We start from the raw sequence: 288,358 nt of genomic DNA, 5'->3' as shown, positions 1-288,358 counted from the left end.
TGATGATGCACATCTCTGATCCCAGCAGAGGGAAGTGTATCTCTGAGTTCAAGGCTAGTCTGGGCTACCGAGCTAGTTTCAGGACAGCTAGGGCTGTGACACACAGAAACCCTGACTTGAAAAACAAAAAGAAAATAAACTGTGTTCTTTCCAGAAGCCTCCCCAGGACTCTGGACCCCGAGGATCTACAGGAATGAGTGACCCTGCCCAGCCCACACTCCTGCAGGAGGCAGTGCAGAGGCTGCTGAAGAATGAGGCCTTGGCCATCTGTGCTCTAGATGACCTGCCTGTGGAGTTCTTCCCACCACTGTTCAAGGAGGCCGTCACTGGCAGACAGACTAACATGGTGAGGGCGATGGTGGCAGCCTGGCCATTTCACTGCCTCTCCATGGGGACTCTGATGGATACCTCACACATGGAGACTTTGAAGGCTGTGCTCCAGGCCCTGGATTTTCTGGTTACACACAAGGTTCGCCCCAGGTATGTAAGACCCCTCTAATAGTCCTGCAGGTTCAGGCAGGGGACAACAAGAGTGAGGGAAGAGTGGGCTCTAATGTGGATCTGAGGTTTCTCAGTGTGGCGGTTTGGAGGACTGCACAGGCCTCATCTTGCAGAAGGTACAAGAGTGTCAGGTGTGGAGGGCAGCTTAGTTCTGACACAGCCACAGAAAAGTGAGGCTGTCCTGTGTCTCTAGGCACAGTGCCAACAGGCAGGACTCCAGGTAAACACAGGGCAGTAAACAGAACTTCAGATGTCAGCGGGGCGAGGAGACCTTCCAGTAGCGGGAGGGCATGTGTTCGATGGACAGCTCTGAGAACTTAGAGCTGTCCATAGAGGACCGTGGAGAACAGAAAGAGAGAGGAGAGATGTGGAAGCAGACTGTTTGGTGTCTGACCTAGCTCTCAACATTTCTGCCTGCTTTTCCCAGCAGGTGGAAACTCCAAGTGCTTGATTTGCAGAGAGTGCACCAGGACTCCTGGGATGGACAGGCTAGAGCCATAGATGTCAGCTTCACCCCACAGGCCCCGAGTCAAGAGGAAACTAGGGAACAGGATCCAAAGTGTGTGGTGAAGTGGCCCTTGAGGGTGTTAGTGGACTTTGACCTCTGTGGGGAGTGCCTCAAGGAAGCTGACAAATGCCTGTTAAAGTGGGCCAGGCTGAGAAAAGGCTCAGTGCAGCTGTGTTGTAGGGAGCTGAAGATCACAGCATCACATGTCTACACTGTCAGAGAGGTCCTCAAAATTTTAGGCAGAGACTGTGTCCAGGAATTGGAACTGAATTCCTGGTGGCAACAGGGAAGCCCTGACTGGTTTGCACATTACCTGGAGCAGCTGGGAAATCTTTGCACTCTCCCTCTGCTGGGAATCTTCAAGAAGGTCTTCAGTGGGGACTTTGCTCCACCAGACATGAAGAAGTGTGTCACCAAGACCATTCCTCAGTTCCCCCATCTCCATCTCAATTGTGTCCAGAATCTCTATATGAATGACATCTACTCTCTAAAAGGCAACTTGAAAACATTGCTAAGGTAAGATGGGGAGCAGCTGTCCAGACCATAGCAAAACCTTTCTCTGTGTTCTGCAGATAGGGGGCCCTCCATACCAGGCACAAGGGACCCAACAGGGCTGGAGACTCCCTGTGAAGGGGTGGCAGCCTGATTCTGTCTCTGTGTGGGAAAGGCTGTGTGTGGTGTGTATGTGGGGGTGGGGGGTCAAGCTTGGTAGGGGCTGAGTAGCTGGGGAGTACCTTGCACTGGCTTGTATGTCAGAGGCTAGTGTGAAGCAGTGTGAACAGGCATCAAATGTACTGCTGATGTAGCTGTGCAGACTTCTGCAGAGACATGCCAAGGATGTAACCAGGTCTTGATTAGTTTGCATGTGATCTGTAGCCCTGAGCTGACCTGTACTGGGAGGGGCAGTGCGCATGTCCTGAAGCAGTCCCACTGTGATGATAGTGCCCTTGGTGTAAAACACTGTGACTTGGGTGAGATAACATTGGCAGCATCCTAATGTGCATGTCTATCATGGGGTGAGACTGAGCTTGAACAAGGCTAACCTGTCCATCACAGTGTCAACCCCTTCACCAACGCTTTCCAACCCCATTTCCCAGAACTCACCTCTAGTCTCTCTCCCTAGGTACCTAGAGACTCCCTTGGAGACCCTGTCCATCACTCATTCCCAGCTCTCCAACACAGACTTGGACCATCTACCCTTGAGTGTAAACCTACATCAGCTCATACACCTGAATCTCAGTGGTGTGGTGTTGTCCCATTTAAGTACTGGGCCCCTCCATGTTCTCCTGGAGCAAGTTGCATCCACTCTGAAGACCCTGGAATTGGAGGGCTGTAGGATGAAGATCTCCCAGCTCAGTGCCCTCCTGCCTGCCTTAAGCCAGTGTACACAGCTCACTAAGATCAACTTCTATGACAATGTCATCTCCATGGCTGTCCTTCAAGACCTGTTTCACCACACAGCAAATCTGAGTCAGCTGACCCTGGAGCTGTACCCTGCCCCTTGGGAGTGCTATGATGGCATGGGTCATGTCCTTGAAGACAGATTTGCCCGACTTTGTCCTGAGCTCATGGATATTCTCAGAACTATAAGGCTGCCCAAATCGGTGTGCTTTGCTGCAGGTGCCTGTTTTGTTTGTTATGACTAGAGACCAGACCTATCTTGCTGGGTAGGTGGAGCAGCATTACTTCTGGGTACTGGCATGTGATGCCCAAAGGAGGGGTGTCTCATCAAACAGCCACAGAAAGCTGTGGGAGAGAGGGGATTAGGGATATGAAATCGAAGTTCAATTGAAAGTTTACATGGAGAACAAGGAGAACATGAGGACAAGTGACTTAAGAGTCAATTAAAATTTGATATTTCTGAAAGAAGCTTCTAGCAGTCCATTTTAATGAATTGGTTGCCCCTGAGTGGTGCTTTTGATGTAATTGTCAGACCCTGGGGAACTGGATGCTCACCATCTGAGGTACTTCTTGGCCACTATTCTTGTCACGGTTTTTAAGGCCTGAAGATCCCTTATCTAGGAAAGGAATGGCACTGAACTTGCTGAGAGTGAGCTCCAAAATCTCATGGCTTCAAAATAAATTACATTGAAGCCAACAATGGTAAGTGATTGAGCCCTTTTACACAGTCTGAACACATTGCAACAAAGCTAAAAACTGACATGAAAACTCCAGTGATGTCTAACTGATGAATATTAGAAGAACTTGTTACTGAAGAAATGGGTCAAAGAAAAAAATGAAAGAGGAAGGAAGGAAAGAATGAAGACTGGAAGGAAAGAAGAAAAGGGAGGGAAGGAAGGTAGGGAGGGATGGAGGGAAGGAGGAATGGAAGGAGGGAAAAAATAATGAAAAAAATTAGAACTACATCACAAATTCGGGGACACATTGAAATCAATCCTTGAGGGAAATTTAAAACTCTAAGTGACGAGAATAAAACCTTGAAAAGCACAAATAGTTTTATGATTTCACTAAAATATTTGGAAACAAACACAAACCAAATCCAAACCCAATCGGTAGCAAGAGATAAGAAAAATGAAACATTCCTGGTGATGCGTACCTTCAATCCCAGCAGGGAGGAAGCAGGAGCTTGACTTTTGAGATATAGGTCACTCTGATCTACAGAATGAGTTCCAGGATAGTCTGAATATAGAGACAACCTCCTTTGAAAAACAAAAACAATACCTACCACAAACTTTCATTAAATACAAACAATAGAAAGAACCAACAAACTTAAGAGGTGATTTTGGGGAAGTTAAACAAGACTGACAGATCTTTGGCCCAACAAACCTAAAGAATGCAAAAGGGGACTCAACTGCATCGGAGTTGAAGAGGGACACATTACAACAGTTACCAAAGGGATCCAGAATATTTTAATATTATATCATAAGTATATATCATTACCTTAAAAACTTGTGCTCCATGAAGTATAGTACAATAAGTAAAAGAACCAGAGACAGATTTTGGGTTTTGACCTTCTAGCTGATACCAGAGAAGCTAAGCAGCTATCCCCTTACTCATTACCTCTAGAGAGCTGACATGGCAATCCTGTCTCCACAAACCCTTAAAAGTGAACAGCTCTGAATTCTTATCTGCTCCTCACATTCTTTCTCTGCCCAGCCATGTCCTCCTGTCTCTACTTCCCTTGTGCTGGGATTAAAGGCCTGTGATTCCAAGTGCTGAGATCACTTTTATGTGAAAGTTGCTTTTGGTAGTAGTCAGTGTATCCTTGAACTAACAGAGATCTACTTCTTAATCCCAAATCCTGTGATAAAAGGCCCGTGATCCCAAGTGCTGAGAACATCTTTGTATGTTTGTATGAGCTGTTTCTTTTAGGACTGCATCAATTTCATGTAGTCGATGTATCCTTGAATTAACAGAGATCATTCTACCTCTTAATCCTGAGTTGACATGGGATAGGAGGTATGTATCACCACAGACCTACCTCTATAGCTGGAGGCTTGCTTTGCTTTCTGAATCCTCAGATAATACTTAATGAATTATAAATCCTATATCACCACAATTCCCCTTTTTTTGTCTAATACAAAAAAGCTACAACTAACATAAGACAAATGATATACATTTAGTACAATAAGTATATATAACATATACAGGCAGAAATTTCATCAACAATGTCTAGTTCATTTGCATTTGACAAATTCAAAGAGGATAGTTCATTATCTATTTTAAGTAAAAATTATTGTACCTAACTTACTTTCTATTCTAATTTACATTATCAAAATATCTTTTAATGTCTCTCAAACTTTTAGACTTTATATAACTTTAGTGAGTTGCTTTTCTGAGTCTTGTAAACAATGGAAACTATAACTGTTTATCTTGTCTTTAGTTCCCTAAGAGACCCAAGAAGGAAGTACTGTTATCTGAGTAAGCAGGAAGTATGAGAAAGCAATTAACAAAACAGCTGGATAACAGGATAGTCACCTAAGGTTCTCCTGCAATGTTGGGGCATCCATCTTTGGCATATAGGCCTAGCATCTCTGACAGACTTTTCTGTGAAGCAGGATATTAAAGGACTGTCCTGCCTTGTGTTGACAAGGTTTGCAGTCATTCATTTTGTTATTGTGCTTCATGTTCTTAATTTACAGCCTGCTGTTTTGTGTAGATAGTGTGGAGGGAGAGGGTGACAGCATTGTATGTGATTCTGAAAAGAAAATTCTGGGTTAACTGTCAAGATGTAACACTTTTGTTCAGTCTCTGAAATATGGAAAAGTGTATGGCTTGTCTCAATTCTCAGCTAGAGTAGTTTGTGAGGCTGGATCTTCTCAGTGAGCCACCTCAAAATTGTTCTGAGAAGTGTCTGTGTGGCTGAACATCAGTCATGACCTCCTAAAAATTGTTCTGAGTAATATCTGTGAGATTGGATCACCTCTGGTCACCTGGAAATTGTTCTGAGCAGTTTGTACTCTAAAGTTTATCTTTATTTGGGCTGTGTGTATCTTCCTGATTGTATTCAATCTTCTTTTGAAGACTACAGGGATTGCATTAAGTTAGATTACTTTTTGGATTGTTCTCACTTCTTTGGATGTTTATTTGTTCAAAGATCTTAAATTCCTCAAAATGGTTGTTTTTATTTTCCTGAGAAGACAAAAACAAAGCCACTTCCCAATCCTAACTTTGGGGAGGTTCCAAATCTAATCCTTATCAGTTTTGATTTATGGTTTCTTCTGAAATTTTTGTTTTACCTTATAATGTTCTTTTATCATCCAGACCAGTATGTTTTCATACAATAGACATTATATTATTAATTGCTTTAGGAAGGTGTTTCCTCCAAGATGGCAGAAAGAACTAAATGAAATTTGGCATAGGGGCTTTCCAGAGATCCTTCAAAGTCAAGATATTACCTTCATAATATCTTGTTAACCTACATTCCTTACTACAATGCCTACCTTAACCACTACTTCTGCATAAAACAAAAGGGAGGGGTATTTTTTTAATTATATTTGTAAAAAGAATAATTTCTAGAAATGCCCTATTTACAATCCCATTTCCAGTGATCTTGTCTACCAGAATTAAAAATTTGACATTTCTATTTTTCTTTAAACCTCTGGAAATCACCTCTCTTGTCCAGTACCATCATGGTTGTAAGCTTCAATATTAAATTGTATCCAGGGTCCAGTCCTCCAAAGGTGCTGATCTTGCTCTTAAAGGCCTAATTATCCTTTTGCTTTGGGCATTAGCATTTTCAAAAGCCATTGTTTCAATTATTATTTTTCTAGCTTCTGAATCTGATACCATTCTAATTACTGCTGATGACAGTCTTTGTATAAAACCTGTGAATTCATCCAGGTGGTGGTGGCATATGCCTTTAATACCAGCACTCTGGAGGCAGAGGCAGGAGGATGTCTGGTCTATAAGAGCTAGTTCCAGGACAGGCTCCAAAGCCTCAGAGAAACCCTGTCTCAAAAAACAAACAAACAAACAAAAACAAACACACACACACATACAAACCCTGTGAATTATTCCTTTGGACCCTGTTTAACTTCTGTAAATGACTCAATTTTGCTTCCTGATTCTCCAATTCTGTCCTAAGCATTTCAAAACTGCAGATTGGCATAAAACTAAGAGGTGTTCATCATATAGACATTACCTTTCTAAAGTAGCATAATCTCCATCTCCAAGAATTGGATCTTGGAAGATATCCATAAACCTTGCTTTAGCCTTACGTTTAATATGCTTTCTTTAAAAATTAGTATTTAGTGAATACCCTTATCATTTATATGCATGTTAACAGATGTTAACTTTCTGATTTTGAATTATCAAGGAAAAATGTTGTTGTATAATTATTTTAAAATTTTATTTATTTATTATATATACAGTGTTCTGCCTGCATGTATACCTACATACAGATGGTTGTGAGCAACCATGTGGTTGCTAGAAATTGAACCAGGGACTTCAGAAAGAACAGCCAGTTCTTAGTGACTGAGCCATCTCTTCAGCCCCTGTTCAATATTCATAGCCTCTTTTCTGAAGCAGGAAACAATTGTAATTGTGGTCCAGGCTATAGACAGCTTTAATCAAATCTATGCCATCTATAGTGATAATCCTATTACAAACTGACCAACTATTAATCATCTGCTTCACAAATGCTGAGTGGGTGCCATTTGAGATTACAGATTCCTGAAATTTCCAGGAATCTAACATTGGCACAGGCTTCTAAATAGTTCTTATAGGAACTCTTACATTTTGAATTTTCTATAAAGTTACTGGATATATTAAAAGTGGTTGTCTTAGGACCTTAGAGCATCCCCTTTTAAATATAAAATATAAAGCTGAATTTGCTTCTCCATGTAATTCTACAGTCTGGGTTTGATTGTCTCTATACTCTGTTTCAACAAGTTTTTCTAAGTCCTGCATCTTTGTACTTATATTAACCGCCTCCCTCCTCTTTTTGAGAAAAAACAGGAACTATCAATCACATTTTCAAAAAGATGATAGCAGTACATCAATCCTGGTTAAGTTGCTTATTTCTTACTTTGATAGTTCTATTTTTAAATCATCCTTTATATAATCATACCAAGACCTAATTCTCTCCATTTTAATAGTGTTTTCCATTTTTCCATGTGGGGGAAAAAAACCCTCTTTTGGAACTAATCCCTTCCTTTAGAATTTCCAATTAACTTATCAAATCTGCTAACAATGTCAGTGACTGTGAGGCACAGCACATCTGAATCTGAGATCTGTCTTGTGGGATGAGCTGAAAGGGTTAGCCAGAGGACGGGGCTCTGGGAAAAACCGAAAACCTCCTGAGTTTTGGTGGCAGCAGAAGACTATCTAGAAAAGCTATAACTCAAAAATTCAACAATCTCTTAAGGACTTGGGAGAGACAAAAACAAAAGCAAACTTAGCTGGGTGGGTAGGGACTCAGGTGCGAGTCCCACCTGCAGCTCAGCTTTGGGCCTGGCCCCAGTGGCTTCAAAGCCACAGGCAATCGGCTTTTTTTTTAATGGATTCATATGTTCACGTTGGGTGGCAAATTGTAGGTTGAAAAATAAAAGACCCAGAGACAGACAACCTTCAAGCTGAAGACCAGAGAGCAAAGCACCTAATCCAGAACGTATTACCTCTACCCAGCTGACATGGCAATCAGAGGTGAAAAGCTCTCAGTTCCTGCCTGCCCCTCCTCATATTCCTGTCTCTGCCAAGCCATGTCTCTTGTCTCTGCCTCCCTAGTGCTGGGATTAAAGGCCTGTGATCCCAAATGCTGAGATCACCTTTGTGAGACCTGTTTCTTTTAGTGGTAGTCAGTGTGTCCTTGAACTAACAGAGATCTGTCTACCTCTTAATCCTGAATCCTTGGATCAAAGGTGTGTTTCACCTCTGCCTAGCTCTATCCCTGCTGGGATTAAAGGTGTGTATCACCACTGTCGGAACTCTATAGCTTTAAACTGGCTTTACATTCTGAATCCTCAGTCAAACTTTAATAAATCTTAAAGAATTTATCACCACCATGAAGCATAGCAAACTAACAGAAATAGTAGAATTTTGAGATCAGCAAAACCACCAAAATTAAACCATGCATCTGGGAAGCAGAAGCAGGGATGGTCTGGAGAGTGAGTTCCAGGAAAGCCAGAGCTACATGGAGAAATCCTGTCTCAAAAATCCAAAGAGGAAAAGAAAAGTCCACAACTAAACAGACCCATAACAAATCAAGAAATTCGTATGGTGATTAAAAAAATACCCCTAGGTAAAGAACATCCATGGCCTGATGAAGTCACAATAGAATTCTAGGACACATTCAAATGAAAACTGTAATCTCTCTTCCTTGAACTATCAAAGCACCATGGCTCTACAGAGCGAGCATGACTGTAATAGCATATCAGCTCAAGAGACAACAACAAATAATTGAGTATCCCTGATGGACATAGATCCTAGTCCATCATTACAATATATCAAACACAATACAGGCCTCCATAAAAAGGATATGTACCATGAACATTTATGGATTTAAGGAAGAAATGGTTCCATATACCTATGTCCCTAGATGTAAAATAAATAGGCTGTCACTGAATTATACTTTTCTATTTGGTTGGTATTTATGTATGTTTGTTTGTTTTGTTTTGTTTTGTTTTGAGACAGGGTTGCTCTGTAGCTCTGGATCTGGTCCTGCAACTAGCTCTGTTTCAGTTTGCCCTGAATTCATAGAGATTCACCTGCCTCTACAACAGGATTGCTGTGATAAAGGCACGTGCAACCACCTTCTTGCTAAACTGTTTTCGTTTTAGTATTTTTGTTGATGTTGATTTTGTTGTTGCTTTTGTTTTTTTTTTCTTGAACATTTTGTTGTTGTTGTTTTGAGACAGAATTTCTCGATATAGCTTTGAAGGTTGCCCTGGAACCTGCTTTGTAGACAAGGCTGGCCTGGAAGGCACAAGGATCCACTTGCCTCTGCCTTCCCAAGGGTTGGGTTTAAAGGCATGAGCCACCAACACACAGCTAAGACAAATATATATATCCCAAGCTGCCCTCAGCTTACTGTCCTGCCTCAACCTATAGAGTTCTGTGGATAATTACAGGCAGGTATTAGGGTTTTTTTGTTTGTTTGTTTCTTGGTTTGCTTTGGTTTGTTTGTTTTGTTTCTTTGTCTTTAAAAAAATTATATATGTATTTTAATTTTATGTGCATTGGTATTTTCAGGTACATCGATGTGAGGGTGTCACAAGCCCTTGAATTTGAATTACAATGAGGTGTAAGCTGCCATGTAGGTTCTGGGAATTGAACCCAAGTCCTCTGGAAGAGCAGCCAGTACTCTTGCCCACTGAGCCATCATTCTAGCCCCTTTGGTTATATCAACAGAAACAGAAATAGTTTTTTAAAAACGACTTTTTCAGAAGTCATTTTGTGGAAATTACCTTAAAACATAGTGAATATAAAACAGAGTGACTACTATAAAAATAGGATGACTTTTTCAGAAGAGATTATTTTCCAGTCACAGTACTAAATCTCCATGGGAGGGGGGGGGCTAAGCATTTACTGGTATGTCTCACTTACTTGTAGCCATGACACAGTCAAGTATCTAATTCATTTATACTCATGAAAGGAGGTTTGTGTATTTATGTTCCTAGCATTTGAAAAATGCAAGCCTGAGACTTTCTTGTAGACTTTGAAAAGCTGAGACTGCCTCTCCCTTCTGATTTTTCATATTTCAAGTTTTCAGCCCCAAACGGTGTCATTTGTGGTTCGTGGATGTCCCTTGATTTTATTCTTGCACATTGGCCTTTCTGCAAATGTGATAGAATGAAGTTGTAACATACTGAGCATTTAAATGTGTCTTTTCTTTTAGCCTGAAACATTTGAGCATCTTTTTACCAAGCATGCAGAATCAGTGATATTTGGTCCTCTTCTTCTGGAACCTGAACCCATTTCAGAAGAAATCAGTGTTGATACAGCTTGGAAAAATAAAGATGAGATGGTACCAGCAGCTATGGTCTCACTTCTTTTGACCACTCCAGATCCTGAAAGGGGTTCTATTTGTATTAGTGACCAGTGTAACAGTGCTACCTTCTCTGGGGCTCCGAGCACCCAGGTAACCTGTGAGGATGAGTGTCAGAGACAACCCTCAGTTAAATATGCAACGCTGGTCAGCCACTCAAAAACAGTGGATGCTGATGAAGAGCAGGGGCTTATACATGGTTCTGTCAGCAAGTGCATTTCCAGTGAGCACTACCCGCTGGAAGAGTCTTTCCCTAGCAGCTCCTGGGAGATAGAGACCCAGGCGTTTTTCCTATTATCAGATCAGCAACCCAGCACGATTTCACCACAACTTTCATTCTCGGGGTTGGATGAGCTTTTGGAGCTGGAAGGAAGTTTCCCCGAAGAAAATCATAGTGAAAAGTCTGTCTATTATTTAGGGGTCACCTCCGTCAAAAAAAGAGAGAATGATATGTTTTTGACTGATGAGTCAGGAGTATTGTGCCCATTCCCAGCCCACTGTCTGTTTAGTGACATCAGAATCCTCCAGGACAGTTGCTCACACTTTGTAGAAAATAATTTGAATTTAGGAACCTCTGCTAAGAAGACCTTTGTACCTTACATGCCACAGTTTCAAAGCTGTTCCACTCACAGTCATAAGATAACGGAGAATAAGATGTGTGACCTCACTGTGTAATCTCATCCCAGCCCAGCGTACATGTGTAATATATTCTTTTACTGTTGTGGGTGTGGGAGACAAGTGTCAGAATCTAGTTCAAAAATGCATGTTTCCAAATTAATTGTGTCTGTCCTCTCTCAGTAATACAGACAAAACATACAAGGAAGCCTTCATGAGTCTAGTGATATAGATGGACTCTTATTGAATATAATGCCAAGCCAGCCTGGGGAGGTCTCCTATTTGTAGCTACAAATAAGCCCTGAAAGTAGAATCTCTCTAGACATCTGGCCTCTGTGGAAAGAATAAATCCCAACATTATATTACACCTGAAGAAAGGCCAAACAACTGTGAATGGCATCAGCACCACCTTCATAAACTGGAGGACAGTTCCAGTTGGTCCATAGATCACATGCCATCAGAAAGGGTATTACCAGACTTAGCTACTGCTGCTTCTATTTTTAATTTGTGTTTCTCAAATGTGTAGCAGTTCCTCTCCTGCTAGTTTTATTTTTATATTATATTTCCTCCCTCCCTCTCTCCTTCCTTCCTTTCTTTTATCCTTGTTTTTGAGACAGGATTTAACTATATAGTCCTAGCTAGCCCGGAACTCACTATGTAGACTAGGCTGGACTCTAATTCACAGATATTCACCTGCCTCTGTCCCCCAAGTGCTAGGTTCGCTGCCACCACAACTGGAAATTTCTGTGTACTTTATAAACATCAAACTCATAGTTTTATTTTATCTTTAGTCTTTCTAGCTGGACTTCTGAAATGCTATCTCTTCTTATATCTTTCTTTTCTCTGGGGTAGTATCCATTCAGTGAAGTTTTTTGTATTTTTAATAGTGTTGATCAACAATGATGAGTACCTTCAGATTTTATCTGAGAATATCCTTATTTTACCTTTGATTTAAAATATTTTTAGGGGTCTGGAGAGATGGCTCAGTGGTTAAGAGCTGTGACTGCTCTTCCTGAGGACCGGAGTTCAATTCCTAGCACCCGCATGTCAGCTCACAACTGTTTGGAATTCCAGTTCCAGTTAGGCTAACATCCATGGTAAAACACCAGTGCATATAAAATTATATAAATTTTTAAAAATCGTTAAAAAGTAATAGACACTTAGTAACTTTGTGTATGTATAGGATGCAGTGTGACAGCTCAATAGATATTTCTAAGAAACATTGGTCAGATCTTGATTACTGGCAGAGCCATCACTTCAGACAGACAGGCTGTCCCGACCAATGACTGCTCAGTAAGGTCATCTGTAATTTCATAGGAATCTTGTTTTAGTGCCAAGGCATGCTATCATTGCCAATCCTGATAAACAGAGAAAGAGGTATGGGCAGGAGCCTCAAAAGTAACTGCTTGGAGACGAGGAGGGTCATTGTCACAGGGAGTTAGTTCCAGGTCTGTTGAACAGGGTGTCCACTGATCCTTTAGCAGGAGGGGAATTGGAGCAGGATCATCTGCAGTGGACCATGAGCTTGCTGCCATGCATTGCTGGAGAGACTTTTGAAAAATAATCATTAGAGAGCAATACACAGATGATTCGGCTACAGAGTAAAATTGAAATACTTCCTAGAAAGGTGTAGGAAGGGAGAGTAGTAGGGACATGAGAGCCAGTAAGCCAGTGAGAGGAAGCATGTATAGAGTTGATTCAGGGTCACAGTGCCTAGTCCCACCGCCAGGAGAAATGCAGAGTATCAAAGGAAGGGGACAGGGGAAAACACAGGACAAATGTAAAGAACTGTTTCTGACACAGGGTGAAAAAGATTTCTCTTGTAGCCGGGGCTTCTGAAAGGGTCTTTTTTGTAGCTGTATCAGGAAAAAAAAAATGGAGCTATAGTAGGATGGCAGCCATTGGGATTTGCCTGTGGCTTTGAAGCCACTGGGCCAGGCCCAAAGCTGAGCTGCAGGTGGGACTCGCACCTGAGTCCCTGCCCGCCCAGCTAGGTTTGCTTTTGGTTTTCCAAAGTATTTAAATGATTGTTGAATTTTTGAGTTGTAGTTTTTCTAAACAATCTTCAGCTGTCTTCAAAACTCAGGAGGTTCTTGGTTTTTCCCAGAGCCCTGTGCTCTGGCTGACACTTCCACCTGAAGCCCATAAGACAGATCTCCAATTCAGATGTGCTGTGCCTCACAGTTCACTGACATTGTTAGCAGATTTGATAAGTTAATTGGAAATTCTTAAAGGAAGGGATTGGTTCAAAAAGAGGGTTTTCCCCCCACACACACTATTAAAATACAGAGAATTAGGTTTTGGTATGATTATATAATGGATGGCTTAAAAACGGATTAATTAAATGAAGGGATAAGCAACTTAACCAGGATTGGCATATCATTATTATCATTTTAATATTCTTTATTGTCGTTTGGTAATTTTTGGATTTTTTTCCTCTAAAAATGTTGGTTGATAGAAGCACTAAGATGCAGGCCTTAGAAAAACTTATTAAAACAGAGGGTAGAGATATTCAAATCCAGTGTGAGTAATGGAGAACCAATTTCGGTATTACATTGTAAGTTTAAAAATGAACACTCCAAGGTCTTAAGAGAACCACTTTTAATATAACCGGTAACCTTACAGGAAGTGCTAAATGAAAGAGGTCGTATAAGAACTATTTAGAAGCCTGTGCCAAAGTTAGATTTCTGGAAATTCCAGGGATCTGTAGTCTCATATGGCACCCAATCACCAATTGTGAAGCAGATGATAAACACTTGGTCAGTTTGTAATAGGGTTATCTCTACTGATTGCACAGATTTGATTAAAGCTATCCTAAAGCCTGTATCACAATTACAATTGTTTCCTGGCTCAAAGAAGAGGTTAAGAATATTGAAGAAGGGATGGAGAGATGGCTCGGTAGTTAAGAGCACTGACTACTCTTCCAGAAGAGTAGCCAGCAAATTCCCAGCAAACACATGGTGGCTCACAACCATTTGTAACTCCAGTTCCAAGAAGATCTGATGCCCTCACACAGACATACATGCAGGCAGTACACCAATACACATTAAAAATAAATAAATAAACATTATAAAAAAAAAGAAAGAAAACACACTTTTCCTTGACAATTCAAAACAGAAAGTTACAGTCTGTTAAAATGCATATAAGTGGTAAGGGGATACTTAACACTAACTTTAAAAATTAATAATGAGCAAAAGGCTATAGCAAGAGTTATGGATAGCTCCCAAACCAAATTCTTGGGGAGATCATGCTACTTTAGAAAGGCAATGTCTCTAAGATGATCCCTCTTGGGTTTATGCCATGCACCAGCCTTGACTGCTTGGGACAGAGTTGGAGAAGCACGGAGGACAATTGAATCACGTACAAAAGTTACACAGGGACCCAGGTAGTCATTCAGAGTACAAAGACTGTCAGCAGCAGGAAATAGAATGGTATCAGATTCAGAAGGTAGAAGAATAATGATTGAAAATATGGCTTTTGAAAATGCTAATTCCCAATGCAAAGGGATAATTAGGCCTTTAAAAGCAAGATCAACACCTTTGTAGGATTAGATCTGAGATACAATTAATATTGAAGCTCACAATCTTGATGATGATACATAGATAGGAGAGGTGGTTTCCAGAGGTATAAAGAAAAATAAAAAATGTCAAATGTTTTAATTGTGGCAGTTAAGGTCACCTGAAAAGGGATTATATAAACAGGCTATTTATTTCTTTTTCCCAGCCATAGGTGTATTGTAAATAAAATTAACCTTTTCCTCCTAACATCTTTGTATAAATAACAATCTAGTTTCATAGAGCATTTCCCCTTCATTCTTGTTAGGAACTCTGCACCATCTTTCTAATGAAAGCAGCAACATTTTGCAGAAAACATAAACTTTACTTATAGACCTTAATACAGCACATAGAAATTGAGAACACAGCTCGTTAAAACAGTATATTTATTTCAGTTTTATTATTTTCTGAAACAGTGTCTCTTTGAAGAAGGGTCTCCCTATACAGTCCTGGCTGTCCTGGAGCCTGTTATGTAGACTAGGCTGGCCTCAAACTTAGAGAGATCTACTCAGCTCTTCTTCGTGGGTGCTGGGATTGAAGGCCTGTGCCACCATGGAGGTAAACTATGATTTGAAATATAAAATAAAATCTCTCCAGGGAGAGACTCCTACGAAATGGTCCAGGTTGCCCTGAAACTCACACTGATCCACCTGCCTGTGCCTGCCTGTGCCTCCCCAGTGCTGGGATTTAAGGCCCGCCCCACCACACCTGGCTTCTTGTTGCAGGTCTTATTGCAGTTATAGGCAGTTTATAGCTCCAGCTTTGTTTCTCCCAGGGAAATTCTGGCTGGCTCATATGTATTTCTTTTTTAGCTGAAATTTAAGGGAGTAATTTATTTGTTAGGTATACAAGTGTCCTCTCCGAAGGTATCTATCCTGGCAGTCCAGAAGGGGGCACCAGATCTCATTACAGATGGTTGGGAGCCACCATGTGCTTGCTGGAATTGAACTCAGGACCTCTGGAAGACCAGACTGTGTTCTTAACCACTGAGCCATCCCTTCAGCCCCCAGCAACTATGGTTTTAATTTCATTACTGATTTCACTCCCTGGGGGGACAATTATCAGCAGTCATAGAATAAATGGCAGGTCTCTTGTCCATCGTCTGGCCTGTCTTGGATAACAGTACTGCAGCTGCCTTCTATGCATTAGTGCTGTGACTTGCCTCCTGGGAGTCCCTGGCGGAGCTCTTTCCTTTGTTCTAAGTAATAAGTAAAGTAGAAAGCAGTGACCAGTGCACTTCCTGGATTCTCCAGACTTTCCCAGGTAAGCAGAGTATGAGTAGGTTGGGTGTGCAACATCTCTGTTGGATGTGTTTGAGGGCTTTGTGACATGATCAGTGTCCTTTTAGGACCTGCCCAGGGAGCTCTTCCACCACTCTTCAAGGAAACCTTTACTGGTGGACAAACTACCATCCTGAAGTGGATGCTGCCAGCCTGCCCTCTGTCCCCCCACCCCCATCTCTGATGACCACCACTCCTCACCTGGAGACTGAACGACATCACTCCAGCATCTCTCAGTGACCACATACAACAGTTGTTCGGGGATGGAGAACTGATTCTGCTACCAGGAAGGAACTTTCTCTTTAACATTGGCGATTAGTGACCCCCTGAAATCAGCCAGCCAATATGGGATTTACAATGAAGGACTCATTAGAGCATTCAAGCCTGGCCTTGTTCCCTGTTAACTAAATCAATGGCTCAGATGACCACTCAAGAAGCTTAGGAGAGAATGAGAGAGCTGCCTTGCTAGAAGGCCAGATTTGTTTGTCAGATCTAGTAAGGGTATGTTTCAGGATCCTTCTTAGTACCCCTATCAAGTCTAATATGGAATGCAAGCGACTCCCACCCAGTGGGGGGGGGGGCTCCCTTCCAAACACCAGATTAGGTACAACCCACACGCAAACACCTGTTATCACAGAGAGATCCTTTATTAAGCAGAGAAGAAAAATTAAAGTTCCTGCCTTCTGTTTGTTTGTTTGTTTTGAGACAGAGTTTCTCTGTATTGCTTTGGAGGCTGTCCTGGAATTTGCTTGAAGACCAAGCTGGCCTTGAACTCACAGAGATCAGCTTGCCTCTGCCTCTGCCTCCTAAGTGCTGAGATTAAAGGCCTGTACCACCAATGCCTGCTGTTTGTTTTTAAGACAGAATTTTTCTGTGGAAGAGCTCTTATCTGTCCTGAAACTCTTTGTAGACCAGGCAAACTGGAAGTCACTGAGATCCCGCTGCCTCTGCCTTCTGAGTGCTGGGATTAAATGTGTGTACCACCAACACTCAGCAAGTGGCTGCTTTCTGACTCAGGCAGAAAAACAGCAGCAAGTGACCTTGCCAGGTGTCATTCTTAAGAAGAGATAAAGGGGAGGTCTGTGTTAAAATGGGCTATGCTATTATGATGGTAAAGGAGATAAGGGAGAAGGGGAAGGAAAAAGATAGGGGGGAGGAATATTTATCTCAGAGGTACAAACATTGCCTCTAGATAGGGAGGAGACAGATGTGCCACACAGGTAAATAGCAGTTTATAAATGTAAAGGGGAGGAACCCTGTGTTAGGATCAGGTGTTTAATTTTAATTGAGCATGTTAATTAGGTGAACCAAAGGGGCCTTCCGATTGCTGGATTTTGGTAGTCAGCCTCAGAAGGAAGGTGATAAATAAGGGAGTAGCCCATCACCATGTCAAATAACTAGCCCCTCAGTTTTTCCCTAGATTCCTGAAGACCCCTTGGTTGCCTGTCCATCACTCTCTGCTGGTTCTCACAGTCGGACATGGCGTCCCTCTCCCAATGTTGGAGTCTCTTTGAGCTCAATCATCTGACCTTGAAGGATGCCCTTTAAACTGACTTGAGTCCTGTGCCTTTCAGATTTCTTCTAGAGCATGATGTAGATACTCTACAGATCCAGATCCTTGAATTAGAACATCATAGGATGCTATTGCAAAGGAACAGAGTCCCACTCACACTACCTTGGTCAGTCAATTCACAAACACCTGTAACTCCAGCTCCTGGGGATGTTGCCCTCTTGTGGACTCTGAGAATACTGCATTCATACCTGGACATGCCTCACATAACACACTCATGTTTTATTTTTTTAATCTTTAAAAAAAGTAACCAAAATTAATATTTCAGAATGTAATTGATGTCCTGAAAATGTACCCCCGCAGGTTACATTTAGGAAATTATGCATATACACATATGCACATACACATATATACACATTTACATATATACAGTAATAACTACTGAACTACAAGCCCACTAATTTGAAAGAGAGCAAGGAAAGGTATGGGAGAGGGTTTGCAAAGAGGAAAGGGAAGGAAGAAATGTGTAATTACACTCTAAAAGTGAAAGAGAAGAAGATAATTGGCGGAGCTCTTCATAGTTGTGCCTTATACAAGTGAGCATCTATCCACAATAAGGTGCCAGCACAGGCCCATTACAGTATGTATTTATTGTGTGTACATCTACATATGGACACAACATTCCTGCCATGGCCTGCTTAATGGAGTTCAGAGATCAACTTTTGGAAATCAGTGCTCCTCTTTCAGTATGTTTGTCTTGACTCAGACTGTCAAATTTGGCAGTAGGTACCATTTACCTTTTGCTACCCATGGTTTTTGTTTGTTCTTTTGATATTTCAAAACAAAGTTTCTCTGTGTAATTGTCCCGGGTGTCAGGAAACTAGCTTTGTAGACCAGGCTGCCCTCAAACTCACAGAGAGAGCCCGACTCTGCCTCCTAAGTGCTGAGTTTCTCTGTGTGCCAGCTCTAGCTATTCTGGACCTAGCGCATAGACCAGGCTGGCTTCAAACTCACAGAGATCCACGTGCTTCTGCCTCTTGAGTGCAGGCTACCAATGTTGTTAAAGACAACAATGAAAAAAAAAAAAAAAAAACAAAAGATGTGAATCAAAATTCTTAATTCTAATGGATTATGCAGACACAGAAAACAATTGCTAGATCTAGGGACTCATTAACAGCCAGGCATGGTGGTATATATAGCCCTGTCATCTCAGCACTCCAAGGACAAAAGCGGGTAGAGGTCTGTGAGTCCAAGGCCAAACTGGTCTACAAAAGTATTTCTAGGACAGCCAGGGCTGTTCCATACATTAACCCCAACTCAAAGGAACCAAACCAAAACAAACAATTCATTGCTAGACATTTACAATGTATTTCACAGGTGGCTGCTGTCCTGTAGGATAGGACAGGGACTTTTGTTCCTTTCCTGGAGACATTTTATTCAGGTGGACAGGCAGAGATTAGGAACCATGAAGGCTAGAGCCCCATAGTTTTCATTTCAGCACTCAGGACATTAGGGTGTGTTGGTTTGGGGAGGGAGGTCCTTATATTATTTCTGGTAATTTCTTTGTTGTTGGAACAGGGTTTCACTCTGAAGCCTAGAGCTGACTATGTAGATCCCACTCAAGTGAAACTCACCCTCAGGTCCTAGAATTGTACAACAGCCAATCCGATATCTCACTGCTCAGCCTATTTCTTACTCAGATAATTTGCATTTCAAATGTTGCATGGTTGCCAGGCTTGTCAGAAGCAGCCTAAAAACACACACTTTGGAGACAGATGCAAGAAGATTACATGCAGCCTCGCCTAAAATTTAAATTTCACATCAGTCCAGTTTGGGAGGTTTCAAAAACAAAAAGCCAACAGGAATGGAAGAGATTGATAAGTCCCTTTGGTTTTTTGTTTGGTTGTTATTTATTTTTATTTATTTATTTATTTATTTGCGGTGAGGCTATTTGACAGTGAGTGGGCTTTGATCTTTGCTGGAGAGAGACAAGGTCACCTGTCTGTCCCACATTGTCCTGGGCCTGGGAATGTTTCCCTCTCTTGTCTGTGCTACCATTCCAGGAGTGTGTCCCAGCCCAGCTGGCTTCCTTGCAATGTCAATGTGAGACATGGTCTTTCCAAAATGCAGGCTGATCCGACTGCATTCCTATAGCCTCAATTCTCAAATCACTGTTTCATGGCCTGTTATCAAAAACAGTAAAAGGTAGGAGGGTGTGTCAGAAAGGATGGGAACACCAGCTGGCCACCTGAAGGAAGGGCTGTAGAGCATGGAACAGCCAAATCAAACAAAACAGTCAATCATGGTAAAACACTCCATTAATTTCAATGTTCTATAGGCAAAAAACTACCCAACCTGTATGTGTTCAAGTCCAGCAGTTCCTACAGAGTCCCAAGTCATGCTGTGTCATAATGAAACACTGTCACGAATGATTCTGGCGCTGGAGGGAATCCAAAGGAGGTTAAGAGCAGACTGGTCTTACTGAGGACACAAGGATCAGCACCCATGCCACATGGCTTCCAACCACCTCTATGTTCCAACCAGTTAAGACCCCGAGAGGTCCTAAGAAATCCAACAGCTCTGTTTCCACTTCATTTCTTCTTAGGAACCAAGTTAAAAAAATAGCTTGGCACAGTATATCTTCTCAGCTTGAGCCATTGCATGAAGTAACCATTGTAGTCCTTGAGAGTGAAGTACATGAGGGTATATTCAGCTAGCACCTTCAAAGTCTGTTTCTTTCCCCCTGATGTGGAATCGTTCTCCAAGTGTTCCTTCTTCAGTCGACATAAAACATTGTGAGTTCCAACACATCTTTCCCAGAAGCTACTCTCAATCTGGTGCAGATTGAGCACATGTAATCTGCACTGCCTGAGGGTCAAACAGGAAGGAGGTTCAGATGATGGTTGTAATCTTACAGACCCCACATCTCAACCTCCCTGCACCACATTTACTTTGAATTCCACCCTTCCCTTCAACTCCAACTCAGACTCACCTGGGCCAAACAGTCTCATTAGTCAGCCAATCCATCCCATCCAGCACAGCCTGGAAGATATCCACTTTGACATATTTTATCAGGGACCCAAGAGGCAGGCAGGGGAAGGGCCAAGTTTTTACCATGGCCTTCACAACCTTTGTTTTCAGACTAATGAAGGCCTGCTCGAATACTGCGGGGAAGAGCATGATGGGCAGGTCATCCAGGACAGATACGACCAAATCTTCATCTGCCAGCAGCCCTTGAATGGCCAGCTGCTCCAGAGTGGGCACAGCCTGGTAGCTCATCCTGAGGGGTTCAGGTAAGGAGATTCTGTGGAAGCATCCAGAAAGAGAACTCTTCAGACCAAAGCTTAAGAAAGGCCTTTGCTCCTCCAATCATAAAAATCACCTCAGGGTTAGAATCATTGCCCAGATGGTGGGAACCTGGTTTTCCCATTTGACTTTCTGTCTGCTGCTCTCACAGCCACAGCTCCACCCAGCAGCATGGTGGAGTGTGGACCAGCTACATGAAGAGTGGCTTCCATTCTACCCAATCCCAACCCCTGCTACCCTGAATCCTACTCTACCTGGGAGTGGGTAACCTGGAGAGAGTGGATCTTCATCCTGTTATAGTGAACCCCTGCTGCGTAAGACCTTCAACAAGAAATGTTTCCTGTGAAATCTTCCCTCCCTTGTTCTCTCTTCAACTCAAGGGGCCTGGCTGGGAACAATCTGTGAAATGGGTGCAGTTACATATTTCTTTTAAGAACCTGAGTCTTGGGCTAGAGAGATGGCTCAGAGGTAAAGATCACTGGCTACTCTTTCAGAGGTCCTGAATACAGTTTCCAGTAACCACATGATGGTTCAAAACTATCCACAATGAGATCTGGTACTCACCCTCTTCTGGCCTCACACCTTCATATGTATATATGGCAGACAGAACTCTTATGTATATGTAATAAATAAGTAAATCGTTTAAAAAACACACAAAACAAACAAAACAAAACAAAAAATCAGAGTCCGCCAGAGGAGGTTATTTTGGAGGGTGGTGCCATGCTTTTAATTCCAGACCTTGGGAGACAGACGCAGGGGGATCTCAGTGACTTCCAGGTTGCCTGGCCTAGAAAGAATTGCAGGACAGACAATAGCTGATCCACAGAAAAACCCTGTCTCAAAAACAAACAGCAGGGTGTTGGTGGTACATGCCTTTAATCTCAGTACTTGGGAGGCAGAGGCAGGCTGATCTCTGAGTTCAAGGCCAGCCTGGTTCTAGGATAGCTTCTAAAGCAATAGAGAAACCCTGTTATAAAATACCAAAACAAACAAACAAACAAACAATTGAGGGGATGATACAGGAGAATGGCAAATGTGACACTAATTTGGGACAAGGACAATACTGGGATTAAAGGTGTGTACAACTACTGCCTGGCTACTTTGTGTTTTATTGTTGTCTCATTGTGCCACTATGAGATACTGTCTGACCTCAAAGTTGCTGAGGACCAGGCTGGTCTTGTACTAACCAGATCTGCCTACTTCTACCCTGATAGAGCTGGGATTCACAGCAAGTTCCTCCACCCTAGGCTGCTATCTCATTTAGAAACTAAGTCTCCCTATGTACTCCAGGCTAGCCTGCAACTGAAGACCACACACCTCAGCTCAGCCCACCAAATCTGAGCTGCCACCAATTTTTGCCTTTTAATTTGACATCTTCTATGGACTTGTGAAGTTCCCCTTATCAAGGGTCTTAGGTGACATAACTTTTAAGCTACCAGCTTCAGTTACCAAGAGGTGAGTGAGATTGGTAGACTGTTTTCCCACTCTCTTCCCTATATTGCTCTTGAGGTCCATGTAAAAGGAAGTGTTCACTTATACCATAATGCATTCACCTAGTGCCCTGGCTGTTCTTCTAGAGAACCTCGACTCAATTCCTCACAGTACAAGCCAAGACAGTGCCAAGATCCCTCTATCTTGTATTGTGGCTGAGGCCATTTCAAGATTAACGAGAATTTCACCTTCTAGATGGAGAATCCCATCGAAAATGACCCAGTACTATTCTAGGAACCCAAGCTCAGGATATCCTATCTTATTTATCTTAGCCTGTTTGTGCTACAACCCCCTCCATTCACTGCTTATCTTGGCTTCTGTTCCTCTTCATCCTTTGTGAAGATCCACCCTCCTCCCTGCAGCCAGTAGGTAAAAGGCCAGATGCAAAAGCATGGTACTCAGGCCACACCTAAGTCTCTGGAATACTAGAGTGTGTGTTGTGTGCTCCCAGCAGGCTCCTATAAGGCTTTCAGTTAGCTTTAAACTGTGTGTGAGAGGTTATTTTAGGTGGGCAACTTGTAACAATGAGTAACTCCAATTCCAGGGGACCTGACCACATCTTCTGTTTCCACACAAAACACACGTGGTTTTAGCTCCAAACTAGAATCCAGATGCAGATGGACAGGACAAGACCAGGCTGCAGAAACACATAGAGACAGCTGACCTGAACAAGGAGGAGCTAACTGGCCCCCAGATTGATAGCTGGGAAGCCAGCATGGGACTGACTCAGGCCCCCCTGAATATGGGTCTCAGCCAGAAGGACTGAGCAGTCTAAGAGACCTCAGACAGTGGAACCAGGATGTATCCCTGGTGCACAAAAGGACCTTGCGAAAATATCCCCCATGGAGGGATAACTGCCTTAACCTAGAGACAGGAGAGAAGCCCTAGTCCCTACTTCACATGAACTGTCACATCTACATGACCCCAACTGGATGGCAGTGCCCTACATATGAAATTGGGGTGGGGGATGGGAGGGGAGGGTGGCTAGGGTGCATGTGAGAGGGCAGAGAGTGTAAAAACAAGGGAGGGAGGGAGAGGGAGAGGGAGGGATAGGGAACTGGGATCACATGTCAAATAATAAATTAAATTAAAAATATTATAAAAACACAGTGGTGTTCACACAAATGGATATAACCATCAACAAAGGAAATCTCAAACTGGGTCTTGGTGTTGCAAGTCTTTAACCCCAGGTAGACACAGGTGTGTCTTCTGTCAGTTCAAGACCAGCGTCATCCATTTGTCCAAGACAACCAGAGCTACACTATGAGATCCTTTCAAAACTAAAGTATTTTAGGGTGTTGCTCCCTTTGAGCTCCTCTCATTGTGCTGTTTTCATGATTGCCCTTTAGTAAATCCATGTTCACTCTGCATTAAAAGGAGTCTTTAATACCAGCACTCTGGTCTGCAGGCAGAGGCAGGGGAATCAGTGAGTTGAAGCCAGCCTGGTCTACAGGAGCTAGTTTCAGGACAGGGTCCAAAGCTCCACAGAAAATCCCTGTCTCCAACCCTAACCCACAAAATGGAGAGAAACCAGTCTTTTAAAGGCAGCTGGAGATGCAGCTGGGTGCTGTGTGCTTACACAGCTCACAGGAGGTCTGGCTCTTCTGTCCTCAGCACCTGATAAACTGGCCACTTAGGCTCATGCCACAATTGCCAGCACTCAGAAGGTGGAGGCAGGAGGATGGATTCGAGTCAGAGCCATCTCAGTTAAATACAGATTCTAGGTTAGTGTGGCCTCCAGGAAACCCTGTTTCAAAACAGCAAAACCAACAACCAACAAAAAAGCCAAGCCATGGGTGCTGGGGAGAGATCCCTGGCAGAGGACCTGGGTGTGGTTCCCAGCAGCCACGTGGTAGTGCAAACCAAACACATTTCCAGTCCCAGGGGATCCCATGTTTCTTATGACATCCTAAGGCATCAGGTACATATGTGATACAAATACAAATGTGGGCAAAACACCCACTCAAATGAAATAATCTTAAAAATTATCTTTAAAACCTAGAAATGTTAAACTGAACTGTAAAATTAAGAGACTAGACTTTGGTCAACCTAGGCATAAACACCAGGGTTAGACAGCCGAGTCAGTGGAGACACATTCATGTAACTCTAGCATTCCAGGAAGTCAAGCAAGGGACTACAATTCCAGCCAGCCTGAGCCAGACCACCACTGCTTTTCCTCTAGACAGGATCTCTCTGTGTAGACATGGTGGTTCTGGAACTCACTATGTGGGTCAGGTCAGCCTCAAGCTCACAGATCTGCCTGACTCTGTATTCTTAGTGCTGGGATTAAAGGTATGCAGTGCCACACCTGGCATCCAAGTTTTGACTTTGAAGCAATTTTTAAAATTTATGTTCTGTCATGTTGTGATGTGGGGTACACTTTCATGCCATCTTCATCAATTTTTTGTGTGGAAATGAGGGATCAACTTGCCAGAGTTGCCACTTTCCTTCCACCTTGTAATACCAAAGGAGCAAAACCCTAGCTCAAGAAAAAACAAAACAAAACAAAACAAAAAAAAAAAAAAAAAAAACTATGAGAAAAAAAGAAAGAAAAACATGAATTCATAGACAAACAACATTTGAGGTGAAGACAACCTAGCCTTCGAACCAAAAATCAGTCTCTAATCAGCTCATCAGGGGAGAGAGAAATGAGAAGTCTGTTTAATGTCCCCAGTGGGAAGTGGCTGGGCTGGGCTAGCTGGATTGGGTCTCCTCATATTGGTGAGGGACTTACCAGATGCAGACTCTGGTGACTGGTCTCCTAGTTCCTGCAAGCTCAGCAGGTGACTCCAAGAGTTCAAGTGTCTCCTCTGGCTCCTCTGAGGCTTTTATTCACCCAAGTGAGCTTGGTCAGTTTACAGTCTTATTCTCCAACCACAGGCTGCCAAGTCATCAAATTGCTCGAGACTCCACCTATTTAGTACTAATCAGGATTAAGTATATAAGATTGGCTTGATTGATCAGACTCAGGACCATCTGAACAGAGGCTAGACAGGGAGAGAGGCGAGAACCCACTCCTGAACTCCCTGCGGAACAGTTTCCTTCCTTTTTCTTTCTTTGCTTCTTCACTAAATATCTGCTTCGAATCAGGAAATTTTATGTATCCCAGGTTGAGTTAGAATTTTCTAAGTTTCATAAGATAGGCAGGAACTTACAGCATGTCCTCTGTGTCTCCACAACGCTGCTGTTACAGGAGTGAGACTGAAAGCCCACTTTACTTACAGGTATTTTTTGTCACACACTGTCATATATAATGTTGGGACTCAAAACTGGAGAGCAACTGTGGATTGGGATGTCCAGGGTTGTAAGCCTCTGAAGGTGGGAATTGTGGCACAAAGGCGGGAGAGAGCAAGCAACATAGGGAGGCATGCTGTCCATGAGTCCATGGTGATGGCCATCAGTAGCCTTTGACTTTTCACTGTGTATTCTAGAGCCCAGTCTAGGCAGTCTAGAGCCCAGCCAGCATCCCCGGTCCTCTCATCTTTAACAGAATCATCCAAGACACAGGGAAATGTTACAGGCTTACAATCCCAGATACTCAGGAGTCTGAAACTGCAGAGTGATAAATTCAGGGCCTGTGTATAGTGACCTCATAACCAAGCCTATCATTTAGAAAGACCCTGCCTCAAAAGCCAGAAGATGCTGGACAGAATGGCACACATCTTTAATCCCAGAGCAATGGAGCTTAGAAGCTCCCTGTGTGGTCAAAATGAGCCTGGACTATGGCAGGTGGTCATGGTCTATGCCTGTAATGCCAGCACTCAGGATGGAGAGGTTGGTGGATCTCTGTGATTTCCAGCCAGCCTGATGTACAGAGTGAGTTCCAGGACATTCTCCAAAAGCCGAGAAACCTGGTCTCAAAAAACAAACGGAACAAAACAACAAAGTAACCCCAGCCCGGTCTAGATGGTCTTTTCCAGTCAGCCCTTGCTAGAAGGGAGACACTGACAATGACAGTAGCCAAGGCGAGGCAGGGTGGGGTGGACACGCCTTTAATTCCAGCCCTTGGGATGCAGAGCCACAGGCATCTCTGAGTTGTAGGACAGCCTGGTCTACACAGAGAGAGAGAGTTCCAGGATACTTTGGACTACACAGAGAAACCTCTCTCAAAAGATAAAAGCAAAATGAAGCAAGCAAACAAAACCAACGCCACTTTTTTGTTTATTTTTTCAAGGCAGGGTTTCTCTGTGGCTTTGGAGCTTGACCTGGAACTTCCTCTGTAGGTCAGGCTGCACTCCACCTCAGAGACATCTGCCTGTACCTGCCTCCCAGTGCTGGGATTAAAGACGTGTGCCACCACCACCTTAAAAATAGCAGAGCATCAACTTTTTCTATTTGGTTTTTTGAGACCTGGTTTTTCTATAACTTTAGAACCTGTCCTGACACTCACTCTGTAGACCAGGCTGGCCTTGAACTCACAGAGATTCACCTGCCTCTGCCTCTCAAGTGCTAGGATTAAAGGTGTGTGCTACCACCACCCAGCTCAAAAATTTTAATACCTAGAGAGCTAGGCCATATTGAGCACACTCACCTGGTCTATAAGATATCCTAGGTGAAATATGAAACTGCAAAAGGTAAAAGGAATTTAAGTTTGGAGGCAAGTTCTACATAGGGAGTTCCAGGAGGCCAAAGCTGGGTGTTGAAATCCTGCCCCCAGTAAAGCCAAAGGAAACATAAAAGGAAGTAGGGTGACTTGTACTTTCAATCCCAGTGAGGCAGAGGCAGAGGCAGAAGGATCTCTGTGAGTTCAGGCTCTGTAGTCTCACGAGGCAGCCAGCCTGGTCTCCATAGTGAGTGCCTGAAAAGGCGGAGCTACAAGACAGTCTGTGTCAAAAAAGAAGAGAACTATGACTGTATTCTTTTCCTTCCTTCCTTTCTTCCTTCCTTCTTTCATTCCTTCCTTTTCCTTTCTTTTTTCCTTTCTTCTTTCTTTGTTTCTCTTTTTTGTTGTTATTTCTTGTTTTGTTTTTAGAGATTCAGTTTAAATAGTACTGGCTGTCCTAGAACTCTCTCTGTAGACTAGGATGGTCTCAACTCAAACATACTGTATGGCTTTCTCTTCCTGTGGAGTGCTGGGATTAAAAGCATGTGCCACCACCTGACTTTTTGTTTTGACACAGTGTCTTTCTAAGTAGCTCTTGCTATCCTAAAACTCACTATGTTGATTAGGGTGGCCTTAAACTCACTGAGATATTCCTGCCTCTTCTCCCAAGTGCTGGGATTAAAGCTATGCACCACCACACCCAGCAAAGAAGTCTGTCTAATTTAGATTAACTCACTCTAGAGAGGTTGAGACAGGAGGATTGCATAATTGACCCCAAGTCTGGTCTAAATAGTAAAGGCCAATCTAGGCTAGCCAGCAAGATTCTACCTGAAAACAAAACAACCCCCCAAAAGCCCCATATAGTGCTTGTTGTCCTCCTCTATTCCAGGGTTTTGGATGCAGAGATAGGAAGATTTCAGTGAGTATGAGGATAGCAACTTGGTGACACCGTGTCTCAAAGACAAAAATATAGAAAAAAGAAAGAAGGTAGGAAAGAAAGAAAGAAAGAAAGAAAACAGCTTTTTTCATGGGGAGGGCCACCTGGGACTTCAAGTATATGTCCCCACATGTTGTTCTTGTCATGGTGGGGATAACTGAGGTTTTTCTGCATGTTAGTTACACATTCTACCTATTGGGGCTTCAACACAGACCCTGGTTCCAATGTATTTTGAGATCATGATTTCTTGGTACCCATCTTCACTGATTAGCAATCACAATATCTTCCCATTCTCCACTGACACAACATCACTGTATCTTAAAAGTGATGGCTAGGTCAATGACCAAGACAGACCTCAGAGAGTGACCATATAGCTTCTCAAGAAGTCAAAATTGCAATCCCAGAAATGTTTTCCGTGTATGGTTGAGCAAGACATGTCTTATAAGATAAGAATCTTTTGCCTGTATGTACATCCCTTTAGGATGTCAAATCTTGGATGTACAGAAGGTTATTAGCTCCCATGTGGGTGCTGAGAATTGAGCCCAGGTAATCTGGGTGAGCAGTTAGTGTTCTTTAACTGCTGAGCCATCTTTCCAGCACACTAAGTGACGATTACAACTTAAATTAACCCATTCCTATTCATCTATGTGTTGCTCCAAGGCTATGGCATTTGCCTCCCTTTCATGTCCTGTCTCTTTTCTGTCTGTCTGGCAACTCCTTTGACTTTATCCTCATTCTTCCCAGAATTCTCTCTGCCCCCTAAATACAGTCTAGCAGCCAATCAGCATTTTGTTACCAATGAGAGCAATACGTATTTCCAGTGTACCAAGATTGTTCCACTGCTCCCTGGGCACACCACAACATTCCAGCTTGGCCTACATGAGGAGGTCAGAGGAGAAGTTTGGGAGTCAGCCCTCCCCTTCTACTCTGTGGGTCCCCAGGAATAAACTTAGGGTACCAAGATTGCAGCCAGGTCACTTTAGAATTGTGTCAAGCTCTGCCAACAAAATGGTTCATAACACAGCAATAAGAGGTGAAATGTTTCTAAAATTCCCCGTTGTTATCTGCTTATCCAGGGAAGTAAGGTACAAGGACTAGGTTTAGGGACTCATTAGCACACTAAGGACAGTTCATATTAGAAGGTCTTTCATGGGAGGGAGTTTTCTTTTTTTATTTATTTATTTATTTATTTATTTATTTATTTTGTAGCTTGTCCTGTAACAAGCTCTTATATACCAGGCTGAACTCAAACTCACAGGGAACTCCTGCCTCTGCCTCCTGAGTGCTGGGATTAAAGGGATGCACTACCATCTTCTGGCTATATTATTGTTCTTAAGGGATATCAATTTTTTTTAGAACAGGACAAGGACTTTTGTCCCTCTCTTGGAGGCTGTTATGTGCCTGAAGGTTGCCAGTCAGAATTAGGGAGTTCTGAAAACCAGGACACACAGACACAGTGGAATGGAGTCTCATCACCCAGGAAATGGAGGAAAGAAGGTCTGGAGTTCAAGGCTGTTTTGTCATTATTTTGCTTCTGCCATCTCTGATGGGCCCACAGTGCTCCTGCTGTGAGATTCTGAATTGCAGTCATCTGGCACTCTGGAAACCTTCCTAAGGTAGCAAGTCTGCATTACTCAGCTGAGGTTGACAACTTCAGGCAACCAGCAGCCACATGAACAAATGTAAGAGAAGGCTAGCAGTAAGGAAGAAGGAAGGCATTGTCAGAATGGCTTCTCTTTACTTTGATTTCACAGCCAGATATTGGGGTAGGATGATTACTGAGGATTCCAAGTCTGCTCAGGCTACACAACAAGTTCCAGGTAGGCACAGTCTCTGAAAATTTTAGGCAAAGACTGTGTCCAGGAATTGGAACTGAATTCCTGGTGGCAACAGGGAAGCCCAGACTGGTTTGCACATTACCTGGAATAGCTGGGAAATCCTTGTACTCTCCCTATGCTGGGAATCTTCAAGAAGGTCTTCAGTGGTGACTTTGCTCCACCAGACATGAAAAAGTGTGTCACCAAGACCATTCCTCAGTTCCCCCATCTCCATCTCAATTGTGTCCAGAATCTCTATATGAATGACATCTACTCTATAAAAGGCAACTTGAAAACATTGCTAAGGTAAGATGGGGAGCAGCTGTCCAGACCATGACAAAACCTTTCTCTGTGCTCTACAGATAGGGGGCCCTCCATACCAGGTACAAGGGACCCAACAGGGCTGGAGACTCCCTGTGAAGGGGTGGCAGCCTGAGTCTGTCTCTGTGTGGGAAAGGCTGTGTGTGGTGTGTATGTGGGAGGGGGGCAGGTTTGGTAGGGGCTGAGTAGCTGGGGAGTACCTTGTACTGGCTTGTGTGGCAGAGGCTGGTGTGAAGCAGTGTGAAGAGGCATCAAGTGTGCTGCTGATACAGCTGTCCAGAGCTCTATAGAGACACGCCAAGGATGTAACCAGGTCTTGATTGGTTTGTGTGTGCGCTGTAGCCCTGAGGTGACCACCTGTACTGGGAGTGGCAGTGTGCATGTTCTGAAGCAGTCCCACTGTCAAAGCAAAATAAGAAATCAGATGAAGCACCATTAAATTCCTTCTACAGAGCCAGCATGACTGTAATCGCATACCAGGTCAAGAGAGAAGAACAAATAATTGAATATCCCTGATGGACATGGATCCACGTCCATCAGTACAGTATTTGCAAACACAATACAGGCATCCATAAAGAAATTATGCACCATAAACATTTATCTCTGAAATGAAGAAAAGGTTCAAAGTACACGTGCCACTATATGTTAAATAAATAAATAAATAAATAAATAAATAAATAAATAAATAACCGAGCAAACAAACAAACTGTTTCTGAATTATATTTTTGTGTTTGGTTGGGTTTTTGTTTTGTTTTGTTTTGTTTTTATCAGACAGGATTGCTCCGTAGCTCTGGATCTTCTCCTGCAACTAGCTCTGTTTCCTTTTGCCCTAAATTCATAGAGATCTCCACCTGCCTATACAACAGGATTGCTGTGATTAAAGGCACGTGGCACCACATTCTAGCTAAACTGTTTTCATTTTACTATTTTTGTTGATATTGATTTGTTGTTTCTTTTGTTTTGCATTGTTTTGTTAACCGAATTTTCTTTTCTTTTTTGTTTTGTTTTCTTGAGACTGGGTTTCTCTGTATTGCCTTGGAGGTTACCCTGGAACTTGGTTTGTACTGCAGGCTGGCCTCATAAGCACAGGGATCAGCCTGCCTCTGTCTCCCAAGGGCTGATGTTAAAGGCATGAGTGGTCAACACACAGCTAAGACAACAGCATACATATATACATCCCAAACTGTCTCAGCTTCCTATCTTGCCTCTGCCTCTAGATTTCTGAGTATAACTATAGGCAGGTATAGATACTTGTTTTTGTTTAGTTCCTTTGTTTTTAAAAATTTTTTTATCTTGTATGTGCATTGGTGTTTGCATGTACATCTGTGTGAACGTGTCATAAGTACTTGAATGTGAATTACAATCAGATGTAAGCTGCCATGTAGGTTCTGGGAATTGAACCCAGGACCTCTGGAAGAGCAGCCAGTACTCTTGCCCACTGAGCCATCACTCTAGCCCCTTTGGTTTATATACACAGAAATAGTCTTTTAAAATGGCCACATGCCTTGATAAAAGTCTAGAAAGTTAGGGAGACAGGGAACAGTCTTCAACACAATAAAAGGTCCCGATAAGAAATCCCCAGCCCGTGTCATGTTAAATGGAGAGAAACTTGAAGCAATCCCAGTGAAGTCAGGGAGTAGATGACGATGGCCAGTATCACCACTCCTTTTCAATGCTGTGCTTGAAGCTCTAGCTGGAGCATTAAGGCAAGAGAAGGAAAATAAAGGGAATAGAAAAAGAAGTTAAACTATCCCTATCCAGGTGTTTTCCAAAGATTCATTTCATTTTATTTTGCGAGTGTGAGTGTTTGCCTGTATTCATAAAATGCATGTAATGTCAGAGCAGTTCAGACCACAGGAGCCATTGCCAATGACCACATTTGCATCCCAGAAATTGGAAGTAAGACTTACTGCTGTAAGCAACCACGTGCTTTGGACCAAGGACTGGTAGGAATGAAGCTGGGACTTAACTGCAAGTCCTATGTACAAAGGTGCTATGCAAGCTGCTAGGGAGAAATGCAATTGAAAGGATGTGAAGCCTATGGGCCACTATGATAAGGCAAGATATGTCAAGATATACCCATGGTGTAACAATGACACTCGTATTTCAGGAGTGACAAACAGACACCTAATGGGACTTGTAGCCTTCTCCATAGGATGGAATTTATGTGTGGTAGTAGAAAGCTAGGCAAATCCCTGAGGCTGGTGAGGTTATGGACCCAATACTAGAGGAGAACCCAATACTGCCCCATTTCCTTTCCAGGATAAGTCCACAGGTTCTCTAAGAACCTAAGCGTGTATCCATAGATAAGTGGAGCTCTAAACCTGTCCATACCAAAAAAACATTTTTGTTTGTTTGTTTGAAGTAGAGGGTGTCCATAACAGAAATCCATAATGATGAAAAAGGAAAGAAGAAATAGCAATGGGTGCCCATGCCCAATTAATACATCTAGATAACTGACCTACACCTAAGGCTCAGGGAACATGCAGGAAGAGAGAGCAGAGAGACTCCTAGAGCCAGAGGACCATAATGACAATGTGAGGTAGTGTCTTCTATAAATGACAGAGAGCAGAACCCAACACTAACGCCTTGGTCACTGAAATAAGACCTGCACAGTGACAAGAGCAGCAGAACACCTAACTTGGATGGGAAAAATCTCACAAGGCCTCAGCCAAGAATAAAGAAATACAGGGATTAAAGAGTTACCAAAAGGGAGAATCAGGCACCTGGAATGAGCTGACTGATTGCTTACCCACCCAGTGATCTTCCCTAAACTTGGGTACATGAGCAACACTAAAGGAAGGTGGCAGGATGTATTTATAGGTGTGTGTGTGTGTTTGTGTGTTGTGTGTAATTACTGCAGAAGAAGTCTGAAAACGGAGATTAATGAGCGCCAAGAGAGTCATTGGAGGAGGGAGAATATGGGATGTAAATGGCATCAGTAACTTTTCTGAACAGTGGTTCTTAAAACAAATGGATAGGCCATCCTTTGGTGGCATAAGCTTTAAGCCCAGCACTCAGGGAGCAGAATCAGGTGGATGTCTGTGAGTTTGAGGCCAGCCTAGTCTAGAGAGCTACTTCCAGGACAGCCTCCAAAGCAATACAAGAAAAAAAAAAAAAAAAACCCTCTCTCGAAAAATATAATAAAAAAATAGGACTGGCCAACAAGATGACTCAGCATGTAATGATTCATGCTAATATGGTGATGTGAGACTGCTTTCCAGGGTAAACTTAATGGAAGAGGGAAATCCAAGACCAAGAATTTAAGAATTTTTTTTGGGTTATTTTCCTTTTTTGCCTTCATTCCTTCCTTTTCTTTTTTTCCTTCATACCTCTTTCCTTCCTTCTTCCTGTCTCTCTGTTTCCTCTTATTTACTGGGTTTTTTTTTTTTTTCTTTTTTGTTTGACAGGTTCTTAATATGTAGCTTTTTGAGACCGCTGGAACACACAGAGTACTACAGGCTGGCCTTGAACTCAGACATTTGGCTGACTCTGCCTCTCAATTACTGAGATTAAAGGCTTGGATTAAAGGTGTGCACCAACTTTCTCAGGACCATTTAATTTGTAATTGAATCATTTTTCCTGATTTTCCTCAAGGAGCCTTGATGTAACACTTGCTCCTTCTTAGCATTTATTCCTTCCTTCCTTCCTTCGTTCCTTCCTTCCTTCCTTCCTTCCATCCTTCCTTCCTTCCTTCCTTCCTTCCTTTCTTAGCTTGAGGGCCCTGGTGCTTTTTACACTGGGGTGAAACCTATTTATAGGCAGGAGTGACATCAAACTCTGGTACTACAGCCCTCTCCCCCTGACTGCAGAGGTGACAGTCATGCACATGTGCCCAGCAGATGTCACTTTTAGACTGATTCAAACTTGTGTAGCCCTGGGTAGCCTTGGATTAACAGACATCCATCTGCCTTAATCTCCAGAGTCCAGGGATTAACGGTATGCACAACTCTGTTAAGCTTCTACAGCTAACTAGAATGGCTGGCTCTGAATTGTGATTCTTCAGGCCATCTTGATGAAATCATAAATAATAAATACATCAGCACAGCAAAAACAATTACTGCAATTAACTAATGGTGTGTGGCCATTGGTCATGGGGCACATGGGGAGGTCAGAGGAAACCTTCTGCAGTCTGATACCCAGGATTCCAGACATCAACTCAGATCTTCAGGCTAGGAGCAAGTGCCTTAGTCATGGAGCCTTCTTGGGGTTGCTGAGCAAGGGATTGTTTCTAAGAGACCATGTGAGGCACTGAGGTTTCCTATGTATTCTTCAAGAAAAGCACCACTGTTTTCTGTTTGGAATTGGATGTTGTTGTTTACAGTTTCTCACTGTGTGGATCAGGTTGGCCTGAAACCACAGAAATCCTGCCACCACAGCTTCTGGAGTGCAGAATGACACAGGTGTATTAACACAGTTTACTGTTTTTGTTTGATTTGCATCTCATCTTGCTTTGCTATTGGTTTTCACTTTGAGATAAAGTGTCCATCTTACTCTTGATGATTCTGAAGTCCTGGATCAAGTCATGAAGCCAAGTAAGCTTCTTGCTATGGAGGACTCCAGGTTCCTGACACCTACCTCAGCTCTTTCTCATCTGGAACACATTCATGTGGTTGTTTTTTATTTTTGTTGTTTGGAGACAAAAGCTAATGTTGTAGCCATTGGTTACCCAAAATCTCACTGCATACTCAAATACCCACCCACAATAATACACACACATAGACTAGAACTTTACATACTAAAGTACATACATACAAACATGTGCCTGTAGATGCATATATAAGTCAGTCTATCCACAGATAGAATACTGACTTTAGATTTTAGTGTTTTTGTTGTTACCAGATAGGTCAGATGTAATCAATCTGCTGTAGAAAAAAAAAAAAAAAAATCTGTCATCTACAGGATTAAGTGGGTGGACCAATCAGCTAGGAGTTGGTTTTTTTTTTTTTTTCTTTCTTTCTTTCTTTCTTTTTTTTTTTTTTTTTTTTTTTTTTTTTTTTTTGTAGAGGGTGGGGCTACAGGCAAGGTGTATAAAATGAGGAGAGGAGGCCAGGTAGAACCACTCAGAGTCCTGTAGCTTGTAGTCACTTCCTAGCTATGCTGAGGAGTCCTGGAGCCTGAAGTCTCTGCTTGGCCCTGCTGGCAATAGGATTCTGGACCCCCTGTTGATATCAGGTAAGTCACTCTGCTCCTTCAGGAGACCTACTGACTGAACGCTGGTCTAGCCTTTCACCAACTAAACCACATTTACAGATAATGGCTTTAAAATTCATAGGACACAACTTAATAGTTTTTACATGTGGTGTTGTTTGGCTTTATTGGGAAATGATTATTACATAGTCATTTACATGTTAGTTTATTTGGCTCTTTTGAGCTTTTAGAGACAGGTAATAATTGGCAAGGCTTTGTCCGGAATTCTAGGCTCATTATGGAATGGAGTTAGCATGTATCCTCTAGTAATATATTCCCCTTGTAATGTGCCAAGAAAATTTAAAATCTATTGTGGTCTATTGTGCTCTAGACCACACAAAACTACAAGAAAATCGTGGTCTTTGTCCTTGTAACATCTGTACACTTGGCTTCTCATCTAAGATCATAATTATTTTTTTCTTTGAGACAGGATTTCTCTGTAGCTTTTGAGACCATCCTGGAACTCATTCTGTAGACCAGGTTGATCTCAAGTTCACAGAGATCCTCCTGCCTCTGCCTCCCAAGTGCTGGGATTAAAGGTGTGAGCAAACACAGCCAGGCCTCAGATCTCCATTTTACGGGAGCTCTCATTCGATATCATGGCTGGCTAGTTTTGTTGGAAATGCAAGACCAGGTCTTGCATTTCAGACATTGTTTGATTAGATGGTCAGATGGACATGGATTTAAAGACCTTCTACCACATTCACAGAATGAGTATAATAAACCCAGCACCTCCACAAGATTCTCCTCACTCCTTCCCAGGAGGGATCAGATTGGTGAAAGCATAACAAGGGTGGGGTGGGTGTGTGACGTCACCAACTTATTTTCTTTTGCACCTGGAAAGAAGGTAAGGGTCTTTTCCTGTAACAAGAGTCTGATCAGGTGAACAAGGAGGAGCTAATGGGCCCCCCCAGACTGATAGCCAGGAAACCAGCACTGGACCAACTCAGAAACCCTGAACATGGGTCTCAGTTAGAAAGCCAGGGCAGTCTAAGGGACCTGGGACAGTGAAACCAGGATGTATCCCTGGTGCACAAAGGGACTTTGGGAATACATTCCCCATGGAGAGATACTCCCTTAACCTAGTGGCAGGAGGGAGGGCCTAGTCCCTACTCCAAAAGACCTGACAGATTTAAATGACCCCTCCAGGAAGGCATCACCCTCTCTATGGAGTTGGGAGGGATGGGATGGGAGTGTGGTGGTGCTTGTGGGTGTTGGGGGAGCATGGGAGGGAGGAGGGTAAGGAAGAAGCAACAGGGAAATAGGATGCATATTTAAAATAAGAAAAAAAGAGTCTAGTCTGTCTGAATGCTTGTGCTTACTTCAAAATAGAAGAGCAGGGGTAGGTATCTGGTGGGATAGTGATGAATGTGTGCTGAGTGGGGGCTGTAAGAGACTCCTATGCAGAGAGTAATGGAAGTTGGGCTTTGATACCAGCCGATGATATACACTAAAGCACACTGAGTTCTCCCTTATTGCCAGAACAATAAGTCTGACCCTCTGATTCCTGCCTTGTGTGAAAAGTGAGAATTCACAAAACATTAGCTGAAAATCATGTCTCCTAAATGCTTCACCAGGTTCTTTCTGACGGAAGATCTACCAGGATGAGCATCTACAACCCACCCACACTCCAGCAGCTGGCAGTAGAGAACCTGCTGTGCAACCAGACCTCAACCATCTCTACTCTGGAGTACCTGCCCATTAACCTCTTCCCACCAGTGTTCAAGAAGGCCATCACCGGTAGATGCATGGAGCTACTGAAGGCAATGGTGGCAGCCTGGCCCTTTTCCTACCTCCCGGTGGGGGCTCTGATGAAGACAGCCAATGTGGATATGTTGCAAGCTGTTCTGGATGGTGTAGATATTCTTCAGGCACAGAAGGATCGACCCAGGTAAGCAAGGCCCAAGAAGACTAGAAGGGGAGTGGCTGGGCTATATAGATGAGATGCATGTGAGGTCATGGAGAATGTGGTCAAAGTGGACAGAGGCTTCTGGTGTCACCCCCTTGGAGGTCTGTAGAACTTCTATTCATGTTGAGGGTTCATATGATGACAGTCAGGAGTGGAAGAGAGCTCAGAGAAAAGGAAGCCATAGTGGGATGAGCTTTCCCTGGCTCTCCTACAGATACCAGTCTAGAGTAATTGAAGGAAAGGTCTCCAGATGAAGTTCAGGCAGAGTTCTCGCCTGCCAGGTGAGAGGGGCTGTGCTGGAAGTAAAGGTAGAGAGGTTGGACAGAGGCTGTCTCTGAGGCAGTTCCAGGTTTATTTTCTAAAATTCCAACTTTCTCCTCACAGAGGGTGGAAGCTTCGAGTACTTGACTTGAGGAATGTGAACCAGGATTTCTGGGATGTATGGGCCAGCAGAGAGGACTGGTTCTGCTCAACAGAGACTGAAAGTGAGGAGCAAGGAGGAAATAAACTGAGGCGGGATTTGAAGGTGGTCACTGACCTTAGCCTCAGGTTCCACCTGACAGAGCACCAGACGTGCTTGCTGCAGTGGGCCCAGCAGAGGAAAGACTCTGTGCAGCTGTGCTGCATGAAGATGAAGATCTGTGCCTTCCCTGTGGAGATTATCAAGGAGATCTTGGAAATTTTCCCACCTGAGGATATAGAGGAACTGGAGTTATTCACCAACCACATTCTGACCTTCCTGGCTCACATTGCACCTAGCCTTGGCTATATGACAAAACTTTGCAAATTCCGTCTAACTCACATCTTCTTGAACACAGACAGGGTCCTAAATATGTTGGCAGATACAGAGGAGACGTGTACTCTGCAAGTTTTCTCTCAGTTCTCCAAACTCAATTCTCTGGAGCATTTCTCCATGGATGGCATCCACCTTCAGCCTGACCACATGCAACAGCTGTTCGGGTAAGGAATGATGGAGAGCTGTTTCTACTGTGACAGCAAAACTTTTCCCTTTACTTCAAGCATTAGTGGGCCGGGCCCTGAGGTGTTCCAGCCACTGTGGATTTAACTGTGATGGAATCATCACAGTAGCTAAGTGTGGACTTGTGTCCTTCTTAAATGAGGTCACGTAGTTCAATGACCATTCATTTAGCAGAGTCTGTGCTGGGGCAGGAGATGGTTAGAGAGCTGGCTTGAAAGCAGCTCCTTTGGGTGGGTCAGACATGGTAGTGGGCTCTGGATAGTCCTGCTTGAGATCCTGGCTATGCCAATGGGAAGGAAACAGGACAGAGTAGGAGGCCTCGAACTGGGATGTGCCCACAGCTGCACAGGGTCCTAAGGAGCTCTGTACTCAGATATCTCCCAGCAGGGGCCACCTTATCCTCCTGCTGGAGCCCTCTCTCAGCCTCTAAGTCTCTCTGCAGAGGAGGACTATATGAGCACAGCTTTGGAATTAGTAGATGGAAAATGGTTGATGCTGGGAAGAGGGACCATCAGTTTCAAGGGTGGGACACTGAAATGAGGGATGGAGGCAGTGACTGATAAGAGGACATCAATGAGCTGTGCAGGACACGTGACAACATGCTGCCAGAACCTTTCTGTGATGGTCAAGGTTGGTCAAGGAGCTGGCTGGGAATGTGTGGTCTGAGACCATCCAACCTTATGTATATGCCCCGGGAGGCAACTGTATGAACTGGGACAAACAGATTGTTTCCCAAGGGCTGACCTTCAGTATAAGGCTAGACTGACTTAGCATATGTGGGCCCCTGTGTCTCAGTGTCAGCCTTTTTAGTGCCTTCTAGCACTTTGCACTAATTTCCTTTTCTTTCCCTAGATGCCTGAAGACCCCACTGAAGTTCTTGTCTATCTCTCTCTGCCCGCTCCCCCAGTCAGGCTTCAAACACTTGTCACAGTGTCAGGCGCTCTGTCAATTGAAACACCTGAAACTCAGTGGTGTAGTGTTGTCCAGGTTCTGTGTCCCACATCTCCGAGTTGTCCTTGAGAATGTGGCAGACACTTTGCAGAACCTGGAGTTAGTGAACTGCGTGATGGAGGACTCTGACCTCAGTGCCCTCTTGCCTGCCCTGAGCCGGTGCTCACAGCTGACCACCGTGAATTTCTATGACAACGACCTCTCCACTGCTGTACTGAAGAAGCTTGTGCAAAGCATGGCCGGTTTAAGCAACTTGACTGCAGAGTTCTACCCAGCCTCTCTGGAGTGCTATGACCCCCTGGGTCGTGTCCTAGTGGAGCAATTTACCCAACTCTGTCTTGAGCTCCTGGATATACTCTTTGCCAAAAGGCAGCCCAAGAAAATAGTCTTTGCTACAGGCACCTGCCTTCAATGCTGTAAGCGCTCTGTTTATGACATGGAGACCAGACTTTGTGACTGTGGGCAGTAGATAGGAAAAGATTGCTTCTGCATACAGAGAAATGAAAGTCTAGGTGTTGGATCTGATCGTGGGGTTCCAGAACACTCTGTTTCAGATACCGTGTGATATACTGGAAACAAGAGTGGTCAGGGGATCCACACTGCAGGGACCGACTTGATTTGATGTGTAACGAGATCATGGTGATAGCTGACTGGTGGAATCAGAAAGGCAATTTCACATTTCTGACTGTGCCTCTGTCAGAACAGGATCACCACCGTCTTGCCGGTATGGGACAGCTGTAAACATATGGTCAGACTAGGAACCTGGATGTTCTTCCATTGAGTCCTCAGGCATTAATCTCAGCTTTAGGTCACAGTCAAGGTTCTGTGACCAACCACAGGAAGTACCATCAAGGACATTATGGTCCAAGGCTTGCCAACATCAGAATGAACTGAAGTCATTTATGTCATTGGCTTCCCCAGAAAACTTCCCATGGGATGACTGCTCGCTGGATTGTTTGTACAGAAGTGTGAAACTGAACACAGCAGTGTACACCTGATCTCCTTTGAAGATAGTTTTGGAGAAACACAGGTGATTGCATCCCAGGGTAGTCACACAGGAGGAGCTGGGCCCACCTTTAAGATGACTGAAGCCACAGCCCTTTCTAGAGACCTGATTGACCTGAGACCTGGTTGTTAACTCTTTGGTTGTGAGCTCTGTCTTTATTTGCCGAGAGAGTAGCCAAGCCAGCTATTTCATTGTATCAGTTAGCAATAAGATAATTTTTAGGACTCTGTATTTTCATTGGTCTTTATCAATAAAACCAGTCCTCCTTTCTCACATGTCATTGTGATGCCTGCTAACTTCACACACTCTATTAACTCTGAAGGACACTTGATTATCCCACTTTGGACAGAACCATCCCTGGGGTGCCATGTGCCAGCAGTAGGGAGGCAGTTACACATTGATTTCTATGACCTTGAGTTCTGGGATAGCCAGGACTACATGGAAAAATCCTGTGTCAAAAAAAAATTAAAAATTTAAAATTACACAAGATCTTCTGAGTCTGACTGCCTGAGGAGGGAGTTACCTTTAACATTAGAATGCATTTTTCTAGATTCTGTTTTCTTATATCAATGTTATTATTCATATATTACTGTGACTTTTGTATAGCCAGATGTTCTCTGTGTATCCCTGCGTGTGTTGAATATCTTATTTTAGGTAGTAAATGGGTCAAGCTTTGGTGGCACACACCTGTAATCCCAATACTCAGGAGGCAGAGGCAGGCAGATCTCTTTGAGTGGGAGGATAGCCTGGTCTACAGAGCTATTTCCGGGACAGTCTCCAAAGCATCATTACCGAGAAACCTGTTACCAAAAAAAAAAAAAAAAAAAAAAAAAAAAAAAGTACAAAGAAGCACTGTGTGTTTACCCACCTCATAACCAAGGCCTTGGTGTCCCTGTCTTCTCATTCTGTGAATCTCAGACCCTAGATTAAGAGGGGCCTGTAGAGATGGCTCAGTGGTTAAGAGTACTAGCTGCTCTTCCAAAGCCCTGAGTACAATACCCAGTAATCACTTGTCTAACAACCATCTGTGATAATATTGGGTGCCTTCTTCTGACAATCTGGGATGCATGTACACAGAACTGTGTACGCATAAAAAATAATAAATCTTTTAAAAACTTTTTTAAAATCCACAATTGTTTATCTGTTCTTGATTTAATTTTGTTAAGTGAAAGCTATCCCGAAATTTGTCCATTTCCTTGAATTTCGAATTTTATGGTGTACAGGTTTTCAAAGTATGACCTGAAAATTCTCTGGATTTCTTCAGTGTCCATAGTTATGTCCCACCTCTTCTCTGATTTTGATGACTTGCAAGTTCTATCTCTGCTTTTAGTTTAGTTTGGATAAAGTCTTGTCTATCTTGTTGATTTTCTCAAAGAACCAACTCTTTGTTACATTGGTTCTTTGTATTATTTTCCTAGTTTCTACTTTATTGATTTATGTCCTCAAACCAATTATTTCCTGGCTTCTACTCCTCTAGGGTGAATTTTCTTCTTTTTTTCTAAGGCTTTCAGTTGTGCTGTTAATTCTCTAATGTGACTATCCTCTGTTTTCTTCATATGGTCACTTAGTGCAATGAGCTTCCCTCATAACACTGCTTTCTCAATTACTTCTAGGAAATCTTTAATTTTTTTCTTAATTCTTCCTTGACCCAGGAATGGTGCAATTATACATTGTTCAGTAAGTTTGTAGGGTTTCTGCAATTTATGTTGTTGTTGAATTCCAATTTAAAGTATGGTGGTCTGATAAGATACGGGGGCTATTTTTTTTTTTTTTTTGTATGTGTTGAGGTTTGTTTTGTTGCCTAGTATGTGGTCGATTTTAAAGAAGGTTCCATGTGCAGCTGAGAAGAAGGTATATTCTTTTGTGTTTGGGTGGAATGTTCTATAGATATCTGTTATACCCAATTGTGACATAACTTCTGTTAGTTCTTTTGTTTTTTTGTTAAGTTTCAGTCTGTAGGTCCTGTCTAGTGGTGTGAATGTGGTGTTGAAGTCTCCCATTATGAGTGTGTGAATCTTTATGTGAATTTTGAGTTTTAGTAATGTTTCTTTTATGAATGGGGTACTTTTGTATTTGGGGCAAAAGTGTTCAGAATTGAGAGTTGGTACTGATGGATTTCTCCTGTGGTGAATATGAAATGACCTTCTTCATCTCTTTTGATTAATTTTGGTTTGAAGTCTAACTTGTTAGATATTAGGATAGCTACACCTGCTTGCTTCTTGGGTCCATTTGATTGGAAGCTCTTTTCTCAACACTTTACCCTGAGGTGGTATCTGTCTTTGAAGCTTAGATGTGTTTCTTGTAGCAGCAGAAGAATGGATTCTGTCTTTGTATCTGTTCTGTTAGCCCGTGTCTTTTTATTGGTATATTAAGACCATTAATATTGAAGGAAAGTAAGGACCATTAATTGTTCATTTTTTGTTTGTTTCAGATTTGTTGTTGATGGTGGTGGTGTGAGTATATTTTCCTTGATTTTTCTTTTGGATTCTGGTAAAGCAGGATTATCTATTGCCTATGTCTTTGTGAGTGTCGTTAACTTCCTTGGGTTGGAGTTTTCCTTCCAAACTTTCTGTGGGGCTGGATTTATGGATATGTATTGTGAAAATCTGGCTTTGTCATTGCATACCTTATTTTCTACATATACAGTGATTGAAACTTTTTCAGGGTATAGTAGCCTGAGATGGCATCCATGGACTCTTAGTATTTGTAAAATCTAACCAGGCCTTCAGGCCTTCAGAGTTTCCATGGAGAAATCAGGTATACTTTTGATAAGTCTGCCTTTATATATTACCTGGCCTTTTTCCTTCGATGATCTTAATATTCTTTCTTTATTCTGTATGTTAGGTGTTTGATTATTATGTGGTGAGGTGAGAGGACTGCATGTCCTTCTTCAGATTGGGACAGTTTTCTTCAATGATTTTGTTGAATATTTTTTTCTGCACTTTTGAGCTGGGCTTCTTTGCCTTCTTCTATGTCTATTATTCTTAGGTTTGGTCTTTTCACGGTGCCCCACATTTCCTGGATGTTTTGTGTTAAGGATTTGTTGAACTTAACAATTTCTTTGGTCTATGAATCTATTTCTTCTAGTTTATCTTCAGTGCCTAAGATTCTGTCTTCAATCTCTTGTATTCTGTTGGTTATGCTTGCATCTGTAGTTCCTGATCATTTACCCAGTTTTTTTTTTATTCCAGCATTCCCTTAGTTTGTGTTTTCTTTATTGTCTCTATTTCAGTTTTCAGGTCTTGGAACTGTTTGGATTGTTTCCTTCATCTGTTTGATTGTTTTTTCTTGGCTTTCCTTACTTTCTTTAAGAGATTTGTTCATTTCTTGTATTTTTGCTTGGTCTTTTCCTTTATTTATTCCAAAATTTTGTTTTTCTTTCATTTCCTTTTTTTCCTCCTCCTCCTCCTCCTTCTTCTTCAAGATTTATTTATTTACTATGTATACAGTGTTCTGCCTATAGGCCAGAAGAGGGCACCAGATCTCATTATACATTGTTGTTGTTTACCATGTGGTTGTTGAGAATTGACCTCAGTATCTCTGGAAGAGCAGCCAGTGCTCTTAACTGTTGAGCCATCTCTCTAGCCCTTAACTCAGCTTTTTTAAAATTGTGCTTTGAGATGGGCAGAAAAGGAACAGGGTTCAGTTGGGGACGCCTAAGGTCATGTCTTCAGCAAGTCTGTCCAGTGTTCCTTTTCTAATCCTCTTCCTCCTCAGCGTCCACATGACACAGCTTGATCAGACTTCCCCAAAGCTGAGGCTTCTTACAGCTAGGACAGTGGGCTTCTAGTGGCAGAAGCTGCTCAGGCTCTTCCTGCAGGAACTCTTCTGCCAGGCAGATAATGTGGGCTTTTAGAGGACAACCAGGGTGGGGACAGCACAGGGGGCCCTCTTCATCCTGCAGCTTATGAGCACACAATATGCAGCTGGCCTTGGAACCTAGATCCTGCTGGCGCTTGCTGTCAGTCTCACTTGCAGTGAGTTGCTTCAGGACCAAGCCCAATGGCAATGGGCATTTGTGGTGATGGTGCTAGAGAAAGTTCTTGGTGAAGTCAGGTCTCAGACAGCACAGTGTTAGAGAGTGGCGCACTTACAAAGGAGCTGGGAGGGAGCATGTGTGCCAACACGCGCAGGTGGAAGGCAAAGGAAGCCTTCTTGCACAGGCGCCGGCCCCATGTGAGTCAGGCAGCAGTGTGAGGCTTAAGGATACTGCCAGGCCCATTCAAAACAAAGGGTGGCCACAGAGGGAAAACCGAGCAGGATCAGCACCATAACCCTGGGACCTCTCCCACTGGTCCCCCAGGAGCCACCTTTTTTGTGCTGGCATTGTGTTGCTGAACAGGATTGACAGTGAATCCCTTTTAAACACAGCACGGCTGGGCAGTAGAGCAGGTAGACACCAAAGAAGCCCTCCTGTCTCGCAGTATGTCCCATCCGAGTTTCTGGGTTGGAGGTCTGAAATGAGGGGTAGTTTCTGGGACCTTGGTCCTGGAAAGGGCTGGGTAGCCAGGACTGCAAAAAGTTTGTTTAGGAAAAAGCACTCGAGGATGATCTTGCAGAACCCTGGAAACCCAGCAGCTCGGCTTGGTGCGCCCTTCTTCCATTCCTTTAAGGGATTTTTCTCATATCATCTTGAGGACCTCTGTCATTTTTATGAAGTTATTTTTTAAGTCGTTTTCTTCTGCTTCATCTGCTTTGGTGTGTTCAGGTCTAGTTGCTGTAGAGTCCCTAGATTCTGGTGGTGTCATTCTGGCCTTTCTATTGGTGGGTGTTTTCTTGTATTGGCATCTTCCCATTGCTTCTTCCAGTGGGTGCAGTTGGAGTCTCTCTCTCTACCCTGCTTTCTCTGTGGGTGTAGGTGGGTCAGGAGTTTGATGTCTATAACTCTCCAGCAGAGGGAGAGTGATGGAACCCAAAGACCAGGTAAGCGCGGGCTCAAAGTGGTCCTGGGTGGATAGGCCAGTCCAGTATGCTCAGTTCCAAGGAGTTGGAAGGGTTGTTGGACCCCCCCACTCTGGCCCAAAACTTAACCAGAGCAGTGGGCCCAGCTGGACCAAGGGTGAGGTGAAAGCAGGCTCTGGGTAGTGTATGAACCAGAGTACCAGGACTGAACCACTCAGGCCAAGGTTATAGTGGGGAGCAAGATGCAGAGCTAACCCAGGAAGTTCCCAGGGAAGGATGTGGGGGGATTTGGCCTGTACTGGTCCGAGACTCATCTCAGGCAGAGGGCAAGGCAGTCTCCCATGGATAGGTGTGTCCAGTATGCTCAGTGCCAACCCAGGAAGTTCCAAGGAAGTGGAGGGGGTACTGGACCTGTACTCTGGACCAACAGTGAAAATCAGCTTTTTATTAACAGTGAGAGCAATACATATTTCCAGTGTACCAAGACTGTTCTACAGTTCACTGGGCTCTAAGCATCCTTACATACAGAAAGAGTTGACAGACTGGCTGGTGTCAGTTCCCATACCAGATTCATTAGAACAACAGAAGCAGCCCCACATTCTCCTGATTCAGTTCCCAAGTGCTACTGGAAATACAAATATTCAAGCATCCATGACCAATATGGATTACTCATCTCTTCCTTCTGAAAGACTTTAGTTTGCAGAGCAAGGAGATACAGGAAGAAAAATAGTTCTTACAAGCAGAATATAGAAAGTCACAAAAACTGGACGTTGACATGGGTGGAAAGATCAGGAATTATGAGAACAAGAAAGGTTACTATGGTGATGTGGCTAATGGTTATATGCTAGGCTGATTTTGTAAAGCAGGGCTAGTTACTGACTCATCAAATCTTTGTGGAATACCTGAAGGCTCTAAATGTACAGCCAAGAGAAAGCCAGAGTATGAAAGACTTTGGTTTGCAAAAAAAAAGAGAGATAAAAAGTTTCTCACAGGTCTTGGCCCACAACAAGGAAATAGGCCCACCCTGGAACAAATGGTTCCAGAGGACCAGTCCTGCCTGAGTCACACCTGGCCAATGGACAGTCTGGGGACTTTCCAAGTCATTCTGTGGTTTTTCCTTTGAAGAAGAACAGGTCAAACCTGGGTGATCTCTCAAACATGAGATCATACTTTGTAATCAATCACCTTGTGCAGCACGCATGTGCCTTTTCTCTATAAAAAGAGCCTAAACCCTTTGAGGGGTGTGCAGCTATCCCGGAGATTGGTGACAAGTGTACCAAGTGTACAGAGGTTACAAGGACAAAGACCACGATTTTCTTGTAGTTTTGTGGGGTCTAGAGGACAATAGACCACAATAGATTTTAAATTTTCTTGGCACTTTACAAGGGGAATATATTACTAGAGGATACCTGCTAACTCCATTCCATAATGAGCCTAGAATTCCCGACAAAGCCTTGCCAATTTTTACCTGTCTCTAAAAGCTCAAAAGAGCCAAATAAACTAACATGTAAATGACTATGTAATAATCATTTCCCAATAAAGCCAAACAATACCACATGTAAAAACTATTAAGTTGTGTCCTATGAATTTTAAAGCCATTATATGTAAATGTGGTTTAGTTGGTGAAAGGCTAGACCAGCATTCAGTAGGTCTCCTGGAGGAGCAGAGTGACTTACCTGATATCAACAGGGGGTCCAGAACTCCTATTGCCAGCAGGGCCAAGCAGAGACTTCAGGCTCCAGGACTCCTCAGCATAGCTAGGAAGTGACCACAAGCTACAGGACTCTGAGAGGTTCTACCTAGCCTCCTCTCCTCATTTTATACACCTTGCCTGTAGCCCCACCCTCTACAAAAAAAAAAAAAAAAAAAAAAAAGAAAGAAAGAAAGAAAGAAAGAAAGAAAAAACCAAAAAAAAAAAAAAAAAAAAAAAAAAAAAAAACCAACTCCTAGCTGATTGGTCCACCCACTTAATCCTGTAGATGATGGATTTTTTTTTTCTACAGCAGTAGAAACAAACACTAAAACAACAAAACAACAAAAACACTAAAATCAAAAGTCAGTATTCTATCTGTGGATAGACTGACTTATATATGCATCTACAGGCACATGTTTGTATGTATGTACTTGAGTATGTAAAGTTCTAGTCTATGTGTGTGTATTATTGTGGGTGGGTATTTGAGTATGCAGTGAGATTTTGGGTAACCAATGGCTACAACATTAGCTTTTGTCTCCAAACAACAGAAATAAAAAACAACCACGTGAATATGTTCCAGATGAGAAAGAGCTGAGGTAGGTGTCAGGAACCTGGAGTCCTCCATAGCAAGAAGCTTACTTGGCTTCATGACTTGATCCAGGACTTCAGAATCATCAAGAGTAAGATGGACACTTTATCTCAAAGTGAAAACCAATAGCAAAGCAAGATGAGATGCAAATCAAACAAAAACAGTAAACTGTGTTAATACACCTGTGTCATTCTGAACTCCAGAAGCTGTGGTGGGAGGATTTCTGAGGTTTCAGGCCAACCTGATCCACACAGTGAGAAACTGTAAACAACAACATCCAATTCCAAACAGAAAACAGTGGTGCTTTTCTTGAAGAATACACAGGAAACCTCAGTGCCTCACATGGTCTCTTAGAAACAATCCCTTGCTCAGCAACCCCAAGAAGGCTCCATGACTATGACACTTGCTCCTAGCCAGAAGATCTGAGTTGATGTCTGGAATCCTGGGAATCAGACTGCAGAAGGTTTCCTCTGACCTCCCCATGTGCCCCATGACCAATGGCCACACACCATTAGTTAATGGTGCAGTAATTGTTTTTGCTGTGCTGATGTATTTATTATTTATGATTTCATCAAGATGGCCTGAAGAATCACAATTAAGAGCCAGCCATTCTAGTTAGCTGTAGAAGCTGAACAGAGTTGTGCATACTGTTAATCCCTGGACTCTGGAGATTAAGGCAGATGGATGTCTGTTAATCTAAGGCTACCCAGGGCTACACAAGTTTGAATCAGTCTAAAAGTGACATCTGCTGGGTACATGTGCATGACTGTCACCTCTGCAGTCAGGGGGAGAGGGCTGTAGTACCAGAGTTTGATGTCACTCCTGCCTATAAATAGGTTTCACCCCAGTGTAAAAAGCACCAGGGCCCTCAAGCTAAGAAAGGAAGGATTTTCCTCCTTGAGGAAAATCAGGAAAAATGATTCAATTACAAATTAAATGGTCCTGAGAAAGTTGGTGCACACCTTTAATCCAAGCCTTTAATCTCAGTAATTGAGAGGCAGAGGCAGGCAGGCAAATCTCTGAGTTCAAGGCCAGCCTGTATTACTCAGTGAGTTCGAGTGGTCTCAGAAAGCTACATATTAAGAACCTGTCAAACAAACAAAGAAAAAAAAAAAAAAAAAACCAAACAACCAAAAAAAAAAAAAAAAAAAACCCAGTAAATAAGAGGAAACAGAGAGACAGGAAGAAGAAAGGAAAGAGGTATGAAGGAAAAAAAGAAAAGGAAGGAATGAAGGCAAAAAAGGAAAATAACCCAAATAAAATTCTTAAATTCTTGGTCTTGGATTTCCCTCTTCCATTATGTGTACCCTGGAAAGCAGTCTCACATCACCATATTAGCATGAATCATTACATGCTAAGTCATCTTGTTGGCCAGTCCTATTTTTTATTATATTTTTCGAGAGAGGGTTTTTTTTTTTTTTTTTTCTTGTATTGCTTTGGAGGCTGTCCTGGAAGTAGCTCTCTAGACTAGGCTGGCCTCAAACTCACAGACATCTACCTGCTTCTGTTCCCTGAGTTCTGGGCTTAAAGCTTATGCCACTAAAGGATGGCCTATCCATTTGTTTTAAGAACCACTGTTCAGAATTTTACAGAAAAGGTACTGATACCATTTACATCCCATATTCTCCCTCCTCCAATGACTCTCTTGGCCCTCATTAATTCTCCATTTCCAGACTTCTTCTGCAGTAATTACACACAAAACACACACACACACACACACACACACACACACACACACACACACACACCTATAAATACATCCTGCCACCTTCCTTTAGTGTTGCTCATGTACCCAAGTTTAGGGAAGATCACTGGGTGGGTAAGCAATCAGTCAGCTCATTCCAGGTGCCTGATTCTCCCTTTTGGTAACTCTTTAATCCCTGTATTTCTTTATTCTTGGCTGAGGCCTTGTGAGATTTTTCCCATCCAAGTTAGGTGTTCTGCTGCCCTTGTCACTGTGCAGGTCTTGTTTCAGTGACAAAGGCGTTAGTGTTGGGTTCTGCACTCTGTCATTTATAGAAGACACTACCTCACATTGTCATCATGGTCCTCTGGCTCTAGGAGTCTCTCTGCTCTCTCTTCCTGCATGTTCCCTGAGCCTTAGGTGTAGGTCAGTTATCTAGATGTATTAATTGGGCATGGGCACCCATTGCTATTTCTTCTTTCCTTTTTCATCATTATGGATTTCTGTTATGGACACCCTCTACTTCAAACAAACAAACAAAAATGTTTTTTTTGGTATGGACAGGTTTAGAGCTCCACTTATCTATGGATACACGCTTAGGTTCTTAGAGAACCTGTGGACTTATCCTGGAAAGGAAATGGGGCAGTATTGGGTTCTCCTCTAGTATTGGGTCCATAACCTCACCAGCCTCAGGGATTTGCCTAGCTTTCTACTACCACACATAAATTCCATCCTATGGAGAAGGCTACAAGTCCCATTAGGTGTCTGTTTGTCACTCCTGAAATACGAGTGTCATTGTTACACCCTTGGGTGTATCTTGACATATCTTGTCTTGTCATAGTGGCCCATAGGCTTCACATCCAGGTAAGACTTTCAGTTGCATTTCTCCCTAGCAGCTTGCATAGCACCTTTGTACATAGGACTTGCAGTTAAGTCCCAGCTTCATTCCTACCAGTCCTTGGTCCAAAGCAAGTGGTTGCCTACAGCAGTAAGTCTTACTTCCAATTTCTGGGATGCAAATGAGGTCATTGACAATGGCTCCTGTGGTCTGAACTGCTCTGACATTACATGCATTTTATGAATACAGGCAAACACTCACACTCGCAAAATAAAATGAAATGAATCTTTGGAAAACACCTGGATAGGGATAGTTTAACTTCTTTTTCTATTCCCTTTATTTTCCTTCTCTTGCCTTAATGCTCCAGCTAGAGCTTCAAGCACAGCATTGAAAAGGAGTGGTGATACTGGCCATCGTCATCTACTCCCTGACTTCACTGGGATTGCTTCAAGTTTCTCTCCATTTAACATGACACGGGCTGGGGATTTCTTATCGGGACCTTTTATTGTGTTGAAGACTGTTCCCTGTCTCCCTAACTTTCTGGACTTTTATCAAGGCATGTGGCCATTTTAAAAGACTATTTCTGTTTATATAAACCAAAGGAGCTAGAGTGATGGCTCAGTGGGCAAGAGTACTGGCTGCTCTTCCAGAGGTCCTGGGTTCAATTCCCAGAACCTACATGGCAGCTTACATCTGATTGTAATTCACATTCAAGTACTTATGACACGTTCACACAGATGTACATGCAAACACCAATGCACATACAAGATAAAAAATTTTTAAAAACAAAGGAACTAAACAAAAACAAGTATCTATACCTGCCTATAGTTATACTCAGAAATCTAGAGGCAGAGGCAAGATAGGAAGCTGAGACAGTTTGGGATGTATATATGTATGCTGTTGTCTTAGCTGTGTGTTGACCACTCATGCCTTTAACATCAGCCCTTGGGAGACAGAGGCAGGCTGATCCCTGTGCTTATGAGGCCAGCCTGCAGTACAAACCAAGTTCCAGGGTAACCTCCAAGGCAATACAGAGAAACCCAGTCTCAAGAAGACAAAACAAAAAAGAAAAGAAAATTCGGTTAACAAAACAATGCAAAACAAAAGAAACAACAAATCAATATCAACAAAAATAGTAAAATGAAAACAGTTTAGCTAGAATGTGGTGGCACGTGCCTTTAATCACAGCAATCCTGTTGTATAGGCAGGTGGAGATCTCTATGAATTTAGGGCAAAAGGAAACAGAGCTAGTTGCAGGAGAAGATCCAGAGCTACGGAGCAATCCTGTCTGATAAAAACAAAACAAAACAAAACAAAAACCCAACCAAACACAAAAATATAATTCAAAAACAGTTTGTTTGTTTGCTCGGTTATTTATTTATTTATTTATTTTACATATAGTGGCCTGTGTACTTTGAACCTTTTGTTCATTTCAGAGATAAATGTTTGTGGTGCATAATTTCTTTATGGATGCCTGTATTGTGTTTGCAAATACTGTACTGATGGACGTGGATCCATGTCCATCAGGGATATTCAATTATTTGTTCTTCTCTCTTGATCTGGTATGCGATTACAGTCATGCTGGCTCTGTAGAAGGAATTTAATGGTGCTTCATCTGATTTCTTATTTTGCTTTGACAGTGGGACTGCTTCAGAACATGCACACTGCCACTCCCAGTACAGGTGGTCACCTCAGGGCTACAGCGCACACACAAACCAATCAAGACCTGGTTACATCCTTGGCGTGTCTCTATAGAGCTCTGGACAGCTGTATCAGCAGCACACTTGATGCCTCTTCACACTGCTTCACACCAGCCTCTGCCACACAAGCCAGTACAAGGTACTCCCAAGCTACTCAGCCCCTACCAAACCTGCCCCCCTCCCACATACACACCACACACAGCCTTTCCCACACAGAGACAGACTCAGGCTGCCACCCCTTCACAGGGAGTCTCCAGCCCTGTTGGGTCCCTTGTACCTGGTATGGAGGGCCCCCTATCTGCAGAGCACAGAGAAAGGTTTTGTCATGGTCTGCTCCTCATCTTACCTTAGCAATGCTTTCAAGTTGCCTTTTATAGAGTAGATGTCATTCATATAGAGATTCTGGACACAATTGAGATGGAGATGGGGGAACTGAGGAATGGTCTTGGTGACACACTTTTTCATGTCTGGTGGAGCAAAGTCATCACTGAAGACCTTCTTGAAGATTCCCAGCATAGGGAGAGTACAAGGATTTCCCAGCTATTCCAGGTAATGTGCAAACCAGTCTGGGCTTCCCTGTTGCCATCAGGAATTCAGTTCCAATTCCTGGACACAGTCTCTGCCTAAAATTTTCAGAGACTGTGCCTACCTGGAACTTGTTGTGTAGCCTGAGCAGACTTGGAATTCTCAGTAATCATCCTACCCCAATATCTGGCTGTGAAATCAAAGTAAAGAGAAGCCATTCTGACAATGCCTTCCTTCTTCCTTCCTGCTAGCCTTCTCTTACATTTGTTCATGTGGCTGCTGGTTGCCTGAAGTTGTCAACCTCAGCTGAGTAATGCAGACTTGCTACCTTAGGAAGGTTTCCAGAGTGCCAGATGACTGCAATTCAGAATCTCACAGCAGGAGCACTGTGGGCCCATCAGAGATGGCAGAAGCAAAATAATGACAAAACAGCCTTGAACTCCAGACCTTCTTTCCTCCACTTCCTGGGTGATGAGACTCCATTCCACTGTGTCTGTGTGTCCTGGTTTTCAGAACTCCCTAATTCTGACTGGCAACCTTCATGCACATAACAGCCTCCAAGAGAGGGACAAAAGTCCTTGTCCTGTTCTAAAAAAAATTGATATCCCTTAAGAACAATAATATAGCCAGAAGGTGGTAGTGCATCCCTTTAATCCCAGCACTCAGGAGGCAGAGGCAGGAGTTCCCTGTGAGCTTGAGTTCAGCCTGGTATATAAGAGCTAGTTACAGGACAGGCTACAAAAATAAATAAATAAATAAATAAATAAATAAATAAGAAAACTCCCTCCCATGAAAAACGTTTTCTAATATGAACTGTCCTTAGTGTGCTAATGAGTCCCTAAACCTAGTCCTTGTACCTTACTTCCCTGGATAAGCAGATAACAACGGGGAATTTTTGAAACATTTCACCTCTTATTGCTGTGTTATGAACCATTTTGTTGGCAGAGCTTGACACAATTCTAAAGTGACCTGGCTGCAATCTTGGTACCCTAAGTTTATTCCTCGGGACCCACAGAGTAGAAGGGGAGGGCTGACTCCCAAACTTCTCCTCTGACCTCCTCAGGTAGGCCAAGATGGAATGTTGTGGTGTACATATACACACAAAATAGATAGGTGCAGGGGCTGGAGAAATGTCCCATCAGTTCAGAGGATGCACTGCTCTTGAGGAGAACCTGAGTTTCATTCCCAGCATCAGTGTTAGACATCTATAACACTCCTGTAACATCAGTTCCAAGGGAATCCAAGGCCTCTAGCTAGCTACCTTAGGCTGCTGCACTTTCAATCACATATAAGTTCTTTAAGAAGCAACAGGAAGCTAACATCCTGCTGAAGTGATACTGTGGCTGTGTACTGACATCCAAAAACATCTGACTAAATTGGAGGCTGGAGAAATGGTCAGCAGTTAGGCACACTTGCTGCTCTTGTCAGGGACACAGGATCGGTTGCCACCGCTCACATGTTGGCTCACAACCATCTAGGGGAGTTGCTGGATTCCAGACCAAGTTCATAACAGTAAACAGGCCAAAGACCCTTTGACAACAGCATTCTAAACTTTATATTTCAGGCTTGTTTAGAGTCCTGGAGAACTGAGCACAGTCCATTCACCATCACATGCCAGGCTCATCCCTCAGGCCCCTTCTGCTAACCTTTCTCCTGAGAATGGATTCATCAACCTGTAATGGAACTAGATAGGGTATCTTTGTTTGGGGTGGTTTTGTGAGGCTTCGCCTACCCAGGGAGAATTATGGCTTTGAAAGCAACAGATGGTGATGGAATTGAAACATGTAAACCATGGTATTCACCAACACTAGAGTAGTGAACTGACCCTGAGAGATCCCTGTGTTGGGAGAAGGGCTTGCTAAGTTTCTTGTCCTCAATGGGACTTTGCTTCCATGCTTCCTCGCCTTCCTGGACTGATTGATGTGCACTATGAGAAGAAATCGTTGGGACTTAGAGGATTTCTCCCAAGATGGATCAGAGGCCTCTGGTACCAGATTAGAGGAATGTTGTGCTGCGATTAAAGATGTGTGCCACCACTGCCTGCCTGGTTATTCATATCATTCAAGAGTTGATCCATTTAGTCATGGTGTTTAATGTATTAGCAGAGGATAACCTTTCACAATAATCCTGGGGCAGGAATGAGGGTGTATTTCTTTGGAAATATGCTGTACAATATGCCTGAGGCCCTACACTGCCTCCTTAGGCTTTCTCCCCCAAAATACAGTAATAATAATAAAATTATTATTTATTTATCATTTTTTATGCATACAAAGTTCTGTGTGCATGCATCCCACATTGTCAGAAGAAGGCACCCAATATTATCACAGATGGTTGTTAGACAAGTGATTACTGGGTATTGTACTCAGGGCTTTGGAAGAGCAGCTAGTACTCTTAACCACTGAGCCATCTCTATAGGCCCCTCTTAATCTAGGGTCTGAGATTCACAGAATGAGAAGACAGCGACACCAAGGCCTTGGTTATGAGGTGGGTAAACACACAGTGCTTCTTTGTACTTTTTTTTTTTTTTTTTTTTTTTTTTTTTTGGTAACAGGATTCTTGGTATTTCTTTAGAGACTGTCCCGGAACTACCTCTGTAGACCAGGCTATCCTCCCACTCAAAGAGATCTGCCTGCCTCTGCCTCCTGAGTATTGGGATTACAGGTGTGTGCCACCAAAGCTTGACCCATTTACTACCTAAAATAAGATATTCAACACACGCAGGGATACACAGAGAACATCTGGCTATATAAAAGTCACAGTAATATATGAATAATAACATTGATATAAGAAAACAGAATCTAGAAAAATGCATTCTAATGTTAAAGGTAACTCCCTCCTCAGGCAGTCATACTCAGAAGATCTTGTGTAATTTTAAATTTTTAATTTTTTTGACACAGGATTTTTCCATGTAGTCCTGGCTATCCCAGAACTCAAGGTCATAGAAATCAATGTGTAACTGCCTCCCTACTGCTGGCACATGGCACCCCAGGGATGGTTCTGTCCAAAGTGGGATAATCAAGTGTCCTTCAGAGTTAATAGAGTATGTGAAGTTAGCAGGCATCACAATGACATGTGAGAAAGGAGGACTGGGTTTATTGATAAAGACCAATGAAAATACAGAGTCCTAAAAATTATCTTATTGCTAACTGATACAATGAAATAGCTGGCTTGGCTACTCTCTCGGCAAATGAAGACAGCGCTCACAACCAAAGAGTTAACAACCAGGTCTCAGGTCAATCAGGTCTCTAGAAAGGGCTGTGGCTTCAGTCATCTTAAAGGTGGGCCCAGCTCCTCCTGTGTGACTACCCTGGGATGCAATCACCTGTGTTTCTCCAAAACTATCTTCAAAGGAGATCAGGTGTACACTGCTGTGTTCAGTTTCACACTTCTGTACAAACAATCCAGCGAGCAGTCATCCCATGGGAAGTTTTCTGGGGAAGCCAATGACATAAATGACTTCAGTTCATTCTGATGTTGGCAAGCCTTGGCCCATAATGTCCTTGATGGCACTTCCTGTGGTTGGTCACAGAACCTTGACTGTGACCTAAAGCTGAGATTAATGCCTGAGGACTCAATGGAAGAACATCCAGGTACCTAGTCTGACCATATGTTTACAGCTGTCCCATACCGGCAAGACGGTGGTGATCCTGTTCTGACAGAGGCACAGTCAGAAATGTGAAATTGCCTTTCTGATTCCACCAGTCAGCTATCACCATGATCTCGTTACACATCAAATCAAGTCGGTCCCTGCAGTGTGGATCCCCTGACCACTCTTGTTTCCAGTATATCACACGGTATCTGAAACAGAGTGTTCTGGAACCCCACGATCAGATCCAACACCTAGACTTTCATTTCTCTGTATGCAGAAGCAATCTTTTCCTATCTACTGCCCACAGTCACAAAGTCTGGTCTCCATGTCATAAACAGAGCGCTTACAGCATTGAAGGCAGGTGCCTGTAGCAAAGACTATTTTCTTGGGCTGCCTTTTGGCAAAGAGTATATCCAGGAGCTCAAGACAGAGTTGGGTAAATTGCTCCACTAGGACACGACCCAGGGGGTCATAGCACTCCAGAGAGGCTGGGTAGAACTCTGCAGTCAAGTTGCTTAAACCGGCCATGCTTTGCACAAGCTTCTTCAGTACAGCAGTGGAGAGGTCGTTGTCATAGAAATTCACGGTGGTCAGCTGTGAGCACCGGCTCAGGGCAGGCAAGAGGGCACTGAGGTCAGAGTCCTCCATCACGCAGTTCACTAACTCCAGGTTCTGCAAAGTGTCTGCCACATTCTCAAGGACAACTCGGAGATGTGGGACACAGAACCTGGACAACACTACACCACTGAGTTTCAGGTGTTTCAATTGACAGAGCGCCTGACACTGTGACAAGTGTTTGAAGCCTGACTGGGGGAGCTGGCAGAGAGTGATAGACAAGAACTTCAGTGGGGTCTTCAGGCATCTAGGGAAAGAAAAGGAAATTAGTGCAAAGTGCTAGAAGGCACTAAAAAGGCTGACACTGAGACACAGGGGCCCACATATGCTAAGTCAGTCTAGCCTTATACTGAAGGTCAGCCCTTGGGAAACAATCTGTTTGTCCCAGTTCATACAGTTGCCTCCCGGGGCATATACATAAGGTTGGATGGTCTCAGACCACACATTCCCAGCCAGCTCCTTGACCAACCTTGACCATCACAGAAAGGTTCTGGCAGCATGTTGTCACGTGTCCTGCACAGCTCATTGATGTCCTCTTATCAGTCACTGCCTCCATCCCTCATTTCAGTGTCCCACCCTTGAAACTGATGGTCCCTCTTCCCAGCATCAACCATTTTCCATCTACTAATTCCAAAGCTGTGCTCATATAGTCCTCCTCTGCAGAGAGACTTAGAGGCTGAGAGAGGGCTCCAGCAGGAGGATAAGGTGGCCCCTGCTGGGAGATATCTGAGTACAGAGCTCCTTAGGACCCTGTGCAGCTGTGGGCACGTCCCAGTTCGAGGCCTCCTACTCTGTCCTGTTTCCTTCCCATTGGCATAGCCAGGATCTCAAGCAGGACTATCCAGAGCACACTACCATGTCTGACCCACCCAAAGGAGCTGCTTTCAAGCCAGCTCTCTAACCATCTCCTGCCCCAGCACAGACTCTGCTAAATGAATGGTCATTGAACTACGTGACCTCATTTAAGAAGGACACAAGTCCACACTTAGCTACTGTGATGATTCCATCACAGTTAAATCCACAGTGGCTGGAACACCTCAGGGCCCGGCCCACTAATGCTTGAAGTAAAGGGGAAAGTTTTGCTGTCACAGCAGAAGCAGCTCTCCATCATTCCTTACCCGAATAGCTGTTGCATGTGGTCAGGCGAAAGGTGGATGCCATGCATGGAGAAATGCTCCAGAGAGTTGAGTTTGGAGAACTGAGAGAAAACTTCCAGAGTACATGTCTCCTCTGTGTCAGCCAACATATTTAGAACCGTGTGTGTGTTCAAGAAGATGTGAGCTAGATGGAATTTGCAAAGTTTTGTCATATAGCCAAGGCTAGGTGCAATGTGAGCCAGGAAGGTCAGAATGTGGTTGGTGGATAACTCCAGTTCCTCTATATCCTCAGGTGGGAAAATTTCCAAGATCTCCTTGATAATCTCCACAGGGAAGGCACAGATCTTCATCTTCATGCAGCACAGCTGCACAGAGTCTTTCCTCTGCTGGGCCCACTGCAGCAAGCACGTCTGGTGCTCTGTCAGGTGGAACCTGAGGCTAAGGTCAGTGACCACCTTCAAATCCCGCCTCAGTTTATTTCCTCCTTGCTCCTCACTTTCAGTCTCTGTTGAGCAGAACCAGTCCTCTCTGCTGGCCCATACATCCCAGAAATCCTGGTTCACATTCCTCAAGTCAAGTACTCGAAGCTTCCACTCTCTGTGAGGAGAAAGTTGGAATTTTAGAAAATAAACCTGGAACTGCCTCAGAGACAGCCTCTGTCCAACCTCTCTACCTTTACTTCCAGCACAGCCCCTCTCACCTGGCAGGCGAGAACTCTGCCTGAACTTCATCTGGAGACCTTTCCTTCAATTACTCTAGACTGGTATCTGTAGGAGAGCCAGGGAAAGCTCATCCCACTATGGCTTCCTTTTCTCTGAGCTCTCTTCCACTCCTGACTGTCATCATATGAACCCTCAACATGAATAGAAGTTCTACAGACCTCCAAGGGGGTGACACCAGAAGCCTCTGTCCACTTTGACCACATTCTCCATGACCTCACATGCATCTCATCTATATAGCCCAGCCACTCCCCTTCTAGTCTTCTTGGGCCTTGCTTACCTGGGTCGATCCTTCTGTGCCTGAAGAATATCTACACCATCCAGAACAGCTTGCAACACATCCGCATTGGCTGTCTTCATCAGAGCCCCCACGGGGAGGTAGGAAAAGGGCCAGGCTGCCACCATTGCCTTCAGTAGCTCCATGCATCTACCGGTGATGGCCTTCTTGAACACTGGTGGGAAGAGGTTAATGGGCAGGTACTCCAGAGTAGAGATGGTTGAGGTCTGGTTGCACAGCAGGTTCTCTACTGCCAGCTGCTGGAGTGTGGGTGGGTTGTAGATGCTCATCCTGGTAGATCTTTGGTCAGAAGGACAGAAGGATCCTGGTGAAGCATTTAGGAGACATGATTTTCAGCTAATGTTTTGTGAATTCTCACTTTTCACACAAGGCAGGAATCAGAGGGTCAGACTTATTGTTCTGGCAATAAGGGAGAACTCAGTGTGCTTTAGTGTATATCATCGGCTGGTATCAAAGCCCAACTTCCATTACTCTCTGCATAGGAGTCTCTTACAGCCCCCACTCAGCACACATTCATCACTATCCCACCAGATACCTACCCCTGCTCTTCTATTTTGAAGTATGCACAAGCATTCAGACAGACTAGACTCTTTTTTTTTCTTATTTTAAATATGCATCCTAGTTCCCTGTTGCTTCTTCCTTACCCTCCTCCCTCCCATGCTCCCCCAACACCCACAAGCACCACCACACTCCCATCCCATCCCTCCCAACTCCATAGAGAGGGTGATGTCTCCCTGGAGGGGTCATTTAAATCTGTCAGGTCTTTTGGAGTAGGGACTAGGCCCTCCCCTCCTGCCACTAGGTTAAGGGAGTATCTCTCCATGGGGAATGTATTCCCAAAGTCCCTTTGTGCACCAGGGATACATCCTGGTTTCACTGTCCCAGGTCCCTTAGACTGCCCTAGCTTTCTAACTGAGACCCATGTTCAGGGTTTCTGAGTTGGTCCAGTGCTGGTTTCCTGGCTATCAGTCTGGGGGGGGGGGCCCATTAGCTCCTCCTTGTTCACCTGATCAGACTCTTGTTACAGGAAAAGATACTGACCTTCTTTCCAGGTGCAAAAGAAAATAAGTTGGTGACGTCACACACCCACCCCACCCTTGTTATGCTTTCACCAATCTGATCCCTCCTGGGAAGGAGTGAGGAGAATCTTTTGGAGGTGCTGGGTTTATTATACTAATTCTGTGAATGTGGTACAAGTTCTTTAAATCCGTGTCCATCTGACCATCTAATCAAACAATGTCTGAAATGCAAGACCAGGTCTTGCATTTCCAACAAAACTAGCCAGCCATGGTATCGAATGAGAGCTCCCGTAAAATGGAGATCTGAGGCCTGGCTGTGGTTGCTCACACCTTTAATCCCAGCACTTGGGAGGCAGAGGCAGAAGGATCTCTGTGAACTTGAGATCAACCTGGTCTACAGAATGAGTTCCAGGATGGTCTCAAAAGCTACAGAGAAATCCTGTCTCAAAGAAAAAAAAATTAGGATCTTAGATGAGAAGCCAAGTGTACAGATGTTACAAGGACAAAGACCACGATTTTCTTGTAGTTTTGTGGGGTCTAGAGGACAATAGACCACAATAGATTTTAAATTTTCTTGGCACTTTACAAGGGGAATATATTACTAGAGGATACATGCTAACTCCATTCCATAATGAGCCTAGAATTCCGGACAAAGCCTTGCTAATTTTTACCTGCCTCTAAAAGCTCAAAAGAGCCAAATAAACTAACATGTAAATGACTATGTAATAATCATTTCCCAATAAAGCCAAACAACACCACATGTAAAAACTATTAAGTTGTGTCCTATGAATTTTAAAGCCATTATCTGTAAATGTAGTTTAGTTGGTGAAAGGCTAGACCAGCGTTCAGTCAGTAGGTCTCCTGAAGGAGCAGAGTGACTTACCTGATATCAACAGGGGGTCCAGAACTCCTATTGCCAGCAAGGCCAAGCAGAGACTTCAGGCTCCAGGACTCCTCAGCATAGGTAGGAAGTGACCACAAGCTACAGGACTCTGAGTGGTTCTACCTGGCCTCCTCTCCTCATTTTATACACCTTGCCTGTAGCCCCACCCTCTACAAAAAAAAAAAAAAGAAAGAAAGAACCAACTCCTACCTGATTGGTCCACCCACTTAATCCTGCAGATGAGGGATTTTTTTTTTTTTTTCTACAACAGATTGATTAAATCTGACCTATCCGGTAACAACAAAAACACTAAAATCAAAAGTCAGTATTCTATCTGTGGATAGACTGACTTATATATGCATCTACAGGCACATGTTTGTATGTATGTACTTTAGTATGTAAAGTTCTAGTCTATGTGTGTGTATTATTGTGGGTGGGTATTTGAGTATGCAGTGAGATTTTGGGTAACCAATGGCTACAACATTAGCTTTTGTCTCCAAACAACAGAAACAAAAAACAACCACATGAATGTGTTCCAGATGAGAAAGAGCTGAGGTAGGTGTCAGGAACCTGGAGTCCTCCATAGCAAGAAGCTTACTTGGCTTCATGACTTGATCCAGGACTTCAGAATCATCAAGAGTAAGATGGACACTTTATCTCAAAGTGAAAACCAACAGCAAAGCAAGATGAGATGCAAATCAAACAAAAACAGTAAACTGTGTTAATACACCTGTGTCATTCTGCACTCCAGAAGCTGTGGTGGCAGGATTTCTGTGGTTTCAGGCAAACCTGATCCACACAGTGAGAAACTGTAAACAACAACATCCAATTCCAAACAGAAAACAGTGGTGCTTTTCTTGAAGAATACACAGGAAACCTCAGTGCCTCACATGGTCTCTTAGAAACAATCCCTTGCTCAGCAACCCCAAGAAGGCTCCATGACTAAGACACTTGCTCCTAGCCCGAAGATCTGAGGTGATGTCTGGAATCCTGGGAATCAGACTGCAGAAGGTTTCCTCTGACCTCCCCATGTGCCCCATGACCAGTGGCCACACACCATTAGTTAATGGTGCAGTAATTGTTTTTGCTGTGCTGATGTATTTATTATTTATGATTTCATCAAGATGGCCTGAAGAATCACAATTCAGAGCCAGCCATTCTAGTTAGCTGTAGAAGCTGAACAGAGTTGTGCATACTGTTAATCCCTGGACTCTGGAGATTAAGGCAGATGGATGTCTGTTAATCTAAGGCTACCCAGGGCTACACAAGTTTGAATCAGTCTAAAAGTGACATCTGCTGGGCACATGTGCATGACTGTCACCTCTGCAGTCAGGGGGAGAGGGCTGTAGTACCAGAGTTTGATGTCACTCCTGCCTATAAATAGGTTTCACCCCAGTGTAAAAAGCACCAGGGCCCTCAAGCTAAGAAAGGAAGGAAGCAAGGATTTTCCTCCTTGAGGAAAATCAGGAAAAATGATTCAATTACAAATTAAATGGTCCTGAGAAAGTTGGTGCACACCTTTAATCCAAGCCTTTAATCTCAGTAATTGAGAGGCAGAGGCAGGCAAATCTCTGAATTCAAGGCCAGCCTGTATAACTCAGTGAGTTCCAGCGGTCTCAGAAAGCTACATATTAAGAACCTGACAAACAAACAAAGAAAAAAAACCACCAAACAACCAAAAAAAACTAGTAAATAAGAGGAAACAGAGAGACAGGAAGAAGGAAGGAAAGAGGTATGAAGGAAAAAAAGAAAAGGAAGGAAGGAAAAAAAGGAAAATAACCCAAATAAAATTCTTAAATTCTTGGTCTTGGATTTCCCTCTTCCATTATGTGTACCCTGGAAAGCAGTCTCACATCACCATATTAGCATGAATCATTACATGCTGAGCCATCTTGTTGGCCAGTCCTATTTTTTATTATATTTTTCGAGAGAGGGTTTTTTTTTTTTTTCTTGTATTGCTTTGGAGGCTGTCCTGGAAGTAGCTCTCTAGACTAGGCTGGCCTCAAACTCACAGACATCCACCTGCTTCTGCTCCCTGAGTGCTGGGCTTAAAGCTTATGCCACCAAAGGATGGCCTATCCATTTGTTTTAAGAACCACTGTTCAGAATTTTACAGAAAAGTTACTGATACCATTTACATCCCATATTCTCCCTCCTCCAATGACTCTCTTGGCCCTCATTAATTCTCCGTTTCCAGACTATTCTGCAGTAATTACACACAAAACACACACACACACACACACACACACACACACACACACACCTATAAATACATCCTGCCACCTTCCTTTAGTGTTGCTCATGTACCCAAGTTTAGGGAAGATCACTGGGTGGGTAAGCAATCAGTCAGCTCATTCCAGGTGCCTGATTCTCCCTTTTGGTAACTCTTTAATCCCTGTATTTCTTTATTCTTGGCTGAGGCCTTGTGAGATTTTTCCCATCCAAGTTAGGTGTTCTGCTGCCCTTGTCACTGTGCAGGTCTTGTTTCAGTGACAAAGGCGTTAGTGTTGGGTTCTGCACTCTGTCATTTATAGAAGACACTACCTCACATTGTCATCATGGTCCTCTGGCTCTAGGAGTCTCTCTGCTCTCTCTTCCTGCATGTTCCCTGAGCCTTAGGTGTAGGTCAGTTATCTAGATGTATTAATTGGGCATGGGCACCCATTGCTATTTCTTCTTTCCTTTTTCATCATTATGGATTTCTGTTATGGACACCCTCTACTTCAAACAAACAAACAAAAATGTTTTTTTTTGGTATGGACAGGTTTAGAGCTCCACTTATCTATGGATACACGATTAGGTTCTTAGAGAACCTGTGGACTTATCCTGGAAAGGAAATGGGGCAGTATTGGGTTCTCCTCTAGTATTGGGTCCATAACCTCACCAGCCTCAGGGATTTGCCTAGCTTTCTACTACCACACATAAATTCCATCCTATGGAGAAGGCTACAAGTCCCATTAGGTGTCTGTTTGTCACTCCTGAAATACGAGTGTCATTGTTACACCCTTGGGTGTATCTTGACATATCTTGTCTTGTCATAGTGGCCCATAGGCTTCACATCCAGGTAAGACTTTCAGTTGCATTTCTCCCTAGCAGCTTGCATAGCACCTTTGTACATAGGACTTGCAGTTAAGTCCCAGCTTCATTCCTACCAGTCCTTGGTCCAAAGCAAGTGGTTGCCTACAGCAGTAAGTCTTACTTCCAATTTCTGGGATGCAAATGAGGTCATTGACAATGGCTCCTGTGGTCTGAACTGCTCTGACATTACATGCATTTTATGAATACAGGCAAACACTCACACTCGCAAAATAAAATGAAATGAATCTTTGGAAAACACCTGGATAGGGATAGTTTAACTTCTTTTTCTATTCCCTTTATTTTCCTTCTCTTGCCTTAATGCTCCAGCTAGAGCTTCAAGCACAGCATTGAAAAGGAGTGGTGATACTGGCCATCGTCATCTACTCCCTGACTTCACTGGGATTGCTTCAGGTTTCTCTCCATTTAACATGACACGGGCTGGGGATTTCTTATCGGGACCTTTTATTGTGTTGAAGACTGTTCCCTGTCTCCCTAACTTTCTAGACTTTTATCAAGGCATGTGGCCATTTTAAAAGACTATTTCTGTTTATATAAACCAAAGGAGCTAGAGTGATGGCTCAGTGGGCAAGAGTACTGGCTGCTCTTCCAGAGGTCCTGGGTTCAATTCCCAGAACCTACATGGCAGCTTACATCTGATTGTAATTCACATTCAAGTACTTATGACACGTTCACACAGATGTACATGCAAACACCAATGCACATACAAGATAAAAAAATTTTTAAAAACAAAGGAACTAAACAAAAACAAGTATCTATACCTGCCTATAGTTATACTCAGAAATCTAGAGGCAGAGGCAAGATAGGAAGCTGAGACAGTTTGGGATGTATATATGTATGCTGTTGTCTTAGCTGTGTGTTGACCACTCATGCCTTTAACATCAGCCCTTGGGAGACAGAGGCAGGCTGATCCCTGTGCTTATGAGGCCAGCCTGCAGTACAAACCAAGTTCCAGGGTAACCTCCAAGGCAATACAGAGAAACCCAGTCTCAAGAAAACAAAACAAAAAAGAAAAGAAAATTCGGTTAACAAAACAATGCAAAACAAAAGAAACAACAAATCAATATCAACAAAAATAGTAAAATGAAAACAGTTTAGCTAGAATGTGGTGCCACGTGCCTTTAATCACAGCAATCCTGTTGTATAGGCAGGTGGAGATCTCTATGAATTTAGGGCAAAAGGAAACAGAGCTAGTTGCAGGAGAAGATCCAGAGCTACGGAGCAATCCTGTCTGATAAAAACAAAACAAAACAAAACAAAAACCCAACCAAACACAAAAATATAATTCAGAAACAGTTTGTTTGTTTGCTCGGTTATTTATTTATTTATTTATTTATTTTTTTAACATATAGTGGCACGTGTACTTTGAACCTTTTGTTCATTTCAGAGATAAATGTTTATGGTGCATAATTTCTTTATGGATGCCTGTATTGTGTTTGCAAATACTGTACTGATGGACGTGGATCCATGTCCATCAGGGATATTCAATTATTTGTTCTTCTCTCTTGACCTGGTATGCGATTACAGTCATGCTGGCTCTGTAGAAGGAATTTAATGGTGCTTCATCTGATTTCTTATTTTGCTTTGACAGTGGGACTGCTTCAGAACATGCACACTGCCACTCCCAGTACAGGTGGTCACCTCAGGGCTACAGCGCACACACAAACCAATCAAGACCTGGTTACATCCTTGGCGTGTCTCTATAGAGCTCTGGACAGCTGTATCAGCAGCACACTTGATGCCTCTTCACACTGCTTCACACCAGCCTCTGCCACACAAGCCAGTACAAGGTACTCCCCAGCTACTCAGCCCCTACCAAACCTGCCCCCCTCCCACATACACACCACACACAGCCTTTCCCACACAGAGACAGACTCAGGCTGCCACCCCTTCACAGGGAGTCTCCAGCCCTGTTGGGTCCCTTGTACCTGGTATGGAGGGCCCCCTATCTGCAGAGCACAGAGAAAAGTTTTGTCATGGTCTGCTCCTCATCTTACCTTAGCAATGCTTTCAAGTTGCCTTTTATAGAGTAGATGTCATTCATATAGAGATTCTGGACACAATTGAGATGGAGATGGGGGAACTGAGGAATGGTCTTGGTGACACACTTTTTCATGTCTGGTGGAGCAAAGTCACCACTGAAGACCTTCTTGAAGATTCCCAGCATAGGGAGAGTACAAGGATTTCCCAGCTATTCCAGGTAATGTGCAAACCAGTCTGGGCTTCCCTGTTGCCATCAGGAATTCAGTTCCAATTCCTGGACACAGTCTCTGCCTAAAATTTTCAGAGACTGTGCCTACCTGGAACTTGTTGTGTAGCCTGAGCAGACTTGGAATTCTCAGTAATCATCCTACCCCAATATCTGGCTGTGAAATCAAAGTAAAGAGAAGCCATTCTGACAATGCCTTCCTTCTTCCTTCCTGCTAGCCTTCTCTTACATTTGTTCATGTGGCTGCTGGTTGCCTGAAGTTGTCAACCTCAGCTGAGTAATGCAGACTTGCTACCTTAGGAAGGTTTCCAGAGTGCCAGATGACTGCAATTCAGAATCTCACAGCAGGAGCACTGTGGGCCCATCAGAGATGGCAGAAGCAAAATAATGACAAAACAGCCTTGAACTCCAGACCTTCTTTCCTCCACTTCCTGGGTGATGAGACTCCATTCCACTGTGTCTGTGTGTCCTGGTTTTCAGAACTCCCTAATTCTGACTGGCAACCTTCATGCACATAACAGCCTCCAAGAGAGGGACAAAAGTCCTTGTCCTGTTCTAAAAAAAATTGATATCCCTTAAGAACAATAATATAGCCAGAAGGTGGTAGTGCATCCCTTTAATCCCAGCACTCAGGAGGCAGAGGCAGGAGTTCCCTGTGAGCTTGAGTTCAGCCTGGTATATAAGAGCTAGTTACAGGACAGGCTACAAAAATAAATAAATAAATAAATAAATAAATAAATAAAGAAAACTCCCTCCCATGAAAAACGTTTTCTAATATGAACTGTCCTTAGTGTGCTAATGAGTCCCTAAACCTAGTCCTTGTACCTTACTTCCCTGGATAAGCAGATAACAACGGGGAATTTTTGAAACATTTCACCTCTTATTGCTGTGTTATGAACCATTTTGTTGGCAGAGCTTGACACAATTCTAAAGTGACCTGGCTGCAATCTTGGTACCCTAAGTTTATTCCTAGGGACCCACAGAGTAGAAGGGGAGGGCTGACTCCCAAACTTCTCCTCTGACCTCCTCAGGTAGGCCAAGATGGAATGTTGTGGTGTACATATACACACAAAATAGATAGGTGCAGGGGCTGGAGAAATGTCCCATCAGTTCAGAGGATGCACTGCTCTTGAGGAGAACCTGAGTTTCATTCCCAGCATCAGTGTTAGACATCTATAACACTCCTGTAACATCAGTTCCAAGGGAATCCAAGGCCTCTAGCTAGCTACCTTAGGCTGCTGCACTTTCAATCACATATAAGTTCTTTAAGAAGCAACAGGAAGCTAACATCCTGCTGAAGTGATACTGTGGCTGTGTACTGACATCCAAAAACATCTGACTAAATTGGAGGCTGGAGAAATGGTCAGCAGTTAGGCACACTTGCTGCTCTTGTCAGGGACACAGGATCGGTTGCCACCGCTCACATGTTGGCTCACAACCATCTAGGGGAGTTGCTGGATTCCAGACCAAGTTCATAACAGTAAACAGGCCAAAGACCCTTTGACAACAGCATTCTAAACTTTATATTTCAGGCTTGTTTAGAGTCCTGGAGAACTGAGCACAGTCCATTCACCATCACATGCCAGGCTCATCCCTCAGGCCCCTTCTGCTAACCTTTCTCCTGAGAATGGATTCATCAACCTGTAATGGAACTAGATAGGGTATCTTTGTTTGGGGTGGTTTTGTGAGGCTTCGCCTACCCAGGGAGAATTATGGCTTTGAAAGCAACAGATGGTGATGGAATTGAAACATGTAAACCATGGTATTCACCAACACTAGAGTAGTGAACTGACCCTGAGAGATCCCTGTGTTGGGAGAAGGGCTTGCTAAGTTTCTTGTCCTCAATGGGACTTTGCTTCCATGCTTCCTCGCCTTCCTGGACTGATTGATGTGCACTATGAGAAGAAATCGTTGGGACTTAGAGGATTTCTCCCAAGATGGATCAGAGGCCTCTGGTACCAGATTAGAGGAATGTTGTGCTGCGATTAAAGATGTGTGCCACCACTGCCTGCCTGGTTATTCATATCATTCAAGAGTTGATCCATTTAGTCATGGTGTTTAATGTATTAGCAGAGGATAACCTTTCACAATAATCCTGGGGCAGGAATGAGGGTGTATTTCTTTGGAAATATGCTGTACAATATGCCTGAGGCCCTACACTGCCTCCTTAGGCTTTCTCCCCCAAAATACAGTAATAATAATAAAATTATTATTTATTTATCATTTTTTATGCATACAAAGTTCTGTGTGCATGCATCCCACATTGTCAGAAGAAGGCACCCAATATTATCACAGATGGTTGTTAGACAAGTGATTACTGGGTATTGTACTCAGGGCTTTGGAAGAGCAGCTAGTACTCTTAACCACTGAGCCATCTCTATAGGCCCCTCTTAATCTAGGGTCTGAGATTCACAGAATGAGAAGACAGCGACACCAAGGCCTTGGTTATGAGGTGGGTAAACACACAGTGCTTCTTTGTACTTTTTTTTTTTTTTTTTTTTTTTTTTTTTGTAACAGGATTCTTGGTATTTCTTTAGAGACTGTCCCGGAACTACCTCTGTAGACCAGGCTATCCTCCCACTCAAAGAGATCTGCCTGCCTCTGCCTCCTGAGTATTGGGATTACAGGTGTGTGCCACCAAAGCTTGACCCATTTACTACCTAAAATAAGATATTCAACACACGCAGGGATACACAGAGAACATCTGGCTATATAAAAGTCACAGTAATATATGAATAATAACATTGATATAAGAAAACAGAATCTAGAAAAATGCATTCTAATGTTAAAGGTAACTCCCTCCTCAGGCAGTCATACTCAGAAGATCTTGTGTAATTTTAAATTTTTAATTTTTTTGACACAGGATTTTTCCATGTAGTCCTGGCTATCCCAGAACTCAAGGTCATAGAAATCAATGTGTAACTGCCTCCCTACTGCTGGCACATGGCACCCCAGGGATGGTTCTGTCCAAAGTGGGATAATCAAGTGTCCTTCAGAGTTAATAGAGTATGTGAAGTTAGCAGGCATCACAATGACATGTGAGAAAGGAGGACTGGGTTTATTGATAAAGACCAATGAAAATACAGAGTCCTAAAAATTATCTTATTGCTAACTGATACAATGAAATAGCTGGCTTGGCTACTCTCTCGGCAAATGAAGACAGCGCTCACAACCAAAGAGTTAACAACCAGGTCTCAGGTCAATCAGGTCTCTAGAAAGGGCTGTGGCTTCAGTCATCTTAAAGGTGGGCCCAGCTCCTCCTGTGTGACTACCCTGGGATGCAATCACCTGTGTTTCTCCAAAACTATCTTCAAAGGAGATCAGGTGTACACTGCTGTGTTCAGTTTCACACTTCTGTACAAACAATCCAGCGAGCAGTCATCCCATGGGAAGTTTTCTGGGGAAGCCAATGACATAAATGACTTCAGTTCATTCTGATGTTGGCAAGCCTTGGCCCATAATGTCCTTGATGGCACTTCCTGTGGTTGGTCACAGAACCTTGACTGTGACCTAAAGCTGAGATTAATGCCTGAGGACTCAATGGAAGAACATCCAGGTACCTAGTCTGACCATATGTTTACAGCTGTCCCATACCGGCAAGACGGTGGTGATCCTGTTCTGACAGAGGCACAGTCAGAAATGTGAAATTGCCTTTCTGATTCCACCAGTCAGCTATCACCATGATCTCGTTACACATCAAATCAAGTCGGTCCCTGCAGTGTGGATCCCCTGACCACTCTTGTTTCCAGTATATCACACGGTATCTGAAACAGAGTGTTCTGGAACCCCACGATCAGATCCAACACCTAGACTTTCATTTCTCTGTATGCAGAAGCAATCTTTTCCCTATCTACTGCCCACAGTCACAAAGTCTGGTCTCCATGTCATAAACAGAGCGCTTACAGCATTGAAGGCAGGTGCCTGTAGCAAAGACTATTTTCTTGGGCTGCCTTTTGGCAAAGAGTATATCCAGGAGCTCAAGACAGAGTTGGGTAAATTGCTCCACTAGGACACGACCCAGGGGGTCATAGCACTCCAGAGAGGCTGGGTAGAACTCTGCAGTCAAGTTGCTTAAACCGGCCATGCTTTGCACAAGCTTCTTCAGTACAGCAGTGGAGAGGTCGTTGTCATAGAAATTCACGGTGGTCAGCTGTGAGCACCGGCTCAGGGCAGGCAAGAGGGCACTGAGGTCAGAGTCCTCCATCACGCAGTTCACTAACTCCAGGTTCTGCAAAGTGTCTGCCACATTCTCAAGGACAACTCGGAGATGTGGGACACAGAACCTGGACAACACTACACCACTGAGTTTCAGGTGTTTCAATTGACAGAGCGCCTGACACTGTGACAAGTGTTTGAAGCCTGACTGGGGGAGCTGGCAGAGAGTGATAGACAAGAACTTCAGTGGGGTCTTCAGGCATCTAGGGAAAGAAAAGGAAATTAGTGCAAAGTGCTAGAAGGCACTAAAAAGGCTGACACTGAGACACAGGGGCCCACATATGCTAAGTCAGTCTAGCCTTATACTGAAGGTCAGCCCTTGGGAAACAATCTGTTTGTCCCAGTTCATACAGTTGCCTCCCGGGGCATATACATAAGGTTGGATGGTCTCAGACCACACATTCCCAGCCAGCTCCTTGACCAACCTTGACCATCACAGAAAGGTTCTGGCAGCATGTTGTCACGTGTCCTGCACAGCTCATTGATGTCCTCTTATCAGTCACTGCCTCCATCCCTCATTTCAGTGTCCCACCCTTGAAACTGATGGTCCCTCTTCCCAGCATCAACCATTTTCCATCTACTAATTCCAAAGCTGTGCTCATATAGTCCTCCTCTGCAGAGAGACTTAGAGGCTGAGAGAGGGCTCCAGCAGGAGGATAAGGTGGCCCCTGCTGGGAGATATCTGAGTACAGAGCTCCTTAGGACCCTGTGCAGCTGTGGGCACGTCCCAGTTCGAGGCCTCCTACTCTGTCCTGTTTCCTTCCCATTGGCATAGCCAGGATCTCAAGCAGGACTATCCAGAGCACACTACCATGTCTGACCCACCCAAAGGAGCTGCTTTCAAGCCAGCTCTCTAACCATCTCCTGCCCCAGCACAGACTCTGCTAAATGAATGGTCATTGAACTACGTGACCTCATTTAAGAAGGACACAAGTCCACACTTAGCTACTGTGATGATTCCATCACAGTTAAATCCACAGTGGCTGGAACACCTCAGGGCCCGGCCCACTAATGCTTGAAGTAAAGGGGAAAGTTTTGCTGTCACAGTAGAAGCAGCTCTCCATCATTCCTTACCCGAATAGCTGTTGCATGTGGTCAGGCGAAAGGTGGATGCCATGCATGGAGAAATGCTCCAGAGAGTTGAGTTTGGAGAACTGAGAGAAAACTTCCAGAGTACATGTCTCCTCTGTGTCAGCCAACATATTTAGAACCGTGTGTGTGTTCAAGAAGATGTGAGCTAGATGGAATTTGCAAAGTTTTGTCATATAGCCAAGGCTAGGTGCAATGTGAGCCAGGAAGGTCAGAATGTGGTTGGTGGATAACTCCAGTTCCTCTATATCCTCAGGTGGGAAAATTTCCAAGATCTCCTTGATAATCTCCACAGGGAAGGCACAGATCTTCATCTTCATGCAGCACAGCTGCACAGAGTCTTTCCTCTGCTGGGCCCACTGCAGCAAGCACGTCTGGTGCTCTGTCAGGTGGAACCTGAGGCTAAGGTCAGTGACCACCTTCAAATCCCGCCTCAGTTTATTTCCTCCTTGCTCCTCACTTTCAGTCTCTGTTGAGCAGAACCAGTCCTCTCTGCTGGCCCATACATCCCAGAAATCCTGGTTCACATTCCTCAAGTCAAGTACTCGAAGCTTCCACTCTCTGTGAGGAGAAAGTTGGAATTTTAGAAAATAAACCTGGAACTGCCTCAGAGACAGCCTCTGTCCAACCTCTCTACCTTTACTTCCAGCACAGCCCCTCTCACCTGGCAGGCGAGAACTCTGCCTGAACTTCATCTGGAGACCTTTCCTTCAATTACTCTAGACTGGTATCTGTAGGAGAGCCAGGGAAAGCTCATCCCACTATGGCTTCCTTTTCTCTGAGCTCTCTTCCACTCCTGACTGTCATCATATGAACCCTCAACATGAATAGAAGTTCTACAGACCTCCAAGGGGGTGACACCAGAAGCCTCTGTCCACTTTGACCACATTCTCCATGACCTCACATGCATCTCATCTATATAGCCCAGCCACTCCCCTTCTAGTCTTCTTGGGCCTTGCTTACCTGGGTCGATCCTTCTGTGCCTGAAGAATATCTACACCATCCAGAACAGCTTGCAACACATCCGCATTGGCTGTCTTCATCAGAGCCCCCACGGGGAGGTAGGAAAAGGGCCAGGCTGCCACCATTGCCTTCAGTAGCTCCATGCATCTACCGGTGATGGCCTTCTTGAACACTGGTGGGAAGAGGTTAATGGGCAGGTACTCCAGAGTAGAGATGGTTGAGGTCTGGTTGCACAGCAGGTTCTCTACTGCCAGCTGCTGGAGTGTGGGTGGGTTGTAGATGCTCATCCTGGTAGATCTTTGGTCAGAAGGACAGAAGGATCCTGGTGAAGCATTTAGGAGACATGATTTTCAGCTAATGTTTTGTGAATTCTCACTTTTCACACAAGGCAGGAATCAGAGGGTCAGACTTATTGTTCTGGCAATAAGGGAGAACTCAGTGTGCTTTAGTGTATATCATCGGCTGGTATCAAAGCCCAACTTCCATTACTCTCTGCATAGGAGTCTCTTACAGCCCCCACTCAGCACACATTCATCACTATCCCACCAGATACCTACCCCTGCTCTTCTATTTTGAAGTATGCACAAGCATTCAGACAGACTAGACTCTTTTTTTTTCTTATTTTAAATATGCATCCTAGTTCCCTGTTGCTTCTTCCTTACCCTCCTCCCTCCCATGCTCCCCCCAACACCCACAAGCACCACCACACTCCCATCCCATCCCTCCCAACTCCATAGAGAGGGTGATGTCTCCCTGGAGGGGTCATTTAAATCTGTCAGGTCTTTTGGAGTAGGGACTAGGCCCTCCCTCCTGCCACTAGGTTAAGGGAGTATCTCTCCATGGGGAATGTATTCCCAAAGTCCCTTTGTGCACCAGGGATACATCCTGGTTTCACTGTCCCAGGTCCCTTAGACTGCCCTAGCTTTCTAACTGAGACCCATGTTCAGGGTTTCTGAGTTGGTCCAGTGCTGGTTTCCTGGCTATCAGTCTGGGGGGGGGGCCCATTAGCTCCTCCTTGTTCACCTGATCAGACTCTTGTTACAGGAAAAGATACTGACCTTCTTTCCAGGTGCAAAAGAAAATAAGTTGGTGACGTCACACACCCACCCCACCCTTGTTATGCTTTCACCAATCTGATCCCTCCTGGGAAGGAGTGAGGAGAATCTTTTGGAGGTGCTGGGTTTATTATACTAATTCTGTGAATGTGGTACAAGTTCTTTAAATCCGTGTCCATCTGACCATCTAATCAAACAATGTCTGAAATGCAAGACCAGGTCTTGCATTTCCAACAAAACTAGCCAGCCATGGTATCGAATGAGAGCTCCCGTAAAATGGAGATCTGAGGCCTGGCTGTGGTTGCTCACACCTTTAATCCCAGCACTTGGGAGGCAGAGGCAGAAGGATCTCTGTGAACTTGAGATCAACCTGGTCTACAGAATGAGTTCCAGGATGGTCTCAAAAGCTACAGAGAAATCCTGTCTCAAAGAAAAAAAAATTAGGATCTTAGATGAGAAGCCAAGTGTACAGATGTTACAAGGACAAAGACCACGATTTTCTTGTAGTTTTGTGGGGTCTAGAGGACAATAGACCACAATAGATTTTAAATTTTCTTGGCACTTTACAAGGGGAATATATTACTAGAGGATACATGCTAACTCCATTCCATAATGAGCCTAGAATTCCGGACAAAGCCTTGCTAATTTTTACCTGCCTCTAAAAGCTCAAAAGAGCCAAATAAACTAACATGTAAATGACTATGTAATAATCATTTCCCAATAAAGCCAAACAACACCACATGTAAAAACTATTAAGTTGTGTCCTATGAATTTTAAAGCCATTATCTGTAAATGTAGTTTAGTTGGTGAAAGGCTAGACCAGCGTTCAGTCAGTAGGTCTCCTGAAGGAGCAGAGTGACTTACCTGATATCAACAGGGGGTCCAGAACTCCTATTGCCAGCAAGGCCAAGCAGAGACTTCAGGCTCCAGGACTCCTCAGCATAGGTAGGAAGTGACCACAAGCTACAGGACTCTGAGTGGTTCTACCTGGCCTCCTCTCCTCATTTTATACACCTTGCCTGTAGCCCCACCCTCTACAAAAAAAAAAAAAAAAAAAGAAAGAACCAACTCCTACCTGATTGGTCCACCCACTTAATCCTGCAGATGAGGGATTTTTTTTTTTTTTCTACAACAGATTGATTAAATCTGACCTATCCGGTAACAACAAAAACACTAAAATCAAAAGTCAGTATTCTATCTGTGGATAGACTGACTTATATATGCATCTACAGGCACATGTTTGTATGTATGTACTTTAGTATGTAAAGTTCTAGTCTATGTGTGTGTATTATTGTGGGTGGGTATTTGAGTATGCAGTGAGATTTTGGGTAACCAATGGCTACAACATTAGCTTTTGTCTCCAAACAACAGAAACAAAAAACAACCACATGAATGTGTTCCAGATGAGAAAGAGCTGAGGTAGGTGTCAGGAACCTGGAGTCCTCCATAGCAAGAAGCTTACTTGGCTTCATGACTTGATCCAGGACTTCAGAATCATCAAGAGTAAGATGGACACTTTATCTCAAAGTGAAAACCAACAGCAAAGCAAGATGAGATGCAAATCAAACAAAAACAGTAAACTGTGTTAATACACCTGTGTCATTCTGCACTCCAGAAGCTGTGGTGGCAGGATTTCTGTGGTTTCAGGCAAACCTGATCCACACAGTGAGAAACTGTAAACAACAACATCCAATTCCAAACAGAAAACAGTGGTGCTTTTCTTGAAGAATACACAGGAAACCTCAGTGCCTCACATGGTCTCTTAGAAACAATCCCTTGCTCAGCAACCCCAAGAAGGCTCCATGACTAAGACACTTGCTCCTAGCCCGAAGATCTGAGGTGATGTCTGGAATCCTGGGAATCAGACTGCAGAAGGTTTCCTCTGACCTCCCCATGTGCCCCATGACCAGTGGCCACACACCATTAGTTAATGGTGCAGTAATTGTTTTTGCTGTGCTGATGTATTTATTATTTATGATTTCATCAAGATGGCCTGAAGAATCACAATTCAGAGCCAGCCATTCTAGTTAGCTGTAGAAGCTGAACAGAGTTGTGCATACTGTTAATCCCTGGACTCTGGAGATTAAGGCAGATGGATGTCTGTTAATCTAAGGCTACCCAGGGCTACACAAGTTTGAATCAGTCTAAAAGTGACATCTGCTGGGCACATGTGCATGACTGTCACCTCTGCAGTCAGGGGGGAGAGGGCTGTAGTACCAGAGTTTGATGTCACTCCTGCCTATAAATAGGTTTCACCCCAGTGTAAAAAGCACCAGGGCCCTCAAGCTAAGAAAGGAAGGAAGCAAGGATTTTCCTCCTTGAGGAAAATCAGGAAAAATGATTCAATTACAAATTAAATGGTCCTGAGAAAGTTGGTGCACACCTTTAATCCAAGCCTTTAATCTCAGTAATTGAGAGGCAGAGGCAGGCAAATCTCTGAATTCAAGGCCAGCCTGTATAACTCAGTGAGTTCCAGCGGTCTCAGAAAGCTACATATTAAGAACCTGACAAACAAACAAAGAAAAAAAACCACCAAACAACCAAAAAAAACTAGTAAATAAGAGGAAACAGAGAGACAGGAAGAAGGAAGGAAAGAGGTATGAAGGAAAAAAAGAAAAGGAAGGAAGGAAAAAAAGGAAAATAACCCAAATAAAATTCTTAAATTCTTGGTCTTGGATTTCCCTCTTCCATTATGTGTACCCTGGAAAGCAGTCTCACATCACCATATTAGCATGAATCATTACATGCTGAGCCATCTTGTTGGCCAGTCCTATTTTTTATTATATTTTTCGAGAGAGGGTTTTTTTTTTTTTTTCTTGTATTGCTTTGGAGGCTGTCCTGGAAGTAGCTCTCTAGACTAGGCTGGCCTCAAACTCACAGACATCCACCTGCTTCTGCTCCCTGAGTGCTGGGCTTAAAGCTTATGCCACCAAAGGATGGCCTATCCATTTGTTTTAAGAACCACTGTTCAGAATTTTACAGAAAAGTTACTGATACCATTTACATCCCATATTCTCCCTCCTCCAATGACTCTCTTGGCCCTCATTAATTCTCCGTTTCCAGACTATTCTGCAGTAATTACACACAAAACACACACACACACACACACACACACACACACACACACACACACCTATAAATACATCCTGCCACCTTCCTTTAGTGTTGCTCATGTACCCAAGTTTAGGGAAGATCACTGGGTGGGTAAGCAATCAGTCAGCTCATTCCAGGTGCCTGATTCTCCCTTTTGGTAACTCTTTAATCCCTGTATTTCTTTATTCTTGGCTGAGGCCTTGTGAGATTTTTCCCATCCAAGTTAGGTGTTCTGCTGCCCTTGTCACTGTGCAGGTCTTGTTTCAGTGACAAAGGCGTTAGTGTTGGGTTCTGCACTCTGTCATTTATAGAAGACACTACCTCACATTGTCATCATGGTCCTCTGGCTCTAGGAGTCTCTCTGCTCTCTCTTCCTGCATGTTCCCTGAGCCTTAGGTGTAGGTCAGTTATCTAGATGTATTAATTGGGCATGGGCACCCATTGCTATTTCTTCTTTCCTTTTTCATCATTATGGATTTCTGTTATGGACACCCTCTACTTCAAACAAACAAACAAAAATGTTTTTTTTTGGTATGGACAGGTTTAGAGCTCCACTTATCTATGGATACACGATTAGGTTCTTAGAGAACCTGTGGACTTATCCTGGAAAGGAAATGGGGCAGTATTGGGTTCTCCTCTAGTATTGGGTCCATAACCTCACCAGCCTCAGGGATTTGCCTAGCTTTCTACTACCACACATAAATTCCATCCTATGGAGAAGGCTACAAGTCCCATTAGGTGTCTGTTTGTCACTCCTGAAATACGAGTGTCATTGTTACACCCTTGGGTGTATCTTGACATATCTTGTCTTGTCATAGTGGCCCATAGGCTTCACATCCAGGTAAGACTTTCAGTTGCATTTCTCCCTAGCAGCTTGCATAGCACCTTTGTACATAGGACTTGCAGTTAAGTCCCAGCTTCATTCCTACCAGTCCTTGGTCCAAAGCAAGTGGTTGCCTACAGCAGTAAGTCTTACTTCCAATTTCTGGGATGCAAATGAGGTCATTGACAATGGCTCCTGTGGTCTGAACTGCTCTGACATTACATGCATTTTATGAATACAGGCAAACACTCACACTCGCAAAATAAAATGAAATGAATCTTTGGAAAACACCTGGATAGGGATAGTTTAACTTCTTTTTCTATTCCCTTTATTTTCCTTCTCTTGCCTTAATGCTCCAGCTAGAGCTTCAAGCACAGCATTGAAAAGGAGTGGTGATACTGGCCATCGTCATCTACTCCCTGACTTCACTGGGATTGCTTCAGGTTTCTCTCCATTTAACATGACACGGGCTGGGGATTTCTTATCGGGACCTTTTATTGTGTTGAAGACTGTTCCCTGTCTCCCTAACTTTCTAGACTTTTATCAAGGCATGTGGCCATTTTAAAAGACTATTTCTGTTTATATAAACCAAAGGAGCTAGAGTGATGGCTCAGTGGGCAAGAGTACTGGCTGCTCTTCCAGAGGTCCTGGGTTCAATTCCCAGAACCTACATGGCAGCTTACATCTGATTGTAATTCACATTCAAGTACTTATGACACGTTCACACAGATGTACATGCAAACACCAATGCACATACAAGATAAAAAAATTTTTAAAAACAAAGGAACTAAACAAAAACAAGTATCTATACCTGCCTATAGTTATACTCAGAAATCTAGAGGCAGAGGCAAGATAGGAAGCTGAGACAGTTTGGGATGTATATATGTATGCTGTTGTCTTAGCTGTGTGTTGACCACTCATGCCTTTAACATCAGCCCTTGGGAGACAGAGGCAGGCTGATCCCTGTGCTTATGAGGCCAGCCTGCAGTACAAACCAAGTTCCAGGGTAACCTCCAAGGCAATACAGAGAAACCCAGTCTCAAGAAAACAAAACAAAAAAGAAAAGAAAATTCGGTTAACAAAACAATGCAAAACAAAAGAAACAACAAATCAATATCAACAAAAATAGTAAAATGAAAACAGTTTAGCTAGAATGTGGTGCCACGTGCCTTTAATCACAGCAATCCTGTTGTATAGGCAGGTGGAGATCTCTATGAATTTAGGGCAAAAGGAAACAGAGCTAGTTGCAGGAGAAGATCCAGAGCTACGGAGCAATCCTGTCTGATAAAAACAAAACAAAACAAAACAAAACAAAAACCCAACCAAACACAAAAATATAATTCAGAAACAGTTTGTTTGTTTGCTCGGTTATTTATTTATTTATTTATTTATTTTTTTTTTAACATATAGTGGCACGTGTACTTTGAACCTTTTGTTCATTTCAGAGATAAATGTTTATGGTGCATAATTTCTTTATGGATGCCTGTATTGTGTTTGCAAATACTGTACTGATGGACGTGGATCCATGTCCATCAGGGATATTCAATTATTTGTTCTTCTCTCTTGACCTGGTATGCGATTACAGTCATGCTGGCTCTGTAGAAGGAATTTAATGGTGCTTCATCTGATTTCTTATTTTGCTTTGACAGTGGGACTGCTTCAGAACATGCACACTGCCACTCCCAGTACAGGTGGTCACCTCAGGGCTACAGCGCACACACAAACCAATCAAGACCTGGTTACATCCTTGGCGTGTCTCTATAGAGCTCTGGACAGCTGTATCAGCAGCACACTTGATGCCTCTTCACACTGCTTCACACCAGCCTCTGCCACACAAGCCAGTACAAGGTACTCCCCAGCTACTCAGCCCCTACCAAACCTGCCCCCCTCCCACATACACACCACACACAGCCTTTCCCACACAGAGACAGACTCAGGCTGCCACCCCTTCACAGGGAGTCTCCAGCCCTGTTGGGTCCCTTGTACCTGGTATGGAGGGCCCCCTATCTGCAGAGCACAGAGAAAAGTTTTGTCATGGTCTGGACAGCGGCTCCTCATCTTACCTTAGCAATGCTTTCAAGTTGCCTTTTATAGAGTAGATGTCATTCATATAGAGATTCTGGACACAATTGAGATGGAGATGGGGGAACTGAGGAATGGTCTTGGTGACACACTTTTTCATGTCTGGTGGAGCAAAGTCACCACTGAAGACCTTCTTGAAGATTCCCAGCATAGGGAGAGTACAAGGATTTCCCAGCTATTCCAGGTAATGTGCAAACCAGTCTGGGCTTCCCTGTTGCCATCAGGAATTCAGTTCCAATTCCTGGACACAGTCTCTGCCTAAAATTTTCAGAGACTGTGCCTACCTGGAACTTGTTGTGTAGCCTGAGCAGACTTGGAATTCTCAGTAATCATCCTACCCCAATATCTGGCTGTGAAATCAAAGTAAAGAGAAGCCATTCTGACAATGCCTTCCTTCTTCCTTCCTGCTAGCCTTCTCTTACATTTGTTCATGTGGCTGCTGGTTGCCTGAAGTTGTCAACCTCAGCTGAGTAATGCAGACTTGCTACCTTAGGAAGGTTTCCAGAGTGCCAGATGACTGCAATTCAGAATCTCACAGCAGGAGCACTGTGGGCCCATCAGAGATGGCAGAAGCAAAATAATGACAAAACAGCCTTGAACTCCAGACCTTCTTTCCTCCACTTCCTGGGTGATGAGACTCCATTCCACTGTGTCTGTGTGTCCTGGTTTTCAGAACTCCCTAATTCTGACTGGCAACCTTCATGCACATAACAGCCTCCAAGAGAGGGACAAAAGTCCTTGTCCTGTTCTAAAAAAAATTGATATCCCTTAAGAACAATAATATAGCCAGAAGGTGGTAGTGCATCCCTTTAATCCCAGCACTCAGGAGGCAGAGGCAGGAGTTCCCTGTGAGCTTGAGTTCAGCCTGGTATATAAGAGCTAGTTACAGGACAGGCTACAAAAATAAATAAATAAATAAATAAATAAATAAATAAATAAATAAATAAATAAATAAGAAAACTCCCTCCCATGAAAAACGTTTTCTAATATGAACTGTCCTTAGTGTGCTAATGAGTCCCTAAACCTAGTCCTTGTACCTTACTTCCCTGGATAAGCAGATAACAACGGGGAATTTTTGAAACATTTCACCTCTTATTGCTGTGTTATGAACCATTTTGTTGGCAGAGCTTGACAACAATTCTAAAGTGACCTGGCTGCAATCTTGGTACCCTAAGTTTATTCCTCGGGACCCACAGAGTAGAAGGGGAGGGCTGACTCCCAAACTTTTCCTCTGACCTCCTCAGGTAGGCCAAGATGGAATGTTGTGGTGTACATATACACACAAAATAGATAGGTGCAGGGGCTGGAGAAATGTCCCATCAGTTCAGAGGATGCACTGCTCTTGAGGAGAACCTGAGTTTCATTCCCAGCATCAGTGTTAGACATCTATAACACTCCTGTAACATCAGTTCCAAGGGAATCCAAGGCCTCTAGCTAGCTACCTTAGGCTGCTGCACTTTCAATCACATATAAGTTCTTTAAGAAGCAACAGGAAGCTAACATCCTGCTGAAGTGATACTGTGGCTGTGTACTGACATCCAAAAACATCTGACTAAATTGGAGGCTGGAGAAATGGTCAGCAGTTAGGCACACTTGCTGCTCTTGTCAGGGACACAGGATCGGTTGCCACCGCTCACATGTTGGCTCACAACCATCTAGGGGAGTTGCTGGATTCCAGACCAAGTTCATAACAGTAAACAGGCCAAAGACCCTTTGACAACAGCATTCTAAACTTTATATTTCAGGCTTGTTTAGAGTCCTGGAGAACTGAGCACAGTCCATTCACCATCACATGCCAGGCTCATCCCTCAGGCCCCTTCTGCTAACCTTTCTCCTGAGAATGGATTCATCAACCTGTAATGGAACTAGATAGGGTATCTTTGTTTGGGGTGGTTTTGTGAGGCTTTGCCTACCCAGGGAGAATTATGGCTTTGAAAGCAACAGATGGTGATGGAATTGAAACATGTAAACCATGGTATTCACCAACACTAGAGTAGTGAATTGACCCTGAGAGATCCCTGTGTTGGGAGAAGGGCTTGCTAAGTTTCTTGTCCTCAATGGGACTTTGCTTCCATGCTTCCTCGCCTTCCTGGACTGATTGATGTGCACTATGAGAAGAAATCGTTGGGACTTAGAGGATTTCTCCCAAGATGGATCAGAGGCCTCTGGTACCAGATTAGAGGAATGTTGTGCTGCGATTAAAGATGTGTGCCACCACTGCCTGCCTGGTTATTCATATCATTCAAGAGTTGATCCATTTAGTCATGGTGTTTAATTTATTAGCAGAGGATAACCTTTCACAATAATCCTGGGGCAGGAATGAGGGTGTATTTCTTTGGAAATATGCTGTACAATATGCCTGAGGCCCTACACTGCCTCCTTAGGCTTTCTCCCCCAAAATACAGTAATAATAATAAAATTATTATTTATTTATCATTTTTTATGCATACAAAGTTCTGTGTGCATGCATCCCAGATTGTCAGAAGAAGGCACCCAATATTATCACAGATGGTTGTTAGACAAGTGATTACTGGGTATTGTACTCAGGGCTTTGGAAGAGCAGCTAGTACTCTTAACCACTGAGCCATCTCTATAGGCCCCTCTTAATCTAGGGTCTGAGATTCACAGAATGAGAAGACAGCGACACCAAGGCCTTGGTTATGAGGTGGGTAAACACACAGTGCTTCTTTGTACTTTTTTTTTTTTTTTTTTTTTTTTTTTTTTGGTAACAGGATTCTTGGTATTTCTTTAGAGACTGTCCCGGAACTACCTCTGTAGACCAGGCTATCCTCCCACTCAAAGAGATCTGCCTGCCTCTGCCTCCTGAGTATTGGGATTACAGGTGTGTGCCACCAAAGCTTGACCCATTTACTACCTAAAATAAGATATTCAACACACGCAGGGATACACAGAGAACATCTGGCTATATAAAAGTCACAGTAATATATGAATAATAACATTGATATAAGAAAACAGAATCTAGAAAAATGCATTCTAATGTTAAAGGTAACTCCCTCCTCAGGCAGTCAGACTCAGAAGATCTTGTGTAATTTTAAATTTTTAATTTTTTTGACACAGGATTTTTCCATGTAGTCCTGGCTATCCCAGAACTCAAGGTCATAGAAATCAATGTGTAACTGCCTCCCTACTGCTGGCACATGGCACCCCAGGGATGGTTCTGTCCAAAGTGGGATAATCAAGTGTCCTTCAGCGTTAATAGAGTATGTGAAGTTAGCAGGCATCACAATGACATGTGAGAAAGGAGGACTGGGTTTATTGATAAAGACCAATGAAAATACAGAGTCCTAAAAATTATCTTATTGCTAACTGATACAATGAAATAGCTGGCTTGGCTACTCTCTCGGCAAATGAAGACAGAGCTCACAACCAAAGAGTTAACAACCAGGTCTCAGGTCAATCAGGTCTCTAGAAAGGGCTGTGGCTTCAGTCATCTTAAAGGTGGGCCCAGCTCCTCCTGTGTGACTACCCTGGGATGCAATCACCTGTGTTTCTCCAAAACTATCTTCAAAGGAGATCAGGTGTACACTGCTGTGTTCAGTTTCACACTTCTGTACAAACAATCCAGCGAGCAGTCATCCCATGGGAAGTTTTCTGGGGAAGCCAATGACATAAATGACTTCAGTTCATTCTGATGTTGGCAAGCCTTGGCCCATAATGTCCTTGATGGCACTTCCTGTGGTTGGTCACAGAACCTTGACTGTGACCTAAAGCTGAGATTAATGCCTGAGGACTCAATGGAAGAACATCCAGGTACCTAGTCTGACCATATGTTTACAGCTGTCCCATACCGGCAAGACGGTGGTGATCCTGTTCTGACAGAGGCACAGTCAGAAATGTGAAATTGCCTTTCTGATTCCACCAGTCAGCTATCACCATGATCTCGTTACACATCAAATCAAGTCGGTCCCTGCAGTGTGGATCCCCTGACCACTCTTGTTTCCAGTATATCACACGGTATCTGAAACAGAGTGTTCTGGAACCCCACGATCAGATCCAACACCTAGACTTTCATTTCTCTGTATGCAGAAGCAATCTTTTCCTATCTACTGCCCACAGTCACAAAGTCTGGTCTCCATGTCATAAACAGAGCGCTTACAGCATTGAAGGCAGGTGCCTGTAGCAAAGACTATTTTCTTGGGCTGCCTTTTGGCAAAGAGTATATCCAGGAGCTCAAGACAGAGTTGGGTAAATTGCTCCACTAGGACACGACCCAGGGGGTCATAGCACTCCAGAGAGGCTGGGTAGAACTCTGCAGTCAAGTTGCTTAAACCGGCCATGCTTTGCACAAGCTTCTTCAGTACAGCAGTGGAGAGGTCGTTGTCATAGAAATTCACGGTGGTCAGCTGTGAGCACCGGCTCAGGGCAGGCAAGAGGGCACTGAGGTCAGAGTCCTCCATCACGCAGTTCACTAACTCCAGGTTCTGCAAAGTGTCTGCCACATTCTCAAGGACAACTCGGAGATGTGGGACACAGAACCTGGACAACACTACACCACTGAGTTTCAGGTGTTTCAATTGACAGAGCGCCTGACACTGTGACAAGTGTTTGAAGCCTGACTGGGGGAGCTGGCAGAGAGTGATAGACAAGAACTTCAGTGGGGTCTTCAGGCATCTAGGGAAAGAAAAGGAAATTAGTGCAAAGTGCTAGAAGGCACTAAAAAGGCTGACACTGAGACACAGGGGCCCACATATGCTAAGTCAGTCTAGCCTTATACTGAAGGTCAGCCCTTGGGAAACAATCTGTTTGTCCCAGTTCATACAGTTGCCTCCCGGGGCATATACATAAGGTTGGATGGTCTCAGACCACACATTCCCAGCCAGCTCCTTGACCAACCTTGACCATCACAGAAAGGTTCTGGCAGCATGTTGTCACGTGTCCTGCACAGCTCATTGATGTCCTCTTATCAGTCACTGCCTCCATCCCTCATTTCAGTGTCCCACCCTTGAAACTGATGGTCCCTCTTCCCAGCATCAACCATTTTCCATCTACTAATTCCAAAGCTGTGCTCATATAGTCCTCCTCTGCAGAGAGACTTAGAGGCTGAGAGAGGGCTCCAGCAGGAGGATAAGGTGGCCCCTGCTGGGAGATATCTGAGTACAGAGCTCCTTAGGACCCTGTGCAGCTGTGGGCACGTCCCAGTTCGAGGCCTCCTACTCTGTCCTGTTTCCTTCCCATTGGCATAGCCAGGATCTCAAGCAGGACTATCCAGAGCACACTACCATGTCTGACCCACCCAAAGGAGCTGCTTTCAAGCCAGCTCTCTAACCATCTCCTGCCCCAGCACAGACTCTGCTAAATGAATGGTCATTGAACTACGTGACCTCATTTAAGAAGGACACAAGTCCACACTTAGCTACTGTGATGATTCCATCACAGTTAAATCCACAGTGGCTGGAACACCTCAGGGCCCGGCCCACTAATGCTTGAAGTAAAGGGGAAAGTTTTGCTGTCACAGTAGAAGCAGCTCTCCATCATTCCTTACCCGAATAGCTGTTGCATGTGGTCAGGCGAAAGGTGGATGCCATGCATGGAGAAATGCTCCAGAGAGTTGAGTTTGGAGAACTGAGAGAAAACTTCCAGAGTACATGTCTCCTCTGTGTCAGCCAACATATTTAGAACCGTGTGTGTGTTCAAGAAGATGTGAGCTAGATGGAATTTGCAAAGTTTTGTCATATAGCCAAGGCTAGGTGCAATGTGAGCCAGGAAGGTCAGAATGTGGTTGGTGGATAACTCCAGTTCCTCTATATCCTCAGGTGGGAAAATTTCCAAGATCTCCTTGATAATCTCCACAGGGAAGGCACAGATCTTCATCTTCATGCAGCACAGCTGCACAGAGTCTTTCCTCTGCTGGGCCCACTGCAGCAAGCACGTCTGGTGCTCTGTCAGGTGGAACCTGAGGCTAAGGTCAGTGACCACCTTCAAATCCCGCCTCAGTTTATTTCCTCCTTGCTCCTCACTTTCAGTCTCTGTTGAGCAGAACCAGTCCTCTCTGCTGGCCCATACATCCCAGAAATCCTGGTTCACATTCCTCAAGTCAAGTACTCGAAGCTTCCACTCTCTGTGAGGAGAAAGTTGGAATTTTAGAAAATAAACCTGGAACTGCCTCAGAGACAGCCTCTGTCCAACCTCTCTACCTTTACTTCCAGCACAGCCCCTCTCACCTGGCAGGCGAGAACTCTGCCTGAACTTCATCTGGAGACCTTTCCTTCAATTACTCTAGACTGGTATCTGTAGGAGAGCCAGGGAAAGCTCATCCCACTATGGCTTCCTTTTCTCTGAGCTCTCTTCCACTCCTGACTGTCATCATATGAACCCTCAACATGAATAGAAGTTCTACAGACCTCCAAGGGGGTGACACCAGAAGCCTCTGTCCACTTTGACCACATTCTCCATGACCTCACATGCATCTCATCTATATAGCCCAGCCACTCCCCTTCTAGTCTTCTTGGGCCTTGCTTACCTGGGTCGATCCTTCTGTGCCTGAAGAATATCTACACCATCCAGAACAGCTTGCAACACATCCGCATTGGCTGTCTTCATCAGAGCCCCCACGGGGAGGTAGGAAAAGGGCCAGGCTGCCACCATTGCCTTCAGTAGCTCCATGCATCTACCGGTGATGGCCTTCTTGAACACTGGTGGGAAGAGGTTAATGGGCAGGTACTCCAGAGTAGAGATGGTTGAGGTCTGGTTGCACAGCAGGTTCTCTACTGCCAGCTGCTGGAGTGTGGGTGGGTTGTAGATGCTCATCCTGGTAGATCTTTGGTCAGAAGGACAGAAGGATCCTGGTGAAGCATTTAGGAGACATGATTTTCAGCTAATGTTTTGTGAATTCTCACTTTTCACACAAGGCAGGAATCAGAGGGTCAGACTTATTGTTCTGGCAATAAGGGAGAACTCAGTGTGCTTTAGTGTATATCATCGGCTGGTATCAAAGCCCAACTTCCATTACTCTCTGCATAGGAGTCTCTTACAGCCCCCACTCAGCACACATTCATCACTATCCCACCAGATACCTACCCCTGCTCTTCTATTTTGAAGTATGCACAAGCATTCAGACAGACTAGACTCTTTTTTTTTCTTATTTTAAATATGCATCCTAGTTCCCTGTTGCTTCTTCCTTACCCTCCTCCCTCCCATGCTCCCCCCAACACCCACAAGCACCACCACACTCCCATCCCATCCCTCCCAACTCCATAGAGAGGGTGATGTCTCCCTGGAGGGGTCATTTAAATCTGTCAGGTCTTTTGGAGTAGGGACTAGGCCCTCCCTCCTGCCACTAGGTTAAGGGAGTATCTCTCCATGGGGAATGTATTCCCAAAGTCCCTTTGTGCACCAGGGATACATCCTGGTTTCACTGTCCCAGGTCCCTTAGACTGCCCTAGCTTTCTAACTGAGACCCATGTTCAGGGTTTCTGAGTTGGTCCAGTGCTGGTTTCCTGGCTATCAGTCTGGGGGGGGGGGGCCCATTAGCTCCTCCTTGTTCACCTGATCAGACTCTTGTTACAGGAAAAGATACTGACCTTCTTTCCAGGTGCAAAAGAAAATAAGTTGGTGACGTCACACACCCACCCCACCCTTGTTATGCTTTCACCAATCTGATCCCTCCTGGGAAGGAGTGAGGAGAATCTTTTGGAGGTGCTGGGTTTATTATACTAATTCTGTGAATGTGGTACAAGTTCTTTAAATCCGTGTCCATCTGACCATCTAATCAAACAATGTCTGAAATGCAAGACCAGGTCTTGCATTTCCAACAAAACTAGCCAGCCATGGTATCGAATGAGAGCTCCCGTAAAATGGAGATCTGAGGCCTGGCTGTGGTTGCTCACACCTTTAATCCCAGCACTTGGGAGGCAGAGGCAGAAGGATCTCTGTGAACTTGAGATCAACCTGGTCTACAGAATGAGTTCCAGGATGGTCTCAAAAGCTACAGAGAAATCCTGTCTCAAAGAAAAAAAAATTAGGATCTTAGATGAGAAGCCAAGTGTACAGATGTTACAAGGACAAAGACCACGATTTTCTTGTAGTTTTGTGGGGTCTAGAGGACAATAGACCACAATAGATTTTAAATTTTCTTGGCACTTTACAAGGGGAATATATTACTAGAGGATACATGCTAACTCCATTCCATAATGAGCCTAGAATTCCGGACAAAGCCTTGCTAATTTTTACCTGCCTCTAAAAGCTCAAAAGAGCCAAATAAACTAACATGTAAATGACTATGTAATAATCATTTCCCAATAAAGCCAAACAACACCACATGTAAAAACTATTAAGTTGTGTCCTATGAATTTTAAAGCCATTATCTGTAAATGTAGTTTAGTTGGTGAAAGGCTAGACCAGCGTTCAGTCAGTAGGTCTCCTGAAGGAGCAGAGTGACTTACCTGATATCAACAGGGGGTCCAGAACTCCTATTGCCAGCAAGGCCAAGCAGAGACTTCAGGCTCCAGGACTCCTCAGCATAGGTAGGAAGTGACCACAAGCTACAGGACTCTGAGTGGTTCTACCTGGCCTCCTCTCCTCATTTTATACACCTTGCCTGTAGCCCCACCCTCTACAAAAAAAAAAAAAAAAGAAAGAAAGAACCAACTCCTACCTGATTGGTCCACCCACTTAATCCTGCAGATGAGGGATTTTTTTTTTTTTTTCTACAACAGATTGATTAAATCTGACCTATCCGGTAACAACAAAAACACTAAAATCAAAAGTCAGTATTCTATCTGTGGATAGACTGACTTATATATGCATCTACAGGCACATGTTTGTATGTATGTACTTTAGTATGTAAAGTTCTAGTCTATGTGTGTGTATTATTGTGGGTGGGTATTTGAGTATGCAGTGAGATTTTGGGTAACCAATGGCTACAACATTAGCTTTTGTCTCCAAACAACAGAAACAAAAAACAACCACATGAATGTGTTCCAGATGAGAAAGAGCTGAGGTAGGTGTCAGGAACCTGGAGTCCTCCATAGCAAGAAGCTTACTTGGCTTCATGACTTGATCCAGGACTTCAGAATCATCAAGAGTAAGATGGACACTTTATCTCAAAGTGAAAACCAACAGCAAAGCAAGATGAGATGCAAATCAAACAAAAACAGTAAACTGTGTTAATACACCTGTGTCATTCTGCACTCCAGAAGCTGTGGTGGCAGGATTTCTGTGGTTTCAGGCAAACCTGATCCACACAGTGAGAAACTGTAAACAACAACATCCAATTCCAAACAGAAAACAGTGGTGCTTTTCTTGAAGAATACACAGGAAACCTCAGTGCCTCACATGGTCTCTTAGAAACAATCCCTTGCTCAGCAACCCCAAGAAGGCTCCATGACTAAGACACTTGCTCCTAGCCCGAAGATCTGAGGTGATGTCTGGAATCCTGGGAATCAGACTGCAGAAGGTTTCCTCTGACCTCCCCATGTGCCCCATGACCAGTGGCCACACACCATTAGTTAATGGTGCAGTAATTGTTTTTGCTGTGCTGATGTATTTATTATTTATGATTTCATCAAGATGGCCTGAAGAATCACAATTCAGAGCCAGCCATTCTAGTTAGCTGTAGAAGCTGAACAGAGTTGTGCATACTGTTAATCCCTGGACTCTGGAGATTAAGGCAGATGGATGTCTGTTAATCTAAGGCTACCCAGGGCTACACAAGTTTGAATCAGTCTAAAAGTGACATCTGCTGGGCACATGTGCATGACTGTCACCTCTGCAGTCAGGGGGAGAGGGCTGTAGTACCAGAGTTTGATGTCACTCCTGCCTATAAATAGGTTTCACCCCAGTGTAAAAAGCACCAGGGCCCTCAAGCTAAGAAAGGAAGGAAGCAAGGATTTTCCTCCTTGAGGAAAATCAGGAAAAATGATTCAATTACAAATTAAATGGTCCTGAGAAAGTTGGTGCACACCTTTAATCCAAGCCTTTAATCTCAGTAATTGAGAGGCAGAGGCAGGCAAATCTCTGAATTCAAGGCCAGCCTGTATAACTCAGTGAGTTCCAGCGGTCTCAGAAAGCTACATATTAAGAACCTGACAAACAAACAAAGAAAAAAAAACCACCAAACAACCAAAAAAAAACTAGTAAATAAGAGGAAACAGAGAGACAGGAAGAAGGAAGGAAAGAGGTATGAAGGAAAAAAAGAAAAGGAAGGAAGGAAAAAAAGGAAAATAACCCAAATAAAATTCTTAAATTCTTGGTCTTGGATTTCCCTCTTCCATTATGTGTACCCTGGAAAGCAGTCTCACATCACCATATTAGCATGAATCATTACATGCTGAGCCATCTTGTTGGCCAGTCCTATTTTTTATTATATTTTTCGAGAGAGGGTTTTTTTTTTTTTTTCTTGTATTGCTTTGGAGGCTGTCCTGGAAGTAGCTCTCTAGACTAGGCTGGCCTCAAACTCACAGACATCCACCTGCTTCTGCTCCCTGAGTGCTGGGCTTAAAGCTTATGCCACCAAAGGATGGCCTATCCATTTGTTTTAAGAACCACTGTTCAGAATTTTACAGAAAAGTTACTGATACCATTTACATCCCATATTCTCCCTCCTCCAATGACTCTCTTGGCCCTCATTAATTCTCCGTTTCCAGACTATTCTGCAGTAATTACACACAAAACACACACACACACACACACACACACACACACACACACACACACCTATAAATACATCCTGCCACCTTCCTTTAGTGTTGCTCATGTACCCAAGTTTAGGGAAGATCACTGGGTGGGTAAGCAATCAGTCAGCTCATTCCAGGTGCCTGATTCTCCCTTTTGGTAACTCTTTAATCCCTGTATTTCTTTATTCTTGGCTGAGGCCTTGTGAGATTTTTCCCATCCAAGTTAGGTGTTCTGCTGCCCTTGTCACTGTGCAGGTCTTGTTTCAGTGACAAAGGCGTTAGTGTTGGGTTCTGCACTCTGTCATTTATAGAAGACACTACCTCACATTGTCATCATGGTCCTCTGGCTCTAGGAGTCTCTCTGCTCTCTCTTCCTGCATGTTCCCTGAGCCTTAGGTGTAGGTCAGTTATCTAGATGTATTAATTGGGCATGGGCACCCATTGCTATTTCTTCTTTCCTTTTTCATCATTATGGATTTCTGTTATGGACACCCTCTACTTCAAACAAACAAACAAAAATGTTTTTTTTTGGTATGGACAGGTTTAGAGCTCCACTTATCTATGGATACACGATTAGGTTCTTAGAGAACCTGTGGACTTATCCTGGAAAGGAAATGGGGCAGTATTGGGTTCTCCTCTAGTATTGGGTCCATAACCTCACCAGCCTCAGGGATTTGCCTAGCTTTCTACTACCACACATAAATTCCATCCTATGGAGAAGGCTACAAGTCCCATTAGGTGTCTGTTTGTCACTCCTGAAATACGAGTGTCATTGTTACACCCTTGGGTGTATCTTGACATATCTTGTCTTGTCATAGTGGCCCATAGGCTTCACATCCAGGTAAGACTTTCAGTTGCATTTCTCCCTAGCAGCTTGCATAGCACCTTTGTACATAGGACTTGCAGTTAAGTCCCAGCTTCATTCCTACCAGTCCTTGGTCCAAAGCAAGTGGTTGCCTACAGCAGTAAGTCTTACTTCCAATTTCTGGGATGCAAATGAGGTCATTGACAATGGCTCCTGTGGTCTGAACTGCTCTGACATTACATGCATTTTATGAATACAGGCAAACACTCACACTCGCAAAATAAAATGAAATGAATCTTTGGAAAACACCTGGATAGGGATAGTTTAACTTCTTTTTCTATTCCCTTTATTTTCCTTCTCTTGCCTTAATGCTCCAGCTAGAGCTTCAAGCACAGCATTGAAAAGGAGTGGTGATACTGGCCATCGTCATCTACTCCCTGACTTCACTGGGATTGCTTCAGGTTTCTCTCCATTTAACATGACACGGGCTGGGGATTTCTTATCGGGACCTTTTATTGTGTTGAAGACTGTTCCCTGTCTCCCTAACTTTCTAGGACTTTTATCAAGGCATGTGGCCATTTTAAAAGACTATTTCTGTTTATATAAACCAAAGGAGCTAGAGTGATGGCTCAGTGGGCAAGAGTACTGGCTGCTCTTCCAGAGGTCCTGGGTTCAATTCCCAGAACCTACATGGCAGCTTACATCTGATTGTAATTCACATTCAAGTACTTATGACACGTTCACACAGATGTACATGCAAACACCAATGCACATACAAGATAAAAAAATTTTTAAAAACAAAGGAACTAAACAAAAACAAGTATCTATACCTGCCTATAGTTATACTCAGAAATCTAGAGGCAGAGGCAAGATAGGAAGCTGAGACAGTTTGGGATGTATATATGTATGCTGTTGTCTTAGCTGTGTGTTGACCACTCATGCCTTTAACATCAGCCCTTGGGAGACAGAGGCAGGCTGATCCCTGTGCTTATGAGGCCAGCCTGCAGTACAAACCAAGTTCCAGGGTAACCTCCAAGGCAATACAGAGAAACCCAGTCTCAAGAAAACAAAACAAAAAAGAAAAGAAAATTCGGTTAACAAAACAATGCAAAACAAAAGAAACAACAAATCAATATCAACAAAAATAGTAAAATGAAAACAGTTTAGCTAGAATGTGGTGCCACGTGCCTTTAATCACAGCAATCCTGTTGTATAGGCAGGTGGAGATCTCTATGAATTTAGGGCAAAAGGAAACAGAGCTAGTTGCAGGAGAAGATCCAGAGCTACGGAGCAATCCTGTCTGATAAAAACAAAACAAAACAAAACAAAAACCCAACCAAACACAAAAATATAATTCAGAAACAGTTTGTTTGTTTGCTCGGTTATTTATTTATTTATTTATTTATTTTTTTTTTAACATATAGTGGCACGTGTACTTTGAACCTTTTGTTCATTTCAGAGATAAATGTTTATGGTGCATAATTTCTTTATGGATGCCTGTATTGTGTTTGCAAATACTGTACTGATGGACGTGGATCCATGTCCATCAGGGATATTCAATTATTTGTTCTTCTCTCTTGACCTGGTATGCGATTACAGTCATGCTGGCTCTGTAGAAGGAATTTAATGGTGCTTCATCTGATTTCTTATTTTGCTTTGACAGTGGGACTGCTTCAGAACATGCACACTGCCACTCCCAGTACAGGTGGTCACCTCAGGGCTACAGCGCACACACAAACCAATCAAGACCTGGTTACATCCTTGGCGTGTCTCTATAGAGCTCTGGACAGCTGTATCAGCAGCACACTTGATGCCTCTTCACACTGCTTCACACCAGCCTCTGCCACACAAGCCAGTACAAGGTACTCCCCAGCTACTCAGCCCCTACCAAACCTGCCCCCCTCCCACATACACACCACACACAGCCTTTCCCACACAGAGACAGACTCAGGCTGCCACCCCTTCACAGGGAGTCTCCAGCCCTGTTGGGTCCCTTGTACCTGGTATGGAGGGCCCCCTATCTGCAGAGCACAGAGAAAAGTTTTGTCATGGTCTGCTCCTCATCTTACCTTAGCAATGCTTTCAAGTTGCCTTTTATAGAGTAGATGTCATTCATATAGAGATTCTGGACACAATTGAGATGGAGATGGGGGAACTGAGGAATGGTCTTGGTGACACACTTTTTCATGTCTGGTGGAGCAAAGTCACCACTGAAGACCTTCTTGAAGATTCCCAGCATAGGGAGAGTACAAGGATTTCCCAGCTATTCCAGGTAATGTGCAAACCAGTCTGGGCTTCCCTGTTGCCATCAGGAATTCAGTTCCAATTCCTGGACACAGTCTCTGCCTAAAATTTTCAGAGACTGTGCCTACCTGGAACTTGTTGTGTAGCCTGAGCAGACTTGGAATTCTCAGTAATCATCCTACCCCAATATCTGGCTGTGAAATCAAAGTAAAGAGAAGCCATTCTGACAATGCCTTCCTTCTTCCTTCCTGCTAGCCTTCTCTTACATTTGTTCATGTGGCTGCTGGTTGCCTGAAGTTGTCAACCTCAGCTGAGTAATGCAGACTTGCTACCTTAGGAAGGTTTCCAGAGTGCCAGATGACTGCAATTCAGAATCTCACAGCAGGAGCACTGTGGGCCCATCAGAGATGGCAGAAGCAAAATAATGACAAAACAGCCTTGAACTCCAGACCTTCTTTCCTCCACTTCCTGGGTGATGAGACTCCATTCCACTGTGTCTGTGTGTCCTGGTTTTCAGAACTCCCTAATTCTGACTGGCAACCTTCATGCACATAACAGCCTCCAAGAGAGGGACAAAAGTCCTTGTCCTGTTCTAAAAAAAATTGATATCCCTTAAGAACAATAATATAGCCAGAAGGTGGTAGTGCATCCCTTTAATCCCAGCACTCAGGAGGCAGAGGCAGGAGTTCCCTGTGAGCTTGAGTTCAGCCTGGTATATAAGAGCTAGTTACAGGACAGGCTACAAAAATAAATAAATAAATAAATAAATAAATAAATAAATAAATAAATAACTAAATAAAAAAACCCTCCCATGAAAAACGTTTTCTAATATGAACTGTCCTTAGTGTGCTAATGAGTCCCTAAACCTAGTCCTTGTACCTTACTTCCCTGGATAAGCAGATAACAACGGGGAATTTTTGAAACATTTCACCTCTTATTGCTGTGTTATGAACCATTTTGTTGGCAGAGCTTGACACAATTCTAAAGTGACCTGGCTGCAATCTTGGTACCCTAAGTTTATTCCTAGGGACCCACAGAGTAGAAGGGGAGGGCTGACTCCCAAACTTCTCCTCTGACCTCCTCAGGTAGGCCAAGATGGAATGTTGTGGTGTACATATACACACAAAATAGATAGGTGCAGGGGCTGGAGAAATGTCCCATCAGTTCAGAGGATGCACTGCTCTTGAGGAGAACCTGAGTTTCATTCCCAGCATCAGTGTTAGACATCTATAACACTCCTGTAACATCAGTTCCAAGGGAATCCAAGGCCTCTAGCTAGCTACCTTAGGCTGCTGCACTTTCAATCACATATAAGTTCTTTAAGAAGCAACAGGAAGCTAACATCCTGCTGAAGTGATACTGTGGCTGTGTACTGACATCCAAAAACATCTGACTAAATTGGAGGCTGGAGAAATGGTCAGCAGTTAGGCACACTTGCTGCTCTTGTCAGGGACACAGGATCGGTTGCCACCGCTCACATGTTGGCTCACAACCATCTAGGGGAGTTGCTGGATTCCAGACCAAGTTCATAACAGTAAACAGGCCAAAGACCCTTTGACAACAGCATTCTAAACTTTATATTTCAGGCTTGTTTAGAGTCCTGGAGAACTGAGCACAGTCCATTCACCATCACATGCCAGGCTCATCCCTCAGGCCCCTTCTGCTAACCTTTCTCCTGAGAATGGATTCATCAACCTGTAATGGAACTAGATAGGGTATCTTTGTTTGGGGTGGTTTTGTGAGGCTTCGCCTACCCAGGGAGAATTATGGCTTTGAAAGCAACAGATGGTGATGGAATTGAAACATGTAAACCATGGTATTCACCAACACTAGAGTAGTGAACTGACCCTGAGAGATCCCTGTGTTGGGAGAAGGGCTTGCTAAGTTTCTTGTCCTCAATGGGACTTTGCTTCCATGCTTCCTCGCCTTCCTGGACTGATTGATGTGCACTATGAGAAGAAATCGTTGGGACTTAGAGGATTTCTCCCAAGATGGATCAGAGGCCTCTGGTACCAGATTAGAGGAATGTTGTGCTGCGATTAAAGATGTGTGCCACCACTGCCTGCCTGGTTATTCATATCATTCAAGAGTTGATCCATTTAGTCATGGTGTTTAATGTATTAGCAGAGGATAACCTTTCACAATAATCCTGGGGCAGGAATGAGGGTGTATTTCTTTGGAAATATGCTGTACAATATGCCTGAGGCCCTACACTGCCTCCTTAGGCTTTCTCCCCCAAAATACAGTAATAATAATAAAATTATTATTTATTTATCATTTTTTATGCATACAAAGTTCTGTGTGCATGCATCCCACATTGTCAGAAGAAGGCACCCAATATTATCACAGATGGTTGTTAGACAAGTGATTACTGGGTATTGTACTCAGGGCTTTGGAAGAGCAGCTAGTACTCTTAACCACTGAGCCATCTCTATAGGCCCCTCTTAATCTAGGGTCTGAGATTCACAGAATGAGAAGACAGCGACACCAAGGCCTTGGTTATGAGGTGGGTAAACACACAGTGCTTCTTTGTACTTTTTTTTTTTTTTTTTTTTTTTTTTTTTGGTAACAGGATTCTTGGTATTTCTTTAGAGACTGTCCCGGAACTACCTCTGTAGACCAGGCTATCCTCCCACTCAAAGAGATCTGCCTGCCTCTGCCTCCTGAGTATTGGGATTACAGGTGTGTGCCACCAAAGCTTGACCCATTTACTACCTAAAATAAGATATTCAACACACGCAGGGATACACAGAGAACATCTGGCTATATAAAAGTCACAGTAATATATGAATAATAACATTGATATAAGAAAACAGAATCTAGAAAAATGCATTCTAATGTTAAAGGTAACTCCCTCCTCAGGCAGTCATACTCAGAAGATCTTGTGTAATTTTAAATTTTTAATTTTTTTGACACAGGATTTTTCCATGTAGTCCTGGCTATCCCAGAACTCAAGGTCATAGAAATCAATGTGTAACTGCCTCCCTACTGCTGGCACATGGCACCCCAGGGATGGTTCTGTCCAAAGTGGGATAATCAAGTGTCCTTCAGAGTTAATAGAGTATGTGAAGTTAGCAGGCATCACAATGACATGTGAGAAAGGAGGACTGGGTTTATTGATAAAGACCAATGAAAATACAGAGTCCTAAAAATTATCTTATTGCTAACTGATACAATGAAATAGCTGGCTTGGCTACTCTCTCGGCAAATGAAGACAGCGCTCACAACCAAAGAGTTAACAACCAGGTCTCAGGTCAATCAGGTCTCTAGAAAGGGCTGTGGCTTCAGTCATCTTAAAGGTGGGCCCAGCTCCTCCTGTGTGACTACCCTGGGATGCAATCACCTGTGTTTCTCCAAAACTATCTTCAAAGGAGATCAGGTGTACACTGCTGTGTTCAGTTTCACACTTCTGTACAAACAATCCAGCGAGCAGTCATCCCATGGGAAGTTTTCTGGGGAAGCCAATGACATAAATGACTTCAGTTCATTCTGATGTTGGCAAGCCTTGGCCCATAATGTCCTTGATGGCACTTCCTGTGGTTGGTCACAGAACCTTGACTGTGACCTAAAGCTGAGATTAATGCCTGAGGACTCAATGGAAGAACATCCAGGTACCTAGTCTGACCATATGTTTACAGCTGTCCCATACCGGCAAGACGGTGGTGATCCTGTTCTGACAGAGGCACAGTCAGAAATGTGAAATTGCCTTTCTGATTCCACCAGTCAGCTATCACCATGATCTCGTTACACATCAAATCAAGTCGGTCCCTGCAGTGTGGATCCCCTGACCACTCTTGTTTCCAGTATATCACACGGTATCTGAAACAGAGTGTTCTGGAACCCCACGATCAGATCCAACACCTAGACTTTCATTTCTCTGTATGCAGAAGCAATCTTTTCCTATCTACTGCCCACAGTCACAAAGTCTGGTCTCCATGTCATAAACAGAGCGCTTACAGCATTGAAGGCAGGTGCCTGTAGCAAAGACTATTTTCTTGGGCTGCCTTTTGGCAAAGAGTATATCCAGGAGCTCAAGACAGAGTTGGGTAAATTGCTCCACTAGGACACGACCCAGGGGGTCATAGCACTCCAGAGAGGCTGGGTAGAACTCTGCAGTCAAGTTGCTTAAACCGGCCATGCTTTGCACAAGCTTCTTCAGTACAGCAGTGGAGAGGTCGTTGTCATAGAAATTCACGGTGGTCAGCTGTGAGCACCGGCTCAGGGCAGGCAAGAGGGCACTGAGGTCAGAGTCCTCCATCACGCAGTTCACTAACTCCAGGTTCTGCAAAGTGTCTGCCACATTCTCAAGGACAACTCGGAGATGTGGGACACAGAACCTGGACAACACTACACCACTGAGTTTCAGGTGTTTCAATTGACAGAGCGCCTGACACTGTGACAAGTGTTTGAAGCCTGACTGGGGGAGCTGGCAGAGAGTGATAGACAAGAACTTCAGTGGGGTCTTCAGGCATCTAGGGAAAGAAAAGGAAATTAGTGCAAAGTGCTAGAAGGCACTAAAAAGGCTGACACTGAGACACAGGGGCCCACATATGCTAAGTCAGTCTAGCCTTATACTGAAGGTCAGCCCTTGGGAAACAATCTGTTTGTCCCAGTTCATACAGTTGCCTCCCGGGGCATATACATAAGGTTGGATGGTCTCAGACCACACATTCCCAGCCAGCTCCTTGACCAACCTTGACCATCACAGAAAGGTTCTGGCAGCATGTTGTCACGTGTCCTGCACAGCTCATTGATGTCCTCTTATCAGTCACTGCCTCCATCCCTCATTTCAGTGTCCCACCCTTGAAACTGATGGTCCCTCTTCCCAGCATCAACCATTTTCCATCTACTAATTCCAAAGCTGTGCTCATATAGTCCTCCTCTGCAGAGAGACTTAGAGGCTGAGAGAGGGCTCCAGCAGGAGGATAAGGTGGCCCCTGCTGGGAGATATCTGAGTACAGAGCTCCTTAGGACCCTGTGCAGCTGTGGGCACGTCCCAGTTCGAGGCCTCCTACTCTGTCCTGTTTCCTTCCCATTGGCATAGCCAGGATCTCAAGCAGGACTATCCAGAGCACACTACCATGTCTGACCCACCCAAAGGAGCTGCTTTCAAGCCAGCTCTCTAACCATCTCCTGCCCCAGCACAGACTCTGCTAAATGAATGGTCATTGAACTACGTGACCTCATTTAAGAAGGACACAAGTCCACACTTAGCTACTGTGATGATTCCATCACAGTTAAATCCACAGTGGCTGGAACACCTCAGGGCCCGGCCCACTAATGCTTGAAGTAAAGGGGAAAGTTTTGCTGTCACAGTAGAAGCAGCTCTCCATCATTCCTTACCCGAATAGCTGTTGCATGTGGTCAGGCGAAAGGTGGATGCCATGCATGGAGAAATGCTCCAGAGAGTTGAGTTTGGAGAACTGAGAGAAAACTTCCAGAGTACATGTCTCCTCTGTGTCAGCCAACATATTTAGAACCGTGTGTGTGTTCAAGAAGATGTGAGCTAGATGGAATTTGCAAAGTTTTGTCATATAGCCAAGGCTAGGTGCAATGTGAGCCAGGAAGGTCAGAATGCGGTTGGTGGATAACTCCAGTTCCTCTATATCCTCAGGTGGGAAAATTTCCAAGATCTCCTTGATAATCTCCACAGGGAAGGCACAGATCTTCATCTTCATGCAGCACAGCTGCACAGAGTCTTTCCTCTGCTGGGCCCACTGCAGCAAGCACGTCTGGTGCTCTGTCAGGTGGAACCTGAGGCTAAGGTCAGTGACCACCTTCAAATCCCGCCTCAGTTTATTTCCTCCTTGCTCCTCACTTTCAGTCTCTGTTGAGCAGAACCAGTCCTCTCTGCTGGCCCATACATCCCAGAAATCCTGGTTCACATTCCTCAAGTCAAGTACTCGAAGCTTCCACTCTCTGTGAGGAGAAAGTTGGAATTTTAGAAAATAAACCTGGAACTGCCTCAGAGACAGCCTCTGTCCAACCTCTCTACCTTTACTTCCAGCACAGCCCCTCTCACCTGGCAGGCGAGAACTCTGCCTGAACTTCATCTGGAGACCTTTCCTTCAATTACTCTAGACTGGTATCTGTAGGAGAGCCAGGGAAAGCTCATCCCACTATGGCTTCCTTTTCTCTGAGCTCTCTTCCACTCCTGACTGTCATCATATGAACCCTCAACATGAATAGAAGTTCTACAGACCTCCAAGGGGGTGACACCAGAAGCCTCTGTCCACTTTGACCACATTCTCCATGACCTCACATGCATCTCATCTATATAGCCCAGCCACTCCCCTTCTAGTCTTCTTGGGCCTTGCTTACCTGGGTCGATCCTTCTGTGCCTGAAGAATATCTACACCATCCAGAACAGCTTGCAACACATCCGCATTGGCTGTCTTCATCAGAGCCCCCACGGGGAGGTAGGAAAAGGGCCAGGCTGCCACCATTGCCTTCAGTAGCTCCATGCATCTACCGGTGATGGCCTTCTTGAACACTGGTGGGAAGAGGTTAATGGGCAGGTACTCCAGAGTAGAGATGGTTGAGGTCTGGTTGCACAGCAGGTTCTCTACTGCCAGCTGCTGGAGTGTGGGTGGGTTGTAGATGCTCATCCTGGTAGATCTTTGGTCAGAAGGACAGAAGGATCCTGGTGAAGCATTTAGGAGACATGATTTTCAGCTAATGTTTTGTGAATTCTCACTTTTCACACAAGGCAGGAATCAGAGGGTCAGACTTATTGTTCTGGCAATAAGGGAGAACTCAGTGTGCTTTAGTGTATATCATCGGCTGGTATCAAAGCCCAACTTCCATTACTCTCTGCATAGGAGTCTCTTACAGCCCCCACTCAGCACACATTCATCACTATCCCACCAGATACCTACCCCTGCTCTTCTATTTTGAAGTATGCACAAGCATTCAGACAGACTAGACTCTTTTTTTTTCTTATTTTAAATATGCATCCTAGTTCCCTGTTGCTTCTTCCTTACCCTCCTCCCTCCCATGCTCCCCCAACACCCACAAGCACCACCACACTCCCATCCCATCCCTCCCAACTCCATAGAGAGGGTGATGTCTCCCTGGAGGGGTCATTTAAATCTGTCAGGTCTTTTGGAGTAGGGACTAGGCCCTCCCTCCTGCCACTAGGTTAAGGGAGTATCTCTCCATGGGGAATGTATTCCCAAAGTCCCTTTGTGCACCAGGGATACATCCTGGTTTCACTGTCCCAGGTCCCTTAGACTGCCCTAGCTTTCTAACTGAGACCCATGTTCAGGGTTTCTGAGTTGGTCCAGTGCTGGTTTCCTGGCTATCAGTCTGGGGGGGGGGGGGCCCATTAGCTCCTCCTTGTTCACCTGATCAGACTCTTGTTACAGGAAAAGATACTGACCTTCTTTCCAGGTGCAAAAGAAAATAAGTTGGTGACGTCACACACCCACCCCACCCTTGTTATGCTTTCACCAATCTGATCCCTCCTGGGAAGGAGTGAGGAGAATCTTTTGGAGGTGCTGGGTTTATTATACTAATTCTGTGAATGTGGTACAAGTTCTTTAAATCCGTGTCCATCTGACCATCTAATCAAACAATGTCTGAAATGCAAGACCAGGTCTTGCATTTCCAACAAAACTAGCCAGCCATGGTATCGAATGAGAGCTCCCGTAAAATGGAGATCTGAGGCCTGGCTGTGGTTGCTCACACCTTTAATCCCAGCACTTGGGAGGCAGAGGCAGAAGGATCTCTGTGAACTTGAGATCAACCTGGTCTACAGAATGAGTTCCAGGATGGTCTCAAAAGCTACAGAGAAATCCTGTCTCAAAGAAAAAAAAATTAGGATCTTAGATGAGAAGCCAAGTGTACAGATGTTACAAGGACAAAGACCACGATTTTCTTGTAGTTTTGTGGGGTCTAGAGGACAATAGACCACAATAGATTTTAAATTTTCTTGGCACTTTACAAGGGGAATATATTACTAGAGGATACATGCTAACTCCATTCCATAATGAGCCTAGAATTCCGGACAAAGCCTTGCTAATTTTTACCTGCCTCTAAAAGCTCAAAAGAGCCAAATAAACTAACATGTAAATGACTATGTAATAATCATTTCCCAATAAAGCCAAACAACACCACATGTAAAAACTATTAAGTTGTGTCCTATGAATTTTAAAGCCATTATCTGTAAATGTAGTTTAGTTGGTGAAAGGCTAGACCAGCGTTCAGTCAGTAGGTCTCCTGAAGGAGCAGAGTGACTTACCTGATATCAACAGGGGGTCCAGAACTCCTATTGCCAGCAAGGCCAAGCAGAGACTTCAGGCTCCAGGACTCCTCAGCATAGGTAGGAAGTGACCACAAGCTACAGGACTCTGAGTGGTTCTACCTGGCCTCCTCTCCTCATTTTATACACCTTGCCTGTAGCCCCACCCTCTACAAAAAAAAAAAAAAAAGAAAGAAAGAACCAACTCCTACCTGATTGGTCCACCCACTTAATCCTGCAGATGAGGGATTTTTTTTTTTTTTTCTACAACAGATTGATTAAATCTGACCTATCCGGTAACAACAAAAACACTAAAATCAAAAGTCAGTATTCTATCTGTGGATAGACTGACTTATATATGCATCTACAGGCACATGTTTGTATGTATGTACTTTAGTATGTAAAGTTCTAGTCTATGTGTGTGTATTATTGTGGGTGGGTATTTGAGTATGCAGTGAGATTTTGGGTAACCAATGGCTACAACATTAGCTTTTGTCTCCAAACAACAGAAACAAAAAACAACCACATGAATGTGTTCCAGATGAGAAAGAGCTGAGGTAGGTGTCAGGAACCTGGAGTCCTCCATAGCAAGAAGCTTACTTGGCTTCATGACTTGATCCAGGACTTCAGAATCATCAAGAGTAAGATGGACACTTTATCTCAAAGTGAAAACCAACAGCAAAGCAAGATGAGATGCAAATCAAACAAAAACAGTAAACTGTGTTAATACACCTGTGTCATTCTGCACTCCAGAAGCTGTGGTGGCAGGATTTCTGTGGTTTCAGGCAAACCTGATCCACACAGTGAGAAACTGTAAACAACAACATCCAATTCCAAACAGAAAACAGTGGTGCTTTTCTTGAAGAATACACAGGAAACCTCAGTGCCTCACATGGTCTCTTAGAAACAATCCCTTGCTCAGCAACCCCAAGAAGGCTCCATGACTAAGACACTTGCTCCTAGCCCGAAGATCTGAGGTGATGTCTGGAATCCTGGGAATCAGACTGCAGAAGGTTTCCTCTGACCTCCCCATGTGCCCCATGACCAGTGGCCACACACCATTAGTTAATGGTGCAGTAATTGTTTTTGCTGTGCTGATGTATTTATTATTTATGATTTCATCAAGATGGCCTGAAGAATCACAATTCAGAGCCAGCCATTCTAGTTAGCTGTAGAAGCTGAACAGAGTTGTGCATACTGTTAATCCCTGGACTCTGGAGATTAAGGCAGATGGATGTCTGTTAATCTAAGGCTACCCAGGGCTACACAAGTTTGAATCAGTCTAAAAGTGACATCTGCTGGGCACATGTGCATGACTGTCACCTCTGCAGTCAGGGGGAGAGGGCTGTAGTACCAGAGTTTGATGTCACTCCTGCCTATAAATAGGTTTCACCCCAGTGTAAAAAGCACCAGGGCCCTCAAGCTAAGAAAGGAAGGAAGCAAGGATTTTCCTCCTTGAGGAAAATCAGGAAAAATGATTCAATTACAAATTAAATGGTCCTGAGAAAGTTGGTGCACACCTTTAATCCAAGCCTTTAATCTCAGTAATTGAGAGGCAGAGGCAGGCAAATCTCTGAATTCAAGGCCAGCCTGTATAACTCAGTGAGTTCCAGCGGTCTCAGAAAGCTACATATTAAGAACCTGACAAACAAACAAAGAAAAAAAACCACCAAACAACCAAAAAAAAACTAGTAAATAAGAGGAAACAGAGAGACAGGAAGAAGGAAGGAAAGAGGTATGAAGGAAAAAAAGAAAAGGAAGGAAGGAAAAAAAGGAAAATAACCCAAATAAAATTCTTAAATTCTTGGTCTTGGATTTCCCTCTTCCATTATGTGTACCCTGGAAAGCAGTCTCACATCACCATATTAGCATGAATCATTACATGCTGAGCCATCTTGTTGGCCAGTCCTATTTTTTATTATATTTTTCGAGAGAGGGTTTTTTTTTTTTTTCTTGTATTGCTTTGGAGGCTGTCCTGGAAGTAGCTCTCTAGACTAGGCTGGCCTCAAACTCACAGACATCCACCTGCTTCTGCTCCCTGAGTGCTGGGCTTAAAGCTTATGCCACCAAAGGATGGCCTATCCATTTGTTTTAAGAACCACTGTTCAGAATTTTACAGAAAAGTTACTGATACCATTTACATCCCATATTCTCCCTCCTCCAATGACTCTCTTGGCCCTCATTAATTCTCCGTTTCCAGACTATTCTGCAGTAATTACACACAAAACACACACACACACACACACACACACACACACACACACACACACCTATAAATACATCCTGCCACCTTCCTTTAGTGTTGCTCATGTACCCAAGTTTAGGGAAGATCACTGGGTGGGTAAGCAATCAGTCAGCTCATTCCAGGTGCCTGATTCTCCCTTTTGGTAACTCTTTAATCCCTGTATTTCTTTATTCTTGGCTGAGGCCTTGTGAGATTTTTCCCATCCAAGTTAGGTGTTCTGCTGCCCTTGTCACTGTGCAGGTCTTGTTTCAGTGACAAAGGCGTTAGTGTTGGGTTCTGCACTCTGTCATTTATAGAAGACACTACCTCACATTGTCATCATGGTCCTCTGGCTCTAGGAGTCTCTCTGCTCTCTCTTCCTGCATGTTCCCTGAGCCTTAGGTGTAGGTCAGTTATCTAGATGTATTAATTGGGCATGGGCACCCATTGCTATTTCTTCTTTCCTTTTTCATCATTATGGATTTCTGTTATGGACACCCTCTACTTCAAACAAACAAACAAAAATGTTTTTTTTTGGTATGGACAGGTTTAGAGCTCCACTTATCTATGGATACACGATTAGGTTCTTAGAGAACCTGTGGACTTATCCTGGAAAGGAAATGGGGCAGTATTGGGTTCTCCTCTAGTATTGGGTCCATAACCTCACCAGCCTCAGGGATTTGCCTAGCTTTCTACTACCACACATAAATTCCATCCTATGGAGAAGGCTACAAGTCCCATTAGGTGTCTGTTTGTCACTCCTGAAATACGAGTGTCATTGTTACACCCTTGGGTGTATCTTGACATATCTTGTCTTGTCATAGTGGCCCATAGGCTTCACATCCAGGTAAGACTTTCAGTTGCATTTCTCCCTAGCAGCTTGCATAGCACCTTTGTACATAGGACTTGCAGTTAAGTCCCAGCTTCATTCCTACCAGTCCTTGGTCCAAAGCAAGTGGTTGCCTACAGCAGTAAGTCTTACTTCCAATTTCTGGGATGCAAATGAGGTCATTGACAATGGCTCCTGTGGTCTGAACTGCTCTGACATTACATGCATTTTATGAATACAGGCAAACACTCACACTCGCAAAATAAAATGAAATGAATCTTTGGAAAACACCTGGATAGGGATAGTTTAACTTCTTTTTCTATTCCCTTTATTTTCCTTCTCTTGCCTTAATGCTCCAGCTAGAGCTTCAAGCACAGCATTGAAAAGGAGTGGTGATACTGGCCATCGTCATCTACTCCCTGACTTCACTGGGATTGCTTCAGGTTTCTCTCCATTTAACATGACACGGGCTGGGGATTTCTTATCGGGACCTTTTATTGTGTTGAAGACTGTTCCCTGTCTCCCTAACTTTCTGGACTTTTATCAAGGCATGTGGCCATTTTAAAAGACTATTTCTGTTTATATAAACCAAAGGAGCTAGAGTGATGGCTCAGTGGGCAAGAGTACTGGCTGCTCTTCCAGAGGTCCTGGGTTCAATTCCCAGAACCTACATGGCAGCTTACATCTGATTGTAATTCACATTCAAGTACTTATGACACGTTCACACAGATGTACATGCAAACACCAATGCACATACAAGATAAAAAAATTTTTAAAAACAAAGGAACTAAACAAAAACAAGTATCTATACCTGCCTATAGTTATACTCAGAAATCTAGAGGCAGAGGCAAGATAGGAAGCTGAGACAGTTTGGGATGTATATATGTATGCTGTTGTCTTAGCTGTGTGTTGACCACTCATGCCTTTAACATCAGCCCTTGGGAGACAGAGGCAGGCTGATCCCTGTGCTTATGAGGCCAGCCTGCAGTACAAACCAAGTTCCAGGGTAACCTCCAAGGCAATACAGAGAAACCCAGTCTCAAGAAAACAAAACAAAAAAGAAAAGAAAATTCGGTTAACAAAACAATGCAAAACAAAAGAAACAACAAATCAATATCAACAAAAATAGTAAAATGAAAACAGTTTAGCTAGAATGTGGTGCCACGTGCCTTTAATCACAGCAATCCTGTTGTATAGGCAGGTGGAGATCTCTATGAATTTAGGGCAAAAGGAAACAGAGCTAGTTGCAGGAGAAGATCCAGAGCTACGGAGCAATCCTGTCTGATAAAAACAAAACAAAACAAAACAAAAACCCAACCAAACACAAAAATATAATTCAGAAACAGTTTGTTTGTTTGCTCGGTTATTTATTTATTTATTTATTTATTTTTTTAACATATAGTGGCACGTGTACTTTGAACCTTTTGTTCATTTCAGAGATAAATGTTTATGGTGCATAATTTCTTTATGGATGCCTGTATTGTGTTTGCAAATACTGTACTGATGGACGTGGATCCATGTCCATCAGGGATATTCAATTATTTGTTCTTCTCTCTTGACCTGGTATGCGATTACAGTCATGCTGGCTCTGTAGAAGGAATTTAATGGTGCTTCATCTGATTTCTTATTTTGCTTTGACAGTGGGACTGCTTCAGAACATGCACACTGCCACTCCCAGTACAGGTGGTCACCTCAGGGCTACAGCGCACACACAAACCAATCAAGACCTGGTTACATCCTTGGCGTGTCTCTATAGAGCTCTGGACAGCTGTATCAGCAGCACACTTGATGCCTCTTCACACTGCTTCACACCAGCCTCTGCCACACAAGCCAGTACAAGGTACTCCCCAGCTACTCAGCCCCTACCAAACCTGCCCCCCTCCCACATACACACCACACACAGCCTTTCCCACACAGAGACAGACTCAGGCTGCCACCCCTTCACAGGGAGTCTCCAGCCCTGTTGGGTCCCTTGTACCTGGTATGGAGGGCCCCCTATCTGCAGAGCACAGAGAAAAGTTTTGTCATGGTCTGCTCCTCATCTTACCTTAGCAATGCTTTCAAGTTGCCTTTTATAGAGTAGATGTCATTCATATAGAGATTCTGGACACAATTGAGATGGAGATGGGGGAACTGAGGAATGGTCTTGGTGACACACTTTTTCATGTCTGGTGGAGCAAAGTCACCACTGAAGACCTTCTTGAAGATTCCCAGCATAGGGAGAGTACAAGGATTTCCCAGCTATTCCAGGTAATGTGCAAACCAGTCTGGGCTTCCCTGTTGCCATCAGGAATTCAGTTCCAATTCCTGGACACAGTCTCTGCCTAAAATTTTCAGAGACTGTGCCTACCTGGAACTTGTTGTGTAGCCTGAGCAGACTTGGAATTCTCAGTAATCATCCTACCCCAATATCTGGCTGTGAAATCAAAGTAAAGAGAAGCCATTCTGACAATGCCTTCCTTCTTCCTTCCTGCTAGCCTTCTCTTACATTTGTTCATGTGGCTGCTGGTTGCCTGAAGTTGTCAACCTCAGCTGAGTAATGCAGACTTGCTACCTTAGGAAGGTTTCCAGAGTGCCAGATGACTGCAATTCAGAATCTCACAGCAGGAGCACTGTGGGCCCATCAGAGATGGCAGAAGCAAAATAATGACAAAACAGCCTTGAACTCCAGACCTTCTTTCCTCCACTTCCTGGGTGATGAGACTCCATTCCACTGTGTCTGTGTGTCCTGGTTTTCAGAACTCCCTAATTCTGACTGGCAACCTTCATGCACATAACAGCCTCCAAGAGAGGGACAAAAGTCCTTGTCCTGTTCTAAAAAAAATTGATATCCCTTAAGAACAATAATATAGCCAGAAGGTGGTAGTGCATCCCTTTAATCCCAGCACTCAGGAGGCAGAGGCAGGAGTTCCCTGTGAGCTTGAGTTCAGCCTGGTATATAAGAGCTAGTTACAGGACAGGCTACAAAAATAAATAAATAAATAAATAAATAAATAAATAAATAAGAAAACTCCCTCCCATGAAAAACGTTTTCTAATATGAACTGTCCTTAGTGTGCTAATGAGTCCCTAAACCTAGTCCTTGTACCTTACTTCCCTGGATAAGCAGATAACAACGGGGAATTTTTGAAACATTTCACCTCTTATTGCTGTGTTATGAACCATTTTGTTGGCAGAGCTTGACACAATTCTAAAGTGACCTGGCTGCAATCTTGGTACCCTAAGTTTATTCCTAGGGACCCACAGAGTAGAAGGGGAGGGCTGACTCCCAAACTTCTCCTCTGACCTCCTCAGGTAGGCCAAGATGGAATGTTGTGGTGTACATATACACACAAAATAGATAGGTGCAGGGGCTGGAGAAATGTCCCATCAGTTCAGAGGATGCACTGCTCTTGAGGAGAACCTGAGTTTCATTCCCAGCATCAGTGTTAGACATCTATAACACTCCTGTAACATCAGTTCCAAGGGAATCCAAGGCCTCTAGCTAGCTACCTTAGGCTGCTGCACTTTCAATCACATATAAGTTCTTTAAGAAGCAACAGGAAGCTAACATCCTGCTGAAGTGATACTGTGGCTGTGTACTGACATCCAAAAACATCTGACTAAATTGGAGGCTGGAGAAATGGTCAGCAGTTAGGCACACTTGCTGCTCTTGTCAGGGACACAGGATCGGTTGCCACCGCTCACATGTTGGCTCACAACCATCTAGGGGAGTTGCTGGATTCCAGACCAAGTTCATAACAGTAAACAGGCCAAAGACCCTTTGACAACAGCATTCTAAACTTTATATTTCAGGCTTGTTTAGAGTCCTGGAGAACTGAGCACAGTCCATTCACCATCACATGCCAGGCTCATCCCTCAGGCCCCTTCTGCTAACCTTTCTCCTGAGAATGGATTCATCAACCTGTAATGGAACTAGATAGGGTATCTTTGTTTGGGGTGGTTTTGTGAGGCTTCGCCTACCCAGGGAGAATTATGGCTTTGAAAGCAACAGATGGTGATGGAATTGAAACATGTAAACCATGGTATTCACCAACACTAGAGTAGTGAACTGACCCTGAGAGATCCCTGTGTTGGGAGAAGGGCTTGCTAAGTTTCTTGTCCTCAATGGGACTTTGCTTCCATGCTTCCTCGCCTTCCTGGACTGATTGATGTGCACTATGAGAAGAAATCGTTGGGACTTAGAGGATTTCTCCCAAGATGGATCAGAGGCCTCTGGTACCAGATTAGAGGAATGTTGTGCTGCGATTAAAGATGTGTGCCACCACTGCCTGCCTGGTTATTCATATCATTCAAGAGTTGATCCATTTAGTCATGGTGTTTAATGTATTAGCAGAGGATAACCTTTCACAATAATCCTGGGGCAGGAATGAGGGTGTATTTCTTTGGAAATATGCTGTACAATATGCCTGAGGCCCTACACTGCCTCCTTAGGCTTTCTCCCCCAAAATACAGTAATAATAATAAAATTATTATTTATTTATCATTTTTTATGCATACAAAGTTCTGTGTGCATGCATCCCAGATTGTCAGAAGAAGGCACCCAATATTATCACAGATGGTTGTTAGACAAGTGATTACTGGGTATTGTACTCAGGGCTTTGGAAGAGCAGCTAGTACTCTTAACCACTGAGCCATCTCTACAGGCCCCTCCTAATCTAGGGTCTGAGATTCACAGAATGAGAAGACAGCGACACCAAGGCCTTGGTTATGAGGTGGGTAAACACACAGTGCTTCTTTGTACTTTTTTTTTTTTTTTTTTTTTTTTTTTTGGTAACAGGATTCTTGGTATTTCTTTAGAGACTGTCCCGGAACTACCTCTGTAGACCAGGCTATCCTCCCACTCAAAGAGATCTGCCTGCCTCTGCCTCCTGAGTATTGGGATTACAGGTGTGTGCCACCAAAGCTTGACCCATTTACTACCTAAAATAAGATATTCAACACACGCAGGGATACACAGAGAACATCTGGCTATATAAAAGTCACAGTAATATATGAATAATAACATTGATATAAGAAAACAGAATCTAGAAAAATGCATTCTAATGTTAAAGGTAACTCCCTCCTCAGGCAGTCATACTCAGAAGATCTTGTGTAATTTTAAATTTTTAATTTTTTTGACACAGGATTTTTCCATGTAGTCCTGGCTATCCCAGAACTCAAGGTCATAGAAATCAATGTGTAACTGCCTCCCTACTGCTGGCACATGGCACCCCAGGGATGGTTCTGTCCAAAGTGGGATAATCAAGTGTCCTTCAGAGTTAATAGAGTATGTGAAGTTAGCAGGCATCACAATGACATGTGAGAAAGGAGGACTGGGTTTATTGATAAAGACCAATGAAAATACAGAGTCCTAAAAATTATCTTATTGCTAACTGATACAATGAAATAGCTGGCTTGGCTACTCTCTCGGCAAATGAAGACAGCGCTCACAACCAAAGAGTTAACAACCAGGTCTCAGGTCAATCAGGTCTCTAGAAAGGGCTGTGGCTTCAGTCATCTTAAAGGTGGGCCCAGCTCCTCCTGTGTGACTACCCTGGGATGCAATCACCTGTGTTTCTCCAAAACTATCTTCAAAGGAGATCAGGTGTACACTGCTGTGTTCAGTTTCACACTTCTGTACAAACAATCCAGCGAGCAGTCATCCCATGGGAAGTTTTCTGGGGAAGCCAATGACATAAATGACTTCAGTTCATTCTGATGTTGGCAAGCCTTGGCCCATAATGTCCTTGATGGCACTTCCTGTGGTTGGTCACAGAACCTTGACTGTGACCTAAAGCTGAGATTAATGCCTGAGGACTCAATGGAAGAACATCCAGGTACCTAGTCTGACCATATGTTTACAGCTGTCCCATACCGGCAAGACGGTGGTGATCCTGTTCTGACAGAGGCACAGTCAGAAATGTGAAATTGCCTTTCTGATTCCACCAGTCAGCTATCACCATGATCTCGTTACACATCAAATCAAGTCGGTCCCTGCAGTGTGGATCCCCTGACCACTCTTGTTTCCAGTATATCACACGGTATCTGAAACAGAGTGTTCTGGAACCCCACGATCAGATCCAACACCTAGACTTTCATTTCTCTGTATGCAGAAGCAATCTTTTCCTATCTACTGCCCACAGTCACAAAGTCTGGTCTCCATGTCATAAACAGAGCGCTTACAGCATTGAAGGCAGGTGCCTGTAGCAAAGACTATTTTCTTGGGCTGCCTTTTGGCAAAGAGTATATCCAGGAGCTCAAGACAGAGTTGGGTAAATTGCTCCACTAGGACACGACCCAGGGGGTCATAGCACTCCAGAGAGGCTGGGTAGAACTCTGCAGTCAAGTTGCTTAAACCGGCCATGCTTTGCACAAGCTTCTTCAGTACAGCAGTGGAGAGGTCGTTGTCATAGAAATTCACGGTGGTCAGCTGTGAGCACCGGCTCAGGGCAGGCAAGAGGGCACTGAGGTCAGAGTCCTCCATCACGCAGTTCACTAACTCCAGGTTCTGCAAAGTGTCTGCCACATTCTCAAGGACAACTCGGAGATGTGGGACACAGAACCTGGACAACACTACACCACTGAGTTTCAGGTGTTTCAATTGACAGAGCGCCTGACACTGTGACAAGTGTTTGAAGCCTGACTGGGGGAGCTGGCAGAGAGTGATAGACAAGAACTTCAGTGGGGTCTTCAGGCATCTAGGGAAAGAAAAGGAAATTAGTGCAAAGTGCTAGAAGGCACTAAAAAGGCTGACACTGAGACACAGGGGCCCACATATGCTAAGTCAGTCTAGCCTTATACTGAAGGTCAGCCCTTGGGAAACAATCTGTTTGTCCCAGTTCATACAGTTGCCTCCCGGGGCATATACATAAGGTTGGATGGTCTCAGACCACACATTCCCAGCCAGCTCCTTGACCAACCTTGACCATCACAGAAAGGTTCTGGCAGCATGTTGTCACGTGTCCTGCACAGCTCATTGATGTCCTCTTATCAGTCACTGCCTCCATCCCTCATTTCAGTGTCCCACCCTTGAAACTGATGGTCCCTCTTCCCAGCATCAACCATTTTCCATCTACTAATTCCAAAGCTGTGCTCATATAGTCCTCCTCTGCAGAGAGACTTAGAGGCTGAGAGAGGGCTCCAGCAGGAGGATAAGGTGGCCCCTGCTGGGAGATATCTGAGTACAGAGCTCCTTAGGACCCTGTGCAGCTGTGGGCACGTCCCAGTTCGAGGCCTCCTACTCTGTCCTGTTTCCTTCCCATTGGCATAGCCAGGATCTCAAGCAGGACTATCCAGAGCACACTACCATGTCTGACCCACCCAAAGGAGCTGCTTTCAAGCCAGCTCTCTAACCATCTCCTGCCCCAGCACAGACTCTGCTAAATGAATGGTCATTGAACTACGTGACCTCATTTAAGAAGGACACAAGTCCACACTTAGCTACTGTGATGATTCCATCACAGTTAAATCCACAGTGGCTGGAACACCTCAGGGCCCGGCCCACTAATGCTTGAAGTAAAGGGGAAAGTTTTGCTGTCACAGTAGAAGCAGCTCTCCATCATTCCTTACCCGAATAGCTGTTGCATGTGGTCAGGCGAAAGGTGGATGCCATGCATGGAGAAATGCTCCAGAGAGTTGAGTTTGGAGAACTGAGAGAAAACTTCCAGAGTACATGTCTCCTCTGTGTCAGCCAACATATTTAGAACCGTGTGTGTGTTCAAGAAGATGTGAGCTAGATGGAATTTGCAAAGTTTTGTCATATAGCCAAGGCTAGGTGCAATGTGAGCCAGGAAGGTCAGAATGCGGTTGGTGGATAACTCCAGTTCCTCTATATCCTCAGGTGGGAAAATTTCCAAGATCTCCTTGATAATCTCCACAGGGAAGGCACAGATCTTCATCTTCATGCAGCACAGCTGCACAGAGTCTTTCCTCTGCTGGGCCCACTGCAGCAAGCACGTCTGGTGCTCTGTCAGGTGGAACCTGAGGCTAAGGTCAGTGACCACCTTCAAATCCCGCCTCAGTTTATTTCCTCCTTGCTCCTCACTTTCAGTCTCTGTTGAGCAGAACCAGTCCTCTCTGCTGGCCCATACATCCCAGAAATCCTGGTTCACATTCCTCAAGTCAAGTACTCGAAGCTTCCACTCTCTGTGAGGAGAAAGTTGGAATTTTAGAAAATAAACCTGGAACTGCCTCAGAGACAGCCTCTGTCCAACCTCTCTACCTTTACTTCCAGCACAGCCCCTCTCACCTGGCAGGCGAGAACTCTGCCTGAACTTCATCTGGAGACCTTTCCTTCAATTACTCTAGACTGGTATCTGTAGGAGAGCCAGGGAAAGCTCATCCCACTATGGCTTCCTTTTCTCTGAGCTCTCTTCCACTCCTGACTGTCATCATATGAACCCTCAACATGAATAGAAGTTCTACAGACCTCCAAGGGGGTGACACCAGAAGCCTCTGTCCACTTTGACCACATTCTCCATGACCTCACATGCATCTCATCTATATAGCCCAGCCACTCCCCTTCTAGTCTTCTTGGGCCTTGCTTACCTGGGTCGATCCTTCTGTGCCTGAAGAATATCTACACCATCCAGAACAGCTTGCAACACATCCGCATTGGCTGTCTTCATCAGAGCCCCCACGGGGAGGTAGGAAAAGGGCCAGGCTGCCACCATTGCCTTCAGTAGCTCCATGCATCTACCGGTGATGGCCTTCTTGAACACTGGTGGGAAGAGGTTAATGGGCAGGTACTCCAGAGTAGAGATGGTTGAGGTCTGGTTGCACAGCAGGTTCTCTACTGCCAGCTGCTGGAGTGTGGGTGGGTTGTAGATGCTCATCCTGGTAGATCTTTGGTCAGAAGGACAGAAGGATCCTGGTGAAGCATTTAGGAGACATGATTTTCAGCTAATGTTTTGTGAATTCTCACTTTTCACACAAGGCAGGAATCAGAGGGTCAGACTTATTGTTCTGGCAATAAGGGAGAACTCAGTGTGCTTTAGTGTATATCATCGGCTGGTATCAAAGCCCAACTTCCATTACTCTCTGCATAGGAGTCTCTTACAGCCCCCACTCAGCACACATTCATCACTATCCCACCAGATACCTACCCCTGCTCTTCTATTTTGAAGTATGCACAAGCATTCAGACAGACTAGACTCTTTTTTTTTCTTATTTTAAATATGCATCCTAGTTCCCTGTTGCTTCTTCCTTACCCTCCTCCCTCCCATGCTCCCCCAACACCCACAAGCACCACCACACTCCCATCCCATCCCTCCCAACTCCATAGAGAGGGTGATGTCTCCCTGGAGGGGTCATTTAAATCTGTCAGGTCTTTTGGAGTAGGGACTAGGCCCTCCCTCCTGCCACTAGGTTAAGGGAGTATCTCTCCATGGGGAATGTATTCCCAAAGTCCCTTTGTGCACCAGGGATACATCCTGGTTTCACTGTCCCAGGTCCCTTAGACTGCCCTAGCTTTCTAACTGAGACCCATGTTCAGGGTTTCTGAGTTGGTCCAGTGCTGGTTTCCTGGCTATCAGTCTGGGGGGGGGGGCCCATTAGCTCCTCCTTGTTCACCTGATCAGACTCTTGTTACAGGAAAAGATACTGACCTTCTTTCCAGGTGCAAAAGAAAATAAGTTGGTGACGTCACACACCCACCCCACCCTTGTTATGCTTTCACCAATCTGATCCCTCCTGGGAAGGAGTGAGGAGAATCTTTTGGAGGTGCTGGGTTTATTATACTAATTCTGTGAATGTGGTACAAGTTCTTTAAATCCGTGTCCATCTGACCATCTAATCAAACAATGTCTGAAATGCAAGACCAGGTCTTGCATTTCCAACAAAACTAGCCAGCCATGGTATCGAATGAGAGCTCCCGTAAAATGGAGATCTGAGGCCTGGCTGTGGTTGCTCACACCTTTAATCCCAGCACTTGGGAGGCAGAGGCAGAAGGATCTCTGTGAACTTGAGATCAACCTGGTCTACAGAATGAGTTCCAGGATGGTCTCAAAAGCTACAGAGAAATCCTGTCTCAAAGAAAAAAAAAATTAGGATCTTAGATGAGAAGCCAAGTGTACAGATGTTACAAGGACAAAGACCACGATTTTCTTGTAGTTTTGTGGGGTCTAGAGGACAATAGACCACAATAGATTTTAAATTTTCTTGGCACTTTACAAGGGGAATATATTACTAGAGGATACATGCTAACTCCATTCCATAATGAGCCTAGAATTCCGGACAAAGCCTTGCTAATTTTTACCTGCCTCTAAAAGCTCAAAAGAGCCAAATAAACTAACATGTAAATGACTATGTAATAATCATTTCCCAATAAAGCCAAACAACACCACATGTAAAAACTATTAAGTTGTGTCCTATGAATTTTAAAGCCATTATCTGTAAATGTAGTTTAGTTGGTGAAAGGCTAGACCAGCGTTCAGTCAGTAGGTCTCCTGAAGGAGCAGAGTGACTTACCTGATATCAACAGGGGGTCCAGAACTCCTATTGCCAGCAAGGCCAAGCAGAGACTTCAGGCTCCAGGACTCCTCAGCATAGGTAGGAAGTGACCACAAGCTACAGGACTCTGAGTGGTTCTACCTGGCCTCCTCTCCTCATTTTATACACCTTGCCTGTAGCCCCACCCTCTACAAAAAAAAAAAAAAAGAAAGAAAGAACCAACTCCTACCTGATTGGTCCACCCACTTAATCCTGCAGATGAGGGATTTTTTTTTTTTTTTCTACAACAGATTGATTAAATCTGACCTATCCGGTAACAACAAAAACACTAAAATCAAAAGTCAGTATTCTATCTGTGGATAGACTGACTTATATATGCATCTACAGGCACATGTTTGTATGTATGTACTTTAGTATGTAAAGTTCTAGTCTATGTGTGTGTATTATTGTGGGTGGGTATTTGAGTATGCAATGAGATTTTGGGTAACCAATGGCTACAACATTAGCTTTTGTCTCCAAACAACAGAAACAAAAAACAACCACATGAATGTGTTCCAGATGAGAAAGAGCTGAGGTAGGTGTCAGGAACCTGGAGTCCTCCATAGCAAGAAGCTTACTTGGCTTCATGACTTGATCCAGGACTTCAGAATCATCAAGAGTAAGATGGACACTTTATCTCAAAGTGAAAACCAACAGCAAAGCAAGATGAGATGCAAATCAAACAAAAACAGTAAACTGTGTTAATACACCTGTGTCATTCTGCACTCCAGAAGCTGTGGTGGCAGGATTTCTGTGGTTTCAGGCAAACCTGATCCACACAGTGAGAAACTGTAAACAACAACATCCAATTCCAAACAGAAAACAGTGGTGCTTTTCTTGAAGAATACACAGGAAACCTCAGTGCCTCACATGGTCTCTTAGAAACAATCCCTTGCTCAGCAACCCCAAGAAGGCTCCATGACTAAGACACTTGCTCCTAGCCCGAAGATCTGAGGTGATGTCTGGAATCCTGGGAATCAGACTGCAGAAGGTTTCCTCTGACCTCCCCATGTGCCCCATGACCAGTGGCCACACACCATTAGTTAATGGTGCAGTAATTGTTTTTGCTGTGCTGATGTATTTATTATTTATGATTTCATCAAGATGGCCTGAAGAATCACAATTCAGAGCCAGCCATTCTAGTTAGCTGTAGAAGCTGAACAGAGTTGTGCATACTGTTAATCCCTGGACTCTGGAGATTAAGGCAGATGGATGTCTGTTAATCTAAGGCTACCCAGGGCTACACAAGTTTGAATCAGTCTAAAAGTGACATCTGCTGGGCACATGTGCATGACTGTCACCTCTGCAGTCAGGGGGAGAGGGCTGTAGTACCAGAGTTTGATGTCACTCCTGCCTATAAATAGGTTTCACCCCAGTGTAAAAAGCACCAGGGCCCTCAAGCTAAGAAAGGAAGGAAGCAAGGATTTTCCTCCTTGAGGAAAATCAGGAAAAATGATTCAATTACAAATTAAATGGTCCTGAGAAAGTTGGTGCACACCTTTAATCCAAGCCTTTAATCTCAGTAATTGAGAGGCAGAGGCAGGCAAATCTCTGAATTCAAGGCCAGCCTGTATAACTCAGTGAGTTCCAGCGGTCTCAGAAAGCTACATATTAAGAACCTGACAAACAAACAAAGAAAAAAAACCACCAAACAACCAAAAAAAAACTAGTAAATAAGAGGAAACAGAGAGACAGGAAGAAGGAAGGAAAGAGGTATGAAGGAAAAAAAGAAAAGGAAGGAAGGAAAAAAAGGAAAATAACCCAAATAAAATTCTTAAATTCTTGGTCTTGGATTTCCCTCTTCCATTATGTGTACCCTGGAAAGCAGTCTCACATCACCATATTAGCATGAATCATTACATGCTGAGCCATCTTGTTGGCCAGTCCTATTTTTTATTATATTTTTCGAGAGAGGGTTTTTTTTTTTTTTTCTTGTATTGCTTTGGAGGCTGTCCTGGAAGTAGCTCTCTAGACTAGGCTGGCCTCAAACTCACAGACATCCACCTGCTTCTGCTCCCTGAGTGCTGGGCTTAAAGCTTATGCCACCAAAGGATGGCCTATCCATTTGTTTTAAGAACCACTGTTCAGAATTTTACAGAAAAGTTACTGATACCATTTACATCCCATATTCTCCCTCCTCCAATGACTCTCTTGGCCCTCATTAATTCTCCGTTTCCAGACTATTCTGCAGTAATTACACACAAAACACACACACACACACACACACACACACACACACACACACACACACCTATAAATACATCCTGCCACCTTCCTTTAGTGTTGCTCATGTACCCAAGTTTAGGGAAGATCACTGGGTGGGTAAGCAATCAGTCAGCTCATTCCAGGTGCCTGATTCTCCCTTTTGGTAACTCTTTAATCCCTGTATTTCTTTATTCTTGGCTGAGGCCTTGTGAGATTTTTCCCATCCAAGTTAGGTGTTCTGCTGCCCTTGTCACTGTGCAGGTCTTGTTTCAGTGACAAAGGCGTTAGTGTTGGGTTCTGCACTCTGTCATTTATAGAAGACACTACCTCACATTGTCATCATGGTCCTCTGGCTCTAGGAGTCTCTCTGCTCTCTCTTCCTGCATGTTCCCTGAGCCTTAGGTGTAGGTCAGTTATCTAGATGTATTAATTGGGCATGGGCACCCATTGCTATTTCTTCTTTCCTTTTTCATCATTATGGATTTCTGTTATGGACACCATCTACTTCAAACAAACAAACAAAAATTTTTTTTTGGTATGGACAGGTTTAGAGCTCCACTTATCTATGGATACACGATTAGGTTCTTAGAGAACCTGTGGACTTATCCTGGAAAGGAAATGGGGCAGTATTGGGTTCTCCTCTAGTATTGGGTCCATAACCTCACCAGCCTCAGGGATTTGCCTAGCTTTCTACTACCACACATAAATTCCATCCTATGGAGAAGGCTACAAGTCCCATTAGGTGTCTGTTTGTCACTCCTGAAATACGAGTGTCATTGTTACACCCTTGGGTGTATCTTGACATATCTTGTCTTGTCATAGTGGCCCATAGGCTTCACATCCAGGTAAGACTTTCAGTTGCATTTCTCCCTAGCAGCTTGCATAGCACCTTTGTACATAGGACTTGCAGTTAAGTCCCAGCTTCATTCCTACCAGTCCTTGGTCCAAAGCACGTGGTTGCCTACAGCAGTAAGTCTTACTTCCAATTTCTGGGATGCAAATGAGGTCATTGGCAATGGCTCCTGTGGTCTGAACTGCTCTGACATTACATGCATTTTATGAATACAGGCAAACACTCACACTCGCAAAATAAAATGAAATGAATCTTTGGGAATCACCTGGATAGGGATAGTTTAACTTCTTTTTCTATTCCCTTTATTTTCCTTCTCTTGCCTTAATGCTCCAGCTAGAGCTTCAAGCACAGCATTGAAAAGGAGTGGTGATACTGGCCATCGTCATCTACTCCCTGACTTCACTGGGATTGCTTCAAGTTTCTCTCCATTTAACATGACACGGGCTGGGGATTTCTTATCGGGACCTTTTATTGTGTTGAAGACTGTTCCCTGTCTCCCTAACTTTCTAGACTTTTATCAAGGCATGTGGCCATTTTAAAAGACTATTTCTGTTTATATAAACCAAAGGAGCTAGAGTGATGGCTCAGTGGGCAAGAGTACTGGCTGCTCTTCCAGAGGTCCTGGGTTCAATTCCCAGAACCTACATGGCAGCTTACATCTGATTGTAATTCACATTCAAGTACTTATGACACGTTCACACAGATGTACATGCAAACACCAATGCACATACAAGATAAAAAATTTTTAAAAACAAAGGAACTAAACAAAAACAAGTATCTATACCTGCCTATAGTTATACTCAGAAATCTAGAGGCAGAGGCAAGATAGGAAGCTGAGACAGTTTGGGATGTATATATGTATGCTGTTGTCTTAGCTGTGTGTTGACCACTCATGCCTTTAACATCAGCCCTTGGGAGACAGAGGCAGGCTGATCCCTGTGCTTATGAGGCCAGCCTGCAGTACAAACCAAGTTCCAGGGTAACCTCCAAGGCAATACAGAGAAACCCAGTCTCAAGAAAACAAAACAAAAAAAAAAGAAAATTCGGTTAACAAAACAATGCAAAACAAAAGAAACAACAAATCAATATCAACAAAAATAGTAAAATGAAAACAGTTTAGCTAGAATGTGGTGGCACGTGCCTTTAATCACAGCAATCCTGTTGTATAGGCAGGTGGAGATCTCTATGAATTTAGGGCAAAAGGAAACAGAGCTAGTTGCAGGAGAAGATCCAGAGCTACGGAGCAATCCTGTCTGATAAAAACAAAACAAAACAAAACAAAACAAAAACCCAACCAAACACAAAAATATAATTCAGAAACAGTTTGTTTGTTTGCTCGGTTATTTATTTATTTATTTATTTATTTATTTTTTTTTTTAACATATAGTGGCACGTGTACTTTGAACCTTTTGTTCATTTCAGAGATAAATGTTTATGGTGCATAATTTCTTTATGGATGCCTGTATTGTGTTTGCAAATACTGTACTGATGGACGTGGATCCATGTCCATCAGGGATATTCAATTATTTGTTCTTCTCTCTTGACCTGGTATGCGATTACAGTCATGCTGGCTCTGTAGAAGGAATTTAATGGTGCTTCATCTGATTTCTTATTTTGCTTTGACAGTGGGACTGCTTCAGAACATGCACACTGCCACTCCCAGTACAGGTGGTCACCTCAGGGCTACAGCGCACACACAAACCAATCAAGACCTGGTTACATCCTTGGCGTGTCTCTATAGAGCTCTGGACAGCTGTATCAGCAGCACACTTGATGCCTCTTCACACTGCTTCACACCAGCCTCTGCCACACAAGCCAGTACAAGGTATTCCCCAGCTACTCAGCCCCTACCAAACCTGCCCCCCTCCCACATACACACCACACACAGCCTTTCCCACACAGAGACAGACTCAGGCTGCCACCCCTTCACAGGGAGTCTCCAGCCCTGTTGGGTCCCTTGTACCTGGTATGGAGGGCCCCCTATCTGCAGAGCACAGAGAAAGGTTTTGTCAAGGTCTGGACAGCGGCTCCCCATCTTACCTTAGCAATGCTTTCAAGTTGCCTTTTATAGAGTAGATGTCATTCATATAGAGATTCTGGACACAATTGAGATGGAGATGGGGGAACTGAGGAATGGTCTTGGTGACACACTTTTTCATGTCTGGTGGAGCAAAGTCACCACTGAAGACCTTCTTGAAGATTCCCAGCATAGGGAGAGTACAAGGATTTCCCAGCTATTCCAGGTAATGTGCAAACCAGTCTGGGCTTCCCTGTTGCCATCAGGAATTCAGTTCCAATTCCTGGACACAGTCTCTGCCTAAAATTTTCAGAGACTGTGCCTACCTGGAACTTGTTGTGTAGCCTGAGCAGACTTGGAATTCTCAGTAATCATCCTACCCCAATATCTGGCTGTGAAATCAAAGTAAAGAGAAGCCATTCTGACAATGCCTTCCTTCTTCCTTCCTGCTAGCCTTCTCTTACATTTGTTCATGTGGCTGCTGGTTGCCTGAAGTTGTCAACCTCAGCTGAGTAATGCAGACTTGCTACCTTAGGAAGGTTTCCAGAGTGCCAGATGACTGCAATTCAGAATCTCACAGCAGGAGCACTGTGGGCCCATCAGAGATGGCAGAAGCAAAATAATGACAAAACAGCCTTGAACTCCAGACCTTCTTTCCTCCACTTCCTGGGTGATGAGACTCCATTCCACTGTGTCTGTGTGTCCTGGTTTTCAGAACTCCCTAATTCTGACTGGCAACCTTCATGCACATAACAGCCTCCAAGAGAGGGACAAAAGTCCTTGTCCTGTTCTAAAAAAAATTGATATCCCTTAAGAACAATAATATAGCCAGAAGGTGGTAGTGCATCCCTTTAATCCCAGCACTCAGGAGGCAGAGGCAGGAGTTCCCTGTGAGCTTGAGTTCAGCCTGGTATATAAGAGCTAGTTACAGGACAGGCTACAAAAATAAATAAATAAATAAATAAATAAATAAATAAATAAATAAATAAATAAGAAAACTCCCTCCCATGAAAAACGTTTTCTAATATGAACTGTCCTTAGTGTGCTAATGAGTCCCTAAACCTAGTCCTTGTACCTTACTTCCCTGGATAAGCAGATAACAACGGGGAATTTTTGAAACATTTCACCTCTTATTGCTGTGTTATGAACCATTTTGTTGGCAGAGCTTGACAACAATTCTAAAGTGACCTGGCTGCAATCTTGGTACCCTAAGTTTATTCCTCGGGACCCACAGAGTAGAAGGGGAGGGCTGACTCCCAAACTTTTCCTCTGACCTCCTCAGGTAGGCCAAGATGGAATGTTGTGGTGTACATATACACACAAAATAGATAGGTGCAGGGGCTGGAGAAATGTCCCATCAGTTCAGAGGATGCACTGCTCTTGAGGAGAACCTGAGTTTCATTCCCAGCATCAGTGTTAGACATCTATAACACTCCTGTAACATCAGTTCCAAGGGAATCCAAGGCCTCTAGCTAGCTACCTTAGGCTGCTGCACTTTCAATCACATATAAGTTCTTTAAGAAGCAACAGGAAGCTAACATCCTGCTGAAGTGATACTGTGGCTGTGTACTGACATCCAAAAACATCTGACTAAATTGGAGGCTGGAGAAATGGTCAGCAGTTAGGCACACTTGCTGCTCTTGTCAGGGACACAGGATCGGTTGCCACCGCTCACATGTTGGCTCACAACCATCTAGGGGAGTTGCTGGATTCCAGACCAAGTTCATAACAGTAAACAGGCCAAAGACCCTTTGACAACAGCATTCTAAACTTTATATTTCAGGCTTGTTTAGAGTCCTGGAGAACTGAGCACAGTCCATTCACCATCACATGCCAGGCTCATCCCTCAGGCCCCTTCTGCTAACCTTTCTCCTGAGAATGGATTCATCAACCTGTAATGGAACTAGATAGGGTATCTTTGTTTGGGGTGGTTTTGTGAGGCTTTGCCTACCCAGGGAGAATTATGGCTTTGAAAGCAACAGATGGTGATGGAATTGAAACATGTAAACCATGGTATTCACCAACACTAGAGTAGTGAATTGACCCTGAGAGATCCCTGTGTTGGGAGAAGGGCTTGCTAAGTTTCTTGTCCTCAATGGGACTTTGCTTCCATGCTTCCTCGCCTTCCTGGACTGATTGATGTGCACTATGAGAAGAAATCGTTGGGACTTAGAGGATTTCTCCCAAGATGGATCAGAGGCCTCTGGTACCAGATTAGAGGAATGTTGTGCTGCGATTAAAGATGTGTGCCACCACTGCCTGCCTGGTTATTCATATCATTCAAGAGTTGATCCATTTAGTCATGGTGTTTAATGTATTAGCAGAGGATAACCTTTCACAATAATCCTGGGGCAGGAATGAGGGTGTATTTCTTTGGAAATATGCTGTACAATATGCCTGAGGCCCTACACTGCCTCCTTAGGCTTTCTCCCCCAAAATACAGTAATAATAATAAAATTATTATTTATTTATCATTTTTTATGCATACAAAGTTCTGTGTGCATGCATCCCAGATTGTCAGAAGAAGGCACCCAATATTATCACAGATGGTTGTTAGACAAGTGATTACTGGGTATTGTACTCAGGGCTTTGGAAGAGCAGCTAGTACTCTTAACCACTGAGCCATCTCTATAGGCCCCTCTTAATCTAGGGTCTGAGATTCACAGAATGAGAAGACAGCGACACCAAGGCCTTGGTTATGAGGTGGGTAAACACACAGTGCTTCTTTGTACTTTTTTTTTTTTTTTTTTTTTTTTTTTTTTTTTGGTAACAGGATTCTTGGTATTTCTTTAGAGACTGTCCCGGAACTACCTCTGTAGACCAGGCTATCCTCCCACTCAAAGAGATCTGCCTGCCTCTGCCTCCTGAGTATTGGGATTACAGGTGTGTGCCACCAAAGCTTGACCCATTTACTACCTAAAATAAGATATTCAACACACGCAGGGATACACAGAGAACATCTGGCTATATAAAAGTCACAGTAATATATGAATAATAACATTGATATAAGAAAACAGAATCTAGAAAAATGCATTCTAATGTTAAAGGTAACTCCCTCCTCAGGCAGTCAGACTCAGAAGATCTTGTGTAATTTTAAATTTTTAATTTTTTTGACACAGGATTTTTCCATGTAGTCCTGGCTATCCCAGAACTCAAGGTCATAGAAATCAATGTGTAACTGCCTCCCTACTGCTGGCACATGGCACCCCAGGGATGGTTCTGTCCAAAGTGGGATAATCAAGTGTCCTTCAGCGTTAATAGAGTATGTGAAGTTAGCAGGCATCACAATGACATGTGAGAAAGGAGGACTGGGTTTATTGATAAAGACCAATGAAAATACAGAGTCCTAAAAATTATCTTATTGCTAACTGATACAATGAAATAGCTGGCTTGGCTACTCTCTCGGCAAATGAAGACAGAGCTCACAACCAAAGAGTTAACAACCAGGTCTCAGGTCAATCAGGTCTCTAGAAAGGGCTGTGGCTTCAGTCATCTTAAAGGTGGGCCCAGCTCCTCCTGTGTGACTACCCTGGGATGCAATCACCTGTGTTTCTCCAAAACTATCTTCAAAGGAGATCAGGTGTACACTGCTGTGTTCAGTTTCACACTTCTGTACAAACAATCCAGCGAGCAGTCATCCCATGGGAAGTTTTCTGGGGAAGCCAATGACATAAATGACTTCAGTTCATTCTGATGTTGGCAAGCCTTGGCCCATAATGTCCTTGATGGTACTTCCTGTGGTTGGTCACAGAACCTTGACTGTGACCTAAAGCTGAGATTAATGCCTGAGGACTCAATGGAAGAACATCCAGGTACCTAGTCTGACCATATGTTTACAGCTGTCCCATACCGGCAAGACGGTGGTGATCCTGTTCTGACAGAGGCACAGTCAGAAATGTGAAATTGCCTTTCTGATTCCACCAGTCAGCTATCACCATGATCTCGTTACACATCAAATCAAGTCGGTCCCTGCAGTGTGGATCCCCTGACCACTCTTGTTTCCAGTATATCACACGGTATCTGAAACAGAGTGTTCTGGAACCCCACGATCAGATCCAACACCTAGACTTTCATTTCTCTGTATGCAGAAGCAATCTTTTCCTATCTACTGCCCACAGTCACAAAGTCTGGTCTCCATGTCATAAACAGAGCGCTTACAGCATTGAAGGCAGGTGCCTGTAGCAAAGACTATTTTCTTGGGCTGCCTTTTGGCAAAGAGTATATCCAGGAGCTCAAGACAGAGTTGGGTAAATTGCTCCACTAGGACACGACCCAGGGGGTCATAGCACTCCAGAGAGGCTGGGTAGAACTCTGCAGTCAAGTTGCTTAAACCGGCCATGCTTTGCACAAGCTTCTTCAGTACAGCAGTGGAGAGGTCGTTGTCATAGAAATTCACGGTGGTCAGCTGTGAGCACCGGCTCAGGGCAGGCAAGAGGGCACTGAGGTCAGAGTCCTCCATCACGCAGTTCACTAACTCCAGGTTCTGCAAAGTGTCTGCCACATTCTCAAGGACAACTCGGAGATGTGGGACACAGAACCTGGACAACACTACACCACTGAGTTTCAGGTGTTTCAATTGACAGAGCGCCTGACACTGTGACAAGTGTTTGAAGCCTGACTGGGGGAGCTGGCAGAGAGTGATAGACAAGAACTTCAGTGGGGTCTTCAGGCATCTAGGGAAAGAAAAGGAAATTAGTGCAAAGTGCTAGAAGGCACTAAAAAGGCTGACACTGAGACACAGGGGCCCACATATGCTAAGTCAGTCTAGCCTTATACTGAAGGTCAGCCCTTGGGAAACAATCTGTTTGTCCCAGTTCATACAGTTGCCTCCCGGGGCATATACATAAGGTTGGATGGTCTCAGACCACACATTCCCAGCCAGCTCCTTGACCAACCTTGACCATCACAGAAAGGTTCTGGCAGCATGTTGTCACGTGTCCTGCACAGCTCATTGATGTCCTCTTATCAGTCACTGCCTCCATCCCTCATTTCAGTGTCCCACCCTTGAAACTGATGGTCCCTCTTCCCAGCATCAACCATTTTCCATCTACTAATTCCAAAGCTGTGCTCATATAGTCCTCCTCTGCAGAGAGACTTAGAGGCTGAGAGAGGGCTCCAGCAGGAGGATAAGGTGGCCCCTGCTGGGAGATATCTGAGTACAGAGCTCCTTAGGACCCTGTGCAGCTGTGGGCACGTCCCAGTTCGAGGCCTCCTACTCTGTCCTGTTTCCTTCCCATTGGCATAGCCAGGATCTCAAGCAGGACTATCCAGAGCACACTACCATGTCTGACCCACCCAAAGGAGCTGCTTTCAAGCCAGCTCTCTAACCATCTCCTGCCCCAGCACAGACTCTGCTAAATGAATGGTCATTGAACTACGTGACCTCATTTAAGAAGGACACAAGTCCACACTTAGCTACTGTGATGATTCCATCACAGTTAAATCCACAGTGGCTGGAACACCTCAGGGCCCGGCCCACTAATGCTTGAAGTAAAGGGGAATGTTTTGCTGTCACAGTAGAAGCAGCTCTCCATCATTCCTTACCCGAATAGCTGTTGCATGTGGTCAGGCGAAAGGTGGATGCCATGCATGGAGAAATGCTCCAGAGAGTTGAGTTTGGAGAACTGAGAGAAAACTTGCAGAGTACACGTCTCCTCTGTGTCTGCCAACATATTTAGGACCCTGTCTGTGTTCAAGAAGATGTGAGTTAGACGGAATTTGCAAAGTTTTGTCATATAGCCAAGGCTAGGTGCAATGTGAGCCAGGAAGGTCAGAATGTGGTTGGTGAATAACTCCAGTTCCTCTATATCCTCAGGTGGGAAAATTTCCAAGATCTCCTTGATAATCTCCACAGGGAAGGCACAGATCTTCATCTTCATGCAGCACAGCTGCACAGAGTCTTTCCTCTGCTGGGCCCACTGCAGCAAGCACGTCTGGTGCTCTGTCAGGTGGAACCTGAGGCTAAGGTCAGTGACCACCTTCAAATCCCGCCTCAGTTTATTTCCTCCTTGCTCCTCACTTTCAGTCTCTGTTGAGCAGAACCAGTCCTCTCTGCTGGCCCATACATCCCAGAAATCCTGGTTCACATTCCTCAAGTCAAGTACTCGAAGCTTCCACTCTCTGTGAGGAGAAAGTTGGAATTTTAGAAAATAAACCTGGAACTGCCTCAGAGACAGCCTCTGTCCAACCTCTCTACCTTTACTTCCAGCACAGCCCCTCTCACCTGGCAGGCGAGAACTCTGCCTGAACTTCATCTGGAGACCTTTCCTTCAATTACTCTAGACTGGTATCTGTAGGAGAGCCAGGGAAAGCTCATCCCACTATGGCTTCCTTTTCTCTGAGCTCTCTTCCACTCCTGACTGTCATCATATGAACCCTCAACATGAATAGAAGTTCTATAGACCTCCAAGGGGGTGACACCAGAAGCCTCTGTCCACTTTGACCACATTCTCCATGACCTCACATGCATCTCATCTATATAGCCCAGCCACTCCCCTTCTAGTCTTCTTGGGCCTTGCTTACCTGGGTCGATCCTTCTGTGCCTGAAGAATATCTACACCATCCAGAACAGCTTGCAACACATCCGCATTGGCTGTCTTCATCAGAGCCCCCACGGGGAGGTAGGAAAAGGGCCAGGCTGCCACCATTGCCTTCAGTAGCTCCATGCATCTACCGGTGATGGCCTTCTTGAACACTGGTGGGAAGAGGTTAATGGGCAGGTACTCCAGAGTAGAGATGGTTGAGGTCTGGTTGCACAGCAGGTTCTCTACTGCCAGCTGCTGGAGTGTGGGTGGGTTGTAGATGCTCATCCTGGTAGATCTTTGGTCAGAAGGACAGAAGGATCCTGGTGAAGCATTTAGGAGACATGATTTTCAGCTAATGTTTTGTGAATTCTCACTTTTCACACAAGGCAGGAATCAGAGGGTCAGACTTATTGTTCTGGCAATAAGGGAGATCTCAGTGTGCTTTAGTGTATATCATCGGCTGGTATCAAAGCCCAACTTCCATTACTCTCTGCATAGGAGTCTCTTACAGCCCCCACTCAGCACACATTCATCACTATCCCACCAGATACCTACCCCTGCTCTTCTATTTTGAAGTATGCACAAGCATTCAGACAGACTAGACTCTTTTTTTCTTATTTTAAATATGCATCCTAGTTCCCTGTTGCTTCTTCCTTACCCTCCACCCTCCCATGCTCCCCCAACACCCACAAGCACCACCACACTCCCATCTCGTCCCTCCCAACTCCATAGAGAGGGTGATGTCTCCCTGGAGGGGTCATTTAAATCTGTCAGGTCTTTTGGAGTAGGGACTAGGCCCTCCCTCCTGCCACTAGGTTAAGGGAGTATCTCTCCATGGGGAATGTATTCCCAAAGTCCCTTTGTGCACCAGGGATACATCCTGGTTTCACTGTCCCAGGTCCCTTAGAATGCCCTGGCTTTCTAACTGAGACCCATGTTCAGGGGTTCTGAGTTGGTCCAGTGCTGGTTTCCTGGCTATCAGTCTGGGGGGGCCCATTAGCTCCTCCTTCTTCACCTGATCAGACTCTTGTTACATGAAAAGATACTGACCTTCTTTCCAGGTGCAAAAGAAAATAAGTTGGTGATGTCACACACCCACCCCACCCTTGCTATGCTTTCACCAATCTTATCCCTCCTGGGAAGGAGTGAGGAGAATCTTTTGGAGGTGCTGGGTTTATTATACTCATTCTGCCAATGTGGTAGAAGGTCTTTAAATCCATGTCCATCTGACCATCTAATCAAACAATGTCTGAAATGCAAGACCAGGTCTTGCATTTCCAACAAAACTAGCCAGCCATGGTATCGAATGAGAGCTCCCGTAAAATGGAGATCTGAGGCCTGGCTGTGGTTGCTCACACCTTTAATCCCAGCACTTGGGAGGCAGAGGCAGAAGGATCTCTGTGAACTTGAGATCAACCTGGTCTACAGAATGAGTTCCAGGATGGTCTCAAAAGCTACAGAGAAATCCTGTCTCAAAGAAAAAAAAATTAGGATCTTAGATGAGAAGCCAAGTGTACAGATGTTACAAGGACAAAGACCACGATTTTCTTGTAGTTTTGTGTGGTCTAGAGCACAATAGACCACAATAGATTTTAAATTTTCTTGGCACTTTACAAGGGGAATATATTACTAGAGGATACATGCTAACTCCATTCCATAATGAGCCTAGAATTCCGGACAAAGCCTTGCTAATTTTTACCTGCCTCTAAAAGCTCAAAAGAGCCAAATAAACTAACATGTAAATGACTATGTAATAATCATTTCCCAATAAAGCCAAACAACACCACATGTAAAAACTATTAAGTTGTGTCCTATGAATTTTAAAGCCATTATATGTAAATGTAGTTTAGTTGGTGAAAGGCTAGACCAGCGTTCAGTCAGTAGGTCTCCTGGAGGAGCAGAGTGACTTACCTGATATCAACAGGGGGTCCAGAATCCTATTGCCAGCAGGGCCAAGCAGAGACTTCAGGCTCCAGGACTCCTCAGCATAGGTAGGAAGTGACCACAAGCTACAGGACTCTGAGTGGTTCTACCTGGCCTCCTCTCCTCATTTTATACACCTTGCCTGTAGCCCCACCCTCTACAAAAAAAAAAGAAAGAAAGAAAGAAAGAAAGAAAAAACCAACTCCTACCTGATTGGTCCACCCACTTACTCCTGCAGATGACGGATTTTTTTTTTTTTTCTACAGCAGATTGATTAAATCTGACCTATCCGGTAACAACAAAAACACTAAAATCAAAAGTCAGTATTCTATCTGTGGATAGACTGACTTATATATGCATCTACAAGCACATGTTTGTATGTATGTACTTTAGTATGTAAAGTTCTAGTCTATGTGTGTGTATTATTGTGGGTGGGTATTTGAGTATGCAGAGAGATTTTGGTTAACCAATGGCTGCAACATTAGCTTTTGTCTCCAAACAACAGAAACAAAAAACAACCACATGAATGTGTTCCAGATGAGAAAGAGCTGAGGTAGGTGTCAGGAACCTGGAGTCCTCCATAGCAAGAAGCTTACTTGGCTTCATGACTTGATCCAGGACTTCAGAATCATCAAGAGTAAGATGGACACTTTATCTCAAAGTGAAAACCAATAGCAAAGCAAGATGAGATGCAAATCAAACAAAAACAGTAAACTGTGTTAATACACCTGTGTCATTCTGCACTCCAGAAGCTGTGGTGGCAGGATTTCTGTGGTTTCAGGCAAACCTGATCCACACAGTGAGAAACTGTAAACAACAACATCCAATTCCAAACAGAAAACAGTGGTGCTTTCCTTGAAGAATACACAGGAAACCTCAGTGCCTCACATGGTCTCTTAGAAACAATCCCTTGCTCAGCAACCCCAAGAAGGCTCCATGACTAAGACACTTGCTCCTAGCCCGAAGATCTGAGTTGATGTCTGGAATCCTGGGAATCAGACTGCAGAAGGTTTCCTCTGACCTCCCCATGTGCCCCATGACCAATGACCACACACCATTAGTTAATTGCAGTAATTGTTTTTGCTGTGCTGATGTATTTATTATTTATGATTTCATCAAGATGGCCTGAAGAATCACAATTAAGAGCCAGCCATTCTAGTTAGCTGTAGAAGCTGAACAGAGTTGTTGCATACCGTTATTCCTGGACTCTGGAGATTAAGGCAGATGGATGTCTGTTAATCCAAGGCTACCCAGAGCTACACAGGTTTGAATCAGTCTAAAAGTGACATCTGCTGGGCACATGTGCATGACTGTCACTCTGCAGTCAGGGAGAGAGGGTTGTAGTACCAGAGTTTGATGTCACTCCTGCCTATAAATAGGTTTCACCCCAGTGTAAAAAGCACCAGGGCCCTCAAGCTAAGAAAGGAAGGATTTTCCTCCTTGAGGAAAATCAGGAAAAATGATTCAATTACAAATTAAATGGTCCTGAGAAAGTTGGTGCACACCTTTAATCCAAGCCTTTAATCTCAGTAATTGAGAGGCAGAGGCAGGCAAATCTCTGAGTTCAAGGCCAGCCTGTATTACTCAGTGAGTTCCAGCGGTCTCAAAAAGCTACATATTAAGAACCTGTAAAACAAACAAAGGAAAAAAAAAAACCAAACAACCAAAAAACCCTGTAAATAAGAGGAAACAGAGAGACAGGAAGAAGGAAGGAAAGATGTATGAAGGAAAAAAAGAAAAGGAAGGAATGAAGGCAAAAAAGGAAAATAACCCAAATAAAATTCTTAAATTCTTGGTCTTGGATTTCCCTCTTCCAATAAGTGTACCCTGGAAAGCAGTCTCACATCACCATATTAGCAGGAATCATTACATGCTGAGTCATCTTGTTGGACAGTACTATTTTTTATTATATTTTTTGAGAGAGGGGTTTTTTTTTTTTCTTGTATTGCTTTGGAGGCTGTCCTGGAAGTAGCTCTCTAGACTAGGCTGGCCTCAAACTCACAGACATCTAACTGCTTCTGTTTCCTGAGTGCTGGGCTTAAAGCATATGCCACCAAAGGATGGCCTATCCATTTGTTTTAAGAACCACTGTTCAGAATTTTACAGAAAAGGTACTGATACCATTTACATCCCATATTCTCCCTCCTCCAATGACTCTCTTGGCCCTCATTAATTCTCCGTTTCCAGACTTCTTCTGCAGTAATTACACAACACACACACACACACACACACACATACACACCTATAAATACATCCTGCCACCTTCCTTTAGTGTTGCTCATGTACCCAAGTTTAGGGAAGATCACTGGGTGGGTAAGCAATCAGTCAGCTCATTCCAGGTGCCTGATTCTCCCTTTTGGTAACTCTTTAATCCCTGTATTTCTTTATTCTTGGCTGAGGCCTTGTGAGATTTTTCCCATCCAAGTTAGGTGTTCTGCTGCCCTTGTCACTGCGCAGGTCTTGTTTCAGTGACCAAGGTGTTAGTGTTGGGTTCTGTTCTCTGTCATTTATAGAAGACACTACCTCACATTGTCATCATGGTCCTCTGGCTCTAGGAGTCTCTCTGCTCTCTCTTCCTGCATGTTCCCTGAGCCTTAGGTGTAGGTCAGTTATCTAGATGTATTAATTGGGCATGGGCACCCATTGCTATTTCTTCTTTCCTTTTTCATCATTATGGATTTCTGTTATGGACACCCTCTACTTCAAACAAACAAACAAAAATGTTTTTTTGGTATGGACAGGTTTAGAGCTCCACTTATCTATGGATACACGCTTAGGTTCTTAGAGAACCTGTGGACTTATCCTGGAAAGGAAATGGGGCAGTATTGGGTTCTCCTCTAGTATTGGGTCCATAACCTCACCAGCCTCCCTGTTGCCACCAGGAATTCAGTTCCAATTCCTGGACACAGTCTCTGCCTAAAATTTTCAGAGACTGTGCCTACGTGGAACTTGTTGTGTAGCCTGAGCAGACTTGGAATTCTCAGTAATCATCCTACCCCAATATCTGACTATGAAATCAAAGTAAAGAGAAGCCATTCTGACAACGCCTTCCTTCTTCCTTCCTGCTAGCCTTCTCTTACATTTGTTCATGTGGCTGCTGGTTGCCTGAAGTTGTCAACCTCAGCTGAGTAATGCAGACTTGCTACCTTAGGAAGGTTTCCAGAGTGCCAGATGACTGCAATTCAGAATCTCACAGCAGGAGTACTGTGGGCCCATCAGAGATGGCAGAAGCAAAATAATGACAAAACAGCCTTGAACTCCAGACCTTCTTTCCTCCACTTCCTGGGTGATGAGACTCCATTCCACTGTGTCTGTGTGTCCTGGTTTTCAGAACTCCCTAATTCTGACTGGCAACCTTCATGCACATAAAGCCTCCAAGAGAGGGACAAAAGTCCTTGTCCTGTTCTAAAAAAAATTGATATCCCTTAAGAACAATAATATAGCCAGAAGGTGGTAGTGCATCCCTTTAATCCCAGCACTCAGGAGGCAGAGGCAGGAGTTCCCTGTGAGTTTGAGTTCAGCCTGGTATATAAGAGCTTGTTACAGGACAGGCTACAAAAAAAAAAAAAAAAAAAAAAAAAATAATAAATAAATAAATAAAAAAGAAATCTCCCTCCCATGAAATACGTTCTAATATGAACTGTCCTTAGTGTGCTAATGAGTCCCTAAACCTAGTCCTTGTACCTTACTTCCCTGGATAAGCAGATAACAACGGGGAATTTTTGAAACATTTCACCTCTTATTGCTGTGTTATGAACCATTTTGTTGGCAGAGCTTGACACAAAGCTAAAGTGACCTGGCTGCAATCTTGGTACCCTAAGTTTATTCCTAGGGACCCACAGAGTAGAAGGGGAGGGCTGACTCCCAAACTTCTCCTCTGACCTCCTCATGTAGGCCAAGCTGGAATGTTGTGGTGAACATATACACACAAAATAGATAGGTGCAGGGGCTGGAGAAATGTCCCATCAGTTCAGAGGATGCACTGCTCTTGAGGAGAACCTGAGTTTCATTCCCAGCATCAGTGTTAGACATCTATAACACTCCTGTAACATCAGTTCCAAGGGAATCCAAGGCCTCTAGCTAGCTACCTTAGGCTGCTGCACTTTCAATCACATATAAATTCTTTAAGAAGCAGAGGATAGAGGCTAACATCCTGCTGAAGTGATATTGTGGCTGTGTACTGACATCCAAAAACATCTGACTAAATTGGAGGCTAGAGAAATGGTTCAGCAGTTAGGCACACTTGCTGCTCTTGTCAGGGACACAGGATCGGTTGCCACCGCTCACATGTAGGCTCACAACCATCTAGGGGAGTTCCTGGACTCCAGACCAAGTTCATAACAGTAAACAGGCCAAAGACCCTTTGACAACAGCATTCTAAACTTTATATTTCAGGCTTGTTTAGAGTCCTGGAGAACTGAGCACAGTCCATTCACCATCACATGCCAGGCTCATCCCTCAGGCCCCTTCTGCTAACCTTTCTCTTGAGAATGGATTCATCAAGCTGTAATGGAACTGGATAGGGTATCTTTGTTTGGGGTGGTTTTGTGAGGCTTTGCCTACCCAGGGAGAATTATGGCTTTGAAAGCAACAGATGGTGATGGAATTGAAACATGTAAACCATGGTATTCACCAACACTAGAGTAGTGAACTGACCCTGAGAGATCCCTGTGTTGGGAGAAGGGCTTGCTAAGTTTCTTGTCCTCAATGGGACTTTGCTTCCATGCTTCCTCGCCTTCCTGGACTGATTGATGTGCACTATGAGAAGAAATCGTTGGGACTTAGAGGATTTCTCCCAAGATGGATAGAGGCCTCTGGTACCAGATTAGAGGAATGTTGTGCTGCTATTAAAGATGTGTGCCACCACTGCCTGCCTGGTTATTCATATCATTCAAGAGTTGATCCATTTAGTCATGGTGTTTAATTTATTAGCAGAGGATATCCTTTCACAATAATCCAGGGGCAGGAATGAGGGTGTATTTCTTTGGAAATATGCTGTACAATATGCCTGAGGCCCTACACTGCCTCCTCAGGCTTTCTCCCCCAAAATACAGTAGTAATAATACAATTTTTATGAACTGACCCTACCACCAGACTATATGTAGTGAATACATACTCACATGTGAATATGACCTGTATAGAGTTGGATAGGATAGTAAAAGGAATCACTGTGTGGTTTCTCTCCTCAACCCCAAGGCCAAGGTGTCCCTGTCTTCTCATTAAGTCAGTCTCAGACGCCTACTTTCCTGACCAGATATGATGAGGAAGAAGAATCCAGGGTTAGGGGCCCGGAGAGATGACTCAGTGATTAAAAATATTGGCTGGTCTTCCAGAAGTCCTGAGTTTAATTCCCAGAAAGCACATATTGGTTCACAACCATCAATAATGAGATCTGTTTTCTTCTGGCCTGAAGACATACAGACAGTGAGAACACTGTATACATATAAATGTTTCCTTAAGTTTTTTCTTTTTTTAAAAAATTCAAGATTACCTTCAGGGTTGAAAATAACCTAGAATACAGGATTCATTTAATTGGGGAACTGACTGGATGCCAGCAAGGGCTGGTGGTGAATACCTGTATTTCCCTGAACTAGGAAGGGAAGCAGGGCATTTTGGAAGTGTTGAGAGGTAGAGTCAGGTAACACCTTTGAAATTTCCTGCTTATGAAGTGAAACAAAAATGTAGCTGTGAGACTGAGAGCTTACCTGACATGCTGCAGGCTCTGGGTTCAAATGTTTGAAACTCCATGCAAATGGGAGTGGGTGTGCACACCTTTAATCCCAGCATTCCAGTGACAGAGATAAGCAGATCTCTGTGATTGGAGGCCAGCCTGTTCAACTTATTGAATTTCAAGAATTTCAAGACTATGCAGAACCTACCTTAAAAAAAAGGGGGTCTGGGAAGAAAAGAAAAGAAATCTCTATTGGTCATGGATGCTGGCACATTTGTAATCCCAGTTGAACTTGGGAACTGAACCAGGAGTTTGACCATGGACTATAGAATAAAAACCCATTTGAAACACTAACAGAAAAGTCACTGATACAATTAGTCATATTAATAATGGCAAACAAAATGCCATCTCATTCCATGAAGAACTGCATTTGACAATGTCCACTCTCCCGCTCAGGATTTATTATTATTATTATTTGAGAAAAGCTCTGATGTAGCCCAGACTGGCCTCAGTCTCAGTGTAGTAGGGTTGGCTTGTACTCATCTCACTACATAGGTCCCTCTAGGCTGCAGTTAAATTGTGGGCTACCACATCCTGCTTTTCATAATTTTGTTTTCAGCTCTCAGCAAAACGACAAACAAATATATGTTCAACATGGTTCACACCATTCTCTGTAAGACTACACTATGTGTTTCATGGTGAAGGACATCATTTTCTATGTTTTCGAAGAAATCGCAAGCCTTTCACGGGGTTGTGGCTCTTGTCACTTCCTATCCTTAGTTCAGCTGAGGCAGGAGGATTGCTAGGAGTCTCCAGAGTCTGCCTAGAAGAGTGTCTGCTTTCAAAGATACCACCTCAAGCATTGCTCAGTGGAGGAGGGATGAAGAGCTGTCCTGCAAACATAACCTAGCTTTTCTTTTTCTTTTACATTAAAGATTATTGTGTGCCCAATGTGGGGCAGCTCCTGTGGTTCCAATGGAGCTGGAGCTGGTATGTAAACTGGTACCAGCCAGTCTGTAACTCTTTCTGCATGAAAGGATGCCTAGAGCCCAGGGAGCTGTGGAACAATCTTGGTACACTGGAAATATGTATTGCTCTCATTGTTAACAAAATGCTGATTGGCTGCTAGACAGGATTTAGGGGGCAGAGAGAATTCTGGGAAGAATGAGGATAGAGTCAAAGGAGTTGCCAGACAGACAGAAAAGAGACAGGACATGAAAGGGAGGCAAAAGCCATAACCTTGGAGCAACACATACATGAATAGGAATGGGTTAATTTAAGTTGTAAGAGTCAGTTAGTGTGCTGGAAAGATGGCTCAGCAGTTAAAGAACACTAACTGCTCACCCAGATTACCTGGGCTCAATTCTCAGCACCCAGATGGGAGCTAATAAACTTCTGTACATCCAAGATTTGACATCCTAACAGGGATGTATATACAGGCAAAAGATTCTTATAAGACATGTCTTGCTCAACCATACACGGAAAACATTTCTGGGAATGCAATTTTGACTTCTTAAGAAGCTATATGGTCACTCTCTGAGGTCTGTCTTGGACATTAACCTAGCCATCAATTTTAAGATACAGTGATGTTGTGTCTATGGAGAATGGGAAGATATTGTGATTGCTAATCAGTGAAGATGGGTACCAAGAAATCATGATCTCAAAATACATTGGAACCAGGGTCTGTGTTGAAGCCCCAATAGGTAGAATGTGTAACTAACATGCAGAAAAACCTCAGTTATCCCCACCATGACATGACCAACATGTGGGGACATATACTTGAAGTCCCAGGTGGCCCTCCCCATGAAAAAAGTTGTTTTCTTTCTTTCCTACCTTCTTTCTTTTTTCTATATTGTTGTCTTTGAGACACGGTGTCACCAAGTTGCTATCCTCATACTCACTGAAATCTTCCTATCTCTGCATCCAAAACCCTGGAATAGAGGAGGACAACAAGCACTATATGGGGCTTTTGGGGGGTTGTTTTGTTTTCAGGTAGAATCTTGCTGGCTAGCCTAGATTGGCCTTTACTATTTAGACCAGACTTGGGGTCAATTATGCAATCCTCCTGTCTCAACCTCTCTAGAGTGAGTTAATCTAAATAAGACAGACTTCTTTGCTAGGGGTGGTGGTGCATAGCTTTAATCCCAGCACTTGGGAGAAGAGGCAGGAATATCTCAGTGAGTTTAAGGCCACCCTAATCAACATAGTGAGTTTTAGGACAGCAAGAGCTACTTAGAAAGACCCTATGTCAAAACAAAAAGTCAGGTGGTGGCACATGCTTTTAATCCCAGCACTCCACAGGAAGAGGGAGCCTGACTGGATCTTTGAGTTGAGACCATCCTTGTCTTCAGAGTGAATTCTAGGACAGCCAGTACTACTTAGAGAAACTGAGTCTCTAAAAACTAAACAAGAAACAACCACAAAAAAGAGAAACAAAGAAAGAAGAAAGGAAAAAAGAAAGGAAAGGAAAGGGAAGGGAGGAGGGAAGGAAAAGAATACAGTCATAGTTCTCTTCTTTTTTGACACAGACTGTCTTGTAGCTCCGCCTTTTCAGGCACTCACTATGGAGACCAGGCTGGCTGCCTCGTGAGACTACAGAGCCTGAACTCACAGAGATCCTTCTGCCTCTGCCTCTGCCTCACTGGGATTGAAAGTACAAGTCACCCTACTTCCTTTTATGTTTCCTTTGGCTTTACTGGGGGCAGGATTTCAACACCCAGCTTTGGCCTCCTGGAACTCCCTATGTAGAACTTGCCTCCAAACTTAAATTCCTTTTACCTTTTGCAGTTTCATATTTCACCTAGGATACTTTATAGACCAGGTGAGTGTGCTCAATATGGCCTAGCTCTCTAGGTATTAAAATTTTTGAGCTGGGTGGTGGTAGCACACACCTTTAATCCTAGCACTTGAGAGGCAGAGGCAGGTGAATCTCTGTGAGTTCAAGGCCAGCCTGGTCTACAGAGTGAGTGTCAGGACAGGTTCTAAAGTTATAGAAAAACCAGGTCTCAAAAAACCAAATAGAAAAAGTTGATGCTCTTTTTAAGGTGGTGGTGGCACACGTCTTTAATCCAAGCACTGGGAGGCAGGTACAGGCAGATGTCTCTGAGGTGGAGTGCAGCCTGACCTACAGAGGAAGTTCCAGGTCAAGCTCCAAAGCCACAGAGAAACCCTGCCTTGAAAAAATAAACAAAAAAGTGGCGTTGGTTTTGTTTGCTTGCTTCATTTTGCTTTTATCTTTTGAGAGAGGTTTCTCTGTGTAGTCCAAAGTATCCTGGAACTCTCTCTCTCTGTGTAGACCAGGCTGTCCTACAACTCAGAGATGCCTGTGGCTCTGCATCCCAAGGGCTGGAATTAAAGGCGTGTCCACCCCACCCTGCCTCGCCTTGGCTACTGTCATTGTCAGTGTCTCCCTTCTAGCAAGGGCTGACTGGAAAAGACCATCTAGACCGGGCTGGGGTTACTTTGTTGTTTTGTTCCGTTTGTTTTTTGAGACCAGGTTTCTCGGCTTTTGGAGAATGTCCTGGAACTCACTCTGTACATCAGGCTGGCTGGAAATCACAGAGATCCACCAACCTCTCCATCCTGAGTGCTGGCATTACAGGCATAGACCATGACCACCTGCCATAGTCCAGGCTCATTTTGACCACACAGGGAGCTTCTAAGCTCCATTGCTCTGGGATTAAAGATGTGTGCCATTCTGTCCAGCATCTTCTGGCTTTTGAGGCAGGGTCTTTCTAAGTGATAGGCTTGGTTATGAGGTCACTATACACAGGCCCTGAATTTATCACTCTGCAGTTTCAGACTCCTGAGTATCTGGGATTGTAAGCTTGTAACATTTCCCTGTGTCTTGGATGATTCTGTTAAAGATGAGAGGACCGGGGATGCTGGCTGGGCTCTAGACTGCCTAGACTGGGCTCTAGAATACACAGTGAAAAGTCAAAGGCTACTGATGGCCATCACCATGGACTCATGGACAGCATGCCTCCCTATGTTGCTTGCTCTCTCCCGCCTTTGTGCCACAATTCCCACCTTCAGAGGCTTACAACCCTGGACATCCCAATCCACAGTTGCTCTCCAGTTTTGAGTCCCAACATTATATATGACAGTGTGTGACAAAAAATACCTGTAAGTAAAGTGGGCTTTCAGTCTCACTCCTGTAACAGCAGCGTTGTGGAGACACAGAGGACATGCTTTAAGTTCCTGCCTATCTTAAGAAACTTAGAAAATCCTAACTCAACCTGGAATACATAAAATTTCCTGATTCGAAACAGATATTTAGTGAAGAAGCAAAGAAAGAAAAAGGAAGGAAACTGTTCCACAGGGAGTTCAGGAGTGGGTTCTCGCCTCTCTCCCTGTCTAGCCTCTGTTCAGATGGTCCTGAGTCTGATCAATCAAGCCAATCTTATATACTTAATCCTGATTAGTACTAAATAGGTGGAGTCTCGAGCAATTTGATGACTTGGCAGCCTGTGGTTGGAGAATAAGACTGTAAACTGACCAAGCTCACTTGGGTGAATAAAAGCCTCAGAGGAGCCAGAGGAGACACTTGAACTCTTGGAGTCATCTGCTGAGCTTGCCGGAACTAGGAGACCAGTCACCAGAGTCTGCATCTGGTAAGTCCCTCACCAATATGAGGAGACCCAATCCAGCTAGCCCAGCCCAGCCACTTCCCACTGGGGACATTAAACAGACTTCTCATTTCTCTCTCCCCTGATGAGCTGATTAGAGACTGATTTTTGGTTCGAAGCCTAGGTTGTCTTCACCTCAAATGTTGTTTGTCTATGAATTTATGTTTTTCTTTTTTTTTTCTCATAGTTTGTTTTGTTTTGTTTTGTTTTTTCTGGAGCTAGGGTTTTCCTCCTTTGGTATTAAAAGGTGGAAGGAAAGTGGCAATTCTGGCAAATTGATCCCTCATTTCCACACAAAAAAAATTGATGAAGATGGCATGAACGTGTACCCCACATCACAACATGACAACATACATTTCAAATATTGCTTAAGTCAAAACTTGGATGCCAGGTGTGGCGGTGCATACCTTTAATCCCAGCACTAAGAATACAGAGTCAGGTGGATCTGTGAGCTTGAGGCTGACCTGACCCACATAGTGAGTTCCAGAACCGCCATGTCTACACAGAGAGATCCTGTCTAGAGGAACAGCAGTGGTGGTCTGGCTCAGGCTAGCTGGAATGGTAGTCCTCCTGCTTGACTTTCTGGAATGCTGGAGTTACATAAATGTGTCTCCACTAACTCGGCTTTCTAACCCTGGTGTTTATGCCTAGGTTGACCAAAGTCTAGTCTCTTAATTTTACAGTTCAGTTTAACATTTCTAGGTTTTAAAGATAATTTTTAAGATTATTTCATTTGAGTGGGTGTTTTGCCCACATTTGTATTTGTACCACATATGTACCTGATGCCTTAGGATGTCATAAGAAACATGGGATCCCCTGGGACTGGAAATGTGTTTGGTTTGCACTACCACGTGGCTGCTGGGAACCAAACCCAGGTCCTCTGCCAGGGCTCTCTTCAGCACTGACTGCTTGGCTTTTTTTGTTGGTTGTTGGTTTTGTTCTTTTAAAACAGGTGGTGGTACGTGCCTTTAATCCCAGCAATGGGAAGGCAGAGGTAGTTGGATTTCTGAGTTCAAGGCCAGCTTGTTCTACAGAGAGCCACCATAGCCTCCAAAAAGAAACAGGGTTTCCTAAAGGCCACACTAACCTAGAATCTGTATTTAACTGAGATGGCTCTGACACGAATATATCCTCCTGCCTCCACCTTCTGAGTGCTGGCAATTGTGGTATGAGCCTAAGAGGCCAGTTTATCAGGGTGCTGAACAGAAGAGCCAGACCTCCTGTGAGCTGTGTAAGCACACACCACCCAGCTGCATCTCCAGCTGCCTTTAAAATACTGGTTTCTCTCCATTTTGAGCGCAGGGTTGGAGACAGGGATTCTCTGTGGAGCTTTGGACCCTGTCCTGAAACTAGCTCCTGTAGACCAGGCTGGCTTCAACTCAGTGATTCCCCTGCCTCTGCCTGCAGACCAGAGTGCTGGTATTAAAGACTCCTTTAAATGCAGAGTGAACATGGATTTACTAAAGGGCAATCATGAAAACAGCACAATGGGAGGAGCTCAAAGGGAGCAACACCCTAAAATACTTTAGTTTTGAAAGGATCTCATAGTGTAGCTCTGGTTGTCTTGGACAAATGGATGAGGCTGGTCTTGAACTGACAGAAGACACACCTGTGTCTACCTGGGGTTAAAGGCTTGCAACACCAAGACCCAGTTTGAGATTTCCTTTGTTGATGGTTTTATCCATTTGTGTGAACACCACGTGTTTTTTATAATATTTTTAATTTAATTTATTATTTGACATGTGATCCCAGTTCCCTATCCCTCCCTCTCCCTCTCCCTCCCTCCCTTGTTTTTACACTCTCTGCCCTCTCACATGCACCCTAACCACCCTCCCCTCCCATCCCCCACCCCAATTCCATATGTAGGGCACTGCCATCCAGTTGGGGTCATGTAGATGTGACAGGTCATGTGAAGTAGGGACTAGGGCTTCTCTCCTGTCTCTAGGTTAAGGCAGTTATCCCTCCATGGGGGATGTTTTCGCAAGGTCCTTTTGTGCACCAGGGATACATCCTGGTCCCACTGTCTGAGGTCCCTTAGACTGCTCAGTCCTTCTGTCTGAGACCCATATTCAGGGGGGCCTTAGTCAGTCCCATGCTGGCTTCCCAGCTATCAGTCTGGGGGCCAGTTAGCTCCTCCTTGTTCAGGTCAGCTGTCTCTATGTGTTTCTGCAGCCTGGTCTTGTCCTGTCCATCTGCATCTGGATTCTAGTTTGGAGCTAAAACCACGTGTGTTTTGTGTGGAAACAGAAGATGTGGTCAGGTCCCCTGGAATTGGAGTTACTCATTGTTACAAGTAGCCCACCTAAAATAACCTCTCACACACAGTTTACAGCTAACTGAAAGCCTTACAGGAGCCTGCTGGGAGCACACAACACACACTCTAGTATTCCAGAGACTTAGGTGTGGCCTGAGTACCATGCTTTTGCATCTGGCCTTTTACCTACTGGCTGCAGGGAGGAGGGTGGATCTTCACAAAGGATGAAGAGGAACAGAAGCCAAGATAAGCAGTGAATGGAGGGGGTTGTAGCATAAACAGGCTAAGATAAATAAGATAGGATATACTGAGCTTGGGTTCCTAGAATAGTACTGGGTCATTTTCGATGGGATTCTCCATCTAGAAGGTGAAATTCTCGTTAATCTTGAAATGGCCTCAGCCACAATACAAGATAGAGGGATCTTGGCACTGTCTTGGCTTGTACTGTGAGGAATTGAGTTGAGGTTCTCTAGAAGAACAGCCAGGGCACTAAGTGAATGCATTATGAACTCAACCCCTGGTATAAGTGAACACTTCCTTTTACATGGACCTCAAGAGCAATATAGGGAAGAGAGTGGGAAAACAGTCTACCAATCTCACTCACCTCTTGGTAACTGAAGCTGGTAGCTTAAAAGTTATGTCACCTAAGACCCTTGATAAGGGGAACTTCACAAGTCCATAGAAGATGTCAAATTAAAAGGCAAAAATTGGTGGCAGCTCAGATTTGGTGGGCTGAGCTGAGGTGTGTGGTCTTCAGTTGCAGGCTAGCCTGGAGTACATAGGGAGACATAGTTTCTAAATGAGATAGCAGCCTGGGGTGGAGGAACTTTCTGTGAATCCCAGCTCTATCAGGGTAGATGTAGGCAGATCTGGTTAGTAGAAGACCAGCCTGGTCCTCAGCAACTTTGAGGCCAGACAGTATCTCATAGTGGCACAATGAGACAACAATAAAACACAAAGTAGCCAGGCAGTAGTTGTACACACCTTTAATCCCAGTATTGTCCTTGTCCCAAATTAGTGTCACATTTGCCATTCTCCTGTATCATCCCCTCAATTGTTTGTTTGTTTGTTTGTTTTGGTATTTTATAACAGGGTTTCTCTATTGCTTTAGAAGCTATCCTAGAACCAGGCTGGCCTTGAACTCAGAGATCAGCCTGCCTCTGCCTCCCAAGTACTGAGATTAAAGGCATGTGCCACCAACACCCTGCTGTTTGTTTTTGAGACAGGGTTTTTCTGTGGATCAGCTATTGTCTGTCCTGCAATTCTTTCTAGGCCAGGCAACCTGGAAGTCACTGAGATCCCCCTGCGTCTGTCTCCCAAGGTCTGGAATTAAAAGCATGGCACCACCCTCCAAAATAACCTCCTCTGGCGGACTCTGATTTTTTGTTTTGTCTTGTTTGTTTTGTGTGTTTTTTAAACGATTTACTTATTTATTACATATACATAAGAGTTCTGTCTGCCATATATACATATGAAGGTGGGAGGCCAGAAGAGGGTGAGTACCAGATCTCATTGTGGATAGTTTTGAACCATCATGTGGTTACTGGAAACTGTATTCAGGACCTCTGAAAGAGTAGCCAGTGATCTTTACCTCTGAGCCATCTCTCTAGCCCAAGACTCAGGTTCTTAAAAGAAATATGTAACTGCACCCATTTCACAGATTGTTCCCAGCCAGGCCCCTTGAGTTGAAGAGAGAACAAGGGAGGGAAGATTTCACAGGAAACATTTCTTGTTGAAGGTCTTACGCAGCAGGGCTTCACTATAACAGGATGAAGATCCACTCTCTCCAGGTTACCCACTCCCAGGTAGAGTAGGATTCAGGGCAGCAGGGGTTGGGATTGGGTAGAATGGAAGCCACTCTTCACGTAGCTGGTCCACACTCCACCATGCTGCTGGGTGGAGCTGTGGCTGTGAGAGCTGCAGACAGAAAGTCAAATGGGAAAACCAGGTTCCCACCATCTGGGCAATGATTCTAACCCTGAGGTGATTTTTATGATTGGAGGAGCAAAGGCCTTTCTTAAGCTTTGGTCTGAAGAGTTCTCTTTCTGGATGCTTCCACAGAATCCCCTTACCTGAACCCCTTAGAATGAGCTACGACGAGGCTGTGCCCACTCTCCAGCAGCTGGCCATTCAAGGGCTGCTGGCAGATGAAGATTTGGCCGTATCTGTCCTGGATGACCTGCCCATCATGCTCTTCCCCGCAGTATTCGAGCAGGCCTTCATTAATCTGAAAACAAAGGTTGTGAAGGCCATGGTAAAAACTTGGCCCTTCCCCTGCCTGCCTCTTGGGTCCCTGATAAAATATGTCAAAGTGGATAACTTCCAGGCTGTGCTGGATGGGATGGATTGGCTGACTAATGAGACTGTTTGGCCCAGGTGAGTGAGTCTGAGTTGGAGTTGAAGGGAAGGGTGGAATTCAAAGTAAATGTGGTGCAGGGAGGTTGAGATGTGGGGTCTGTAAGATTACAACCATCATCTGAACCTCCTTCCTGTTTGACCCTCAGGCGGTGCAGATTACATGTGCTCAATCTGCACCAGATTGAGAGTAGCTTCTGGGAAAGATGTGTTGGAACTCACAATGGTTTCTGTCGACTGAAGAAGGAACAATTGGAGAACGATTCCACATCAGGGGGAAAGAAACAGACTTTGAAAGTGCTAGCTGAATATACCCTCATGTACCTTACTCTCAAGGACTACAATAGTTACTTCATGCAATGGCTCAAGCTGAGAAGATATACTGTGCCATGCTATTTTTTTAACTTGGTTCCTAAGAAGAAATGAAGTGGAAACAGAGAGCTGTTGGATTTCTTAGGACCTCTCGGGGTCTTAACTGGTTGGAACATAGAGGTGGTTGGAAGCCATGTGGCATGGGTGCTGATCCTTGTGTCCTCAGTAAGACCAGTCTGCTCTTAACCTCCTTTGGATTCCCTCCAGCGCCAGAATCATTCGTGACAGTGTTTCATTATGACACAGCATGACTTGGGACTCTGTAGGAACTGCTGGACTTGGACACATACAGGTTGGGTAGTTTTTTGCCTATAGAACATTGAAATTAATGGAGTGTTTTACCTTGATTGACTGTTTTCCTTCCTTTGATGTTTCTGTGTGCCTAGACTAGACTCAAAGAAGTGACAATGATGTTTTTAGCCCTTGATGTAAGTGTGAGCCATTACCTTATGTAATATCTTAGTCCTTTATGGAGACCAGTGTATCCTCAAACTCAGATCCTCCTGTCTCTGAGATGGTGGGATTAAAGGTACATAGGGCAATGCCTGGCTCAGATTTCATTTCTCTTGTTAGAATGCTGGGTGATCTTCTCTGAAACTATCTTTCTTTTTACAGAGAACCTGGCCTGTCTCCCTGCTAGACACAGTTTTTTTCTTGTTCATTTGTTTTTTTTTTTTTTTTTTTGGAGGGGGGGTGAGATAGGGTTTCTCTGCATTGCTTTGGAGCTTATCTTGGAACCAGGTCTTGAACTCACAACAGATGCACCTACCTTTCCTCCTCCTCCTGAGTGTTGCGATTGAAGCCATGTGCCACCAATGCCCAACTTGTTTTATTTTGTTTTGTTTTGAGATGTGGCTATCTTCCAGGCTTGCTTGGGACTCAAACCTGCCTGTAGCATCTATCTCCCAACACTGGGATTAAAGGCTTGAGCCACCACTGCCTGGCTTTTACTTTTTCTCTCTAGACAGGCTCTATCTATGTAGCCCTGGATGTTCTGGAACTCAGTCTGTAGACCAGGCTGACCTTGTACTCACAGATCTGCCTGTCTCTGCCTCCTGAATGCTGGGATTAAAGGAGTGTGCCTACTTTCTTCCTGTTTGTTTGTGGAGATTCATGAAGCCCAGGCTAGCTAGAGACTGACTACACAGTAGTGGAGACTTTTCTCACTCAAACCACCAAAGGACTCTGAAGGAGAAAGGCTGAAGTTGGTCCCCATTAGGGGGCATTGTCCTTCTCCATGTTACTTGCTCTCTTCACATCCTAGAATACCACAGCTCCTACCAACAAGGCTTCCAGTACCACTGAACTCCAGGTCTGAATGCCAGATACTCTGATGTTGACTTTCAGCTACATTATCTGGTTAGGATAAAGTTTCATTCTAATGTAGTGGCAATCCTTGGGGCAGTGAATGCTGAGACCATAAGCTTGTGCCACCGCCCTGCTCAGCGCCTAGGCTCGTTTCTGCATTTACATCAGTGTTCATTGTTTGGTGGGTGGTTGTGGAGGATACATGTTGAGGTAGGGCAAGGAGGGGAGTTCTCTCCTTCAACATGTGGGGATTCCTGCCACTAGACTTAGGTGATCAGGCTTAATGACAACGTCTATTGCCAAGTGTCCCATCCCATTAGCTGCCCAGCATCCTCATTAAAAGAAAGGTGTTTTTTTGAGACAAAGTCTCACTCTGTAGCCCCAGCTGCTCTAAAGTTCTCTGTGCAATCCTGACTGGCCTCAGTCTCCTAGAGATTCACCTGCTTCTGCCTCCTGAGGGCTGGAGAAAGATTTGGCTGTTCCATGTTCTCCAGCCCTTCCTTCAGGTGGCCAGCTGGTGCTCCCATCCTTTCTGACACACCCTCTGCCTTTTACTGTTTTTGATAACAGGCCATGAAACAGTGATTTGAGAATTGAGGCTATAGGAATGCAGTCGGATCAGCCTGCATTTTGGAAAGACCATGTCTCACATTGACATTGCAAGGAAGCCAGCTGGGCTGGGACACACTCCTGCAATGCTAGCACAGACAAGAGAGGGAAACATTCCCAAGCCCAGGACAATGTGGGACAGACAGGTGACCTTGTCTCTATAAAATTAGAGGAAGTTCATGCATTGAATGCAGCTTGAAGGTAGTGTATTTCTCCAGCAAAGATCAAAGCCCACTCACTGTCAAATAGCCTCGCCGCAAATAAATAAATAAATAAATAAATAAATAAATAAATAAATAACAACCAAACAAAAAACCAAAGGGACTTATCAATCTCTTCCATTCCTGTTGGCTTTTTGTTTTTGAAACCTCCCAAACTGGACTGATGTGAAATTTAAATTTTAGGCGAGGCTGCATGTAATCTTCTTGCATCTGCCTCCAAAGTGTGTGTGTTTTAGGCTGCTGCTGACAAGTCTGGCAACCATGCAACATTTGAAATGCAAATTATCTGAGTAAGAAATAGGCTGAGCAGTGAGATATCGGATTGGCTGTTGTACAATTCTAGGACCTGAGGGTGAGTTTCACTTGAGTGGGATCTACATAGTCAGCTCTAGGCTTCAGAGTGAAACCCTGTTCCAACAACAAAGAAATTACCAGAAATAATATAAGGACCTCCCTCCCCAAACCAACACACCCTAATGTCCTGAGTGCTGAAATGAAAACTATGGGGCTCTAGCCTTCATGGTTCCTAATCTCTGCCTGTCCACCTGAATAAAATGTCTCCAGGAAAGGAACAAAAGTCCCTGTCCTATCCTACAGGACAGCAGCCACCTGTGAAATACATTGTAAATGTCTAGCAATGAATTGTTTGTTTTGGTTTGGTTCCTTTGAGTTGGGGTTAATGTATGGAACAGCCCTGGCTGTCCTAGAAATACTTTTGTAGACCAGTTTGGCCTTGGACTCACAGACCTCTACCCGCTTTTGTCCTTGGAGTGCTGAGATGACAGGGCTATACCACCATGCCTGGCTGTTAATGAGTCCCTGGATCTAGCAATTGTTTTCTGTGTCTGCATAATCCAGTAGAATTAAGAATTTTGATTCACATCTTTTGTTTTTTTTTTTTTTTTCATTGTTGTCTTTAACAACATTGGTAGCCTACACTCAAGAGGCAGAGGCACGTGGATCTCTGTGAGTTTGAAGCCAGCCTGGTCTATGCGCTAGGTCCAGGATAGCTAGAGCTGGTGCACAGACAAACTCAGCACTTAGGAGGCAGAGTCGGGCTCTCTCTGTGAGTTTGAGGGCAGCCTGGTCTACAAAGCTAGTTTCCTGACACCCGGGACAATTACACAGAGAAACTTTGTTTTGAAATATCAAAAGAACAAACAAAAACCATGGCTAGCGAAAGGTAAATGGTACCTGCTGCCAAATTTGACAGTCTGAGTCAAGACAAACATACTGAAAGAGGAGCACTGATTCCCAAAAGTTGATCTCTGAACTCCATTAAGCAGGCCATGGCAGGAATGTTGTGTCCATATGTAGATGTACACACAATAAATACATACTGTAATGGGCCTGTCTGGCACCTTATTGTGGATAGATGCTCACTTGTATAAGGCACAACTATGAAGAGCTCCGCCAATTATCTTCTCTTTCACTTTTAGAGTGTAATTACACATTTCTTCCTTCCCTTTCCTCTTTGCAAACCCTCTCCCATACCTTTCCTTGCTCTCTTTCAAATTAGTGGGCTTGTAGTTCAGTAGTTATTACTGTATATATGTAAATGTGTATATATGTGTATGTGCATATATGTATATGCATAATTTCCTAAATGTAACCTGCGGGGGTACATTTTCAGGACATCAATTACATTCTGACCAGAAGTGAAAGTGTGGACAGAAGAGAGCTGGAAAGCTTTGGGAGCAGATCTAAAGCACCTGCTTCTCATTCAGAGAACCTGGATTGGGTCCCCAGTGTTTACATTGTGCCTGACCACCACCAGAAACTATGCTTATGCACTAAATGCCTATCAGTCCGTTTCCCAGTGTTGAATCAATTTTGCATTCCAGGTTAATTTCAACCATTGCCGGTCTTGGATTCCTCTTAGATATTTTTAAAACTGTCTTGAAAATAGGATCATGGGATTGGCAGAATAAGAAGGTTGGGGATATGTGGTGGGTAGCAAAGTGCTTTATTTTACTGTTTTCCAACACAATGCATTTCCCACATTTGTGAGTAAATATCCACTACGCATAGTCTTCTGTTTGTATATTTTATAATAAAGACACTATTATGCCTTTTCCTTGGGAAGCCTGATGATGCAGTGCAGGGGCGGACCTCAGCTTGCCACACAAGCACACTTCCACAGAGACACACCCTCATTCCTGCCACTGGATTATTGTAAAATGTTATAACGTCATAAGAAACAAAACACCAATTTTAAAAGAATCACCTTTTGAGAGACAAGAGTAACAAAATTGACACAAGAATGTAGAAAACATAAATGGACTCTAATGTTACAGAATTTCCTGGTCAACACACTTAGTGTGATTTTCCCTCTGCACATGTAACAAATAGAATTATAGCTGTGCATTTGATGCTGTGGGACCTCGTGAGGCTATAGAAGAAAAGCACATTAGATTCCTAAAAAAAAAGTTTTTTATTCAAAATTTTAATTTTGTTTACTTTTTTTAAAGATTAAAAAAATAAAACATGTGTGTATTATGTGAGGCATGTCCAGGTATGAATGCAGTATTCTCAGAGTCCACAAGAGGGCAACATCCCCAGGAGCTGGATTTACAGGTGTTTGTGAATTGACTGACCAAGGTAGTGTGAGTGGGACTCTGTTCCTTTGCAATAGCATCCTATGATGTTCTAATTCAAGGATCTGGATCTGTAGAGTATCTACATCATGCTCTAGAAGAAATCTGAAAGGCACAGGACTCAAGTCAGTTTAAAGGGCATCCTTCAAGGTCAGATGATTGAGCTCAAAGAGACTCCAACATTGGGAGAGGGACTCCATGTCCGACTGTGAGAACCAGCAGAGAGTGATGGACAGGCAACCAAGGGGTCTTCAGGAATCTAGGGAAAAACTGAGGGGCTAGTTATTTGACATATGGTGATGGGCTACTCCCTTATTTATCACCTTCCTTCTGAGGCTGACTACCAAAATCCAGCAATCGGAAGGCCCCTTTGGTTCACCTAATTAACATGCTCAATTAAAATTAAACACCTGATCCTAACACAGGGTTCCTCCCCTTTACATTTATAAACTGCTATTTACCTGTGTGGCACATCTGTCTCCTCCCTATCTAGAGGCAATGTTTGTACCTCTGAGATAAATATTCCTCCCCCTATCTTTTTCCTTCCCCTTCTCCCTTATCTCCTTTACCATCATAATAGCATAGCCCATTTTAACACAGACCTCCCCTTTATCTCTTCTTAAGAATGACACCTGGCAAGGTCACTTGCTGCTGTTTTTCTGCCTGAGTCAGAAAGCAGCCACTTGCTGAGTGTTGGTGGTGCACACATTTAATCCCAGCACTCAGAAGGCAGAGGCAGCGGGATCTCAGTGACTTCCAGTTTGCCTGGTCTACAAAGAGTTTCAGGACAGATAAGAGCTCTTCCACAGAAAAATTCTGTCTTAAAAACAAACAGCAGGCATTGGTGGTACAGGCCTTTAATCTCAGCACTTAGGAGGCAGAGACAGAGGCAAGCTGATCTCTGAGAGTTCAAGGCCAGCTTGGTCTTCAAGCAAATTCCAGGACAGCCTCCAAAGCAATACAGAGAAACTCTGTCTCAAAACAAACAAACAAACTGAAGGCAGGAACTTTAATTTTTCTTCTCTGCTTAATAAAGGATCTCTCTGTGATAACAGGTGTTTGCGTGTGGGTTGTACCTAATCTGGTGTTTGGAAGGGAGCCCCCGCCCCACTGGGTGGGAGTCGCTTGCATTCCATATTAGACTTGATAGGGGTACTAAGAAGGATCCTGAAACATACCCTTACTAGATCTGACAAACAAATCTGGCCTTCTAGCAAGGCAGCTCTCTCATTCTCTCCTAAGCTTCTTGAGTGGTCATCTGAGCCATTGATTTAGTTAACAGGGAACAAGGCCAGGCTTGGATGCTCTAATGAGTCCTTCATTGTAAATCCCATATTGGCTGGCTGATTTCAGGGGGTCACTAATCGCCAATGTTAAAGAGAAAGTTCCTTCCTGGTAGCAGAATCAGTTCTCCATCCCCGAACAACTGTTGTATGTGGTCACTGAGAGATGCTGGAGTGATGTCGTTCAGTCTCCAGGTGAGGAGTGGTGGTCATCAGAGATGGGGGTGGGGGGACAGAGGGCAGGCTGGCAGCATCCACTTCAGGATGGTAGTTTGTCCACCAGTAAAGGTTTCCTTGAAGAGTGGTGGAAGAGCTCCCTGGGCAGGTCCTAAAGGGACACTGATCATGTCACAAAGCCCTCAAACACATCCAACAGAGATGTTGCACACCCAACCTACTCATACTCTGCTTACCTGGGAAAGTCTGGAGAATCCAGGAAGTGCACTGGTCACTGCTTTCTACTTTACTTATTACTTAGAACAAAGGAAAGAGCTCCGCCAGGGACTCCCAGGAGGCAAGTCACAGCACTAATGCATAGAAGGCAGCTGCAGTACTGTTATCCAAGACAGGCCAGACGATGGACAAGAGACCTGCCATTTATTCTATGACTGCTGATAATTGTCCCCCCAGGGAGTGAAATCAGTAATGAAATTAAAACCATAGTTGCTGGGGGCTGAAGGGATGGCTCAGTGGTTAAGAACACAGTCTGGTCTTCCAGAGGTCCTGAGTTCAATTCCAGCAAGCACATGGTGGCTCCCAACCATCTGTAATGAGATCTGGTGCCCCCTTCTGGACTGCCAGGATAGATACCTTCGGAGAGGACACTTGTATACCTAACAAATAAATTACTCCCTTAAATTTCAGCTAAAAAAGAAATACATATGAGCCAGCCAGAATTTCCCTGGGAGAAACAAAGCTGGAGCTATAAACTGCCTATAACTGCAATAAGACCTGCAACAAGAAGCCAGGTGTGGTGGGGCGGGCCTTAAATCCCAGCACTGGGGAGGCACAGGCAGGCACAGGCAGGTGGATCAGTGTGAGTTTCAGGGCAACCTGGACCATTTCGTAGGAGTCTCTCCCTGGAGAGATTTTATTTTATATTTCAAATCATAGTTTACCTCCATGGTGGCACAGGCCTTCAATCCCAGCACCCACGAAGAAGAGCTGAGTAGATCTCTCTAAGTTTGAGGCCAGCCTAGTCTACATAACAGGCTCCAGGACAGCCAGGACTGTATAGGGAGACCCTTCTTCAAAGAGACACTGTTTCAGAAAATAATAAAACTGAAATAAATATACTGTTTTAACGAGCTGTGTTCTCAATTTCTATGTGCTGTATTAAGGTCTATAAGTAAAGTTTATGTTTTCTGCAAAATGTTGCTGCTTTCATTAGAAAGATGGTGCAGAGTTCCTAACAAGAATGAAGGGGAAATGCTCTATGAAACTAGATTGTTATTTATACAAAGATGTTAGGAGGAAAAGGTTAATTTTATTTACAATACACCTATGGCTGGGAAAAAGAAATAAATAGCCTGTTTATATAATCCCTTTTCAGGTGACCTTAACTGCCACAATTAAAACATTTGACATTTTTTATTTTTCTTTATACCTCTGGAAACCACCTCTCCTATCTATGTATCATCATCAAGATTGTGAGCTTCAATATTAATTGTATCTCAGATCTAATCCTACAAAGGTGTTGATCTTGCTTTTAAAGGCCTAATTATCCCTTTGCATTGGGAATTAGCATTTTCAAAAGCCATATTTTCAATCATTATTCTTCTACCTTCTGAATCTGATACCATTCTATTTCCTGCTGCTGACAGTCTTTGTACTCTGAATGACTACCTGGGTCCCTGTGTAACTTTTGTACGTGATTCAATTGTCCTCCGTGCTTCTCCAACTCTGTCCCAAGCAGTCAAGGCTGGTGCATGGCATAAACCCAAGAGGGATCATCTTAGAGACATTGCCTTTCTAAAGTAGCATGATCTCCCCAAGAATTTGGTTTGGGAGCTATCCATAACTCTTGCTATAGCCTTTTGCTCATTATTAATTTTTAAAGTTAGTGTTAAGTATCCCCTTACCACTTATATGCATTTTAACAGACTGTAACTTTCTGTTTTGAATTGTCAAGGAAAAGTGTGTTTTCTTTCTTTTTTTTTTATAATGTTTATTTATTTATTTTTAATGTGTATTGGTGTACTGCCTGCATGTATGTCTGTGTGAGGGCATCAGATCTTCTTGGAACTGGAGTTACAAATGGTTGTGAGCCACCATGTGTTTGCTGGGAATTTGCTGGCTACTCTTCTGGAAGAGTAGTCAGTGCTCTTAACTACCGAGCCATCTCTCCATCCCTTCTTCAATATTCTTAACCTCTTCTTTGAGCCAGGAAACAATTGTAATTGTGATACAGGCTTTAGGATAGCTTTAATCAAATCTGTGCAATCAGTAGAGATAACCCTATTACAAACTGACCAAGTGTTTATCATCTGCTTCACAATTGGTGATTGGGTGCCATATGAGACTACAGATCCCTGGAATTTCCAGAAATCTAACTTTGGCACAGGCTTCTAAATAGTTCTTATACGACCTCTTTCATTTAGCACTTCCTGTAAGGTTACCGGTTATATTAAAAGTGGTTCTCTTAAGACCTTGGAGTGTTCATTTTTAAACTTACAATGTAATACCGAAATTGGTTCTCCATTACTCACACTGGATTTGAATATCTCTACCCTCTGTTTTAATAAGTTTTTCTAAGGCCTGCATCTTAGTGCTTCTATCAACCAACATTTTTAGAGGAAAAAAATCCAAAAATTACCAAACGACAATAAAGAATATTAAAATGATAATAATGATATGCCAATCCTGGTTAAGTTGCTTATCCCTTCATTTAATTAATCCGTTTTTAAGCCATCCATTATATAATCATACCAAAACCTAATTCTCTGTATTTTAATAGTGTGTGTGGGGGGAAAACCCTCTTTTTGAACCAATCCCTTCCTTTAAGAATTTCCAATTAACTTATCAAATCTGCTAACAATGTCAGTGAACTGTGAGGCACAGCACATCTGAATTGGAGATCTGTCTTATGGGCTTCAGGTGGAAGTGTCAGCCAGAGCACAGGGCTCTGGGAAAAACCAAGAACCTCCTGAGTTTTGAAGACAGCTGAAGATTGTTTAGAAAAACTACAACTCAAAAATTCAACAATCATTTAAATACTTTGGAAAACCAAAAGCAAACCTAGCTGGGCGGGCAGGGACTCAGGTGCGAGTCCCACCTGCAGCTCAGCTTTGGGCCTGGCCCAGTGGCTTCAAAGCCACAGGCAAATCCCAATGGCTGCCATCCTACTATAGCTCCATTTTTTTTTTCCTGATACAGCTACAAAAAAGACCCTTTCAGAAGCCCCGGCTACAAGAGAAATCTTTTTCACCCTGTGTCAGAAACAGTTCTTTACATTTGTCCTGTGTTTTCCCCTGTCCCCTTCCTTTGATACTCTGCATTTCTCCTGGCGGTGGGACTAGGCACTGTGACCCTGAATCAACTCTATACATGCTTCCTCTCACTGGCTTACTGGCTCTCATGTCCCTACTACTCTCCCTTCCTACACCTTTCTAGGAAGTATTTCAATTTTACTCTGTAGCCGAATCATCTGTGTATTGCTCTCTAATGATTATTTTTCAAAAGTCTCTCCAGCAATGCATGGCAGCAAGCTCATGGTCCACTGCAGATGATCCTGCTCCAATTCCCCTCCTGCTAAAGGATCAGTGGACACCCTGTTCAACAGACCTGGAACTAACTCCCTGTGACAATGACCCTCCTCGTCTCCAAGCAGTTACTTTTGAGGCTCCTGCCCATACCTCTTTCTCTGTTTATCAGGATTGGCAATGATAGCATGCCTTGGCACTAAAACAAGATTCCTATGAAATTACAGATGACCTTACTGAGCAGTCATTGGTCGGGACAGCCTGTCTGTCTGAAGTGATGGCTCTGCCAGTAATCAAGATCTGACCAATGTTTCTTAGAAATATCTATTGAGCTGTCACACTGCATCCTATACATACACAAAGTTACTAAGTGTCTATTACTTTTTAACGATTTTTAAAAATTTATATAATTTTATATGCACTGGTGTTTTACCATGGATGTTAGCCTAACTGGAACTGGAATTCCAAACAGTTGTGAGCTGACATGCGGGTGCTAGGAATTGAACTCCGGTCCTCAGGAAGAGCAGTCACAGCTCTTAACCACTGAGCCATCTCTCCAGACCCCTAAAAATATTTTAAATCAAAGGTAAAATAAGGATATTCTCAGATAAAATCTGAAGGTACTCATCATTGTTGATCAACACTATTAAAAATACAAAAAACTTCACTGAATGGATACTACCCCAGAGAAAAGAAAGATATAAGAAGAGATAGCATTTCAGAAGTCCAGCTAGAAAGACTAAAGATAAAATAAAACTATGAGTTTGATGTTTATAAAGTACACAGAAATTTCCAGTTGTGGTGGCAGCGAACCTAGCACTTGGGGGACAGAGGCAGGTGAATATCTGTGAATTAGAGTCCAGCCTAGTCTACATAGTGAGTTCCGGGCTAGCTAGGACTATATAGTTAAATCCTGTCTCAAAAACAAGGATAAAAGAAAGGAAGGAAGGAGAGAGGGAGGGAGGAAATATAATATAAAAATAAAACTAGCAGGAGAGGAACTGCTACACATTTGAGAAACACAAATTAAAAATAGAAGCAGCAGTAGCTAAGTCTGGTAATACCCTTTCTGATGGCATGTGATCTATGGACCAACTGGAACTGTCCTCCAGTTTATGAAGGTGGTGCTGATGCCATTCACAGTTGTTTGGCCTTTCTTCAGGTGTAATATAATGTTGGGATTTATTCTTTCCACAGAGGCCAGATGTCTAGAGAGATTCTACTTTCAGGGCTTATTTGTAGCTACAAATAGGAGACCTCCCCAGGCTGGCTTGGCATTATATTCAATAAGAGTCCATCTATATCACTAGACTCATGAAGGCTTCCTTGTATGTTTTGTCTGTATTACTGAGAGAGGATAGACACAATTAATTTGGAAACATGCATTTTTGAACTAGATTCTGACACTTGTCTCCCACACCCACAACAGTAAAAGAATATATTACACATGATACGCTGGACTGGGATGAGATTACACAGTGAGGTCACACATCTTATTCTCCATTATCTTATGACTGTGCGTGGAACAGCTTTCAAACTGTGGCATGTAAGGTACAAAGGTCTTCTTAGCAGAGGTTCCTAAATTCAAATTATTTTCTACAAAGTGTGAGCAACTGTCCTGGAGGATTCTGATGTCACTAAACAGACAGTGGGCTGGGAATGGGCACAATACTCCTGACTCATCAGTCAAAAACGTATCATTCTCTCTTTTTTTGAGGGAGGTGACCCTCCCTCAAAAATCACTATGATTTTTTTCGGGGAAACTTCCTCTTCCAGCTCCAAAAGCTCATCCAACCCCGAGAATGAAAGTTGTGGTGAAATCGTGCTGGGTTGCTGATCTGATAATAGGAAAAACGCCTGGGTCTCTATCTCCCAGGAGCTGCTAGGGAAAGACTCTTCCAGCAGGTAGTGCTCACTGGCAATGCACTTGCTGACAGAACCATGTATAAGCCCCTGCTCTTCATCAGCGTCCACTGTTTTTGAGTGGCTGACCAGCGTTGCATATTTAACTGAGGGTTGTCTCTGACACTCATCCTCACAGGTTACCTGGGTGCTCGGAGCCCCAGAGAAGGTAGCACTGTTACACTGGTCACTAATACAAATAGAACCCCTTTCAGGATCTGGAGTGGTCAAAAGAAGTGAGACCATAGCTGCTGGTACCATCTCATCTTTATTTTTCCAAGCTGTATCAACACTGATTTCTTCTGAAATGGGTTCAGGTTCCAGAAGAAGAGGACCAAATATCACTGATTCTGCATGCTTGGTAAAAAGATGCTCAAATGTTTCAGGCTAAAAGAAAAGACACATTTAAATGCTCAGTATGTTACAACTTCATTCTATCACACTTGCAGAAAGGCCAGTGTGCAAGAGTAAAATCAAGGGACATCCACCAACCACAAATGACACCGTTTGTGGCTGAAAACTTGAAATATGAAAAATCAGAAGGGAGAGGCAGTCTCAGCTTTTCAAAGCCCGACAAGACAGTCTCAGGCTTGCATTTTTCAAATGCCAGGAACATAAATACACAAACCTCCTTTCATGGGTAAAAATGAATTAGATACTTGACTGTGCCATGGCTACAAGTAAGTGAGACATACCAGTAAATGCTTAGCCCCCCCCCATGGAGATCCAGTACTGTGACTGGAAAATAATCTCTTCTGAAAAAGTCATCCTATTTTTATAGTAGTCACTCTGTTTTATATTCACTATGTTTTAAGGTAATTTCCACAAAATGATTTCTGAAAAAGTCATTTTCAAAAGACTATTTCTGCTTCTGTTGATATAACCAAAGGGGCTAGAATGATGGCTCAGTGGGCAAGAGTACTGGCTGCTCTTCCAGAGGACTTGGGTTCAATTCCCAGAACCTACATGGCAGCTTACACCTGATTGTAATTCAAATTCAAGGGCTTGTGACACCCTCACATCGATGTACCTGAAAATACCAATGCACATAAAATTAAAATACATATATAATTTTTTTAAAGACGAAGAAACAAAACAAACAAACCAAAGCAAACCAAGAAACAAACAAACAAAAAAACCCTAATACCTACCTGTAATTATCCACAGAACTCTATAGGTTAAGGCAGGACAGTAAGCTGAGGGCAGCTTGGGATATATATATTTGTCTTAGCTGTGTGTTGGTGGCTCGTGCCTTTAAACCCAACCCTTGGGAAGGCAGAGGCAAGTGGATCCTTGTGCCTTCCAGGCCAGCCTTGTCTACAAAGCAGGTTCCAGGGCAACCTTCAAAGCTATATCGAGAAACTCTGTCTCAAAACAACAACAACAAAATGTTCAAGAAAAAAAACCAAAAGCAACAACAAAATCAACATCAACAAAAATACTAAAATGAAAACAGTTTAGCAAGAAGGTGGTTGCACGTGCCTTTATCACAGCAATCCTGTTGTAGAGGCAGGTGAATCTCTATGAATTCAGGGCAAACTGAAACAGAGCTAGTTGCAGGACCAGATCCAGAGCTACAGAGCAACCCTGTCTCAAAACAAAACAAAGCAAAGCAAAACAAACAAACATACACAAATACCAACCAAATAGAAAAGTATAATTCAGTGACAGCCTATTTATTTTACATCTAGGGACATAGGTATATGGAACCATTTCTTCCTTAAATCCATAAATGTTCATGGTACATATCCTTTTTATGGAGGCCTGTATTGTGTTTGATATATTGTAATGATGGACTAGGATCTATGTCCATCAGGGATACTCAATTATTTGTTGTTGTCTCTTGAGCTGATATGCTATTACAGTCATGCTTGCTCTGTAGAGCCATGGTGCTTCATCTGGTTTCTTTTTTTGCTTTGATAGTTCAAGGAAGAGAGATTACAGTTTTCATTTGAATGTGTCCTAGAATTCTATTGTGATTTCATCAGGCCATGGATGTTCTTTACCTAGGGGTATTTTTTTAATCACCATACGAATTTCTTGATTTGTTATGGGTCTGTTTAGTTGTGGACTTTTCTTTTCCTCTTTGGATTTTTGAGACAGGATTTCTCCATGTAGCTCTGCCTTTCCTGGAACTCACTCTGCAGACCATCCCTGCTTCTGCTTCCCAGATGCATGGTTTAATTTTGGTGGTTTTGCTGATCTCAAAATTCTACTATTTCTGTTAGTTTGCTATGCTTTATGGTGGTGATAAATTCTTTAAGATTTATTAAAGTTTGACTAGGATTCAGAATGTACAGCCAGTTTAAAGCTATAGAGTTCCGACAGTGGTGATACACACCTTTAATCCCAGCAGCGATAGAGCTATGCGGAGGTGAAACACACCTTTGATCCAAGGATTCAGGATTAAGAGGTAGACAGATCTCTGTTAGTTCAAGGACACACTGACTACCACTAAAAGAAACAGGTCTCACAAAGGTGATCTCAGCATTTGGGATCACAGGCCTTTTATCCCAGCACTAGGAAGGCAGAGACAAGAGACATGGCTTGGCAGAGACAGGAATATGAGGAGGGGCAGGCAGGAACTGAGAGCTTTTCACCTCTGATTGCCATGTCAGCTGGGTAGAGGTAATACGTTTTGGATTAGGTGCTTTGCTCTCTGGTCTTCAGCTTGAAAGTTGAACCCCGATGTCTGTCTCTGGGTCTTTTATTTTTCAACCTACAATTTGTCACCCAACATGAACATATGAATCCATTAAAAAAAACCGATTGCCTGTGGCTTTGAAGCCACTGGGCCAGGCCCAAAGCTGAGCTGCAGGTGGGACTCGCACCTGAGTCCCTGCCCGCCCAGCTAAGTTTGCTTTTGTTTTTGTCTCTCCCAAGTCCTTAAGAGATTGTTGAATTTTTGAGTTATAGCTTTTCTAGATAGTCTTCTGCTGCCACCAAAACTCAGGAGGTTTTCGGTTTTTCCCAGAGCCCCGTCCTCTGGCTGATCCTTTCAGCTCATCCCACAAGACAGATCTCAGATTCAGATGTGCTGTGCCTCTCACAGTCACTGACATTGTTAGCAGATTTGATAAGTTAATTGGAAATTCTAAAGGAAGAGATTAGTTTAGAAAGATAAGATTTTCCCCACACTAAAAAATGGAAAACACCATTAAAATGGAGAGTATTCGTTTTTGTATGCTTACATAAAGGATGGTTTAAAAACCGAGCAACTTAACCAGGGTTTATGTACTGTTATCGTCTTTGTGAAAAGGTCATTATTTTGATAATTCCTGGCATTTCTCAAACACAAAAACAAAAATGGCTGATATAAGTGCTAAGATGCACACCTTAGAAAAACTTGTTAAAAGAGTATAGAGATATTCAAACCCAGAATACATGAAGAACCAAATTCAGCATTGTATTTTATTTTTAAATGGGGATACCCTAACGTCCTAAGACGATCACTTTTAATATATCCAGTAATTTTATAGGAAAATTAAAATGTAAAAGTTTCTATAAGAACTATTTCGAATCCTGTATTAATGTTATATTTCTAGAAATTCCAGGAATTTTCCAGGTAGTCTCTTAGGGCACCCACTCAGCATTTGTGAAACAGATGATAAACACTTGGTCAGTTTGTTACAGGGTTATCACTATTGATTGTATAAATTTGGTGAAAGCTGACTTAGAAACAGTACCACAATTATAATTGTTTGCTGGTTCTGAAAAGAGGCTAAGAATATTCAACAGGGGCTGAAGAGATGGCTCCGTTGCCGAGAGCACTGGCTGCTCTTCTAGAAAACCCTGGTTCAATTCCCAGCAACCACATGGTGGTTCACAACCATCTGTAATTCTAGTTTCAGAGGATCTGACACTCTCACAAGGCATACTTGCAAGCAGTACATCAATGTACATACAAAATAAAAATAAAGGGGCTGGAGCACCATGTGCTCTTCTAGAGGTCCTGAATTCAATTCTTAGCAACCACATAGTGGCTTACAACCACATATAATAAGATCTGGTGCCCTCTTCTGGCAGGCAGGTATATATGCAGACAGAACACTGTATACATTATAAACACATATTTTTAAAATTTTATTTAAAAAGAAAACACTTTTCCTTGACAATTCAAAATCAAAAACTTACCATCTGTTAACATGCATATAAGTTGTAAGAGGATTCTCTAATACTAATTTTTAAAAAAGAATATCGAACATAAGGCTAAAACAAAGGGTATGGCTATCTCCCAAGATCCAATTCTTGGATATGGAGATTATGCTACTTAGAAAGGTAATGTCTATATGATGATCACCTCTTAGTTATGCCATGCAGCAGTTTTGAAATGCTTAGAACAGACTTGGAGAAGCAAGAAGCAAAATTGAATCATTTACAGAAGTTATACAGGGAACAAAGGAAGAATTCACAGGTTTTATAAAAAGACTGTTGACAGTAGTAAGTAGAATGATTTCAGATTCAGAAGCTAGAAAAATAATAATTAAAACAATGGCTTTTCCAAATGCTAATGTCCAATGCAAACGGATAACTAGGCCTTTAAGAGCAAGATCAGCACCTTTGGAGGACTGGATCCCAGAAAAAATTTAATATTGAAGTTCCAAACAGGAAGCAGTTTTCTCTGTATTCAGACTACCCTGGAACTCATTCTGTAGGACAGAGGGGCCTATATCTCAAAGGCATGCTTCTGCCTCCTCCCTGCTGGGATTGAAGGTATGCATCACCAGACAAGTTTTCTATTTCAAAGCTACTCTGATTTTTCTTGTCTCTTGATACCCATTGGGTTTAGATTTGGTTTGTTTTTGTTTCCAAATATTTTAGTGAAGTCATAAAATTATTTATTTGTGCTTTTCAAGGTTTAATTCTAGTCACTAGAGTTTCAAATTTCCCTCAAAGATCCCTTTCAATGTGTCCCTGAATTTGTAATGCAGTTATAATTTTTTTCAATCCAGGAAATTATTTTCTTCCTCCTTCCATTCCTGCCTCCCTCCCTCCCTCCCTTCCCTTCCTTTTCTTCTTTCCTTCCAGTCTTCATTCTTTTCCTTCCTTCCTCTTTCATTTTTTTTTCTTTGACCCATTTCTTCAGTAACAAGTTCTTCTAATAGTCATCAGGTTTGGACATCACGAGTTTTCATGTCAGTTTTTAACTTTGTTGCAATGTGTTCAGACTGTGTAAAAGGGCTCAATCACTCACCATTGTTGGCTTCAATGTAATTTATTTTGAAGCCATGAGACTTTGGAGCTCACTCTCAGCAAGTTCAGTGCCATTCCTTTCCTAGATAAGGGATCTTCAGGCCTTAAAAACCGTGACAAGAATAGTGGCCAAGAAGTACCTCAGATGGTGAGCATCCAGTTCCCCAGGGTCTGACAATTACATCAAAAGCACCACTCAGGGGCAACCAATTCATTAAAATGGACTGCTAGAAGCTTCTTTCAGAAATATCAAATTTTAATTGACTCTTAAGTCACTTGTCCTCATGTTCTCCTTGTTCTCCATGTAAACTTTCAATTGAACTGCGATTTCATATCCCTAATCCCCTCTCTCCCACAGCTTTCTGTGGCTGTTTGATGAGACACCCCTCCTTTGGGCATCACATGCCAGTACCCAGAAGTAATGCTGCTCCACCTACCCAGCAAGATAGGTCTGGTCTCTAGTCATAACAAACAAAACAGGCACCTGCAGCAAAGCACACCGATTTGGGCAGCCTTATAGTTCTGAGAATATCCATGAGCTCAGGACAAAGTCGGGCAAATCTGTCTTCAAGGACATGACCCATGCCATCATAGCACTCCCAAGGGGCAGGGTACAGCTCCAGGGTCAGCTGACTCAGATTTGCTGTGTGGTGAAACAGGTCTTGAAGGACAGCCATGGAGATGACATTGTCATAGAAGTTGATCTTAGTGAGCTGTGTACACTGGCTTAAGGCAGGCAGGAGGGCACTGAGCTGGGAGATCTTCATCCTACAGCCCTCCAATTCCAGGGTCTTCAGAGTGGATGCAACTTGCTCCAGGAGAACATGGAGGGGCCCAGTACTTAAATGGGACAACACCACACCACTGAGATTCAGGTGTATGAGCTGATGTAGGTTTACACTCAAGGGTAGATGGTCCAAGTCTGCGTTGGAGAGCTGGGAATGAGTGATGGACAGGGTCTCCAAGGGAGTCTCTAGGTACCTAGGGAGAGAGACAAGAGGTGAGTTCTGGGAAATGGGGTTGGAAAGCGTTGGTGAAGGGGTTGACACTGTGATGGACAGGTTAGCCTTGTTCAAGCTCAGTCTCACCCCATGATAGACATGCACATTAGGATGCTGCCAATGTTATCTCACCCAAGTCACAGTGTTTTACACCAAGGGCACCATCATCACAGTGGGACTGCTTCAGGACATGCGCACTGCCCCTCCCAGTACAGGTCAGCTCAGGGCTACAGAGCACGTGCAAACTAATCAAGACCTGGTTACATCCTTGGCATGTCTCTGCAGAAGTCTGCACAGCTACATCAGCAGTACATTTGATGCCTGTTCACACTGCTTCACACTAGCCTCTGACATACAAGCCAGTGCAAGGTACTCCCCAGCTACTCATCCCCTACCAAGCTTGACCCCCCACCCCCACATACACACCACACACAGCCTTTCCCACACAGAGACAGAATCAGGCTAGCACCCCTTCACAGGGAGTCTCCAGCCCTGTTGGGTCCCTTGTGCCTGGTATGGAGGGCCCCCTATCTGCAGAACACAGAGAAAGGTTTTGCTATGGTCTGGACAGCTGCTCCCCATCTTACCTTAGCAATGTTTTCAAGTTGCCTTTTAGAGAGTAGATGTCATTCATATAGAGATTCTGGACACAATTGAGATGGAGATGGGGGAACTGAGGAATGGTCTTGGTGACACACTTCTTCATGTCTGGTGGAGCAAAGTCCCCACTGAAGACCTTCTTGAAGATTCCCAGCAGAGGGAGAGTGCAAAGATTTCCCAGCTGCTCCAGGTAATGTGCAAACCAGTCTGGGCTTCCCTGTTGCCACCAGGAATTCAGTTCCAATTCCTGGACACAGTCTCTGCCTAAAATTTTGAGGACCTCTCTGACAGTGTAGACATGTGATGCTGTGATCTTCAGCTCCCTACAACACAGCTGCACTGAGCCTTTTCTCAGCCTGGCCCACTTTAACAGGCATTTGTCAGCTTCCTTGAGATGCTCCCCACAGAGGTCAAAGTCCACTAACACCCTCAAGGGCCACTTCACCACACACTTTGGATCCTGTTCCCTAGTTTCCTCTTGACTCGGGGCCTGTGGGGTGAAGCTGACATCTATGGCTCCAGCCTGTCCATCCCAGGAGTCCTGGTGCACTCTCTGCAAATCAAGCACTTGGAGTTTCCACCTGCTGGGAAAAGCAGGCAGAAATGTTGAGAGCTAGGTCAGACACCACACAGTCTGCTGTCCTTCCTCATCTCTCCTCTCTCTTTCTGTTCTCCACGGTCCTCTATGGACAGCTCTAAGTTCTCAGAGCTGCCCATGGAACCCATGCCCTCCCGCTACTGGAAGGTCTCCTCGACCCGCTGGCATCTGAAGTTCTGGTTACTGCCCTGTGTTTACCTGGAGTCCTGCCTGTTGGCACTGTGCCTAGAGACACAGGACAGCCTCACTCTTCTGTGGCTGTGTCAGAACTAAGCTGCCCTCCACACCTGACACTCTTGTACCTTCTGCAAGATGAGGCCTGTGCAGTCCTCCAAACCGCCACACTGAGAAACCTCAGATCCACATTAGAGCCCACTCTTCCCTCACTCTTGTTGTCCCCTGCCTGAACCTGCAGGACTATTAGAGGGGTCTTACATACCTGGGGCGAACCTTGTGTGTAACCAGAAAATCCAGGGCCTGGAGCACAGCCTTCAAAGTCTCCATGTGTGAGGTATCCATCAGAGTCCCCATGGAGAGGCAGTGAAATGGCCAGGCTGCCACCATCGCCCTCACCATGTTAGTCTGTCTGCCAGTGACGGCCTCCTTGAACAGTGGTGGGAAGAACTCCACAGGCAGGTCATCTAGAGCACAGATGGCCAAGGCCTCATTCTTCAGCAGCCTCTGCACTGTCTCCTGCAGGAGTGTGGGCTGGGCAGGGTCACTCATTCCTGTAGATCCTCGGGGTCCGGAGTCCTGGGAGGCTTCTGGAAAGAACACAGTTTATTTTCTTTTTGTTTTTCAAGTCAGGGTTTCTGTGTGTCACAGCCCTAGCTGTCCTGAAACTAGCTCAGTAGCCCAGACTAGCCTTGAACTCAGAGATATACTTCCCTCTGCTGGGATCAGAGATGTGCACCACCACTGCCCAGCCCAAAAGAACACATTTTCAGGCCAACATATAGAAAGCCTTTATTCTCTCCCATCCAAGGACTCTCCGAAGGGCATCGTCATACCTATGACAATACCTCATCCTTAGTTTCCATCATGCCACTCACTATCTGTTGGTATCAAACCATAACAACCACCAAGCAGAATGTGAAATCCTTACAGGCACATGTGATCACGTACTCGCCCTGACATATGTATTTACAGCCCCTGCGGCTCTCAACCCCAGTCCCACTGGGAAGGGGTACCCTGGACTCTGTAAGCTGGGCCACAGACAGCATTTAAGCATCTGAGGAAATGAACTGTCAATTTACACTGCCCTGGCTGCTGTCAGTGTTTCAAAGTCTGTGTGTAAAGAACCCAAATTCCCAGAAGTGATAGAGCCATGCAATCTCAAGCAGAACTTCTGGGAAGAGGGTGGGCCTCACAGACCACTTGGAGAGTTCCCAACTATCCTGCTCTACAGGACCCTTGCCCCTGAATAAGAATTGTCAAGCAAATGTAAACGACAGCATGTCAAAGTTATCACAAACTGGGTGGTGGTGGTGGTGGTGGTGGTGGTACACACCTTTAAGTCCAGAGCCCTAGGCATACTATTGTCAATGAGTTCAAGGCCAGATGGGTCTACAGAGCTAGTTCCAGGACAGCCAAGACTTCAGAGAAACCTTGTCTCGGGAGAGACAACAACAACAAAACATAAATATAAATTGGTCTGAAGTTTCCATGATGGTCCATGCTGATGACCCCACAACTCAGGTTCTGGGAGAGAAGAATTTTGCACTCCAATCAGTCCATCTGGATATGGCCAGCCTGGCATCAGGGCAGGCCTGCTGCAGAACACACAAACAACATACTAACAGACAACATTACATGTTTGAGATGAGGACAGCCCCAAACCAATGAAGGGGTCTAAGTCATTGCCCTGAAGCTCCACCTCTGAAGCCACTCAAATGAGAACCCATTTATCATCTTGTGCCTCAAGTCCCCCATGGACAGGGGATGGAAGTAGTGGAGGTAGGGGGTATATGCGGTGTCTTGATGGAGGAGGATTACTCACCTGAGGCAGGCAGCAATGGTAGCTCTCCTATTCCCAGCAAAGCCAGAGAATGACTCAGGCTCCAGGGCTCTGAGTTTCTTCTCTGGTCCTCTGACCCTTATATACAACTTCCCACTCTCACCTCCCCCTTGTAGTCCCAGCTCCAACCACAAACTGCAATCTGTTTGGAGGATTAACTCTCCATCCTGTTAATCCTATTCAGAATACTGCATCACAATACTGATTGACTCCTGTCTCAGTGCTACAAAGAGAAAGATCCCAGGCCTTCATCAAGGTCAGGGGATCCTCTGTGATACCTCTCCACAAACTCTGAGTTCTAAGATTTGTTTATTTGATGATTGTGGATTTTCTTTTCAGAGGGGATTGCAGTATAGCCAATGCCTACCTGGAACTTATTGTGTAGCCCAAGCATATTTGGAATTCTCCGTAATCGTCCTACCCCAATATCTGGCTATGAAATCAAAGTAAAGAGAAGCCATTCTGACAATGCCTTCCTTCTCCCTTCCTTGCTGGCCTTCTCTTACATCTGATCATGTGCTGCTGGTTGCCTGAAGTTGTCAATCTCAGCTGAGCAATGCAGACTTGCTACCTTAGGAAGGTTTCCAGAGTGCCAGATGACTGCGATGCAGACTCTCACAGCAGGAGGCGCTGTGGGCACATCAGAGATGGCAGAAGCAAAATAATGAGAGAAGAGCAATGGGAGCAGGGTCTTTTTGAACACACAGCCAAGATTGGATTTGGACTCCAGACCTTCCTTCCTCCATTTCCTGGGTGGTGAGACTGGTGAGTTACACCACTGTGTCTGTTTGCCTGTTCTTCTGACTCCCAAATTCTGCCTGGCAATCTGCACACAACAGCCTCCAAGAGAGGGGCAAAAGTCTTTGTCCTGTTCTAAAAGAAGTGACAGCCCTTAACAACAATAATACAGCCAGAGGGTGGTAGTGCATGCCTTTCATAGCAGCACTCAGGAGGCAGAGGCAGGAATTCCCAGTGAGTTTGAGTTCAGCCTGGTATATAAGAGCAAGTTCTAGGATAGCCTCCAAAAGCCAGAGAAACTCTGTGTCAAACAACAACAACAACAAACAAACAAACAAAACAAAAGAACCACCAATAATGTGAGCTGTCCTTAGTGTGATAATGAGTCTGTAAACCTAGTCCTAGTACCTTACTTCCCTGGATGAACAGATAACAATGGAGAATTTTTGAACCATTTAACCTCTTATTGCTGTGTTATGAACCATTTTTTTGTGGCAGAGCTTGCCACAAAGCTAAAGTGACCTGGCTGTAAGCTTGGAACCCTAAGTTTATTCCTGGGGACCCACAGAGTAGAAGGGGAGGGCTGACTCCCAAACTACTCCTCTGACCTCCTCATGCAGGCCAAGCTGGAATGTTGTGGTGTACATATACACACAAAATAGATAGATGCAGGGGCTGGAGAAATGTCCCATCAGTTCAGAGGGTGCACTGCTCTTGAGGAGAACCTGAGTTTTGCTCCCAGCACCCATGTTAGACATCTATAACACTCCTGTAACACCAATTCCAAGGGAATCTAAGGCCTTTGGCTGCCTCAGGCTGCTGCACTTTTAGTCACATATCCTCATCCGCATCTACTTAGTTCAAAATAATAAGTTCAGAGGATGTTGTGGGTAGAGGCTAATGTTCTGCTGAAGTGATATTGTGGCTGTGGACTGACATCCAAAAACATCTGACTAACTTGGAGACTGGAAAGATGGCTCAGCAGTTAAGAGCATTTGTTGCTCTTGTCAGGGACACAGGATTGGTTCCCACGGCTCACATGGTGGCTCACAACCATCCATAGCTCCAGTTTTAGGAGGCCTGATGGCACCTTTGGAACTCACAGGGCACTGTGCACTCATGTGGTGCACATACTATGTGCAGGCAATACACTCATACACATACAATAAAAGAGATATCTAAAACAAACTAGTAATAAATACCAAAATGCCAAAAGGGATCAAAGGAGGTGTCTGAGTCACTGCCTGAATCCCTGTGTCGGGAGTCTGGCCCAGCTGAATCACAGGTGTTCACACAGGGTGTTTTCCTGTCCCACCCAACCCTTCCTCCAGCATCATCTGGAGTAGCATTGCAGCTCAAGATCACACAGAATATTCCTGCTTTTCACCTCCAATAAATACATCAAGAGACTGGTTTTGGAACTGAACATGGTGGAACACACCTTTAATCCAATCACTTGGGAGACAGAGGCAGCAGAGGAAGGCAGATGTCTTTGACTTCTAGGGCATCCTGGTCCACTAAGCAAGCTCCAGGACAGCCAGGGATGTTACACATACATACCCAGTCTGGAAAAAAGAAAACAAAAAACAAAACAAAGAGTCTGGTTTGGGGTTGGACAGATGGAGCGGGGGTCAAGAACACTTGCTGTTCTTTCAAATCACCCAGGTTCTGTTCCCAACAGTCAAATGGCAGCACAGAGATGACTCTACCCACAACTCCAGGGGTTCTGACCTCTCTTCCATCATCCTCATGCACTACTCACACACATGATGCTCGGTTATACATACATACAAACATACATACATGCAATATATACTAATGCACACACAGCCCCTCAACCAAAGTTCTGGGATGTGCCACATTCAGTAGAGTACTTGTCAACATAAAGGCTGGGTTAGATCTCACAACTCCACAAATGGATCCTGAGAGTGCACACTTGCTGTCCTTCCACTCTTTAGAGAAAGACTAAGGGACAGAGGTTCAAGGGCAGCCTGGATGCCTTGTGAGGTCACTTCAAATCCTACCTTTAAAAAAAATCAAGATATTAAAAAAAATTGGAATGCACTTTTGTTAAAAGAAAGATTGCTCTGCCAGGATTTCCCACCCCACCCCCTCTGGTTGTCTTCTTATTTTGTATGATTTTTCAAGATAGAGTTGGAACTCAACCTTGTAGATCAGGCTGACCTTGATGTCACAAAACAATATGCCTGCCTCTGGCACAGGAGTGCTGGGATGAAAGATATAAGCCAGCACCCAACACTTTCTCCTTCCTTCATTCCCTCCTTCCTTCCTTCTCTACCTGCTTATATTGATCATAGATTACATTCTCATACAATATATCCTGATTACAGTTTCCTGTGTCTCGTGTCCTCCCAGCTCCTCTCCACCGCCCCTCCCATACAGATCCACTCCCTTTCTGCCTTCCATAAGAAAGAACAAGCTTCTGAGAGATAGCATCGAAATAGAACATATAAGATAAACAAAACTGCTACTTGGAAGTTGGACAAGGCAAACCAGGAGAAGGAAAAGAGCCCCTAGAGCAAGCACAAGAATCAGGGACTTGGTCATCCGCACTGAGGAAGCCCATAAAATCACTAAGCCAAAAGCTGCTTAAGTCTCTGAGTTGATATGACCTTTGTTCAGCTGATTCAGAGGGCCTTGTTCTAGTGTCTTCCGTGCCTCTGACTCTTAGACCCTTCAGAGGGATTCCCTGAGCTCTGAGGGGAGAGATTTGGTGGAGCCATCTCACTTAGGGCCCCGAGTACGAAGGACTCTCAATCTCTACTTAAAGTCTATCTGTCAGGCTTTCCAACCCTAGAATGTTTTTAAATGTGTCCATTTTATTTTATCTTTTAAATGTTTAACTGCCAGCAGTGATTGGAACTGGGCGAGACAGTGCTGAACCTGGTCAGCCGAGCACTGACAAGAGTCTCCCATGCTGACAGCGAGTGAAGTGGCAGTTTGGGGACAGCACTGCTTAATTCTCCAGCATTCACTGCCAAGCTGCTCTTGACCTCCCTGCTGTGTAGAACTGGCTGTCCTGGAATTTACTCTGTAGCCCAGGCTGGGTTCAGACTCAGAGATCTGCCTGCCTCTTCCTCCACAGTGCTGGGATTAGTGGTGTGGACCATCCACCATTGCCTAGCTCTGCTCCTGTCTCTTGTTACAACGAATGTGTGCCCACACCCTTAGTTCAGCCTCCATTGTTGAGTCTATCTCCTCTAGCCAGCATGCTGAGCCCATCCCTTTGTGGTCCCTCTACCTTCTTCTTCCGTTCTAGCATTACAGGTGAACCTACCATTCTGGTAAAAATGGTAATGGAGATGGAGACCAGTACTTCCTGCATGCTAGGGAAACTATCGCCTGAGCCACATTTTCAGTACCTATTCACAAGATGAATGAGCTCACACATCCTCCTGCCTCTGTCTTTTGAGTCTCTGACCCAGCAGTTGTCTGCCATAGCATCTAGCAGAGCTCCTGGACTCCAGACCAAGTTTATAGAACAAATGGGTTAAAGACCCTTTGACAACAGCATTCTAAACTTTGTATTTCAGGCTTGTTTAGAGTCCTGGAGAACTGAGCACAGTCCATTCACCATCACATGCTAGGCTCAGCCCTCAGGCCCCTTCTGCTAACCTTTCTCCTGGGAATGGATTCATCAAGCTGTAGTGGAACTGGATAGGGTATCTTTGATTAGGGTGGTTTTGTGAGGCTTTGCCTACCCAGGGAGAATTATGGCTTTGAAAGCAACAGATGGTGATTGAAATGAAACGTGTAAACCAAGGTATTCACCAACACTAGAGTAGTGAACTGACCCTGAGAGATCTCTGTGTTGGGAGAAGGGCTTGTTAAGTTTCTTGTCCTCAATGGAACTTTCCTTCCATGCTTCCTTGCCTTCCTGGACTGATTGATGTGCACTATGAGAAGGAATCATTGGGATTTAGAGGATTTCTCCCAAGATGGATCAGAGGCCTCTGGTACCAGATTAGAGGAATGTTGTTCTGCTATTAAAGGTGTGTGCCACCACTGCCTGCCTGGTTATTCTTATCATTCAAAAGTTGATCCATTTAGTCATGGTGTTTAATTTATTAGCAGAGGATAACCTTTCACAATAATCCAGGGGCAGGAGTGAGGGTGTATTCCTTGGAAATACGATGTACAATATGCCTGAGGCCTTACACTACATACCCCCAAATATACTAGTAATAATACAATTTCATGAAATGAACCTACCAGCAGACTATATGTAGTGAATGCACACGCACATGTGAATATAACCTTTATAGAACTGGATAGAATAGCAAAAGAAAGCACTATGTGGTTTCCCTCCTCAACCCCAAGGTCTTCTCATTAAGTCAGTCTCAGACCCCTACTTTCCTGACCAGATATGATGAGCAAGAAGAATCCAGGCTTAGGGGCCTGGAGAGATGGCTCAGTGGTTAAAAATATTGGCTGATCTTCCAGAGGTCCTGAGTTCAATTCCCAGAAAGTACATATTGGTTCACAACCATCAATAATGAGACCTGTTTCCTTCTGGCATGAAGAGATACAGACAGACAGAATACTGTATACATTATAAATAAATGTATGTTTAAATTGTGTTCATTAAAAAAAATCCAAGATTATCTTTAGGGCTAAAAATAACCTTGAATACAGGATTCCTTTTCTTGGGGAACAGACTGGATGCCAGCAAGGACTGGTGGTGAATACCTATATTTCCTGAACTAGGATGGGAAGGCAGGAGACTTTAGAGATTTTAACGATAGCACTTGATAACCCCTTTGAATTTTCCTGCTTATGAAGTGAAACTAAAATGTAGCTGTGAGACTGAGAGCTTACCTGACATGCTCCAGGCTCTGGGTTCTATCTCATGAACAACAAATGTTTGAAAATCAATCCAAATGGGAGTGGGGTGTGCACACCTTTAATCCCAGCATTCCAGCGACAGAGATAAGCAGACCTCTGTAATTGGAGGCCAGCCTGGTCAACTTATTGAGTTCCAGACATTAAAAGACTACATAGAACCTACCTTAAAAAGGGGTGGAAGGAGAAAATAAATCTATATTCATCTTGGATGCTGGCACATTTATAATCCCAGTAGCACTTGGGAACTAAACCAGGAGATTGGCCATGGACTACAGAATAAGAACCCATCTGAAACACCAACAGAAAAAAGTCACTGCTACAATTAGTCATATTAATAATGGCAAACAAAATGCCATCTCATTCCATGAAGAACTGCATTTGACAATGTCCACTCTCCCGCTCAGGATTTTATTTTTATTTTTATTACTATTACTATTATTATTATTATTATTATTATTATTATTATTATTATTATTATTAGAGAACAGCTCTGATATAGCCCAGACTGGCCTCAGTATAAGTTGGCTTATAATACTCATCTCACTCCTGCTTTTCATAATTTTGTTTTCAGCTCTCAGCAAAACGACAAACAAATATATGTTCAACATGGTTCACACCATTCTCTGTAAGACTACACTATGTGTTTCATGGTGAAGGACATCATTTTGTATGTTTCCTTGCTTTTGAAGAAATCGCCAGCCTTTCACGGGGTTGTGGCTCTTGTCACTTCCTATCCTTAGTTCAGCTGAGGCAGGAGGATTGCTAGGAGTCTCCAGAGTCTGCCTAGAAGAGTGTCTGCTTTCAAAGATACCACCTCAAGCATTGCTCAGTGGAGGAGGGATGAAGAGCTGTCCTGCAAACATAGCCTAGCTTTTCTTTTTCTTTTACATTAAAGATTATTGTGTGCCCAATGTGGGGCAGCTCCTGTGGTTCCAATGGAGCTGGAACTGGTGTGTAAACTGGCACCAGCCAGTCTGTAACTCTTTCTGCATGAAAGGATGCCTAGAGCCCAGGGAGCAGTGGAACAATCTTGGTGCACTGGAAATATGTATTGCTCTCAGTGTTAACAAAAAGCTGATTGGCCTCCAGGCAGGATTTGGGTGGCAGAGAGAATTCTGGGAAGAATGAGGATAGAGTCAAATGATTTGCCAGTCAGACAGAAAAGAGGCAGGGCATGAAAGCGAGACAAAAGCCACAAGCTTTAGAGCAACACATAGATGAATAGGAATGGGTTAATTTAAGTTGTAAGACTCAGTTAGTGTGCTGGAAAGATGGCTCAGAAGTTAAAGAACACTAACTGCTCACCCAGATTACCTGGGCTCAATTCTCAGCACCCACATGGGAGCTAATAACCTTCTGTACATCCAAGATTTGACACCCTAACAGGGATGTACATACAGGCATAATGCAAAAAATAAGAATAGAAAATTATATAAAAAACTTAGTAAGAAGTCTGAGCTATTGGCTGAGCGTTTATTGTTTGATACCCAGGGGCCTCTCCCCAGGTGGTGCCTGTTGGCTTGAATAGGAGCTCCCATAGCAAGCTGCATGATAGTTTATGGATTTTGCTCATCCAGACAAAAAGGATTACAGATGCTCAGTAAAGACATATCTAGACAAATAAATAACTAACTAAATAAAACCCTTTAAACATGTTACAGTGAGATTAAAAATGTACAAAGGTTTGAGAGAGCAAAGAAGGATACAGTCATAAAAATATGAAGTATGCTTAGAATTAAAATAATAAAGACCCCAGAGAAGCTAGATCTCTCTTCTAAAAACAGATGGATGCAGATACCAAGTTCTATAACTAATTATTGTCCTGACCTCCCAGAGACAAAATGAGGGAGGACTACTTATGTGAACAAAGGTGTCAAGACCATGATGGGGAAAACCCCACAGAATCAGCCGATCCAAGCTAGTAAGAGATCACCAACTCTGTTGTCAACTGGGAAACCAGTATGGGACTGAACTAGGACCCTTAAATAGAGGTGACAGTGGTGTGGCCTAGAAAGTATATGAGGCCAGTCGTAGTGGGACTAAGACCTAAGTGCATGGCATAAACTGACTTTGAGGAGTCCTTTCTCTATGGAGAGATACCTTGCTCAGTCTAGATAAGGGGGTCTGGGAGAGGAGGTACTTTGTCCTGCCTCAACAAGGTGATGAGACAGACTTAATTGATATCCTAGGGGAGGTCTTATCCTCTGTGATGAGCTGATGGAATGTTGGATGGGGAAAGAGGGGAAAGGGAGCAAGGGAGGCAGGGGGAACTGGAATTGGAATATTAAAAATAACTTAGAATTAACTTAAAAATAATAAAGTCCTTAAAAAGGGAATGAAGTGATATAAAAGAAAAGCCACATAAAAACGGGAAATACACACAAAGTCTGGATCCTGTCTGTTATTGTGTTATCTTTAAATGTTTTGATTGCTAATCAATGAGTGATAACAGCTAGGAATTATTCAATTGTGGTAACTGCTAGACTAAACCAACCTACATATTTAAAATATAATTTGACCTCAAAAAAGAAGTCAAGGGTGCTATCTTGGGAGAGTGGTTATGCTTTTATTTCCAAAGAAAGTGAGAGGCTATACAATCTCTGAGTTTTGCTTGGTGGAAATTGTAACTTGGCAACAAATGGTTGTGGGTCTTGTGCTTATGAACCCCACTTCTGCTACTGTTGGGGGCTACCAGAAGAAACAAGGCTCCCGTCCTTGTCCTGCAGCCCAGATCGATCCGTGACCCCTCTTATGTGGTCCCTCTCTTTATGGTGATTTATTAAAGCCTTTGGAACCCAGAAGTATTGTCTCTTTCCTTCCTCGTGGTTCAAGACAGACACATAACATATGGATACAGGATCCTTAAGATTCAAATAAGAGTCTTATCTAATAGGATGTATCTTGCTCAACAGAGTAAGGAAAGAGTTTTCTATGATTGCAGTTTGGCTTCTTGAGAAGCTGTAGGCTCACTCTCTGAGGTCTGTCTTGGACATTAACCTGGCCACCACTTTTAAGGTGTAGCGATGTTGTGTCTGTGGAGAATGGGAAGATATTATGATTGCTAATCAGTAAAGATGGGTGCCAAGAAATCATGATCTCAAAATACATTTGGAACCAGGTTTTATGTTGAAGCCCAATAGGTAGAATGGGTAACTAACATACAGAAAACCCTCAATTATCCCCACCAAGACAAGAACAACAGGTGGGGACATATACTTGAAGTCCCAGGTGGCCCTCCCCATGAAAAAAGCTGTTTCTTTTTTTCTTTCTCTTTCTTTTTTCTATATTGTTGTCTTTGAGACACAGTGTCACCAAGTTGCTATCCTCAAACTCACTGAAATCCTCCTATCTTTGCATCCAAAACCCTGGAATCAAGGAGGACTGCACCAGCTATACTAGGCTTTCTGGGGGGTTTGTTTTGTTTTCAGGTAGAATCTTGCTGGCTAGCCTAGATTTAGAGCAGACTTAATCAATTATGCAATCCTCCTGTCTCAGCCTCTCTAGAGCAAGTTAATCTAAATTAAGACAGTTTTCTTTGCTGGGTGTGGGGGGTGCATAGCTTTAATCCCAGCACTTGGGAGAAGAGGCAGAGGGATCTCTGAGAGTTGAAGGCCACCTTAGTCTACATAATGGGTTTTAGGACAGCAAGAGCTACTTAGAAAGACCCTGTGTCAAAACAAAAAGTCAGGTGGTGGCACATGCTTTTAATCCCAGCACTCCACAGGAAGAGGGAGCCTGACTGGATCTTTGAGTTGAGACCATCCTTGTCTTCAGAGTGAGTTCTAGGATAGCCAGTACTACTTAGAGAAACTGAGTCTCTAAAAACAAAACAAGAAACAACAACAAAAAAGAGAAACAAAGAAAGAAGAAAGGAAAAATAAAGGAAAGGGAAGGGAAGGAAGGAAAAGAATACAGTCATAGTTCTCTTCTTTTTTGACACAGACTGGCTTGTAGCTCCGCCTTTTCAGGCACTCACTATGGAGACCAGGCTGGCTGCCTAGTGAGACTACAGAGCCTGAACTCACAGAGATCCTTCTGCCTCTGCCTCTGCCTCCCTGGGATTGAAAATACAAGTCACCCTACTTCCTTTTATGTTTCCTTTGGCTTTACTGGGGCAGGATTTCAACACCCAGCTTTGGCCTCCTGGAATTCCCTATGTAGAACTTGCCTCCAAACTTGAATTCCTTTTACCTTTTGCAGTTTCATATTTCACCTAGGATACTTTATAGACCAGGTGAGTGTACTCAATATGGCCTAGCTCTCTAGCTATTAAAATTTTTGTTGACGGGGTGTAGTGGCAAAGGTCTTTTATTCCAGCCCTTGGGAGGCAGAGCCAGAAGGATATCTGAGTTGGAGTCCAGCCTGCTCTACATAGTGAGTTTCAGGATAGCCAGGGATGTTATACAGAGAAATCTTCTTTTGTAAAACAAAACAAGCAAACAAAAATATCGGCTGGCAGTTATGGTGCACACCTTTGCTCCCAGCACTGGAGAGGCAGGGGCAGGCAAATCTTTCTTAGTGGCAGAACAGCCTGGTCTACAAAGCAAGTTCCAGAACAAACTCCAAAGCTACAGAGAAATTTAGCTAGGCATTGGTGGTGCATGCCTTTAATCCCAGCACTGGGGAGGAAGAGGCAGGTGAATCTGTGTGCATTTGAGGCCAGTCTGGTCTACAGAGCTAGTTCTAGGACAGGCTGCAAAGCAATTCAGAGAAACCCTGCCGGGAGGGGGGCGGGGAGAAAAAAGAAAGAAGGAAAGAAATAAAAAACAATAGCAACAACAACAAAAGGTGTTGGTTTTGTTTGTTTGCTTCATTTTGCTTTTGTTTTTCTACACAGGGTTTCTCTGTATAGCCCTGGAGTCCCGGAACTCTCTTTGTAGCCAGACTGGCCTTCAACTCAGATGCCTCTGGCTCTGCATTCCAAGGGCTGGAATTGCAGGTGTGCCCCACCCCCCACTCTGCCTTGTCTAACTGTAAGTGTTCATATCTACCCTGGGGTGACAAGAACTGACAGGGTTCTTTTGGGGGGGGAGGGGGCAGAGGGGTCAGGTTTCTCTGTGTAGCTTTTGGACCCTTCCTGAAATTAGATCTGTAGACCATGCTGGCCTTGAAAGGAGATACACCTGCTTCTGCCTCCTGAGTGCTGGCACTAACAGCCTTAACCACAACCACCTGACATAGAGCGGGCTCATATTGACCTCACAGGGAGCTTCTGCCTCCAAACTTCTAGGATCACAAATGTGTGCATTCTGTCCAGCATCTTCTGGCTTTTGGGGCAGGATCTTTCTAAGTGATAGGCTTGGTAATGAGGTCACTGTGTACAACAGGCACTGAATTTATCACTCTCCAGTTTCTGTTTCCTGAGTAGCTGGGATTGTAAGACTGCAGCATTTCCCTGGGTCTTGGATGATTCTGTTAAAGATGAGAGGACCAGGGATGCTGGCTGGGCTCTAGACTGCCATGAGATAATACACAGCGAAAAGTCAAAGGCTACTGATGGTCATCACCATGGAGTCATGGACAGCATGCCTCCCTATGTTGCTTGCTCTCTCCCGCCCTGTGTGCCACAATTCCCACCTTCAGAGGCTTAGCCTTGGACGTCCCAATCCACAGTTCTGCAGACAAAATTGCTCTCCAGTTTTGGGTCGTGTGCCAAAAAATACCTGTAAATAAAGTGGGCTTTGAGACTCACTCCTGTAACAGCAGCGTTGTGGAGACACAGAGAACATGCTGTAGGTTCTTGCCTATCTTAAGCTACTTAGAAAATTCTAGATCAACCTGGGATATATAAAGTTCCTCACTCAAAACAGATATTTCATGAAGAAAAGAAAGAAGGACAGTGTTCTGTAGGGAGTTGATGAATGGGTTTTCGCCTCTCTCCCTGTCTAGCCTCTGTTCAGATGGTCCTGAGGCTGATCAATCAAGCCAATCTTACACACCTAATCCCGATTAGTATTAAATAGGTTGAGTCTCGAGCAATTTGATGACTTGGCAGCCTGTGGTTGGAGAATAAAACTGTAAACTGACCAAATGAGGTATGGGTGATAAAAGCCTCAGAGGAGCCAGAGGAGACACTTGGAATCTAAGAGTCACCTGCTGAGCTTGCTGGAACTAGGAGACCAGTCACCAGTGTCTGCATCTGGTAAGTCCCTCACCAACAAGAGGAGACCCAATCCAGCTAGCCCAGCCCAGCCGCTTCCCACTGGGGACATTAAACAGTGGTAACACAGACTACTCATTCCTCCCTCCCCTGATGAGCAGATTGAAGACTGATTTTTGGCTCTAAGTGTAGGTTGTCTTCACCTCAAATGTTGTTTGTCTGTGAATTTATGTTTTTTATTTATTTATTAATTTTTCTTGAGCGAGGGTTTTGCTCCTTTAGAACTACAAGATGGAATGAAAGTAGCAAATTGTTCCCTCATTTCCACACAAAACAATTGAGGACAGATGGCATGAATGTGCACACACATGACAGAACATAAATTTTAAATATTGCTTAAGTCAAAACTTGGATGCCAGGTGTGGCAGTGCATACCTTTAATGCCAGCACTAAGAATACAGAGTCAGGTGGATCTCTGAGCTTGAGGCTGACCTGACCCACATAGTGAGTTCCCAAACCGCCATGTCTACACAGAGAGATCCTGTCTAGAGGAACAGCAGTGGTGGTCTGGCTCAGGCTGGCTGGAATGGTAGTCCTCCTGCTTGACTTTCTGGAATGCTGGAGTTACAAGAATGTGTCTCCACTAACTCGGCTTTCTAACCCTGGTGTTTATGCCTAGGTTGACCAAAGTCTAGTCTCTTACTTTTCAGTTGAGTTTCACATTTCTGGCTTTTAAAGATAATTTTTAAGATTATTTCATGTGAGTGGGTGTTTTGCCTACATTTGTATTTGTATCACATATGTACCTGATGCCTTAGGATGTCATAAGAAACATGGGATCCCCTGGGACTGGAAATGTGTTTGGTTTGCACTACCACGTGGCTGCTGGGAACCACACCCAGGTCCTCTGCCAGGGATCTCTCCCCAGCACCCATGGCTTGGCTTTTGTTGGTTGTTGGTTTTGCTGTTTTGAAACAGGGTTTCCTGGAGGCCACACTAACCTAGAATCTGTATTTAACTGAGATGTCTCTGACTCGAATCCATCCTCCTGCCTCCACCTTCTGAGTGCTGGCAATTGTGGTATGAGCCTAAGAGGCCAGTTTATCAGGTGCTGAGGACAGAAGAGCCAGACCTCCTGTGAGCTGTGTAAGCACACACCACCCAGCTGCATCTCCAGATGCCTTTAAAAGACTGGTTTCTCTTTTTTGTGGGTGGGGTTGGAGACAGGGTTTCTCTGTGGAGCTTTGGACCCTGTCCTGAAACTATCTCCTGTAGACCAGGCTGGGTTCAACTCACTGATTCCCCTGCCTCTGCCTCCAGACCAGAGTGCTGGTATTAAAGATTCCTTTTAATGCAGAGTGAACATGGATTTACTAAAGGGCAATCATGAAAACAGCACAATGGGAGGAGCTCAAAGGGAGCAACACCCTAAAATACTTTAGTTTTGAAAGGATCTCATAGTGTAGCTCTGGTTGTCTTGGACAAGTGGATGAGGCTGGTCTTGAACTGACAGAAATCCTCTTAGGCCTTCACTGCCAGGTCTGGGTGATCTTTGGTTTCTCCTTTTACTCCTTTTATATAGGTTCTCTAATGGCTCAGGTTGATCTCAAAGACTCTGCTTTCAGGCTGCAGACACCCACCCACCCCCAGCCTGGGATTACAGTCCCTGGTCATTTGTTGTTGTGGCTTTGTTTTATAGACACAGGGATTCTCTGAGTTTCCCTGGGCATCCAGGACTCAATCTGTATATCAGACTGGCTTTGAAGTCAGAGACACGCCTGTGTCTACCTGGGGTTAAAGGCTTGCAACACCAAGACCCAGTTTGAGATTTCCTTTGTTGGTTTTATCAGTTTGTCTGAACATGTGTTCACCACGTGTGTTTTGTGTGGAAACAGAAGATGTAGTCAGGTCCCCTGGAATTGGAGTTACTCATTGTTACAAGTAGCCCACCCAAAATTATCTCTCACACAAAGTTTACAGCCAATTGAAAGCTTTATAGGAGCCAGCTGGGAGCACACACACTCTAGTATTCCAGAGACTTAGGTGTGGCCTGAGTACCATGCTTTTGCATCTGGCCTTTTACCTACTGGCTGCAGGGAGGGTGGATCACAAAGGATGGAGAGGAACAGAAGCCAAGATAAGCAGTGAATGGAGGGGGTTGCAGCACAAACAGGCTAAGATAAATAACATAGGCTATCCTGAGCTTGGGTTCCTAGTATAGTCTGGGTCATTTTTGATGGGATTCTCCATCAAGAAGGTGAAATTCTCGTTAATCCTGAAATGGCCTGAGCAAGAATCAAGATGGAGGGATCTTGGCTTGCACTATATGGTGTGAGCTACCTTGTAGGTACTGGGAACTGAACCCAGGTTCTCTAGAAGAACAGCCAGGGCTCTAAGTGAATGCATTCTATCCTCAACTCCTGGTATAAGTAGACATTTCTTTTTACATGGACCCCTAGAACAATACTGGGAACAGAGTGGGAAAACAAATTACTAATCTCACCTTTTGGTAGCTGAAGCTGGTAGCTTAAAAGTTATGTCAGGTAGGACCCTCAATAAGCGGAACTTCACAAGTCCATATAAGATGTCAAATTAATTAAAAGGCAAAAAGTGGGTGGCAGCTCAAACTTGGTGGGCTGAGCTGAGGTGTGCAGTCTTCAGTTCCAGGCTAGCCTGGAGTACATAGGGAGAGTTAGTTTCTAAGTGAGATAGAAGCCTGGGGTGGAGGTATTTGTGGTGAATCCCAGATCTGTCAGGTAGACAGAAATGGTCAGTAGAAGACCAGCCTAGTTTACATAGCAAGTATCAGAGGCCAGACATGTCTCATAGGGACAACAATAAAACATATAACTAAGAAACTAAAAAGTAGCCATGCAGTAGTTGTACATACCTTTATTCCCAGCATTGGGAAGCAGAGCAGATTGGTCTGAGTTGCAGACCTGCATTTTCTACAGAGACTTCTAGGACAGCCAAGGCTACGCAGAAAGACCCTGTCTTGAACTGCCCCCTCCAAAGGGAAATGTAGTGCAGTTAAGGCTAACACTAGAGTCTATTTGCTCAGACGTGTGTTCTCCTACATTGCATGCAACATGCAGGTCTTCTTGGGGACAGACCCCAGACTCTCCAGCTGTTTCTAACAGTGGTGCTTGCTTATCTTTCACCATTACTGTTTAAAAGCTTTGGTTTCATTTCAGGTCTGTGCTTGGGTTGGACACTGTCCTTGTCCCAAGTTAATGTCACATTCTCCTGCCTCCTCCCCCCAAACATTGGGCTATGATTCAAGGTTTTCTTTCTTTTCTTTTGGTTTGGTTTTGAGACAGTGTTTCTCCGTGTAACAGTGCCGGGTGTCCTGGAACTCTTTTTGGAGACCAGGCTGTCCCGAATCTCATTGAGATACCCTTGCCTCTGTCACCCAAGTTCTGGGATTAAAGGTGAGGGCACCACTCCCTCACACCTCCCTTTCGAGACTCAGGTTCTTAAAAGAAATGTAACTGTACCCATTTCACAGATTGTTTCCAGCCAGGCCTCTTGAGTTGAAGAGAGAACAAGGGAGGGAAGATTTCACAGGAAACATTTCTTGTTGAAGGTCTTATCCAGCAGGGGTTCACTATAACAGGATGAAGATCCACTCTCTCCAGGTTACCCACTCCCAGGTAGAGTAGGATTCAGGGCAGCAGGGGTTGGGATTGGGTAGAATGGAAGCCACTCTTCACGTAGCTGGTCCACACTCCACCATGCTGCTGGGTGGAGCTGTGGCTGTGAGAGCAGCAGACAGAAAGTCAAATGGGAAAACCAGGTTCCCACCATCTGGGCAATGATTCTGACCCTGAGGTGATTTTTATGATTGGAGGAGCAAAGGCCTTTCTTAAGCTTTGGTCTGAAGAGTTCTCTTTCTGGATGCTTCCACAGAATCTCCTTACCTGAACCCCTCAGGATGAGCTACCAGGCTGTGCCCACTCTGGAGCAGCTGGCCATTCAAGGGCTGCTGGCAGATGAAGATTTGACCATGTTTGTTCTGGATGACTTGCCCATCTTTCTCTTTCCACCACTGTTTGAGCAGGCCTTCATTAATCGAAAAACAACGGTTGTAAAGGCCATGGTAAAAACTTGGCCCTTCCCCTGCCTTCCTCTTGGGTCCCTGATAAAATATGTCAAAGTGGATAATTTCCAGGCTGTGCTGGATGGGATGGATTGGCTGACTAAGGAGACTGTTTGGCCCAGGTGAGTGAGTCTGAGTTGGAGTTGAAGGGAAGGGTAGAATTCAAAGTAAATGTGGTGCAGGGAGGTTGAGATGTGGGATCTGTAAGGTTACAACCATCATCTGAACCTCCTTCCTGTTTGACCCTCAGGCGGTGCAGACTACATGTGCTCAATCTGCACCAGACCGAGCATGGCTTCTGGGAAAGATGTGTAGGAACAAAGAATGGTTTCTCTCGACAGAAGAAGGAACCATTGGAGAAAGATTCCACATCAGAGGGGAAGAAACAGCCATTGAAGGTGCTAGCTGAATATACCCTCATGTACCTCACTCTCAAGGACTACAATAGTTACTTCATGCAATGGCTCAAGCTGAGAAAATATACTGTGCCAAGCTATTTTTTTTAACCTGGTTCCTAAAAAGAAAAGTATGGGGACAGAGAGCTATTGGACTTAGGACCTCTCTGATTCTTTAGCTACATAGAGTTGGTTGGAAGCCATGTGGTGTGGGTGCTGGGCCTTGTGTCCTCAGTAAGACCAGTCTGCTCTTAACACCCTTGTCTTCTTTCCAGCTGCAAAATGGTCAGTGACAGCATCTCATTATGTGACATGGAATGACTTGGAACTCCATGTAGAAACCTCTAGCCTTGAACACATAGTTTGGCTAGTTTTTGTATATAGAACATTGAAATTAAAGGAGTATGTAATCATGGTTGACTAATTATTTGTCTTTCTTTTTTGATGTTTTTGTTTGCCTAGAATAGACCCAAAGAAGTGGCAGTACTGTTTTTACCTCTTGATAATAAGTGTGAGTCATCATCCTATATCATATCCCAGTCCTTTTTAGAAAATAGGGATTACTCTGTAGTTCTTTTTTTTTTTTTTAAATAAATATGTGTTTATTTTTAAAAAGAAAAAGAAAAGCATTGGCTTGGAACAAACCCTGGGATAAAGAAGTCACTTGTGTTCTGCCGAAGCCAGCCATAGACAACATGGACACAGCCAAAGTTAGGGCCTCGTCCAAAAGTCAGAACTGACAGCGAGTTGAGGTCTGTCTGTTAGCAAGACAACCATTAGAGCTGAAGTCAGGCTGTCTGTGCTACCACCACCACAGAGCCTTGAAGTTACATGTCCTCAACACTCCACTTGTAGGCTAGCTCCTCCACAGCTTTCTTGTTGCCAAGTCTGGCAAAGTGCTTCTGTTCAAAGCCATTAGATCTGTCCACTCCATCCCAGCGGTATCCAGGCCAGATACTGAATCTATTGGGAGGAGGTGAAGGCCCACTGTAGCGAGGTCTCACTTTCTTATGCTTGTTCTCCTTAGCCTTGTTCTTCTTAATGAAGTTGGCCATCGGGTCCCCTTCTCTTTCTTGCTCTCTTAACATCAGATCCAGATCTTCATCATTGATATAGCGGGCCAGAGGCTTCTGCATCTCCTTCATTGCATCCTCAACATTCTGCTGCTGTTGCCGGCTCTGGGCAAGCCCTTTCCCCCACTGCGCATATAGCTCATCTCGCTCTGAGTCCTTCTCTGCTTTTCTCCTCTGTTCCCGGCGCTCCAGCTTAAAATTCCTCTTCCAACCTGACTTGTCTCGAAATACAGTTTCAGCGAATTCAAACTGAGCTCCAAGGGCTGTGATGTCTTGGTCCTGTTTCTTGAGCTCTTGCTGCTCCTGCTGAACATCAGTAACCAACCCAGTTTTCGCTCCGGAATACATGTGTGCAGTCTTCTTCCCAGGACGGGGACTCCTTCGAGGAGGAGAGAGATCAGAATCAGAAGATTTGGTTCTCTGTCTTCTCCGGGGTGGAGAGAGGTCAGAGTCAGAGCTCTGACGTCTCTGTCTATTCCGTGGTGGTGATAGATCTGAATCAGAATCCTGGTGTCCTGAATTTTGTTTTTGGCGTGGAGGAGAAAGATCTGAATCAGAGGCTTTTTGGCAGACACCTTTAGGATCAAGCTGCTTCTTAGCTCCAACATGAGCTTTTGCTTGCCGTTTCCGTGGAGAAAGGTCTGAGTCACAGCCATACTTGCTGTTCTTGGAGACTGATGGGTGAGAGGATCCCTGGCCCCTCTGGTGTACAGTCTTGCTACAGGATCTTTCTGTAGCTTTACTACTTTTGGTTCTGGGCAGCTCCAAATCAGGGGAGTCATGATGTGGCCTCCTGAGATGCTGTGGGTCTGAAGCATTAACAGTTCTCCTATGGTGGGCTGTGTCTGGGGAGTGATTATGGGCCCTGCTGGGGGAAGAGATACCTGAGGAACCATGGTGACCTCTCCTAGGAGATACACCTGAAAAATTATGATGAGACTTCCTGAGGGGAGAAGCATCTGAGTCATGGCGGACCCTTCTGGGAGGAGATGTGTTTGAGTCATGATGGGCTTGCCTTGGAGGAGAGGGATCCGGGGTATCATGACGGGTCCTTCTGGGAGGAGACGGATCTGGGGTATCATGACGGGCCCTCCTAGGAGGAGATGGATCTGGTGTATCATGACGGGTCCTCCTGGAAGGAGATGGATCCGGGGTGTCATGACGGGCCCTCCTAGGAGGAGATGGATCTTGGTCATCATGATGGAAATGTCCATCTTCACTGTGGTCTCCCAGAAGCTTCCATTTGGCACTGGAGCAGAAGGCCTCCATCTGCTTTACCTCTTCTGGACGTTCATCCACAAACTCAGCCACCACAGGCAAATCTCCATCTTCTTCCTCTTCTTTTTCTGGCTTAGTGGTAGAGATAGCTGCCCAGCCCACATCATCATCAACAATCCGCATTCCCTTGCCACCCGAGCTTCCGGGCTTCGGCCGTTTTTTGCGCTACTTCCGAACAGACTCTGGACCTCCTTCGGAGCCGGCATCTGCCCCAGATAAGTAAAGCTTCAGATACTCAGCTTTGGAGAGCGGTGGAGCTGCCGCCATGGCAGCGGCGAGGCTACTCTGTAGTTCTTGCATGGCCTGTAACTCTTTATGTAACTCAAACTCAAGAGATCCTCTTGCCTTTCTCTTTGAGATTGTAGGATTAAAAGTACATAGAACAATGCCTGGCTCAGGTCTCTGTCTTGATTTCATTTCTTCTAGTCAGAGTGCTGGCTAGTCTTCTGAAACCATCTTTTGACAGAGAACCAGGCCTGTCTCCCTGCTAGGCACAGTTTTTGTTTATGTCTTTTGGTTTTTTGATATGGGATTTTTTGTGTAGCTCTGGCTATCTTCCTGGCTTGCCTGAAACTCACAGATCTGCCTGCATCCTCTACCTCCTAATACTGGGATTAAAGGCTTGAGCCACCAGTGCCAGGAGCATTGGCTCAAAACAGTAATACTAGCAGAATAAGCCTGAGGCAGGAATTTTAATTGTATATGTGACCAATATAGTACTGATCACGAGTTAGCCACACAGAATCTCCTAAATAAGCGTGTGCTTCAGGGAAATGAGGAAGGCATTGTGTTTTTAAGATCACCGAATTTGTTGAGCTGCAGAGGCTCATCATAGACACAGATGCAAGCACCCTCTGGGAAAATTCACCCTTGGCCCAGAAACTGAAGGTTTAGTGTTCCAAAGAATATGATGTCATTAATAAAGTCGCTATCACACAAGGTCTTATTCCCCTCTAGACAGTGAGCAAGAGTGAGAGATGACAATATCAGAACCACAAAGGTTCTGCCTAAGCAGAGGGGAAGGGAAAAGGTTGAGTCCTCCAAGGAAGTACCAAACTTCTGAGCCAGTCCTGCAAAGCCAGTCCACAGACATCACCACCCTCTTTTTTTGTGTGTGTGTGTGTAACTCCTAAAATAAAAGACCCAGATAACTGGGGTTCAAGCTTTAAGCTGAAGATCAGAGATTAAAGCACCCAAGTCAGTAGATCTTACCACTACCCAGCTGAAATGGCAATCCTGTCTCCACAAATCTTCAGAGGCAAGGAGTTCTGAATTCCTGCCTCCTTTTATTCCTTTCTACACCCAGTTGTATCACTCATGTTCCCACATCCCTAGTGATAGGATTAAAGGCATGTAATCCCAAGTGCTAGGATTAAAGGTGTGAGCTCTGTCTTGTGTAGGTCAGGGTGGCTTTGAACTCAGAGAGATCCATGTGCCTGTCTCCCGAGTCCTGGGATTAAAGGTGTGTACCACCACTGCCTAGTTTCTATAGTTAACTAGTGTGGTTGATCCAGCATCCAGAACAGCTTCAAGGCTCCTGGCTGAGATGATCCAGACTAAACCGTTATCCTGATTATCTCAAGGTTCCCCAAATTGTGCCAGCACCCAAGACAACAGGAAACTGTCTAGAGAAAACCATATCCACATTCCCAAAAGATGGGTTATGGATGTTTGTCATTATTTAAAGGGGTCTATTGCAAGTGTTGGTCATAGTCAGGAAAAAAGCTAAATGAAAGAATTAAAAGATCTCTTTTTAAAGGGAAAAAGGGGGCATATGGTATAGGAATGATAGGAACAGGGTAGATTATTGAATCTATTTTAATCCATAAAAGGAAGTAGTAATTGTAGCACCCACACTCTAATCTGATCTAATGGGGTTAAGGCCTAGAGATTTAAATAAAAGACATCGGGTCATTCATGCAGCAGGAATGCTGGAATGTGAATGCTGTTTGTTGAGGGCAAGGAGTGGGCTCATATACTGACTTACAGCACAGTGGAAAATAATCAAGGGTCAAGCGTGCAAGTTCTCGAGCTTAGTTCCTCCCCATTTCAGGTTTGCTTAAGGTGCCTCGGGGGTCCATGTAGGGCCCTACAATTAAAGTCAAAGTATTTTACATTGGAATGGATTTTGGTTTACTGACACAAATTTAAGGTTATTTCTTTATACCTCTGGAAACCACCTCTTCTATCCATGTATCATCATCAAGATTGTGAGCTTCAATATTAATTGTATCTCAGATCTAATCCTACAAAGGTGTTGATCTTGCTTTTAAAGGTCTAATTATCCTTTTGCATTGGGAATTAGCATTTTCAAAAGCCATATTTTCAATCATTATTCTTCTAGCTTCTGTATCTGATACCATTCTATTTCCTGCTGATGACAGTCTTTGTACTCTGTGAATGATTACTTTGGTCCCTGAGTAACTTTTATAGGGGATTCAGTTTTCCTCCGTGCTTCTCCAACTCTGCCCCAGGCAGTCAAAGCTGGTGCATGGCATAAACCCAAGAGGGATCATCTTAGAGACATTGCCTTTCTAAAGTAGCACAATCTCCTTCCTCAAGAATTTGATTTGGGAGCTATCCATAACTCTTGCTATAGCCTTTTGCTCATTATTAATTTTTAAAGTTAGTGTTAAAGATTCCCCTTACCACTTATATGCATTTTAATGGACTGTAACTTTCTGATTTTGAATTGTCAAGGGAAAGTGTTTTCTTTTTTAATATAATGTTTATTTTCTTATGTGCATTGGTGTACTGCCTGCATGTATGTCTGTGTGAGGGCATCAGATCCTCTTGGAACTGGAGTTACAAATGGTTGTGAGCCACCATGTGTTTGCTGGGAATTGAACCAGGATCTTCTGGAAGAGCAGCCAGTGCTCTTAACTACCGAGCCATCTCTCCAGCCCTTCTTCAATATTTTTAACATCTTCTTTGAGCCAAGAAACAATTGTAATTGTGGTACAGGCTCTAGGATAGCTTTAATCAAATCTGTGCAATCAGTAGTGATAACCCTATTACAAACTGACCAAGTGTTTATCATCTGCTTCACAATTGGTGAGTGGGTGCCATATGAGACTACAGATTCCTGGAATTTCCAGCAATCTAACATTGGCACAGGCTTCTAAATTGTTCTTATACGACCTCTTTCATTTAGCACTTCCTGTAAGGTTACCGGTTATATTAAAAGTGGTTCTCTTAAGACCTTGGAGTGTTCATTTTTAAACTTACAATGTAATACCGAAATTGGTTCTCTATTCCTCACTCTGGATTTGAATATCTCTACCCTCTATTTTAATAAGTTTTTCTAAGGCCTGCATCTTAGTGCTTCTATCAACCAACATTTTTAGAGAAAAAAAAACAAAAATTATCAAAAGACAACAAAGAATATCAAAATGATAATGACATGTCAATCCTGGTTAAATTGCTTATCTCTTCATTTAATTATTCCATTTTACACCATCCATTATATAATCATACCAAAACCTAATACAACTCTCTTTTTGAACCAATCCCTTCCTTTAAGAATTTCCAGTTAACTTATCAAATCTGCTAACAATGTCAGTGAACTGTGAGGCACAGCACATCTGAATTGGAGATCTGTCTTATGGGCTTCAGGTGGAAGTGTCAGCCAGAGGACAGGGCTCTGGGAAAAACCAAGAACCTCCTGAGTTTTGGAGACAGCTGAAGATTGTTTAGAAAAGCTTTTAAATACTTGGGAAAAACAAAAGCAAACCTAGCTGGGCGGGCAGGGACTCAGGTGCGAGTCCCACCTGCAGCTCAGCTTTGGGCCTGGTCCAGTCGATTCAAAACCACAGGCAATAGGTTTTTTTTTTTTTTTTTTTTTTTTTTTTTTTTAATGAATTCATAACTTTACATTGGGTGACAATTTGTATATCAAAAAATAAAAGACCCGGAGACAGATTTGAGGTTTCAAGCCTCAAACCTAAGATCAGAGAGCAAAGCAGCTAATCCAGTACATATTACCTCTACCCAGTTGACAAGGCAATCATGTCTCCACAAACCCTCAGATGTGAAAAGCTCTCAGTTCCTATCTCTTCCTCCTCTCCAAATGTCTTTCTCTACCCTTCCATATCCTCCTGTCTCCACCTCCCTGGTGCTGGGATTAATGGCCTGTGATCCCAAGTGCTGAGATGATCTTTGTGAGTGCTGTTTCTTTTAGTAGTAGTCAGTGTGTTCTTGAACTATCAGAAATCTACCTCTTAATCCTTTGTCCTGGGATTAAAGGTGTGTATCACTCCTGTCTGAACTCTGTAGCTTGAGGGTTTGTTTTCTGAATCTTCAGGAAAGCTTTAATACATCTTAAAGTATATATCACCACAATGAAGCATGACACACTAACAGAAATGGAAGAATATTAAGATTCACCTAAACCACCAATATTAAACCAATTAGAGGCCAACAACCCAGGTGGGTGATAGTGTCCAATGCTTTTAATCCCAGCACTTGGGAGGCAGAGTCAGGCAGATCTCTGTGAGTCCTGACCAGCCTGGTCTACAAGAGCTAGTTCCAGGACAGGCTCCATAGCCACAGAGAACCCTGTCTTGAAAAACAAACAAACAAACAAAGGCAACAACCCACACTGGCCTCGAACTCTTGATCCACCTGCCACTGCCTCCTTCAGCAAATCCTACTGACATGTGCCACCACAAGAACAGATAAGCAATTTAAACAGACCTATAACCCCTAATAAAATAGAAGCAATCATCAAAAGTCTTCCAACCAAAAACAGCTTCAAGAATACATAAGAGAAATCATCCACCATGACCAAGTGGGCTTCATCCCAGAGATGCAGGGGTGATTTAACATACAAAAATCCATCAATGTAATCAACCATATAAACAAACTGAAAACAAAACAAAACAAAACACATGATCATCTCACTAGATGCTGGAAAAGCCTTTGATAAAATCCAACACCCTTCATGATAAAGGACTTAGAGAGATAAGAGATAACAAGAACATGTTTAAAAAAGATAAAAGCACTATACAGTAAACCAAAAGCCAACATCAAACTAAAAAAAAAAAACTCAAATTCCTCTACAATCAATAACAAGACAAAGCTGTCCATTCTCTCCTTATCTCTTCAATATTGTGCTTGAAGTTCTTGCTAGAGCAATAAGACAATAAAAGGAGATCAAGAGTATACAAATTGGAAAGGAAGAAGTCAAATTTTCACTATTTGCAGATGATATGATAGTTTACATAAGAGACCCAAAAAAACTCTGCCAGGGAACTTCTACAGCTGATTAAACACCTTCAGCAAAGTGGCAGGATACAAGATTAACTAAAACAAAACAAAACAAACAAACAAACAAAAAGAACCCACTATCCCCTACTATATATAAACAATAAAGGAGCTGAGAAAGAAATCAGAGAAACACCACACTTTACAATAGCCACAAACAGCATAAAATAACTTGAGGTAATTCTAACCAAACAAGTAAAAGACCTGTTTGACAAGAACTTTGAGTCATTAAAGAAAGAAATTAAAGAACATATCAGAAAATGGAAAGATCTCCCATGCTCTTGAATAGTAGGATTAACTACTAAAAATGGCAATCTTACCAAAAGCAATCTACAGATTCAAGAAATCCCCATCAAAATCCAAGCACAATTCTTCAGAGACCTTGAAAGGACAATACTCAATACCGAAAAACAAAAAACCCAGAATAGCCAAAACAACCCTGTACAATAAAGGAACTTCTGAAGGCATCACAGTCTCTGACTTCAAGCTTTATTATACAGCTATAGTCCTGAAAACAGCTTGTAATTGGCACAAAAACAGCCAGGAGATCAATAGAACAGAATTGAAGACCCTTATATTAACTCACATACCTATAAATACCTGTTTTTGACAAAGAGGCTAAATTTATACAATGGAAAAAAGAAAGCATCTTCAACAATTTGGTGCTAACATAACTGTATGCAGACATGTAGAAGATTTCAGATAGATCCATATCTATCACTGTGCACAAAACTGAAGTCCAAATGGATCAAAGACCTCATCATAAATCCAGCTACACTGAACCTCTCAGAAGCGAAAGTGGGAGGTACCCTTAAACAAACTGGCACAGGAGTCCAGTTCCTGATCATAACCCAGTAGCACAGACACTGAGATTGTCAATTAGTAAATGGAAAGCTTCTGTAAGGCAAAGAACACAATCAACAAGACAAAACAGCAGCTCACAGGATGGGAGAAGGTCTTCACCAACTGCACATCTGACAGAGGGCTGATTTCCAAAAGACACAAAGAACTCAAGCACCTCATCACCAAAACACCAAATAATTCAATTAAAAAGTGAGATACAAAGCTAAACAGAGAATTCTCAATAGAGGAATCTAAAATGACTGAAAGACACTTAAGAGAGTGCTCAACATCCTTACCCATCAGGGAAATGCAAATCAAAACAACTCTGAGATACCACCATCTTACACCCATCAGAATGGCTAAAATGAAAAACACCAACAACAGTTTATGCTGGAGAGGATATAGAGAAAGGGGAACTCTCCTCAATTGCTGGTGGGAGTGCAAACTTATACAGCCATTTTGGAAACCAGTATGGTGGATTCTCCAGAAAATGGGAGCCAGTCTACCTCAAGATCCAGCAATTCCACTCTTAGGCATAAAATATCACAAAAAGGATTTCTGTTCAAATATGTTCATAGCAGCATTATTTGTAAAAGCCAGATCCTGGAAGCAACCTAGATGTCCCTCAACTGAAGAATGGATAAAGAAAATGTGGTACATTTACATAATGGTGTACTACTCAGTAGAAAAAACAATGGAATCTTGAAATTTGCAGGCAAATGGATGGAACTAGAAGAAATCATCCTGAGTGAGGTAACCCAGTCACAAAAGGACAAGCATGGTATGTACTCACTCATATATGGATTTTAGACATAGAGCAAAGGTTTATCAGATTACAGTCTACACCTTCAGAGACGACAGGAAACAAGGGGGACCCTAAGAAAGACATACCCGGTCCTCCAGTGAAGGGGAATGGGACAATAGCCCCTGAACAAATTGGGAACATGGGGAGGGGGAAGGAAAGTAGAAGAAAAGGAGGGGAGAAGAAGAGGGGGAGGAGAACATGAGGGATCAGGAAGACTGAGTGAGGAGGTGAATAGAGGAGAGCAAAAAAAAAAAAAAAAAGACACATCAATAGAAGGAGCCATTATAGATTTAAAGAAAAATCTGGCCTAGGGAATTATACAGAGACCCACAAGGATGACCTCAACGGAAATCTAAGCAATAGTGGAGAGGATACCTTAAATGCCCTTCTCCAATAATGAGAATGAATGACTACTTTAAATGCCATCCTAGAGGCTTCATCCAGCAGCGATGAACACAGAAGCAGAGATCCACAGCTAAGCACTGAGCCAAACTCCTGGAAGCCAGTTTCAGAGAGGGAGGAGTTACAAACAAAGGGCTCAAGACCACGCTAGGGAACCCACAGAAATAGCTGACCTGAGCAAATGGGAACCCATGGACCCTAGTCTGACAGCTGGGAACCAACGTAGGACCAAACCAGACCCCATGAATGTAGGTGTCAGCAAGGAAGACTGGGCAGTCTATGGGGCCTCTGGCAGTGGAACCAGGATGTGGTACCTAGTGCACGAACAGGCTTTAGGAGCCCATTTCCTATGGAGGGATACTTGCTTAGCCTAGAGACATGGGGTAGGGCCTAGGCCCTCTCCCAAATAACTTGACAGATTTTAATGATCCCTCATGTAAGGCCTCACCCTCCCTGGGAAGTGGATAGGGGATGGGATGGGGGATTGGTGAGGGGCATGGGAGGATAGGAGGGAGAGGGAACTGGGATTGAAGAAGTGTGAAGATAAAAACCAAATGATTTAAACATGAAAACGTGGTCAACTGCAAGTTAAAATAAGTATCAAAAAGATACGTAAATCAATTTGTGTCGGTTTCTAACATATACAAGCAAGTATTGTGAATGAATTTTTGAGTCAAGATGTAATTATCTGTGAGAATGCTCATTGCAGGGATGTTCATAGGAGGTTATCAATCATCTAGATATCCTTAAGTTTGAGCTGTTAAGAATCATTATGGTGTTTAAGATTTGTTTTTAGTTAAGTATATGGAGTGGTAAGAGCCTGTGAGCCCGGCGGTCTGTTGAGTTCAGAGGAGGGTGTCAGGTCCTGGGAGCTGCAGTTAAAGCAGTTGTGAGACACTTCAAGTGTATACTGGGAACCGAAGTCTAGTCCTGTGCGAGAAAGAGCAACCAGTGCTCTCAGCCAGAGCCATCATCCCTCCAGCCCCTAAGCCTTTGTACTTTCTTTTTAAAAGGATCCATTGCAATCATTAAGCAATCAGTAGGATATTAGTACAATTACATAGTGATCCAACTTATACTAAACTGTAAAGACACATGGCGGGGCTGAGAAAAGCACTTGCCTAGCATGAGCAAGGCACTAGGTTTGATCCCTTCCCTGAAAGGACACAACTGCCATGGTATGGTGATAACCACTGTGATTTGGGAGTCAAAGGAAGCCATTACTCTTTATCGTATTTCTCTATTTGAAAGTTTTCCTAAGTTACCTTTATAAATTAGAAAGGAAATGTTAGAACACCATTTAAAATAGAAAATTTCAAATTTCTAGATGGCTAAGTAACAAAGCATGATCATGAGTCATTACAACAGAAGAGTGGAGATCCAAACAAAGAGTTCTAACGGGATAAGATGGCTGATCTTTCTTGCAGATTAAGGCAGATGTCTTTCATCACAGGTGGTAGCAATACTACCAGAGCCCAGTGTGCATCTGTGTGAGTGGACTCTGTAGCCCTGAGGAGGCTCTTACATCTTGGAGTTTCCAGACTCCTGCCAGACATAAGGTAGATGTACACAGGAATTCTGAGGTACATTCTAAGGCCGACATCAGATAGATATTTTACATTAACTATTTACATAAACTATGAGGTTATGGATAAAATAACCAAATAACTTAGATCCACAATAATTCTCCTTTTGCTCTCATCTCTCCGAATCCTAACACAGAAAGATGAAAATGTATGACCACATGACTTTACAATGGTAACATCTAGACCTTTGGGAACTTACAAGAGAAGCGTGGTGAGTATATATGACATAATTGGAGATCCATATTTCGATGTTTAGGTTTTTATAACATTTATTATCATACAAATTGTCATGAAACAGAAATACTTCCTTGCCCTGTAGTTAGACACAAATTCCAAGAGTAGGAGGTGTACAATATAGGAATCTCACTACAAAATTAAACATCTTCCAACTTCATCCTCAGGTCACTTTTTAAAATAAGTGTTTTATTTACAACAAAGCCACATAGATCTTTATAAGATTAAATTTAGAGTTACTCATGTTCAGTGTGTTTTGAAAAATAGACATTTTCAGAAGTAGCTTTCCAAAATAAATATGGATAAATTTCATATAAAAATAATTCATTCACTAGAAACCCCATCCATGGAATCCATTTCTTCAGCTCATACAAATGCATGTTACGGTGGGTGTCTCAGTTATAAACAGTTGTGTTTTAAGTGGCTTACTCACCCTTAGTGATGAGCATAGAAGCACTTTACTGTTTCAAACTAGAGGCTCAAGGGAGTAAGCTTCCTGACTGGGTTACCTCCTGTGCACAAAGGGCTCCTCACATGCTTTGAAACCACACTGAGGCCCTTCTCACAGGCAGCCTCAGCTTAATCACACTACAGTGAGCCATTTCAGTTTCATGTTTTAAAGTTTGAGAGTGGGTTTTCTCAGGAATTACTTCAGAATGTTGGTTAAAACAACTCTCAAGATGAGTCTTGGGAGATGAACAAAGATAAAGCAAGCTCTTCTGAAGATCACCAGATCTCAGATGTGTGTCGCATCCCCAGGAAGTGACATAGAGGTGTAGATGCAGTAGTATTCCATTCAGCAGGATGCTGCCAATGCTCTCTGTGAGCACACCTCTCAGTTCCTGCAGCTCTTGGTAGCTAATGTCAACACTACTGGAGGAGTGTAAACATAGGTTTGACATTTGCAAGAAAAGGGCTAATTGTACTGGAAAAGGATGAGAAGAATTGCAGAACAGTCAAGACTAAGGGTAGAAATCCCAACTCCAAGTCCAGGCTCTCAGTCTGGTTTGGGAACTTTATCACAAGGACCTAGTGACTAACTTGAGCAATAGTGAGATCAACTTTCACAAGTGGGCTGGGTGGTGGTGGCAAGCCTTTAATCCCAGCACTTGGGAGGCAGAGGCAGGTGGATTGCTGTGAGTTCAAGGCCAGCCTGGTCTACAAAGCAAGTTCCAAGACAGGTTCCAAAGCTACACAGAGAAACCCTGTCTTGAAAACTCAACCAACCAACCAACCAAAGAAGCCACTAAAAAGCTTTCAGAAGTGGAAGTCAAAACCCAAGTCACTCACAATAAACTTGGTCTTACCCTGTGGGTACCCATAGCCCAAAGCCTGCATTTCAGCCCCTGTTCTGAATGAGGCTGCAGGTATCAGTCAGCCTCTCTGATGCAATTTCTCTGTTTTAAGAAGCAAATTCATCTCAGCATGGAAAAATGAGCTCCTATTCACATGCTGTTCCTACATTCCTCTATCCTAAAACCTCAGCATCTCCTTGACCAATGATTGGTGAATTCACTGTGGCTCTCACACCAGATTCGCTCCTAACTGATTCAAATATCCATCACTTTCTCTTACACACTGTTCTGGGCCGAGAAAGCCAGAGCCCATGCCATCACAGTGCACATGCTCAGTGGGCAATCTCCAGTTTAAATTTTCCATCTGTCCTATACTGTACCCACCATTAATGGGCTCTTCTCAATAGGCAAATATTAAAAGTGATAGACAGGTCAATTTCAAATGTAATAATTTGCTACTGAAGCCCAGTGGAAACAAAAATTTTCCCATATCAAAATGTTCAGAGATATACAAGGATGACCCCAACTAACAATCTAAGCAATAGTGGAAAGGCTACCTTAAAAGTCCTTTCCCAATAATGAGATTGATGGCATCCTAGAGCTTTTATTTAGTAGTTGATGGAAGCAGAATCTGACACCCACAGCTAAACACTTAGCTGAACTCCTGGAATCCAGTTGCAGAGAGGGAGGAGTGATGAGCAAAGGGGTCAAGAACATGCTGGAGAAACCCACAAAAACAGCTGACCTGAACAAGGGGGAGCTCATAGACTCCAGTCTGATAGCTGAGAAACCAGCATAGGGCCAACCATGACCTCCTGAACGTGGGTGTCAGTTAGGAGGCCTGGGCAGTCTATGGAGCCTCTGCCAGTGGATCAGTATTTATCCCTAGTATACAAATGTACTTTGGGAGTCCATTACATTTAGAGGGATTCTCTCTCAGCCTAGACACATGGGGGAGGGCTTAGGCCCTGCTCCAAATGATGTGACAGACTTTGAAGACTCCCCATGGAAGGCCTCAAGTTTCCTGAGGAGCAGAAAGGAAATGGGATAAGGACAGGGGAGGGTGAGGAAATAGTATGGCCATGTAAAACAAGCTTGTTTCAAATTTAAATAAAAAAATTATAATTAAATTTTTTCCCATATCATTATAGAGAACAGCAATTATCATTCTTTTACCTTCTACCTCTGTATGACAAAACCAACATCAGTTGATGGTGGGACCCTGAGCCATCTTACCAACTCAGGACATATGATGGCTTCACTGAACACAAAACCTGGGAAAATCTAAGTAGGGTCAGGGTCAGTCTTATCACTTAGACCTGCTCATCTTAAAGCTCTAATTAGAGGTAGAGATGGCATGGCAGGATCTATTTAGGTTAATGGTGAAACCAACAACCAAGTTTCAGGTTAGTATAAAATGCTGGTGATGCTTGGTCATATGTAAGCATGCTGTTAAACACTACAGCATTCGCTGTATGATACTGATATTCTGGGAATTCTTCTTGACATTGAACACCTGAATGTGCGGATTTTTCTTTTCTTTTTTCCTTTCTTTCTTTCTTTTTATTCAACTTCTGTTTTCTAAGCTGTATTTGAATCATCTTGCTATGCAACAAATAATACATCCCCACATCAATTTTCAAGTCCAAGACTAGATTTCAATTATTCACCCATTACCCTGTTTCTTTTTTCTAGGTCTTTCTTGATACCATCAGTTGTTTTGATTTTAAAGCCATCCAATGTAAGATCTGGGTTTAAAATTCAATAGTAATATTAAAATGATGTGAATTAAATCTGAATTCCAGTTCCATCTATCATTAAGTCTGGGACTTTGGGCAAATGACCTAATCGCCTCATCCTTACAGGAGACAATGATACAGTGGGAATGTGTAGCAAATTCCTCTAGCAATGATTGCAATAAGCAAGTTAGAGTGTGCAACCCACAAAACCCAGTGGTTGTTTTAGCTAATGATACTCAGTGAGGAGAAAGCCCAGGGGAGATGAGGAGGGATGATGATTCTAGAGTGGCACGCAGTGACATTTGGCAATCTATCAGGAAATAATCAATTGAGTGTACTTTAGTTAAGGCTGCCATCGCGCTCTCAAAGCTGCTCACACTGTCATCAAAGCGCTGGTGAAGAAACTGTCATTCTAACAGTTGCTTTCATCCTGTCATGGGTCCTGGCTTTGGTGGAAAGGGATTAGCTAACCTGTCGCTCTTCGAAAGTGTAACTTCTTACAGTAGGGTTCAAGTCTCTACTTATAGTCCATATCTAATGGAGTCATACTTCAAATAACACAGTTGGGTAGTACAAAGTACAAACATGTCACATACTTCCAAAGCACACAAGGATACTGAGTCAGTTTAAATTTGCACAACACAAGACAACTCAAGGTAAGACAAACACACCCTTGAAATAATTATATCTTAGGGATCTTAGTTTGAAGCCTTTCTTTCAGGTGTAATATAATGTTGGGATTTATTCTTTCCACAGAGGCCAGATGTCTAGAGAGATTCTACTTTCAGGGCTTATTTTTAGCTACAAATAGGAGACCTCCCCAGGCTGGCTTGGCATTATATTCAATAAGAGTCCATCTATATCACTAGACTCATGAAGGCTTCCTTGTATGTTTTGTCTGTATTACTGAGAGAGGACAGACACAATTAATTTGGAAACATGCATTTTTGAACTAGATTCTGACACTTGTCTCCCACACCCACAACAGTAAAAGAATATATTACACATGTACGCTGGGCTGGGATGAGATTACACAGTGAGGTCACACATCTTATTCTCCATTATCTTATGACTGTGAGTGGAACAGCTTTGAAACTGTGGCATGTAAGGTACAAAGGTCTTCTTAGCAGAGGTTCCTAAATTCAAATTATTTTCTACAAAGTGTGAGCAACTGTCCTGGAGGATTCTGATGTCACTAAACAGACAGTGGGCTGGGAATGGGCACAATACTCCTGACTCATCAGTCAAAAACATATCATTCTCTCTTTTTTGACGGAGGTGACCCCTAAATAATAGACAGACTTTTCACTATGATTTTCTTCGGGGAAACTTCCTTCCAGCTCCAAAAGCTCATCCAACCCCGAGAATGAAAGTTGTGGTGAAATCGTGCTGGGTTGCTGATCTGATAATAGGAAAAACGCCTGGGTCTCTATCTCCCAGGAGCTGCTAGGGAAAGACTCTTCCAGCGGGTAGTGCTCACTGGAAATGCACTTGCTGACAGAACCATGTATAAGCCCCTGCTCTTCATCAGCATCCACTGTTTTTGAGTGGCTGACCAGCGTTGCATATTTAACTGAGGGTTGTCTCTGACACTCATCCTCACAGGTTACCTGGGTGCTCGGAGCCCCAGAGAAGGTAGCACTGTTACACTGGTCACTAATACAAATAGAACCCCTTTCAGGATCTGGAGTGGTCAAAAGAAGTGAGACCATAGCTGCTGGTACCATCTCATCTTTATTTTTCCAAGCTGTATCAACACTGATTTCTTCTGAAATGGGTTCAGGTTCCAGAAGAAGAGGACCAAATATCACTGATTCTGCATGCTTGGTAAAAAGATGCTCAAATGTTTCAGGCTAAAAGAAAAGACACATTTAAATGCTCAGTATGTTACAACTTCATTCTATCACACTTGCAGAAAGGCCAATGTGCAAGGGACATCCACCAACCACAAATGACACTGTTTGGGGCTGAAAACTTGAAATATGAAAAATCAGAAGGGAGAGGCAGTCTCAGCTTTTCAAAGTCTACAAGAAAGTCTCAGGCTTGCATTTTTCAAATGCTAGGAACATAAACACACAACCCTCCTTTCATGGGTAAAAGTGAATTAGATACTTGACTGTGTCATGGCTACAAGTAAGTGAGCCATACCTGCCAATGCTTAGCCCCCCCCCCATGGAGATTCAGTACTGTGACTGGAAAATAATCTCTTCTGAAAAAGTCATCCTATTTTTATAGTAGTCACTCTGTTTTATATTCATTATGTTTTATGGTAATTTCCACAAAATGATTTCTGAAAAAGTCATTCTATTTTATAGGAAATTCCACAAAATGAAAAATTAATCTCTAAGCATTAAAAACAAAACAAAACAAAAAAACTCAAGCAAACTAAAAACAGTTTGGAATGCAACAGAAGGAGCAAACAAATTTCCCCAAGATAGTAGCAATAACTGCTTTCTTCCACAGGATAAGAGGTAAAGGAAGAGTAACCAACTAACTTAACACACATGTGGTGATACCTTGTTTGTACAAATAATGCATGCCTGAAGAACAGAGGGTGGAGCTTGCCACTAGCTAACCATAGAGGACTGGAGGTCTGTACAGACAGACAGGAAGTGAGGTGGCTGGGCGGAAAAAGGATTATAGGCAGGATAATACAGGAACTCACTGTCTTTTCAGCTGGGAAACTGACAAGGTGTGCTGTGGCTGGCTCCTTCATGTCTCTGATCTTCAGACACATGTTATTTGTACAAACAAAATGTCACCACACGTACCTACCTTTGGTCATACTGAGAATCTGCTTGAGGCTAACTGAAAATAACACCTGATGGGGCACTTACTTGCTGAAGATAATGATGGTGAAAGAGACATTGATAGACTTGAAAACTGTTATTCTTTATACATAACTTCATGTAAAGACATACCCTATGGAACACATAGAATGAAGACAAACACACAAGACAGATGTACAGCATATCTTTTTTTTATAAGAACAATGGTTACATAACAATGAAATCCCGCCAAGCAACTACAAATCAAAAATCTGTGTGCACAAAGCTCAGTACAAACAATGTAAACTTAAAATGTAAAATTAAAATGCAAAATAAAAAATAACTGCAGATACATCACATTGAATAGTTAACACAAAAAACAGAAGATGTGTTTGGTTCATAGATCTAGATCATACATGTAATTTAGAATTTGAATGTTATATTTTTTAAGCTAATCAAATGAATTCTTAGTTATTGCCTGAGATAGCAGTATACTCAAATGTTTATAATGGCAAGCATATCCCATATAAAAACATAGCAGCTGCAAACTCTTAACTGAAATATATTAGTAATAGAGGAATAAATATAATAATGGCATAGACATATGTAAGTGTTAAAATAGTGAATGACAAGTACTGTTAAAAAATTAAGAGAAAATTGACATTTTTTTCTGACAGAAATCTATACATTTGTCACTTCCTTCAAACATTTTATTTTTCCCTTAATGTTTCTACTATTTATATTATTGAGTTGTTCTAAAATTTTAAATGAACTTAACATCTGATCAATTCATTTCATTATCTTCTTTCTATCAATATGGAAAAATAGAAATACAGCATGCATTTGAGCTCATGTGTGTTATTCAAATGATCTGTTTCATATACTCCATGGGTCCTAAAGCTTCTTTATGAATAATTAATTGTGGAACTAGTCATGGCCATCTTAAAAAGCATTCATGAGGAAAGTTTCAATAATAAATGTTATTTTTAACCACACATTACTGAACTATATATCACCATTCACAAAATGTGTTACAAGTATATTTGTTCAAAATTTCTTTAACCCTATGGATATAAGAATTGAAAAATAACCTTTCTTAAGTTCACAGCTGAACATTATTTTGCAATGATGTCTATTAATAGTAAATACAAGAAAAGGGGATACATCCTCCTAGTGTCTTAATTTTCTTTAGACATTCAAATATAATTACCAACCACATCTAAGTTACCCACATACCTTAAATTTGAGTTTTCTTGTGTTCATCAATTTGGTTTAGTTTGAATGTAAGCAGTAAAGCCTGAATACTACAGACATGGCAATAAATCTGTTTTTTCAGGGAGAAAAGCCCTGTTCTTACCATGAACTATTTGTAAAACTCCATAAAGTCTCTCTTTCCTGCACACTTCCTTGCCTGCCAGAAGTCTTGACTGTTTCAGTGGAAATAAATTAGATTCATGGAGGTTAGTACTCTCTTCTGCTCTGGGCAATCTGACCTGAGTGTGTAGGGTTATTCTAATATGAAGCATAGCTCGCATTGGTCTGTGATCATCAAAAACCACAACTTCTGGCTCTCTTTAAACTAAATTGAGAGTTAGAACTTAAGCCATGTTTAAGACCATAAAAAAACTAAAATTCCTAGATTGCTCCAAATTTGGTACACAAAAATCATGTTATTTAAGAGAACTTGAAATTTATCATTTTGTATCTGTAAAGAACTCTGATATGGAAGCTTTCCCACATAGAAATAAAAACTAAATACCTTCCCTGCAGTTTGTATGTGGAGTTTTTGCAAGGCTGTATGTCAGAAGTTGCCCATTAGAGATCATGTTGTTATAGCAATTTCTACTATATTTCTATCATATTTGATAATAGAATATGTTCTGACAGCAACAGTCACACCATTAACATTTGAGGATCAGAAAATTAAAAATTTGAAGCAGAGACCATGAATATTAATTTTAAACTTTAGCTGCCCTGACAATTAAGCATATGCCCCCAACTGAACTACATTAAACTTATTTGTACATGTCTCTAATAAGCTTGTCATATGTTAGTTCTTAGTAATTCAGACAACAGTTTAGGTTTGTTTCCCTCCTTCAAACTGTAAACATCTTCTAATACTCTATAGTCTGTTGGGAAGTTGGTACATTGGGTTCATCTGTAGTGGTCATGAAAGACTTCAAAGAATGTCCGTTCTCTGTTTAAATAAAATAAAACAAAGTAAGAAAGCAAAATAAAAAGGTTGTACAGAAAGCCAAAGATAAAGGATTCCAACCCCTCTCCTTTTGTGCACTCAGGCTCTATGTTCTTGTGTTGTGTTGCAGTGATGTGTTTAGGAAAAGGGAGGAGCAATGTCTTCTTACTGGACACCATGGATACCCTAAGGACAGGTGGATCACTCCAGCAGGGAAGACCATAGCAGCAATAGCAGAATAGGTAAAATAACAAGGGCTCAACAAATAAAAGGATGATAAAATCAGCAGTAATACTGAAGAGTCTGAGGGGTGGGAAAGAATAAGGGTTAAGTGACGAGAAAGAAAGAAAATAGACATTATCCTGAGTTTTAAAAAATCCACTTCTTGATAAATCTTCTGATGCAAGGTTGCAGAACTATGAGGTTAGGATTATACAGACAACTGGAGCAATGTGAAGACCCTGACTTAGTTCTTCTACAAAATACAGTGAACAAGAACACATTTCCCAAACACTGACAGGAAGAGTGGCCTTCCATCTTCCTTTGCCTGCTGGCTGAGGTAGACTTTAACAGATTAGTTCACAATCTCTCCTCTTGCCTAATTACCTGAGCCTGTGAAACTAGAAGAAAATAAAGGACAGTAAGGCACATACCGCTAGGCCAGTGCTGTGACTGACAGAAATTGGCTGTCTCTAAATAAAACACTGACTCCAAAAACCTTCCACACATTTCCATGGAGAACCTAGCTGTCTCCAGATGCTGCTGACTCAGATCTATAGTTGTTAGGCTTCCTGTCTGGAGGCCTACAGCATGTCAAAAGTCTAGGGACTCTTTAGGTCCCAAGGAAAAGTTCCCCCAGACTCTTAGTGTTACTTTTATCCTTCATAAAGTGGGTTGTTTAGTTCATCGATGCAAATTGAAATAAATGTACACAAAGGAATAGATTTGAGGATGAAGACAGTAATATACAAAGGAATGAGGCTGAAGGGAGGAGAAAAAGGAAGAAAGATAAGAAGGAGGAAGGGAGGGAGAAAGGAAAGAAATAAACATTTAAAATACTGTCAAACAAGTAATTTAATGTAAAATTTATTGTGACACTCTACAGCTTCCATTTAAGTAGTCAATTCTAACCGTATACACCTAACTTAATTGTATAGATTTGGGGTCTGGCTAATTCCAGTTTGTGGTGTTTTTTATTGTGAAGTTTTTTAAATGGCAAAGTTTATAAAATCTTAAAAAAATGATGGCATGGGGAAAAGTTGAAATTAAACAGATTTTTTTATTTAGCAGACAAAAATATTAAGAAAAATACAAAATAGATTAAGGAAAGTTGAGGTCTTTTATGCTATGAAATTGGAATTACAATAAAAACAAGCCTTTTGAATTTTTATTCCAACATATTTTTCTACATCAAGGATTCAGTCTCTTAGATGCTGATACTTGATGCACACAGAGAAAGGCCACAGAGAATTCTGATTTCAGAGAGCAGAATAGATAGGCTTGCTGTTTTCTCATCCCTAGAGACTGTTAGGATGCCAGAATGTGAGTCAACCACCTGCACATGATCTGGGGAAGAAAATATACAACGAATGATTCAAATTCAATTCTAAACCAGGGAGAGAAATTAGAGGAATACACATCAAGGAAAATGAGCAAAGAGAGCTGAAGACCAGACCACACCCACCATAGGCACAACTGCAGAGAAAGCCAGGCAGCCCTGCTGAACACAGAAGGGATAGTGAATGTAGAAACGGCAGGGCAAAGCCTTTGCATAGGAACCGGACCAGGTATCCAAAGCAAGGTTTTGTTCTCAAAGTCACTGAGGCATAGGCTTGAAGGGACAGCATAGCTATGGGATACTGTCACCTCAGAGTGCAGGTGTCTGGAACTTAGCTAGACACGTGTGGTTTCATCCCATGCAAGTGGAAAGCAAAGGACTGCAAGACATGTGTGGGGATTCTGAGGTACTAAAATTCAAGGTAAGCAAGAAAACATGACTTTGCAGAAACAGAAATGTCAAAAACTAGAAGAGAACTTTAAAGTAAAAGTCCAGTAATTGGCATCTCCAGCAAGTCTGACACATGGGACCAGAACAGAAGGCCCTGACAGAGCACATGGCTATGAAGAGAAGGCCACAGTTTGTAAAAGTCCAACAACCATATTGGAAAATGGAAGGGAACAATGTCTCAGAATACAAGGCAAACCATCTAGCTATGCATGAGGGTCCAGCAGCCAATAGATATGGAGACGACAAAGAGAAAGACACAAGTGGAGAAATGTGCAAAGAAATAGTGGGGTTTCTTAAATCCTGACTCTTCAGTCAAGTCAAATGGGAAAGCCACTTTAATTGGCAAAGTCCAGAATGTCAAAACTAGAAAGTCTTTCAAAAGATAAAATTGTTGTGGCATATTGTTTATGAGTTAATTAAAGTTTGTCTAAGGATTCATGAAGCAAAGCCAGCCTTGAACTATAAAGATAAGCAGTGTTGAAACACACCTTTAATCCCAGCAGCCATATAGCTAGTCGGTGGCAATACACACCTTTAATTCCAGGACTCAGAAGACAAAGGCAGATGGATCTCTGTGAGTTCAAGGCTACCCAGGGCTATACAAGATTGAATCAGCCTAAAAGAGTAACAGAGCTCATGCCTTTAATCTCAGCACTTGATAGGAGCAGGGTCTTCAATAGTCAGTCTCAGGATTCTCCAGACACGGTCAGGAGATCATAGCTCTGGGATTGAAGTCTGAGGTTTGGTGGAGACAGGATCACCTTTCAGTCTGAGGTGGAGGTAAGAGCTAGTGTCTGGCTGCTTTGCTTTTCCGATCTTCAGCCTGACTCTGGGTCTTTTATTTTCATGCTAAAGAAAACTGCAAGTAACCAGCAAGGATGTCTGAGTGGCCACCCAAGTTTGTTGAAGTGACACTAGCTGCCAGATCTTGAGGCAGGAATACCTGTAGAGTCCTATTGGAAAGAAATCCACACTCTACCAACTACCAGGTAGGACAGATGGAAAGAAGGGAGCCACATGGAGACTGGCTTGCCACACAAGGAGGCTATCCAACCAAGGAAGAAGAGGAGAGAAGCCAGTGCCTGGAATGTTCCAGAGTGATGACCTGGAGCCATCTTCCTGATGTCTAATAGAGACAGTGATATATAACAGAAACACACAAGGTTAAGATGGTAGACAGACTGTAGGTCGGTAGGTAGTTAAATTTTAGGAAAAGAGAGGGGAAAAAAACTCTAAAAAGGAAAAATAAAATTAATTGGTTTCATTGCATTGGTCAAATGGAAGTTTTTTTCACTTTTAAAAATTCTCCTTTGAGTTTTGGAACAGCAAGAAATGTAACAATCACATTATAATACTTGGCTCTCTGTGGGACAAAACCACTAAAACCAACATAAATGTGGTTATTTGTTCTCTAGTTTTAAAAAGTCTGTATACAAAATAACACACAGTGTAGTGACAAATTATAGAGATGAAAAAAAAAAGAAAAAAAAAAGAAAAGAACAGGGAGAAATGGAGTAGAGGAATAACATTATAACATTTTTTTCTTGAAAAATAGTTCAAGAAGTTTCTGTTTGAAGAAAAAAATGGAATAAGTTTTTCTAACATTGCAGAGAACTGAGAAAGTCACAGAGCAGTGTGCAGATGGGTAAAACCTCCAATGCCTGTGACTCTGTGGCAGCTCTAGGGACAGATAGCATTTAGGGACATACACATTACCCACCGAAAAGATTAAAAGCAAAACAGTTGAAAGTGCTGGCACACATACTTCTTTTGAACTCTTAAAAAAGTCAACAGACGTGCCAGGTCATGCACCAGAACAAACACTGGTGCCCATGCTTCCTGCCAGCAGCAGTGGTATGCTGCTCAGAACAGAGGGAGCTGGTAAATGATGAGACATCACAGGCCAACGGTGAGCTGGATGAAGCCCTGTCAACCAGAGACAGCTCAGCAGACTCTGTAAAGACAGGGACAGTATGCCAACCCTAAGGAGCCCTCAGAGCAATGCTGCTCACTAGTGACACACACCTGTGCACATGCAGGACAGCCTGAAAGCACATGGCAGATCATACACACACTATATGATCTGAAAGAGGACCCATAGAGGAAGGGGAGTGGGCAGTGAGGAGGACAAGCAGGAAAAAATGTGTCAGGACTCCCTATTATGACAACTGGAACATATGTGATCGTTTTTTAAGATACTGTGTTAGCATAGAATTATTTTTCCATTCTGAGGACTGAACTTGCAGTTTGCACATGATAGACAAGTGCTCTACCATGAAACAGCACTTCCAGATCCTGTATTATTTTACTCTGGTCTTCAGCATATGAAATTTAAAGAGAGAAGGAAGTAGTGTGTACAAAAGGACCTTGGAAGAAATATCTTTAATGACTTGGCACCATCCTGCTGTTATTAGCAGTATCTGACATGTAATTAAGGGGAAAAAATTGAAGAGTGAGTATATTGAAGGGACCCAGCCCCCTGCTTCAGCAGCCATGACAGGCTGCAGAAAATAACCAGCAAGGCATAGGCCCCTGACTCAGCAACATGTGTTGAGACCCCAACCTTGCCCTAATCACTAGGAAACAACGTGCAGATGCCCTCCATGTGACGAGGAACCAATCAGAAGTTAGTTGGTGGGCTCTGGATGTGCTTTACTGATAACAGTAGAATGCAGGGCATAGCAATTTCCCGGGATGGCCTCTAGGTATAGCAACCTTTCTGCAGCTGCAGTTGACCAAACAACTAAGAACAGGTTGCCCAAGTGTGGAGGTGAACCAATCGTGACACTGTTGCTATGCAACTAGTGAACCCCCAGACACTCCCCTTGATCTACCCCCAATATATGCCCTGCTCCACTGCTGCTCAGGGACTCTCCTACTCCACCCACTATGTTGGATGGATAGAGGACCCGGGTTAACTCGAGTTACTTGTAAATTAAATAGACTCTTTGCTTTTGCACCAGATCTGGTCTCTTTGTGGTTTTGGGGTTTCGGAGTCTGGGCACAACAATATAAGTGTGGAAGTTAGAGGAAAACCTCATGTATACATCCTTGTCTTCTACCTCATTTGAGACAGTTGACCACCACTGCTTCTACCTAGCTGGCCTGCAAGGTTCCTGGAATTTTCTGGTCTCTAAGTCCCATCACACCCTTAGAGCACTGGTAGTAAAGACACCATACTACTTTACCTAACTTTACATGGGTTACAGTGGTTCAAACTCAACTTCTCATGCTTGTATGGCAAGTGTTTTACTCACTGAATCATTTCCAAAGGTCTTCTTTTTCTTTTAATAAGATTTTAATATACAGGTACTTGCATATTTAGTTTAGTATATATGGTGGTTTGAATGAAAATGGGGCCCATAGGCTCATATATTTGCATGCTTAGTCCCCAGTTAATGAACAGTTTGAGAAGGATTAGAAGGATTAGGAGATATTGTCTTGTTAAACCAGGTGCCATTGCATTTTGAAAGTATGTAATCTGCTTTTTTTTTTTTTTTTTTTTTTTTTTGACATTGCAGAGGTTAATGAGAGATTTCCTTGACTCTCAGGAAAAAGACTTGGGCTTTGCACTTTGAAACAGTGTAGAGACTATGAAAAACTATGGGAACTTTTGAGGTTGGACCGAATGTTGATGGGGAGATGCCCCTTCTGTATAACAAGTCCAAGCATTCGCTGGTAATCGAAGACCACTTGGAAATACATAGATTTATAGAAATAGGTTAATAATGAAGACAGAGCTAGTCAATAAGAAGCTCTAGCAATTGGCCAACAGTTTTATAATTAATATAGCATTTGTGTTTTTATCTGGAGCAAGGAGGCTTCGGAATAGTGTGGAACAGAAACCTCCATCTACAAAATGGCGACACCAACATGGGTTGCAAGAATTTCCATATAAAACCTAATAAAAACTTTAAAAGGGATTCTAACAACAAAAGAACAGAGACAAGCACAACTTCATAGTAGCAGCATTTTCTTGGGTGGGCTGTTTGCTAGAGACAAGCAGAGGCTCTTTTAAGACAGGCCTCCCTGACTCAGCATAAGTGGCAAAAAACGGCACTGCTCTTTTAAAGAGGCTCAGCTACCAAACCATTAAATGGTGCATACGAGCAGCTGGCAGCAGCAGTGACCACATCTCCAAGCCACACAGCATGCTTCATGGCAGATTTAGCTTTTACTCATACAGACTAATAAGATTTAAGAGTCGAGTCAGTGAGCACAGCTCCCAGTTCTGGCAGTAAACATACTCCTGCCATGTTGGAAAGCCAGCAGCTAAAACAGCCACAGCTTTAATTTTAGCAATGCTGTTTAGCAGATGAAAGACTTGTGGCCAGAAAAGGGTAGTACTGTACAGTAAAGACAGATTCAGAGGGAAAAAGAAAAACCTCTGAAGGGTTTATAGTGTGTTTAAAAATATATGTCAGTTTAGGAGAGAAAAGAAAAAGGGTAAAGTGGTTAAAAAAAGAAACAGAATAGCTGGACAGTGGTGGCACACACCCATAATCCCAGCAGCTGGGAGGCAGAGCCAGGCATATCTCTGTGATGTCAAGGCCAGCCTGGTTTATAGCATGGGTTCCAGAACAACAAAAGTTACATAGGGAAACGCTGTCTCAAATAAATAAATAAATAAATAAATAATAGAAATACAGTAAAAGGAAAAAAAAAAAAACAGCTACATATGGATGGAAAATATAGAGTCTGGACACCTTGTGTTATTGTGTTGTCTTTAAATTGTTTGATGAGAAAAGGCAACAACTGCTAACAGACCTTTGATTATAAATGCTGCTGGATTAATTCAACCTATATATTTTGAAATTGCTTTGACTTCAAAATTTAAGTCTAAGGACATTACTTTGGAAAAGAGGTTCTGTTTTTGTTTCCATAGAAAATGAAAAGCTCTGGATTCCTTCCAGGCTAACATGGCTTGATGAAGCCAGACCCCCTGAAGCAGTAGCCCAGGTGATCCAACACCCAAAACAGCTGAGACGATGCAGCCTTGCAGACTTCTATAGCTAGGATTTGACCAGGTTTCTGGGTTTTCTCAGGATCCCCTTGGGATTGACAGTGCCCCCCCCAAACAGCAGGAAGCAATTTGGCGAGAACGATGTCCAAAATCACAAATGTTGTTTATAAATGTTTGTTTTCATTTAAACAGGGTTGGTTATAAATGGTAAATGATCACAGCCAATCTCTAAAGAAAAAAATGAGGAATATGATATAAAAATGAATATTTTGTATTGGCATGGATTTTTTAATTTATACAATTTAAGGTCAATTTTGTGATATGTATATTTCTTCTCTTGTTTAGATATTATGTTTATACAGCTCATTTAAAAATATAATGTATAATTAAATACAGATTATAGTCACCTATGATAGTCAAAACTTATAATCATGTTAGTTACGTTTTCTAGATATATAGAGATATATTTCAAATGGATACATATTCTTCAAACCTTTCAAAGACCTATAGAATATGGCATTTAAAATGGTTTAGGGTTTTTTATGGCAAAGAGACACAACTGCTCTTGGCAACACCAATTAAGTCAGAAAGGAGGATGGGCATCAAAGAAACTTGATATGGAGTTGTTTTCAATATGGCGAGACTAGCCATTTGGGCAAGGAACTACTCTTGTCTGGACTGTTTTACTATATGCTATATAAGGTGTACATGCAGGGCCCATAGGAAAGTGACTGCTGACCTTGAAAAAACAATATGGGACATTGCTGCTGGGTTCCTGCTTCATGGAAGAGTCTACCAGACATTCTGCAGGACACAGAGACAAATGACTGAAAAACTGACAATGAAGGTAGACAGTTTAAACATTCCTGCTTCACTGAGAAGTCTGCAAGACACATTAGGCCTGTACGCTGAAGAAGGATGTGCCCACATTATAGAAGAGCTTTGGGTGACTGTCCAGGCAGCGAGATGTCTCTGTCAATTCTAGAGTTTATATATTATCCTTTTGAGGTCTTTGATGGGGCTGAAGACAGTTATGGTTATGGGTTTCCTTAGTTATGATTAAAGATAAGTTACACATAAAACTTTAGACTCACAAAGATAGGATAGATGATAGAACATTTTCTTTAAAAATTGCCAAAGGTTAATGAATATTGTTAATTATAGTTCATACTTGATAACTGTTGTTATATATAATTTTACTGTTAAAGTTAAAACCTTTCTTTTTATTTCGACAGAAAAGAGGAGATGATGGGGGGTATCCTTCTGTATATATGTTTCTTTTTTGGTTCATGAATAAAACACTGATTGGCCAGGCAGAAAGATAGGCGGGGCTAGGAAATGAGGAGAAGGCTGGGGAGAGAGGTGAAGAGATGTCATGTAGCCACCAAAGGTGTAATATGTCTAGGCTTTCTCCAATGGAAATACATAGATTTATAGAAATGGGTTAATAATTAAGACAGAGCTAGGAATAAGAAGCTCTGACAATTGACCAACAGTTATATAATTAATATAGCATCCGTGTGCTTATTTGGGGCTGCAGGGCAGTGGGACCTGGCGGGACAAGAAACTCCAGCAACAGAATGTATTTTGCATTATGATATAGCTACAAGCCTGTAGGGGTCAGAGAGTGGAATGCGGAGGTTGAATGAAAACTTCCTCCATAGGTTCATATATTTGCATGTTTAGTTCTTAGTTGGTGTTTGAGAAGGATTAGATGGATCATGAGGTATGACTTTGGTGGAGTAGGTTTGGCCTTGTTAGAGGAGGTATGTTCCTAATCTGTTCTTTGTATTTCTAGTTTGAGAATGTATTGCTAGTTGACCTTGAAGGTATCTTCACTTCCATTAACAGAGCCAGATAATGACTATTCATCTGCCAGATCTGACTCAAATATCATTCTCTCTCTCGTTTCTTTCCCTTATGCCTATTTACTGAAATGCTGAGAGCCTTTACCATTTATTACAGAAATAACAATCAATAATCTAGGTATCAACCCACCAGAATTAAATTGTGATGGAGAAAACTTGCCTTGCAATGTCTGCAATACAGACTCCAAAATATCTGTTGCTATGAATTTGGCTGTATAATCTTGATATATAGAACATATACTGGGTGCTTTATATTCTCAAAAAGACCCCAGAGAAAGGAAGTTCCTCACCGGTATCAGCAGTAAGAGCACCCCAGGTTGGAAGCTGCGGTCTCTAAATCTCACATTGCCTCTCCCTTTGATCTTGTGTTAGGAAAAGATGGGAATACAGATCAAGCTCCATTCTCCTTCCACAGCTTATGCAAGTTGTCATGGCTACTATGATGCTGTGTTTCCAGCTACCAGGAAAGCAAAAGCAAACCCCAACACATATGGTGTTTCTTCCTGTTTTTACATTTATCAATTATAAACTAGTGTTTCTTCCTTGTTTTACATTTACCAATATAAACTCCTAGTTTAACTAACCACACAACAGTAGTTTTACATACCAACTCTCCTTCTCCCATCTTAGAAACCATAGCCCCTTTCTCCACCTCTTAAGTTTGCCCACAAGTTTTATAAGTCACAACCCCTCAGAGACTTAAGTTTGCCTGGATGTTTTACAAGTCAGGACTCCTCCCTTTTGTCAAGACCTTATCTGCCTTCCTGGCTCTGAGAGACATGCATGGCCAGTATCTTTGCCATTGTCAGAGAATTGTCAATTGTGTCTGTGGATATAAAAACTACAAATCTTGTGGGATCTGAGAGAATTTTTATTTTTTTTATTACAGTTTATTTAATTTTTTGGTTTTCCAAGACAGGGTTTCTCTTTATTGCTTTGGAGGTTGTCCTAAAACTCGCTCTATAGACCATGCTGGCCTCAAACTCACAGAGATTTGCTTGCCTAGGCCTCCCAAGTGCTGGGATTAAAGGCGGGAGCCACCAACACTCAGCTTCTAAGAGAATTTTTAAGAAGAGAGCTTTTAGAGAAAGAACTTTTGAGAAAAACTTTTGAGGAAGAACTTTTTTTTTTTTTTAACACATAAAAGGCCATGAGAAGAATGATGCATGTATGAACTGATTTGTTCACCCTCAGACCTTTTAGCCAGCCCTACCCGCCTGCGGTAAGCCTCAAGCCTAGACCCTGAGAGGACATTGTGGCTGGACCTGGGAAGTCCTTGTCATGGAAACAGTGTTTCTATGTAATCTACACAGGCCTCAAAGTAACTATGCCACCCCGAACTTACAACAATCCCCCTTCTACCTTCCAAGAACTTGGATATGTATCCCAGGTGTGCCCCACCACAACAAGATCAAATGTCTCTCTCTTAATTATGTGCACTCATACCCATCCACGCTCTATGACAGGTTCCCACATCCTAGCCCTCCGCACACTGGAGCTTATGGCTGTGAAGTGATTTCTAATGATAAACCGATGGGCTTTTATCTTCCCCCACCAGATTGTACAGTCCAGGAGCACACATAGTGTTTCTCACCAATAAAGCCCCAAGGTACAGCAAAGTGACTGGCAGAGGGCAGGCTTTCTGTAATATTATAAACTAATGAGATGAATACACCAGAGAATATACAAGTAAAAATGAGCAAGGGTTACAGAAGCAAAAGAGACAAGTTCTTATTCCTTCGACCTAGCCACTCTTCTGAGACCCTGCTCTTATTTCTTAGAAGACAAGGAGGATTTCTTGAAAATCTGTTCTTCTGGAGTCTAGCAGCAATCTCTCCTTATCTATAAACACCCACTCTGTGCCCATCGAATAAATCCATGAATGATGTGTGTGAGTATCTGAGATTAGGAGAAATGTTACTCTGTGAATTCACTGTGGGGGCAGTGGGGAGAGGGAAGAGTGCTATTTTGTGAGTTGACACAAACTCAGTTATACTACCGAAATAAAAGGAGCCCAGGGTGAGAAGCTGGGAGAGCACAGCTGAGGAGTCCGAGGCAGATGGCTAGCATTAGGAAAAGCAAAGATTCCACAGAGTGAAAGGCTAAATGCAAAACTGCACAGCTGGCTGTGAAAACAGGGTGTTTTTTCATCTGATGAAAGACTCGTATTCAACCAGGTGAGCTGCGCATGGCGTGTGCAAGAGCACTTGCTTGCTCATCCATGGACTGGCTGCAATGCAGCCTTTTGAATGTTGGAGGATCAGATTTGTGGGTTGCCAAGAGCATTTAAAAAAAAAAAAACAATATGAGAGTTTGGCCAGGCATTGGTGGAGCAAGCCTTTAATCCCAGCACTTGGGAGGCAGAGGCAGGTGGATCTCTGTGAGTTCAAGGCCAACCTAGCCTAGCCTACAGAGTTAGTTCCAGGACAGGTTCCAAAACAATACAGAGAAACCCTGTCTGCAAAAACCAAAAATAAATAAATAAATAAATAATAAAATAAAAATAAATAAAAAAAATTTTACAAGCATTCAGTATTCCCACAAATTTTCTCTTATTTTTCCATATATCTGTGCTACACTGGAAGAGGAAATGTATGTATTTCTCCCTGTGGGTCATGTCACTATCTACAACAGTTACAATTAGAATAAGTTCCCAAGGGGAACCTAATCCTGGTTCTAAAGTAAGGTACCTCACCAGTATAAGCTAAAGGCAGCAATAGTCTACAATGTATAAATATGTAAACAGTAACATAAAACAATAACTGATACTTATTAAGACCTTTCAATGCTGCAAGTGTTGAAAGCCTTTCTTTCAACTACAAATCTCCATCACTGTGAGTTTTATAATCTTGTATCCTTCTGATTGTAGCATCTAATAACACTGTACTAATAATTGTGAATATTAAACAGTAGAAACATAATATTGATTCTAAGCTTTTTGCCTAAAGACAGCAAATTTATACTGAAAAAAAATTTAGTCAACTCTCTATTCTCCATCTATATTGTTCCCTCCTCCTGTAGTATTTATTTTTTCATTCACTGTGACCAGAAAAACTGATAGGTGTATTTCTCAGCTCTTATGGGATAAGGAAATGATTTTTGTTTCCTCTGATCAAATCCCTACATCCAGCTATTACTAAGGACAAATGATGAACAGACTCATTAAAATGACTTGAGCAGAATAAAGCCTTTTAAGCCTTAAAGATGTTTAAAGATCTGGAAGTCTTAGGGTATCTAAAGTGCAACCTTAGATATTCTGGGTTAAAATACTTGAAAAGTTACCTTTTGGAAGTTAAGTCCTTGTGCCCAGGAACAATTCTTGGGGTTTGGAACATCTTCCCAAAACAACTTTTTCATTCTGCAAAGGAGAAATGAAGCACTGTGATTAGAGAATTACTCAGAATGAATAAACATTAACAGTTAACAGGCACACAGAGTAAGCACAAGTCCACCAGGTCACCTCAGTGGGGACACACAAAGTGTTCACTAAATTTCTATGAAGAACAAATTAATAGCCAACCCTTTCTTACTGAAAGCAGTGTGCCAGACACTGTACTCCTCCCTTACGCAAGTGTTCCTTAGAAAATGTTTTAAATGGCCATCACATGGGCTGTCAGAAACAAGGCTCACCCGCCCCCTGCCAATATGGTACCACCCCAGTGGTTCAACTACAGCCCAAGATCAGAGTGTAATGAATGTCTTCCCTCCTTCATTTGATAGAAGACTAAAGTGTCTACAGATTTGACATGTCTGAGGAAACCCCGTGAGCTGGGTGTCTCAGCCGAATCGTGTGGCACCCACAGAGCCACAGGGAAGTCAAGGCCATTTTGTCAAGCTGGATACCCCTGAGCTTTCTGAAGCACTGTCCTCTGAATGGCAGAGTGCTGCCTGCTGCCATGACAGACTGCTTCAGATAGCCATGAAACATTACTTGTAAGGCCCCATGATCTCACTAAAATCTTCAGTTCAGAATACAGACCTCTAAAAGTCATTTTACCAAACCTAAGAATATGCTATCCAGGATTTCCTGCTACATGTCAGCTGATTCCTGGATGCATATAAAGAAAAAGATTTTTTATTTTGTTTTGTTTTTTTTTTTTTTTGTTTATTTGTTTTTAGTTTTGAGACAAAGTTTCTCTTTGTAGCCCTGGCTGTCCTTTATACACCAGGCTGGCCTCCAACTCAGAGATCTGCTTGCTTCTTCCTTCCAAGTGCTGGGATTAAAGGCATATATATGCCACCATGCCCCAGCAAGAAAAAAAATTTGAAGAATTCTGTCTTCAAGTTTATGTTGTCTTATCAAGGTAAACAGTCATTTGCTGTAAACAACCTCTTCTTTTGTGTCATATTAATTGTATATGGAAGACATCTAAAGACAGTTTCAATACTTTTATACTTGTTAGTATTATGACTTATTACATATATAAATATATGTAAATTATACTCTTTATGGCAAAAGCCCTTAGCACCAAGTGCAATACCTCTGGTGTGAGATTAACAGTGTTCCAAGCAGTAGGACACAAGAGGAAATAATTATGGGCACAATCACATACAGCCCTGCATCATTCTGTTGCTTGTCCATATCATCTGAAAGACAGACACGAGTCAAACCATCAGCCACTTAAAGAGACTATTCCATAAAATCATCTACAGAACACACAATCTAATTTCCTAAATCTGAATTACCTCCAAACATACAAAACCTTAAGAAAGAAGAAAACAGGAGCTGTAGAGATGGCCTGGCTGTTCTTGCAATGGACCCAGGTTCATTTCCCAGAACCCACATGGCAGTTCACCACCATCTACAACTTCAGTTCCAGGATATCTGATATCTGATTCCCTCTTGGCCTCTGAGGGTATTAGGAATGTATTTGGTGCACATACAAATAAATGTGCAAGCAAACAGTCAATCATGCAAAACTTAAAATAATTTTTTTGTTTTGTTTTGTTTTTTGACATGGGGTTTCTCTGTGGCTTTGGAGCCTGTCCTGGAACTAGCTCTTGTAGGCAAGGCTGGCCTCAAACTCACAGAGATTCACCTGCCTCTGCCTCCCAAGTGCTGGGATTTAAGGCATGTGCCACCAATGCCTGGCTAATTAATTATATTTTTAAAAGACTTTTTATTTATTATATATCCAATATTCTATCTGCAAGTATCCCTGCAGACCAGAAGAGGGCAGCAGATCTCATTACAGATAGTTGTGAGCCACCATGTGGTTGCTGGGAATTGAACTCAGGACCTCTGGAAGAACAGTCAGTGCTCTTAACCTCTGAGCCATCTCTCCAGCCCAATTAATTAAGTATTTTTAAAGGAGAAATAAAAATGCATTGTGGCCACAGTAATAGTTGTTTTGACTAGTATTATACTTGACATTTAGCAAAAACATCGTTTAGAATTATGTACTTGTCTGGCCTCTCCATCTAATCATTTTTTTAAAACTTTATTAGTCAGCGCACCAACTAAAGTTGCTGTGATAAGCTCACTATCTGCTCCTGTAGACCCAGTTGATGACACCCGCCAATCTCCATCCTTTTAGCTCCACTCACACCAGAATCTTCGCTGTTTAAGGCCTCAGGGCCTTTACACATGCCGTTCTGGCCTGATGATCTTTGCTGTAGCATCAGCTACCATGTTCACTCCTCAGGGCATGGCATGTGGCACCCCAGCTTGCAATGTTTTTCCTTCCATTGTCAGAGCTTTGCTCAAGGACTGGAGCCAACAGAAAGACCATCTAACCATCCTTTCCTTGCTGGCTTCATCTCACTTGAATTTGCCTTCAAGGAACTGACTTTCACTTGGCACTGCATCTTAAATAATGTATCCACTGCCTGCCACTGCCTGTGCAGCACTGAGACCAATGTCCCCAAAAGGCAGCTTTATGTTCACCATTTTGTCTTTGGTCCTTTGAACGATGTTCAACACATACTTGTTGGAAATAAATAATTAGTATTCTAGAAGCAATTAAAATGTTTCACTTTTGAAACTGTATTATTGGGTTGCTTGGATTTAAAAAGTAATAAGACGTTTAAATATGGGTGAGTGTAGTAATCAAAACAGAATGTTTCCAGTGAGTTTAACTATCTTGTTTCAGACAAAAAAAAAATTTTTTTTCTTTGAATGACACAATGACACATCTAGGTAAAATTCTAGCTCTTCCATGATCCTATGAGGAAAAATTAATCCAGTGTCAGCATAACATAGGAAGCTCATAGAGAAAGGAAAGTAGGGCCAGGGAGATGCCTCAGCAGGGAAAGCATTTACCATGCAAGCTTGGAGTAGGACAGGGTCCAAGGGTTTTCCCCGGGCCTCCACTTGGGTGTGGGGCACATGTACAGAGAACATCAATATTAATACATGAATCACACACAAACACTTTTGTAAAGAAAGAAAATGCTTTTGGTTTTTTGTTTGTTTGTTTGTTTGTTTGTTTTTTACCTTGGGTGAAACCATTAATTATCTTTGGTTTTCCAACTCCTTCCAAAAATACTGGGTAAAGACTAAATTGATATTTCTCAATTGGAATAAAGTTATCTGAAAAGAAAAAGGAACAGTAAAAGTTCATGTTAATTAAGAATGAAACCTATATAGAAAAACACAGGCTATGTTGTTCCAACACATCTTAGCTTGATGGCTAAAGGGTTTTCAGAAATAACCCAAACACTCCAAAGTTTGCTAGTAACAATACTGATTTTCAAAACTCTTCCTCAGACACAAATACTGTTTTTCCACGGGTGTGCCCCAGTGAGAGCCAAGTTTGTTCAAGATATTTTTTTCCTTTGTTCCTGAATTTTCTCCTCCTGGATAGTGTGTTCTCCATTCTCCCATCATCCTCGGGGTAGGGAATTTAGCTTATACTTAGTTTTCCCATTCAAAGTAGCCTGCAGAAGTCACAGAAACAATGGGATAGAGACTGAAGAGTTCTCTTGTTCTATCTGGGGGTCCCAATAATGTGGGGAATGATGAGCCCTATAGCAATGTTCATGACAGATCTGGCAATGACACATGACCAGGAAGCTTGTAAGAGGCAGAGTTCTGAGAACCCTGCACTCATCGTCTCTCTGAATTATAGGGCAAAGCAACTACCTACAGCAGTGATAATGAACCTGGTCCCCTGCTTATAGTATATAGATAAATTTCGCCTGAGGCTAAATTCTAGGTGTTGGGATAAAAGGGAAGTGTGGTTTCTCTAGATGGTGTAAGACCAGGGCAGCCCCCAGCTTCCCTATTCAAGCCCCTTTCCTTCTGGCTCTGCTGGAGCTGACACTGTTCTATTCACTTACCTCCTCTCAGGGTAACTGGCCCTTCTTGGAGGGATTACACTGACCTACATCAAGAGATCCAAAGTCCTCAGACTTCCAGCCTAACCCTTCTACTCATTGCTTAGTGACACTGTAATTGGATACTGAGTTGGGGTGGGGTGGGGTTGGCATTAGACCGTAGAAGACATTAAGAGTAAGATGGAAGCAACATGAACTCAACTAAATAAATACCTTAGGGACACTTTAGAATAAAAGGCTATATGATCGTCACATATTCTGACAGAAAGGGTTGGGGAGAAGGTTTAGGACATCTGATTGCATCTGTGTAAAACATAAAAGAAAAATGCTCACAGAAATACAGCAAACATTCTGACCAGACAACACGTCTATAATTCAGTAGGCAGCACTTGGTGTATGCATTTTGAGGTTGTCATTAACCATTTCCCAATCTACAGTGTCATACGAGCCCATGAAACGTATTATAAACATACCATGGATATAATACTTCTTAACATTCGAAGGGATTCTAAGCCATTTCATCCCGTCATCTTCATTAAGATTCTTCCATTCAATAACCAGGTATATTAGATTGTAATCACCGGGTGACAGTATCCAGGAAAGGATCACACAGCTGCTGCTCAGGGGGTAAGCACTGAGTGACTGCACGGCACTCACTGAGGGGAAGAGGAGGAATTTATTTTAAATTCGAGAGTAATGAAAATTTACTAATTGCCTTGAGAAATAACCCAGATGAAGGGAGAAAGGAAAGCAGGCAGACAATTTATATGAATGCCATGGAGCTCATACAAGCAGAATGCAGGACCTTATGATGTAGTGAAGAAAAGTGATTCTACCTCAAATCTAAAAATGGAATTTTGGTAGGGCCAAAAACTGTTCTCAGCTGGAATCACACACAAGCCTATTGACCATACTCTCTGATTCCCACATACTTCTCTCTCCCATTGATGAGTGAAACTTTCAAAAACTGCCCTCAGCAGAGTCCCTTCAGGAAGCCTCAATAGACTTCCACATTGGAGGAGGACATTCCTGTCATGCTTACTTGGCCATGTCTCAACCTTCCTACTGTGTCTGTTTCTCCATGTAGAAGCTGCCCTAGTCTCCCTTCATCTCTTCCCCTGATCTTCTGGAAGCTAAAACTTCCCAATCCCAAACCTGTGGGAAGAAATTCGGTTCCTAATCAATGTTATTGCCTCACGCCAGTTTCTCTATCCAAGATCAAGTTCCTATTTACCTTCTTTCAAAAAAAAAAAAAAATCATATTCCTGAGGAGTAGAGTAGAGGTGTTCAAGACTAGACTGGTCTGTATAGTGAGTTCTAGGCCAGCCAGGGCCATATAATGAGACCCTATCTCAATCTCCAGGACCCACATAAAGGTGGAAGGTGAAATCACCTGCACTAAGTTATGCTCCAACCTCCACACACATGCTGTAGTATGTGTGCCCATAAATACACATTACTCATGCACATACTCACAAAGATACACATACTAATATATTTTTAATTAAAAATAATAAAGTATCTTTAAAAATTTAGAAAGTGCTCTGAACGTTAAAGGGATTGAACATTTTCAAACAATAATCAAAGACTTCATGTAATAAGTGACCCTTGGATAGGTCAGGAGGTGGGTAGAGAACCAGAAATGAGTATTCTTCCACTTAAAATGGTATCTTTTTATACAAAATACAGATTATAAGGTCTTATTGAGAGTGGCTCTTGAGCCAGCAAAGTGGCCCTGAAGGTAAAGGCACCAGCCACCAAGCCTAACAAGAGGCTAGATCCCTGAGGACCGACATGATGGAAGGGAAGAACCAATTTCCACAAGTTGCCCTCTGACCTCCATACATACTCTGGCATGTGCACCCCCCCCAAATTAATTCACTTTAAAATACATTTTATAGGGCTGGAGAGATGGTTCAGTGGTTAAGAATACTAGCTGGTCTTCCAGAGGTCCTGAGTTCAATTCCCAGCAACCACAGATGGCTCACAACCATCTGTAATGAGACACAGAGCCCTCTTCTGGCCTGCAGGGATACATGAAGACAGACCACTGTATGCATAATAAATAAATAAATAAACCTTACAAAAGGTAAGTGTTGTATTCTAAGTATAAAAATATATTTTATAAAAGAAAGTACCAGTGCTCAGAATGATCAAATATACCAATATTAATTTAAAAGGTGAGGTGTTCACTACTCACATGACATAAAGTGCACAATAGCTTTCACTCTCAGCAACTAATTTGAGTCCATTTAGCATGCTATGCTATTACCAAAATATACAGCATTTTATACACAAGTAAATACTATAAATACACTACATGTAAATATATACCATAGTATACCCAGTATGCATAAATAGAATACTATATAATAAAATATTAACATTATATATAAAATGTTTTATATTCTAATTTTTAAAGAGAGATAGTGACTCACTCACTAATTTAAGTATTAGATTTACTGCAATATTCTGCTGCAGATGGTTTGCAATATATTTTTCACACAGATAGTAAGTATGCAAATATCCTTGACTGGACTGCTCAGAATTGATTGAGACAAGAAGGGCTGTGCAGAGGTTACACACTAAACATGCCTGAAGCCCGGGGATATCATGGAAGAGGGAAGGGAAAGACTGCAGGAGTCAGAGGCTCAGGACATCTACCGTTAGATGGGGTCCACTAGACACAAACTCTAAAAAATATTGCTGCCCAAACAAGAACAGCATAATGACAACACCAGTTGACATGCCAATGTGGACAGGAGAAATTCCACATGGTCCCAATGAAGGGTTCTGTAACAGGCTCAGGAAGGCCAACCTGGTGCTAGCAGGTCTTGTCCATCCACCTTCCCTCTCCCTTGCTAAAATGTTAGATTACATTCGTAAAGCTAAGCCCCAAGGTCTATTCCCTTATTTGGACACTTCCTTATGCTTGACTAAAACTCCAAGGTCCAGCTACTGAAACACCAAAGTCCAGCAAACAAGATTTATTATTTGGCTACACATGCTAACATGTCCAATCAGGACTTACCAACTCATCCTACCAGACTCCCCCTTTTTCTCCTTAAAAACCACCACTGTAGAGCTACCTGTTGCTCTCTTTGTCCATACAAAGGCAGCCCTTCCCCAGTCCCCAGCCCTGCTTATCCCTCTGGGATACTGAATCTCCTTTGTGCTGAGAACTTTGTATCTGGGTGTGTTGTGTGCCAGCACCGAGGCCCCAACACCCACCCCTAGATTAAGAGCTGAAGATGATCAGTGGATGCTTAGAGAGGAAGAGTCAGTCTCCTCCACGGATGAGTTCCAGCACAGGTTGACTAATCCCAAGTGGTTATCCCTGGACACATGTACATATGAGTAAAGCTAAATAGACTCAGTAAGATGTGTGTATGTATGTATTTATGTATATGTACATATGCATATGTATATACATGTATAATATTTAATAATAAAGAAGAGAACATGAATTTTAGAGGATGGATATGGGAGGAATTGTGGGGGAAGGAGTAGGAATGATATAGACAAAGTGATACACAAAAAGTCATGCAAACAGGCCACATCGTAATTTAACAGTCAGTTGAAATACTAATACTAGAATTGTGTATGACTCACCATAGAAATAAATAAAATAAGCCAGGCAATGGTGGCACATGCCTTTAATTCTAGCACTCAGGGAGTTCTCTGTGAGTTTGAGGTCAGCCTGGTCTATAGAGTGAGTTCCAGGACAGCCAGAGCTACCCAGAGAAACCCTGCTTCGAAAAATCAAAATAAATAAATAAGTAAGTAAGTAGGGCAATCAACTATTTCTCGGCATCCTTTACCTTTACTCATTGGCCATGAAAACGTTAGATTAAAATTCGCAGGGGAAGCGCCAATGGAGTTGATGGCCAGAACTGTAACGGTGTGTGCTTGTTCTGCCCACAGGAAAGTGAGATTGGTCTGATCTCCAGCGTCTTCTGACCACGTCCCATTGTGGGCAGTACGATGCTGCACCACATACCTCCTCACACTGCACAGGGAGTCATTTTTCATCAGGGGCTGAAGTAAACACAAAACTTGATTAGTGCATGGACCACAGCATTTATAACAATTGAGCTCATAGAATTCTGATTATAAATTGCCACAAGGAAGCAGGAGTTAGACCAAAGTAGGCAATGTCCAATTTAGTGTTAAGGCATTGGGGTGGCAATGGGATTGAGACTGAGCAATGCAGTAGGCATGGATATACCTAGGAGTCATTCGGCACAGGGGAATTATCTTTCCTGTGTTTTTCTTCAGACACAGAGATTAAAGAAAATGAAGTAAGAACACAGGACACTTGAAATATGAAGAACACATAGGAAATACTAAGAATCTCCACTCAAATTGTAAAGACTGGTGAAAAGCTTCCTCATCTGGGAAGGAACAAGAAGGCTCAGGTGGTCATCATCACTTTGCAAACCCACTGCCACTACATTATGCTTAGAAGATTAGCTACAGCAAGAAGAGTTTCGCAAACAAAACAAAAACCTTGAAGGTTAACAAATAACAGAGGCTATCTGGGAAATCTGTGTGGCCCTGGACATTTCTGTTTCATATCTTTCTGTAAAATATTATTCTGTGTTACAGAAGATTCCTGTGTAAAACATTCCATTCCATTCAGCTCCATGTCCTTCTATACTGAAGAGTCCAGAAAGCCCCTTCACTTCCCAAACAATCACCTTTACATGTTGCAGGGAAAAGTAAATGCTGCCAATCCCTTATAAAGCTATGAAGAGCTGAATTTTACACCACAAACCAAAACAAGTGTCTCCGGGTGAAAAATGACAGAGACACACAGATGCAGTGTGGTGGATCATCGTAAGGTGCAAGAAAAAAATATTTAAGGCAATACCACTTTTATTTCATCTGAAGAACCCATGCCATTTTGATATGTTAGTAATTTTTCAATCAGAGTAAAAAATTAGGGACATTAAAAGATTAGGGACATTTATTTACTGCCTCGGCCCTAAAATGATCATTTCTCTCAGGTCCTGATTTCTTTGACTGAATAATAGTGTTAGAAACACTCCTTCCTCTTGAACAGTCTTAACTTTTAGGACCTCTTAGCTTTCAAAATCAAGGATGTATGCATGTATACTGAATTCTGTACATATACATATCTCTAAATATTTCTAAAAGAAACCCACCTATGCTTAACATGAGCTTATGTTGACTTCTAACTCCAATCTATGACTACAAGAATCATTATGGCTAACTTTCTTGCTAGTCTGGAGCCTCCCTGGAGAGCAGTGGAAAACCTGTACTTTTCCCCATTCATCTTAACTTTTCCATCAAGACAGACATACATTAATGTAATAACTGCTAGCCTATCTCCCTGGAAAAATGCGCAACTCCAAAATGTTCACATAGTGTCTCATATCTTTCATACTTCAGACTCATTTCCAAAGTTAATTAAGCCCTTCCCCTTGCCCCCCACAGTGAGGTAATTTCATACACTTGTGATAGTCATAATCTAATCTGTGTTTCATTCTCAAATCGTCCAGTCTATGATTTTTTAAAATCTGTATGCTTTAAGGTTTACCTTTTGTCCTAATGACATTTGGGGTTTGGCAAATGTGCAGTGTTGCGTGCCTACCATTTCATTTTCTACTGAAGAGTCTCACTTTAGAATAATAATTATAAATACAGTGGTCTGAATAACTCATGTGCAAGTTCTCCTGTAGAGAAAGTTTTCAAGTCACACAGATAAGCATTTATGAGCACAATGGTCCATCGAGGCTATAGAAGTTTGCATTGCTATGAGCAGCAAACCGAGTTTCTTGATACTCTGTGTTCTCAATCAGCAATTTGAAAGGTAATTAACTAGTTTAGTAGACATGGACTCATAGCTCATTGTTGTTTTACTTTGTAAATCCTCAACAATGACAAACATTGTCATGAGACTCCTGTCATGTTTTTATTTGTCATCCATGGGTCTCCTTTTGGTTAGATATGTAGACCAGATATTTGGTCTACATTTTTGTTGGGCTATTTGTTTTCTTATTGTCAAAGCTGAGGAGTTCTCGATGCAATGATCTTTTCATTCTCCTGACAGTCTTTCCCATTGACATAATAAACATAGCATTGCCTACCTCGTGTATTTTATTCCTAAGTCAACCCTAAGTTTGATACCTACTCCTGAAATTATTTATTTGGGAAAGAAGTCAACTCTTTAGAAGAATGGATGCTTTGGCATTTCCAAATTGATTATCCATCATTGTAGAAAACACTTACTATGCCATCACATAGTTCAAATCCTCTCTTACATCTTATTTGCTTACAGTGTAAGGGGAAAGCCATATTTACATTGTTTAAGATTCAATTGCAACCAAATTGTAGACTTGAAGCAACATTAATTATCATTTAGTAATCTTATCCTGATACAGATGCCAAATGAGAAGCCCAAATAGTCCAAGACTTTGTCAAAATATCAATGGCACAATTATAATTAACATAAGAAAATAATAAAGGCTCTTGACTATGTCAAAACCCTAGATGCTTAGCTCTGAACAACCACATCTCCAAAATGCATTAAAACATAAGATTTGGGGTCATTTGTGAGATCAATAGTGACAGGGCCATAAACAAAGAATAGACAAACATAATGTCAGAATAAAATAAAAGATAGAAATTAGAAATACCTTCCAAAGCAAGGTGACATTTCTCTCCCTTTTAGTAATATCGCCATTCATTATTCTCCAAAATTCAGGTCCTCTCATAGGAACTGCAAAATGACAGGAAGCCCAAGTTGGACAGATGTTTTTGGAAAGAATGTTTCCAGTCACATTCATAGCTCACGCTTCTGCACTTTCAAGAAACATTGGTAAGTGTTCACAGACCTTTTACATCCATGACAAGCGTGTAGGCTGGCCTGCTCCAATTACTCCAGTACCCAAGTCCATCCAATCTCCTGCAGCGTACCTGTGCCACATACACTGCACAGAGGTCCAGCACCGGCAGGCTGGCAGACTTTGATTTTGCATCAAATACCTCATGCATCTGTAACAGAAGCCACACTGTCAATACACATGCCTCCTATGCAGCCTGAAGCATGCTTTTATTTTAAGCCTTAACACCATTCCAAACTCGAGACAAAGTGATGCTCTATTTTCTCATTTCAGGAACTCATGACATTTGGCCAGTCAAAGGAATGCTGCCTCACACACCTGGTCATTCCCTTGTTGACTCATTGCACTTGCAAGGTCAATTTCAAACATACTCTTGCCCTACTGCTAATTCTATCTCTACCACAAAGACAAGAATTCAAAATGCTTGTCAGACAGGGCCCTCTCTAGAGAATCAAGAGGATAAGTTGTGCTACCCACAACTGATGCCATTGTGCTAACAGTGTAATTAGGGTTTCTTGTATTTCCATTCTTAGCAAGCTGCCCTGAAAAACTGAAACAAAGTTTCCCATATGCATACTTAAAGCTATGATTGTTTAATAAAAGTAGTCTCTTTCAAAATGTCCCATTCATGAACATACTGAAAGATACCAGCTTAGATGAAATGTGGGTCCCTGAGAAAATGAGTGTGGAAACAAAGGATGAAATATGGCAAATGTTTCTTCAGCGAAGGCCTTCTCCAAACCTTTCATGTCATAAACTGCATCTCTACAGCAGGAATGTACAATGAGGCAGGGTTTCCTGAGCCTATTTAGCAAGGCAATCTCTGTTTCATGAACAGTTCACTGGGAAAATGTCCTGTCATGTATGCTATTTTTTTTGTTCCTTGCAAGGATTAAACTTTGACAATCTAAGTCAGTGCTTCTCAACCATCCTAATAATGTGACCCATTAATACAGTTCCTCATGTTGTAGTGACCCCCAATCATAAAATTATTTTCATTGCTGCTTTATAACTGTCATATTGCTACTATTATGACTCATAATGTAAATATCGGATATATGACTCCTGTGAAAAGGGTTGCAACCCGCTGGTTGAGAACCACTGACCTAAATAATGAAAGCAATTACACAATAGGGGAGAGTAATATTTGTATGCCAGTGATAATGTGATGTAACAAAACTCTTAAACATATTAAAATGCTGCAGCATGTTTGACTCTCAGCAGTTGTGATCTCCTACATGAGACATGCGTGAGGTTGGTTGATGTGGAATGTCCTTCTGTATGCTACAAGGATATGTTGCTTTTATTGGTTGGTGAATAAAGCTGTTTTGGCCAATGGCCTGGCAGAATAGAGCCAGTTGAGACATCCAAACAGAGAAACAGAGAGAAAGAAGGTGGAGTCAGGGCGATGCCATGCAGCTGCTGGAGAAGTGGATGTGAGGTAATGCCATGGCCATGGGCAAAAAGTAAATTAATAGAAATGGGTTTATTTAAGTTGTAAGAGCTAATTAATAATATGCTTGAGCCACCGGCCAAACAATTATAATTAATATTAAGTCTCTGAGTGTTAATTTGGGAACTGGCTGGTGGAAGAGAAACCCCTATTTAAAGTTGCTCATGGAAAGGAGAAGGGATCACAAGGCCCCCACTTCTCCCTGAGGATTTCCCTGTTGCTGGGGGAAGATGAGACATTGTCTTTAAAGGTATATCCACTAGTAAGCTGACCATGTTCCTGTGGGGGAAAAAAATCCTTTCCAAAGATGGAGAAGGGGGACTGGCTAGGAAGAGGAAAGGGATCAGTGGTAGCAGAATAAAAGTTGGTAAGAGGGGGTGAATGTGATCAAAATACACATGTATATGAAAATGTCATAGTGAAACCCATTATTAAGAATAATTAGTATGTGTTCATACAACACCTAAATAGCACTTAGTAGTCCCAGCACTTGGGAGGCTAAAACATCAGAGGTCCACAAGTTGGAGGCCAGCATGGGCTACAGAGTGACTTTGAGGGCAGCCTGGACTACAGAGAAACTCTAATTTACAGAGGGGTGGGGGAAAGGAGAGAAGAAGAGAGAACAGAGAAGAAAACAATTAGAAGCAAAAGGTACCTTCCACTGTATTTCTTTTCCATTTAAGCCATATCGAATCTGGAACTGAAGGTTATTCTCTGGAAAGACAGGCTTTTCCCAAGATATTTTCAATAATCCAGTGTTTATAGTAATCTCTGCTTTCACACTAGATGGAGGTAGTGGTTTTACTAGAAATTTAAAAAAATAGTATCATGCAATAGTAACTTAAACAGCAATATTATACTTCATATGTATAAGGTAACACCTTTTTAAAGCTTCCTCATTCATTGGCCCATGCCTATAGCTTTCTGTAATACATAAAAAGGATTATCTCTACTTTGTAAGCAAAGAGATGCAATGAAAACCTTATCAGTATGTTATCTATGTCACTTTGCAAGGTCAGAGAATACCCGCTGACTGAGCTGTTGGAAGTCTGCTTTCTAAAATCTGAGGAAACAGATTTTAATTAGCAGAGGTGACTTAGATCACAAATGATTTTTTAACACGATTTTTTTTTAAAAAATAAAGACATGTTTGAAGATGAAATGCATAAAAATATAGAAATGCACGGAAGATGGTAATCTTGTTTCTCCTCCTCCTTCCTCCTCCTTCCTCCTCCTCCGCTCTCCCTTCTTCTCTGCCACTTTCTCTCAGTAAAGTCTCTCTTCCTAGCCCTGGCTGGCCTAGAACTCACTAAATAGAGCAGACTGGTCCTGAACTCACAGAAATCGGCCTGCCTCTGACTCACTAGCACTGGGATTAAAAGCATGAGCCAACAGCTACCTGTTTTTGGTATCATCTTATGTTGCTGCTCTCAGCCTAACTTTGACTCACATCCTGGATGTGCATTTGCTCAACATTATCAATTTTTCCCTTAGAGGACCATTTCTGCTAAGAGTAAGACAATAAGGAAATATGATTTATTGTACTCGACCCTGGAAGCTCTAGCACAGCTTATGCCTCTAGATCTCGTAATTGTGTCATGACACCAAGAATGAACTTTACAGTGACACACCTGTCTTGTCTTTACTTGTGGGTGACACCCATGAATGGAGCAATGGGTTCAGTTGCTATAACAACACATTAAAATGCTTAAGTACTATACTTTCACACCAGCTGGTAAGGAACTTTTCTCTTGAGACCATTCTCTCCTATCTCAGATCCCACTGGCTCCCTTCACAGCTGCCAATCTAACAGGTTAACACCAGGTAGAGTCCAGAGTCTCTAGGATGATGACCAGGATGCTCCTCTTCTTGAAAATGATTTTTAATGAGTACCTATGCCATTGAACTATCCAAAGAGAGATGGACCTTGACTAGAACATGAAATACACAACTCTGGGGATGGAAGGGCATAGAAAGAAACCCACCAACCCATAAACCATACAGGCATTGTATGGGGGAAGATAAGAGAGCCTCTGTAAATATTTGTGGTCTCTCCCAAACCTGCTGCTTCCCTCGAGCTCTGTAAGTCAGCACAATATTGATTCATAGGGAACAAAGAATACCCCAGACAGGCACAACATGAGTGTTTGCCATCATTCTCCTCCTCTAAGTCGCAATTCTAAAAACAACCACCTTGTAAAAGCATGATCTCTTGTTTGAGCAGTACTTTTTAATCATTTAAGCAATCAATGCTTGTACTTTAGACCATTCAGATCAGAACACCTTAAACTTATCATTAGTATGTCATTTCTTGTGATCATTAAATTCCTCATAGTATATGATAGTATTCACCACTAAGTAAGATGATCAAACTTTCATTTCTGGAAAAGGCCATTTCTTTTCAAGAAAGGAAGTGTCTACATTTGAGACAACATTAGAATTGATTCTTTGGTTGTGGGTCACATGGATGGATTCAGTAACTACCCAAGAGGTAGTATACACACTGCCCACAGTGATGCACACAGCAGGAGAGTATGAAGAGCTACACACAGTTGATAGGTGATACAGAATGTTTGTGTGCCTAATCCAAGTTTTAAAAGCTAGGAAGAGGTGGAGCTGAGATTTATATCCCAAAGCTTAATTTCCACATTGCTCTCTCCCTAAGGTGAGATGAGACTGATTTAAATTATTTGTTTTAGTTTTGGAAAGCAATGATTTAAGGTATTTGTTTTAGTTTTGCAAAGCAAAACAACCTATGTTACTCAGATAACATGTTGTTGACTTCATGTTGTGTGTGACTATTCATGAACCTTTATAAGCATAAAATATTAAGTAACAGAAAAGTACCAATTGCAGTAAAAACACAATGGAATCGTGCTAATAAAGAGATAATCAACCAACTGGACATTTATATAGGAAGACAGATAGTTAAAAGGAGTTCATCCTATATTTAACAAAATATAGATTCTACTTCAAATGTGTCCTGATTAATTGAAAAAGTATACTGATTTTCCCATAATTTCCTAATAAAATAACATATAACAACAAAATAAATGACCAGAAATGAATCATTTTTTTCAAATATTCCACAGCAACTTTGGAATAATACATCAAATGTCTCGAGTATCTCAAGATACTTGTTAAAACTCTGTGAATATTATTACAGATCTCGTCATCTTTGTCAATTTTCTTCATGCCCTTCATTTCATATTTCAAATGCCTCTTACCCAGCTTTACAAATTAAAGTCTTAAAATATTATTACTGAACTTATAAAGCCTTTAAATTACCCAAATGAAACTTTCAGATTAAAATAGCAAAAGCTTTTAGAACTACACTGGAGGGACACTTTATATTTTATAAAAACCTCATAAAATTGCACTCACAATGACACATGCAACTCATCAAGTGCTATATTGAAGTATCTAACTGTTATGACTCTATTATCCATATTCATAAACAAACATTCTACAAATAATAAAAATTAAACTCAAAATGACAATAAGAAACTCAAAACTAGAAAGCTTCCTAAGGCCAATTGTCTCAATTCCTCTATAAACAAAATCATTCTTTTCAAAATCCAGTGTGATTAGAAAATGGCATCCAAATCTGGGGAAAATACACAATGCTCTCTGACATACCTACAGAGTCAGGAAGGACACATGTTGGTGGAGACTCAAGAGAACCTAAAGAATGGTTGATCCTGATCCACATTGTGTAGCCAGATAATAGAAAGATTGGCTGGAAAACACATTCATAAAAGCCATCCCTCTGCAAAATGCAGTTTTGGGGCTCAGATGCAGGATGAATAGATGGGCTGTCAGAACAATACAGGCTGCTCCTTAAAAGACATTTGAAAAAATAGCCAGTTAATATGCAGTATTAATGAGGAAGAAGACATTTTAGAACTCAGATTTGTTGTTCAAAAGAGATGGTGTTCTGTCTAAAAATTGATGTTTTGATCAGGAAGGCACTCTTGAGCTTCTAGCTATCTCTGGATCTTAGTATTTCCATAGGAACAGTAACTATAAAAACATTTCATGAGCAATGAGTAGTGAAGGCAATTGGAAGAGCTGACAAGAAGACAAATTAGCAATAGATCTGCAGGACTGCAATGGTCACACTAGCCCAGGGTTCTCAGCCTTCCTAGTGTGTCGACTCTTTAAAACCATTCTTCACGTTGTGGTAACCCCCAACCATAACATTTGTTGCTACTTCATAACTGTAATTTTGCTACTTGTATGAATCATAATGTAAGGTTTTTTAATACAAGTTTTCCAAAGGATGGGGACCTACGGGTTGAGAACCCCTGTACTAGAGGCTTGAATCAGCAACACAGTTGTAGCAGTATCGAAAGTAGCACTGGACATACTCCTGAGGTGGAGGAAAAGCAGATTCTTCTTGCCTTAAACAGTTGGTTAAATTCCAACAAAAAGTGATAATATAATTGTTGGATATATTTGGCTTGATTGACAGTACCCTAATGCTTTCTGACTCAAACTGATGTAATTAAAATAATGCCAAATCCTGATCCATACATGGATGGAGAGAATAAGCTGTTTCTTTTCTTTGAAATGTTCCTTCTGACACGGTTTGCTATGAAGACATTATTTAAATGACCAAAGTTATGACTACTCTCTCCACAGGGATGAAAATGAGGAAGAAAATGAAAACACTAAAATCTTTGTACTTTCTCCTCAATGTGTGTGTGTTCAGATTATTGATGGTAGGCAAGAAATACAATGACAGAGGGATGTATAATCATCACTGGATAGAAAATAGCAGTGTAGAAACACAGTGGTGAAGGTTTAACTTGGAATGATTAGCATCATCATTGTGAAGCAATAATCATTTATTGATTGCTCCAATGGAATGTTTCTTAGGAGACACTATTGCTTAATTGCAATGAAATGAAATGCCATTAATTGCCCTAGAAACCACATATATCCTACCATTCTTTCCATGTATAGACAAGGAAATTAACATGTGGGAGGTTCAAAAGCTCACTAAGTACTCGTAGTTGGTTATATGATGATCCTGTGAATTTAGGATGGTAAATGAGCCATGGGGCTCATAAAATAGTCTTCAGCAAACATATGCTTGCATGTGAAAATGCACAGAAAGACATACATAATTAATACAGCCTATCACAAACTTGCAATTGATTTAAAATATTCATAGCACATTGGATAAAGGCAATAATTTTTTCCATTTAAGAAACACAGATTGCCATTTTTCTTTCAGGACTGCAGAGGAGTCAACACAGAATATGAGCGATAGAGTCCAGATCACAAAACTTGAGAGGAGAGATATGTTTTCCAAGCTGAAATTTTAGATTTTAAGACTAAGTGGGCACATTATCCTCTGACACAAATTTAAATATCAGAATATAGAGTATAAGAGTAGTAAACATACTGGATGGCTACCCCGGGATCCTTTAAAAACAAAGAGGGATTTATCTTCTCAATAGTGAGATACAATTTAGGACACATGCTATGTCAAAGCAAAGCAAATACTATATGAAGACTTCTTAAATTTAAACAAAGAAGTGTAAAAATAAATAAGCACACAATTCTCTTCAATAGAACCTATTACCCCTCATTAACTACTATTTGCTTCCTAACTTAATTCACTTCATTCTAAAAAAACAGTCACTTTTTGTAGAACCTTGTTCCTTTGCCTTTTTCCTAAAATACTGACCGTTAGCCAAATGACATTCAACTTTTTTGCACAGCCTATTTAGCCCATCACTGAACCCAAATACACTGCATGGGAAATAAGTCTCTTGCTTTCCTTGCATGTTACTCAAGAGTCAAAATGCAATCCTGGGAAACTGTTTGGCATACATGATAATATGAGGTTAAAACAATATATATATATATTAGCATCGGGTGTGAGTGTTTTCAAGGATTACAATTTTATGTGATTCCTCACAATTTTTCTAAAAATTATATTCAAACTTCTGCTCAGGGAGAAAACTGTGCCAGATTGTTGACAGAGAGGTTTCTGTCCTACCTAGTCCTGCAGCCGTTCAGTCCCAAATAAATACACAGAGGCCTATATTAATTATAAATTGTTTGGCTGATGGTGCAGGCTTCTCATTGCCTAGTTCTCTCTTAGTTATTAACCCATTTCTATTAATCTGTGTATCTCTACATGGCCTTGGCTTACTGGGAATGCCCAAAATGTCCTAGCTTTCTGGTAGCTACACAGCATCTCTCTCGAGACTCACTCTCTGCATTCCTCTCCTGGAACCCTCCTAGTCTGGTAGCCCTGCCTATACTTCCTGCCTGGCTACATCCTGCCTTCCTGTTGGCCAAAACAGCTTTATTCATCAACCAATAAGAGAAGCATGTATTCACAGCATTCAGAAGGACACCCCCCAATCATCATATTTCTGCTATAGTAATAGATTAACAGAAAGTTTAATTGTGCCATGCCCAGGGAAAAGCAAAGAAGCAAGCACTAGACATACCTGTGATACCTCAACTGCACAGTGCTTCCCACAAGTGATTGGATTGTGCTGGGTGACCATCTGCAAGTCATTTTAGTTAAGTACCCATCAGTTTCACATGATATATTGATATTGACATCTATTTAAAACACATTAAAATATTAATATAAAGTACAAACACCAAAAAAAAATCATGAAAAACATTTTCTTTATATCTTCAACAGAACTCTAACACAGTCCATGACAAGTGATCTCATGGGACAAAATGGACAAGGCCAGCCTTGGGATTCTTACCGATCACATATAACTCAGCATAGCGATGATGGCACCCTTGCCCACTGCAGCAGTACACTGCGTCATAGGCAAACTTCCCTCGAGGTCTAGTGGCTTTCAAGTTGGAGAAAGTGACTTTGCTAACATGGTCATTCACAGCACTATACTGGATTTCAGGGATTTTCTCAGCTAGATTCATCCACCAAACTATCTGTTTTGAGGAAATAATTTGATTTTCATTCTTGTAGATGCAGTGAAAGGAAGCATTCGATCCAACACTTGTCAGAATTTTGGGTGGAAAGTACATGACATCTGTAACACAGAAAGAAAGGTGGGCATTCATTTGGAAACAGAAACTATCATGTGAGTGGTCTGTGCCACAGCAAAGAGATTCCCACATCCCCAGCTACCCTGCCAGCATCAAGTAAGTGCACTGAGAAACTGGCTAATGCTGTGGACAGCCCTTTAGAGCCCCAGTAAGCCCTGCTCTCAAATGAGCAGAGCCTCCAAGGACGCCATGACAAGCTTCTACACATGGGGCTTATTCATTACAACTGTGCTTTAGCAACTACCATTTTCCAAGTGATAGGCAAAATTGACTAAATGGGGCATCATTTATTTCCACAATGATTGATTTTTTAAACCAGACTATTAAAATTGAATGCACATATGTGGGAACATACAAAAATAAGTAAATAAATAAATGTTAAAGAAACAAGGACCAGTAAATTGGCTTAGCAGGTAAAAGTACTTGCCACAAAGTCTGATGACCTGAGTTCAATCCCCAAGATTGACACTATGGAATAACAGAACTGACTCCTACAGGTTGTTCTGTGATCTCAACATGTGCACCGCAGCACTGATCACTATGATACAAAATCTTGACAGAAAGGGGGTTGTTGCTATTGTTTTTTCCATACTTGTGAAAGTTTCTAATAAACAGGTAAAGAAATTGGTAAAATAGTTTGCTAAATTTACTGCAATGGTTTTGTATGTAGTCCCCACAATGGACATTTGCACTGAGTGTATCTATGGTAAATGGAAACAGGACAGCACTGGGAAGAAGCATTAGACTATGAGCATGATTCAGTGTAATCCCAGCCTTGGGGACACGCAGTCTTCCCGTGAACAGAAGTCACTGTTGACCTGTGCCTGTCACACACTCGGTGTGTTCCGTGGCCCCCACCACTGAACAGTCTCAACACCTCAGAGTTACTCTTATTTCCTAGGAAGGTACACAGTAACTCTCATAAATTCAGGCTCTTCATTTACAGATTACTTTTAAATCTTCAAGGAATTTTAGTTCAATAGCAAATGTACCTGTGAGACCAAATTAAGAAATAAAGCTAAAATGTATATGGCGTGTGACTGGTTAAATGCTTAAGTCTAGGCTTTCACACAAAGATAAAAAGTGAAAATCTATAAAATTATGCTAAAATTGATGAAACATGAAATAAATACTGAATACTTAATCTTCAAAAGAGCACAAATACGATCGTAATGAGTACTATGCAAAATTTAGTTTGAGGAATAAGACATCTATGACTTTCTTTATATGGCAAAAAAAAAAACCCACTGATAACTTCACAATATCAACATTAATGAATTTTATTAAAAGGGAAATATTCTAGTGATAATATTAATGTTATCAATTACTGAAAAGAATATAGGTCACAAATCAAAACATTTTTAGATAAAATTCTTTCACAATGTGTTTATCCCAGCCCCAGAAAATGAACTTTTTCATTCTACGAGCAGATGTGCTGAATTTTCTTTAAAGGGAAAACATGGAGCCTGGTTGTGTAGATTATTTGTCATTCAGCACACATCACCAGCCATTATGTCAGCACAGTGGATGATATTGTAAAGAGAAATATTTGGGGTAGTTACTTAAGTGGACTAGTTTTTGTTCCCACTTCAAGTATCTTAGTTTGTTTCTTGCATAGTGAGTTTCTTTTTAAAAAAATATTTATTTTTATTTTCATGTGCATTGGTGTTTTGCTTGCATGTATGTCTGAGCGCCAGATCCCCTGGAGCTGAAGTTATAGACAGTTGTGAGCTGCCATGTGGGTGCAAGGAATTGAACCATTGCTCTTAACTTCTGAGCCATCTCCCCAGCCCCAAGTTTCTTTTTCTTAATCTTTACCTACTAGCCCTCAGAGGCAGCTAAGCCATCTGAGATCATCAGGGAGCATTTTGGTTGAGTCTTTAAATGACTCCAAAAGCCCATAAGCTAAAGGCTGAGACACCAGCCTGTGCTGTCATTGGCATCTCTAAAACCTTCATTAGGAACAGTGTAGTGGAAGGATCCAGGTCATTTAGAGTGAGCCCTTGATAGGAACATTGGGACACAGTCTCCTTCTTCACCCCTCTTTGCTTTCTGTCAGCAGTGAGTTGAACAGACCTCTCCTGAAGACTCCCACTGCTGATGTACTGTGTTATCACAGGCTCAAAGCAACAAGGTTGAGTAGAACCTCAACTATGAGCCAAAATAAAATTTTCATCTTTTAAAATTAAGTTTTGGAGGGAGTTTTGACTAGAAAGTAGCTATTTACTCATTTTTTTTCCCCATAATTTTCTGTTCAGGATGTCTGAAGTCTAGAAATGTACCTCAGTGACAAATAAAAGTCTAGCTGTTAATATTCATATGACTGACTACTGCAGAAGCTAATTGATAAGGTGGTGTGTGTGTGTGTGTGCGCGCGCACGCACGCGCACACACATTTGTGTGCACACTTTATAACGTCTGACGATGTTGGGGGCACAGAAGTCCTTGTCCTCACAGAGAAGCACTAAGAGAACCAGGATAGTTGATCACACAGGTATCTCCTCAATGAAGGAGATGCAAACCAAACACCTGCATTCCACCCAGAAGGCTGAGAATGGAGGGTCCTAACAACCTGGTAACCATTTTGTTATCTGAAAGCACAGACCTCACCCTAATCCTCCAGAATGATTATCCCAGACTCTTCCCTCCCTAGACCGCTATCCATCCTTCAGGGAGATGTCTGGGTACTTAATGGCCTGCTGATCTCTATACAACTGGTCAGAGATCACACTAGATTCTAGATCTTCTAACTATAGAACCTACACTTAGGGTAACATGTACTTTGTAGCAGCTCTATGGAGTCACATCTTAAGCTTTATTGTGCACTTGGAATTTGAATGAATTTTGCCTGGAAACCTTTTCCCAAACTGTACTGTGTTTTAAACATGCTGATCCAGATTGACAAAGTCGGTCTGTACATTATTTATTTATTTATTTAATTTTTTTTTTTTTTTTTTTTTTTTTTTTTTTTGGTTTTTTGAGACAGGGCTTTTCTATATTGCTTTGGCGCCTGTCCTGGAACTAGCTCTATAGACCAGGCTGGCCTCAAACTCACAGAGATCCACCTGACTCTGCCTCCTGAGTGCTGGCGGGTTTTCATTCTTACCTCTTTGTGCAATCTGCTTCTCTGTATGACACCTATAGGGACCCCCACATGACTATCTCACATAAGAATGCATATGAGATGGCATTTGAAAAACCAAGCAAATATAAACTTACAGATATTGACATACATTGTAAAGAAAACTAGAACTAAAAGCATGTCCATCTAAAGACCTAAACTGAATGAGACCAAATGTTTGGCAAAATACAACAAACCAGTACATTATACAGAGTTTCTAAAAAGAACATTTATATTCAGCCTTGATTCCTAGCAAACTTGGAAAACCAACATTGATTCTTATAGCTCTGCATCGTTTCCTTGAAGGGGAAGTTTTAAATTTTAATTATGAAGTAAAATAAGAAAATAAAGAAATATCTTTCCATGCAAACTAAGTGCATTGCCCAGTGGTTAATAAAGACAGGCTTTCAGTGTAGGTAGGCATGGGGGCCTTCTAGTTCCTCTGCACAGCTCTCCTCTTCCCTCCCGACATGACCCCACAGCACCTCCTGGGACACTGGTTTTCATTCCCCCGATGTGATTCATAAGACACAGCTAGTCAGTGAGACCTGATAACAGAAGATTCAGTTTCCCTTAGGAACCAACCAAAAAATTCAAAAGCTGAATTATCAGAACCTGATTACACACAGGGGACAGTAGAATGCTATCTGAGGAATAAAGATATAAAATCACCTCCTAAATCTCCTCATGCCAGGCCCCTGAGTCTCCCAGGCTGAACTAATTATTTAACACTTGCTTTAGCTCTCTCATGCGATCTTGCTTTGTGCCAAACAATTAGTGTCGATCTTCCTATCTCTTTAGATTTTTGAGAATCCGAGCACAGAGGCTGTGAATTCATAAACTAAAATAGTATCTTACATTCACTGAATGTTAAGAGTTGGATGCTATAATATGGGCATCATTGTGTTATTTCACCATACAAAAACCATCCATATAAAAACATCCTGAGGTTACAGACAAGGAAACTGAGGCACAGAAAGGTTGAGGACCTCTCCAAAGAAATCGTAATGATGACCCTTGTATAAACTGGCAGATTCCAAAATTGATGCTTCTAAGACACTGATGCAACTTGCTTTCTAATTAACACTTCTTCCATACTAAGCAGTCAATAAGGGAATCTGTTGGATGATATAGATGGACTGTGCTCAGTATTTTACATTGCTATTTCTGTGTTATCACAACCAACCCCAGTAACACTGAGCAAGCGGACTACCAAGGGACAACTGAGTGTCTTCCTAAAGTCACAACTCAACGGTGACAGGGTTGGAAACGGAACAAGGTTCTCAGGGCTCTGAAAGATACTGCATCTCACCTCCCTGAGGAACCTGTGAGTGAGCCGCAGTTTCTCTGATGTTAAAAATAACCTTGGGAGGTGGCTGGATGCCAGACAGCTCTGTGAGTCACTGCAGCCAGATGAAGTGCCCAGGAGATCGCTCACACCTGTAAAGGAGTGCTGCATCGAATGTGCCAGAGGTGGAAGTCTGGGTCAAGTGTAGAACAGCCTCAGTGAGCTCCCAAGAGTGTCAGCTGTGCCCACAGTGACCTCGGTAGTAAGAAGCTCGGGGGTGGATTTTCAGGCAGAGCTGTGCCAGGCATTCTTAGCTGATACCAATGGGTTGTTGGAGCAGTTATGAGCATGAAGGCAGATGACTCCAAGAACAGAACAGGACCCACCCACAGTTTGAAAAGTTTCTACCAAGCTTGCATTATTGGTAGGAAAACCTGATGTAGGGATAAAACCCATTTTTTATTGTGGACACCATATACTGTGAAACAGCAATCAAGTCTACAGGAAACAATAGCAAGATATTGCAGCACAGACTACAGAATGAGATGCATCCTGCAAAATGGCTGCATCTTTACTGACAGCTTGAAGGATTTTGACATAAATATAGACTTGATCCTCTGAGTTATAGTGAATCAAAGGTTCAAACCAAAGAATACAAAATAGCCAGAGTAGAGGGAAGAAAGGGAAAAAAACCTACAAACAGTTTTAGGGTCTGTGGTCAATACATAGGGGAAATATGGTATCCACTAATGTGGAGGGGCCAGCCTCTCAAAATATTAGCATTGCTCAAATGCTATTTGGTAGCACTACAAGAGCTCCTAGGGTTTGGAGGGCACCTGGTGCTCCTGATCCCCAGACCCTTGCTGGTGGTCCTGTCCAAGTGGCTGGAGCCCATTCCAGCAGGTGATGCTGCACAAGTAAGAGACACTGTAGCAGCTGCTGCTGTTGCTGCTCCTGCCAGCATTGCTGGAACCCCAATACCCTCCAGCACAGGGCACTCCTGCAGCCCCAGCTCTAAGAACTGTAGCTCCTCTAGCTGGTTTGAGATCACTCTTGGACCACTGACTGACCTGCCCCCTGCTCAAGGAACACTGATATGCATGCCTCTCTTCCAGAATGAATGCCTTCTACCAGGAATGAGAGGTCCACCCTCCCTGAGAATGCATGCACCAAGACTCTCTTTCCCCTGTAACGCATCTCACGAAATTGTGTCGCCTGTGAGTTCTTTGTCCCCTCTCCCTGTATTAATAGTAGCTAATAAAAATACACAGAGCAACAACAACAAAATTCTGAAGATATGAAGACTTGACTCTGAAAACTCCAAAAGCAGGCTAGTGAGATGATCCGGTAAGTGAAGCGCTTGCTGCAGGAGCCTGAGATCCTGAGTTTAGATCCCCAGCACCATAGCAAAAGCTGAGCACAGTAAGCAGGGCCTGTGATCTCAGTACTGGAAAGCAGACACAAGAGGTTCGTAGGGGATTGGCCAGCCAGCTAGCACAGCAGAAGCAGCAAGCCCCAGGCTCAGGAAGAGACCCTGTCTCAAGTAATAAGGTGAAGGTAGAAGAAGATAGCCAGAGTCGACCTCTGGTCTCTGTAAGTACTCCCCCCGCCCCCCCACACACATACAGGTGCACACACACACACACACAGGTGTGCACACGCACACACATTTACGTGTATACATATACACACCTCTAAAAGTAAGCATTTAATATGTTTAACTCAAATGAATACACTTGGATTCTAAACATCAATTAAAGAATTAACAACACAAGTGGTATACATGCTAGGTTTTTTAAGTGGAGATTTCACATTAACAATTTTATGCTTTTGGAGTGTTTTTCTATATAGTCAAGGCTGGCCTCAAACTCATAATCCTCCTGCCTCATGCTCCAGAATCCTGGAATTCACAGGCATGGGTCACCATGACCAGTTTAAATATTTCTCTTTTTCATATTAAAAAAAAAAAAAAAACCTCCATAAGAGAGCGTTTTGGAAGAAAATACATAAGAATTTGGATGCAATTTTCATTAACCAAATAGCCTGCTCAAGATCTGAGTAAAATGTAGCAGGGCATAGATAGGCATGCATGTCTATAATCCCAGCAATTAAGATCAGCCTAGGCTATATACACAGACCTTGTCTCCAAAAAGAACTTTAAACACAATGTTAATATTATTATTCCCCCCCCCTTGTTGAAGGAAATAAAAATTGAAGATGCTTGTGACACACCAATGAGAAGGAAGCCAAGATGTGGGAGAATGTTTCCAGAGAAACTTCTACAAGGCCTACCTTGTGTGGTAAAGACTTGAGGCAAACTCCAGTCACTCCAGACTCCTGAGCCGTCCAGTCTCTTGGTTCTCACCTGAACCTCATACGAAGACCCAGGAAGCAGGCTGTGTAGCAGCAGGGATGGAGCCGAGACAGCTTCAGTAGCCTGAGAAAGGTGATGTTAAAACATCAGAGCATCGGGTTGGTGAGGAACATTTGCCAAAATTGATAAGTAAGCCTCGGCAAATCTCAAAGTATATAGTCTTACAGACGAACTGCCTGGCCACAGAAGTAAAACAGTAATTAATGACCAGATGAAAGACAAATGCGTCTGTCAATAAAAAAAAATTAAAGAGCCTGTAGATCAAACAATTGTGACAATGAATGAGCATTAACTGAATCCTAATGCCAATATGGTCTTTAGGACTTTTGAGAAACGGTGCCAGAGTTACTGGGAATTTTGTAGCCACTTCGCCACCCATTGCACATCTGGTAGAAAACAACATACAGAGGTGTAGAGGGGGCTCTAAGGATCCTAGAGAGGAAAGCTGCACAAGAAGAAAGGCATGAATGATATTGACATCCTGACTCTGGTGGCTACATCCTGACCCTGAACTACAGGGAATAAGTCACCACACTGCTTATATACCAGAGGGGAGGGAAGGCATCTGAAGCCAAACTCTGTAGAAAACAAACTCTAGTTAGGACCGGCCTGTGCGGCACATTCGGTTTTCCAATAATGTGCTTCAGATGAACTCCCTGCTCTCTTCAAGACTGCAAGAGGAAGGAAGGGGTCATAGGTTAAAAATCATGCAAAGCCTAAGGCATGCCTAGGGCAATATCAGGACCTTCACTTTTATACTCCTGTGATTTCCGACTTGCTAATAAGGAAATATCTCATGGCAGCCTTAACCCTGCATCTACATACCTGATGTGAAGGTTCCCAAACTACTCTCTGCAAAAATAAGACCGAAGAAAAGTAACAGTTCTAAAAGGATCACTTTCTACCTTGGAATGACGCAACACTTAGGTTCACTATGTGCTATGAAAACTTTCGTGTGACCCCACAGGCCATTCATGACCTCCTCCTCCCGACCCACTCCTCTCTCTGAAACCATCTACTGTCACAGTTATTTTCACTCTCAGCATCAGCCACACTGGCCTCCTGCACTGCTGTTCCACCTACATGGCACCCAGGTCCCCAGATACTGACAGAGCCATCTCCTCCAAATCCTTGCTCAGTTATCACCCTCCCAGTGAGGCATGCCTCAACCTCCACTTGCTATGGCAATCTTATCCCATCCTCTTTGATCTCAAGGTTTCTTTCTGCACCTAGAATAGCTCCTGGCAACAAACAGGCACTCAGAAAACACCTTAGCATAATCGGAAGAGAATGCTGATGGACCTCACAACACAAATGCACATGTTGTGCGTAAACACACTGAGCAGCGAACAAGTAAGAAAGCAATGTGAGTCCTCAGCAGATGAAAATGGTTATGTTAGAATTTCATGACTAGACTTCCTGTGCTGTGTAGAAGTTATCTCAGTAAGTAATACTCAAAATAGTCCAAGCCTCTCTAGGAACCACAGCCATATTTGCAAGCAAGGACAATCTCTAAGAGACTTAGGACTCTGATTGCTTCTCAAAGTTTCACCTTCTTTACCAAAATATACTTACCTCCCTTATAACTGTAGAATTCTCTGAATATTTGACTTGATATTGAAGTGGAAACAGTGCCACCGTTGGGCTGTCCCAAGAAATCTTTAAATTACCATCGTCTGTGATTTCCATATGCAAACCTAAGGGTGGATCAGGCTTCACTGAAGGGGAAAGAATAAAAAGAGACTTTTAACTCGAGCAATTTTCACAGCAGTCATATCAAAATAAAATGAAGTTGAGATGAACTGCCAGGATAGCTTGCCTTTTAAATACTTAAAAAGTTAAATCATCTGAGGACTAATTGCAAAGTTGAAGCAGATATGCATGGTGGGTCCTTCCCTTCTACCATACTTACCACAGCAAACCGCTGTCTTCGTTTCTTTCCCCTGTGTGGGAAAACCTATAAACCAGTAAGTGGGATTGTTTTGATAAATGTGATTTCCTTCTATTAAAAAGTCTGCCTCATTTCACCTTTCCTAGTAATTTTCAAACATACTTGGAGTCTCTGCCTAGTTGCAGTCACTGTACTTGTTTCATGAGGACAACAGCAGTATAATGCACAGACCTGGCAAAAGTCAGCATATTTATTCACATAAGATAACAACCCAAACATACCTACTGAAGTCAGAGCTAACACTCCCATGCAATAAACGTGCCATTGTAAGGCCTGGCTGTCTCTAGCCATAGGAGTGGGGACTCTTAGCTTAATGGGGATCTTAACCAGTTAAATGATTTCTTAGTTCAAATGTATGTGTGCATATTGACATTTGTATGTATATGTGCACATGTAAGTACTTGATTATGCCAACCACAAGAAAACCAATTAGATATGTGCAGAAACAATTTAAATATCTTACAGGTAAAGATTACTTTAATAGATTATGGTTCATATCATAAAGGAAATTCAAGCAGCCATTTAAAAAAAATCACATTTGTAGGGCTAGAGAGATGGCCCAGAGGTTAAGAGCACTGGCTGCTCTCCCAGAGGTCCTGAGTTCAATTCCCAGCAACCAGATGGTGGCTCACAATCATCTGTAATGAGATTGAGTGCCCTCTTCTGGCCTGCAAGCAAAAGTGGAGGCAGAATACTGTGTACACAATAAATAAATAAAGTTATTTTAAAAATCACATTGTAGTAGAATATTGAAAATGTTTAACTTCTGAAGTTCAAGAGGCTTATCACAAATTCACACTTTGATTATTTTATAAAATTTATTTTATTTGTGTGCGTGTGTGCGTCCGTGTGTGTTTGTGTGTGTGTGTGTGTGTGTGTGTGTGTGTGTGTTTGAACATGCACAGGCATTCAAGTACCCTAGGAAATAAAAAGGCACATTGGGCCCCCAGGGGCTGGAGTTACAGGCAGTTGTGAGCTGCCATGTGGGTGCAGGGAACAAACCTGAGACCTCTGCAAAAACAAGCGCTTTCAAATGCTGAGCCAGTCTGCATATTTATATTCTTGAGTTGTTAAAATTAGCAAATAGAATGTATTGCAAATCAGAAGTGTGTATAAATGGTAATCTATACACACATTTCCCCTCTGCACATCTTTACAATAAGAAATATACTGGTTTGAATTACATTTCCAATCAAAACTGGCTTAGCTCTCACACATCCCATCCGTTCAGGAATTTTGAGAGAGTTTTGCTTTTTGCTTTGGGGTTGGGTTTTTGGTTTTGGTTTTGGTTTAGGTGTTTTGGGGGGGGGTTTGTTTGTTTGTTTGTTTTCATTTATTGTTGTTGTTTTTCATTTATTCAACCCTAATGACACCTGTTTTTTGTGAGTTATTGCAAGTTTAACTTATTGTAAGCAGATATAACTTAACACTAAAAAAAAAATGTGAATTTTACTGTGCTCCCAGGACCAAAAACAACACAAAAATTAAAAAAACAAAAACAAAGAATAGTGAAATTATATACAGCTGCAAGATGTTTCACATTTCCTATCTTCTACCAGTATACATTCATTTTCAAACATACCAAAAACATTTACCCCTGGCTCTCCTACACCCAGCTCAGCACTTACTACCATTCACCCACTCTGCCAGAAAAACATCTTCAGAAGAGTTGGGGAGACCTTCCTTCCACCCAGCCCCACCCTCCTAACCAGCCCACACTGGTCAGCTCTTCCTCGGCAGTCACAAAGTCTGCCCAGATCAAGACCACTACCCTTCAGCTGTCTTGTACTCAGGCTTGGCCCCCTATTGGCCCATTGATGACTCTGCTCACTATTATTACCGGCAGCTGTGTGAGTAAAACACCCCCCCCTTCCTGACTATGTCTCCAATCTCTATAATTATAATAATCCCCACACACATATCCACTAAGATATACTTCTTGGAAGGATAAATTCAGGTAAAAATGTTTTTAAATAATTTTCAGAAATAGTTAACTGAGATGTAGACAGGTGATAGTCAAAGAATACACATCTGTTCACTAAATCCAAGTCTTAAAGAGGCCACAGCTGTTTCACAGGACCACTTCAATGCTAAGATTAGAGACATTTACTACTGGGAACACATTGGTGAAGCTGCCTGTAATAACTAGTAACATTTACCACGGTTTTCAGTATTGATCAACGTGATGTAAATGTAAGTGAAAATCTTTAACACATAAGCAACCTTTCAACCCCCTCTCATGAATAATTTCTCAGTTCCGTTGTCATTCTGAAATGCAACTTACCGACAAGCATTGGCTGCACTGACATTAGAGGTGACTGAAAAGTCACACCAGCAGATGTCATTTCCAAATACATCAGAAGAGAGTGGTTGAGTTTGTCTCTTGGTACTGGCACATGACAGTCACATTCCCGAACACTGCAGTTGCACTGGACAGTCTGAAAAGTGTCTTTCAAGGGGGCCAGAGGCAAATCACCTATGACTTCAGGCCTGTATTTAAATATAAGAGCAAAATGTGAGCATGGATGTGGGAATACTGGACAGGTGTCTGAAAGCAGGACATCAAATCCAGCTTAAAGACAGGCTGTATCAGAAGAAGCAAAGATGAGAAAGCAGATTAACCATCAAGGTAGCATCATCAAGAGGCCACAGCGACACTAACAATAAAGAAAGGCCACAGCCCTAAGATACCAACCACAGTGAAAATATCCTTAAAAACAAATATGAAAGAAAGACCTTTTCCAGGCACACCTAAACTTAAAGAATCAACTTCAGACCTCATTATAAAAATGCTAAGAAAGGCTTTGGATGCAGGAAAAATAAAAGGAATGAAGCTTAACTTCAAAGCTAATTATTTATTGGCCGATTAAAGCAAAAGTAAGAATCATGTATTTACAGGGTGTGACATAGACTAAAGTATGGGGCATTTTCAACCTAGCTTGGGGAAGCTGGAAGTGAATAACTGAAATGTTACACAACACACAAAGTGATACAGGGTCACTTCGACTCTAAGACAAGCCAAAATGTAAAAGCCACTTAAATAATTAGTCATGTAGACAAAGCTAATAGGCAACAAAGCAGATTAAGTGGAATCATAAAAATTAACTTAGAAGAACAGACAAAAGCAGCCGGGCAGTGGTGGCACACACCTTTAATCCCAGCGCTCAGAAGCAGACAGAGCTCTGAGTTTGAGGCCAGCACAGTCTACAGAGCGAGTTCCAGGCCAAACAGGGCTACACAGAGAAATCCTGTCTTGAGAAGAAAATGACAAGAAATAATGAGATGAGAAAAAAGACAGAAGGCTTGAGAATAGAATTGGTGGCACTTAATGAAAATAGTCTAAAAATCTCATTTAGAAGGCAGTCAGTAGCAAAGCGGGTGAAAAATAAGACCCAATTATAAAACCTCTCATAAGAAATCAATTTTAACACCAAAATGCAAATTTACTACAGAAGACAGAAAAAGACATGCTACTTCAAGATAAATCAAAATAAAGCTGAATGGCTACATTAATGTCAAGAAAGTGGGATTCAATGCAATAATTATTTACCATGGTAAAGGGCATTCATAACAAAAACAAAATTGTGCAGTGGGGTCACTAAAAGTACATAATATGCTTTTATCTAATAACGGGAAAAAATAGGTAAAGTCATAGCTGCTGGTGGAAAGTCTAACTGTTCTCTAAAAATTCATGTAACAAGTGGACAGAAAATTCCAGATTAAGAGCTGAACAACACTATCAACCAACTTGACCCACTTAGTGAGATCAGCTCTCCACATGCTAGCCATAGGTTCACCTTGCAGCAAGCCAGCATTTGGCACAGCCAAACTGTGCAAAAACAGGCATCCCTCCATAAAAAGACAATGCTAATTCCCTAGATTACAGCCCCTGGTAATCAATTTTCTCTTCCACATGCTTTTCTTATCACGAGGAGTTTGATACTCAGCCCAGGTATTCACACTGAAAATTTCTGACCATATCCTGTGTTCAAGCACTTCACCCACGGATCTGAGCCCCCTTCACACCCTCTGCATTCCTCTCTTTCTCTTTGTCCCCTCGATTCAGAGATATTGCCATGAGCTGCCTAAATTCCCCAGCCTTGTGCTACATTCTGGAAATTTCTCCAACCCTAGACATCTAGGACAATTCAGAGCTTGTGTTAGCATTCAGGCACAACTGGCCCCCCACTTGGAGACCTGGCAGAATGTGTCATCAGTACACACAGGCACTTGCCAATACTCAGGCAGTACTCTGATCTGCTCAGAGCCTTTACAATGCCTTCAGCTTCATCACTACAGCTACTCCCTGTTAAAAAGGCAGAACCCCGCCCACCTGCTCTTCCTCTCTTCTTTTCTCCTGCCTACCTCTCTGTCTCTCTCGCTCTCTGTACCTCTATCTCTCTTTTCCCATGAGGCTGCTCTGCACTCCCTCTCTCTAACCCCTCTCTCCCTTTTGCTCCCCCCCCCAAAAAAAACTCTCCACATGAGCACTGTCTGCACGGAGTGTCTGTATGTCACCCACCGCGGCTCCTTGGTTACAAACCCTCCAAGGCCCCTCTCGCACTACATCGTAAGAGGTTGCTTTGATTCCTTCCACTATATAAATGGTTACTAATATGCATAAAGCGGATGGTTCTCTGCGCCCTTTACCAACCCACTGGCATTGCTTTCTTGGCTGGGAACACCCCAGTAACAATAGCTATGCCCCACAACTCAAAACAAAAGTGTGCATATGCCCGAGTCTGGTAGCTGGGGGCTAATCAAAGAATCCTAACAAAATGTTCTCTGTTCTTCAACATCTCCAAGTTGGAAAACAAACAAAAACAAAACAAAAAACTGTCACCCCAACCCTGAATGATGGCCCAGGGAGTAAAGGCACTTGTCACCAAGCCTACTGGCCTGGGCATGATCCCTGGGATCCATGTGGCAGAAAAAGAAAACTGACTCACCCAAGTTCTCTGGCCATGCCTCTGATGTCATGCACCCACATCCACACATATGCACACATGTGTACACACACACAAATTAATGTAAAAATATGCTTGAGCTATCCTAAGCCTCTCCCATTTACGAGCCCAGCTAGCTCCCCACACTTTACTGTCTGTATGCTTCCTCTTCTGAAGAAACAGCTTGCTTGCTGGCCATCTGCTTCTGCTTTATCAATGATAACAACAGGCACAACCAAAGAGACCACCCTCCCTCCTAAACAGCCAGGGGAACACATGGAGTTTCCCATGACTTCCTTTTGTAAGAGGAAAGATAAACAAAGAAAAAGAAGGCCATAAAAAAAAAAAAAAAAAAAAAAAAAGAACCAGTGTTACCAGGGAAACTGTGATGCACGGGTGGATATCTCACTACAAGGTTCTGATCTGTTAATGAAAGAGTCTTAATGGAGACTCAGAAGAAGAAAGCTCAAGGATATATATATATATATATATATATATATATATATATATATTTACTGTATGCCTGAGGGCCAGAAGAGGACACCAGATCTCATTACTGGATGGTTGTGAACCACCATGTGGTTGCTGGGAATTGAACTCAGAATCTCTAGAAGAGCAGTCAGTGCTTTTAACTACTGAGCTATCTCTGCAACCCAGAAGGACAAGTTTGGTGGAATCTGAGAGAAAAGCACCAGGGCAGGAAGGCTGAACATCTATCTCAGCAGCTGCCTGGAGAGGTGTGATGAGAAGAGGAAGAGAGGAAAGCAAGCATTCCTAGGTCAGCAGGGAGCTGCACAGTGGGAGATGGAGGGGAACTTTGGAGAAAGAATGGGAAAACTCAGAATGCCAGGGAACGCATGCTTAGGCTTTGGCCAGTATCCAAAATAGAAAGAAAATGAAAAGCTATGGTTTTCTGAGTAATTCAGAGAAGTGAACAGGCAATGGGGAAGGGGCCTATGGGTAAGATAGACTGTTTCACTAAGAGGCTAATTAGTCCACCCCTCGCCCCAGCAAGTCTCCAGATGAATCAGATTTCCAACAAGATGGGAGTGAGTGAAGGATGAACTACTGAAAATAATTTAGAAGGCTAAGTCTCCCCAGGGCAAGATTGTTCTTTAGACCAGGACGAAGAAGCTTTGTCTTAGTGGGCCTCAATAGACCCCAGTTACCTCCACTTTTTTGTAAGGCAAATTTAAATTCTAAGGAGGAGCTTTCCTTTCTAATGTTACCAGAGGAACAGGAGGTAGGGTCCAAAGTCCATGAGGGAATGATTCATTCTCATGGACCTACCAGCTGACAAAAATCTATCTAGCTACTAAGACAAGGGAATTATATAATATCTAGTCTCTACAGAAATAAGTTAAAATCAAGAAATGGCTTCTGAGAAAAGACAGAAGCTAGAAGGATTTATCTGCTTTTAGAATGAATTGGAAACTGTGGTAGGCCAGTGAGGTAAGGACAGCCTAGTGACCCTGAGTAACTTCCTTGAAAAATCTTGTCTCCTTCTCCCTGGTTAAGCAACATTCAGAGCCTCCCACCTGCCTTATGGGTACTCTGGGGTCAGGCACTTCCCGATAGAGCAGGAGATAAATAAAACTGACTTACGTCAACATTGGACACAAGCACAGAGAGCAAAATATGTCCAGTGAAGCGACCTGCTGGAGAAAACTCAGGAAAGGACACAGGTGCCATTCACTAAGAAGGAGTCAAAGAAGGAAGATCACAAAGAATGAGATCAAACGCCCTAAGAGAGAGATGCCAAGACTCATGGGTAACCATTCCTGAAGCTACAGAGGGACAGGATTAGCATGGTTGAAAGGAGAGCTAGTCAAGGTGTGGAATTCTTCATATTGAGTTTGCAAGGGATGGCAAAGTCTGGAGAATGCACGTGACATGTAGTAAATTAGGTGGGGTCAGTAATAACAGTGAAACCATTCAAGGCACTGAAGCTCATTTATGTGGATTTTGAAATCACCAAGTGCTGATAGAAAACTGGTTGAGTGAAAGAAGTGATTCAGGCTTTAGAAGCCAGGAAGGTCCAAAGTCACTCCCCATCATGACCTGGCACGCAGCAGTTCCTAACCTGACCTGGACACTGCTCTTGTGTTCTCTGGCTTGCTAGCTCAACCACACTCAGCCTTCCGTCTTCCAGCTCTGCTGTCCATGCCTCCAGCACTTGAAAATGCTCTTCACTCTCTGCTGAATACTCTTAATTTGCGCTGGATAACCCTTAGTTCATGTGTCCTGTCCCTCTTTTTATTGCATGGCCACACTTTCAAACTTGGCTATAGCATTTTAATTTTTTTACAACACCCTATCAGCTCCACAATGAAGGGTATTATGTAGGGGTTTATTACCAGACTGAAACATCCCACAGGGAAGTTCCTTAAGCCAGAAGGTAAACAACTCAAATAGCTTCAGGAAGTCCCTGAAACTGACCAGAATAACTAGGTCCCTCCCTCCCTCCTGAGTAAACAAATGAACCAGAAATCAGCCAAACTGACTGGAAGAGGTTAAGATCAACTGAGTCACTTGGAAACTCAACCTGTCGAGCTGCCTGTAGGTGTGCAGTGTTTTCTAGATTCCTGACTTTGTGAGCTGTCACCCATGATGGGGTAGGCTTTGGTGGTGCAGCTGTTTTTGAGGCATTTCTTTTCCTGTAAGTAACTCCCCACCCATATTCCTCTAAGTATCCCCAATAAAACTAACTCATTGGTTCATCAAGGTGGACTTTGGTGGCATCCTTAATTTGGTTTGTCATGGGTTCTCTATCTGGAGTGAATAATCGTGTGTGTTGTCTCCCCAGGAAAAGACTTGTCATACAACAAAGGAGAAGCCTGTTGTAAATACTCTTCCCCACACTCAACTCAGAACATGGGGCTCACAGTAGGGACCTTATAAAGGAAAGGAAGAACTTTCTCCCTGGCATAAAATAAATGCCTACAACAGTCCCAGCATATCACATTTCTTAGACTATCTCTCCTTTGGGTTCTCAGACAAACATTAATATCTGAACTCAAACAATGCTGTCCCTTTGAGGACATATTTATAGGTTTTTAAATCCTTTTTAAACAGCAAATTTTAGCTCCTGGAAAAACACAACTTTTTCACACATGGAAGTCTTCGAACGATTTCTCTTGTGAATTTTGATGGAACAAAATGGTGATTTCCTTAAAATAAAATGATACATTTAATTACTTTTTTAAAGCAAGTTCCAACATTTCTAAATAAGTAAGCTTGGCCATAAAGTCATGCTTCATAAAACACTGTGTATGGCAGCTTTACTAAAGCATTTAGAGATGTTAGAGTGCTCTTCAGAATGGAGTTGGTTCAAGAAACCAAAGATCCTGAAGTGATGCTCAACCAAAACCAACATCCTGGAATCAGTATTTGCATATAATACAGCATATATTCTCTCTGGCTTCCAACCCCACAGCATTTCAGTAGAAATTACCTTTTTAGGCATAAGCATCTTAGAAGTAGGCATCCCTTACTGATGAAAGAAGCAAAGAGCCTCCCATTCATAAATGCAACCTTCATTCCATGAACTAACACCAAAATTAATTTTTTAGACATGGACGAAGATAACTCACAAAGTTTTGATTCTGAGTAGACAATTTTACAGTGCCCCCACCCCAGAAAAAATGACCCTGGATCTAGCATACATGGGCTATGACACCAGTAGAAGGTCTGGAAATCCTGGCAGATTATACCCACAGACAGCAAATGCCAATGGGGACTAAGCAAGCAAGGTTGAGATTCAGGGCCCTAACAACTAGATATAGGCCATGGATTTATCCATCTGCCCTTTGGAAATACTTTCCACCGACAGCCATGATCACTCTTTCCATGATTCTAGTCTGCTTTTCTGTTGCTGTGATAAAAAAAAAAAAAAAAAAAAAAAAAAAAAAAAAAAAAAAAAAAACAAACCACTGACCAAAAACAGATTGAGAGAGACTTTATTTGGCTTATAGGTTACTGTTCATCATGGGGAAAAGCCACCTTGGGAACCCAAAGCAGGAGCTGGAAGGTTTCTTGCTGCTCATTGTCTTGATTTCTATATAACCTGGCCCACCTGCCCAGAAAGACACTGTCCATGGAGGGCTGGGCCCTCCTACATCAATAAGCAATCAAGAAAATGCTCCACAGACATGTATACCTGATAGAAGCACTTCCTCAGTTGAGAGTGCCTCTTCCCAAGCATGTCTAGATTTGTGTCAAGCTGACAAAAATCAAACCAGCACATCCAATGTTTTTGAAATCTGCTAGATCGTAATTTGGTTAGCTGGTTTCCCCCTCAAACCTGCCCAAAATGAAAAATTAACTAGACTCTAACTATGGTATGGTGAGTCAATTTATCTAAGATCCCATACCAATCATTTTAGACACTGATTGAGACTACACAGGGGCTGAATGTACTTAATAGCTCACGTGGCCATTCAGGTAACCACAACCTAAATTTCACTTGACAAAGTACACATTTTTGGTAAAGCCAATAAGTAAATACAGCATGTGCTAGAGGCCTCACAAACACTCATTCTTCCTCTTATCAGCAGTATTTACTATTACACTTCGGGTTCTTAGCTCTGGAACTTCTGCTGTTTTTAAGAGCAGGTGTGTCTTCACCACCTGCCTTCTAACATGTTTCCAGTGAAGTTTGTACACAGTGAAATACCTCTGTCAGTCAACAAGTGGATAGGGATGCATCAGAAAGAGCATTAGGATAACCCCTACAATAATAAACACATTTGCCAATTCTCACAGAGCAATAATCTGACAGTGTTCACACATTTTTAGACTGTTATGTCCATCCATATTTGCAGTGTCTCTGTGCCTAAATAAATAGGAAGAAAAAGGGGGAACCTGATGGAGAAGATGGATATAAACATACAAACCACTCTCTATAATGAACACAGCTACACAAGAAAAGCAGGGATAGGATGGGTTCTAAACACACTTCGGCACTTTAAGCAAATCAGGTCATATGACTAGCCAAGTTAATTTCATAGGTACTCACAGATCATAAAAAAGATGGACCTTAGAGTCATAGTTCTTGAAGGGGCTCTTTAATGGTTCCATGTGACAGATTAATAATGTCAAGTCCCCTTTCATCCAGCACTCTATGTCCCAGTTTACACCTGCATTAAAAATAAACTGCATTAAACCTGGGGGGGAAATTGCTCTGAACAACCCGGTCAAAGAGAAGTGCTGAATGGAATTTAGCAGTGATCTGATACTACTTCTGCTGCCCAATCTGAGAGGAGGAAAACACGTGCTGTTAGCATGTGTTTGCATGAACCATTCAGTGCCTTCCAGTTGAGTAACTCAGCACCCCCTCACCCCCCCACCCCCCGCCACACTGCCCCGACCTGTTTTAAATCAGAAATTTAAGTACAATTACTATTTCTCAACTTGTTTTTAATCTCAAGTTACCTAAACAGAACAAGACTCATTTTTATTTATATTAGTTAATATTTACTTTTCAGGAGAAATCAGTACATCAAGACAACTACCTATAACCACTTGTAATGTCAGCTCCCCAGGACCAGAGGCCATCTTCTGGCCTCCATGGGCATCCAAACACGTGTGCCATCATTCACACAGACACACCCATATATATGTAAATAAAAATTATATATATATAAAATATGGAATTTTATATACACATATATATATATATGATTAACAAGGCAAAATTGTTTTAAGACAACACTAACAAATTTCTCCATATGAGAAGTATTTCTAGTTATTGGGTACCTTGTATGAAGGCAAAACCTATATGAATAACAAATTGAAATCTTTGGTAGCCACTACTTACCCCTCCTCACTTTAGTCACAAAAAATTTAATTCACTTCAAAGTTAACTAGTTATTGCCCATTTATAATATAAAATTAAAATACATAGTTTGATATTCATTTACCCCTCAGAAGTAAAAAAATAATAATTTTATCATCCAAAACTCAATATTAAGACTCCGTTCATTCTTAATGTATTTAATAAGCAATGGATTGGCTAAGCTATTCCCTTACTAATTAAAAAAACCTTCATTCAAAATGACACTAACATTTATGAACTTAATTGGAATTATTCCTATTTACTTACTTTTAAAATCTAATTTTACAACATAGTTAAGTTTTAGCATTATTCTTTTGCAATGATTTATTTTGTTTTATTTCTGTGTGTGTGTGTGTGTGTGTGTGTGTGTGTGTGTGTGTGCCCGTGTGAGTTTAAGTACACCAAAGGCATGCAAGTTCACAGAGACCAGAAGAGAGCTTCAGAACACCTGGAACTGGAGTTAGAGGTGGTTGTGAGTGTACAGATGTGAGTGCTATGAAACAAAACAGGTCCTCTACAAGAGCATCTGGCACTCTCTCACATAATCAAAAGTGCTAAACAGGGTAGATAGAGGAGCATCTGGCAACATCTGAAGATTTCCTTTGTTCAGTTTGGTTGCTGAGACAGGGTCTGGAACAAGTCCTCCTGTCTTGGCCTCTCATGTGCCACTATGGCAGGCTGGACACATGTATTGTAGATAAAGGTATTTCCTTCATTGCTGCATGGAGACCAGGACTACCATTAAGCATTCTGGCGAACAGAGGTCAGCCTGACGAATTATGTGGACTGAACGGTCATTAATATCAACCAGGGAATCCCAACTAACAGCACATGAGTTCTTACTTGGGTATGCCCATTTTTCCCTATTTGGGGTCTTTTCATGTAACTGAGTCAATTGAGTCTTCTCTGCCCCTTCAGAAGGCTTAGAAATACTTTTGTTGTTTGAATTTTTATACACAGAAGTAACAAAGCGTGTTGCTTTCAGTGTGTATTATTCTTAAGACAACAACTAAACTCACTCAGCATAACATATACTGTTTCCGGGAGATTATTTGCCTGCACAATTCATTATTATTTGTAAACATTTTGAAATCTCACTCCTTCAACAGGATAGTGCTAGTAATTTGATATTTTCTCTATTTAAAGTGTGCATTTTTTTTCTGCTCCCAAGAAAATTTAGACTCTAAAGAGTGTATTCAAAAGTAAAGGAGTTCCCTTATAAGCTACAAAATGATCAGAGCATATTTATTACTCACACAATGAATCATAATTTTAATACTATGCAAAATTTATAATATATGTTAATTGCATAATAAGATATCTAATGCATACACGTTTTAGAGAATTAAGACATTTTGATGGATACAGACATAACACAACAGTGTATACTTAGGACACAAAAGTACTTACCTAGCTGGTGAAAAATCAAGGCCTTTGCCATTGAAGCCAGTGTCTTCCCTTCAGTGTTGCCTGCTAGCATAGAGCAGTTTTTACCTTGATCATTCCCAAAGCAACAGTGGAAAATGGTTTTGGATAACTCAGAAACATATGTGCTGCTTGCATTGAAGTTAGTTTCAAAAACTGCTTCATAACCCCCACCCAAAGCAGAGGCATTCTTTGGGATTCCAGCAGGTGAAGGAAAGGAGTTATCCGTTGTATTTAGTGGTGCACAAACCAACTTAAATCTCCAGGGAGAAACTGGATATGGCAGGTTAAGTGCAGCTATCACATACAGAAATTCTGTTAGGACAGGAAAAAAAGACACAGGAAACAAGTGATCATTTTGACCAAAATGTAACTGGAAAGTGCTTGAGACTAAATGGTGCAGTACTCAGAAATACTTAACTAATGCCATTCTCTGGCACTTCTCCTTTAGAAATTCTTGCATCAAATTTTCTCATTGATCTAACGAGTTTACATTTTAGTATGAGAAAATTTACATGAATCCCTTCCTTTTTACAACAAAATTATTCTAACTTTCAGAATAAATAAGAACTATCTGGATGTTTAATTACATCAATAAGTACCAAAGTACTCTTAATAGTCATTGGAAGAGTCATACAGTATGTTAACACTTTTCACCAAAGACTCTCATAGAAAGTCTGTCTGACTTAAAGATAGTTTCAAGGCCTCTTGAGACATCCCAGACTACCGTGTCCTATAGGAAATGCCCCCACACACTCCCCAGGAAATGATGCAAAGCCAGAGACTCCCTCCAGGAAATCCACACTGCAGGCAAATCATTACCTTTTAAACATAAAACTAAGAGCATTCACAGAACTGTATCCCAAAAGTCTCAAATTCTAAGCTTATCTTTAAGTAAGAAAAATTTTGAAAGTAAACAATAAACTCTCTACCTTTCTTCATTTTACAGATGATCTGATGACTTTCTCACTGTATATATTCACTAGCACAGTGTGAGAGTTCTGAGAATTGTTAATGGTATGAGAGTTTTTGAAGAATTCAATGTAATAAAGTGTAAAGAAACAGAAGCAAACAGAATGTTCTCTGGTGTCTAAATGGATAAATAAAGTGCATAATTCAGGCAGAGGTATAACATTTGGTTCAAAGGAGAAATACAAAATCAAGCCATGAAAAGACACAGGAAATTTACATGTATATCGATAAGAAACCATCATAATGAAACAACCTGCATTATTCCACCAAGGGATGCTGGTTGCCAGGATTTAAGCTGAGCAGAGGGGAGAATAAGCAGGATGTGGGGGACAAGCAGGCAGGGACACTGCTCAATCTGATTCTACAGTAGTGGGGAAGTACCATCATTCATTTGTCCAAGGCTACAGGATGGACAAAAGTGAACCCTGGTGTGAACTATAGACTTTAGATGTCAATAAACATCAAAATACAGGGAAAAGAAGTTTTTAAAAAGTACACTTATAGAACACTTGTAGTTCTAGTTACTTAGGAGGCTGACACAGAAGATCACTAGCTCCATCAGTTCAAGACCATCCTGGGCAACATTGTGAGACCCAAAAGAAGGGGGAAAGGAATAAAAAAGAAGGAAGCATTCTATTTATAATAACTACATATTAAAAACTGTGTCAAGGAAATGAAAGATTTATACACTGACAATAGAACATGGATGAAAGAAATTAAAGACAAATGGAAAAATATTGTATTTCCATACAATTTAAAGATTCTTTTAAATTTTTTAAAAAAATTTATTACCCAAATCAGGGCATAAATTCAATGTAATCCATATCAAAATGCCAATACCATTCTTAACATAAAGTGAACACTACAAAAGTTCATGTGGAACCACAAAAACACCATCAAACATGAAAGAAATCATGACCAAGAACAAAGCTGCCTCCAGCCAGACAAGTAGCATATGTTCTTAATCCCAGAATTGGGAGGCAGAAGAAGCAGGCAGATCTCTGAGTTTGAGGCCAGCTTGGTCTACAGAGCAAGTTCTAAGACAGGCATATAAACACAAATGCAAAGCCGATTCCAAACATAGGACCAAGTCATGTAAGTACAACAGCACAATGATGACAAGGGAAAGATGCCTGAATCGATGGAGCATGACTGGGAACTCAGAAATTAAACTGTGTATCTAGAACAAATGAAGGTTCAACAAAGCTGCCTGCAAGAAATTCCCTGGAAAAGGAATGGTCTCTTTAGTAAATGGCACTGGAGAAAAACATGGATATTCATAAGAAGAAAAAAAAACTCCATTTTTCATCAAATACAAAAGTAACTTAACATGGATCAGTGGCCTAAATAGCAGACCTACAACTATGCAAGACTGAAGTCAAGTTGGGAATCACAGACATTGAACTATGTGATATTCTGAGACACACTCCTAAACCACAGGCAACTGCTGCACAAAAAAAAAAAAAAAAAAAAAAAAAAAAAAAAGACGATGTCAAACTCTAGATTCCTCACTGCAAAGGAAATACTCAACAGAGTGACTGTTCAGATGTCAGACTACAGAATGGACTAAAAAAGTCTATAAAGTGTGTGTCTAATATGGGGTTAATATCCAAAGTAAACAAGGGACCCCACACCCATGTGACACTAATTGAATTCAGTGTGTTAAAAAGAAAAGGAGGATGTGACATTGAAAAGGCACAAACAAACATCTGCCAAAAGAAGATACACAAGGAGCTAGAGAGGAGATTCAACTTGCTACTCTTCCAGGAAGTCCCAGGTTCAATTCCTGACACTCACATGGTAGTTTACAAAGTTCTATAACTCTAGCTTCAGAAAATAAGAACCCTCTTCTGGCCTCCATGTGAGAAAATGTTCATCTTCACTAATCAGCAGATAAATCAAAATCACAGCAATAACATTACTCTGTTCCTATTAGAAAACAATCCTCAAAAAGGTAAAACTGACAAGCATTAGCCAAGGTAAGAAGAAAGAAGAATCCTTGCACACTGTTGATGGGAGTGTACATCAGCACAGCCATTAGGGAAAATGGTATGGAGATGCCTCTGAAACCGAAAAATGCAGTCCAGCAATGGAACTATGGGATGTCTACCAAACAAAACAAAGTCGCCAATGTTGATCACAGCACCGTTCATGATACAAAATCAACCTAAGTATTAACAAATGAGTGAGTAAAGGACTGTTTATATACACACTGCACTGTCCACCTTTTCATTTCTATAATGAAATATTGGACACAGCCTAACTTTACAATAAAAGGGGCTTAGTTTTGGAGACTAAAACATGCTAAACAACATGGTAAACTCTCAAGGAAGGCAGCCTGAACATACTATGGGGTCAAACAAGTGAATAAACCTCCAATCATAAGCAGACAGCTAGATTAACCCAGGCTTGTTCAATAGGACAGTGCTTTTATGACTCAAGGAGTCATAAATCCCAAGAGTGTGTAAAGACCACCCTCTGGGACCCAGGATTTAAAGAGTTCATAGCACTTCCTTATACCATTACCTAAAGACCAAATCTCCCATCACAGTGGCTCATTGGGAGACAATCAACTTACACCCACCCTATAGCAGCAGATATGGTTCAGCCATTAAAAAAAAAAAAGGAAGCTACCATTGTCAACACAAGGAGGACATATGTTAAGTAAAGCCAGGCACAGAAAGGCAAATGTCACATGGCCATGTGAATTCTAAATGAATAGACCTTATACAGGCAGAGAGCAGAATGTGAACCATGAGATAGCAGAGGAAGTTGTAAATGAGTTAGAAAATTTTATATATATATATATATATATATATATATATATGTATGTGTATATATATATACACACACACACACACACAACTAGATGGGAAGAAGGTCAAAGACCCAACACACAGTGTGCCAACTATAGATAATGGCAATGTAGACATCCTTAGAAAACGTTAGGGGAGCAGATATTAAGTGCTCAAAGCATCAAGATGATAATGAAATGACACATTTATTAGTTGATTTTAACTCTCCATATTTTATAGACTTCAAAAACATTCCCTATGTAATAAATACATAGTAACAAAAAACAAATACTTTACAATTACAAATTAATTTGAAAAAGTCTGGGCACCAAAATATAAATAATAAACTAGGTTTTCCTATGTTTAAAAAAGTCACAGGCAATGTATGTTTAGTTTCAAATAGGAAAATGTTATAGTTTTCTCCAACTACAAGACTATTAAAAAACATACATAAAACATCTGAAGAATCATTCTCTGAAAGACAAGTTTATAATGGGTAAGAGTAGAGATATGTATTTAACTCTTGTGAAAAGTTGTGGTATTCAGTGACCATTCCAAAGATAAGCGCCATTCCTTGATAATATCCCCTCAGAGCATTGTACTGCCATTACTACAAAAGTGTACATCTGTATTTATATATGTGAATGAAGGGGTATGTGTGTATGTGTTTCAGACCTTTGCACTTTGACACCATTGCCTTTCCTATGTCTGTGGTTTTCCAACTGCAGATTTTTGGATCACCCAGACTTCATAATTACATGATCCAGCTGTTTATAAACATCCACAAACAGGCACCATCAGTTCTGATTCTCCGTGGAGCCTAAACACAAGCTAAAACTCTATTACATTTTAGAAAATTCTAAAATCTGTCTAAGACCAATAAAACCCAACAAAAAGGTAGTTAGGAATGTATGAGCTAAAAATCTCACCAGAAATGTAGTCAACTAACTGCCCAACCTCACATAGACAGGCATACAGACAGGCATGCAGGAAGGCACGCAAGCACATGTGCCCGTGCGTGTACACACACACACACACACACACACACACACACACACACACACACAAAATTAAAATGCAATGTTATATTAGTCTTGTTTGATGAAAGAATGGTAACCTGTATTGCTAGAACCTAAACAAGAACAGCTATTTATAGGCATAGGTTGGGACCACAAAACACCAAAGTCACTGTTCAATATAAAAGTTCCTCTTTAGAAATTAATCTAGAAATAACCTTCCAAATACACAAAGGTATATGCAACTTACCCCAGTGTAATAATATCACATAGAATTTCTGACAAATCATCTTACTTCAGAGATGTGCACCTGGAAAACAATAAATCAAAAACAAAGCAATACACATTAAAAAAAAAAAAACCCAGCTGTCTATGGAAAATACAAAAGAAAGTTTACAAATAAGTCTTTAAACTTCAATGCTTTAATATATAGGGTCAATATTACAGAATCATTTCACATTAAATTAGTTTGATTTTGTGATGCATATGCTTTCTTACAAGTAAAAAGAATAATAAATATTTAGTATTAAAAAATCACTCTGTTTCTTTATGCCACCCAACCCAGGGTAAGTATTGCAGGATAAGACTGAATTATTAGCTAGGATGATTAAATACATAACAGAAAATCTAATGAACATTAATACTATCGTTGTCATGTTTTTATGATTATCTTTAACTTACCTTATTTTCCAAAGTTATTGTTATAATACTACAAAGCCAAGAAATTATGACACAAGTAATAACTTTACATTCAGTTTCAATAAGGAGAAAATATTTTTCCAAAATGACTTTGTAAACATGTTATTAATTTGCATATAAAGTAATATTGATATTAGGGAAATCTGATAGCTTGAAATATACTAATACTAGGGATAACTTCAAATAATGTTTCACATAAATTCTACTCAATCTGGAATGCAGAAATGCACCACAAATAAGGTTATTTCTTCTGATTCCGTAGGTTAAAATGATAAAATTTTAATATATTGGGCTTGAATTGTGATGAAACTCTACATATTCTATGTGTGTTTTGTGTGTGTGTGTCCTTTTCTTTCTGTGTGTATGTATGTGCACTTGTGTCTCTCTCTGTGTGGTGTGTGTGTGTGTGTGTGTGTGTGTGTGTGTGTGTGTGTGTGTAAACCAGAGGTCAACATCAGCTGTCTTTTTTGAGACAAGCTCTTTCTCATTGGACTTGAAACTCACTATTTCAGCTAGTGTGACTGGCCAACAGGTCTCTGGGATCCTCTAGTCTCCACCTCCCAGCATTTGGGTTATAGACATGTGCTCCCCTATTGTGTAACAAATTGCTCTGAGACAAAACCTTTCATCTTGGAGGGGAACTTGTTAAGAAACAGGATATCCTAAGGTAGGTGAAAAAAAAACTCATCCTACAGGGAATCTTTTTAAGCTCGGGAAGTGAACAACTCAAAAGTTTCAGGAAGACCCTGAAACTTGCCAGATTCACTAAGTTCCTCTTTTTCCGAGTATAGATAAGCAGTAAGGTCTGCTGAGAGACACTCTCAGACAAGCCTAACTGCCCATAAAAGGCAGAGTAGCCACCCTGCCTAGAAGAGTCTAAGACCACATGAGATGCTTGAAGGAGACACTTTCCAACCTGCTGAGCTGCCTGCAAGTTGTGCAGTGTGCTCCAGGTTTACAGTTTTTATGAGCGGATACCCAGCTTATGGGCTTTGGTGACACAGCTGTCTTTGAGTAGTCTCTGCTCTTGTACATAACCCCTTAAGTAGCCCCAATAAAACTCATCAGTTGACTAACCTGGGCTTTGGTGGTGTCCTTATTTTGGCCTGTTGTCAGTTCCCTCTATGGGGTGAGTAAACGTTTGTTGTTTCTCCAGGAATAGTGCCGATGCCAACATGGACTTTACCCACTGAGTCATCTCTCCAGTGCCACCTCAGTTATCCCCATGATCTCAAACTGAAGTTCAGTCTAGTGTGTGGTGTATTTTGAAATGTGAAGCCCTGAATCGGGTGTTACAAGTCTTGGGTGCAACTTCGGGCTCTTCTAACCAGCCTTACTTAGGACTTGGATTTCAACTCTGCCTCCCTCTTGCGTATCTGCCCATCTGACTGTTGGATGATCTCTGCAACCCTTTCCAAACATGCTTATAACTGGGAGTTTTATTTTATCTTTTTAATATACATGTACTCAAACAGAAGATAAGATCACACTCAATCAAAATATAATAATATCTAGGCAATCACTCATTGATCCTTCCTATACAAACTATTTATTGTCAGGTACTAAATACAATCTATACTCTTGGGGTACATGAGTCAGCATATTAAATGTGTTTATTGCTTTCCTGGAATTTTGCAATATTAATATATTTACTTACTTATTTACTTTTATCACTAAGTCTAAAGCAATTACCCATTCTTTTTATTATTTTAATTAAAAATTTTTATTTTTTATTTTACATACTAACCCCAGTTCCCTCTCCTTCCCCTTCTCCTGCCCCCACCTCCCTGCTTCTCAATCCCCATTCACTCCTTAGAGGGGATAAGGCCTTCTTTGGGGGAGTCAATAAAGTCTGGCATACCAAGTTGAGGTGGGACCAAGCCCCTCCCCTCTTTATCATGGCTGAGCAAAAGGTACCCCTCCATAGGGAATGGACTCCAAAAAGCCAGTTCGTGCACTTATAGGTCCGGGTGCCACTGCCAGCCCACCCTCCAAACAACACTTCAAGTCATATAACTGTCACCCACATTCAGAGGGCCTAGTTTTGTCCCTTGAAGATTCTCCAGCTGTCAGTCCATGGTCCATGAGCTCCCACTAAATCAAGTCAGCTATCTCTGTGTTTTTTTCTCATCATGCTCTTGACCCCCCTTGTTCATATGATCCTTCCTCCCTTTCTTCAACTGAACTCCAGGAGCTCAGCCCAGGAGCACAGCTTGGCTGTGGATCACTGCATCTGCTTCCATCCAGTTACTGGATGTAGGTTCTAAGATGACAATTAGAGTAGTCACTAATCTGAATAAAGGGGAAGGCCTGTTCAGACACCCTCTCCACTATTGCTGGAGTCTTAGCTGGGGCCATCCTAGGAATCTACAAGAGAGTTTTATTTTAAAATAGAAATAACATCTTCACTACAGATACTGCTAAAAATGATCAAGATGCATGCTTCATGTGAAAAACAGTACCAATTGATGGATAAACACACAATGCTATGTTTGTTTCCCAATTTGAATACTTGTGGGGGCCCTAGACATGTAGAAGCAGCTTATAATCCATTCGTTTTAATGTTTGTTTTTTCAAATTGTACTTTTCATCAGAACTTGGTTCTTTTCAAAAGAGTTATTTATTTATGTATTTTATGTACAAGAGTGTTCTACTTCATGTATTCCTGCATGACAGAAGAGGGCATCTGATCCTATTATAGATGGTTGTGAGCCACCATGTGGTTGCTGGGAATTGAACTCAGGACCTTTAGAAGAGCAGCCAGTGCTCCTAACCACCTTTCCATCTCTCCAGCCACCAGAACTTTGGTTATTTATTCACTAACATCATAAGGGTTCTTTGAAATCTCTAGAAACTGGCTCAGTGCTGGGAGTCCTCATGACCTAATTGTAAGAAATGTATGCAAGACACACATACAACCATGTTTATATTGCCCATTCCTGGTATCATATTTCTCATCAAATAAAGCCAAGAAGAATATTCATAATCAGGATGTGTCATGATTATGTATTACTGGACTGCTTTGATAAACTAACTGTAATTCTGTCCCAAAACAGATTTAATTCACATTTAAATAACTGATCCACTAAGTGACCAAATGCATCAGTTGATCTTTTGAAAAAGAAAGCTTAGCCTGTGTTCACTGCCCCGTGCAAAACAGAAACTATTCTTATAATGTTAATTCATGCCCTCAGGTTTCACTTATATATGATAGAGAAGCAATTACAAATGTGAATGGGCATACAGACTGTGAAAGTGGTCTCTTACACATATTTAATGAGAGAAACATTTGTGTGCACCCAAACCAAAAGGATGTCGCCCCTAGATCAGACTCCGCCTTCTTCCAGAATGACTCCAGCTTGTGTCGAGTTGACATAAAACTAGCGAACACATGGTGTGTGACATATATGGGATGTGACTGTGGACATGTATGTATATGTGTTTATATGTGGAGTATGTGTTATATACATGTGTGTAGGTAGCATGTGTAGTAAGTATGTATGTATGAGGGTGTGACATGTGTACTTGTTAATGTGGATGTGTGCACATGGGAGGTATCATCACACATGCACATGGGAGGGATCATGTGGTGTGCATGCATGTGGGTGCATGAGATTGACTCCGTGTCTGTCTTTCCTCAATTGCTCTCCACTTTTTCTTCCTTCCTTCCTTCCTTCCTTCCTTCCTTCCTTCCTTCCTTCCTTTCTTCCTTCCTTCCATTCTTCTTCTTTTCTTTTTCTTTTTCTTTTTTTATACAATGTCTCTCAATAACCCTGAAGTTCATGAGTTCAGCCTGGATGGTTGGTCAGTGGCTTCAGGGATGCATCAGTGTCTAACCCTCCAGCACTGGAGCTACAGGAGCATGCCACTCATTGTCTCCCGCTTTTCGCCCTGGTCTGGGAGTGAAAACTCAGCCCCTGTGATCATGTGGCAGGCATTTTGCTAGCTGAGCTGCCTTCTCCAAACCTATATTTGAGCATTAAAAATAATTTTTATATATTCTAAGAAGCATAGTAGGTACTTGTAAAATAGTTGTTGAATAAATTAACATAGATGATATCCAGTTCCATATTTTTAAAACGACAGTTTTTAGAGCTCTTTAGGAATCTAGACAGAGATAATATTGGTTGGTTTGATTGGAATATACAAAATTCAAAGAAACCTTTACAGAGAATCCAGAGGCTCGTCCCTTGGCTGGCCTGGAAGGAACGCGCTGACGTCTAGATGTCCAGTCAGTCAACCACACCGCAGACTGGACCAGACACTGAGGGACTATTAAACACATCACTATAAACTTCCAACAAAAGAAAATCGGCACCCCCTCACCCGCTGCAGCATTTGGGAGAACGGATCCCTCTCCTCACCTGGGCAGCACAGGAAAGGAGAGTTGGCACTGTAGACAGGGGCATGGGTGAGCCAGCCCTGAGGGTGTGAGGAGGGCAGAGCTGGTACTGCCTCCCTCATCTGTGGTGTGGGACAAGGGAAAGATGCCCACCTTGCTCCCATCACCTCCAGCCGGTGAGGTATCTGACGCCTTTACCAACTGCAAAACTGGAGGAAATGTGCCCTGCACCTCCTCTAGGCAGCATAGCAGACTGACTCTGTAAACCGGGCACAGGTGAGCCAGCACTGGGAATGTGAGTGTGTGAGACCTGGCCACGCCCCTCATCTGCTGCTAGCAGCTCGAGCTGGGGAGGGATGCCCTCCCCCCAGCCATGCCTGACATAGGTGGGAGAGTTGGCCCTGAGGCCATAAGAGCAGGAGAGCTGCCCCTGCCTACCACCAGCTGTAATCAGGACAGCAGGCCCTGTACCTCAGCTGGACAGCACAAAAGAGCCAGTCCCGATGGCGGAGGTGTGGGTGTGCAGACCTGAAGTTGTGAACAAGGGAGAGCTGTTCCCATTACTCATATGTCATGTGTCATATGTCCTCCCCTTCACTCTGCCCACCACCTCTGCAGGAGGGAGAGCTGGCCATGAGGTCATAAGAGTCCTGCCCCTCATCAGCTGCAGCACTCAGGAGAGTGGCCCCTATGCCACGCCTGGGCAACACAGTAGAGCAGGCTCTAAAGGTGTAGCTGTGGGAGACCCAACCCCACAGGACAGGAAATCTGGCCCCACCCATTGCTCATCACTGCTAGAGGTGAACTAGCCAGGGAAATGCAACAGAGCTCATGCTGGTGGTGAGGACTGGGGGGGGGGGGGCGGGGAACTGACGGGCTGACCAACCTGGCAACTACCCAGGCCCAGAGCCAGGGTCATGAGTTGGCCCACCCCAACATCCACCCCATCTGTGATCTGCTGGAGCACATGAAGGGACCAGTCCTGCAGACCCAAAGCTGCAGGATCTCTAGAACACAGGACAATAGCAGGATATCCAATAGGAGACCCAGGGCCCAGCATAGGCCATTACCCGAGGCCTTGAACCAGATCAATGACTGTCTGCAATGAACACTTGCAAGTAAAGATGTATGGATAAAAAAGGGTTTGTTGCATGACCCATTGTGTTACACCACAGCTTCCATGATGAAATTAATTTTTCTTTTTTTTTTTTTCCTCTTTTAATTTCTCTTAAACTTTATTTTAATTTGGGGGGTTTGCAAGGGCAGAGAGGAAGGATGCAAAGGGATGGGGAAATAAATGGGATGGCAATGCATGATATGAAAGACACAAAGAATAACTAAAAAGGAAAGTTTTAAAAATGGACTATGATCTACTGAATTATCATATAGGTTTTCAGGGGAAGATGAGATGGTTCAATTTTTATAACTAAAGATTACTTTGGCATTCTTGTCTATCAAATCCACAAATATGAAGCAAAAACAATTTCAGTCCGTGTTTGATGGGAAATTAGACTGAAAAGAAAATCATTGACAACTTGCTCCAGTGATCTCCAAGTCTCTGAGACTATGGAGGGAGATGCTTGTGAATAAGAAGAACAGCTCTGACATCCTGCTTGCTTTGATGAATATCTCAAGTGGTTCCATTGACTGCTAATGTTTCTGCCCTTTCTGCTAAAGAAGTCTCTATTTCACACTTGGATAGCAACATTTAAGCATTTCATTTGAATATACATGAACTACTATTTCTTCAAGAGTCAAAAAAATTTCAAGATTTATTTATTATGTACACAGTGTTTGGCCTACACACCAGAAGGGGGAAGCAGATCTCATCATAAATGGTTGCAAGCCCCCATATGATTGCTGGGAATTGAACTCAGGAACTCTGGAACAGCAGCCAGTGCTTTTAATTTCTGAGCTATCTCTCCAGCACACAAAGAGTCAAATTTTTAACAGAATATTCAGTCGATCTATTTCTAGTGACTTTATAATTTTAAGATGTCCACTTTCATTCCTTTACTTAGAATAGGAATTTGCGATGTGTTCCCATTGATGTGCTTAGTGCCTGAGGAGACCACAGGGGAGTGTTCAATTCCCCGGAACTCAAGTTGCAGGCAGTAGAAAGCCATCATTGGGTGGTGGCAATCAAACCTTGGTCCTCCAGAAGCAGTAGCCAGTGCTCTCAACTGCTGAGCCATCCCTCCGGCCCCTTAAGTATTTTTCGCTTTTAAAAAAGACTTCTCTGCTTGTAGGGTGGCACATTACTGTCATGGCAGTGCTTAGAAGAGTAAAGACAGAAGATGGCCACAAGATCGAGGCCAGGATGGATTATACCATGAGTTTCAGGCCAGCCAGGTTACAACAAGTCTCGGGGAAAAAAAAAAAAAAAACAATTTCCCATCATCTTGGCATTAAAGTCTGTTACTCTGAAAACATAATTTCAAGTGCTTTAATCCCTTACAGGAGCTCCAGCTTCAGCAAGAGACCATGCCCCAAAAGGAAAGAGCAGAATGACTGAGAAAGATGCTGGATGCCCACTACACACACACACACACACACACACACCTGCACACACACACACACACCTGCACACACACACACCTGAGCACACACACACACACCTGAGCACACACACACACACCTGCGCGCACACACACACACCTGCGCGCGCGCGCACACACACACACACACACACACACACGGGAACACAAACATAATTTTAAAAAGTCCCTGGGAGTGGAGAGATGGCTCAGCAGTTAAGAGCAGTGCTGCTCCTGCGGGAAACTCATGTTTGGTTCTGCAACCACATCAGGGGGCTCACACCACCTGTTATTCCCATCCCAGGGGATCTGATGCCCTCTTCTGACCTCTATGGGAATCTACACTCACATGCACAAACCCACACATCTACACACACATACACATAACTATAAAACAAAAGAAATCTTTTTCTTTCTTTTAAATTTAAATTTGCAACAAGCTTGTTTTACATGTCAATCCCAGTTCCCTCACCCTCCTTTCCTCCCCTGGCCCCTTCCCAACCCCCATCCCATCCCCTTTCTGCTCCCCAGGGAGGGTGAGGCCTTCCATGGGGGATCTTCAAAGTCTGTCACATCATTTGGATCAGGGCCTAGGCCCTCTCCAATGTGTCTAGGCTGAGAGAATATCCCTTTCTGTGGAATGGGCTCCCAAAGTCCATTCATATACTGGGGATAAATACTGATCCACTGCCAGAGGCCCCACAGACTGCCCAGTCCTCCTAACTAACTAACACCCTCATTCAGGGGGGTCTGAGTCCTATTCTGATTTCCTGGCTATCAGACTGGGGTCCATGAGCTCTCCCTTGTTCGGGTCAGCTATTTCTGTGGGTAAAAAAAAGAAATCTAAAATAAATAAATAAATAAATTTTTAAAAAAATAAGTCCTTACAAGAATTTCCTTACGAAAATATTCATTTTGTACTTTTCTTAAGTGAATTAAAAGCATGGTTTAAAATTTTCAAACCAGGGCTAGCACAATGCTCAGCTGGTGAAAGCACCTGCCCCCAAGCCCGACAGCTTCAGTTCTATCCCCAGGGCCCTGGGGGAAGGAAAGAACTGACTCCCACAGGGTGTCCTCAGATTTCCTCTCACACGCTGTGGCACACACAAGCAAACAAAGTGTTACAAAATCTCAACTAAAAAATAATCTTATGTGAATTCTGTCGGTGAGCATAGAGCTAAAGTTTTAACGAAGAAAATATTATTAAATAGTCAAGTAGATATCTTAAACTCATAAAAATGGTGGTATGTCTTTAAAACAATCTGTGGTGCCTAATATTTAGAGAACCCAAGTATGTAAGAAGAGTGAATCAGTGACATTATGTTTGCTTAAAGTTCATAAAAAGTTTCCAAAAAGTGCCTATTGGCTTCTGCTTTCCCTGAAGAAAGGGGAGGATTGTCAGGAAGATGTATGAGACCAGCCATGGGGAGCTGTAAAGAGCAACACAAAACTCCCATGGAAGAACTGGTCATAAGTTTGGAATGTGTTATCAAAGGACAAGCCCCGAGCCCCAGGCACTGCTTCTATTCCATACCTCCAATCAGTTTTGTGAAGAAGTCCTTCCCTCAGCCACACCTGTGACCAGCAGCATTGTTCTAAAACCCAAGGTCATTAGAGGTACCTGCCACATAGGTCTAATATGATTAATATGCATGATTTTAAAGGGCACGGCTTATAGACAGAATAGCAATTAGAATCGATGAGTAACTGTGTATGTGCCAGTGGGCTTTCTCTGTTTAAAATTAGTCAGTGGTCTCACTTTCTCACACACACACAATAACTATCTGTGTTCACAATTTATCTTTTTTCATTTTCCAGACACTGAGCAGCTTGGCTCAGAAGTTCTGCTGGTGGATACTGAATACAATTGCTCGATTATCTCATGTTTATAGTTTCTTAATCTTCATAGGTTAGACACCCAAATCACAGCTGTCAGTCGAAGCAAAATGAGGAAACATAATTCTGGGAAAAACTAAGTTGCCCTTGCCCGCATGAGCCAGACATTTGGTAACGGCTGTTCTTACACATGACTTCACATATTTTAAAGCTGATTGTAAACAGCATTACACAAGTGCCTGAGAATCTGTTCGGTTCAAACCATTGGCAATTATTTAGTATAAATAGATATCATGCTAAACAGAGTCTCACTATGCAGCACTAGCTGGCCTGGAACTCCTTATATAGACCAGGCTGATCTCTATCTGAGTCACAGAGGTTCTCCTACAAGTGCTGTGATTAAAGGCACATGCTACCGAGCCCTGCTTGTTTCGATTTGTTTGTTTGTTGAGGTTTGTTGTTGTTACTTTGTGAGTTAATAATTTGACCATGAGTTTTGTCCTATAAACATTATTTTGCACTATGCACCCAAATTCTTGTAGCCTTCTGTATAGCAACTTCCACAGGTCAAATATGTTTCCCAAAGCACATGTGTCGGAAGCTCAGGCCACAGTACAGCACTACTGGAAGGTTAAGGCTTAACGAGAATTGATAAGATCATATACACATTAACACTATTGCTGGTCTATTTTGGCTTCGCTTATGTTTGACCTTCTTGGCCTCTGTCTCATGCTTACTTGCAACCCTGCCAGGTTGTGATGCATCAAGAAGGGCCCTGAAAGTACAGCCCCTTGCCATTGAATTTTCCACCTCCAGAATCCTGAGTTGAATATTATTTACATTGTTTTCATTATAAATTCCTCAGTCGGTGGTATTTTGTTATAGAAATAGCAAAAAGTATGGAAAGGAACAAGGGAGATGGGGACTGAAAAGAGGGAGGGGAGAGAGAGAGAACCTAAAATTCCATATATACATAATTGGGTAATCAGCTTTATTAATGAATTCTATTCATTCTCACAGTTTGAATCTGAAAAGTCTCCGAGAGACTCTGATTTGAACACTTACTCCACAGCTGTTATTTTAGGAGGTCCTGAAGGCTTTGGCAGTGGGGGGGCATCTAACACAAGGAGGTGGGTCACTAGGGTTGGGGCCTATAGGGTATATTATCACTAGCTGCTTCCTATTTGCTATGATGTTAACAGTTGCCTTCCTCTACATGCTTCTGCCTCCGTGCTAAGTGCATGGAAGCAAGCAACTAAGGACCTAATCCTCTGAAATCTTGACCTAAATTGGGTTTTTCCTACCTCAAGTCGTGTCTGTCATATATTTTGACCACAGAATCTCCATAGTAATTAATACCATTATCTAATGCAACAGTTCTCAAACTGTGGATTGAGACCCTTTTAAGGGGAGTCTGATATCCTGCATATTATATATTTATATTTATATTATTATATTATGATTCATAACAGTAGCAAAACTACAGTTATGAAGTAGCAATGAAATAAATATATGGTTGGGGGTCACCACAACATGAGGAACTGTATTAAAAAGGTCACATCATTAGGAAGGTTGGGAACCACTGAATTTCCAGCAATGAAAATAGAAAGTTGGAACAGCCAGTCAACAGGAAAAATAAAACAATACTTAGAACGATTTTGACACACTACACCCAAGTCCACACACTAGAGTTAAGACTGAATGAAACACACACAAAATTAAACATTCCACCCTTCTTATGGTCTCGTTCTAGTGGTAACAGAACTGAAAAGTACACACATAGCAGTTTAGAAAGTGAATAAACACTACTGAGAAGAAAGCAAAGGGAAGGAAAAGGGAACATATAAGTTTGCAAAGTAAGAAGCCGGCCAGTTCAAATATTGCCTGGAGACATCAGAACAAAGACTTAAGGGAGATGTGGGTAACACAGCAAACCATGTAGACATTCAAAGAGGAGCACTGCAAACAGAAGAAGCTAAAGAGAAAGATGATCCCAGATACACTCAAAGAAAGCCAAGAGCCCAGGAAGAGGAAGGGGAGATAGGAAAAGGAAGGATGAGAGATCAGAGGGATCTTGTAATCATTACAAGGATTTGGGCTTTGACAACCTATGAACTGGAAAGCCACCAGAATGTCTGAAGCAGAAAAGTATCATGATGTGATGTATATGTTTTACCAAGATTTTTATTTTAGGAGCTTTAGAGATGGTTCAGTGGTTAGCTCTTCCAGAGAATCAGTATTTGATTTGATTTCCAGCATCCACATGATGGCTCACAACCATCTGTAACTGCAGTTCCAGGGGATCTGACACCCTCTTCAGGCCTCCATGGGCACCAGGCACACACATGGTATACCTATATACATACATATAAAAAGTACCCATACACATAAAATTTTTAATATTTAGTTATGAGTTTGTGTACATGCATGTGAGTACCCACAGAAGCCAAAAGAGGGCGTCAGAGTTCCCTGGAGTTAGAATTAGTGAGATTTTGAGTTGTCTGTTGTCTGACGTGGGTGCTGGGACCTGAACCACAGTCCTGTGGAAGAGCAGCAAGCATTCTTAACTGCTAAGCCATCTCTCCTGCCTACCGCCTACATGTATTTTAAAAGAAAAACCTTTGTCCTTTCTTTTTTTTTTTTTTTTTTTTGAGACTAGATCAAAGAAAGCAAAGGATACAAAAGGACTAATAAAGGGGCCTGTAATGGCCACTGAAGTAAATGAAAAGATTATGGTCTGGATTTATTTTGAAAATAATGCCAAGAAGATTTAACTACATACATACGTGAGGTATGATAGAATGTAAGGGAAGAACTCCAAGATTTAAGAGCCTATCTAATTTAAAAAATGGAAATGAGAGAGACTGCAGACATTAGCTCATGAAGACTGTCTTTGGGGCATATTGAACAAGAAATAAATATCGCCAGGACAACCAAGTGAAGATGCTAAGTGGGAAGCTGGGTAAAGAGGTCTGAGGTTCAGAGCAGGAAGCCAGGACACGAACTATCACTTGCTGAGACCTGAGTATACAGACAGGGAAATTATAAGAAATTTTCAAAGAGGAGAGAAAGGAAGGAGGACAAACACTTAAGACGAAGGAGCAACAGAACAGAGAGAAGGAGGGTGCAGCCTATGAAAAAGAAAACGGGGACACACATACTGTCCTGGATAGAAGGGAGAAGAGGGGGCAGCTTGGACAAGGCTGTGAATGGGTGGGAAGGAGTAAACACAGACCAAATGGCAAAGCTGGTACCATCAGAGACCAGACAGCTCCATAGACCTAGGCAGAGTACTCAAAACTAAAGTTGAATAAGACTGAGCTTAAGGGGTGGTCAGGGGAGTAAAAACACAGAGACTATAAATGACTCTTTCATAGTGTTTTGTTTTAAAGGGAAGAAAATAACAGTATCACAGACATAATACATAGCCTAAATAATCTACAAAAGGATACACTCAACATTCATGTAAGTTTTCTTTTAAAAGAAAGAAAAGTAGGCTTATGGTTTAAAAAAAAAAAAAGAAGCAAGCAACAAGTCTGGGTATGGTCAGGCTATCTTCCTTAAATAATGAGTAGAAAGGCGTTTGTCTTACAATTACCCATTGCAGTGATTTGCTATATGATTTATCAGCCAATAAATTAATTTTATGCATTTCCCTCTATATTTGCCACAGTTCAATTGTTAAAGACTAAAATCACATGACAACAAACAGTGTCACTACTGCACCCTAAAAACCACTTGGAAGAGCTGGATGTCATTCACAAAGTAGAACGCTTGCCCTGAGTTTGAGTCTCAGTGCCCCAAAAACTGGGTGGTCCACACTTATAGTCCCTCTACCCATGCAGTAGAGGCAGGAGAAGTTCAAGTTCATACTCATACTCAGCTACAAGGTGAGTTTAAAGCCAACCCAGGCTATATACTGTTTGTTTGGTGTGGGTGGGTGTGTGCGCACGCGCGCACACGCAAAAAAGCATATTATAAACTATCAATAGATGGAGTTTAAGGAAAAACTCCAAAAGCCTGTATGTATGAAGTCTGGCCAGTAGGTGAACATTTGCACTTTTCTAATTTAATTAAAATTGGAATTTGTAAATCACATAAAATCTGAAGAATCTGAACCAAGCATAAGCCTTTTCTTCATTTTTAACTCCACAGGACAATTTTTTTTTTCTTTTTTAGTATGAATGTTTGCCTCTAAGGGGGGGGGGGGGAGAATGCAATCCAGTATCTGCCAAGAGAATTCATTTATTTTGGCTTTTTTTTTTTTTTTTTCTTTCTGGATTGCTTAGGTCTTATTTCCAAGACCTCCCACTTCACAAACACAAACCATTTGGTCCTATATTAGTGATCTAAGTGTGAAGCAATGACTTTTTCCTCGATAAATTCTTGGGAGAATAAAGCCTCACATTGCAAAAGAGGAGAGCGGCCCTTGCCAAGCCCCACCGCTCCCTGAGCTGTGAATGGGCTGGCTTGGATATGAACAGCAGATGTGTGCAATGTTCCAGTTGTTTTTCAAACAAGCACCAACAGGGTATCTGAGTTTTAAGATTCCCAGGCTAATCAACATGGAACTCACTTCACTCTGTTCACATGTCAAAGGGGATGACCCTCAGCAGGTACGATGAGGAAGGCAAATGCCTGGCTGGCTGATACCTTTTCCAGCCCAAAGGCAGCAAGAGAGCTAGAAAGAAGTCAAAATAGACGAGTACTTCAAACCCATTCTCCTCTCCCAGATTGCACACAAGCGTTTGTGGGTGATAAAAGATTATTGCATTTTAGACCATACCCAACAAAAAGAGCTAGAAATGCTTCCAGGACTAACCTAACTGGCAAGGTCGAACTTTCAGTTTTCAGAACATTAATACTGTGTGTGGTGATGAAAGTTACTGTCTCATTCTTTGCCTGTGTGAGTTGAGGTATTTTGTTTTTTGTTTTTTTGTTTTTTTTAATCAAAAGTGAAGGAAACAGTAACTGTACCAACACTTCATAGTACAACTCAATGTGTGTGCATTTGTGTGTGTGTGTGTGTTTGTGTGTGTTCCTAATTTATGGTTGATCTATTCAGTTAACCTCCGCTATTTTCTGGGATTTATTCCAAGACTATGAAACATATCATTGAAGTTGTCATCTCTGTTATTGAAGTTCATTTCAGAGACACACTGAAGTGGCCTGAAAAACCACTCTTTAAACATTCTGCACACAGCTTTATGCTAAAAGGCCCTGAGCACCACTCAATACTTGATAGGAAAAGTCCAATTTTTGGTGTTCTCCAAAGTATGTTTTCCTCCAAATTTACAATACAAAAAAAGTACTATGTTAAAGCCACACATTTAGGTATTTCTCTTTTTCTTTCTTTTTATTTCTTCTGTTTTTCAATGTTGGAGACATTGGCTTAAAGGTAATAAGATTCTTTCAGTTAGTGCCAGATGACCTATTCATGTATAAACTATATATTTTTAATATTTTGTCTACTCTACAACTATTAACTAAAAAATCCAGAAAACATAGGTAGTAAGTGCATATAATAGTCCCAACCCCGAGATCAATTGGATCTTTTAGTTTAATGAAATGAACAAGATTGACAGTTACATAAGTCTACATTTTTTCATACAGTATGCACCTGAGGTATTACTAAAAGGCCCTCCGAAAAGATATTAATCCAATTCTCCAAATATGATAGATGAAGAAACCCATGGAGGTTAGCCTAAGCACATGCCACTGAAGGTAAAGGAAACCTCAGCAGAGCTCCGGTGCTGTCTCCAGGTCCACTGGCGGTGCGCTGAAGTCACTGCCTTGATACACACAGACCCCCGCCCCCAGACTCCTCCGAAGAACTCTCTGCAGTCCACAAGTGGCATCTCGCCCAATACCCAGTTTCTTAGATGGCGTCAACATACCTGGGTTTGCAGAACGATTCTTCGGTCAGCTCTGGTTTTTTCCTCACTGCTGCAAATCCTTTTAAAGGATTGAGTGTTTCGGCTGGGCTCGTATTGGGGCTTTGGTTGGCTGCCAGGCAGGCTTTTCTATTTGTTTTGTTTTTAATTTGCTCGGGAAGGGGGAAGAGGGTGGGAAACTTAGCCCGCCCCACAACACATTTTTTCCCCTTTTGTCTTTCAAACCAACCCACCCTCTCTCAGTCCCCGGGGCTGAAGAGGTTGCAGTCCCAGGCAGTTTCCAAAGTGGCAGGAGGCCTGGAGAAGTTGCTCGGCCCTCCGCAGGTGCCGCCCAAAGCAACCGTCTGGTTCTCAGACCTGCTGCGTCCTACTGCGCAGCCCTGGGTGGCCCTGCGCCAAGGGTTCAGGTCTAGAAGGGGGTCCCACCTGTGTCGTGGGATGACGTGTGGCAAGGGATGCCTGAGCTGTGTGTCGCTGGCTCTGAAGGTGCCGGCCACAGGCACGCGGGCGCGCCACTGGGCACACAGGTGACTGCGCGCGCAGTGGCGGAGACGCTGAGCGCGTGGCCGAGGCAGGAGCTTGGGTGAATCTTTGGGTTTGCTCTTATCCTCCCTGGCCTCTACAGCAGCAGGTGTGAGAAATGTTCCACTAATAATCACAAGGACTAGGAGAAGTGGGAAAGGGAACCCGAAAAGATCCCAAATAGGGAAGTCGTGAGCTCCCTGTCCCCGCAAAGTGCATCTGCTATCATCTCTGCCTTGCTTGTCCCAAAAGGAAGGAGATCATGCCTGCATGTAGTTGACTAATGACCACCTCGTTTTCCATTGTGGAACTCAATGACACTGATGTATCAAGTTAAAAAGAGAAAAAGGAAGGAAGGAAGGAAGGAAGGAAGGAAGGAAGGAAGGAAGAAAGAAAGAAAGAAAGAAAGAAAGAAAGGAAAAGGAAAATATCTGTCCTTAGATTGCAACCTCAAAAGACAAAATAAACATTTCATTGTTGTCTGATCAAAATGTGTATTCACTTAGTTGTTTACTTCTTTAATAAATGTTTATTGAGGTCATGTCATGTTATATTACTTTCTTTGAACTTGGGGGAAGAGGACAATATGCAGTCACAAAATTACCAGTTGTACAGTTGATGTGAAGGAAAACAGTAAAGATGAAAGAATAAAAGTGAATGGAGAGGGAAAGGCCTCTCAGGGTAAATTTGACCTGCATTCCCCTAGGAAGACCATCAAAAGTGGGCACAGCAAGTGAGTTGCCTGAATTAAGCTAGCCACAATAGGGTTGAGATGAAATTATCCTTCATTATTGGGATGGGTCCTCACTCCAAAAGCAAGTGCCCTTACAATAAGATACTAGATGAGGCAGGTACAAAGAAGGCAGCGTAAGACAAAGGCAGACACTGGAATTATGCTGCCAGGTTCTGCTCCAGTGAATAAGCCATTACAGAAACTGCCATCCATCCGTGGGATCTGTAATAGGACTCCTCCCCATAGGCCTGGTATTTCAGGACCAGTGACACTTTCCTAACAAGCACCCAGCCCTGCGGACCATTCAGAAATGCCACAAGTACCCATTAAATAGACTTCATGGGCATCTGAGGTAGGCAACGTTAGCCTAAAAATTTAACCTTCGGTTTTCACCCAACTGTGGCAAATAAGCAGACAAATGTTTCCATTGGATAAAGGATAAAACTGAAGTAGAGATTTTGATTTCTCCACATAATTATTACTCAAGAAACACAAAAAGAAAACTTAACTAAGTAATTAAATAATCAAATTAGCATGTTCATTTCCTGTGGCTGCTATAATAAATCATTACAGACATAATGCTTAAAACAGCAGAAATTTCTTTTTTTCTGCTTGGATGTCAGCTGGTCTGTAATCTCCCCCAAATCACCAGAGAACACCCCAGCTGGCCTCTTCCAGCATTAGACTTCAGTCATTCTCTGTCTTGTGGGCACATAATTCCAGTGTCTGCCTTTTTCTTAAGCTGGCTTCTTCATACCTGTCTCTTCTACTCTTTTTATTGTAAGGACAATTGCTTTTGGGGATGAGGACTCATCCCAATAACGAAGGACAAATATCTCAAGATCCTTAATTATATCTATAAAATTTCCCCTTTTTTTCAAATATGGTCATATGCATAGATTCTAGGGATTGGGCCATTGAGGGGAGATCCAGTAATGAACCCATCCCAACAACTAAACAAATAGAGACTAAATCCTTGCCCACTGTAGTATTAGGATACAATCCCAGAATCATTATTCAAAACTGTACTGACATTATGTGGGATTAATTTACTGTGAAGAACTAAAAAGAAATACTGTTAAACCTAGGCATTTAGATTCTAACTCAATCTAATGAGAATGACAAACATTGAGAAAACAAATGACAACAAATGGTGACAAGGGAGGTCCTCAGTCACTGTGAATGGGAATGAAACCCAGAGATCAATATGAGGATTTCCAAACACAAACACACAAAAATGCCTAAAAGCAGAATTACCATGTGACCCAACTATACTACTAAGTATACAACCAAAGGATTCAAACTCAACATACCACAGGGACGCTTACACACCCATGCTCACAGTTGCACTATTCACAATAATTAAGAAATGGAGTGAGCCTAAATGTCCACCAACACAGAGCTGAGGCAGGGTGGTGGCTCAGCCAGTAAAACACTGGACTAACAAGCAGGAGAATCTGAGTTTGATCCCCAGAATCCATGTGAAAATGCCTGGTACTGTAATCTGCAATCCCAGAATTGGGGAAGTCAAGACAGGAGAATCTCTGAGGCCTGCTAGCCAGTCTCCCCTAACCGGTGAGCTTTAGGCCAATGAGAGGTCCCGTCTCAAAGGGGATGGACAGCAGTCCTGAAAATGGCATCCCAGGTTGTCCTCCAGCCAACACACACACACACACACACACACACACACACACACACACACACACACACACACCAGATGAATGGAAAAAGAGACAGTTTGTATAAAGAATGGTTTATTCAACCACAAAGAAAAATAAGGTCATGATTATGCATGAACATACATACAACAACAGATCACTGTGTAAAGCAAAGCAAACCATATTCAGAAAGCCAAATTAGACCCACACAGAGAGAGTGAAAGAGCTATGACATAGAGCAGAAGAAAGACCTGCAAGGGAGAGGAGGGGAGGAGCGAGGAATGGAATACAAGTGACATGAGGCAAAAAGGAGAAGTTAAAGAACTAGAAAGAGGCGCAGGGGAATATAGGAGGGCAGCGGTAGAGTGGGGTGAATGGAAACAAAGCGAATGACATGTATGTGTGGAAATGTCATGTGGAAACCCATTGCTTTACAAGCTAATGTCAAGGAAAAAATAAATCTTGGTATGATGGAAAATAACTGCCCCAGGGAAAAGTATAGAGGTTCCATGTCTCCATTTTGTTTGAGCCCCATGTATTGCTTTAAGGTTAACCACAACCCATTGCAAACCACCACTGATGCAAAAGAATACCCCACCTAAATATATCCATACATCTGCACTATGACATAGCACTGAGTATCCACTACACCTCCAAGTCAGTAGCTCCAAATAGCATTTACATTCTAATTTACTGGATACCTTTGAATCTCAGTTGAGCTGGCACAATGTTTCATTATTTATCTCTGGCATGGTAAAGAGCTGTGAAGGAATAAATGGGTAAAAAGAAACCACAACCAATCTATTCAGAGCCATCACCACACTGCAAAGCATCTCCATCATGAGATTGAATTTACCAGAGCAAAACAGATTAACACCCTGACTCACTCCATAGTTTTGGATGGAAGGGGGAAAAATCTATAAAAGGAAACCTGGTGTAAAAAATAAATTAATGTGTTCACCTATTTTCTCTTTTGAAAAAAAATCAATAGGTTGCACATTTACACAGATGCAAACCCCACTGGGAACAATCAATCATGACTGAGCTTACTACTACATAAACTTGGTAAAATGTTTTAATCCAAGTATTTTGGTTGTTAGTTTCAGAATGTAAACACTGCATGATCACTGCCTTGGAAATCTTGATGCAGCCCTTTGTGAACGCCTACCAGTGACTGTGACCAACTCTCCCCTGGATCACCTCTTTCCTCCTCAACTTTCTGTCTCGTTCTTCCACTCTGATCATCTCAACTAGCAGAGATGGAACCACCACACTGAATCACACTGGGTGACCTTTGGAGGTCACTGACTCATCCAGCAACCAGCCTTGTGGTGAGTCATTTCAACTGTGACCACAATGCAGGAATGATTGTGGGTTGTCTATTATATATCTACACACACACACACACACACACACACACACACACACACACACACGGTTGGATTTTGTGAAATGGTTATATGAATACATAGATCTAACAATACAAAAGGCTTGTACTTCAAACATAGAGAGATGTTATAGTTTGTTTTTTTTAATTCACTAATACAATCAATAATAATACATATTCAAGTTAATGCCTTCTCTATGTAATTGTACCAAACTGCATTTGCTGGGTAAATAATAAAACTATTTAATTCAATAATGGACTCAAAGGCCCAAGTAAACACTAGCAAAGAAAACCTTTTCCATAGAGATGTTTTAAGTTGAGGTCACATGACATGCCAGTAGCTGATAATCAGCAGGCCCACTTACTTGAATAAACAGTAGCTAGCCCCTCTGTCTGCACCAGAAATACACTTAAAAGGGGAGATTTCAAAGTGGATAATGCAAAACTGATTTAATGAAAGCCTAAGATCAACTTTCCATATTATACACAAACAGAGCCCCTAAAACACACATTTCAAAGGTTTTTTTTTTTTTTAAAAAAAAAAATCAAGGTATATTAAACAAAACAGTTAATAATCAATGAAAGGTAAATAAGGTTTTAGGAAGGAAATGGAAGACTAAAGAAAATCCAAGTTCCTGGTAAACAGGATATAATACCAACTAATCAAGCAGAGCTAACTTATAGGCTATCAATGTCTTCTGTAAATCAATGATATTGAAAAGCTCTTCTAATGAGGTGCAGTCATGATTAACCAGTTCCTCTGCTTCTCATTATGTATTTTAGTATATGTTATATACCGTATGTCATACATATTGTGTAATATACTCATGTTGCTGCTCTGTAAATGTAAATGCTTTTTGAGTAAATACATGTCATGAAAAGAAACATGAGGAGAACAAATATATTTAGGACAAATAACTATCTTATGATCAAGCCCTATGTTGTCAAAAGCAAGTACTAAGGACTGGAGAGATGAATCAGTGCTTAAGAGCATTTGTTGTTCTTGTAGATAACTGGAGTTTGGTTCCCAGCACTCGTGTTGGTGGTGGCTCACAAATGCCTTAAACTCCAGCTACAAAGAATCAGACACTGTTTGGGGGTCTTCTCAGGTATCTGTATACACATTCAAATGCTAATATGTACACACAAGAAAATAAACTAAAAATAAATCTTTTTAAAAAATAAATACTGGCCAGATGTGATGGTGCATGCCCTTAATCCCAGCCCTTAGGAGGGAGAGGCAGAGGCAAAGAGAGAGGTGGGTGGATCTCTATGAGATCCAGCTAACATGAAGTGATTCTATGTTAATGTCACAGTCAGGCAAACGGGCCATTTGAAAACAGTTGTATGGGAATATGTGTTCTGGTTAACTGAGCCCTGGGAAGTAGAACCATTCACATGATCCTAAAAGGCTGAAGCAGCCCAGTTAATGTTCAGTCTGTTTTCTACCTAGTGCCCCCATCCATAATTTATTTAATTAATATAGAGTCCTCCCCCTAGGGAATGCCGTTGGCAAGGATACACAAGAATCATATTACCTTGACTGGCAGGGAATTTCACAGGAAAAACAGAGCTCAGACCCCAAAACCCATGTAACAAGCCAAGTGGGGTTCAATACACCCCTGTGTATTGATGGGACCAGAGACCGGAGGATTGTTAGAGTTTGCTGGTTGCCTGCACATCTGGAAAAATGTTGAGTCCCAGTTTTGGGGAGTTTTGCTCAACAAGGAAGTGATTTCTAGCAGATGTGAGACTCTAGATCATCCTCAGTAAGCTACAGGTTCAGTGGAAGGAACCTGCCTCAAAGGGTTTAGGTAGAGAATCATAGGAAAGGCCACCAGCTGCCCTCCACTGATCATGATGCATGCATCACACAGCACACACACACACACACACACACACACACACACACACACACACACAGCACATACCGGTGTTTATAATTTTTTATTAAGGGTGAAAATTATTTCATACCAGATTAAATGTCCTCCAGTATTTTTTCAGCACTTCATACTATATCTTTGTATTTGTTGTCTGTCTGTCTGCCACTTTATCATAAGTGGACACCAGAGTCTAAGAAACTTTTATAAACTCAACAAATCTTACACGTGAGGCAAAATTATTATTTTGTTGACCCTGAAATGTAATGAGAAATGAAGTTATGAGAAGTGTTGGGAGGTTACTCTTGAACGGGGGTTATAAATACATGATTGAGCTAAATTCAGAATTCTGCAACTAGTTTCCACTGAAATGCTCTTCAATGTATGTCTCTACAGAACTTAAAGTGGTCAATACCTCTGATTTCCCTGATGATCCGCCTGTACACACATACTACAAACCAATTTTCACATAGCACAAAGCACATTGTTCTCCACAGGAATATAATGGGTTTTGAGAGCAAAGCCCATCAGGCCTATTTACTGGCCAATAATCCAACTATCGATGACACCTACAGTGAAGGTTACAAATTCATGGTGAAAACCCTACATGCTATTTCCTCTAGGGCCCTGGTTTGGAATTAATGGGTCACAAAAGATAAATTATGTCTTGCCTTGGCCATTGGTATGACTTTGAGAAACTTTCTCAGACAGCTGCCTTCCTTCCCCTCCACTGCTCCAAACACCCCATTTTTCCTTGGCACCCAACACATGGGTCTAGTCAGGCTGCCAGCTAGAGTATCCTGGCTGCAAAGGAAGGCCACTCAGCATGTGGCCTAAGCTGGAACATCATAGTAACCTCTCTGCTTGTGACTCTTCCACCTGGAAGAGAGCATGGGAACGTGATTGGAGAATGGTCAGTCCAGATTGTTCTCTGAGGTTTTTCAAACAAGATCTGGTATGAGATACGATGGTGTGTGGTGTGTGGGCCAACGAGCAGAGAGCTTTCCCTGCTGAGTACTGTTTGCCCACTCCCATCTCCGGGTTCAACCAACAGCAGATTCAAAATACTTTTCAATTGCATGTGTACTGTGAGTGTGTCGGTATTTCTTGTCATTAACCCTTCACAGTATAATTCTTCATATTATGCTAGGTATTCTCACTAAACAGAGACTCCAATATCCACAGGTCTTGGCATATGTGAAGGTTCTAGAACCAGTCTGGGGCTGACACAAGGGCCTGTTTGGGTGAGAACTGTAGCTGAAGTTGTCCGCAACCAGATTTTGGATTTCAGGCCACACAAATAAATGTCAGATATTCATGGCACTCTATTCCCCCCCCCTCCCCTGGTGCATCTGAACTTAATTTCTTCAATAAGATCTGTTTACCAACCAATAGAAACTGTCAAAGAATTCCAGTTCTTACTTGTTTTGTTTTCACAACTAACTTCCAAGCAGGTGGGGGTGGGGGGCATGGTCAGCATGAGCATGAGCGAAGGCTGTGAACCCTGGACATCTGTTGAATCTGGCTACTGTCTCCCCTATCTGTTTTCTAATGTTGATCTACATGGATCCATGCCAAAGGTTACTTGAGACCAATGACTGTCCTTGTTTGCTCAATGTCTTTCTGAAGTGCACAGCAACACATGCTCCAACACACCCTGCGTTACAGCCATCATGCTAAAGCTTCAAACCAGGCATGAAGTCTTCCTCTTGCTTGGGAATTACCCTTCTTCTCCTAAGCTCTGCTGAGTTGAGTTGGAAGGGAGGACAGACCCTTCTACTGCACTGAGTCTCTCAGCACATTTCTCTCCAGACTCGGCTCCATCTGAGATACAAACTTCACCCGGAACTTCAGACTCTGTGATCTGGTTTTATGTTGCCTTTTAAAGCCCATTTGAGTTTAGATACCACTAAGCACAAATGCCCACCGTGTGTCACTCAGTGATGGAAACATCTAGAGGGTTCGGGGCCCTTTACTCAGTACAACATAAATGTTACCTCCCTGTTGCTTTTCTCCTTTCTTGCTGATGTGAGATAGCTGTCTTGGTCTTCAGAGCTTGAATTTGGTTTGTTATTATTCTTTGAGAGTTAAAACAGAATGTGTTATAACATCTCCTTTTGTGGTAATGGACCAAAATACAACAGGGTTATGGGGATACATAAAACAAAGTACCAGGAAATAAAGCACACCAGATAACCAAAATAACCCTCCACAGAGAGCACAATTCCCAAACAGAACCACATGAAGAAACACAATTCTGGGTTCTGTGTGCCATCCCAAGGGCTTGGCTCTACCTTCTAGAAGCCCAACCAACCAACTCTTCCTTTACTTCTTGAGTTATCACAGTCCCTGCTTCCTTTTTTACAATAATTCCAGCTACACTTCTACCACTCACATCCTGTAGGACCCCACCCAACACAACAGGCAGGCCAAAAGGCAGTGGTTTTCATTATCTCCTTGAAATGGATATTTCGACACTCAAGTGGCAGGAAAAGCAGACATGTAGGTGGTCCCTAGAAGCCCTATAATCCCTGGGAACCTCCATCAGCTCAGCCTTTCTGACTGGAGATGTGCTAATACTATGCAGCCTAGAATTCGTGGCCTTCCTGCCTCTGCCCCACAGCAAGGGCTAGAATTACTAGTGTGTGCATCACCTTGCCAAGCTTTCCCCAACTTCTTCATATGAGTGTCATTCGCTCTGTGACCAACTTTCTCCACATCGTAGTAAATCTACTAAGCCACTCCATAAACGATTTCCCAATGCCTGTGGCTAAAACTTCTATCATTTCCGTCTCCTCAGTAAAAATGTTAAAAGAAAGGAAACTCTTGAGTTTATTGATTCTCTCATGTCAACTAAATGATAGTTGGTATTTAAATTATAACTATAAAACAAAATTCTTATAACTAAGATTTTTTTAATTTTTTTATGCCAAGGACAGCATTCTCAGATTTCTTGTTCCCTTGGTGTCTCCCCAACCCATTGGATTAGCTAATAGAAGCAAAATGTGCTGCCAAAGTTACCATTCACTCAGGAAGGCATCCTGGAAGTCGGAAGAGTTTAGAGGCTACTTTAAGAATCTAAAACATCTATTTGGATACACACTCAAAATTTTAAATTAATGTGACATATACATTTTTTACACACATGACTGAAAGTAGAGGGATTGGGGAATCATGAAAAATGGGTGAAAGTGCAGAAATGGTTTTGGTTTAATGAAAAAAGTAGAACTAAATAGTGAACATTTTGTGGGCAGAACTCTGCTTTTGGCAATAGTTTATTTTATCCATTCTTACTTTTTTTTCTGCCTGTGGAATCTAGTATCCTCCTATGACCTTGTGATTTTCAAGGTCCCTATGTTACTAGATCAGAGTGCTTTGTTGTTATTTCCCTGTCTCTGACCATAAAAATTTGACCATGCATACTTATTTTGTGGGGATATGGGTTTTGATTAGTAGAAAGCAGATGTAGGGAGTGTGACTTGGGACAAAACTTACTGTTCTCTGTTCCTCCTTTGGATTTTTTTATTTTTAATTTTAATTTAAAAAAATAAAGTACTGTATGAATGGTTTGCCTAGGTGGTGTGTGGTGATATGTTGTTTATGATCTAATAAAGCCACTGAAGATCAGAATACAAAGCTAGCAATAGCCATAAAAGTTGGGCAGTGGTGGCACACACCTTTGATCCCAGAACTCAAGAGACAGATGGATCTCTATGAGTTCAAGGCCACCCAGGGCTATATGAGAATGAACCAGTCTAAAAGAGAAACAGAGCTTACCCTTTTAATTGCAGCACTAGAGAATATATAAGGAGCTCGGTGCACTCTGGGGTTCTGAGGCTTGGTGGAGCCTGGAGATGCAATCTGAGGTTCGGTGGATTGCCCCTTTGGTCTTAGCAATGCCGGGATGAGAACACTCTAATGGCTGTCTGCTTTGCTTTGCTGATCTTCAGTGCTTTTTTTTTTTTTTTAATTAGATCATAAACAATATATCACCACAGTGGTCTAAGTGCACCACATGCTTGCATTACTCTCAGGGGCCAAAAGAGGGTGTCAGAGTCTTTGGAACTGGAGATCCAGATGCTTGCAAGCCAACATATGAGTGCTAGGAACTGAACTATGGTCTTCTGCAAGAGCAGCAAGTGCTCTGAACCACTGAGTCATCTCCCATGACTAAGCTTTTAAAATTCCATTTCAGAAATGCACAGAGAAAAAAACTGAAGTTTAAAAGAGTTTTTTGTAGTTTTGTGTCACAGGGAAGAAAAGGTATTTAGAATAAAACCAACAGAATTGTTTCTAAGGTGAAAATTAAAATGTTAATAAGTTTGCAGGGAAAAAAAAGTTAATCATGATTTGATACAATGAAGAGGACATTACATTCTCAACCTGAAATGATTTTAAAGCTGAGGAGACTGGTATAAATGCATGCCCTCTGTTCTGGTACATCAGGCAATCAAAGGTTACTTTAGCATTCTTGTTTCAATTACAGATTAGATGTACTTGACATTATGAAACACATTCAATTGAAAACACCAATAAATACAAAATGTCCAGTGTGTGTTGCTTAGTGATGGGATCATTTATAAATGAACTTCAGTAATTTTTTATGATCAAAGACTTGTCTATGGTGAAGATGTAAACATTTCTGGATATGTGAACCTGAAATTTCTTTCTTTTTCATCCCTTCCCCCCAGCATTCTTTTATGTCCCAGGAACCTAGAATTTCTAACCACTGCCACCAAACTTTGACACTTTGCTGAACCACCCATCAACCGCTTGGTAAAACTCCCAGGTGCCCTCTTGACCCCTCTCCATACCAAGTTCCCAATGGAACACAATATTGTGTTTTCAAGACTCAAACACTATATGTTGTAACATCTCCTTCTGGGGTAATAGAAACAGAAAACCAGAAAACAGCCACTTTAATTTCTTTCACCCTCCCATTTTTCCCCAGATACTTTACTCCCTTAACTACAAGGTTATACAAACAGTGGGACCCCAGGAACTTAAGTGTCTACTGTGACAGCCATTGGCAACCATCACTAGTTGTGTAAGGACCTTGTGGTAAAAAAAAAAAAAAATAATAATAATAATAATTGCGGCTGAAATCTCTTTGTATTCCAAGTTGGGTTCTCATTTAGATGAATGGTTCCCAGGCTCTGTACCTCGGAAGTAAAATTTTAAAAATGTGTGGAGCACCACCTTACACTTGCCAGCTCTTGCTTTTTGACAAGTAAGGATTTAGAGAAAATAATGTTCTCTACCAACAGCATCGTGTCATACTGAAAAAAAAAAAAAACAAAAACAAACAAAACAAAGGCCCTTTTTATTGTATTTTTTTTAATTTAATTTTATATAACAAATTCCAATTAAATGAAAACAAACATTTATACACAATATTTGGGAATTTGGGCGTCGTTCTTTCCAAACTACTTCCTGCTGGTAAGGGGCGCTGTCTTGGGGGATTCGAAGAAGATTCAGATATCCTAGCTGTAGTCTGTAGGGCTGTTTTGTCCAGCTGTTTGGAATGTAGGATCAGCTTGTACTCTGTTTCAGGCGGTCTGGTGTGATCAAACCACATTAGTCTGTAAGGAATCCACATCTTTTCATTTTCTGTGGAAACAAAAATAGAAATACTTTTCCCCAGTAACTTGTTCTTCAACTTAAATTTTGGAGTCAAAGCGTTTTTTTTTTTTTTTTTTTTTTTTTTTTTAATTTATTATTTTACATGTCGATCCCAGTTCCCTCTCCCTCCCTCCCTCCTCTCCAGCCCTCCCTCCCTCCTTCCCTCCCTTTTGTCCTCTCTGCCCTCTCCCATGCACTCTAAACACCCTCCCCTCCCAACCCCCCACCACAATACCATATGTAGGGGAATGCCATCCAGTTGGGGTCATGTAGATCTGACAGGTCCTGTGAAGTAGGGACTAGGGCTTCTCTCCTATCTCTAGAATAAGGCAGTTATCCCTCCATGGGGGATATGTTTGCAAAGTACAAAGGCCCTTTTTAAGTCCAAAATGTAGATAGGACATTGTCTTAGCTGAAAAGGAGGGGTGCGACTCATGAATCCCAAGAACAGGAAACTAATAACTATATGCTAATCGTACCCATCAACACTCTAATAGAAAAATAAATAATACCTTCAAAGGGTCAGATTCAAAATATTTTAGTAAATAGACAACTTATATAGGGCTGTAGGGATGGAAAATTACAAATTTGACCCTAATAGAAGATACTAAAATACGCATCAATATGGAGAGGAGAGAGGGAGAGATGAGAAATGACACATAGAGAAGATTCCGGGAGCCCTGTACTGCAGTGTACTAACGTGCTTTGGCAATGGAAGCGTGGGGATTAGGCAGAGAGTGTGCACATAGATGGCATTTTTTTCTTTTTTCTTTTGTTTCTGTAGATTAGTTGGTTTCACCCTTCCTAAGGATGAAACCCTTTAATACAGTTTCTCATGTTGGGGTGACCCCCAACCATAAAATCATCTTGTAATTGTAGTTTTGCCACTGTTATGAACCATAATGTAAATACCTAACATGCCGGATATCTGACATGCAACCCTCAAAGGGGTTGGAGCCCACAGGTGGAGAACCACTGGTGTAGAGACTGCTTGCGTGTAGAGGCTAGCTAGATGTTGACAATGGGTGTCTTACTTCATTATTCTCACCCTCATTTTTTGAGACAGGGTCTCCCACTAAACCTACAACTTGCTGTTTCAGCTCGACTGGCTGGCCAAAGAGCCAATGGGACCCGCCTGTACACACACACACACACACACACACACACACACACACACACACACACACCACGCACCTGCCAGTGTTGCATTTATACTCATGCGCCATCTTTTCCTTGGGTCCTTGGGAATTGGAACCATGCTACACAGCGAGCATTTTACCCACTGAGCCATCTCTCCATCCCTCCATTTCTCTTTTTTAGTAGAGGAAAGTTATAGCAGAAATTTTAAGTTGGAACGATGCTTGTAATTACATTTGAAACAATCCTCGATGAATGGCTCAATATCCGATGGAATGGCATCCAGTGGTGCTGAAACGGCAACCTGTTCCGGGACTTTATATTTATCTCACTGATTAAAAGTGCAGTCTCAAAAAGGCACAGAATAGAAACACCCCCAAGCACTTCATTCAGTTCAGAACATCTGCCATGAATTACAGAGAACCACAGAGTGTTCCAGACTGCTGTGCATGGATGATACCTGGGCACTTTAAAAAGCCCTGGTACCTGGCTCCCATCCCCAAACATCCTGGGTTGGTTGGATGAGGTAAAGCTTATAAAGGGAAGTTTTTGTAAAAATTTAATTTTTTTTATTTTGTAAGTTTTCAATTTACATAAGATTTGATCTTTAAAAACATAGTGCAACCAAGTCTCCCTTCTGACCTACATCCTACATTAGTAGGATGAACTGGCCAAATCAATAAACCAATACTAACACATAATTTTTTTTGGTGGAACTCCACACATTATTTGTATTTTCTTTTTTTGCCCCAAATATCCTCTTCCTGCCACAGGACATCCCAGGGGTGCTGCAAGACATGATAACGTCTCAGACTTCCCTGGGTTTAGATAGCACTGATAGTTTGGGAAGTCCCAGTCTGGAGAGTCTTGATCTTGAGAAATCAGCTACTGCCTTGTTTTTCTCGGTATTAGACCACAGGCATACAATTCATGGGACTGAGGACTAGGGAAGTAACATGCTTTCTTTTCTTTCTCATTGCATCACACCAAGAACACTCGCTATCCACATGACTCCCTCTTGCCTGCACTGGCCTTAGTCACATGGCTGAGGTAGCAGCATCAGGTTTTACCTCCTTTTTTGTTTTGGTTTGGTTTTGGTTTTGGTTTTCCAAGACTGGGTTTCTCTGTGTAGCCCTGGCTGTCCTGGAACTTGCTTTGTAGAACAGACTGGCCTTGAATTCAGAGATCCTCCCGTCTCTACCTCCTAAGTGCTGGGACTAAAGGTGTGCATCACTATAACCCAGCTCAGGTTTTATCTCTTAAAGTGACTCTTTACCTCTCTAGGCTCTATTTGGGAAGAAATCGCCATGCCCTGCCCACATTTGGGGACTGGGGAGTCAGCTCTGCTTCCTTGATGTTCCTCTGCCTGGGAGATCTATCTTCCCCACCACTTACCATTATGTTGAATTATTTATCGATATCAGTAAATATAAATATGTACTTTCTATTCTAGTTTATAAGTCCAGGATACTTCATTGTGATACTCTACTGCTTTGGGGACCATTAAAGTCTCCAAGCACTGGCTTTTGTTTCCCTTTAACATGCCCCATCAGTCTAGGTGTATTTTTTAAAGTATTTCTTTGCTTTGTGGCACAATAGCATGGTGCCACACTCATTTACAAAATCAGTATCTCCTATTATTGAGTAAATCATTTCTCCTTTTATTGGAACAGTATTAGAAAGAAAGACCTAGGTAAGACTAAGTGTGCCCTTACTTCTATGCCCTTCCAGCAGAGAAAGAGAGAGAGAGAGAGGTAATTATTTGCATGTTAACCTCCATAGCTATTGTAATGAAGGCATAAATTCATGCTGATGTTTCCACCTCTCATCCATGACCAAAAACGTCAGTCCTGCCATCTCACCTTACTCACCTACAAGCTCTTTCATCAGTGGCCAGAAGCCCAGAATGGAACTGACTTCCATTCACCTGTTTGATTCCAAGAAACACCTGTTTAAAGCTATTCATTACCTCGCCCCCCCCAAAGGAAACTCTTATCAACTAGACCACAGAGCTTATGGATAACCCCCACATTCATTTTCAAAGGTATTTAGGTTGTCAACTTTGCTCCCCAGTCCCTCCGAAGATTAGAAAATACAAATAAATCGCTTTTGTTATATTACATATTCTACTCTGGGATCTTGGGTGATTTTTTTGAAATGTTTCTATATTGAGGCCCACTATGCATTGTAAATAAAATTCTATGGGCTTCAACAAACATGTGCATGGTGTTGAATGAACCCATCATTATACCAGGCAAAATGGGTTGGCCACTTACATAAAGTACTGTCTGTGCTTTAGCTAAGCAATCTTCTTCCTCCCTTAATCCCCATAATGACTGAGATCTACTTGTTGTTTCTGTAGTTTCTCCTTTCTGAAATGTCCTACAAATAAATTCATATGATATATGATGCTTTCCAACTGGCATCTTTCTTTCCTTCTCTCTGTCTCTGCTTCTCCGTGTGTGTCTTTCTCTGTCTCTCTCTCTCTGACCATCTCCCTGTCTGCCTGTCTTTCCTCTCTCAGTCTCTCTGTGTGTCTCTAGATGTCTTTCTCAGTGTCTATCTCTCTTTCTCCCTTCCTTTCCCCTCTGTCTCTTGCCCCATCCACCATTCTCCCATTCTTCTCTGTATTAACTCTGGAGGTTAGCATCCTCTATAAATTAGTCCCCAGACACACTACTTTTCTGCACTATTGCTCATCCCTACCAGCTTCACATTGTGGCCCCACTGGCCACTCGTTGCTGTCCTTGAATAGTCAGTTAACACAGTCCCTGATGGGAGCTTCCCACTGCTAACCCCAGCACATGAGATCCTCTCTTGCTACACATGTTCCTGGCCATCTCCTTCATCTAATTTACATGTTTTCTGAAATGCCACATCCACAGTGAAACCTTCATGAACACAAAATTGCAATCCTCCTGTGACAAATTCCTTCATTTATGCTTGTAGGCTTTGGTCCTATATAACATATCTTACAACATAGTATCTGAGACATGTTAATGGCTAGTTAAACCATGTTAAACACCACTACATTCATTTCTTAGGGCTGAGGTCAAACAATCTAATTTTATCTTCTCCAAGTTTTGAAGGCTGAAACTCAAGATCATGTCCTTCCCATGGTCTGTCTTTGACCTGAGGGTGGCTACTCTTGCTGTGTTGCCAGGGTTCTTTTCTGTAAGTCTGTCCCTCCAGTAACGCCCTGTGTGTTCAAATTCCCTCTTCTAAGGACATTGGTCAGATAGGATTGGGATCCACCCCCACTGGCCTCTTTAAAGGACTACCTCCAATACATTC

General features: G+C 42.5%; 11 protein-coding genes and 1 pseudogene across 13 annotated transcripts; 2 read left to right on the top strand and 10 right to left on the bottom strand.

The window, feature by feature from the left end:
• The first annotated feature begins 193 nt into the window (after nucleotides 1-193).
• Nucleotides 194-2,655, top strand: LOC127224822 (PRAME family member 12). The gene is made up of 3 exons (XM_051187983.1): nucleotides 194-480; nucleotides 929-1,525; nucleotides 2,133-2,655. The coding sequence occupies exons 1-3, from the start codon at nucleotides 194-196 to the stop codon at nucleotides 2,653-2,655; spliced, it is 1,407 nt and encodes a 468-aa protein (XP_051043940.1).
• Nucleotides 2,656-36,625: 33,970 nt separating this feature from the next.
• LOC127224821 (PRAME family member 12) lies at nucleotides 36,626-39,329 on the top strand. The gene is made up of 3 exons (XM_051187982.1): nucleotides 36,626-36,912; nucleotides 37,315-37,890; nucleotides 38,762-39,329. The coding sequence occupies exons 1-3, from the start codon at nucleotides 36,626-36,628 to the stop codon at nucleotides 39,327-39,329; spliced, it is 1,431 nt and encodes a 476-aa protein (XP_051043939.1).
• Nucleotides 39,330-43,528: 4,199 nt separating this feature from the next.
• Nucleotides 43,529-44,300, bottom strand: LOC127224865 (structure-specific endonuclease subunit SLX1-like; annotated as a pseudogene).
• An 11,380-nt stretch (nucleotides 44,301-55,680) lies between these two features.
• On the bottom strand, nucleotides 55,681-58,384 carry LOC127224820 (PRAME family member 12-like). The gene is made up of 3 exons (XM_051187981.1): nucleotides 58,098-58,384; nucleotides 57,120-57,695; nucleotides 55,681-56,248 (listed from the first exon to the last, which is right to left on the bottom strand). The coding sequence occupies exons 1-3, from the start codon at nucleotides 58,382-58,384 to the stop codon at nucleotides 55,681-55,683; spliced, it is 1,431 nt and encodes a 476-aa protein (XP_051043938.1).
• Nucleotides 58,385-69,172: 10,788 nt separating this feature from the next.
• Nucleotides 69,173-71,876, bottom strand: LOC127224819 (PRAME family member 12-like). Its single transcript, XM_051187980.1, has 3 exons — nucleotides 71,590-71,876; nucleotides 70,612-71,187; nucleotides 69,173-69,740 (listed from the first exon to the last, which is right to left on the bottom strand). Exons 1-3 carry the CDS (start codon nucleotides 71,874-71,876, stop codon nucleotides 69,173-69,175), a joined length of 1,431 nt encoding a protein of 476 aa, XP_051043937.1.
• Nucleotides 71,877-82,706: 10,830 nt separating this feature from the next.
• On the bottom strand, nucleotides 82,707-85,410 carry LOC127224817 (PRAME family member 12-like). Its single transcript, XM_051187979.1, has 3 exons — nucleotides 85,124-85,410; nucleotides 84,146-84,721; nucleotides 82,707-83,274 (listed from the first exon to the last, which is right to left on the bottom strand). Exons 1-3 carry the CDS (start codon nucleotides 85,408-85,410, stop codon nucleotides 82,707-82,709), a joined length of 1,431 nt encoding a protein of 476 aa, XP_051043936.1.
• A 10,819-nt stretch (nucleotides 85,411-96,229) lies between these two features.
• On the bottom strand, nucleotides 96,230-98,933 carry LOC127224816 (PRAME family member 12-like). Its single transcript, XM_051187978.1, has 3 exons — nucleotides 98,647-98,933; nucleotides 97,669-98,244; nucleotides 96,230-96,797 (listed from the first exon to the last, which is right to left on the bottom strand). Exons 1-3 carry the CDS (start codon nucleotides 98,931-98,933, stop codon nucleotides 96,230-96,232), a joined length of 1,431 nt encoding a protein of 476 aa, XP_051043935.1.
• Nucleotides 98,934-109,731: 10,798 nt separating this feature from the next.
• On the bottom strand, nucleotides 109,732-112,435 carry LOC127224815 (PRAME family member 12). Its single transcript, XM_051187977.1, has 3 exons — nucleotides 112,149-112,435; nucleotides 111,171-111,746; nucleotides 109,732-110,299 (listed from the first exon to the last, which is right to left on the bottom strand). Exons 1-3 carry the CDS (start codon nucleotides 112,433-112,435, stop codon nucleotides 109,732-109,734), a joined length of 1,431 nt encoding a protein of 476 aa, XP_051043934.1.
• Nucleotides 112,436-123,269: 10,834 nt separating this feature from the next.
• Nucleotides 123,270-125,973, bottom strand: LOC127224814 (PRAME family member 12-like). Its single transcript, XM_051187976.1, has 3 exons — nucleotides 125,687-125,973; nucleotides 124,709-125,284; nucleotides 123,270-123,837 (listed from the first exon to the last, which is right to left on the bottom strand). The coding sequence occupies exons 1-3, from the start codon at nucleotides 125,971-125,973 to the stop codon at nucleotides 123,270-123,272; spliced, it is 1,431 nt and encodes a 476-aa protein (XP_051043933.1).
• A 28,788-nt stretch (nucleotides 125,974-154,761) lies between these two features.
• On the bottom strand, nucleotides 154,762-272,665 carry Lepr (leptin receptor). Of its 3 annotated transcripts, none has more exons than XR_007834748.1 (20): nucleotides 272,129-272,660; nucleotides 257,068-257,127; nucleotides 252,020-252,349; nucleotides 249,791-249,911; nucleotides 242,112-242,317; nucleotides 239,452-239,594; nucleotides 237,795-237,939; nucleotides 230,787-231,077; nucleotides 230,514-230,631; nucleotides 227,680-227,879; nucleotides 224,696-224,844; nucleotides 222,579-222,738; nucleotides 222,381-222,463; nucleotides 219,540-219,756; nucleotides 216,192-216,374; nucleotides 214,877-214,972; nucleotides 212,922-213,027; nucleotides 211,723-211,798; nucleotides 197,477-199,604; nucleotides 154,762-154,899 (listed from the first exon to the last, which is right to left on the bottom strand). XR_007834748.1 is itself a non-coding variant. In XM_051188237.1 (19 exons), the coding sequence occupies exons 2-19, from the start codon at nucleotides 257,105-257,107 to the stop codon at nucleotides 195,884-195,886; spliced, it is 3,273 nt and encodes a 1,090-aa protein (XP_051044194.1). In that variant the 5' UTR covers nucleotides 257,108-257,127; nucleotides 272,129-272,665; the 3' UTR covers nucleotides 195,740-195,883. The 3 variants fall into 3 exon arrangements, 1 of the variants encoding a protein (XP_051044194.1); XR_007834747.1 differs by lacking the exon at nucleotides 154,762-154,899 and adding an exon at nucleotides 196,355-196,492; XM_051188237.1 differs by lacking the exons at nucleotides 154,762-154,899; nucleotides 197,477-199,604 and adding an exon at nucleotides 195,740-196,492 and having other exon boundaries at nucleotides 272,129-272,665.
• On the bottom strand, nucleotides 160,164-162,630 carry LOC127224813 (PRAME family member 12-like). The gene is made up of 3 exons (XM_051187975.1): nucleotides 162,344-162,630; nucleotides 161,294-161,887; nucleotides 160,164-160,686 (listed from the first exon to the last, which is right to left on the bottom strand). The coding sequence occupies exons 1-3, from the start codon at nucleotides 162,628-162,630 to the stop codon at nucleotides 160,164-160,166; spliced, it is 1,404 nt and encodes a 467-aa protein (XP_051043932.1).
• On the bottom strand, nucleotides 180,856-182,737 carry LOC127224982 (BUD13 homolog). The gene is given in 1 exon segment (XM_051188245.1): nucleotides 180,856-182,737. A coding segment is annotated over 1 exon segment (1,791 nt). The 3' UTR covers nucleotides 180,856-180,946.
• Nucleotides 272,666-288,358: the final 15,693 nt, after the last annotated feature.

The sequence above is a fragment of the Phodopus roborovskii genome, unplaced genomic scaffold (assembly GCF_943737965.1).
Source record: "Phodopus roborovskii unplaced genomic scaffold, PHOROB, whole genome shotgun sequence".
Taxonomy (NCBI): domain Eukaryota; kingdom Metazoa; phylum Chordata; class Mammalia; order Rodentia; family Cricetidae; genus Phodopus; species Phodopus roborovskii.
This window is presented reverse-complemented; position numbering and strand designations above follow the sequence as displayed.

Coding starts and splice junctions, on each gene's coding strand:
- LOC127224820 (XM_051187981.1), bottom strand. CDS start 58,384: ATGAGCATCTACAACCCACCCACACTCCAGCAGCTGGCAGTAGAGAAC. Junction 57,696..58,097: donor GCACAGAAGGATCGACCCAG/GTAAGCAAGGCC, acceptor TTCTCCTCACAG/AGAGTGGAAGCTTCGAGTAC. Junction 56,249..57,119: donor CACATGCAACAGCTATTCGG/GTAAGGAATGAT, acceptor TTCTTTCCCTAG/ATGCCTGAAGACCCCACTGA.
- LOC127224813 (XM_051187975.1), bottom strand. CDS start 162,630: ATGAGTGACCCTGCCCAGCCCACACTCCTGCAGGAGACAGTGCAGAGG. Junction 161,888..162,343: donor ACACACAAGGTTCGCCCCAG/GTATGTAAGACC, acceptor TTTTCCCAGCAG/GTGGAAACTCCAAGTGCTTG. Junction 160,687..161,293: donor AACTTGAAAACATTGCTAAG/GTAAGATGGGGA, acceptor CTCTCTCCCTAG/GTACCTAGAGACTCCCTTGG.
- LOC127224816 (XM_051187978.1), bottom strand. CDS start 98,933: ATGAGCATCTACAACCCACCCACACTCCAGCAGCTGGCAGTAGAGAAC. Junction 98,245..98,646: donor GCACAGAAGGATCGACCCAG/GTAAGCAAGGCC, acceptor TTCTCCTCACAG/AGAGTGGAAGCTTCGAGTAC. Junction 96,798..97,668: donor CACATGCAACAGCTATTCGG/GTAAGGAATGAT, acceptor TTCTTTCCCTAG/ATGCCTGAAGACCCCACTGA.
- LOC127224815 (XM_051187977.1), bottom strand. CDS start 112,435: ATGAGCATCTACAACCCACCCACACTCCAGCAGCTGGCAGTAGAGAAC. Junction 111,747..112,148: donor GCACAGAAGGATCGACCCAG/GTAAGCAAGGCC, acceptor TTCTCCTCACAG/AGAGTGGAAGCTTCGAGTAC. Junction 110,300..111,170: donor CACATGCAACAGCTATTCGG/GTAAGGAATGAT, acceptor TTCTTTCCCTAG/ATGCCTGAAGACCCCACTGA.
- LOC127224822 (XM_051187983.1), top strand. CDS start 194: ATGAGTGACCCTGCCCAGCCCACACTCCTGCAGGAGGCAGTGCAGAGG. Junction 481..928: donor ACACACAAGGTTCGCCCCAG/GTATGTAAGACC, acceptor TGCTTTTCCCAG/CAGGTGGAAACTCCAAGTGC. Junction 1,526..2,132: donor AACTTGAAAACATTGCTAAG/GTAAGATGGGGA, acceptor CTCTCTCCCTAG/GTACCTAGAGACTCCCTTGG.
- Lepr (XM_051188237.1), bottom strand. CDS start 257,107: ATGATTTGTCAGAAATTCTATGTGATATTATTACACTGGG. Junction 242,318..249,790: donor GTCCATCTTTTTTATGATCT/GTGAGTACCTAT, acceptor ATTTAAATACAG/GCCTGAAGTCATAGGTGATT. Junction 222,739..224,695: donor GAAAAGAAATACAGTGGAAG/GTACCTTTTGCT, acceptor CTTCTGTTACAG/ATGCATGAGGTATTTGATGC.
- LOC127224814 (XM_051187976.1), bottom strand. CDS start 125,973: ATGAGCATCTACAACCCACCCACACTCCAGCAGCTGGCAGTAGAGAAC. Junction 125,285..125,686: donor GCACAGAAGGATCGACCCAG/GTAAGCAAGGCC, acceptor TTCTCCTCACAG/AGAGTGGAAGCTTCGAGTAC. Junction 123,838..124,708: donor CACATGCAACAGCTATTCGG/GTAAGGAATGAT, acceptor TTCTTTCCCTAG/ATGCCTGAAGACCCCACTGA.
- LOC127224819 (XM_051187980.1), bottom strand. CDS start 71,876: ATGAGCATCTACAACCCACCCACACTCCAGCAGCTGGCAGTAGAGAAC. Junction 71,188..71,589: donor GCACAGAAGGATCGACCCAG/GTAAGCAAGGCC, acceptor TTCTCCTCACAG/AGAGTGGAAGCTTCGAGTAC. Junction 69,741..70,611: donor CACATGCAACAGCTATTCGG/GTAAGGAATGAT, acceptor TTCTTTCCCTAG/ATGCCTGAAGACCCCACTGA.
- LOC127224817 (XM_051187979.1), bottom strand. CDS start 85,410: ATGAGCATCTACAACCCACCCACACTCCAGCAGCTGGCAGTAGAGAAC. Junction 84,722..85,123: donor GCACAGAAGGATCGACCCAG/GTAAGCAAGGCC, acceptor TTCTCCTCACAG/AGAGTGGAAGCTTCGAGTAC. Junction 83,275..84,145: donor CACATGCAACAGCTATTCGG/GTAAGGAATGAT, acceptor TTCTTTCCCTAG/ATGCCTGAAGACCCCACTGA.
- LOC127224821 (XM_051187982.1), top strand. CDS start 36,626: ATGAGCATCTACAACCCACCCACACTCCAGCAGCTGGCAGTAGAGAAC. Junction 36,913..37,314: donor GCACAGAAGGATCGACCCAG/GTAAGCAAGGCC, acceptor TTCTCCTCACAG/AGGGTGGAAGCTTCGAGTAC. Junction 37,891..38,761: donor CACATGCAACAGCTGTTCGG/GTAAGGAATGAT, acceptor TTCTTTCCCTAG/ATGCCTGAAGACCCCACTGA.